Source organism: Meleagris gallopavo, chromosome Z (assembly GCF_905368555.1).
Source record: "Meleagris gallopavo chromosome Z, MGAL_WU_HG_1.1, whole genome shotgun sequence".
Classification (NCBI taxonomy): Eukaryota; Metazoa; Chordata; class Aves; order Galliformes; family Phasianidae; genus Meleagris; species Meleagris gallopavo.
In genome coordinates, this window is record NC_139435.1 from 26,834,626 (window position 1) to 27,088,643 (window position 254,018).

Below are 254,018 nucleotides of genomic sequence, written 5' to 3' on the forward strand. Positions count from 1 at the left end.
TGTGAAAATAAAAATAAAAACTATTTGTAAAGCTGTGCCACACAGCGGGCATGGAGCATGCTGTTGTGCAAGAAGGTGAAAACAGCAATAAGAGCAGCAGCAAGAGAGCTCACATGAAATCTTAGGTGCTGATGTCATGAGTTGAGTTACATCTGCTTTAGTGACACAACCTAAAACAAGACATGTGGGCTGTAAAATCTGTATGTTTGGGGTATTGGCTAATCAGTGAGGAGCTGGTGGCTGTTTCCATTCTAACAACTAATGGAGGAGAGGAAAAAACAGGATGTGATTTTCCTCTTTCATTTCCCTATCTTGCCAGTCTTTTTATATTTTAATTAGGCAAAGTAATGTGGCCAGAAAGCTCATGGTTGGGAGAGCTCCAATGAGAAATTCACATTTCAATATGGCACAGGGAAGGCAAATCAGCAGCAAGCTTCCATCCCAGTGCTAAAGGTCTAAAGTCAAGAAAAGGAATTACCAGCCTGAGGTAAGAAATCACACTGGGGCTTCTGCAGTTACAAAATGCATTTATGTTTCAGAGCGCTTTCAAGTGGAGAGTTTTTCTTTCCAATTCTGTATTAATCATTACAATCCTCCTCAATAAAAATGATTGGCATTTAATTGGTTATAGTCACATCCTGTCACCTGAATACTGCTGGTTCCTTTGTGGCCATTGTATGAATTTATGTAGGGCATGTTTGAAGTCTGAAAGTTTGAAGGGCCACTCTCCAAGGCATTAAAAAATGGCTGGCTGACAACACAGTACCTATCTTGCAATAGGGAAGCCACATACAAGAAAGTAATCTTTTTTTTTTTTTTTTTTTTTTAATGCTACTGACATTTTAGCATTGCCCAAAGCTGCTATAAAGGTAAAGGCAGCACTGTAATAAATAATGAACAGAAACAGAAAAAATTATTCTGCTCTACAGAATTTCCAGTCTTCTGGGAACAGAGTATAGTGTAACAAATAATATTGAGGCAAAAAAATACAGTAATGGCACTATTGAATAAAATGTCAGATATGCTTGTTTTCTTACCAGAACAGCCATGCTCTCCATGCACAGGTCTAAATCTATAAACAGGACTGTTATCACCACCTCAGAGTCACAAAGCCAAACCTCCAGATACTTTTCCAAATGGTAGAGCCCTGAGCAGAAACTTCCTCCTCAAACAGGAGTAGGGCTGTGTGTCTGTGGTAGGATTTCTCTCATCTGCTTTCTCCCAGTAAAAGCGTGATGACGATTACAGTGGCATTGATGCTCTGCAGTTTCTTGTTATGTTTTAAAGAGTCCATGGGCATAAATCAGTATTTTGGTCAAAAGGTAACAGGGAAAACAGGAACCAGAAAGCCATCAAATAGGAGGAACATAGGAAAAAGAAGTTGAAATAGAGTTTTTCAGCTTCAGACCAAAAAGTTCTGAAGTCTGACAATAATGGAGCAGAACCAGACAACTGTTTTTGTCCTAACTGTATCGCTGTAATTGTGTTTTAGTAAGCTGAACTGATAGTAAGCTAAGATACTTTCTTGAGAATGCATCTCACAGTAATCTCCTCTTCCTCCAACTTATAGGTGCAATAAGATACTCTCTCTTCTCTGAAGCTTAGAAAAGAGCCGTCCTTTGAGGACTACCCATTGGTGATACTTAGACTTAAGTATACAAGATTTGTTGTTAAGCTTTCAGGGGATATAATAAGGTCACAGACACTGTGCACTGCATAGTATTTTCTTAATGGGTTATTTTTACTGCAGTGTTCTTTACACACTTTCTGACTTTCTCGCTACTATTGAAAGTTCTTTTAGGTCTCAGTTACAAGAGCTTGGTTTTGTAGGCACCATCTGCTCCACGCTTTGTTCCTCAAGCCAAGTAATAGAAAACTTCACAAATGCATCACACATCTACCCCACCACTTTTGTGGGATGACTTTTTCCTTAAGCTTGAAAATTTCAGCCTTCAAAGCTCTTCCAATGTTAGAAACAACTTTTTTTTTTTTTTTTTTTCCCCTGAGGTAAAGAAACATATCCGTTCTCTCCCCTCACAGACTGAATCCATCTCTACATTCTTTAATAGTTTCCAAAAGGTTATCACATATATATCCTGTGAAACCAATGCTAGGATCACAGGAGATGAGGCTTGGTTTGTTCATTTCTTCCTGCTCAGGGTGCTGCAACCTAGACAGTACTCTCCTGTTACTGACAGTGTGAAAATAGTGGGTACCACCTGTCCTGGGAATGTGAAAGTGGGTGCAGAAGTGTCTGGCAGCACTACCAGAATCTGATCTCTGGACCTTACACAGACTGAAAGATCTTGATAGAAAATAGCAAACACACAAAATGAGAATATTTTTGGATGGTCAATGTTCATGCATATATATATGTTTACTGATCTTTATGAGGTCTGTTCAAAGGCCTTTGACATCCTTAAGGGACTATCCTTCAGGACAGTGCTGCTGATCCGTAAAGCTGGAGTCCAGCTATAGGGTTAGAGGCAGAAATATTTACTATGTAGAGTAGAAATGTCCTAATTCAGTTTTAATTATTGCCGTTTATGACAATTTTGCATTACTCTTTGATTCTGTTCTACAGAGTATAAGTATTTCTGAATTATAATAATGGATAAGAAAACATTAAAAAGTTACAAGAGAACAAAAAGACCGATAAGAAATGCCAGCCTCATTCATTTGGAATGCTATAGTTATCCTTCATCTAAGGTTTATGACTGGCAGAATATCTGTAATAATGCATTTAAAAATATCATATTCTATGCTAAATTCCTCCAAGATCTCAAAGATCTTACATGTTATAGACATGCTATCGTTGCTTTATATATCAAGGTCCTACAGAGACTCACTTAAACTACTTTTCTCCAACCCCAAGACCAGTGGCTGAACCACAGAGCATCCTGGCCAAACTCCACACAGTATTCCAAAGACATACTTGCACCACAGAGTCCCACAGGAGTCTCATGTTCCTTTTCATTTCCTGCTTCACTCTGCTTTGTTGCACAGTGTCACGGAGCTGAAGAGGTGCACCTGGCCAGCTGGAGACAGCTGTGATTCTGTGATGAATGAAACAATCCATACACTGTGGGAGTGTGAGTTTCCATGATCGTATCCTTAGTCAGTGTGAATTAGCTTGAGCCCATTAAAGTTAACAGAGTACTGATTTATTCCCTGGAAAAAAACAGGGACAGTTTACAACAACGTGGCTCTCACCAGTTCACTAGTGGGATCTAATGTCATCATATTTTTATACCTTACAGAATCCAGATTTGAATGACTCACACTCATTTAGCAGCCTTGTAAAAAAAAAAAAAAAAAAAAAGGGGGGTGGGGTGGGGAGGGGTGCAATGTGTGTCATAATTCCTATAGTAACTATTCCTATAGTAACTTCTCATCTATGGAACTGTTGATTCAAACTTGGATTCGGCAGATGAAGAAAGACCAGTGATATCAGAGTCTGCACATTCATCAGTTTATTTAACTCAAGGGAGCTAAATACATGCACACACATTCAAAGACTCTCCACCACACTGTTCACAGCCAAAAATCCCATTCTCAGGGGACAGGACAACTGAGGCTAAGGAGTCAACTGAGATTCTACAGCTGGTGAATCAGCATTCACTGGAATTCTTCTCTTCAATCTCTTTTATTATTATTTTTTTTTTCCACAGTTTATCCAGAGACTGCTCAAAACAATACCAGCCATCAGGTTATCTTATGTCCTATCAGTATTCACGTCTCTGTTTCCAAATTGCATTTGAAGAATTTCACGTTTTGGCTCAAAGAAAGAAGAAAGGTTATGATTGATTGGGAAACATTTTACCTCAAGAGCTACTGCCTTTGCAGATCTGTGCCAAGCAGATAATTGCAGCAGCATATTGTGAGTAGACTGCAGGGATAGATATAGTATTGTTCTCTTCTCCATATCCTTCATGAATGCAAAAGCAAAATCAGGCATACTTCCACTGTCACAGTTAGAATCCCTGAGCAGATTGTCTCTCTTAGAAGCAAAATCAAATACAGTGAATCAAAAGCACTTCTGATTCCTTCTTACCCTGAGGCACGTGAATGGCAAGTTTGCACCTGTGATAGGAGGCATTGATCACCACTGTTTTTCCAATTGTATTTTTTGAAATACCTTCTGCTTTCATTGCATATCTCAACAATATAAAAAGCTGGAATCTCATTTTCCTCTTTAAAACATAATTTGAACAGATTTAGGTGGGTAAAGACCACTTTATGCAAGGAGTGGAGGCTTGTAAACTGGCTCTTTGCTCAGGAGCAAATTTCACTTCTGGACAATGGCCTCAGTTATTCTTCAGATATAAAGCAATGTATGTACATCCTCCCATGAATTATTTCATAGCATGATGCATGCTGAAGTGAATTATTTTTAGTTGTTGTTGCTCTTAAGCATGAAATTCAGATGGGAATATTATGCAAAAGTCCCCAAAGTGTCTTTTGTTTCTCCAGCAGTTCATTTCATTGTGTCATCCCAGTAATAGATCCTGAGTATGATGGTGAATGAGTTGTTACATATCTAGGTTATGTATTGCAACAAGGAGGAAGGGCCATCTGGAGCCTCCTGGTAGCCAGCTCCTATGAGAGTACTTCATCTTGGCTGTTGAATTCACAGTATGCATAGTAACTGACAAGATGGCACACTTGCATATTGCAAGATATGTGCTTCATTTTTCTGGACTGCCACATGGCTTACGTTTCACCTGCCTGCAGATGCTTTACCTCATCATGTAAGTGTTTTAAAACCATTTGGGAGAGCTCTGTGTTCTTAGTGCAACAAATGAAAAATGGTGTAACAAGGACACATTCCCTTCTCTTAACTACATTATATAGTACTTACTCCAGATGAACCTATAAAACATACCCTCTCACCCAATGAGCCATCCTCAGTTGTAAATCAGTTTTACCAGGTGAAGGCAAAGGTAAAGGCAAAGATAAAGACAAAGGCAGAGGAGTTTCCTTATCTTCCCACTTCACAACAATTAGCAGTTTAAGGACAATTTTAGCATGTGCAAGCTGTAAAATATGCCCTCAGAAGAGAGATACACTCCCTCTTCTGTTTAAACTATTGTTTAATAAACCTTCACACCATACTTGCTGAGCAAGGAATTGCATGATACCATCCATTCAAAAGTCATTAGGGCACAGATGGAGCTGTCATTACTGCATTATTTCCAGCCATGGAAGAACACATGCTTTGCAACATCTAGCTCTCAGCAATGCTGTTAGCATTGTTATTTGTTTTGTGCTATACATAGGAACCCCAAACAATTGCCCAAATCCCCAGTTTTATAAATGCAGAACAGCAAAACTGTTTCTGCCCTCATAACTTCCTGTCTTTGTGCAGATTAGAGACAACAGACATAACAGATGGACACGTTCATAACACAAGAAGGAAATATCAGCTATGCCAGAGCACATCAGAACTCCATCTAACCTACTGTCTGGTCCCTGGCAGTGGCCATCTGCGGGTGCTTAGGAAGAATTTAAGGACATGATACAGCAATAGTTTGCCAGAACACTCAACCCATCTCCACTGATTGGCAGGTCAAAGACTTCAAAACACAGAATCATAGAATCATTTGAAGACACCGTTAAAGACCATCTAGTCCAACTCCCCTGTAGTGAATGGAGACACACACAGCTAGATCAGGTTGCACAGAGCCCTGTCTAGCCTGACCTTGAATGTCTCCAGGGACAGGGCATCCACCACTTTTCTGTTCCAGTGCCTCATAACTCTTGTTGTAAAAAACTTCTTTCTTATGTCCAATCTAATCCTCCTCTTCTTTAGTTTTGAACTATTTCCCCTTATCCTACTACAACAGACCCTACTAAAAAGTTTGTCCCCTTCTTTCTTTTAGCCCACCTCTTGATACTGAAAGGCTGCTATCAGATCTCCCCCAGAACCTTCTCTGCTCCAGGCTGAACAGCCCCAGCTCTCTCAGCATGTCCTCATAGGGTAAGTGTTCCATCCCTTGGGCATTTTGATGGCTCTCCTCTGGATACGCTCCAACAGGTCCGTATCTCTTCTGTACTGAGGACTCCACAACTGGATGCAGTACTCCATGTGAGGTCTCACTAGCACAGAGAAGAGGATCACCTCCCTCACCCTGTTGGCCACACTTAATTTGATGCAGCCTACAATATGATTGGCTTTCTGGGCTGTGAGGGCACATTGCTTGCTCATGTCCAGTATGCCCGCACATTTGTTTTAGCAGGACTGTGCTCCATCCTTACATCTCCCAACTTGTACTTATAGTGAGAGTTGCCACAACACAGGTGCAAGACCTTGAACTCCTCTATACAAAGTCATTGTCTTCCTCTAAAACAGCCTTTCATGTTGTCTTCTAAGATTAACCTAGTTCCATTTGTTAGCCATTAAAACTTTAGCAGCCACAGAATCTATAGGCAATGAAATTCAGAGTCTTACAAGCTGTTGTGTAAGGGAGAATCGCTCCAGTTTCCTTTGTTGCCCTTAACTCAAGAAAAACCTCTGAGCATCCCACACTCATCATCACTGCACCATGCACAATCTTTTCATGACTCCACAAGTGCAGTTCACTTCTTTCTTCTCCTCTCCGGGCTGAGAATCATTATTCATGCAGCACTTCTCAGGATGAAGAAATGCAGAATTCTTTCACGCAGACAATAAGGTCCACAAGATGGCACACCAGTAGCCTAGTCCCAAATTCAGCTTGCCTGGAGAACATCAGGTTGATTTAGATCAGGGTGAATTATTCCCAGGGATAAGACACATGTTGGTGAGCGCAGCCATGGGCAGTGAAAATCATTCCCATCCAGTCCAGCAGCATTCTGGCACTCAATGGACAGCAAGGCCTCGGGGACAATGGTGAGCAGATCACTCCTTAGCACCCTTGCCCAAGGTCTGGGATGGAGGTGAGTTTCTCTGTGGAAGGTGAAGGAAGGGAATAGCAACAGAGCAAGCTGAACCACACTGCTGATCTGCCCTGATATTCAGCTCTGCCTCATGGCACCAGGAGCTGTTCACCTCCCATCCACTGCATCTTTCTTTGTGTTTCCACATGGTGCTCACCACTAGAAAACTGCAAGTTCTTGCTTTTAAACCACCCCACTGAATGCTCTGAGACATGAGTGAGACTGTGTTACGTCTCATCAACATACTAAATATCACTTATCTCACAGAGACCAGCAGTGTTTAACACCAGGGTGTTTAATTACCTAAGGTACTCCAGCGCTAAGAAACACAGTAAACAATTAATATAATTTAACTTTACAGCTAACATAACAAATTAAAATATAGAAACAAACCCATTTTTTTCAGTTCATTAGACAGGACAAACTCTCCCGCGAACAGGCCTGACAAATGGGATTTTCCTTTAGGGCATTACTTATGAAAAATGACAAATAGAATATTTCTATTAGCACTTTGCTGAGATTTTGTCAGCAAATTCTCAAACCTTGCCCTTCCAAACTAAACTGAGAGAGTTTCTCTTTCATGGCTCTTATTAGGAGCTCTCTCTCACCTAGCACATTTTGGGGTTCTGACATTATGAGTCAATCTCTGGAAATGTTCTGAAACACACAAAGTACAATCCTCTTCCTAAGACCGACTCCAGTTCATTAAAAATAAAATTTTGATATGTCATGTAGTAGGTAAATGTGCTGTGCAAGCATCATGCTGAAATGCAGAAAATTCTTCATCCAAACTGACACTTTTTGCCCTAAAGAACCAAGATTTCCATCCATCCAATCTGTCCGCCTAATTGTACCTCTGGTCACCCCGGCATCCAGTCACAACAGGGAAAAACAAAACAAAAAGAATACCTCTTTATCTGCAGTCATCATCAGCATGTATGAGCCATCAGACCCTGTTTGCACTGCTCATAGCCTCCTGGGAGCTGCATCTGCAGTCTGAATGTGCAGCACTCCCTTCAAACTAGAGATACCATCCAAAACTGAATGCTTAAATCCTTCCTCCACCAAGTGTTTTTTGTTATCATGGGTTAAGGTGGAGCTCCCTTGGGAGTTTGCGTGGGCGAAAGGTTAAACAGGGATTTGTCTGTCAGTGACATATTAACACCTATTGATGTACATCTTACATTTTCTGAGTTTCATGGCATCAGCTTGACTTAAATAAACAAAAAATCTGTCATCCCAGACTCTTCACCAGTGTAAGCTGTTACAGATACAGCAAAGGCTGTATTGCCTTCTAGTGTACACAATAGCCTGATTTACTTTGGTTTATTTGGACCAAGGGTTGAGTTTGCCAAAGATTTGCTCCATTACCACAGGTAAGTAGGGGAGGATTTAGCTTACCTAAATCCTATCAAATCTGAAATGCATGTACTTAAAATTCAGCTGAATTTCAGTGAGCAGTCTAACCCATCTGCTTTTCTTTACTACCTAACACAACACCTCAACCCATTAGCTCACTGTGCTAACTGTGCTAACCTGGCTGTGCTGCTGGTCCTCTTCTTGCAACCAGGATTAGGAACTGGGCACACCCTACCTACCCAGAGGGTATTTGGGGACACAGGAACAGCCATCCATTTCCACACCAGCCTGCCAGGGATGAGTGGGATGGTGGTGCAGCCAGGATGGTGCTGTGATGGTGCCACTGCCTGGGGACAGCATGCCAACCACTGGGTGAAAGCTGGAGGGACAGCAGCGCCAGAGCTGCTGGCTGCTTGTCATCAGATGCTGCCAGCATGCAGGGCCTACTAGGACAGCAAGAGGGCTGTAAGCAAAAGAGTAAGTCTCCACTGTCCCATGGACAAACTGGGTAAGCGTGCTAACTTCTTCCCAGAAAGCAGCACCTTATAAACCAGGTATTTAAATTAAGTGGACTGATTTATACCATCTGTTGTTAAACACATTATTTGTGTGTGCCTGCATGTGTTTCTTCAGGTTATAAGGCTACAGTCAAGTAGGTGGTACTTACATGCTGCTTCACTTACTAAACTGACTATAATGTCTCTTCTGTAATCATTACCATCTAGCTGCTCTGGACCTATGCCAACCTAGGGCCAGTATTCAATTGCTTATTTCTGAGGATAAAAAAAAAAATGGAAAAAGAGAAGTAGAAAATGGCTGGAGCCCCAAAGCTGAAAGCTTACTGTAGGGTTAATTTAAATTCAAGATTTAATTTAAAGCAAAATTCACAGCAAACTAGAACATATTAAAGTCCATAACTCTGTGAGCACAAGGGAAACAGCAGATCAGGACACTGTAAGGTGCGCCCAAGTCTCCTTCCATTCTCCATAACTAAGGGTTAGTGCATATCCCCTTGAAAGTCTGAATGGTTAGACATTACAGGCTTCAGGAAGGGCTGTAACCTCAGTGATGCACAGCAGCAAGAAGTTCAGCATGTGGCCAAGTAGCAAGAACATCTGAACTGCCAGAGCCCCAATGGGCAGTGCCAGCTGCTGATCTAATTCCAAGAAAATACTTTATTTGAAGTCAAGTATGTCCCTCCAGTGTGTACGTGGCAAGTTTGGAGCTGCCCTGGGATACTTTATGAGCTCCATGTGCTATCCTGCCTCTAGCAGACTGTATGCACATATTGGTTTGATTCATGGGGAGATGGGAGGAACTGCCAGGCCTCTGAGAAGCTGCTCACAAAAAAGAGATGGGGAACAGAGAGTTTAGGGAAATACCTTCTCCTGAAACATTTCCCCTCCTTTTAAATTTTTTTTCTGAGCCTACAGTGCTAAGTCTCAGTTAATGTGAGGCAGCTTACAAGCTGTGGGTACTGCTGCTTGCAGTACTGTCACGATCGTTTCATTCTCATCTTGTTTTCTCCTGTGTTTGCTTTGCTTACATTATCTCTTGCGATAAACTTCAATCTCACTTCATTTTGTATGAATCATGCTGCTTTTCCGTTCACCTGAAACAAGGATTTCTTTTGGTTATTCTTTGTCATCACCAGGTGTGCAGTTTTTAGTCCATCAGTATCTCTTATTTATAAATGACTATTCCTGTGTTTCTTGTAGAAGAGCCCATAATTACATTATAATAATGTAATCATTGCCTTCCACTGCTCTGCCCCTGACACACAGCACCTGAGCAGCCTCTTGCCACAAGACCTGGGCCTCCCTGCTGCTTTCAAGCAGGAAAGAGAGCAACTCAGGAAGATTTCATCTCTGCTTTTGTTCTCTATTTCAAACCTATGAAAGCTGCAATTTGTGTTTGTGTTTCTGGTGATGTGCCTGCTTGCACTACACCCATGAGTAGTTGAAATCCTGTGCACAGTGCCTTGTCTTTATGCCAGAGTAGTGGCAAATCACAAAATGGATCATTTCTTCTTTCAGCAAGGACATTTCTTCGTGTAAGGAAAGGAGCACTATGCTTAAACACACTCTTATCATTCTCCTGGGTCTTAGGGCAAGTCAGTATGATCCCTCCCTGTTTCCCTGCCTGCCTGGCTCCCCACAAAACAATTAAACACAACTACATCCTCATTACTGCATCTGTTGTCTTACTTCAGTGCACATTTTCTTGTTACCTCCATCCCTCTGACCTACAGCCACTGCCTCCCGCTGCTTCTCCTTCACGCTCATTTCCCTCTACAGTTATCTGGTGTGTGGCATCCCACACCTTCCACATCTAAATTATGCCTGGCAGGTTGCTGAATGCTTTGATCCCACAGTGTCAACTTTTGTGTTGATGAGCCATATAATCACATAGGAACTATACTGACAAGCTAGTGGAGAATTTAGATAGTAATTAAATTAAAACAGATGACAGATAATGAAGTAAGACATGGCACAAAACAGTTAGTTAAACAGAATGGTGGCAGAATACTGTCCTTCAGGACCCATTTGCCCTATGGGAGATTTTAGCAAGTTACTGGGAATGAAAACTGTTTTGCACATACTGTGGAAATCACTAAGAGACAAGACATGAAAATGCTTCTTGAGCTCTACGATCTTTGAGGCTGAAAAATGTCACACATTCTGGAAAGCTCCTGACCACCTACAAATGACTGAATAATCCTAAGTCAAGTATTGTACTGGAAGAGACCTCAGGGTCCCAGACTCCTGATCCTCACCAGAAACCATATCAAAGAATATAACATGCAGCATAACTACACTTTTTCTGAGCTTTGCAGGTTCCCACAGAGGTGCTGACAACTTAGGCAAATCACTCTGTTTGCTACACTGTCAAGATTAGCTATTATCAGTCATGTTTGGCTTCTTTCTTCCAAATCTCTGCTGTTTCTGAATGAGCTGGGAAACAGCTGTGTTTATCATCCTCCTATTTTCTGCCTCAGGCCACACCGTGCTATCTTGTTCTGGGAAGCTTTTCCTTTCCTTCCCTCCTTCATCCCAGCTTAGCATTAAGCTATCCACACACAGCTTTTTCAAGCTGTAAGGAAGCAACCACATCTCACCACTCATGCCAGTTGCTTGCACTGACATCAGGCAGTGTCTCACCAACACCTGGCTTTTTATTCCACCTTCCTGAAGACACTCCTGATCATGATGGTGTTACGGTCAATCACCTTTCTTTACCGCTTTTTATTCTCCACAGGCAACTTGCAGTGGTGAACTGTAAGAGCTTTTTAAGTTATCCAGGTTCTTTATTTCTGAAATCTTTTGTTGTGAATCTGCCTATACCAGGCTAACATGTTACCGCAGTTGTAGATGTAGCTGTAGGATATTATTCAGCCCTGTATTCAGAATGATTTTTAGTAGAAATGAAAAAGAAGTGAAATCATAGCAAAGAATAAGAAGTCCCATGAATCTCCTTTCTGTCCTCTGAATGTTTTCCAGCACTCTGATGTTAACACCACACATGAATTACTATGCTGCTATGAGGGAATCAGCAAAAAACTTCAGTTCTTTAAAAGCATTAGGTATGGTCATAGGTAGACATAAACTGCTGCAGTGCCATGAAAATACCAAATTCTCACCTGAAACAAGCAACAAGTAGAATGCAGGAAGTACAAGCAAGTACAAGCAAGCAGGAGAGGAGCAGGATGAGGTGTTTTCATTCAGCAGAACTGGGGCCCATGGTTTTGGTGCAATGATGAACCACCTGGACTTTTGCACGAAGATGGAGCAGAAGTCCTTTGGGGATGCTGCCCATGAGGAAGATAGCAGGGAGCAATGCAGCATGGCTCTTGTGGAGGTTTCTGCCTTTAAACACCTGCAAAGAACAAGGAAGACAAACACAAGCCTTTAATGAAAACAGGTGTGGAAACCAAGCTAACTACATAAGATTCTGGTTTTACTTCACCTGCAGGTCTGTTGAGGTAATCCAGTTACCCGTGATTGCCAAGTTTCTGCTGAACAAATATTTGCTAAATATGATCTTCCACACAAATCTGACAATAACCTCATGATCCTGTTCTGTACAGAGGTTTTAGAACACATGGCAACCCCCATTTCATATAAAACATCATGTAATGAACCAGTCATATCCCCATTTAAAAAGTTGCTGAATAGGGATTCCTGACCTGCTTTTAAAATGGTAGAATACAGTGAATTTTCTAAAATAATCAATCTTCTAGATATAGTGTCTGTCAGAGGCTGTGATTAGGTTTAAGCGGCACTGGGTCTTTCAGAAAACTTCTGCAGTTCAGCAGCTTTCCCTGTTCCTTTCTTTGTGTGAGGAAGCAGAAGGGAGGCACTGATGTTCTGCCAGAAGTCAAAACCAAAGGAAGATTTTTCAAAGGTATGTTCATTATCTCTTAAGAGACGGTATCAGTAAAAGGACTTTTCTGTGTCTCCTTCAGCTCTCCAAACAGTGGAGACAAAGGCAATTTCTGAGAACATCAAAGAAAAGAGAAGTTTTGGGCATTGCATTGCTTTGAGCAGAGGAATACAGAAAGTTTAAGGCAGTACTGTACAGCGTATGGAGAGAGCAGAACAGAAGATAATGCTAATAACCCGTTAAAACCGCTTAACCCTATATTCATGAAATGCCTGACAAACTCGCTCTATTAAAATGATTTACAAATGGTACATGGTTGTGATAAGGACAGCAATCTTGTTGACAGATTTTCACACATATGCATAAATATATGTGTGCACAAACAAACACATGCAGAAAATCTGGCTAACGTCCAAGCAGCAAAATCTTTTTCTGCCCCTGAATTGTTGTGTTCTTTGGTATGCAACACTATAGATAAGGTTTTTTTTTACAAAACTCTGCTTGTGTTATGCAAATTCCTCCTGGAATGTGAAGTTAGCACTGAGGGATGTATCTCAGCAAAATCTCTTTTTCCACTGCAAGGTTATTTAATTTCATCAAAAAGTCCCAGGAGTAGTTTGCTTGTTTTTAACCAGCCTTTCCTATCTGTAAGGAAATGCTAATAATTTTGCAGCAAAACATTTCAATTTGTACGCTAAAAGCAGAGCACACAGTGAACTAAACACTCATTGAGCACACTGCACTCTCTTGACAAGACCCGAGAGGTGGGCTCTCCAGCATTCTGCAGGTTAGAGCATCTCTGGGGTAAGTACATGGCTGAGTCAGGACTGAAGAGTGCCAGTGCCAAGGACTGCTGCTGTGGAGCATGGGGACAGACTGGGCAAGGACAATATGATGCAGGTACATCATGGGCAGAGGAAGGAAGGACCAGCCCCAGAATGAAACACCAGGAGAACAGAGGCAGTCCAGCCGTAGTCCCAGACTGACAGAGAGACAAAATTTTGCAGTGGCAAACTCTTATGAAATCCATTATAGGTTATGAACTTAAAAATGTGGGTTCAGAAAATCAGTCCAGCTCATATGGTACTGCCTCCCCCTCTCCTCAAAGACAGTGCTCAAGCTCAGGTGTGAAGCTGGATATGCTTGTAATGAGGAGGAGGTACACCTTCCTTTCCCACAGACCTGGCAGATCCCAGGATGTTCTTTCAGATTTGGGATGCAGCATGAGACCTGCATGTGAGGGAAATGCAGGAGCAAAGCTGCAAGCAGAGGTTCAAAAGATGAGTGAGCTGTGCTACCACACTATCACTTGGAAATCACTTGGAGTGCTGGGAGAGGAAAGGCTCAGGAGGGGCCATCTTGCCCAAGGAAAGGAGAAGAAGAATCTAAGAACAAAGCTACTGGAATAGGCATATTTGTTAAAGGAAGGAAGTTGGAGAAGCCCGTCCAAATTCTTGAAAAATACTTCCAGAATCAATTTTCACATTAAGCCCTTTCCAAGTCTGAGTGGTTCTCTTGCATGCAGAGTACATGAACTGACATTTTCCAGTTGCTAGCTGGTTTCAGTAAATTCTACATAATGGATCAGCATTTCTTCTGATGCTGTGTGAGAGCACATAAATCAGGAGAAATGGCTGTCCCGAGGCTGTGGCACTTGTATATATCATATCACATTTTAACAGAAACCAGCACAACTCACCATTGGCCAATCACTAGGGATTACTCCAATGGCTGTGTAGTGACTGTCCTTCCTCACTGCAGAGTTTCATCTACAGTTTTCTTTTTGTGGCATTACACTATAAAGGTCTAATGCCACCCACTGCCCAAAAACCACTTGGAGGTATATAAGCATCACGGTGTGGTCTCTGCTTCTGTGGTATTTCCATCTTCCCTACATAGAGCTGATATTCATTCACAGTGAATACAGTTTGTTCTTGTTGATGCTGTTGTCTGCCTTTTAAAGTTTGTTTGTGTTTACTGCAGGGCTGGTACCAACAGCCCATGTATGAGGAGACATTAATATTTATGAATGAGCCACTACAAGTGACAGTGAGCAGTGGAAAGCCTGGCAATATGCAATACAAAAAATAGCAGCTGATCCTTCCACTTTATGGTTTCTAATTTGCTCCTCAGCATCCCATCTGCAAAAAAAAATAAGGTAGCCAAGGAAAAAAAAAGTGAAGGGGGAAAAATGTCCCAACTAACTAGACTAAGGATGAGTGACTGTGAAACGTTATTTTACCTGTTTTGTCTGTTTGGGCAAGTTCAAGCAGAAACCCTCAGGTGTCTGAGAGTTTCCCTCCCAAGAATATCTAGGTTAGAGTCATTAGCCTCCTAGTGGCCTTTCTTGTTCTCCTAGTAGGAATGTCACAAAGTGTTGGCATCTGGCAGCCATCAGTTCCACCTGCTAGAGGCTGATGCTGCTGCGGTACAGTACGAATAGTGAGCAATGAGCATTTCCATAGACCTCTCAGAACTGGGACCGTGCAGACCAGCAAAAAGCAAAACAAGATGTTACAGCAAAAGCTGGGAAAAGCAGTATTAATATACTCTCACCTGAATTTTAATTAAGAAATATTCAAGATTTTTTGGTAGTGAAATGACAGTATTTCCAATTAGTGTTTTTCTTATGCCTGAAGTAATTTGCTAAGGAGAAAGAAACAGCATTGAAATGTTCATTAATTTGTATTAAGACTGCTAACAAAGGACTAACCATGGCATGTTTCAATGTTCAAAGTAAACTGCAGAACAGATGAGAGCCTGTAATAATAAGGCACTGACATTTCTAATTAGTATGAGCAATTTTTTTGAACAAAGAAACAGAACGGACAGTGGAAAAGAACTTATGAAGCAAAACATCTCCAAACACACTTGAATATGAACTGCTAAAAATGCATGCCTTAAACAGTGTAACTTGAAGAAGCCTTAGTCTATCCACTGTGATCCACTGATCCATCAGGATACAGTCTGAGAACAGATGCAGTGCAAAAATTCTCAGCTATTATGTCTTTCTGTTCATCAGGACTAACTAAACATTAAAGCTACAACCAGGAGACAGGGAAGAAGGGGGAAAAGTATAGGTCTCACAGTAAATAAAATGCCACCAAAACAAAATTACTGGAGTTTGCAGGAAAATACTTGAGATTAACAACACAACAGCAGGAGCGGAGAACAACAAAGGAAAAATATTGCCACAGGTGAGCTGGGATAGAATGTCCTGACAGCTTGTGAGAAAGGGTCAGAAGCTGTGAGAGAAGACAGGCTAAGGGACTGCAGATGGAAAGCTCTTAGCAACACACAGGTTCAGGCACTGTGCAACACTTGCTTTTACAGATGGCAAGCTATGTACATGCATCGCTTCCAATGGGCAGACTTTCATGGCTACGGTACCACTAAGGATATTAATGAGGTGAGATATGGCAGAAATAACATTTTCTGCTCAACAGCTCACAAAATCAGACCCTGAAGATACACTTGCTTGAAAACAGCTCATCTTTTTTTCCAGTTATATCAGTCAAATTAATAAGCCTCAAAACTCTCACTTTATGGCTTTTTCCAACAGCATCACTTTGCATCATGTGTAAGGTCTCAAGGTGGGGCAGAACTCAGCCACATCAGACTAGAACAACTTCTTGGAGTACCTGCTGCCTGTGTCTGAGAAATCTCTGAATTGCAACAGCTGGTCTATTTCCAGATCACACCTTCCTCCCAGGGCCTGAAGATGAGCATTCAAATTTCCTCTGGTTATGTCTGCCCCAGGTGCAAAGACAGAAGGTTCATGCTATTGGCAGTAGTTTGACCATAGCAGCACTGCGGACCACATCACAGTGTTGGTGCAGTCTAGGCCTACCTGCCTTATTGAAAAGCACACATCAACATGGGAAACCCAGCTTGAATTAGCTGCTATTAGGCCCCTTATTGACAGGGAAGCCAGAGATGGTGAAGCTGTGACACTGAGCAGAAAGAAACACAAAAGTAACATGGCCAAAGATGGAAAAAAACGTGTAATAGAAACTTGAATGTCACGCTATGAAACTGAGAAACTGTTTTTGCATGGAGATACTTGGGAAAAGGCATATATGTTTGAGGAGCAATGGCTGAAACCAGGATACCTCCCTTTATTCTTGGTGCTTCAGGTTAGTTTTCAACTTGTGCCAATGCTTTAATAAAGCTGCTGTTACAGGATTGCTGGGATGTTTAACACGATAGTTCAAGATTCAACAAGAATTTCTCCTGACTTAGAAGCAATAGAAACAAAATTGGGCTTTCAGGTGCTCCAGGCATTCACTGCAACCTTCTGTACCAGTGAGGGTGCTGCCAAAGCTAGCAGTTTTGCTCTGTTTTGCAGCATCTCAAGAAGAGCTTGAAGCAAAGCAGCATGCTAGAAACACATGCACATGTTCTCTTTCACTTACGCTGTGTCAAGAAGAGCATGGACACAGTCTCAGAGCACAGCCCAAGGCTCGAGCAGATGCAGCTTTCTTCAGCCCACAACCAGGTAGACTGCAGAATGAGAAGGATTTGTATTTATTTTCTTACCTTTGGTAAGCACTTTAAGACCTATGATAATGAATTTCCACACAATATCTGCATTTTAATTATTTATAATTTTCATTAAAGAGAACTAAGACCCCCATATACTCATGTAGATGAATGAAAGGAGTAGTGTTCCCACCCTCTCTTCTCTCTGCTCCTCAGATATTTTCATTTTCAGATTATTCTTAATCCTTATAATCTTGAATTAGGGAAATATATGTTTTTTTATTATCAATAGACTTTTAGGATTTTTTTTTTAACCATACTGATTTTTCATAGGTTTATGGATCCATAATCATTCACGTCACAGCCTGAGGGAGATGAGGCTGAAACAGGATAATAGCCTTTAAATCCCCTTCTCTAAGCACTCAAATCTTCCCTGTCAGCAAGATTAAAACGGTCAACAGCAGTCTTCATGTGTCTATATCCCACACTCAGCTTTCATAGCAACTGGAGTGGCAACTGGCAAGAGGAAAAATGCAGATCTGCTGCTGTGTTTGATACCAGCAAAGAGAGAAGAAAGCGGTACTCTCCGTCCTATTAGTGCCAGAAAGGACTGATGCTAATTTCTCAACCAAGTGGATGAAAATAAGGGAGAAAAACAAGGAGAAATAGTATGTTGCAGTTTAACATGAGGAGACAATTTCCTTTCCTTAAACATAAAGGAAGAGAAAGGGAAGTATCAAGTGTCTTCACACAGCCCAACATGGGGAAGGATAATGAAGGTGTGTGTTTAGACAAGCAGAGTGATTTTTCTGGTACTGCTCCAGTGAGCTCTCAGACCATGCTGCTCCTTGGACCAGAGGGAAACTACAACTATTATGTAGATGATGAAGAAGAGGAAGAAGAAGAAAAAGACCACGGAAAATGGCCAACAGAGGACCCGTTTGAAGGAGAAAACAAGCTCTCATCATCCATTCCTTTCTCCCCAACCTTTTCCTCTGGGGCCCCAGCCAGGCCTTCCACTTCATCCGTGCTGAACATTAACGTTGGCGGCCAGAGCTACCGTCTCACCTACCAGGCAGTGGCCACCTATCCCAAGACCCGCCTGGGCCGCCTGGCCACTTCCACAGACCGTCGCTGCCAGCTGGGCCTGTGTGATGACTACGCCGCCCAGGTGGATGAGTACTTCTTCGACCGAGACCCAGCTGTCTTTCAGCTGGTGTACAACTTCTATGCTTCAGGGGTGCTCCGTGTGCGGGATGAGCTGTGCCCACGCAGCTTCCTGGAGGAGCTGAGCTACTGGGGCGTACGGCTCAAATACACACCCCGCTGCTGCCGCATCTGCTTCGAGGAGCGTCGCGACGAGCTAAGCGAACAGCTGAAAGTCCAGCGTGAGCTGCGCTCCCAGGCAGAGGCTCAGGAGAATGAGCAGCTCTTCCACCACATGCGCTACTATGGGCCCCAGCGCTGGCGCCTCTGGAACCTCATGGAGAAGCCCTTCTCCTCAGTCACTGCCAAAGTGATGGCAGTGGCCTCCAGCTTCTTTGTGCTAATCTCTGTGGTGGCTCTGGCGCTCAATACAGTGGAGGAGATGCAGCAGGTAGACAAGAAGAGTGGAGAGAGTCGGCCTGTCCTGGAGCACATTGAGACTCTGTGCATCGTGTTCTTCACGCTGGAGTACTTGCTGCGCTTGGTCTCCACACCAGATCTGCGTCGTTTTGCCAGCAGCGCCCTCAATGCTGTAGACCTCATTGCCATCCTGCCCCTCTACCTGCAACTGTTGCTCGAATGCTTCACTGATGATGACCAGCCCCGAGGTCGGGGCTCTCAGCATGAGTATGATATTGAGAAGGTGGGACGGGTGGGCAAAGTGGGACAAGTACTTCGTATCATGCGTCTCATGCGCATCTTCCGCATCCTCAAGCTGGCCCGCCACTCCACAGGGCTGCGTGCCTTTGGCTTTACCTTGCGTCAGTGCTACCAGCAGGTGGGCTGCCTTTTGCTCTTCATTGCCATGGGCATCTTCGCCTTCTCTGCCATGGTCTACACAGTGGAGCATGATGTATCCAGTACCAACTTCACCAGCATCCCTCATGCTTGGTGGTGGGCTGCCGTAAGTAAACTCAACTCACCTTGCTGGGTAGCCAGAGATCTTCCCCTTCCTTCCCTTTCCCTCTCCTCCCTCCTTCCCAATCCTTCCCTCCTCTCCCCTCCCATGATAGAGATGCTGACAGTCTTGAAAACAGAAGACCCAGATCAGTGAACATCTGCTCTGAATTCTGAGCTTACAGGACATATGCACTCACTCATGCACACACATGCATGCACTTATTCACCTCTGTTGTAAGCTTTAATCAGGACTTAATCAGGCTGTCGGCATTGATGTACCCATCTGACCAAACGCAGACAATACTTGCCTTTTAAAGAAGGGTGCAAAATAACAAAGAAAAGCATTTTTCCACTAAATTCTGTTGGCAGTGTTACCAAAACAAACAAACCAATCAGTCTAGCTGATTGCAGGTTGACATAAGATTCTCATTCCCACTGTTCTTGAAGACGTACTGTGATCCATCATGTAACTTCAAGAGGGTAAGACGTGTTTTTTGTTTTTCATGGTACTCTGGACAGTCACACTTGAAAAGTTAAATCATCCCAGAGCTCAGGCTATTAAAATTCATTAGGACCAGCAGTTGTTGCATTCTGCTCCTTAAGTGCCATTTTCATGATACGTTTGTACATGTAGACTCATTGGTGGTTATTTAATGTGTGCCAGTCTTGCAGAGAAATAAATACAAAATAAGCAGAATAACTCAGGGGATTGAGATAAACTGCCCTCTACATCTAGGTCATCTGTCTGCATCCCACATCAGGGAGGGATGGTTAGTGGCTGGTTAATGTCATCTTGAATATTTTTTGCTGCTTCTGCCAGAAAGAGTGTGATTTTAGTCCCTCTCAAAACAATTGGGGTGGTAGTAACTGACTGAGCTTCTGCTGACAAGCCTCAGAAAGAAAGGCAGAATGACCTCATTTCTAGAGTCTGCCACTGGGGTGATGCACATCTGAGCATATCACCTTGAGGTCTGAACTATCAGACTGACCTGTAATATACTGTGTTATATGGAGAGATGTTTTTAAGGCAGTGTTTTCCAGGCTAAGGTAAGTTCACACCTTGTGGGGACATTAAGTTATAGCCAGGAACACAGAACTGTGAGAGCTTAATGCCCTCTCCCTTGCTTAAATGTTTCCTGGCTAAGGCAGAATGATTCAGCTTCCCAAATTCACCTCGGAACTGTTTGCCATCAAGGATGGCCATGCATTTTCTTACAACATTTTAACCCTATTTTCTCAGTGTACTCAACAATTAAAATGATAGTTATATCCTTCAAGATGAGCTGCAAATACAAAAGAAACACCTGTGGGTTTATGGGGACTAACAAACAATGAAGGCTGGGAGAGGGAGCCACGGGCTGTGAGTAAATGCTTAACTGATAATCTTCATGCTCAGGTATGGCAGCTTCTCAATTATCATCTCTACAGCGTTTTGGCAGGGAAAGGGCAGTGGTTATATCCCAGGTGCTGAGGAGAGGGGGAAAAAATCCCTCTCTGTAACAACTAGCAGTATAAAAAAAAAAAAAAAGGAAAACAACAGCTCTGTTATGCCATAGCAGCTGTGCCTACAGCAGCCTGAATCAAGTCAGAGGGGAGCTGGGTGTGTCTTGGCTTCCCACTGCTCTATGACTTGTTTTAGCCTGTTGCCATATGAAGAGTTTCTATATTTCATCTCATGGCAACTGATCCCGGCCTGCATAATCCACATTTAAGGCATGGTTCTGGGGCACTCTTGGCCCCAGCTTCCTTCCAGGAAAGAAAGCCCAGGCAAAAAAACTTCAAAGGAATCAGGAGACCTCCTCATCCTGGATGATCAGCTTGGCACAGGGCACACAGGACAGCAACATCAACCTATCTGAGAACACCTTCCTGGGCAGCATCTAGGGAGACTGTGGCCAACAGTTCTGTTTCAACAGTGGCTGATGAAATGTGGAAGTTCCCCATATGTTTGCAGTGATTTTCTGAACATGCAGGATACATGCAAAAAGCATTAGAGATCACATCTGCAAGTTGATAACACGACGATTATTTAGGTACTGCTCTGAAATCTACATAACAATGACTACTTAAAAAATTCCTACTTAGCAAAGCAAGTGTCTCCAAAAGAGATGCTGTAGCTTGCACATTGAAATTCTATGGCATAAAACTTTTTTTAGAGTCCATTCATTCATTAACAATAAAAACTGAGATATCCAGATCATTTAAATTTCAAAATCCAACAACGTCTGCAATCTGACCCACAGGAGAGAACAAGTATTCCTCCCAAACTGTCACAGCGATTAGAAGACTGTGCCAGTGGAACAGAACCTTATCACAGGATAATGGTTTTGTCCTGGCTGCTAGAGATAAACATCTTGCCTTCATCTCAGTATTTATTTTTGGAGATATTTATCCTGTATTATCATTCAAATCCAGTGACTTAATTTCCATTAAACCAAATGACTAATCCTTTTTATTCTGCAGGAAGCACAAGGTGCATCCTACAAATACGCTTATCTAGTGCTGTCTCATGTACCCTAATGCTTACTTCATTTGAAATAACATTTTATTTAGCATGTTAGAAGATGGAAGGTTGCACTCCATGACCTTCTTAAGACTTATATTCAGAGCTAAAGCCACAAGGGCATTATAGTGAAACTCCTATTTCCGGTGGCATATTTCTACAGAAGTTTTATATCACCATTTTGCAGATACATGCATTCTCTTTAGATACTGTGAAGAAGATTAAATAAAGTTCATTGGCTGAAAAACATCTCTTGAATAGGAATAATACAAGGAAGTGCCACATTGCAGAAGCTTGCGAGTTTTACCTGATGAAGAAAAAAAGTTATTTTTACTAAATGTAAACACCATTAAAACTCAAGATGTGTATAGTGGGAGAATAAAACTTAGGAGTTATTTCATGTTGTCTGGTTGGTAGTACATCATTCTTTATGTAACATCCTCATAAACAAACATCCAGGAATTCTGAAAACAAAATTTACAAATTTTACTTCAGTACTTGATACAGTACTGGGCCCATACATCAAAGCTTCTTCATACATACGTAGTCTAAAAAGAGAAAATCTTGAAAGCTCAGAAAAAAAAATACAAAAAAAACTCTATGAAGTTCTTGTGAAAAGAAAATTCCTCTCTCCCTCCCAAACAGAAGCATTTTCAACAACTCCCAAAATTTCTTCAAAGGGGTGAATTCAGGAGAAGCTTTTTGTATACCCATCAGCTGAAACAAACAGGAACATTCCTTACTGAAGGCATGCAGAGACTACGCTTGTTTAACCTCTGACATAAAAAGGATGAGGCAGATCAAGCAATTTATCACTATAAATATATACATATTGCAAGTGTGCACAGCCTTCTAGGCAATTGAGTAAGATCTTTATTTTTTTTTCCATAGCTCCTCGTATCATTCAAAGATTCAGTCAATTGTATCATTATATATACGCTTCATTCTCTTGGGTCACTTCTTCCACTGGCGCTAACGTTATAGAAATACATTTCACAAATAGCTTTTCACATGTTTTTTATTGTACATAATACTTGTATATACATGATAATCAATATTAACACTCAAAATAAAACCTACACAGTAAGTCCCAAAATACTGATTTCTATAAGCATGCCAGATTTAGACACAGAGGACATGTGTTCTCATCAACTTCAGAATTGCCCCTGCTCACTGTGCATATCTGGAGAAATGCTGAGGAGATAAGTGCCTGTATGTATCCTCCCTGCTAATAAGCTGAATGCTGGTTTGCCCATAGGTCAGCATCTCCACTGTGGGATATGGAGACATGTGTCCAGAAACTCACCTCGGCCGCCTGTTTGCATTCCTGTGCATTGCTTTCGGGATAATCCTGAACGGCATGCCCATCTCTATCCTCTACAACAAGTTCTCAGACTATTACAGCAAACTGAAAGCCTACGAGTACACTGCTCTCAAGAAAGAGAGGGGGAAGGTGGACTTCACACGGAGAGCCATGAAGAAAATCTCTGAATGCTGCGGAGAAGGTGGAGCTCGCTCCTTGCCACAACACGGATAGGAGCAGAGCTTTGGATGTGAGGCTGAAACAGAGAAGTTGGAGGAAAAGAAATGAATCAGCAAAGCTAACTAAAGAAGAACTGAAAAGGCTGAAAGTAACAAAAAGTAGGCAGTGAAATATGCCTGCAAGGAAGCTGTATTTGAAAGAAAAAAAAGGCTCAGATTAAAATAGCTTTTTTTTTTTTTTTTTTTAATTGGCAAAATTACGTTCATGAGCTCATGCGCTTGTGAGATATCTAAATGATGTTCTTCAGACGTACAACCCAGAAACTCTAAATTAGACCCACAAGAAGATGGGACGCCTGCAACTGGCCAGACCCTTGCTGAAAACAAATCAGACCAAAGAGAGAAAAACCCAACAAATACGCTGTAATTAAGGGTTGGCCACTTCTCTGCTGCCAGGGCAGTCTTAAAAATTAAATTTCTTATAGAATACTCACTACATTGACTGCATCGCAGAAATCAGTTTTGCATCAGTTTTCAAAATAAGGAAAACAGCCTAGGATGCTTTTTTTAATATTAGCAGCATCTGTACTCCTTAAGCTTTCAGTTTCCACTTGCACTGATAGCTTGGCTATCAGTGTCCCAATTGTATTTTCCAAATGTAGCACTGCAAGTGACTCCTATTTTCACACCTAGGTGAGCAACATGCTGGTTTTACTATTTCTCCCTCTACCACCTCTGTAATCATTTTCTATTATGTCAAGAATTAGTGGGGATATCTGGAGTATGAGCTGATAAATGTCATCAGTTTTGCAGATACTTCCAAGCCAAAAGCTTCTCTAGGTGTAGGATTAGGTGATAAACTACTTTATTCTACAGCATCTAATATATTTGTTTATTGAATTGTTAAAATAAGAATAGGCCTGTCAGAGAACATAAATGATAGAGAAATATTCTGTAAAAATCTCTAATGAAATGTGTAATAGATAATATCTCATAAAGACTTTTCATGCAAAGGATCTTATCAGCACTTAACTGTAGCCAAATTTAAACATCATTTAAAGACAAGGTACACACAGCCATTATTAGGACACACGTCTGACACCTTGGTTCACCTCCAGGGGCTCCATACTTCCTTTGAGTACTGAGACTTCTCACATGGCTGGACTTCTGCACGTATCAGAATCTCATCCCTAGAACTAAATAACAAATAGCAACAAGAAGAATGTTGAACAGGATCAGCATTTCATGCATTAGGTGGCTGCATATCAGGAATATTCTTTCTACATAAGAGCAGCTCTAGCAGTTAAATATCAGGAATCTGAACAATACATCTGAAAGTTATTTAATTGATACTCAGATTCACATAGAGTAAACACAGTAATAAAAAGAAGCAATGGAAATGACTGCTGCTCAGCAGCACAACACAACACTCTCGCTGTGAAACAGCCTGACAACTGAGGTGCATTTTATATTTCTGAACACCCATGATGTTTCTGTGCTGCCCTGTTGAATGTAAATAGCCATATTCAAAGCTCACTCCTTAGACAGCTGAGGTTAAAAAAGTTCATTAATTTTGTCACATCCATGCACAGTGTGTCAAGCACAGGGCCATTCTTCCTTTCAGTGATGAGAAGGTAATTAGTAACCAAGTTGCCCTTCTCATTCTCTATCTCCAGACAAAAGTATTATAAGCCCATCTGTCATTTCATTCTGTAGGAATGGCAGTCAGCACACTGTGCACTGATCAGCTGTTAAAAACTAAACCATGACTTTAAGGCACAGCTTGAGTTGAATGCAATAGATACTTGCTGTTGTGGATGGCACACACTGCAGCAGACACAATCCTGGCACTCACTGAGAAGAAGCAGCTGATTTACTTTTTGGCTGTAAGGTAGCATGAATTTACATTGTCCTTCGGGAAGCAACATCAGAACCAGGAGCATCCTGAAACCAAAGGAAGTCACTCTCTCAGACCCTCACTGCAGTTCAGTGAGGTGGTAGCAGGTAAGTAAAAGAGAGAAAGAATAACTGCGCTGCATTTATAATATGCAGCTTGGTCCATTAGCTTACATTCATTCAGTTAGATCCATTTAAAGATTTAAATGTTGATGACCACCCAACATTCCAGTATATGGAACACCCTAATTTCTCTGTCTGAAGAAGCTTGCATGTACCACACAGATGAGATGTTCATGCATGAAGCTCAGCAGGTTCTTGCCACATCGAGAAATCCAGAACATGAGCACCTCTTCTGCTGAGGTTGGTCCTCCTTATGGCCGCAGACTCCAGATAGACTGTCAGCCCCATTTTCCACCCACCTGTTTTACATGCAGGACATGTTCAAGTAGACAAGTACCGGAATAAACTTTCCACACAAAACATGAGCAGGAAAAAAAGGACAGTTTTCTCTTTTAATTAAGAGTTACAACTGAATGTCTTCAATAAGTGCTTTCTTACCAGTTCAGTATGATTTTTACACACACGTCCCATACTTCTGTTCTAACTGTTCAAATATAGCTTGGAGGGTCTCTCCCACCTCTGTAGCTGAATCTGTTCTACACAGTGACCCACTACTGACAGAGCAGAAAAGTCTGTACAGCTTAAGGTTTGCAGCACTTCGCAGGCAGAGGGGTGTGTGTCACAGACTTTTAATCAAAAAAGACCTACAAAAGCACTGACTAGGCAGCAGAATATCCCCAAACACTCACTCTTCGTTGACAGAAGAATCTTGACAGACAATACAGTCTGTTGGGCCTCAAAAGCCAGTCAGTCTGCACATACTGCAGCTACATGAAGGCAGGACTCACAATGCCCTGTGGGATAATGGTTACAGACCAAAATATTTTCAGACATGGAGGAAACTAATTTCTTATTCTTCAGAAGACAATATTGCCAAATCCTACCTAACTACTCTGAATATTAAAGCTACCTTAGCACTAACACCCACTGCACACTCTTCTTTCCCAGTACACTTACTCACTCCTCTCTCCGAAACCCAATCCTATCTTGCTAATGGCAGCTTTGGTGCCTTTGTGATTCCTCTGTCAATTCATTTAAAACACAGATGTGACTATCTAGGGGAGGATTAGAATTTTGATTGGTTTTGTAATAATCTGATGCTAGCCCTGTTGTAAGCAGCAGAGAAACAGGTTCTTGTTGGAGTAATGCATTTTCCAGCAAACCAGAAATTAGTGTTTTGAGTTTTCTTTACCAACTCATTGTTTCATTTTCCAGACTATCTCCTGCAGCTTTCTGCCTTGTGGCTTGCCACATTTTATTGCAGGGGTGATGAGTTTAAGTCCATGTATTCCAATAGATTATGCCTAAAACAGAGGTCCCCCAATGGCAACCTACTCTGAATGCCCAAGTTGTGTCAGTACCAGAAATTTCTGTAGAGGAATGGTATGTCTCTCCCACCTGTCAAATTCCTGCCTGAGGCTCTTACCATACAAACTGGCTTAGATGCTCTAGCCAGGTCAGAGGAAGGAAGGAGTTCATCCTCACACAGAGCAAACTCCTGACCACCCACAGTGGGCTGTGTGTATCTTTGTCAGCTGATTTTGAAACTGGACACTGTATTTTGCCATTGTGGTGGTGGTGTTGTTGCTGCTGACACAATGGTTCCTTCTGAGAAAGACCCTAAGTTAATTTACTCTGCCATATCCAGGAAGACTTTAAGTGGCATCAAAAGTATGCCCAGATTACTGCAAAATGAAACAGCTAAGTGCTACACAATAATAATAAAAAATAACACAAGGTAGCTTTGATAATTTGATTACTTAAATGCCATAGGGCTTTGACAATCAAAAGATTTCAGAATAACCATTTCAAGGGAAAATATGCTTAGACACAACAAAGATGGGTAATACCATTAAAGGTATACAATAGGGCTTGTTTTATGCAATGTTAATTTGGTATAACTAAGGTTTTGGTAAAGCAGGATGGAGGTTTTTCTCAAGCCACCAAGAAATTAGAAATCTTAGAATGCAGCCATATTCATGTCTTTCATTTTAAGCAACTACATATATTAATGAGTCCTAGAAGGAGAAGGAAAATATGTTTTGTCATTATATTTCACCTCACACTTAGCAAATGTTGTCCCTGGTACACAAAGAAACATACTCTTTATCTGGATGGCCTTCATTTTCAAGCTCAGTGTTGTTGCTTGTTCTACTCATTTTAGGCCTTCAAATGATTGTAGTAAAACAAAAAACAAGCAAAACAAAAATAAACAAACAAACACCACAGCAGGCAGGGATGTTGGAAATCTGGAGAGACTGTCCCTACACGAGACAGTGAAAATAATTCCAATTAGAATATGATTTTGCACAAATCCATGTCTCAGAAGAACATCACTTTTAAAATGCAAATCAGCAGCTGTTTGCTTTTCTCATTCACAAAGATAGCAATTAAAGGGGTAGCTAGTGTACAGCTATAGATTAATATGCATCTGGTGCTATTCCCAGGCTTCTAAGGCAAATGGTAATATTTAGTCTATAAATACATATAATTTTAATGATTGTAAACTAGGTATAATTTAAAGTTTCTGGAGAAAAATAATGACCATCAAAAGACCTAGGAGGGAGAACAAGAATCTGCTTGCTAAAAAAGTAGCTTTAACTATTTAGAGTGTTCCATTTTTATGTTGTGTAAAAGTACTTGATTCATGCTTATTGCTATTGACAAAACTTCTACTAACTTCTTTATTCAGTAGTAGAGAAATTACAAGGCATTTGACTGTAATCCAGCTTTTTATCTTGGATTTTGAAATGAAAAGGCCAGAGGTATTAGCTTTTTATGTACATAGGTAATTTAATGGAAATACGCTGAGAAAAATTAAAATGTTCTCCAGCTATTTTCCGAGATAGAGATTATGAAAGTTTTCAAAATAAAACTCGTCAGAGCTCATTTCAACACTGTCAAATGAGTCTGTATTGTCATTCTAACTTCTGAGCCCAACTTGATCCATTTACAAGCAAATCATTTTCCCTAATTAAAAACGAGATAAACTACTAACATCCCTAAGAGTCAGCCTTTCAACATCACTAGTAACAGTTCATCGAGCTACCAAAAGCTCATACAAACTGCTGGTTCTGGCAGAACAGACTGCCTAAAACACTACTGCCTGGCAAAGAGAAGGTGGTCACTGAGAACAACTGTGCTTTTCCATACCCATAACAAGAGCCTTGCTCAGTAGGAAACTCTTTTTACTTCCTCACCAAAGCCAACAAATGAAGGCAAAGGTAGAGAGTGCAGAAACACAGAGCAGGCCACCTGCAACAGCAAGGTCGGACTTTGAAGGGAAAGAGCTCCGTGTGACAAACTGAGCCAGATCTGCACGCACATCACCTCAGGCTGCTCCAGACACAACTCCTGAGGTTCTGACTGGCCTGACATCTAAACTTCTTAACATCCAAATATTTTATATGGGTAAGCAATCAGGATACAAGCAAGCAAGCAAGCAAACAAAAACCAGAAACAGCATGTTCTAGAAGTTCAGGCACACTCCCTCATCACACACAAGCTGCGACGGCTGTTCCGCCGCGATGGGGAGAGGGAGGGGTCCTCCCGGGGAGCGCCGTCCCTGTGTGGAAAATTGTTCGCTGCTGCCGCCCGCAGGCCTGAGGCTGCCAGGGCCCCTGCATGCACACTGCGCGAGCTTCACCTCACTCAGCTTCAGGCACCGAGCACGCTGAAAGCCTGGGCCTGCACGAAGCACTGCCAACAAGAGCGCCTACAAGAAAGGAGTAATTTAATAGCACTGTAAAACTGGTGTTATTGCCACTCGGGGCTAAATGGATCTTCAATCTAATGACAGCTCAGCCACTGGTGATTCATTTTGCTAAATTTCATTTCTAAAATGAAATTCTAAAGTTTGAAGTGCTTCCCACAGAGTCTCTGTACAGGAAGGGAACTGATTCTGGGCAGATCTAGAGGATGTATAGTTAATATTCAGTACACCTATGTCCAAGACAGCTTAAGCAAAAAAAAAGGTATGAATATTTACACCAGAAAATTAGCCATTGATGACAAAGTTCTCTTAACTTCAGGCTGAATGGATCATTTCTGGAGAAAAGGATCCTCAACGGATACCTTATCACTCACTACAACCGCCTGAAAGAAGACTGTGGAGAGGTGGGGATCAGCCTCTTCAGCCAGGTAACAGTGGTAGGGCAAGAGGAAATGGCCTCAAGTTGCTTCAGGGGGAGGTTCATGTTGAGTATTAGGAAAAATTTCTTAGGAAGAGTGATGAGACATTGGCACAGGCTGCCCAGGGAGATGGTGGAGTCACTATCCCTGAAAGTGTTCCAGAAATGTGTAAATATGACACCAAGGGACATGGCATAGAGCAGGTCACAGGCATGGGTTGATGGTTGGACTAGATGATCTTAGTGCTCTTTACAACCTCAGTGATTCTGTGATTCTGTTTTACATCAATACTGAAGATTTTATTAGCAGAATGACACATAAACAATCAAAGAATTGGTCTCAACCAGTTTTCACTCCACTTTTGGGGGCATGGTGAATTTAAAACAATGCTGATTTTCTGGGGGCATTTCCCATACGATACAATGTGTGCTTTGCTTCATTGCCATGCTGTGATGAGACCTGTGTCATTTTGTACACAGATTTGTAGAAGAGTTTGACTGTGAAGCTGAGCCAGCCCAGGAGATTAACATGATTCCCTGTGAAGGTAAGGTCTGGTACTGGCTGTTACCAGGCTGCCTGCTGGCCCGCTCATACAACTCTGCAGCTTATCTCATGCTCTGGTGTTAAAGCATGCAACATTTGTTTAGTGTTATCAGATCATTACTAGAAATTAATTCAGCAGCACCACACACAAGTCTCTAGTGGGTATGCAAAGTGATTAGTGGAGTGAATAACCTGAGAAATGCCAGAGCCACTAGTGGAGGCAGAAAGAAAAATCCTTGTGGCTTATGTTGCAGCAAGCATGCTGCTGAACTGAAAGTAACAGTTATCAGATCAATTGGCACCTGAGGGGCTGGGAAAGAAGAAAGTCACACAAACCTCTAAGCACCAAGAACCTACTTTGTCTCTTGTCACAAGCTTTCCCTGCTCTTGTGCAGCTGTAATAGCACCACTGTAATAGCACCACTGCACTAACACAGATCCCTTGGCATTTTTCCTTCTGCACCAGGTGCTTTTCCCCAGTTCCTCCCTCTTTGGAAATCTGTAAATGCCTGTTGGTTTATAGCTTTGGTTTGTTGGTGAGGGAGGCCATGTCCTCATGTGCATGACAGTGTTTCTCTTTCCATACAAACCATTATTTCCACTTGGTATTCAAATTCTTCCACAAAATCCACCTTTGAAACAAATCAGACCCATCATATGTAACTCACCATTAAAGGTTCAAATTCACTATATTATGTGCCTTATCCATAGACACTTTGCATTACTGTCTGAAAAAGAACTTTTATGTATAAATATGGTTTCTGATTGTGGTCAGTCATACAGAATCCTGACCAGAACAGTGGTCAGTCCAGCATTAATACAATTTCCTTAGTGAAAATACAGTGCTTCAGTCTTCATTCGTACCTTTTGGATTCCACTCCCAGCCTCTTCTTTGTTCTGAAGAGCATTCAGTTAAACAAAAGAATATTGACCTTAAGAAAATAATCTGAAAATCAGTTTGGTTTAATGAAACAGTTACTGTGCTCATCTTCCTTCACTTCCATTAAAAACAAAACAAACAAAAAAAGAACAACAGCCCAACAATAAAAAGCTTTATATGGGAAACCAATAAAAAATGAAAGAGAGAAAAGGAGAAAAAGAAGGAAAACAAGTATTCTAGGTAGTGTAACAATGCAACTTACGTGGCAGAAAGCAATAGCCTATGCACTGACGCAGGGGCAGTCTGAGCAGCACCTCACTGTCTTGAAGCAGACACACACTTTCTACTATAATGCACCATAAGATTACAGAACAAAGCAAGATCAAGGGCACTCAAACTGCATCCAAAGCAGAAGTAGTCAAGCACTTAGAGATGTGATGTTATGGCATATAATGCATTTGTTCTGTATACAGCTGTTTATTTTAAGGACTGGTTGCAATGTGCACTTCGTCATACCTGAGCAGCAAAGCAGATTCTGACGTGCAGAGACTATGAAGCTCAGTCATCATCTATGAAAGAAAAAGCTTTCATTCAGACATTTCTCAAAGATAACTTTGAACCATAGAATCACCAAGGTTGGAAGAGTCCTCCAAGATCATCTTGTCCAACCGTCCACCTACCACTAATAGTTCCCCATTAAACCATATCCCTCAGTACAACATCTAAACATTTCCTGAACATCTCCAGAGATGGTGACTCAGCCACCTCCCTGGGCAGCCCATTCCAGCACCTACTACTCACTCAGACAATATTTTTTTCCTAATATTCAACCTGAATCTTCTCAGGTGCAACTTGAGGCCATTCCCTCTAGTCCTATTGCTAGTTATGTGGGAGAAGAGGTCAAAACCCACCTTGCCACAACTGCCTTTCAGGTAGCTGTAGAGAATGATAAGGTCTCCCCTGAGCTTCCTCTTCTCCAGACTGAACAATCTCAGCTCCCTTAGCTGCTCGTAAGACTTGTGCTCCAGACCCGTCACAGCTTTGTTGCCCTCTGTGGACATGCTCCAGGGCCTCCATGTCTTTCTTGTGGTGGGGAGCCCAAAACTGAGCACAGGGCTTGAGGTGTTGCCTCACCAGAGTTGAGTACAGCAGAACGATTACTTCCCTGCTCCTGCTGGCAATACTATTTCTGATACGAGCCAGGAAGCCATTAGCTTTCTTGGCCACTTGAGCACACTGCTGGCTCGCGTTTAATCAAGTGTCAATTGAAATGCTCATTTCTTCCACACAGTCTTCCAGACACTTTGCCCCAAGCCTGAGGCTTTGCCTGGGGTTGTTTTGGATGAAGACCAGGATCCGGCACTTGGCCTCATTGAACTTTATTGCATTGGCCTCAGCCCAGCTATCCAGCTTGTCCAGAACTCTCTCCATGGCCTTCCTACACTCAGGCAGATTGACACTTCCTCCATTTGGTGTCATCTGCAGACTTAGTGAGGCTACACCCAGTGCCCTCATCCAGGCCATTGATAAAGATATTGAACAAGACAGGCCCCATTATTGACTCCTGGTGAAAACTACTTGTGACACAACACCAGCTGGATTTAACTCCACTCGCCACCACTCTGGGCCAAGCCCCTCAGCGTGTTCTTTTTGCAGCAAAGAGTGTACCTGTCCAAGTCTTGGCCTGCCAGCTTCTGGGAAATGCTGTGGGATACAGTGTCAAAGGCTTTGATGAAGTCCAGGTATGGTATGTCAACAGCCTTTCCCTCATCCATCAGGCGCCTCACTTTGTCAAGCAGGACCTGCCTTTCATGGACCCATGCTGGCTGGGCTTGATCTCCCAATTGTCCTGCACAGGCTGTGTGATCTCTCTCAAAATGATCTGATTCACAACCTTTCCTGGCACTGAAGTCAGGCTGATGGGCCTGTAGTTTGCTGGATTCTCCTTATGACCCTTCTTGTAGATTGAAATCATATTGGCAATCTCCAATCCTCTGAGACCTCTCTGGTTGACCAGGAATAGTGGTAGATGGTGGAAAACTGCTTGGCAGTCACCTCTGACAGCTCCCTTAGTACCCTGGGGTGAATCCCATCTGGCCCCATGGACTTGTGACAGTCCAGATGGAGTAGTAGGTCTCAAGCTGTTTTCACCTGCATCATGAGTGGTTTATTCTGCTCCCCATTCCAGACTTTCAGGTCAGGGTTAGAGTACATCGAGAATAATCAGTATGACTTTTAAAGACAGACATAAAAAAGGCATTGAGAACCTCAGCCTTTTCCTTATCTTCAGTGGTCATGCTCCCTACTGCATCCAGATGGGATTTCTCCTTAGCCCTTTCCATTCTGTTAATACATTTGTAAAAAAGTTTTTTTGTTCTCTTTCACTACAGCAGCCAGATTGAGCTCATGCTGGGCTTCTGGCTTGCTAATTTTCTCTCTGGATATCTGAACAACTTCTTTGTACTATCCCCAAGTTGCCCATCCCTTCTTCCACAGGAGGTGGACTCTCCTTTCCTCCTACAGCCTCAGAAAAACTTCTCTGTTCATTCACACCAGTCTTCTTCCCCTCTGGCTCATCTCATGGCGCAGGGGGTCAGTCTGTTCCTGTACCTTTAAGACTTCCTTCTTAGGAGTGACCAGCCTTCCTGAACCCCTTTACCCTTCAGGACTGTGTCCCAAGGGACACTCCCTACCAGCATCCTGAGCAGTTCAGAGTCTGCCCTCTAGAAGACAAGGTAGCAGTTTTGTTGGTCCCCTTCTGACTTCACCAAGATTTGAGAACTCTACCATTTCATGGTCACTCTGTCCAGGACAGCTCTCAATGTCCACATCTCCCACCAGTCCTTCTTTGTTTTTAACAGCAGGTCTAGCGGGGCACCTCCCTGGTAGGCTCGTTTATCAACTGCATCAGAAAGTAATCTTCCACACATTCTAGAAACCTTCTAGACTGCTTTCTTTACACTATATATACACTATGTATATACACTATATATATATATACACTATGTATATACACTATATATATACACTATGTATATATTTCCAGTATATTTCAGAGAAGTTGAAGTCTCCCATGAGAACAAGGGCTGACGACTGCACAGCTTCTGCCAGCTGCTCATAGAACACCTCATCTGTCTCTACATCTTGGTTAGGAGGTCTGTAAAAGACCCCCACCAGGATGTAAGGATGTAAGCCTTGTTGGCCTTCCCCCTGATCCTTATCTATAGATATAGAGCTCAACACTGTTGGGGTGTCAGCCCCAAACTCAACACTGAAACACTCTCTAATATAGAGAGCCACACCACTATCAGTTCTGAAGAACTTATAGCCATTCACTGCAGCACTCCAGCCATAAGAGAAATCCCACTATGTTTCCATAATTGCAACTAAGTCACAGTTTGCCTGCTGCATGATGGCTTCCAACTCCTACTGTTTGTTGCCCATGCTGTGTGCATTGGTGTAGATGCATTTCAGCTGAGCCCCTTGTTTCACCCCCAGCCTCAGCATCATTCACCAGGCTCACCGCTAGTGCCCCTTCATACCTAGTTTAAAGCCTTTGAGCCTTTAAGTTGGTACAGCTTGTTCTTTCCACTGCCTACTGTTGAAGGACTTGAAATATGAATCTCCTTCTAAACATTTAACCTCCTCAGGTAAACAGAGGAAAAGAAAAATCATCACAAACAATAGAAAAGCACAAGTGGAAAATGCAGTGGCACAGATTTGTAAAACAGCTTCTGGAAGCATTTCAGCCATATGAAGGATGGTTTTGACTGTCACAAAAACTGATGCTATCACCATGCTGTGAAGATAACTTAATAGCAGGTGTTGTGGCACACAATTTTCTTCATCTAACCACCCTTGGGAAGCAGAAACTTCACTAATACTGAACCAATTTTCACATTAGTTCTTTCCACACACAAAAAAGGCTCTATCAGACATGCCTATAAAGTGCTAAGATGTATATATGCTAAGGTTTTTGGTGGTTGTTGTGGTTTGGTTTTTGTCTTTTTTTTTTTTTTTTCTTCTCCCACTTAAGTGGCCATCTGTTTTACAAACATAGAAAACCCTCCCAATGACTTCTAAATTCAGTACTTCTAACACCTACTCACATATGCCTATACACCAAGAGTTCTTGTTGGTTCCCTCCCTTATGTTCTTCATTACTATTCTGCTACTCTGATAAAAGATATAACCTATGTAGACACAATGTGATTAACACAGACTGAAAAGCTAAAGCAGCGTTGCTGATGTGAGGATGAGAGGGCAAATAGTGAATCCATAAGACTTTTATTTTGTAAAGCACAGCTGTACTTGTAAGACAAATTTTGAAGGAAAAAACTTAAGAATCCAATAGTTAAAACCACCTTTGATGACAGCAGATGACAAGTTGACCAAACTCATTTCAACTAGTACAGCCCTTCACTAAAGTTTAAATACATGACTAATACCAGCAAAAATCACAAATATAGAAAATGTTGGACATATGTAACAATTTGCTGCTGGTATCTAAGATTGGAAATACCAGGCATATTTTCTGACATCAGTGCTCATCCCTTCCCTCAGTGCCTCTACTGAATACTGCTTTGTAAGTGACACTTGCTTGTAGTATTGGGCACTACAGCTAAATAGGTCTGGGACTTTGCACGCACTGAGAATTAAAATAAACAAGGGCTTTAAAGAAAACAGAGGTTCAAGAGTGAAAGAAAGTGCAATTACAGAATAGAGCTTTACGGAACCAACTTGATAAAAGAGCTTTAAACTCCAAGCAGAAAATACAGAAAGCTGCTAGAAAAGAGTTATGTTTAGAGTAAATAAACTTATGTGTTTTCAAAAAGCACTTGAGGAATGCTGTATACATTAATGAAGGACTGGTTTTTACACTGATTTTCGACTTGAATTTGTGAATGGTCTTATGAACTCTACAGATTTCTTCCAAGAATTTAGAAGGAAATGTGCCCTGATTAATGCAGCAACATTTAAATGAGTCAGTTTTTAAGGTGAAAGAAAGAAAACTCAAAGGCAAAAAAATGACTTTAAAGAATACTAGTACTAAATTACTAGATCAGTACTATTTTTTTAGACATACTATAGGAATAGAACACTCATGCAGAAAGCCCCTGCATGTCATGTGGTGTACCCACGTGGAGATGGCCCTGGGTCATTCTGACAAGTCTGACCTAGATGAGAGATGTATGGGATTAAGAAGCAAAATATCACAACTGATAGGCTTAACTGCAGTACACATAGTCTCAATTCATCCTCTCCTCCCACTCCTATTACTTGCAAATTCTAATGATCACACTTTGTTCTCAGAAGGACATTCAGAGTACTCAGAAACAAATTCAGAATCACTCTGTACATTTTTTCTGCTTTTTGAAGAAACATATGCAGTAACACTTGTCTGAATATCTGTATTCATTTCCAAAGAATGGTACGCCAAGGTCATCTGTCCTCTAAAAAACAATGACCTTTTCTGTGCTAGACTGTCCTAGCCCTCTTAAGATTGGCTGCTCACACTCCAGTGTCTACTACATAGAGCACCAGAGGGAAGTGTTGGCTTTGGAGTGCAGTGGAGACTGTCACTTCCCTGGACAACTGCTTTAAAATAGGTGCCCTGTCATTTCTGGAAGATGTTCTCTTCTGAGCAAGTAGCACATTTACTTGCTGTATATGCACTTCCATTTTCTTTTTGGCAAGAAAAAAAGAAAATATCACTAGCTCTGTTAAGATGCTGACAGTAATTTAAACAGTTTAGATAGTATGAAGTAGTTGGAGGTCCTTGTCAAGTGCATTTCAGACAAAAGAACACTGAAAAAAACCTCCCCTCTGAGTCTCCCAGAAAATCTATCCCTCATACTTTACAGTCATAGACACCTGGTGCGAAAGAAACAGCACTGCATTGTCACCTTCACTGTGGTTGGAAAAGAGTCCGCTCAGTGAAGTATCTTAAGCAATTAGGCATTTCGTCCTGTACCTCTCCTCTCCATCTGCTCCCTCTTTCTCATTTTCTAGCAGTGCTTTTCAAAATTTGGCTTCAACTGACATAACTTTAATGTGTATGAAGAAAAGTTGTGTAGCTGGATTCCTCCATAAAGTAACAAAAATTGTTTGGATGGAAGCACAGTGAGCCATTGGGTGGTGTATTTCAGCAGTGGCAATAGTGGCAGGAAAGATAAGCCATATTCCAGATGGGCACGTACAACCGTCACACTGCAAAATGAAGAGCATCTCTACCAGCTTATCTGAACAAAGAACACTGTAGAACACTTACGGAAGTTTGTCAGGACCTACTGAACTAATATGAGGCTGAAGGCGACAGTTTCCTGGACCTCATTATTAACAGCGATGAGATGTGGTATCAACAATATGATCTAGAGTCAAAGTGGAAGTCCTTGGAGCAGACATGAATTTCCCATCAAAGAAAAAGTTCTGGATACAGTCCTCAGTAAGGTAAAGAGATGTGCACTGCCTTTGGGACAGAAAAGAGGCGGTCCTTCCAGATTTCCTGGAGCCCAGACAAAACATCAGCTCTGACCACTACATGACAATGCTGACTAAGCTGAAGGCTTGAACTTCCAGAGTCAAGCTAAAGAAGGCACCTTTTTCTTGCAACACAATAATGCCAGGCCCTATACCAGTTTGAAGAGCATGAAGCATACTGCCAGTCTTGGCTGAACTGTCCTACCACACCCTGTATAGCAGAAATTTGGAGCCTTCTGACTTCCATGTATGGGCCAGTGAAAGAAGGACTGTGTAGGCAACATCATCCATAGCAACTATGCCATCCTACCAGCTGCACCTTCACTGGTGCAGATGTTTATAAGTGTGGCATGTGGGTTCTTGTTTATTGCTGGTAAAAATGCAGAGATAATAGTAGTCCCTATATTGAAAAACAGTGTTTTGTAGCTGAGAATTTACCAGAGAATGTTATTGTGCTTTTCTTCTGTGGTTTCCATGGAAATAAATAGAAGGCATTACTTTCAGCACAAACTATGTATTTAAGTTCTATCTTTGCAGTAAAGTTTTCTCTGGCAGAAAAATACTGTCATCTTTAGCATAACCATAACTAATGTTTACTTAATCAAAAGTGGTATTCTTCAAATTTTGCTAAGAGAAATTAGCAGTCACTCCAAATTATTACATAATTTAAAAATTCAGAGAAGGAACACAAAACATCAAATCATATTCACCTAAGTAGATGCTCTCATAGAACTTTTTGCTATTCTGATTATTGAAATAGTCTTTAAGTATAACTTAGTTTCACTGCTATGTTTAATTCTCTGAATTGGAAACATGTCTGTGCTAGATTTCAAGCATTAGTTTATTCTTCTCAGTAACCTGAAAATTGGAGAGGGATATATCACACTTCTTCCTAGATGTCTGTTTTACGCTGGCACTTATTATTCAGTACACATTTGTTCTATATTTCTTTCAGGTTTTTTTCTTGGGGGGGGGGGGAGGGATGCTGTAAATAAGACTTATTTAGAAGCAGTTTAGTGTATCTTAAATTCCTTATCTGTTGCTAATTAAACTTATATGTTTCATTGTCACAGGAGAAAATCCTGTTACTAATGAGCTGCAACCTTCAGTAACTGATCCTGGAGAGGATATCTGTTTACAAGCATGAAGGTTTTACACCAGTGCCAGTCAGGTCTAATTGGGATTAACCTTTAAATATTCACTATTACTCAAAAGCTTAGGTGGAATTAGATGGAAGCACAGTCAGCAAAGTATCAGTAAATGAACAGATACAAACAGAAACAAATGATGGAACGACTTCAACTACTTCAAACTCTAATGCTCATGTATTAATTAATTTAGTCTAACATTAAGTAATTAAAATTAGCATTACTGTTTTAAAAATATGCTTACTCAGACAGCGTGGCATTTCTCACACTGAAAAACATTCTCCCTATGGAGATGGGACTACAGCACAGGACCAATGAGCAGCAGGAGGTTACTTCTTATTAAGATGAAGCAACACATTTCTTTGTTTTGTATAAACTACTTATAATTATACATACAACCTTGAAAATACACTTGAGAATTCCAAAACTTGTAAATAGGTATTTCTAGGGAAGCAAAATGCTTTACCACATGCTAAGCATCTCAAAACAGATAATCTGATTTTCTTGGGTCCTTATGGTCTGTAAAGCAATTGTGGTAATTTAGGAAACAGACTTCAGGAATGTAAAATACAGAAATTATGCTAGTACTACTGACATATTGACAACAAATAGCAAAGTCTTGGATGCCTTCCAAATGAGCGGTCCTTATAACACACAGCATCAGAAACACTGCAATGTTTCATTACTCTCTGGACATCCATTCTGAAATCCAGAAACGCTAATGTTTTGTGAGAAGAACATGCAACATAATTAAATTGGTACTACTATTACTGGTATATTTTAGCTGAACAATGCTCTTGTAAGTGCCCATAACATATTCCTCACAACTCACAACTGAGGCCAGTTTTAGCGGTATAGTACTGATCTTGATGAAGGAATCATATGTACCCATGCTAAGTTCACAGACAATCCCAAGTTAGGCAGGAGTCTTAATCTGTCTGAGAATAAGAAGGCTCTGCAGAGGACTAATGAGCTGCATCCACCTCCTTGGTGTTCCACAAGGCTTAATGCTGGATGTTTACCTGGGTTATAACAAATTCATCCAGTAACATACGCTTGCAGAAGTGGGGCTGGGAAGTTGTCTGGCAGAATAGAACCTGAGGGTGCTGGTTGACAGCCAGCTGAACATGGTCCAAAAATGTGCCTTGGAAGCTGAGGAGACCAATAGCATTACTGGTTTCTATCAGAAATGTGTAACCAACAGCACTTGGAGAAGTGATTTTCCCTTTGTGCGTAGTACTGGTGAGAGTGAACCTTGAGTATCATGTCCATGCCCCTTACTGTAAGGATATTGAGCTGCTGAAATGTATTCAGAGAAGAGTATGAATATGGTGGAAGGACTAGAAAACAAAACATACAAGGATTGGCTGAAGGAATTGGGGCTTAGTGTTACACCCTGGTTGGACTTTATGATCTGAAAGTCTTTTCCAATTATGATTCTGAGATCTTTTCCTTAATGTTTTCCTAAATGATTCTAAGAAAGCTTTGTTGAAGAATAAAAATGCTTGCAGACCAGCAGCCAGTCATGAATAGACACATGACTTGAAGTTTTCCAATTTTATCTACCAAGTTTTTGATGCTTTTTAGGGAAATAATCTCGTCTGAGGATATGAAAAAACATTCTTGTATATTAGTGTAATGTTCACTAGCCACTTCCAATTAGTTGCAATATATTTTATGTTAAGGAAGCTGTATTTCAGGAGAAATAATGGCAGCCTATCCAGTACTAAAAACTGAGGCGCCTTACCAGAATAAGTGACAGGAGCAAGTGACTCCGACTATTAGGAATTATTTTCTCTCTGGATCAATCTAGCAGTATGGCATTAAACACCAAAAAGTTGTTACATGAAGGCCTTATCAGGAAAGCTGCCTAAGATGAGAAAATAAAATAAAAGATTACATTTTTTCTAAAGAAAGTACAGTAAACACTTACTTGATATTACAGAGAAGTAAACTCATCCTTGTTATTACAAAGAAGGTACCAAAAATACAGACTGGCTTAGTGGGGCTTAGAAGTCTGTACTTTTCGGAAGACTGAAGAAAAAAAGAACTGAACTATGATCCAGTGAGAGCAAGCCTCTCAATTTAGACCTTTTTTAAAAGACACAACATTTTCTTTCTGTTCTTGTTAGTTCTTAAGGATGAAAACTTCCATCACTCTTTCACAGGCCAAGAATTTTTTTCCTGCTTTGTTTATGGAAAAAAGAGGGAAAGGTGTTATGAACATGTGTATTTACCTTGTATGCAACAGTAGATCCAGAACAGATGCTTCCATTTCTATGTTAACTAGGACATGATAGGCACACAGATTTTAACAGGTATCAAAACAATTCTGTGTACACTACTAGGATTTAACTTCATCATGAATGTCAAGAAGTTTCCACAAACACTTAAATCTTGAGATTTCTATTTCTAAGAGCAACCATTTACACACAGCACAATGAGGGCAAGAGACAAACTGTTTCCAAAATGATTTAATTAAAAAATGCTTAGAATACAGACATGGACCAAAAATCTTACCAAATGGCAGTTAATTGCATACTTATAACCGATCTTTTTAGCTTTGTGTACACTAAGAAGTCAATTTCTCCAGCAATGCTTCTATTCCTTTTACATTTTTATTCAGCTTCAACTTTGGAACAATTTTTTTCAGTCCTTTTTTGACTGCATTTGTCACTTTTTGATCAGTGCTTCGGAGAAGGCTACAAGAAGAGGCAATGGGGAAAAAAACAAGATGACAGAAGTTAACATATATAGTTCATATGAAAAATTGTCCGCATATGGAAACTAACTACTTCAAGAGACAACAGAATATAACATTTTGCCCTATTAGAGAAAGCTGTAAAACTTTCAAAAAGCATGAACATAATTACTTCTTCTCTCAGCTAACCAGCCCTCCTCTGTACAGCCTTGCCAGGCAAGGCTATCAGTGCATGTCTGGGACAGCCAGTATCAAGCTCACTCTCATTATTGCTGTCTTTCTTGCAATGTGGATACTAAAAACGGATGGAGTCAAATACATTTAATACATATAAAGCACTTTTAATATTCTAATTATGCGCTTCCTTTATTGCAAGATTCAGAAACTCAGTAGGTCTGTTCTTTACTAGACATTACCTTCAGGGAAAAGAAGATAATCTTTCCTAGCTAACTTTTCCTCATAAGAAATGAGGAAATCCATAATAAGCTATAGAACGTTATTAGAATAGCATAATATTCTGTATTTCCACCTCAATCTAGACTGTGGTTGCCTTTCTCTCTCCTTCTTTCAAGGTAGTAGTAAGTGTTTTAATGTAATAGTGAAATGTTTTATTACAATATGAAGTAGTGGAAAGAATGGTACATATAGTTTGCCAACTCAAAGTGTTGAGTGAACACTGCCTAAAAAGTTTACTATTTTATATAATCCATGCATGCAATCCAAAACAGCATTAGAAGTTGCAATGGCAAATAAATAAAGCAGGTATGTCCAACCTGCAGCCTAATCTCTACCTCACACCATTACCAGAAAAAAAAAGTATAGCTAATGGTGGTGACTATGTTGAAAAATAGTGTTTTGCTGCTGAAAATTTGCTCTACCAAACAGTTATTGTGCTCACTGTATCTGTTGTAGCTTCTATGAAACTAAACAGGAGACATTACTTTAACAGCAGCCTAAGTATATGCAGCCCAAGACAAATCAATTCTTCTTCACTCAGTGCAGCTCAGACAATCCATTACGTTGAACACGCATGAACTAAACTAAGATTGGAAGCAAATTGAAACACACGTGTACTGGTACCAAATAGGCTGCATGATGCTATTAGTCTTTACAAGCCTCACAATTATTCTATTTGACTCAAACATACAGATACGTAAAACCTTGTTTCCTGCATACTCTATAAACACGACTGTAGTGGCCCTTCAGTACCTAAAGGAGGCTTCAAACAAAGCAGGAGACATTCTGTCAGGGAAAGCAGGGACATTACAAGGGTAATGGCTTTAAACTAGAAGACTAGATTTAGATTAGACATGAGGAAGAAATTCTTTACTTAGAGGGCAATGAGGCACTGAAACAGGCTGCCCAGAGAAACTGGATGCTCCAGCTCTGGAGATCTTCAAAGCCAGGCTGGATGGTGCTTTGGGAACTTGGTCTAGGGAAGGTGTCCCTGCCCATAACAAATGGATTGGAACTAGATGATCTTTAAGGTACCACCCAACCCACATCCTTCTATGATTCTAAGCAGTAGACATATCAAACTGAACTGAGTAAAGCAGACAACAAACTACTGGTGCTTAAGGAGAGATTTATGTTTTGTCTCCTTAGCAAAGTCACTTGAATTTCATCTGATAACATCTGTACAAATATACATAAAGCTGCTTTCAAACTGCTAGTATCTACAGATATTTCAAGACACTATTTTTAATATGAAACATCTGCATGTCTCACAGTGCTGCCAGAAGACAATATAGTCTTATTTTTCCTTAAAGTTCTTCTGGTAAGCAGATGTCTATGTATGGACAGAAAATTCTACAATTTTAAAAAGAAGTGACACGTCAGAATGAATAAATAGTTTTGTGTACCTACCCTGAAACATATCACTCACAAATTCAAAAAATACTGAGCAGAGATAATAGAAATATAAATAAAATAGCACCTATGACATTTTGTGTACAAAACTTGATTTACAGTAAGCCCTGCTGTAACATCTGCAGAGCCAGAAACAGGTGCCAAATTCTTTTACAAAAGTCAAAAACTAATAAAGAAATGGAAGGCTGGTGTCTGAAATGTACCAGGTATCTAAGCAGGTCACTGCACTCAACAAGCTGCACATTAATTGGTCAAATGTGCTTAAATGACCAGGGAGCCAAAAGCTTCATGTGGACTGAATGGGCAGTTCTGAAATTCTGATATGCAAAAAAGCCAATGACAGAACAAAAAATTAACGAGAGTTCTGAGAACGTGCAGCATCTGCAAATTACCTCTATAAGAGAGATGTGAGTTCCTTTATGATAAAAGGACTTGAGTAATTTTTTTAATATTAGAAAGCAATGATTTTATTAGGAATGCTGACTAAATTAGACTTATCATTGTAGTATGATTTAGATAACTCCTCTTTACTTCAATACATAGAGTAAAAAAAACAACAGGCCTAATTACTATGTATTATTGAGTTAAATAAGCGTCACATGAAATTCAACAAACAGCTGGTTATGCTCATGCACACAAGGCAGATGAAACTAAAAGCCATCCAGCCTTGAAAGAACTTCAAACTACAAAGGATTCAGATGAAAATAAAATTCCCAAATAGAATAAAAACACCATACACCAAAACAAAACCACACCTCACACTTTCTCTTCATCCAGTTAGGTGAGGTTCAATTTTTCTGAAAAGTGTCTGACTGATTGTCTAGAGGATGAGGTCTCCTACTTGGTAACAGAGCACCTGTCAAATCTTTACCCTACAGTGACATGTGTAATACCAGAGAGGGGTAAAAGTTCACATTCTTAAGAGAAATTTGCATAAACTAACATACATGAGCATGTTCCTGTGCTGTCTTCTATAATAAACACAAAACAAATATTTACATATTTGCAGAAGTGTTCAAAAGCTATTGAAAAGCTGTTCTCACATCAACAGCTGAACAGTTCTTCAAGTGTGATTTATGGAAAAAATTCCACTAACTTACTTCAAAATGTTATTTGGATAATCAAAATATGTTAGTACATAAACCAGCAACATCACATGTTAAATGACTCTCCTCGGTTTTAAGTTAGAGAAAAAAGTCCAAGCATTAATACACTGTCAGTGCACAGGCCTTTATAAAAATCCCTACTGAACATCTGTGCGGAGGATTAGATTACTTATAGGCTTTAGATGCATTTATTGAACTTGCAAGAGGCAAAAAAAGCATTACAATTTTACAACAGAACTATCTTTACAGTCAGATCTATAAGAGTACTGTGATGTTGTGTATACTGTTTTTTAATCTGGATTGCAACCGCTGTTCTAATACCGTTTCTTCTCAGTAATAATCTGAATGGCAGTGACTAAATAAACCTAGTATTAAACTCAGATTTCAGCAGTAAGACTCGTATTAGTTAAACACCTTTTGATTCACATTGCAAAAGTGTAGGAATGTCAAAGTATCCACACTCAAAGATAATAAGCAAGGATGGAAAACAAACATCAAGGAACCTAAAGTAACTGTACGAGAGGGAGTAGCTGTGGAAAAGGCGAGATGGTGTTTTCATTTTCAGAACCATTTTGTCTGTTTGAATTGTTTGCCAATTCTGCCTCAGAGTAAGCCTATGTGAGGACACTAACGTTTAGTTACAGTGTGAAAACAGCAACAATTAATACCACTGTTGGCATATGATAAAGTGATAGTGTAAGTAATCTGATTCTTGCGTGCTCTTTTTGATCTCCAGAGCTGCATCATTAACTAATTCCAAGTTGCAAGCCAGTCAGCTCATCATTTATAATGATCTGTTCTGAACACTTATCTTTTTATGGAAACATACCTGGGCTCCATAATAAAGGCATCACGACAAAGTAACAAATTACATAGAAAAAGAACCTGCATTTTGTGCAAGCTGACCCCAGTCACAGGTACTTCAGGGTAAGTTATTTTAATGTAGCTATTTGTGGAATCCTCCTTTAAGCCTTTTGTGTTTGTAAATACATGGTAGGTACACTTAAAATTAATTTTTTAATCTTATTATTTTTCCAATATTGATTGGCTTCCTAGAGCTGTAGATGCCCAACCTCAAAGAAAAGCCCTTGGAAACCTTGGAAATACAGCTTTGAATTTTTCCAGTATCTTTTTCCACTGCAGACTTACCAGTGGCAAAAAAATGAAATTTCTGCCAGCATAATGCCAACTGATAATTGCTGAAGAAATTATACTAAGATCTAATAACAAATAGTCATGAGCCTTACATACCAACAAAGAACAATGGCACCTCGATTTACTTCTGCCCAGGTCTTCAAATTCTCAATACCAACACATTCCACCAGTGTTCTTCCAAAGCAGCCTTTAAAACAAAGAAGAGGGGCAGGGGGAGATAGCACCCTTATATAAAGAAGCAAGTTAAAAATTCTCTCCAACTGCAATTTAAGCAAATAGTTTTTAGCCTCTATGTGTTCATGAAGTTATTATCCCTCAAGATAATTCAATGCACTGATATGTCTGTAGGCTTTTGACTAGTTTCAAGTATTGCATAAAATTTAGCCAGTTGCAACACTGTGTGACAGCTTACTAGTATAAAGTATTATTTACTTTTCATTTTTTTCAAATTATTTCAAAGGCTATCTATATCTTAAGGCATACACTCCAAAGTAGGAACACCACAAATACAAGAGATAATTACATGCAATATTACATATGTATATTTGCTGAGAAATGCTGTTTTCAGGCATTCAACTCTACAATTGAAGAAACAGTATTTGTACAAAGTTATTTAAAAATCCAGAGCAAATACTCTATTGACAAAAGTAGAGTATGTTTCCTTCAACTATACTGATGCTACAGGGCACAAATTCTTCAGTAGGATTGAAAGCCTAAGCTTACTTGCAGATCCATTACACTAATGATGCATTTAAAAGAAAGAACCACAGCTGACCACAGTTACACAGCTATATTTGAAGAACTGAACGTGAGAGTGAATGTTCTTACAATCTGTAAGCTGGGCAAATTTAAGAGGAAGTAACCAAAGGTAACCCGAACTTCAGCACTCAAATGCTGTTTTTCACTGTGACTTCTGATTAGCATTCCAAATGAAGAACAGGTTAGTTTTTATTCCACTGTTCCATGCGTTATCATAATTTGGTTGTTTTTTTAATGCTGATGCCATAAAATCACACCAACAATACTCAGTGACCCATAATTCAGTGAAAGACAAAGAAACAAAAAGTAAAAACTCGTGTTTAAAGTGGAAATTATATACTGCAAACATAAATTAAGTCATGTAACCATCATAATAACAATTAGTGTAGTCTCCAAAAGATGTTCAGATAAAATACATCTTTGAACATACCCAATAATTCACTTACAAAAAGAAGTAGCAGAACAGCCTCCTTTCAGAAACATTTAATAAAGCTCAGTGATCTCTCATTTTTCAAAGAAACAGCAGAAGGCTGAACACAGTAATTATTAATAGGTATTTCAGGTCTGATAATTCTACAACAAAAAGGCCTCTATGCACAAGAGAAGTTCTCTGTAGTTTACCCTACACCATCCATCTGCATTCATTTTTCAAGTTTTTTATATAGGAGAAAAAGTAATCTCTATTAGTATATGGTGATACACATACACAAAGATTTTGCAGTTATATAATAAAATGAGTTCCAAAAAGCTAAATTAAGATGAGAACATCTGTGCCCAATCTCTGCCTTCTGGGATATAAAACAGCAAAGATGTCCTATTTTTGTGCCTGAATTATTGTAGGAACAGTCATACAGCAGTACCTCAGCAGCACTAATGAACACAGTATGGATTACAGCTTGGTTCACAAGCAGTATTGAGACACGGCTTTCTGTCAGAAAAGCTTTACTATCTCTATTAGTATCTTTTAAATTGCTGTGTGTCTGAGCGAAGATAAAATACTTTAAGCACAGAAACTAACACTGCCCAAATACGCAGTAAACTCAAATCTGCAAACTACACATCAGTACTTGCTTTGTAGAAGAAAAATGTGCCTTTTATGTTCTGTCCATGAAACAACTCAGAACAGCAAAAAAGACAAAATCAATGATCTTAGAAGATATTAAATTTTCATTAATAGGTTTATAGAAATAAACAGAGCAATCTTATTTAGGCTATATTACAGATAACATAAAAGTACAAATTCGATCAAATAAGGCTGAATTTCTACCATACCTTCTTTTCCACTCTCTCTCATTTTTTCATCTTGCTCTATTAACCATTTCAGCACTAAATGACCTGCTGGATGCTCTGCAATATGAAGCTTTAAAAGGGGAAAAAAACCACAAATAAATTATACAGTGACATTTCAAAATCCATATTATAATGCCTGCATGCTTTACTTCTTTCTTCCTTTGCAAATATCTGAATATTTTTAAAAAATTAGCAGTTTGTTTTTATTCTGCCTTGCAGCATCTAACTTTCAGTAGTATTAACTGTATTTGCTGTTCCTCATCAGCTAATATCTCATCCACCACTCTCAGGACTTAATGCTGACTTAGCAGAATCTGTAGTTCTTCTACAAGAAGTTTTATACTTTCTATATTTTCATAGATTCCAAAAGTCACCACAGTACAGCTCACAGAAAATCAGAAAAAGCATTAGTTCATTATACCATAATTATACCACATGCCTATCTTAAAAAGCAGAGATAAGTGATTTTGGAAACAAGAGCTTGAAGACAGGTGCTTCTAGAATGTCTGGGTATAAAGCCAGACATTTCATGGGGGTGGCAGAGAAGCAAGAAATCTAGTTAATTTGTTAAGAATGGGTGATATTTTCAACATTCTTCCTCCATCTATAAACTGTCTTAACAGTTCTATTCTTACCTGAAGTACCTATATTACCATATTCCATAGGCACTATGGAGGAGGGACACTACAAGACTCAGGAAGGCTGAGACAATTCAGCAAAACTATAGAAATCTGGAGGGTATCTTACTTACATAACATTTTCCATTTTCTAGTCTACAGAGACTTTTGTCACTGACTTTAACTCAGGAAAATAGTGGAAAGGTTCCCATGTTTGTTTTGAAGAGACTCATACTGCAGACCGGCTATTAGCTACGATCTTCCCTTGCATGAATATATTAATTCCTGAAAGCTAAGAGGCCCTATCATTCTCAGTGTAAATAGCTAAATGAACTGTAAGAAGTTACTAACTGCCTGTGTTACATGACTCTCAGCTACTTTCCCACAGAATATTCAAATTAGTTCTGGAAGATTCAAGACCAGGGAGTATCTTGCTTCCCAATTCAGATGAAATTCTAGCTCAAGCCTTCACTATTACATACACATAATAAGTTATTAAAGGAACATATCAGAAAACAAAGTGAGAGAACTTCTAGTGTACAAGTTTATTGTAGAAGTTCATTGGCTTCCTACATTAAGGAAAAAATCTGCAGACTTCATGTTAGTAACAAAGCATAAGAAAATGCACTGCAAAATATCAGTGTCTTACGTCCTGTTACATTACCTGCCCATCACGGCCACCTGGAACCAGCTCTTCTGCTGCTAAATTAGCAATTGCATTTAGTGTGGGCCGAATGTCACCAGTAGCTGTTCTTAAGATGTCAGCAACCAAGACAAAGGTGGCTTTGTCCATTACTACTTCTTGGGTATGTTCTTGCAAATACTCTAGCAAAGGTGGGGAAATGGCTTCCAGGAGTTCACGGTGGCGGAGTTCAGTATTCTTCTTACTGATGAAAGAGACAGCAAATTAATGCAGAAGATTTGCTCTGTATGCATGTCAAATAAAAATAAATTCAGAACATACACACTCTTTGAGACAGCTAAAAATTATTGAAAGATCAAAATAATTATTGTTTCTCATTCAGTTAAATATTGCACACATTTTAAGAAAACAGAGTAAGAATGTATAAAGCCTAAAATTGTCATTAAACTTCACAAGAGTAAGTTTTTCACTAACAATGGTAATTTAACCTCCATCTGCTGTCTGTTCATTCTGTAACTGCAACTACTGAGAGAGACTGCTCAAACAATTCACTTTAAAATTGTAGCAGCTTCAAAACCTGACAAGCATCAATATCAATACAAGATAAGGGGCTTAAAAAACATTAATTTTAAATCTTTATCTGCAATATCTGAAGGTCTAGCAAACAATCTAATTCAAACAATCATCATATACAAGCTTTAAACAAAAACCAGAAAAGCAAGGACTTCAGATTGATATATAATTATAATACTTATACACTATAAATAATGTATTATTGCATATATATTTCAATAAAATTAAATTTATCATTAGAGAAAGTTGCATGAACTCTTCTGGACCCTAGGGAAAAGAACGTCATATCTCAGTTACCTATAGGCATTTCCATCACCCTGTTGCAGAAGTGTGATGATTTCTGGAACAAAATGTGCAGGGTCTCTAGGACTTAGCAAGTACAGCAAGACTTTTTTTCCATGTTTGTTGGAAATTAAACTGGGCAAGGAAGCATTTAATTCCTGTAGAAGTGAATAAACAGCAATAAAACGTTAATGAAATAATAGTTTTGAGTCACCAGTAGTTATGTATTTTTTCAAATGCAAAGCTTAGAAAAGGAAAACTTAAACATAACTAAACTAAAAACATAAGATTCATATCTACTTGTGAAATTAAAAAAAAAAATGTTTGCAGAAGCTAAAGAAATGTTAATGTTAAGACAGGTTCATCAATGTCACTGATTAGAAAACACTATGAAAGAACAAGTTTATTAATACACACAAGTACAAACAGCAACACATATTCTGGTACATCATAATTGTGTACAGACATGATTTGAGTAGAAGTGATAACCTCAGTAGTCCAAACATACAAAAGATCATCTATCACATCACCCAAGAGTGATCACTGATACCATACTGACTTTCAAATAGCTGTATAGACAGTGATGACAGTCCTTGAGAAGGGAATCAGAGAAGATCCAATAGCAAAAAAGATTCCATTAATAGAACAAATCCAACTTCTGCTGGCAGCACCATCAGTATTACTTGCAGTTTATGTAAGCACTAGCAGAAAACACAGGGCTTTCCCCAAAGCTGGCGGCTAGATAAAACCATTTTGTAAACTTCAGAATGAGCACCTTATACCCTTGTACAGTGAGAGGGCTTGAGAAGAAATATTTGTGTTGTATTAGTTTCTATGTACTTGCATTTTTACCCCCTTCTTGACAAAGACCCCTACATACAGCAGCGCTTTACACAAGTATTCTCAGAACTCTGTATACCATCAATTTATTCCTTTTTGAAGTATAAATAAATGCTAAAAGTTTAAAAATTGGAGGACTGTACGTGGCTTTAGGCACTTCCAGCACATTCTATGTGCCACTAGCCTTAAAAACCCCTTCACCACTCTACCCCCACCATTTGGTAATTTTTTCAGCAACAGCTTATAAAAGAAACTGAATGATAATGATTTAAATCACTTTTTTTTTCTTTTTTTTTTTTTTTTTTCCCCTAATAAACACTAGGCCTGGTTAGTTGCCTTTGAATCATAAAATATCCTGAATTGGAAGGAACCTACAAGGACCATTAAGTCTAACCTGTGGCTCACATAGGACTAGCCCTATTTTGCAGACCCTTCTTGAATTCCATCAGAAACAGTTTCCTACCATCTCTACCTCCCCTGACACTGTCCTTTGAGGGGGAAGAGAAAGGAACAGGTGGTTAGAAGCTGGCAGGAAATGGTAAAAATCTTCATAAACTGTAATGAGCATCAGTTGGATGCAGCACTTCATGTAGTTTTTTAGTTTTTAACTCAATCTTCCCATTCCAACACAGAAGAAAGGGTGTCTAAAGGGGAAGCCCCCTTCTCCTTGGCGTGTACACTGAGATTAGATCTATGTGTAGTTAATTTTACATGGATGACAGATGTTCAAGTATTTCAAAACTTAGAACAGGTAAAGAAAATACTTAATAGAACCAAATGCAAAAGACTTTGAAATCAAGCTATAACACAGTTAATTAACATAATAAAAACATTTATCTCTAAATCTTACAAAAGTTCATTTCCCCCACTATTTTTGTAACTCTGATTAATTACAGAATTTTCTTGCTTTCAATGCAGAACTGTAGAAAGTACCAGCAGAAACTCTAAATGACACAACTGCACCCCTTTCAATGGAATCTTCTCCATAATGTCACTTCCCAACAAGAGCTTACCCACTGAAATTTGCCTGAATCCTAAACTCTGCCAAACATTCAATATATAATTCCAATCATATATGAGGATTTAAAGCAATATAAATTATCTGGTCCAGGATTAAGGTCCTATAGCTAAGAAATTATAAGAAAAGACTTTCCTTTGAGGCTTTCAGGAGTTTGCAATTCTCCCTCTACCTAAAAAATTCCCAGCCATTCTTTCAATACAACAAGTGATGCATTTTATAACATACAAAAAATAAAAACACACAAAAGAAAGACCTGGTAAGTGTTGCTTTTCTCTTCCCCAAGTCTTTGCTTTCTTCACATTAATTCAGTTTTTAGTATGGACAGAGAGGTAAGTTTAAAAGGTATTTCAGAATTCTAATTTTGTCTTAAAGAAAATATTACATTCTCAATTCTTTTACAGAATATACTTCAATATTTGATTTCTTAATGCTTCTGGCTCTTCCTCAGACATTAGCTCTCATTCCCCATCTTAAGAGCTAGTTTTGATCTCATTTGATAAATTTTTCATTTTCCCTGATGTCTTTTTCCTTTTGCTGGCCAGAAAAGCTACTGCAAGAATAAGTTGCCTACCCACATTCTCCTTTACTTCTCTGTCCAGTATGATGACTAAACAGTAAACATTCAGTTATCTGGCATATTATCAGGAAGTCTCAGGTGGTGGAAAAGACACAGATTATTCAAGTGCTAAGTGACAGAGTGGAAGATAAAACCAAGCACAGTATCTTATCTAATAAACATTCCGTAGAGCAAAGCACTTGAAACACCATACAGAAATTCATCAATGATCTTGATGCAAGATAGCTTTGATTTGTCAGGGCTTATTTGTTTGAAACTTGCCCAAAGGTGTTAAATCATTCAGTGGACTTTGCAAACCAGCTGTGATCACAGGTTCTATAACGGAGAATCACAAATCACCTCCACAATGAGATGCTTTCACTTTACCACACTCAGAGAAAGGGACTCTGAGAAGAATTTCCCTGGTAGGGTGAACAAACTCAACACCTCCTGCACAAAGTTCCAAGCAAAAACAAAGCAAGCCTTGTCATTTTCTCATGAAAGTGTCATGCAAAGCATTTCCCTCATTTTTAACTCCCTGCCACTGGCTCTCAATTCACATGTATCACTAATGTGATGAAACCCACTGCATGAGAATGGCTATGAGCACATTACAACCTATATATCAATATTATTTTATTTATGTTAGAATTAGTTGTGCATTATAAAGCCCTTTTTCTCAGTGTGAAAACAGTAAAAACAACTTATAATAGTAATAAGAATTGCATGTAAATGTGGCTTAAGCAAAAATACTTTATGAAAATTCATTTTTGGAAAGAAGTTGGGCAAATAGGACATTCCAAAAGACAGTAAATGCAGACAGGATTATACTACTTTTATGTTTATTGTGTAATTACATGCAGTTGCTGCAAAACAGCTGAACTGCTCTCATGTTTCAGACCCCTATATCCACTTTAGAGACTAGATAAATATTTCAAGGATTTTTATACCAAATATTAGTTATCATTTAACAATCAACATACTAAGTAAAATGTCAGGCTTTGCTAGTTAATGTAAGGCTATGGCTTTAGCATCCAACCAAGAGTCTGCAAGTACTTATTTTTATAAAAAGTTTTATTATGCTACAGTTAAACAAGTTGCCATATTTCTGTACTGCCATAATACCAATATCCCATCTGAGATCATGGGCGAACATAATAAAGTTGGAGGCATCACTTTCAAAGCAGCACACCTACCAGGAGAGCTTAAACTTATGACAGCATATCTTAATTTAAAGATATTCAAGTCATTCAGTAGCGTAGATGAACATGTACAATTCTTAGCAAGTAATGAATCTAACTTAAATTCAAATTCAATAAGAAAACGCAGAAAAAATGCTGAGTTCTTTTATGACAAGAAAAAAGCAACACATAAAGAAATAAAGTTGGACAGGACTTAAATAATTTCTAAAAAGTGGATGGACTTTTACTGTCATACTCTTGTACAATGAAAAATGAGATAATGCCTGATACAGTGTTTTAGGAAAAAGTAATTACTTACAGTTATAATTAACTGTTTCACGAGTTTAGTGTCGTCGATGCAATCAAATGCTGCCAACAAAACCAAATGAGAAAATTCACCCTGCAAAGACGGGAACAGAAAACTTCAGTGACACAGTCGATTTCTGTTAACAATTCATTTTGTAATAATTCATTTTGAACCAACACTTAAGACAGTTCAACAGGACTTGAGCATACAAGCTAATTCACAAAATGAGAATCCTAGCAAACCTGAAATCCAGGTTTAAGGGAAACCTGTTTCTAAAAATGCATATAAATTTGATCTGCCATTTTGCGCTGCTATATTGCTTTATCATATGCTAGATATTAACCCAATCCAATTGTATAATCATCATCTGAAATCATAGGATTCGCTTTGCTGGAACATTGTATTCAGATTTTCTTTCACAGAAATATGGAATGGTTTGGGTTGGAAAAGCTCCAATCCCCTGTCATAGGTAAGGATGCTTCCCACTTAGACCAACATGCCCAAAGCCTCAAGGATCCTGGCCCAAGTTGATTCAGTCAAGGTCATCATTGCCTTTCTAAGCTGCAAGTTCTTACTTTCAGGCGATGTCAAGCTTTTCATCCACCTGTACACCAAGGCCTCCTCTGCAGAGGAGCTCTCTGCCCAGCCTATATTCACATCTGGGGTTGCCCAGCACAGATGCATGTTCTTGCACTTGATGTTGCTGAATCACATTCACTAAGGCTCATCTGTTGAGCCAAGGAGATTCCTCTAGTTAGCACCTCTTCTTCTGCAATACGTCGACTGCACCTCTTAGTTGAGTACTGTTGGCAGAGTTGCTGACAATGCACTCAATCCCATTGTCAAGGTTGCCACCAAACATGGTATGTAGTCCCAGTAATTAACACTATTAGCCACAGTTTCCACTTGGACACTGAGATGATGACCATACCTTTTGAGTGTGACCATCTAGCTAATTCCTTATTCACTCAGTGGAACATCCATCAAATTCATGTCTCTCCAATTTGGAGACAAGGATGCTTTGCACAGGTACGAGCAGATGATACCATATGCTTTTCAACCAACATTGTAAGCCTTGCCGTAGATGGTAAAAATTTTCAGGAAACTTTTTTGCCCTTAGCAAAGCCAGGCTGGTTGTCACCAAATAACAAACTATCCTATGTGCCGTGGCACAGCTTTCAGGAGGCTAACTAACGAGCCTTTAGTTTCCCAAGTATTCTTTCTTTCCCCTTTCTAAAAAAAGGGTTATGTTTCTCATTTCCAGTCATGGGGAACTTTACCGGAGTGCCTCAGCTTCTCAAATATGATGGATACAGATGACTAAGTTTATTCTCCTGATCCACCAGGACCCATGGTTGCAAATCATCAGATCCCATGGATTTGTGAACATATAGGTTCCACAGACAGATTCAAAGCTGATCCTCTTCTATAGTTTGTTTATTTTCCTAGTCCCTGCCTTTGTTAGCTGGGATTTGAGGAGTGTGGCTAGGACACTTTCTGGTAAAGACTGAGGCAAAAAAAGTAGTTCATCACTTCAGCTTTCTCTATATGCCAAGTAAATAGGTCTCTTGTTTTCTTTTGGAGAAGGCATCCTGACATTTCTGTCTCACTTTCTCATTGTTAGGAGATAACAATGCTCCTCGAGAGCAGAGGAAGTGAGCCTTGAGTATCAGCCAGGTTTTTTGGGACACCTATCTCTCCAGGGCTTTATCTCAATACACCCTACCAACCAAATCCTTGAAGAGATCGAAAAGTCTTCTACAGTGCATTTTCTTAAAACTGAAATGAAGTACATACTATAGTTCTGTACAGCACGTATCTAGCAAAGTCAAATCTACTCAGCACAGGCATAACCCAATCCATTTGCATGTCAGAGAGATCATATAAGGGTGACATTAAACCTTCAATAATCCAAAACTGTTTTAACTGATATTCAACCAGTTTCTGATTATTATACATGTATTTTTGTATGTGAAAAATCAGATAACATTACTTAGGCCAGTGGTCTTAAAAGTTGGGTGTGCAAGACAATCCACTGGGGTATGAGAAAAATGTTCTTGTACCATTTGAAAGTAAGAGATACTTTTGAAACTGCATTTCTCATCTTCTTTAGTTTTAAAATGTGTATGTTATTATGTATCTGTTATACCACTACAATCGTACTGTATATTATTAAGAAATAAATGTACATAGTGGGGATAGGGTTGCATGATTAAAAAAGCCTGGAGACTACTGACTATGCTATTAGTAAACAGAACATCACAGCATCCATAAGGGAAGAAATCTAAAAAGAGATTATTATTTTTTTTTTGCAGGTGTAACAATAGTACTGTGCAAAACTACAACTGCTACTTTGTGCCACAATGTCCAATCACATCCCATCCCTGGAGGTGCTCAAGGCCAGGCTGGATGGGGCCTTGAGGAATCTGGTCAAGTGGAAGGTATTCCTGTCCACGGCAAGGGGGCTGGAACCAAGTGATCTTCAAAGGTCTCTTCCAACCCAAAATATTTTCTGATTCTACGACTCTTACACGAAGTAAATACAGACTTCTTCCATTGTATATCAGTTCAAGATTAGTTCATTTTGAAGCTCCCACACTTAAAAATCTGTTACGCTTTTTCTTTAAAATAAAAAATATGTTCAAATAACCTTACCAGGCAGCACGTATTAAATTTTAATCTCTATACAGAAGAGGAAGTATTTCAGTCACAACAAACTGACCAAGGAGTAATATAAAGACAAAGTATAAAGACAGGCTTCAAGATACCTGCTTTCTTTCTGTCTCAAACAACAAATTCTCCTATACACGAATTAAAGAGCAAAGCATTGCAGAAGAAAGAATTACAATTTACTCTGCTGCCTGGAGGAATAATACTGCATGCAGTGCACACAATGAAGCTTCTCAGTGTCTTCAAATATATTAGTATAAGCTGCTGATTATTTCAGACTATTTAGTACACCATCACTATTGCAAATGTAATTCTGCAATCTCATAGCTGCTTCCAGTAGCAAAGTACATACACACACAAAAAATCAGCCTTTAATCATACAATAGTTATTTCTGATATATTTTTATTTATAACTAATGAACACTCACCGTAGCTATTTTTTCGATGTATGTCTTCATAGTTTTCACAATAACTTTTCTGTCCTATCCAAAAAGGAAAGTAACTCAAGTGAGCTCATAATGCCAGTAACTCTGAACAAGTGTACTGTTATTTACTCCTTCAAAAAGACAACTTCTACTTTGCTTCCTAAAACTAAGAATAGTCACTGAAGTCCAATATTTGTACTATGTCAGCGCCCAAAAAACAATGCAAAGAGTTAAATCTGAGTTTTTCCACACCACAGTCTCAGAGACATTCTGTGAGGTATCTACATGTTTAGTCTAGGAATGGGAGATCCCAAAAAGAAGCAACTTCAAAAAATCTACATATAACCACGTATTTTCTTTCAGTTACTTACAGAATAGGAATGCCCTTCACCTCTTTGTTTGGAAAGAAGCCTAATCAATATGACCAGAAGCTCTGAAGCAGAGATTCTACTTGCAAAACCCCTCAGAGCAAGATTTGTTTTTGGAGAAAGCTTTCTCTGTGTTTCTCCCTTCAGCTGTTGTGATCATTGCTCAGTCTTTTTTAGATACATCACTAATCTCCAATACCTAGCAAATTCTTTTTTAATTATCTTTTTTTTTTTTTTTTACAGTATTTGCTTTTTTTTGTTAAGCAAAAAGATTGAGACATTACAGCATTTTCAAGAACTGATGGTACAAACCTTGAAGAACTTCAAGAGATCATGTCAGCAAGAACAGTTCTTCTTACTTTTTTTAAAAAAAAAAAAAAAGTCTTGACATTCTAAAAGCAAGTATTGTTTCTTCCTTACCATCATTTTCCTACTGCCAATTCCACCTGCATTAAGAAGTCTTAATGCAGAATGAATGAATGGCTAGTAAGAGTTTTTATGTGCTAAGACAAAAAATACTGCTGAAAGGAAAAGCAGATGCTTCCATTTTATGAATTCTCACAATAGCATCCAATTCTCAAGTTCTACTACTTACACTTGCTTATGTAAGTGAAACAGGACTACCTGTAAATAGAAGATTCTATGTGAACAGTAATGCAGACTGGGTCTAAGATCAAATCTAAGATCAAATGTATCAAATACATTAGGTAGAAAGGAACTAAACATTACCTTGGGGGTACCATGCCATAAACAGTGCATTGCTACTCTGGCTCCATCATGAGTGTGTGCCAGGTAGATGACAGCCTCTCTGATAGCTTCTATCATTTCCTGAGGAAGAAAAGGTGATTAAGTAAAAAAGGATAAAGAACAACCTGTGGAATTTTTCATGTGGAGACATCAAAACAATTTCTGCCCACAACACTAGAGAGAATATTACCAGTCCTACAGAACCACTCGCTGCCTTGACTTACAAAAAGAAGCCTCCAAAAAATCACCAAGGACTATAAACGACACAATCTGCCCACTCCAAAACTACACTACCTATTGTGTTAAACTAGAACCATACTGAAGCTTGTCTGTGGTCCTTTTAGTGAAAATTCTCAGAAGGATGCTCAGAACTGACAGATATTAGAGGAAACATCTACAACTATTAATTTAGGGAAAAAAAACAACCACAAGGGCTCATTCATTTATACACACAGGACATCAGCTAGAGAATATGAAGAACTAAAAGTCATTTAAATATCAAAAGTCCCTAGAAAGTGCTCATTCACATAACTGTCATTACTAGTTATGTGCAGAGGCACAGACAGTTCTACAAAAAGAATTTCCATATGATGACATTTGCACAAAAACAGAATTAAATTAAACAAACTACCCTTTGCATGAAAAGATTATTCAAGTGGTACCAGGACTGTACAAAAATAAAAACAAAGAAGAGACACATTCTTACGGCTCTTGGAATAGAAGACCATTGTTAATTCAGAACTATTTTCTGTTGAATTACCATAGAAAACTATACTCAAAAATCCTGAATTAGGTGAAATATCGTTTTGGCTAAGCCATAAATAATCTACCTCTCTACTCTTATCTTTGGCTTTGTTCATCACAACAAGATCTCAGTCTAGGAGAAAATAGGAGACACACAGCAAGTATGGAAAACTCCACATAGCCTGGATTCAGATGGCGCTGAGCTGCAGAATGAGGATGATGGACCATGCTTGGAGACAGGTCAAACTAGGTGAGATACTATTGCATTAGTGTGAAAGCTCACTGTAACTAAGTGTTCATGCAATACCACTCCCCATTTACATATCTGGAATCATCGGATGTACAAGGCTAGCATTCCAGTATATCTTCTTTTAGTGGCAATACTTTCACAACATAATTAAAAATATTTCAATGAAAAGCAAAAGAAAACAAAATATAATGAAAGAATACTTACAGATCTTTGTTTTGGAAGAGCATGAGTGAAAAAGTCCAAAAATACTTTATGTACCAGTGAGTGTTTTATCACAGCCTCTCTGTATTTGGAAAGAAGAAAATAAGTAAAAGCCCTCCAAAAGCAATAGTTGTAACGGAAGTTAGCACTACTTCCACTGTATTTCCAAAAAAAAAAAAAAAAAAGCACGGTATGCAGAAAACACAAATGATGTGTATGATGTTTAGTATTTACAATGTGTGGGAAATTCTACCAAGAGTAATAGATTCAAAACCAAGATATTTTATCTTAAAGACCACTCAAGAAGTTTATTCAGGCACACCACGTTCTTTAGAGTTCGACAAATCGATTTGGGCAGGTACTTCATAAAACTTAAGATACTTATCACAGCACTAACGACAAAATCATCATTTCTTGCTACCCAATGCAGAAATATTACAGGTGCAAGAGAAGCAGTGTTTTTCTTATACATCATCTATATACATCAGCAGGTGTATACAAGTATCAGCACCTCAAAAACAAATAGGTGCATACTATACTGACACCTGTAAGTCAGTTTTGGTCCTTACTTTTGTGCCATTGGTATAAGTATCTGCTCCATTTCACCTAGGATGGCCTCTCTCTTCTCAGGCTGAGCTTCTAACACTTTATCCAATGTTGAGACAATTGGTGTCTGAAATGAATATCCAGAGTTTTAATTATACCCTTCCCAACATTAGAGTTCATAGAAAATGCTTTATTCCCTTGTCAATCAGCAATTCATTAACAATATCACAAACAAAATGAAATGTCTGGAAACTATCAGTGTAGCTACTTTGTATATGTCAAACTATACACAAAAATACATTTACAGATCTGTGTAATTGTTACTAGCAAACAAAGCTACTTCTATGGTCTGAACTATTTTCTGACAATTACACGCAGCTCTTCATGAAGCTGGCAGGTACCTGGTAAAAATCACACTAAACTGGCAATGTGTTTCTAAAGAAAAATTTTGCAAGATAACATACATAGATGTCAGAGGGCAATACATCAATGAACTAAGCTAGAAGTACAAGAAATTCCAGGCCAAGAACAGCATGAGAAAGGAATACTACATAAATCTTCTGTATACTAAAGGTTCCTGGTATCTAGTCTAAACGAACGCACTGTAAAACTTAATTTCTAAGGTTATATACGCCCAGAAAAATTACAGTCCATAAACAAAGACAGTAAGCCTTTTGTGTTAAAATGTTGTTAAATGCTTTAATCAAACTTGAGATAACCTGAAATAAAAACGACAATATAGTTCAGAAGTTGTATTTAAAATCCTCTAAAATTCTAAACAAAAAAAATATGTGCGGTACAAAAGTCACTCTGAAGTAGTTAATAATTGGGGAAAACAATTTTGTACTTAGTAGGAAATACTTATTTCTCCATTAACAGGAAACCAAAATCTGTAAGTCAGCAAGGAAAAAGAAATAGTAGGTCAAAAGAAAGGAGGTAGTACTTTTAAAAAGATCTGCCACTATCTGGAAGGTATATGCATCTAAATGGTTTCAAGAGTTTGGATTCAAATCCAATAGTCTTCACTGGAAAAAGAAAATAAACCAAAAATGCATGTTGTATACAGAAACAAGTGCATCTTGCTCACGCTCAGTTCTCACAGTATAAGATAGTTTTAATGTAGAAGCCATTACAGCATTAATGGGGAATTAAATCAAAATCTTATCTCAGTAAGGATGACTACTTCAGGCTAGACACTGTAACAACTCCAGCTAAGCCAAGAGAGTAGTGAGGTGCAGGAACAGGCTGCCCAGAGAGGTTGTGGATGCCCCATTCCTAGAGGTGTTCAAGGCCAGGTTGGATGGAGCCTGGTCTAGCATTAGATATGGAAATTGGCTGCCCTGCATGCGGCAGGGGGGTTGGAGCTTCATGATTCCTGAGGTCCCTTCCAAGCCAAGCCATTCTAAGATTGCATGATAAATACTGAACTGCAGAAAAAGCTCGCAAGTGAACATATTTCACATAGTTCAAGCTGAAGAATACAATCTTAACCTATAACAGAAATGTGCAATTTACTCACGCATTTACGTATGATAAATTAGAATGCATTTGGACATAGAAAGGAATTTTACTAGAGAATACTGCAGACAAGGAAGGTATCAATAACACAGGGCATTAGATGACAGAACACCTTAAAACAAAAGTAATAAGTCACCTTGTAAACCTGAAAAGTATTTCCATATAGTTCTTCTGTCAGCATATTTCTCTGTTCCAGAATGGCTTTGTCATTATATGCATATTCCACTACAGCAGATGCTTCAGCATGACGGAGCATTTTTTTCACGTGACCTTTAAAACTTTTTATTATTTCAGCAATTTGTTGTTTCGTCCTGTTTTACAGGGAAGGATTGATAGCAGGAGTTGAAACATTAGGGAGGATGTGACTTAGCAGTAGCTTCACTTCTGAAAGTCTACGTAGGTGATAAGTATTAGAAGAAAAACCAAGAAATATATGCAACAGGGTGGATAACCTTTATGATATTAACGAAATATGTAGAGAAATGCAGGCATCCACAAAAATTATAAAGGATGATCAAAGATACATAAGAGAAGAAACCTGTGGATAACTACAGAAGGATAACTTCCTGAAACACTATGCTTCAGTGAACACAGTCTTTACAATCCAACTGTTACTCATAAAAGGCACAAAGCACATATTTGAGGGCTTTACCTGTATGTTTTCCTTAGTGTTATGTATTGCTGTACCTTTATTTCTTGACAAAGAGAAAAGAACTATAGGAAATACCAAATACTCCTTTCTCATCACTGTTACAAACACATTCCCAGAGGCACAGCTTTTTTAAAAATCATCACTGATGATTTTAATAGATAAAGAGGAGCACTCATGCTGGAAATCAAAAATGCAAGATAAATGAGTGAATTCACTTCATACTCACCCATACATAAGAAACTTTTTCACAATATTCCTGGAATATTTTGACTTACTCAACTCCACAAGGCTATCTAGAAAAAGGGAAAAACAATCAGCTCACTTTGATTTTCCTTTGTATCAACACTTAAGTAATGGCTTTGGGTTTTGTAGTGGCCTTCAAGACCTCACTGGGAATAACACATCATGTCACCATAAAGTTAATAGTATTTATGAGAAAACAGCACAGTATCACACAGGTAAAAGGCAGATGGGAAAAAATACCTTTCAACTCTTCAAATGTCTCTTGCCTTTGCTTGTCATTACCATATTGAATAAAGCACTGGATCACTCGAGTTGAATCATGTGCAAATGCTAGCTGCAGGACAGAAATGTTCCATTACTCTAGAGCATTTGTATGATACTACGCACCAAATTTATTTTAACATTTTATCTCCAACAGAGCTTTATGCCACATGCAGCACGTAATGCCAATTACAATAACCACCTGCTAAAGAATGCTAATTTTTAAAGTGTTTTTATTACTTTAAAAATATTTTATAAAACAACACAGAGAATATTTGCAATTGCTGACAATTAAGAACACCTATTACATATATGAAATATTCAGTACTGAGTAAAAACTCATTTTCTCTTGTGTCCTATGGAATTTCAGAATGAATCTCACCATACAGTTTCAATTCTGCATGGCATATCAAGAACCACTTTAGGATCCAGCAACATACATTTCCAGGCAAATTTAGATATTCCGTGAATTAACTGTATTGAAGCATTCTTTTGGTTTAGCATCAATACTTCTGCAATGCACTATCATAAAGCAACAGCCAGAACTCTGAGTGGCTGATTGTAAACTTCATTTTAAATGAGTTTCTTTAGACTTGGCAAAACATCCCTGCACTACTGCCCTCAAATCTAAGAGCCAAATGCAGCCTTTCAATCGTGTGAAATCTTTATGAAAGCTAAAATAACATTCTCTGTAGCTTTTGGAAGAATGAGTTGGTATTGAATTATATAAACAATTCACCATTTTTAAAAGGATCTTCTGTGAACTCTGCAAGTTATACAGCATTTGTTAAATGGCATTAGCTTTCCTTACATTTTTGATTTTTCCATGAAGTAGTTTTTGTAGCTCATTCATCAGCTTTTCCCGCTTCTCCTTATCACATTTCTTCCTACAGGAAGAGAAGTAAAGCAACCTTAAGGAAACTGCATTTTCATAGTTTGGTTCAGCTCTATCTCTACGTTAAAAAGCAAGGCATTAAAATATATTATGAGATTAGCTCCTGCTAATTCACATTTACACTGCCATTAATTAAAGCTGAGGCATAATAAAGTGGCAAACCAGATACTCAAACTTTAAAGTACTTTCTCATACTTTCTTTGTAGCAACATCATTAGCAGAGAAACTCAACTCTGCAGTCACAACTGTTAGTGCCACTAAGATACAGAAGATCCTTAAGTGCCTTACAGCCAAATCTAGAAAACATGCAATTAGAGCACAGCAAAATTAACTCCTTTTTTTGTCATAAGGCCACAGTCCTGAATTACACTTGCCCAAAGTACAAAGACTACCCTCCAGAAAACACTAAAAACCACAATAAGCTTTCAGTGATCCATCTGCAAGATTAGACTAAAATCTGTGGTTCATAATTCAAAAAACAAGACAAATCCTCAAACATCTTAGTCTAAAATAAAGGTGAAAAATCCAGATATTTCTATAATTATGAAAGATCACACTTTGCTTGAAGTCTCTGAAGACTTGCATGTAATGGTGTCATTCAGTGACAGTTCCACAGTGAAAATACAGCTTCACAAAAGTTACCAAAAGAAAGTACTGCAACTTATGACAACGAAAGACAAAAAAACATTACCTTCTCACACTCTCCCATATTTGCTTTGATTTTACAATTATGTCATAATTACTTTTATCATTAAGTTGTCTGCTTTGCTTTAACTCCTTCTTTTTCTTTTTGAAGTCATTCCATTTAGGCTTCTTAGATTCTGACTCTGAAAATGGAAACATTTATTTTCTATAGTTAAGAAGAGAAGAGCAAGGGAATCCTTTAAGTGTGAGCTGTGCTAACTCTTTGACTTCAATTCCTAATGTGCCAGGAGCTTTGTCTGCATTTTCCCAGCACAAATAGTTCATAAACATGCTAAGCTGGTAGTTTCCAGTTTTAGAATACCAGAAGAGCAAGGCAAACAATGATTCTTCTCCTCAAAGCTCACTCAAAGGATGCATTGCAAACATCTTCACAGCTTGAACATTCACCCTAGATGTGCCTACCACTCTTCAATTGTACAGACCCAGTGAATTCTCCCTTTGGCTCTTCCATACAATCCTTTACATCTCTTTACAAGGGACCTTGAAGACCAACCAGTTCCAATCCCCTGCCATGGACAGGGCTGCTGCCCACTAGATCAGGCTGTCCAGAGTTCCATTGAACCTAGCCCTGAATATTGCGAGGGGTTGGGCATCCACAGCTTCTCTGTGCTAAGGCCTCACCACTCCAAGCAACAAATTTCTTTATTATTCTTTATAAAGAGCACAGAATGGATTCAGTACTCCAGGTGAGGCCTGACCACGGCAGAGTAGAGGGAAGGATCACCTCCCTTGACCTGCTGGCCACACTCCTTTTCATGCACCCCAGTGTCCCACTGGTCTTCCTGGCCACCAGGGCACACTGCTGGCTCATCGCCAACCTGTCATCCACCAGGAGCCCCAGGTCCTTCTCCACATTCTGATGGCATACAAATTACTTAAACTCAGTACTACACCTTTATGTTTGACTTCAAGACAGCTCATAACTAACTGTTGGTTTTCATGATTTCGGCCCCACATTTAATCAAGAGAAATAAACCATTACAGAGTAGAGACTAAATCTAAACTTGTAGTCACTGAGTCAATTAGGAAAGCTGATTACAAGGTAGGGGCTGAGGAAGACAAACCAGTATGAAGTGCATATCATTTTCATGTAAGTCAGCCTTTAAAAAAAAAAAAAAAAAAACGTCGGTCTACTCACCTCTCTCTGTGCTATTTTGGTATTTCCTCTTCATGGCAAGCTTTTCTGATTGCTGTTTATTCTTGACTTGCTTGACACTAGCTCCTCCAGGTCTTAAATTTCCTTTCACAGGTTTTCTGGAAATGGATTTAGGGTTTTCCTCCTCATCTCCTTTACTATGAAAAGTCTTTGAAGGAATTGAATCTAATAAAAAAAATCCACAAATTAAAATATTGCCCTAGAACCTTGCTTCAAAGTAACAAACAAGTATTAAAACAAGAATCAGATTACCTTGTCATACCATACTGTTTTTTTGCTTCTCAAACCCAGTGTTTTTTTCTTTTGCAGTCCCTGAGTCCCCCTCTCCCGCCCAGTTTTCCCAAGAAGTTTTGTCTGTCCAAGCACTATTTTTAGTCTACAACATAAAGGCCCAGGTATAAAAAGGATTAATCTGAATTAAAGATACCAAAATCACAAGTGCCACAATTGCCTCTTCACAGTTTATGGTCAGAGCTGTTTTGACATCAGTTCTGACAATATTTGAATGTTAGATAGTTGAATAGATATTATCTCAATTCTAATCCATACCACTTTGCACAACTTGGCTTCAACTCTCTAGTAATTCTTGCTTTTTAAATGGAGGAAGACAAAGACTAGAATAAGAAAAAGCATCAACAACTTCATATTTTTAACAAGAGTATTTTAGCTCAACCAAATACAGCTGAAGGGCTTACAATCCTTTAGCTTTATTTTTTTCCAAATTGTTTCATCTTACCATTAGTATAGTTTTGCATGTGACACAGAATCATAACATGGCTGAGCTTGGAAGAGTCCATCTGCTCCATCCCCTGCTCACATAGACTGACCCAGGGCAAGGTAATCTGCACAAAGTACAGCTGGTTTTTGAAGGTCTCCAACAAAGAGACCCCACAACCTCTCTGGTAAGCCTGTCACTTGCACAGTAATGAATTGCTTCCCAATGTTCAGATGGAACCTCCCATGATCCAGTTTTTGCCCACTGCCTCTTGTACAGGCACTCCTGAAAATACCATGGCTCCTCTTCTTTGCACTGTCCCTTGGGGTATTTATGGGCACTGAAAAGACCCCCTCCGAGACTTCTACTCTTCAGGCTATACAGTCCCAGCTCTCCAAGCTTCTCCTCACAGTAGAGGTACTCCTGTCTCTTTGTCATCACAGTGGCCCCTCAATGGACTCTTTTCAGTATGCCTACATCTCCCTTCTGCTGGGAGGCCAGAAGTAGACAAAGGACTCGTTCTCAGTGTTGCTAAGACAGCAGCTGAAGAAGCATGCCTCCTGATGTGCTGACAACACTGTTTAACAAAGCTCAGGATATCACTCCCTTGTTTTGCTGCAACACACAGCTAGCTCATAGTCTGACTTACTGCCAGCTCGAACAGCAATACTTCTTCCATACAGCACAGCTTTCCACTGGGGTGGACACAGCATGTCCTGATGTCATTCCTCCCCATCTGCAGAACTCTGCACCCAACCTCCCAAGGTTACCGTCAGCCTCCTCCTCAGGTCTGTTCAGGTCCCTTTGGATGACAGCACAGCTTACTAGTGAATCACTGACTCCCCCTGCTTTTCTGTTACCCATGAGGTTACTGGGAGTGCACCAGTAACTATCCATGGTAATGTGGGTATCCATCACCCACATTAACAAAAATGTTGAACGGCCCTGGACTCAGTACAGACATTAGAGCACTCTGCTCGTTACTGGCTTCCAACCAGACTTCACACTACCGATCACCACGTTTTAGCTCTCAGCATTGAGCCAGTTTTCAACCCACCTCACTGTTCATCCACTACTTTGATCAGCTTATCTGTGAGGATCTCATGGGAGATGGTGCTTTACTGAAGCTCAAACAGAATATGGGCACTTGTTCACCAAGCCAGTCGTTTCATCATAAAAGCTCATCAATTTGGTCAAGACAGAAATAAAGTTCACACGTACAATAACCGTTCAGTCAGAACTCTCACGAGGAAGCTTTTCCCTCCTTACCATCATCTTTCTTAAACTTTCTTTTTCCACGCAGCTGTTTTCCACGAGACACTTTTCCGCTCTTTCCTGGAAACTTCTTGTTATTCCAGGTTTTCATCGCGACAACACTGCAAACGGAGAAAGAAACAGCGCTACACCGATCCTACACCGCTAACGACACCACGCGGCAAGAGCCGCATCACGACCCCGATCCTACACCGCTAACGACACCACGCGGCAAGAGCCGCAACACGACCCCGAGCCCTTCCCCGCGGCAGCCCCGACCGCGCCCGCAGCGGCAGCACGGCGCTGAGCTCGTTCCCCGGCGGCCACCGCCGGAGCGCGGCAGGCGCCCACAGTCCAGCGCCGGGCTCGGCTGGTGAGGCCGCGGCTGGCTGGGCCCGCACACCCCCGCCTCCGATCCCTATGGCCGATCCCGGAGTCGGCACCCAACTCCCGGAGGGCGGTGGGCGCCGCAGCCCCGCTACTGAGGACGGCTTTACCTCCTACCTCCTACCTCCTCCGACTCTCCCCTGTCCCGCCCGTGGTCGTTCGCTTCACGCCCGCCGCTCGCTATTGCCACCCGCTACTGCCGCCGCCGTGCTTTAGGGCGGTGCGCGCCACCGGCGTTGACTCTCCCGGACGATGTCGCGCGACGGTGTCGTAACAGGAGTCGCCCCGCCGTAAAGCGCCGTACGGAAGTGGCGGCACGCCCGTTTGGCCTCTCTAGCCGTCCCGTCCCCGCTCGCCTCGTGCTCTGCGCGACCGAGCTCGTATAAGCTACTGCACGGCGTGAGGGGTAGCAGCGGTGCGGGAGGACGGCAGGCAGAGCCGTTGTCTCAGCTGTGCCGACCTTCCGGGGTTGCGCCCGGCTCTTCGCGGGACCCTCCGGCCGCGGTCCGTGGCCGTAAAGCGGCGCTTATCTCACCTGTGTGCGAGGTTGTGAAGGGAAGTCAGCTGAGGGAGGGACGTGGAGAGAAGTTGTTTGACGGATCAAGGCTGATGTGCGACGTGGTTTAATGGGGAAATGCTGGAGGTGGGTGGGTGGTTGGTTGGACTGGATGATCTTGGAGGTCTTCTCTAACCTTGGTGATTCTGTGATTATTATTATTATTATTTTTTTTTCCTGTGCAGATGGTGATGGTGGTACTTCTGAGAAAGTGTGTGAAGTAATTCCGAACAAAAGAACAGCCGTAGGTGGAGTTACGCAGCTGTTTTCCCACAGCTTGGAACGCTGACAACATGCACATAAAAATAACGTGAAAATGGAGAGCATGGTCTGAAGCCTGGCCCAAGCCAAGGGTCAGACACAAACAGTGTGTGCTTCTAAATGATCTGCGTCACTCTTTGAAAGCCCATACACGTAGTTCTCCACATCAATTAAGTTATCGGTTTTTGGTGGCTTCTTTTCAAGAATTAAGACAATTAAAACTGAAAATACATTGCTGCATTTATTTTGATTGCTATTATACAAACACCTCCCACAGAATAAGGCAAGTGAACATTTTGAGTGTCAGAGACTTCAAGTCAGTCAGTTTACACATTCAAACATCCATCATTTTTACAAAATAGTTACTGTTCTTTAAAGTTCTTCGGGTACCTTAAAACAGGTTGCAGTTGATGGTAGTTCCTGACTCAATCCAGTCAGGATTTTCCGGCATATGTTCAGGATGTTCTCATGCCTTCTTTTAATTTCTTTTTATCTCCTTTTAGGCGCTGTTCTGGTTTCATGGAGATAAAAATGATTAAATGAAAAAAAAAAAGGAAAATTCAGGGATATGATTTTGTGCAAAAGATACTTAATTTGGAAACAGTCAGCCTCTGTCTTTCATAGGAGTCTGATTTCAAGATCCAAATTTATATTCATATTCTTCTAACATTGTGATTGACTCACATAACTGATACTTCCAACTTTATCACAAACATGCTTAGGGATGTGCTTGAAAATGTGTTTCTAATACTTTCTAAAGCAAAAAGAAGAAAGCACTTACTTGATCATGAAGAACAAGCAGATTGCCAAAAGTAATATGAGTTCTACTCTAAAGCCACTGGGGAAGATTGTACATCATTTTCTTTTGCTAGTACATTCTCATCCATGCTGATTTGATTGTGGAATAAATTTGCTGTAATAGAAGCAGTGGTGGCCATTTTCAGCATCTAAAAGTATTTTGGCTCTGTGACACAACAGATCTAGTCTTTGCATTAAAGCAATTAAATGAAGACCTCAGTATGGGTGCTGCATATTGCCTTGTTCAAGGCTGCTTTATTCCAGTGAGCCTTGTTAGACAAGACTTCTGAAGGAGCAGAACTGTAAGAAAAATGGAGCATAGCCATAACCTAACTGTTCCTACTACCAAAACAGCAGAATAACTAATTCATGATAACTAGATAATTCTATTTTTGTTATTCAGTGGTACAGATGGTATTTGATTTTTGAAGACAGCTAAGTTCACATTGTCAATTAAAGTCTTATTCTCTTTTGAAAACTGTTTCTTGCTGAAAAATGGAGGAATTTTACTATACAGTTTTGACTAGATACGTATCTCAGCTACCTAGTATTTGCTGCATATAATTTATAAATTATAAAGCCTGGTAACTTGTCAGAGATTTTCTGCAGACATTACTGCAGTAATAACTTAAAAAGTGAGTGGTATAGATTCTGAATAAAGGCCAACTAAAACTGATTATTGTGACCAAAGATAGCTGGAATATCCTTCCAAAGTGGCTCTTTCACACTGCTATCTTCCCAAAAAGGAAAGAAGCCTTAGTATTCTGTAGCAGTTTCTGCAGGCATATTCATTCTCTAGACTTGGCAATTAGTCACTCAAATGGTTGCACTGTACATAAGTTGAACTGTTGTACTGATTTTTCTTTACAAAATGCTTCTATGTTCAGTGGAAGATACACAAACAAACACAAGATACTAAAATGATTAAAGTAACCTCACCCACTTGTTCAAAATGGATAGGAGTCTGTCACTACAAGGGAAGAGAGTGCTGAAGTAACTTTTTTTTTTTCTTTTTCTTTTTTTTTCATTTTAAGAACATCTCCTGTAATAAACTTGGATAGCTGATGGAGGGAGAAGGAAAAAAAAAAAAGAACAAAACGCAAAACAAAAAAGCCATACACAGGATAAGGAAGAAGTAGTTCAGTGTGGTTTACGACCCCACAAATTCCATACAGCACCAACCCAAAGTAATGCTCATTCCAATGAATCATTACATAAATATATCCACTAACAGATGTAAGATTTTGTGATCTAGGCAGGCTTTGTGATCTAGGCCAGAGAGATACGCTATCCTGTATTATCTGCTGGAGTCCAGCATTAAAATGGTCAGGTGACCTGTAACAGACTTCCACTGATATGTTCCCTATCCCTGTTCTTGTTTTAATGCTAACCCATCAAATTGCAGTTGGCTCTCCATCAACCCTCAGGCAGAATTCCATGCACTCCAGCTGGTTGGTCATCGACCCCACACCGTGTCCACATGATAGTAAGTCAGTCCATAACTAATCAGAGGACTGCATCACGTGAACAGACAGGTCAACCTGCCTCCTGTTATTCAAGTGGGATATAGTTTTCCATTTGGAACAAGAGTTGAACAAATCTGATCTAGCAGACCAGAGGGTGTTTAAGATCACTACTTGCTTACGTACCAAACGTTACCACAGGAAAAGGAATCCAAAAGGTCTCCTAGTCCTGGAAATGCCACCACATTGCTACATTTGCATCTCATTCCACTCAGTCATCTGCTCTCGAGCTTCCCCTGATCCAAGTAGGCTGAAGCCTTGGCTTTTTCCTCGCTCTCTGAAGCATTTCCAGGCCACCAATTTTCTACTTTCTTCCCAGAAGTCCTAGCTAACTATAACCTGCATTCTGCAGTTCTGTTACAAGCATTTCATTAACCAGCTACAGGCTAGATTTTTAATATCCCATCATCCCTACCAACACATAATGATAATAGGATTTCTTCTTCTGTTCAACACCCTTGATAATATTTTAACCCAAGGCTTAGGGTTAAATCCGATGTTAAGAACTGTCACAGGTCATCAGTAGGGCCTGGTAATCGCTTGCCTTACTGATACCATCCCCTCATGAAAGTCATCAGTTTCCAGCTCTTTTTGAGTTTCCAGCTCACCAGAAGCCCCGATGGAGACTTCTTTCATGTGACTAGTTTCTAATCAGTATTGGCCTCATAGCACAATATGCAGATGAGTATTCACCTCCTACACCTTTGATGCCTGCACTTCATAGCAAAATCCAGTGCTTTTTCTGACTCTGCGTATATTAGCACCATGTAGTGGAATTTTTTTCTCCTATCACACTATGGAAACAAAGCATAATCATTCATTCTTCCCTGTTTTAATATAGAAACACAGAATGATTGCAGCCTCAGAGTTGGAAGGCACCTTTAAAGCTCATCTTGTCGAACTCCCCTGCAATGAATAGGAACAAATATATCTTGTATTTATCTGAGAGCTTTTGCATCTTTCAGAGTCACAATCATTTGTTCCACCGATGGAGAAATTCCACTCCTTCCTGGGGATTTTTGACTTTGTTCCCACGTGAATAGGAAGCCCGAGGCTTCATGACCCTGATTTAGTAGGCTCCTCACTGAGACTGCCAATGAAGGGCATGAACTTCACCTGCTTTTCAAACACAGTAGAGTTCGTTCATTCACACATTTTAAAATCACTCTGATTACTAGCAATCTACTATACACTGTGCTGCACAGCACAGTCTGCATTCTTATTTACCCCCATAATGAGTAAACATCACAGACAATAACAGAACGGATTCAGACAAATACAACTGTGATAGGATAGGTATAAAATCTACAGATAAACTATATGCTATTGCAAAGGTAAGAACACAGATCTGTTTGAGAGTCCAATCACACACCTGCAGTTATATGTTAATGTTTCTACAGTCAGAGTAATTTTTATATGACCTCTAAATTAAGAGGGTTTAACCAGGGATATTACATCCCTTTAAAATAAAAACTGCAAGCTTCATTCTTCACAAGTCTTTACAGAGAAGTATTCCCTTAGTAGTGAAATAGATAGTAATCTAGACTAGAAATGTTTGCTTAAGAATTGGAAAAAAACAGTAATCTCCCTTTAATGTGTGTGTAAAGAATCACAGTAACCACTATCAAGTTATTTTCCAGAATAGCTAATATACCCATGGCGCTGGGCGTGGGGCTGTCGGGGTGCAGCTCTCCGGTAACAGGGGCAGCTTCGCTCCTTTCCACAGCAAAGACACCTTCTGGCGCTCAGGAGCATCGGCGCTGCTTCGCATCCCCTCCCCCCAAGTCGGGCCCCGGCGGCGGCATTCGTAGTCCCACAGCGCCACCTTGCGGCCGCTGCGCCGGGCCCCGGCCGGGCCGCTGCTGTCGGGACGGGGGAGCTCCGGGCGCTGCCGCCGCCGTCGCCGCCGCGCGGGGCAGGCTCTGCGGAGGGAGGGGCCGCTGTGGCCCCGTCCCCCGCCGGCGGGCCCGGCTCAACCAGCGCGGCCGGTAGCCGGCGGCCGGCACGGGGTAGCGCCGCGTGGTCGGTGTGCCTACAGGCTGCTCTCCCGCTCGTATCCGGCCGGCCTCGTCTGGGCGAGCTGTGCGGCAGTGATCTCAAGGGGATTTTCGCTAAGACCCAGATAGTTCGGTATTAGTTACTTCGGTTGTTCGGCTGTTATTTTTATTTGTTTGTTTGTTTTTGTTGTTTGGTTCGCTGTGTCCCCTCGGTGTTCCGGCGCTCGCTTTAGTTTCTCGGAGCGGAAGAGTGTGAGCGCAGCGTTAAGCAGTAGATGTCGCTCTTTCCCCATAAAAGATTTGTCTGGCAAAGGGTTTGGGTTTGTTTTTTTCTGAAGCGCTGCGGTGGGGGAAGAACTGCCTGGTTGTTTCGATTTGTTTGCCTCCGTGTTGAAGAAACACTCTGAGGTTTAATTAATGAATGCTTGAGAAGTGCTCTGAGTGTAAAATGCTGTTGAAAGTTTAAATGAGCTTCAGCTCATTTCCCAGATACTAGTGCAATATGCTTGTCTTTTATATTTCTGGACTGTGATCTGAGGTCCATAAAAGGTCCATTTCCTAAATATCCCTCTTCTGAGCCTCTTAAGCTACAGAGTCTGGAACACAGGCCTTATGAGGAGTGACTGAAGGAGCTGGGATTGTTCAGTCTGGAAAAAAGGAGGCTCAGGGGAGACCTTATTGCTCTCTACAACTATCTGAAAGGAGGTTATAGTGAGATGGCTGTTGGCCTCTTCTCCCATGCCACAGCAGTAGGATGAAAATTGATGGCCTTATGTTGTGCTGGAGAAGATTCAGCTTGGATATTAGGAAAAATTTCTTCTCAGAAAGAGTAGTGAGGCTTTGGAACAGGATGCCCAGGGAGATGGTGGAGTTACCATTCCTGGAGGGATTCAAGAAATGTGTGGAGGATGAGGTGATGGTTGGACTGGATGCTCTTAGAGCTCTTTTCCAATCTTAGTGATTCTATGAATGTTAAGGAGAATCACTAAGTGTAAATAAGTAAATCACTAGTAAAGTAGGACTCATACAGTGGAGCATTTGTTTGCACTAATGGCTAGGATGTCCTGTCAAAGGCAGCGCAGTTATGTCATAGAAATAGCATAGTTCTCAGCCTGGATTTAATTGCCCCTTCTGAGAAGGAAAAGAAGATACAGGTTTCTACAAGTACACAAACCAGAAAGGGAAGTCCAAGAAGGTGTACTCCCCAGCTGGTGAGCAACACAGGCAGTCTGGTAATGACAGACAAGGAGAAGGCTGAGGTACTCAGCAATTATTTTGCTTCAGTCTTTACTAGTGACTGCTCTTCACACACAGCCCTTGAGCAGATGGATTAGAAGATGAGAACAGGGAGAGTAGCGTTCCTCTTGCAGTAAGCAGAGATCAGATTTGCAACCACTTGAGGAACCTGAGCATCCATAAGACCATGGGTTCCAACAAGATGCATTCCAGAATCCTGAGGGAATTGGCTGAGATAGTTGCCACTCTCTTTGATATTTGAAAAGTCACGGAGGCCAGGTGAAGTCCTGGTGACTGGAAAAAAAGACATCATAGCACCCGTTTTTCAGGAGGATAGAAAAGATGATCCAGGGAACTTCCAACCTGTTAGCCTCACCTCAGTGCTGGGAAACATCATAAAGCAGATCCTCCTGGAAGCTCTGCTAAGGAACATAGAAAGGAGAGAAGTGATATGGGATAACCCTCAGGGCTTCACGATGGGCAGGTCCTGCCTGACCAACCTAGTGGCCTTTTATGATGGTGTAATATTGTCAGTGGACAAGGGAAGAGCCACTGACGTAATCTGTCTGGACTTCAGTAAGGTCTTTGATGCAGTCCTCCATAACATCCTTCTCTCTAAATTGGGAGGATGTGGATTTGACTGAGTTTGGTGTACTGCTCAGTCGATGAGGAGCAGGTTGTGAGATCATTCTCGGGGAGTGGTGGTCAGTGACTCAGTGTCCAGATGGAGATTGATGACAAGTGGTGTCCTTCAGGAGTCAGTAATGGGACCAGTGGTCTTTAGTATCTTCATCAGTGATATTGACAGTGGGATTGAGAGCTCTGTCAGCACATTTGCGAATGACACCAAGCTATGTGGTGCAGTTGACATGCCTGAGGGATAAGATGCTATCCAGTGAGGCCTAGGCTAGCTCAAACAGGGGCCCTGGAGAACAATGTGAGGTTCAACAAAGCAAAGTGCAAGGCCTTTGCATCTGGACTGTGGCAGGCCCCACTATCAGTACAAACTGAGGGATGTAACTATAGAGCACAGCCTTACTGAAAAGGATGTGGGGTACTGGTGGATGGCAATGGGACTTGAGCCAGCAATGTGCCCTTGCAGCCTAGAGAGCCAATCATATCTTGGGCTGATCAAAAGAATTGTGGCCAGCATGGCAAGGGAGGTGATCCTGCACCTCTGCTCTTTGCTGATGAGGCTTGACCTGGAGTACGGTGTCCAGATATGGAGTCCTCAGGAGAGGAGAGATATAGACATGTTGGTTGTTGTGACCCAGAGGAGGGCAACAAAAATGATCCAAGGGATGGAACATCTGTCCTGCGAAGACAGGCGGAGAGAGCAGGGCCTAGTCAGCCTGGAGAAGAGAAAGCTCTAGGGAGACCTGATAGTGGGCTTTCAGTATCTAAAATGAGATTACAGGAAGGAGGGGAACAGACTCTTCATAGGAATCTGTTGTGAGAGGACAAGGGGAAATGACTTGACACTGAAAGAGATGATGTTTAGATTGGATATAAGAAAATAGTTTTTTTGTGATAAAGGTAGTGAAGCAGTGGAACAAGTAGTGAGAGGTGCTGGATGCCCCATCCCTGGAGACATTCGAGGTCAGGTTCTCAGCAAACTGATCTAGATGTAGGTATTCATTCCAGGGGAGAGGGACTGTATGAGCTTCAAGGATCTCTTCCAATTCAACTGATACTGATTTCAGCCCAGCAATGCTTGGTTGCATCTAGAGAAGTGTCAAGGGAGGTGATTCTGCCCCTCTGCTCTGCTCTCATGAGAACCCATCTGGAGTACTGCGTCTGGTTCTGGGGCCCCCAACACGTGAAGGACATGGAACTGTTGGAGCAAGTCCAGAGGAGAGCCACAAAGAGGATCAGAGAGCTGGAGCACCTCCCATATGAGAACAGGCTGAGAGAGTTGTGCCTCTTCAACCTGGAGAAAAGGCGGCTCCAGGGGAACCTTGTAGCAGCATGCCAGTACCTGAAGGAGGCCCACAAGAAAGCTGGGAGAGGGATTTTTCATAAGGACATGTAGTGACAGGGTGAAGAGAAATGATTTTAAACTGGAAGAGGGTAGATTTAGACTAGATATCAGGGGGAAATTCTTCACTGTGTGGGTGGTGAGACACTGGAACAGATTGCGCAGCGAGATTGTGTATGTCCCCTCTTTGGAAGCACTCAAGACCAGGCTGGATGGGGCTTTAATCAACCTGATCTAGAGGGAGGTGTCTCTGCCTATAGCAGAGGGTTGGAGCTATATGTTTTCAAAGGTTCTTTCCAATTCTAAGCATTCTGTGATTCTATAATGGAAGCAGAACTGACTTCAGCATGCAGGAATCCTGTACCATCCATCGTCTCTCCTGCCATGAAAGTCTGTTATTACAGATGGATCCCTGAGTCGGGGTTGAAATGTACTACACTGACAGTTCAGAGGGATAACCCACAGATAACAGCAATGATATTTGTGTGTAAGTATAAAAAATTAAGATAGATGTTAATTAATTGGGATGTATAGGAAATGGTGAAACCTGAGCATGACATAAATGGTATGGAAGAAGGGTGAATGTTGCCCTTGTTTCAGGGTGGGACAGAGTTGGTTTTACTCAGGGTCTGGTACAATGCTCTTCTGGCTTTAGGGAAAAGAAAAAAAATCTAACAGTGCTGATAAAACACTGATATTTCAGCTGGTACTGAACAATGCTGCACAGAGCCAAGGACATTTCAGTTTTCAGCTTCTTGTATTATCCTGCCAGCAAGGGTCTGAGGGGGCTCAAAGATCTGGGAGGGGACAGAACCAGGGTAACTGACCTAAAGTAACCAAAGGGATGTCCCATGCTGTATGGCATCATGTGGAAAAACTATAAAACTGAGGGCAATGGGCCAAGCTGTCACATGAGGTCTGGCTAGTTGTTGGTTGGTGGGTGCTGAGCAATTGTATTGTGCATTACTTGTTTTGTAAGTAAATAAATGTGTGTCTGTCTGTATACGTATATGAGTATATGTATATATGTGTGTATATATATGTATATGTAAATATATACATATACGTACATATATACCCACACACGTGTGTATATATAGTACTGCATCCAGTTCTGGGGCCCCCAACACGTGAAGGACATCGAACTGCTGGAGCAGGTCCAGAGGAAGGCCATAAAGATGATCAGAGGACTGGAGTACCTCCTTATAGGGACAGGCTGAGAGAGCTGGGGCTCTTCAGCATAGAAAAGAGAAAGCTCCAGGGGAACATTATAGTGGCCTTCCAGTAGCTAAAGGGGGCCCATAAGAAAGTTGAGGAGGGACTTTTTTGTAAGGACATGTAGTGACAGGGTAAGGGGAAATGTCTTTAAACTAGAAGAGGGTAGATTTAGACTAGATATTAGGAAGAAATTCTTTACTGTGAGGATGGTGAGACGCAGGTTGCCCAGTGAGGCTGTGGATGCCCCCTCCCTGATGGTGTTCAACGCCAGGCTGGATGGGGCTTTAATCAACCTGATTTAGAGGGAAGTGTCCCTGCCTATAGCAGGGAGTTGGAACTAGATGATCTTAAAGGTCCTTTCCTACCCAAATCATTCTATGATTATCTATACATATATATGTATATGTATGTGTGTGTGAATATATATATGTAGACAAACACATATATATACAGTCATATATTTAATTATCATTACTCTTACTTCTCTCTCCTTTTTCTTTTTTAGCAAATACTGCAAATACTGGTTGATCCAGAAACAGAGTTTTACTTTTTTTTTTTTTTTTTGTCAAGTCTCTCCACCATTCCATTGGGATGGGAGTGGAGCAAGTGAAAAGCTGTGTTGATTGCTGCACTGATTGCTGTGTGAGGCCTCAACACTGTTTGCTCAGCACAGAAAAATGAATCCATAGGTAGCTTGAATATAAGATGAGAGCATGCTTATCAGTGATAAGCATGGAAGTGCTAACAGAGCGATTCTGCCTCTTCTAAGTGCGAGAGCCTGAAGAACAGTGAGTTGATGACACACAAGTAACACAATGGATTGAGGGATAGGATGTTGCTGCTCTACATAATGCTCTAGAAAAAAAGGTAGGAAGGGCAGTTTGGAGGGGTTAATTGTTTTAACTTGTACACATAGACTCAAGAATATCTTTTCCTTATGTGTATTTTTACTGGATTGCAGCCTCATCAGATTAAAGATGCGTTACTGACCAGCAGAATTGCTACTTCTCAGCTCCATCAGGGGTTCACAGTGTTCCATGGAAGAGGTGTGGCTGCTTCAGGCAATAGCTCTTCTTATGTCAGGACACCATCCATTAGTGTGGCTCCACTGTGGGCAACAATAACATTCAGCTGCAAAGGGAACAGCTCGAGGCAGCAGCTTTTATACCACTTCCAGCTACATCTCTGAAAGTATGTCTGATTTACTAATTACTTATTACTAAATGAGCACTGACCTCCCCTCAACTCTGATAATGGAAGCAGAGCAGATTTTGTGTGCAGTGTGCCAGTGAAAAATATCAGTACGCAGAGAAGTTCTTAGTTGAACAGTTTTGCTTATAAAATTGCTAAGAGTAAACCGTCCTAATCAGCATGTTGCAGTTAAGAACAACAAGTAGTTTTTGTTTTTAAATAGACAAGTCCTACTGATTGTATTAATTCAGGTATTAGGGAAGTGGGATTTAGCAAAACTTAGAATGAAATCAGAACAGCAGAATCAAGTAAACACAAAAATCCTCTCTGGTGTACTGTCAATATGCCATAAATGGATCAAGGTTCCTGACCTGTCTTGGTCAGATGTCTTTGTGGAATGACTGGTTTACATTTCTGTTGATTTTTGTGTAAACCTTGATATGGACCTGAACTACACAGCTGCAGTCTATATGACTTCTCACAGAATTGAAGCTAGTGCTGTAGATAGGTCAAATGAAAGGCACTTAAATAACTTGATATGGAATATATCTTTCTTATGTTGAATCATTAACATTGTGCAGAAAACTACAGAAGTAGTAAGTTTCATTTTTAACCGTTCTTACTCTAGTGTCTCTTTTGGTACCCAGAGTGTCTGAATTCCTCCTACACTTCTGCTATGCTCCATTCTTTGAGCTCTGGATTGCAGTGCTTTGGGATGCTGCAGTAAACTTACATTGGTTAACTAATGAAGCCAGTTGACACGAACAGCAGCAGCAGATGAATTCTGCAAGGACTTCCTGTTAATACTGGAAATGAACCGAAAACTACAGCCTGTTGGCTGTATTGATTCGTTATTTGATATGAGAAATATTTCTCTACAGATTGTTTTCTTCTGTGTGTGTGCTGGGCAAGACTTTGTCAGTGTCAGCAAGGCACCAGCTAGCAATGAGGTCTTTGTCTTCATCAACAGTCAGTTAGGACTATTCTGTAAACATAGCTGTGGCTGAAAAATAGATATTGTTGAAAATTCGTAGTCCGTTTTGCTAGGATGCATTGAAGGAACCAGTACTGTAGTGAAATTATTCTCATGTCTGGACAATAGCTTACAGCTTAACTTCTCTAACCAATAAACTTGAGCTTTTCTATCTTTACCATATTTACACGAGAAATACCTATTTTAAAATTGATATCCAGTAATCATTTTGATATTTTAGCGTCCACTTCATGGTGGGTCCTCCTCATTAAAATAGCGTTCTGCACATTATATGGGACAGTGCCTGGAACACGACCTGATGAGATTAGTGAATATTTGTGAAACTAAAAAAATCGGTAATGGGAAAGTATTGTTGATATTTAAGTTAGTAAGTATATTACTAACTGCATTCACTGGGAGGACACACTCGTTGCTCACTTCTGTTGCTCTAAATATGTGCAGTCTTATTTAAAACCACAAGTACAAATAATTTTCTTTCTCAAAACCAATGGTATCACAATTCAAAATAGTTGAGTATACAGAAACGGAACCAATTCAGGTATGTTTGTAACAAGAAAACAAATTTATTGATTTTAAAAGACAAGACACAATTTTGTTTTGAAAAACACAAAAAGCTAGCCTGAGTTCAAGTCTGAAATATTCAGAAAAATCCTACTGTCTTTAGTATGTTCCAGTCATTTTTTTAAACAACACACTAAAAGTTAATATATATTTTTATAATTATAAAAGTTCCCCAGTTATTGTACAGTACACAATACAAATTGCCCACAAACTATTATTTAGCTCCTGCCAGTTTTGAGAGGACATGATATACTAAAAGATTTAGCATTTCTCACAAAAATCACATCAGGAAATACGTATTTACAAAATCAAATACATTATACAAAAAAACCATCACGTTATTCTGTAAAGATGTCTTCTTTAAATAATTAAAAAGTATATTCAACTGTAGTCCAAAAACTGGAAAAGAACATTACATTATCTCACACATACAATCTACAAAAAAGTTGCTTACCTCATTTACATAATATATTCAGTCAACTGGAAAATAAACGTTTGAATCTATCCTAGTGTTATGATGTTTCTGTGCTGTGGGACTGAATAACGTAATCTGCCACTTACTAAGTGAAATTTAAATGATGGCACTTGAAAAAATACACTATAAAATAAATGCAACAATGGAAGTTTCCTAGAAGGTAAGAAAGCCCTGAGCGATGACAAAATTACTGATTGGTAGCTCTAGAATTAACCTAATTAAAGTTTACCACCTCAGGCACAATTTTCCAAGTTTTTGAAAGGCACTCAAAGTTTCTTTAACAGCCTCATTGGTTATTAACTGTAAATCCAAATTTTGAGTGAAGATGAGTGGAGATGGGCAACTTGCTTTGGTACAAAGTGATATATTTCTGGCATCCTTTTAATTGCTTAATTGGGTTGCGTTAAGATGGATATAATGTTTCAATGCAAGGCAAACACATTAATATTGTATCAAAGAAAACTTCATTTGGGGAACCCTTTAATATTCTTAAAGCTCCTGGTGACATCAGCGAGTCAAAAAGAACCGAAGTGAGTTCCTGGTAAATACCAATCCATGTGAGGTTGTCTGTCCCTCCAAAACCTAAACTCCTCTAGCAAAGACATTTGTTGTTTCAGAGTAAAATTCATCCAGAACTGAAAACTCTTGTAAGATGTTTGCACCCGAATCAAGAAAGTGCGTAAGGATAGAAAGATCCCGATTTAGATTTAGGTGAGGCTCATTTGATGCTAGTAGTCTTGTTCTGGGCCTTATTTTCTACAGTAAATTTTACCCTTAATGAGAAATCTTCAAGAACAATTCTTACCAAATATTTAACTACTCAGGGCTTCCAATCCCAAAATGTTAATTTGTTTTTTCAAAAGGAAAAGGAAAGAAAAAGTAATAAAACATGATCATTTTCAAACTAAGGCATATTTTACTTCAAACAAACACTAGGCAGTCACTTTGTAAGTGGCTTTTACTATTTCTCAAGTTAAACTGGTAAATTAAACTCAGGTCTACCGGCACATAAAATCACTAGCAGCAATGATCAAGGCATGCAAACTCAGAAGCATTTACATTAAATTATGAATAAAAAAGTTGTTAAATTAAAACCCTTTGAGTATTGCATTTATGATAATTAATTCTGCATGAATTTGCAATAACTGACTAAAAATGTTTACAGCTTACTTGCACTATACTACTGATGTAATTGCATTAAATAACTTAAAATGAGACCTTTTGTTTTTTGCCCTCAGATAGATTTCAGTAAGTACAGCTGCACTTAGTGTTTGTGACTGATTGGTACTGCAAGAAACCAGCAGAAAATTTACAGTACTCTCTCTTAGTTAGGTGGCATTTCTCTCTTTAATGTCGAAGAATCTGTACTTGCTACTACACTCGTTCCCTTGCTCATATAAGCGGTATTTGTAAGAACTAAGGGCTTTATTAACATGTTAAAAGACTGGTGCAGTTTCTAGGTTGCTGTTAAAATTCTCACATTCAATAAGGGCCATCCCTTGCATCCCTGTAGATGAAGCTGTGTAAAATACCTTCATCTTAGCACTAGTTATTATTGCAGTGACTGAATGTTAAAAGGAATATAATTGTGTTCTGGTTTAAGAAAAGATGGCAGAAAACTTCAGTGTCAACATACCAAATATTCTGTAATTTTTTTCTTTTTCACTAAGCCTTTAATTTCTAATGATTCTCTTTTATGGTATTGGAGTATTCCAATGCTAACCTACCTAAGGAGATTTTCAAAAAAGGATAAGTGTTTTTTTCTAAACCTTCATCTTTTAAAGGCATCATATTAGACAACTTAATGTCCATAGAAACACATTTGATTTTCTTCATGTATTTCTGCATTTCTGAAAACAAGGGAGACGAAGAACTATTTTCCATTAGACAGTACACATCAGTGGCAGTGAATATTTGGCTAAATCTATGGAACCTACCACAAAACCATTCCTGTATAGTATGCAAGTATTTACTTTAGAATTATATAAAAAAGTAATAATAATCTACAATGCTATCAATCAGCTATTTGGAAGTGTATGATAAATGGACTGATCAAATGATCTAAAATGCTTTATTCTCATCATATGTCTTACAATGCTCAAAGGGTTAATGCAAGGCATTACATTAAATTAATTTTCTAATACTAGAAATAAGCACTGTGTGTTTATGCTCCTATTCCAGTTTTTTTTTTTTGTTGTTTGTTTGTTTCTCTTAAATCACCAAACAAATTAGCAGAGATACTACAATTCCAGTTACCGATTTTAAACCATATACACAGAGGATGTCCTGTTAGAGAGACAAGGGCCCAATTTTCAGAAATTCGTGCTGTTCTCTCAAATGAATGTTTTAAACTCTAAAAATACTCTTGTAGGTCATACTTACATCATTGATAAATCTATTTTTCCTTCCCTAGTTTTATAGCTAAAATGATTACTTTCATTTTGTAAAACCATTCTGAACTGAATCCAGTGCGACTCTAAATCTAAAAGATTTTCTAAACAGTGCAGATATCAATTAGTGATATTCAGAAAGATATCATGTCTCTTAGGAAAAAAAGGAAAGGTGAAAAAAGAGGTTTTAGATATTTTAAAATACCTCGCTTTAAATTAAATTTGTATATATGCCTATACATTCCTGAATGACAGTACACCAGAACATTACCTATTTTCTTATTTATGAACTAAAGGCTGTAATTCTGTAAGTCATTATTTTATGGGTAAATAATTTAAAATCTATTTTCCAGCTTTCTAGGGAAGTCTTTTTAAAAGAAGGTGCTTATAGCATGCTACAGTACATGAGTAAAACACAAAAATAATAACTGAAACCAGAAAAGACAAAACAAAAGCTTTAAAACTGATTTACCATGAAAAAAAAAATGGAAATGTACCAGCAAATCATCATAAATACAAAACTTTTGAAAATTGGGCCCTGTGCTTTGAAAAAGTAGTTTAACAATACCCATTCCCCTACACTGTTCACTGTGATATTTGTGCTAACAGGGAAAATGCCTTTAAATAATTATTTTGGATTCCGTTTCACATAAACCACTATCAGCCCTCATAACGTCTACCCTGTGGATAAATGCTAAACCTCTCCAGAGCATTGACAACAGACTTCAGAGCTGGTGTGGCAACCACATGCTGCGCATCATAGAATCTGGACTGAGGTATTCATATCTCTGTAGTTTAATCATTACTAAAACACAACTATTAAAGATAGCAGAAGTGTGCAAAATGTTTCACCTGTGTTTGATTAAAATTTCATTAAATTTAAAAACACAAGACCTCCAAACCTGCAACTATACAAACTAGCTTACAGCAACTTAGTTCTTCTAAAAATCTTGTAAGAAAAGAAGTATGAGGAAAAAATAAAAATGAAATTAAAATTCCAAAAAGTAATCAATTGATAAGCATAGGAATACAGACGCCATTTAATGTTCTCAATCTGGGATAGTTCCAGTTTGTTTTGATAACTCATTGTTTGTAGAAGCTATGAAATACATTCTATCTTTGTATTAATTTTTCTATTTTTTTTTCTTTTTTTTTTCTTTTTTTTTCTTTTTTTTTTTTTTTTTCTTTTTCTTTTTTTTTTTTTTTTTTTTTTGCACTTTGTGAACAGCGAACAACTGGGTGGGAGTGGGAAACAGAATAATTAAAGATACTCAGGTCCCACCTCTTTCAGCAATCTAAATTTACCTATTACAATCATTCTCTTTTCTCAGCAACAACAAATACAACATTAAAATCAATAAGACAGTAAGAAAACATTATAGGGTTTGCCAACACAAAAACTGAATGAAGTACTACAGTATTAAAAAAAAGTTTAAAATGAAAAGAAAAATTGAATTACTTCACTTTATTTTAATTGTAAACATCTTATAATGCACAATGAAGGGGAGCAAATATTTATCACAGCTTAGTTTTAGGATTTTTGGTGAAGGGTACAGCTATGCTGATTTCCAAGGATAAATCAGGACACACTGAGCAATATATGTGAGAGCAAAATGTATAATGAGATTCAGTGCAGTTATGAGTGTAGAAATAATGAATATAAACCTCACTTTCACTTCTTACTGAGGTGAAAGCCATTTACTAACATCAAGTAGGAATTATGCCTACACAGAGTAAGCAGGATGGATTCACCTCCCAACTTTTTAAAACGAACTTAAATTTAATTTTGCACACCAATAATGTTAGGACATTTTAGTTGATATGTAGCTGTATTTGGAGCACATGTAATCTATAGCAACAAACTCCTTTGCTACAAATACACTCTTAATTTTGCTATTCTTCTCCCATTTGGTATATATTACTTTAAAGTCATGTCACAGACACTGTAGGTAAGCCAAAATAAAAGAACCCCTAATTTTCTTACACAGTCATTTGTATAAAGTTGATGTTTTTGTGCTCTCCTTCACTTTTTGGCTTTTTTTTTCTTCTTTTTTTCTTACTCAATGCCCTATATAACGTAGCAAATTCATGTGTCTGCCTAATGAAATTAAGAATAAAAATGGCAAATAATGTATGCTATATAAACTGTCAGTATGAGATCGAGCCATTAAAATGTAAAATCAGGCTGATACCCCACAAAACATACAAATTGAAAACATGCACTGCATTATGTACCTGCTCATTTATTCATTTTTATTTTTTAAAATTAGAAGTAGACATGGGTCTAAAAATATATATAATCATGCTTGGGACTATGGTCAATATATTTTGACATCTGAATGTGGTATTAAAGCTAGTTTTGCCTTCCAGATTCCCAAGCAAATTTTATTTGTAATAAAGTGAAATCCAGCTAGAAACAAGAAAAAATAGGTTTATTGTCATTCTAAGAGGGATATTAAAATCATTTAATAATAAAAAATCATTTTATTATTTTGAAGGCTATGTAACCTGTCCTTACTTCTTAGGGAATTTGAAAATGACAGGCACACCTTGTTGAATTAATTTAAGAGTTAAGAATAACAAAAAGTACTAAGTCTTAGCTTCAGTTCTGTTTAAGGCACCATGTAATAGCCGAGGTACAATGATCCCTGATGTACATTCTTAAATGGCAATGGTCCATCTAGCCACCTATTCAAATTCTACACAACTGGGAATAAGTAAAAGTGAGGTGTGCCAGTTACACTGCCTTACCTAATTTTTTGTAAAAATTTAAATCCACTGTAACAACAAGGAAATATTTTTGTGAAAGGAAAATGATGCAGGTTGCTACATTCCTTGCATTCTATAAATTATCTTTTCTAAGAGCAGCAGATTGAACCACTAATACGAAAAGACCTGGAATAGAAGAAAGTCATCCAAATGGAATATTTTCCTGTATGTCCAGACCAGCTTAAGTAGCATGTACTCTTAAAAATTAACAGTAATAATTAAGTCACTTCTTCTTCAGCTTCAGCTTCTAACAACTACAGTACCACTCAACAGCCAAAAGCACCTGTTCAGTGGCACTACATTTAGTATCAGTAGTCTTCAAAACAGAGGAACTGGTATGCAAATAATACCTGGAACTGTTGATTTTTAATGAACCTTGCATTCTTAACATGATGGTCAGATAATTAGGTACGTTCATTACGTACACATTATCACATTATTACAATTCTGCCATTTAAACTTGCTTCTTTCTCACAGAAAGAAACTAGTATATCTTCTCAACTCTTCAACATTATTACAAAAAATCCCCCTGAATACTCACAATTTTATCAAAATAGTGTCTTCTAGTTGTCCACGGAAAAGCACCTTTTATAACAAACTTGATACATCTGTTGTCAAATAAGTATGCCTCCAGTGTAAATCAAAGAAAATAGTTCTTTTGATATTTCACAGAAGTGCATCTATTTAAAAACCTATGTATATGAAATCATCACCATAACCAATAATGAACATTAGAATATTTTTAAAAAACTATGAAAAAAATTAAATTATTATAAGAGGACAAAAACATTAACACCAAGCTTTGCAAAAATCTTTCTTGCATTTGATTATAAGAAAACTCTTCATATTGAGTGGCCAATGTAAGATGATCCTGTTTACAAGAAAATCTTTTTTAAACAGGTCTGGCAAAATGTTTACACCCATACCACTTAATGACTCCAATAAAATAATGTTCAATACAGCTGAAATTTGACAACAGTCGATTTTCAGACTTTTTTTTTCTGTTTTATTTTTTTTTCCTATTAAACCCAAAGGGCTAATGTAATGATGGGGGAGGGGAGAAGTTTCACATTAGACTGCAGTATATGTATTTCCAGTAGCACTGCACTGTCTGATAGTCTGAGTAGTTGCAACGATGTGCTCATTATGAATTGGGTTCAGGAGGTTCTGCTGTACTCCACTCTCAAGCACTGGCTGCATGCAGCCAACCTGAAATGCTTGGTTTAGCTCTGTTTTCTCTCTCTTTGCTTGAGGCTCTCCATTTTCATCCATTTCTTCATCTATTTCACTTTCAACTTCGCTGCCTTCATCTGCATAAAGGAAAAGAAAAAGATCTAATACACATGCCTTTGTTTTGCAAATATTTGAAATACAAAGATATTGGGATGACTAGCAATCTGATGAAGCACAAACTGAAAACTTAAAACTTTAATGGAAAAAGCTAATGATTATATCAAATAGATTAATAGACTCCCATTGTTTTGATCACACCAGTTACATACTATTGATAAAAGAAGGAAAGCAGTTACCAATCCCAAAAACAATATCTATCAAACAACAATCACTTCATATACCTTTCATCTTTAAGACCTGATAAACCTTTTGAAGAATTGTTACAGATAGGGAAATGAGTAAAAAGAAGTTGTGATGTGACATCAAATTGTACAACCAGTCAGTATAAAATGTATGTCAAAATATGGCATGAAGAGCTCATGAGGAACTCATTTCTTCCTACCATCTTCTCTGGCAAGCTATGTAGCAACTGCATGCAATTCTAACTATGCATTAATTAGTATTATGCAATACTAAATCTTCATTTAGCAGTGATAAAGATACATAAGCGTACTCCTGTCTTTCTTCCCACAGCTATTTGCTTCTCTGTACTACCAGGCACAAATAAACACCAGGCTCAAATGGAAACATTCCCTGTGTTAATGCTAAACATCTTTAAAATAAACTGTTAGAAAACACAGCTATGATATTCTAGTAATTATTATATGCTGCATATCAATGTATCCAAAAAACAAACATATGCATTTTATAGCATGATACAGCTCTAAATTGTACTTATTTTGCTCAGAGACACATTAGTTCTACACTGACTTATACACTGTGAAGATTAAAATGCATACCTTTATCCATATTTCCAGGGGACACAGCATTTAAATCACCAAACTGCAAAATAAACAGTGGAAAAAACTAAGCACAGTCTTATGCAAATAGTATGCAGGATGCCTGTGATGGAGCCGACTGTGCTCCACTGGTTTGAGGCTAGCATGCAAACACATGGCCTGGGCTACAGCCACATCCATCATGCATCAATTCATTTTCCATTCCATCTTGTATTTAGTAAGAGAGTTATCACTAAAGAAATTTTCACAAATTAAAACTGGGAACTATAAACTTATATTATTCTTTTTCAAGATAGCATCATCAGGGCATTTATCAGTTGAAGTGAGCTACTTCTGTGTTGAGTAAGTCAGAAACTGTGACAGATATTTTGAACTATCAATATTTTATCCAAAAGGTCTTTTTAAAATTTCCCAGAGAAGCTAGAAGAAAAATGAAGGTGTGTCTCTAAATGCAGCTATAGCATTGCAGATTTACCTGGAAGGCAGATGAAATGCGCTACTGAGGAAAAGTTTACAAAATGGTAACCAATTTACTTGTATTAAAGAGATATACTTGCAAAAATGTTGTTCATATTATAGGTGCATAACATTCCTTCCTTTCCTTTCCTGAATCCTCTAACTCTCTTAAATAGCAGAAATTAGCAGAGTAGAACGTCCTCAATGAATCCCAAATGAAAGGAAAGTTTTACTTAAATTATACAGTTCTGACAATACATGATACCAGCCTTTTTCAGAAATACAGTAGGACAAAACAGTAACTTAAGGAACACTAATGCAATGAGCACCAATACCATCATTTCATGTCCTCATCCTTAGCCTTATGCTATTTTGGCTTTGTGCATGAAGTGTTCACACAGCTATGCAATAGAACCATACTACAGAACTGATTCAAAAGAAAAATAATCATTTACAAACACAGGGCATTTTTATTTGAATGAATCTGATTCAGTTAACTGCAGCAGTTGTCAGTACTTTTGCTAACACCTGTGTCCAAAGCTGGGAGAAGAGGAAGGCAGGAAAATGAACATGCTAATCTCAGCTCAACACTAGCCTACACTGTCCTGTGACATTTGACAGACTGTGGTCTTAGATTTCCTCTTTTTTATTTCAGTCACAGTCACTGAGTATAGAAAATCATTAACAAGCGTGCATTTAATGAGTATTTGCACCTTCTCTCCTGCACCTGCCACCTCCAAAAGTGTTGTTATTTTTTTCCAGTATTATCTCCACCTTCAGTTTACATCAAACATATAACTATACAACACCTAAAAACTGATGCATAAACATAGGATGTATGTTAAGAAGGTAAGAATGAAATAACTGTATACTTTTGAGTATCTTACTGCATATGTAGGGCAGACTGAGGAAATAGACTATTAAATTACTATTGTAATTTAATTTGTCTAAACCCTCATGCCACATGAGAGGAAATCGTTCACAAATACAGTGAGACATGTCCAATTTCTCTTGAAAGTCTGCTATCTATTTACACTACTTAATGATACTGTTAGCCTGTCTTGAAAGAAGAATGAAACCTGATGTCAAATCAACCTGCAAAATAACTTGCAAGCTATCAGTAACAAACATCGCACAGAGATTCCCAAATGTGAAAATGTAATGAAGTTGTGCCGTAAAACATCTACTGTATTTTCAAATACTTAAATTTTCCATCACTTTGGAAGTACAATTTTTGATGAAAATGTATGCATTCTTCAGCATCTCACTCAAAAGGTTAGATGAATTACTGGAGAAAAGAGTGATGAAGTAAACCTCGCCTTGCAGGTGCCATACTTCTCAGCTGAGGCTCTTTGTGTTTTTTAAGCCTGTAACTTTTGAAATGTATGAAAATAGACTGTGTCACAGATCTCTTAAGTATAACTGTACATGTATGTGAACAATACCATATGGACCAAATAGATATCATCTTTCTGAAATCACTGGGAATAGACAGCTTACTTATGATAATTTTTATACTGCAATTCTAAATATATGTGTAAATACATGTAAATAGATCTATGTAAATGACAGTCTCCTATTTTTTTTCCATATTTTTTTAAAATTTTTACATAAAATACTCTGTTCTCAGAAAAGAAAAAAAAAAAAAAAAAAAAGAGATGAACATTTTTAAAACTGTGCCAAAACTTAGGTACATTAATCTGTGCACAGATCTGAAAAGGAGCAAATTTGTTTGCAAATAACTGGTTGTTAGAATTCAGTGTGATTTTGGAACTCTGACAGTCAATGAAACAAATGTGAAACTGTTAAATGTATTCATAACCCAATCTATTCTTATACTGTAGAACATCCTACAGATTCACATGAAAGTTTATGAAATTTGCAAAGGTATGTACTCAAATTCATCATAAATGTATCAAATCTAGTCTCTTACATACTATCTTACCTCTCCCATAACTGCAATAGGTGTCTCTCCTGTGGCCTGAGCAACACGATGTTCTACTAAGTAAAACATGTATTCATCATAAAGCAAGCGGATCAGATGAAAAGAGCCAAAGCTAGCAGCACTGCGCAAGGTTAGATCTCGAATCACCATTGAGCTATTCAAAAATGGGAAAAAAAAAATCTGTGTTATATGTCATCATCACATTAATACTTATCCATATAGACATTTCAGCTCAAAACCAATACTCTTAAAAACAACATTATCCACAGTGTCTGACTGATGCCACTGACAATTCCACATTATGTTTCTAACTCATGACAAAATTCTACCTGCATTCATATGGCCTTCCAAACAGCAAGAGTATCAGTTAAGTCACTGCCAAGTTGTAAGTGTCCCTGAGTTTGATGTTTACAGTAATCTTCTGGAAAAAAAGCCACCCACATACTTTTGGTAACTTAGTGACTCACAGTTTGATGTTGCTCCTGTCAACTTCACTATAGTGAACAATTCAGCAAGTAACATAACAGTTAAAATGTTTTGTAAGTATTAAATACTACCTGTAAAAAGACCATTTTAACAGAAATTGCCGTGCTGCTTTAGGAAAGCTGGGTCTTCCTTCATATGGTTTCAATGCTTGCATCATAACATTATCAAGCCAGGCAGCCCACTGCTCCAGAGTGCTTTGCTGTTGAAGAGTCATTTTGAAATCTGTTTCTAGCCTCTGAACCATGTTGTCATCACACTGGCACACCCAGGAAGCCTGCTCCTGTTCAAGCAAATAGCGGCCCTTGAATTAACAGTACATAAGCCAAAGCACAGAATGCAATTCATTCTTAAAAGTTAAACAATTCTGTGGCGGAAGAGGACGAAAAAAGGTTATAAAGCAAACTAAAATGTAGTTTTTGTTTTTATGTCTGTCACAATTTTGTTCAAAGAAAGTGGGCAGGGAAAACAACACATAGAATCAGTTGTCATATTCAGAATAAGAAAGAACAATGGAAATGACACAAGTATGTTTTAGTTTTCCACATTTGTTTTCAGAAGATATCTTTTACTTTCTTTGTTGATGATTTTTCTACTGAAATATTTGGGAATTGTCAGTTTTTGTCGAGACTGCTGACATGCCAATAAAAAACACCAGTTAAGTGGGGGTCTAAAATAATAAAAGAACGAACAAGAAAGGAAGTGCAAGGTACCTTCCCGTATGAACAAGACAATTTGAGCTACACCATCTTATAAAAGAAAGTTTTGTACATGAACAAGAATTGCTTTATTTGCTGGCTGTATGTTACACATAAGTACAAAATTAACTGCAAAGAAATGGAGAAACGTGCTTGCATATTACAATGAACAATTTAATCAACATTATCAAGATTAAACGAGTCTAGTGGGACACTTCAAAAACTAAGAGATAACTTGAAGACTCAGTCAAGCCCTGTCCTTAAACTTTAGCTATCATGTGCCAAGTTAACACCTCAGGCAGGCTGTGTCTACACTAACTTATTAGCATAATTAACATTTTGCATCTTTGGTCAAGTACACTACTCACTCCTGTTCTTTCATGTGGGTACCAATGATGTTCCAAGAATAAGTCTGAGGTAAATTAGAAGAGATTTAAAGTTCCTTGGAAGACAGCTGAAGGATTCAGAATCACAGGTAGTGTTTTCTACAGTCCTCCCAGTAATGGGAAGAGCAATGGAAAGAAACAAGTGATCAGTGAATATTAAGATACTTGAATGTGTGCAGGTGTAGGGGGCAACACAGCTGGTAACAGGGCTGGAGGGCATGTCCTATGAGGAGAGACTGAGGACACTAAGGTTGCCCAGCCTGGAGAAGAGGAGGCTGAAAGGACATCAGCGCTCCTGCAGCTTCTTGAGGAGGGAAAGGTACTGGGCTCTGTTCACTGGTCATCAGTGACAGGATGGGAAAAAGCTGCGCCACAAGACACGGTCAAAACATTGGAACGGTCTCCCTGGAGATGTGGCTGATACACTCTGCGTGTCAGTGTTCAAGAGGAATTTGGACAATGCCCTAAAAAATACACTTTAACTTTTCGTTAGCCCTGTAGCAGTCAGGCAGCATGACTTGATCTTCATAGGATCCTTGTAAACAAGCTATTTTAATTCTAATGCTACCATTCATAGTTTACATATTGTTGTATAATCTAACTACATGTATTAAAATATATTTATTAAAAAGTATATAAGAAAAGCATAAAGAATAAAACTGTCACTAGCAAACCGATTTTTATATGTAAAATTATCTCCTCACAAAAACATTGCAACACAGAACTTCCAGTCATCTGGAATATTTCACTTTGTTGGACAAAAGGAAAACAACACTTCAACGAAGGTGTAGAATCATGTGGAAAAGCTTTTTTGAAGGCTAAGTAGAAACCAATTCTAATCTTTATTAATCTAATAACTACTCTGGAAATCTCATATGCTTAAGCATAGATATTTAGATAAAGCATTCTAATGTAATTGTATTTGAATGAATGAAACAGCCTCTACTAAAAACAACATAACACATTTAATTGCTTTAGAGACATTCAGGAGTTGTACTCCTGAGACCGAATTGTGCAGTATCATTTATGATATTAATAAGACATTATTCATGATGTACCCATTCAAAGAATGTATGTGCTCTATGTTTTCAGAGAATTTGGAATAATTTGAGTACTTGAAATAAATAAGTACTTGGAAATAGATAATGGCTCCAAGTTCTTACTTTCCTGAAGTACATTTGAACTGAGTTAGTGTATCTATGAATCATCAAAACTTTATCATGTTTACTTCTTGAAAGAATAATGACAGCTAATGCAAAAATTCAAAACCTTTGGATTTAGAGGAAACAAAATTATTTTTCAAAGCTTGTTACTTAAATCTAAATTTTACCTGAACATTGGCAAAATCAACACGGTTAAGATCATTGAGCATCTGGTTGATTTGAGAAGTGTTTTGAAGAACAGCACGAGCTGCTTGAGCCAGGTGGTTTAGAGATGTGTATCTTCGCAGAGTCTGGGCAAAGGCACTTACAGCGGCAACCTATGAAGAAATTAATTTATTTTAAAATCTTGTACTATCTTATCTTAATCTTAAATCTATTATCTTAAATCTTAATCTATCTGTAGATTAATGCACCTTTGATTGTTTATGTTCATTTTAATATTCTGTATTAACGATCCATAATATGTGAATTACATTTGTGTAACATCAAAACTATTTTCCTTTTAATTTTTTCTTTTTAATTTTTTGACAAAACTGATTTATTTCCTCTTCCATTATTTAACGATATACTAAACATGAAATTTAGCATTGAAGTTAAAATACTACTGCTTTTATATGCTATTGCACACTGGGTTTGTCAATGCAAGAATAAAGCTGAAATAGTTTTGTCTACCTTGGTTTGTATCATCCTCTGTGGAATATTGTTCATGGCATTTGAAAGCCAACCTTCAAGGCTTTTTGCAAAATTGCGAATGGCTTGGGTCAAGGCACCTGCACATTAAAGAAGAAAAAACAATGAAAAGAAAGCAAAGTACCTGTTTTGAAATGTTTTGCATCTTCAGTGCTCTTATGCTTAATATTTAGATCCATCACTTCTACTTACTGGAAGACAAAACAAGCTAGGGTTCAAAATGCCTAAGTCAGATTCAGATTATGCAACAATGGATTTAGTTTTGTTGTAATGAACAGATTGAACTTCCTCACTTAATCTTTCAAGAAGCTGATGACAAACAGTATTGTTTGGGGCATTTCTTATAAAAACATCTGTAACTGCAGTAATTGTTTCCCATACACTGAAAATCTCAATCGCAAACTCTTAGCTTTCCATTTCCTGTAAGTACATATTTTAAACAGCAAATCTCTCTAGAATTTCTATTGCTGGAATACTGCAGTTTCCTCAAATAGACCTGAAGCAGTGTGAATCAATGTCGTGGTGTTGCTTATTTCCACTTTAAAGAACAAAATCCAATAAGGATATAATCAACAAGCAAAATATAAGACTAAATTCCACTGACAGAAAGTATAATTATTCAAACAGCTGCAAAATCTTTTTCTTTTACTATAGCATCCACAGAATTGCTTGGGTGGATGACAAGGATTTTGAGAGGAATTGAAGCTTTTTCAGCAATCGGTAGTATTGTCAAAAAGTAAGTTTTACAAGGGCTACACTAAAAGTAATGCCTTTATTTTATGATGTTGGCCCATGACATCAGAGGCAGACGTTGGTGATATAACAGTAGACGCTGAACTTTCCCGCCAGTGTTCCATTACATGTTGTTGTTGTGTGACAGATGGCAGCAGAGAAGCAATTTGACAAAATGGAGTCTAACACGGAAGTGTGGATGAAGTAAGGGTGTGTCTCTGAATTCCTCCGTGTGCAAAAAATTACACCCATTGACACTCACTAATAATTGATGAACCTTTATGGATACTAAACAGTGGATGTGAGCAATGTGAGGTGGTGAGTGGTACATTGCAGCAGTGGTGACAGTGATGTGAAAGACAAGCCATGTTCCAGTCATGCAGATATTTATAAGTGCAACATGCAGGCTCTTGTTCATCACTAGTGAAAACGCACAGCTAATGGTGGTGCCTATGTTGAAAAACAGTGTCTGGTAGCTCAAAATTTTCTCTACCAAGTAGAGTTACTATGCTCTTCACAGCTGTTGAAGTTTCCATGAAAATAATCAAGAGGCATTACTTTCAGATCAACCTATGTAGTTATTAAAGAAGGAGGAAATGAAATTTTTACACAAGGAACTACACACGGAAAAAAAGAAAATCTTATCTCTTGAGTAGTAAAAATCTTGCTTCCTAATACTCACCACTTGCTCACTGACCTAATAGTGTCCACCCAAACAGTTGGGAAAGGAGACAAAAATAAAAACTGCAGTTTTCTAAAAATGAAGGGAGAATCACTGCAGGTGCAAAAATGAAAAGTAAAAATACCAGAAAAATGCAACTACATTTACTTTCAAATTATTTCAGCTACATGAGAGAAGAAACGGTACAAGTAAAGACTGGGTTCTGTTTATGGGGAAGGATACTTTCTGGTAGACTAAGGCTGACAGAATTTGAGAAATATTCTTTTTACTGCTTGAATTACTGATGAACCCTTTATTTATGAAAACTATTACTAGAAGATCAATTAATTAAAATAAGTACTTCATTCTTTTTCACACTTCTTTGAATTTGTACTATTAATGCATAGAAATCATATTAGTAACCTATATAAATGAGCACAGATTTGGATGCTTAGTTGAACATAATTTGGTCTTACAAAGTATCTCAATAAGGTAAATATTCTACGGTAACAGATGTTTGTTTGTTTAACCTTGAAGTTTTCACATAGAGAACAAGCTCTTTTCATCAGTCCTATCAATTACTCTGCAAACCTCTGATACTTTGTAAATTCTTTCTCTTCTCTTACTAATTATGTTTTCATTTCTTTTATTTCTTACCTACAGAGCAAGAAAATGCAAAGTGGAAAGAATAATAGAAATACTGTATGAATTATATTTAGTAACCTAAAGAAAGTATTACTGTTATCACTTCTAATTCACTTACTATTCTTTTTCACCGAATTATTTATTATGAAATTACTTTCACCACTGCAAAGTTAATCTCCCTTAAAAATAAATATGGAAATACAGCTCAGTTACATCTTTTACAAAGTCTTTACCTAGGAAGAAAGTGGAGGAAGAAGAAGGAATTCTAAGTTTTGAAGAAACATTCCTTCTTTATATAGTATATATAAACAGACATCAGTGTTGTATGGTGAATTTCTAATGAATTTTTCAGATACCTTATTAGATATAGAATTTTTCTTATACTAAATCTTTCTGCATGCATACAGCCATTGCCAAAAACTTATGGAAATCAATGCCTTCTTCATGTTATCAAGAAAGAACAACAGAACAAAAACTTTTCAAAGAATTACACAATGAGTTTACTTGAAAGTAAAGGGCTTGAATTAGTCAAATGTTACTAGACATACACAAAATAATTTTGCAATCAGAATTACTGACAAAAAGTTTGATTTGGATAAGAACCTAACAATCCAAAGTCTGAATCTCAGCTGAAAGCTCTCTAACATACAAATCTCAAAAGCAAACAAACAAACAAAAGAAGAATTTTTCTGCAAAGCTTTACAGTCCCTCCAGTACTTTCAGGTTCCTTGAATTTGTGTAATACAATGTGAAAATACACTGAACATAAATTCTTCTCCTAGGACAGAAACTTCCAGGCAACTTTGTTTCTGCCCATTCTGTTACAGGTGGAGGTTCAAAGAGTCTACCGTGCAGAAAAAAACGATCCATTGCCAGTACAACATAGAACTCAAGTCTATCGCCAAGGATATTAGACAGTAACTCAGTTTATTCCTTATTCAGACAGCATTCTATTTTTCTTAAGAAAAGGAATTTGAATATTTTAAGGCATTTTTCATTCACTTTGTGTGTATTGAACATTTCAGCTAACAAATTTAACACAGAGAATAAAGCTAAATCAACAATATTTTCCTCAGTTATCTTCTCTACTCCAGTAATATCTATCACACAAGTGAATAGCACAGAAATTTTTCTTGAATAAAAACACAAAAAATCTAGAAAAAATGTAACTTAGAAAATCATGTTTACTTAATCACTAAGCTTTGTTTTCCCTATTTTCAGCAGCTGCTGTTGTTACCTTTCCATGTACTCAGAAAAAAGTAATGAATTTACTTTTGATAAAGCATTTAAAGTCCTTTTCTCTAAACTTTCTCGAACTTTCCTATAAGCTAGTATTTTCCCACAGAAAATAATCAATTTATATACTTTGCCCTGCTCCATTCTTGTCATAGTCAATCATTATGTACAATCTCTAAGTTTTCTCGTGGCCTCTTGCAATGGTTGGAGATATTCTAATTCAAAAGTAGGAGTTAAAATACTAATCATACTTTAAATAGTAAAGAGAGAATTTTTATGTACCATCGTTACAGGAAAGCAGCTGGTCCTGAAGATAAAACCAAGAAAATACATAAGTTGGTCTGAAAGTAATGCCTCCTATTTATTTCCATGGAAAATACATACAAAAAGCATGGTAACACTGATAGAGCAAATTCCCAGCTACAAAATTCTATTTGTCAGCACTGTCACTACCATTAGTTGTGCATTTTCAACAACGATGAACAAGAGCCTGCATGATGCGCTCATATATATCTGCACCAGCAGAAATGACCCACTGTTGCTGCCACTATTCGTGAAATATACCTCACTACATGCTCACATCCACAGTTTGGTATCCATAAAGGTTCAACAAGCATCAGTGAATACCAATGGGGGCCATTTTTTCACACGAAGGAATTCAGAGATACATCTTTGCTTCATCCACGCTTCCATATCAGATGTCATTCTGTCAGACTGCCCCTCTGCTGCCATCTGTGGCATGGCAACAACATGTAATGGAATACTGGTGGGAGCATTCAACCTCTACTGAGCAACACCTGCCTCTAACATCGTGAGCCAAGACAATAAAATAGGAGACATTACTTTCAGATCAGCTGTAAAATATTACATGACTTCAACTCTGTGATTGCTTTCTGAGCAAAAAATCACTGGAATGTCACAAAATAAAGGCAGAAATCTGTTGGGAAGTATTTGTCCTGGGAATAGAAGAGCGCTGTGTATCAATAAACCTGATGTGCAGTCCCAAAACAGATACTTTCAAAGAATGTAAGTAACAATTTTTAAAAGATGAGTGCTAATTCTCGCAAGAAAAAAAAGAAAAATATAGCTTGAAGGGGACCTAATATCTGTCGTTACTAACATGAGATAATTGCAACCTATTTTCTTGACATCTTTTATTGGTAATGCCCAATGCATCTGACAGAAAAGACAAGATGCCATAAACTAAAGAGATACCCTATAAAAACTTGCACTTAGGTTATGCAAGAGAAGAAAGTGAAAAGCAGGTTTGATAAAAAAGCCTTATAGAGTTATAAACATTTAAACGTTTAAATGGCTATTTCACCTTTTTAGGCAGAAAACATTGTGCTGTTGGAAGTGAAAAATTTAATTCAATATATTAAATGTTATAAACAGATTTATGAGTTTTTAAATTGTTGCTTATTTTTTAGAGATAGATTACACTCTAAAGGAATATCCCATTGACTTATATTTTCATTAGATAGAAAAGTAAAACATGAAATACAAACAAACGCAAAATAATTTACAAAAGTTATGGTTGTCAATAATTGCACGTATATGAGGAAGTATTTTTCCTTTATTCTGCTGAATAGATGAAAAGGTAAACTATGTCTATCTCTGCCAGGACCTTACTCTTTCCTTAAACCCCATCTACCTTTTTAATGGCTGATCTTCAGATTTTACAAACTTCCAGTTTCAATTTTTTCTATCATACATAGTTTACTGAAACCTAATTTTGTTTCATTGACAAGCAAAAAGTCAGTAAAACTTCTCTAAAAGGCAGTACCTCTGAATATTCTCATGAATTGCTTATCACTGCTGGAGTTACTATACAGATCGTCTGTTTGCAGTAGGAAAAAAATAGCTTTGTCAGCTGCAAAGCTACTTCAGGCCTTAGCTTTTTAAAATACATGAATTTTATTTTTTTGCTTCATGGAAAGGATATAATACTTAAGCATTAGAAGAATTATACTTTATTACTAAAACTATTTCATTTCAATAAATGTTAGACAATAGATGTTTTATAAAGGAGCTAACTTTCTTTAGATAAATTGATTTTCTGCCAAGAACAGCCATATACATACATTCCTAGAGCAATTATGGATTCTAGTAAAATTAACATTCAATAGAAAGACATATTCATGATAATGGTTGAATGGACAGACAGTTAATGATTCTTTCTTGTAGGATATGTGAAGAAGAAACAGTAGATCAGAATATTAGATCTAAAAAATTCAGAATTAATTCTTAATTGCCGTAACAGCCTTTAAAGTTGATTCTTTTTAATGAGGAACAAGAGCCGAAATGTCCAAAAATGAAAGCACAAGGCTCAGAAACATTTTTTCTGGACTGGTTAAATATTAATTTGTAATGTTGATAAACTAAAAATGACTTCATTTAATGGAAATACTCACTGACATTAGCTTACATTGGTTCAGGGGTCACAGTGCCTCTTAAGAACTTTTCATGCAAAACTTGATCTTGAAAATTAGATCTTTCAACTGCACTAAGATCCTAAGATATTTTAAAATATAAGGCATATATACATTGACTCTCAGGACAACTTTCTACCCAAAAGACTTAGGGATAAATGATACACAATAGTTGTCTAACCTTAAAAATAATACCTAAAACTTCCCCATGTGCCATAAGACCACACACATATGAAAAAAAAAAAAAAAATACAAAACATTTAGTTCAACTTACTAGGAATAGGTCTAAGGACGTCAGGAATGAGAATCTCCACCAAAGCCTGGTACATCACGTGATCACAGTTACACATCCATTTCAGAATAGATTCATTTTTGCACAGAGTAATCAGTTTTGCTTTTGGAAGTCGACTTTCTATTTCACTCAGATTGCTGGAATGAACAAATGCAGCAAATGAACAAATGAAAATGCATTTATAATAGATAAAAAACAGCAATTGGTGTTAAAATTCATTATTTAATAAATAAGTTACAGATATCTCAACTACAGCCAACAGAACTTCTTTTCACTTTGTGTCACCTGAAACTGGATTAGAATGCTTGCACAGATCTGGTATAGCCCATGAATTATATAGAGGTATGAATCTTGCAGGCTTAAAAGAAATGGATAGGATACTGTGAGAACACCTTCATGATAGCTATCTAATAAAAAAAAAAAAAAAAGAATTTTTTCAAGACTGCGATTTGCCATATAAGCTGTGTATATTAACATGCCAGACAATATCAATTTATTTTTAAAATGTACGATAACAAGAAAAGATTTTTACTCTGATAGTAAAACCAGTAACTTTTGTGCTGTTGTTTGACATTTCTATTGTGTTATTATAACAAGCAGTCAACAAAGACAATACATTTACTGACCTAGGTTCATTAACAGTAGTACCATCAGGTGGAGTAGAGGGAGAATAGCGCCAGAAAGTTTGCCACAACTTTTCTATCAGGCTGAATTGAAGATTCACTACCACATCCAGAATTGCCTGAGAAAATAAAATGCAAATACAGATTGTCTTTTACCTAGCTTCCCTCTAGGCCCAACTCCAAATAGAGAAATGGCTTTTTTTTTTTATATAGTGGAATAAGGGCAAACTTTTCATTTCTGAAATGATAAATACTATTTTTACATTAGTAAAATTGTATGTATAGTAAGTATGTATGGCAAGTATTGATAGTAAAATCGATGTATTATCCAGCAGCATAAGATGCTTTGCACAGAGAGTAAGACCAAGTGTACATGCACAGAAGCCTCCAAAAATGAACACAAATTATGTAAATGTGTCAGAGAAATTTTCCCAAAGATAGCTGATATGACTCCAAACTCGCTATTTTATTCATTTCAGTTATTCAATATAGTTTTGAAAACACTTTTTAAGTAGTTTTAAAATATATGTTTTTCAATATTAAATTTATTTTAATCTTCCCAATGTTTCTTTAAAATGAGAAAAAAAGATTTTTTTTTAAATGTAAGCAATTAAATGATATTTAACATTTTTTACACTTCCTATTGACAAAGCCAAAGATCTGCACATACAATCTTAAGTCTAACTTCTTTAAAAAATTCGGAATACATACATCTGATTACATTTTCAAGAATATTATTTTTAGAATATATTTTTGTCCTGATGAAGGAAATCCTCCCAGTAGTATTTTTCCTAGTGACCATTCCAGTAAAATTAGCAAGATAATGCCCATTCCAATGAAATAAGCAAAATATCCTGAAGCCAGCTGTAAAATGGCTGCAGCATATCCAATATTAGTATCTTGCACCGATTCTCACTCACTAGAAATAATGAACCTAAAAAAAAAACCAAGAAGATTTGTAGGAATTACAGGAAATACCTCACAGTGCTCTCGATAAAGACTCTGCAGTGATTTGATGTCCTCAAAGGTTGTACCATCTGGTAGAGAAGACATTTCAACTTCACCAAACTCCGGAAGTACTCGAGATGCATCTGTTTCCGTAACAACACAATGAAAAAACACAGTTATGAACCGTGCCTATTGTTCCTATGATCAGGAAAACACTTAAGGATGATACAAAGAAATAAATTCTAGAATGTCTTAAAGCTCACAGTGAAGATTCTTTCACATTTGTTCTATGTTAAAATTATGAAAAAATTCAGACAGCATTTTTGAAGTAAAAAAAGAAAACCAAAAAACAGTTGCAACTACTTGGCTCTTTCCACTTACAAAACTACAGCACGCTTTCAAAAAAGATCACTAGAGGTTTAACCCACGTTGTTAATCAATAAAACACACTTTAACAAACATGTAGGGAGGAAATGTCATCCCAGAATATCAACATACATGTCTATATATCACTTTGCACAGCAACTGTGTTGTGATTTACATAATGTCAAATATACCACACAAATAAATAATTTGCATATTCTTCTTTATATACTTAGATGATGAATATTAAATATTACATAAAACCTGATAAACAAAGCATACAGCTTAAGTGTCTTTTTGTTCTGTTGTTAGAAATTTTAAAGAAACCATTGTAACTTTAGAAACAATTTTTGTACTTGTGTAACTTGATATTTGCAGCGGAGTTCATCTTGTCTATTTTTATAGTAGAATAAAACAAACATGTTTTAATACCTAAAAACTGCTGATGATGTTGACTTTGGGCAATTACAGTTTGTTCAACAGATGTGCCTGTCTGTTGACCACTTCCTGTGAAGCCATCTGCAACTCCATCCACTTTCTGCACAGGCTTATACCTACAAAAATATCAATTTCAAAATTATCCTTTTTGTTAACTCCTTCATAGATGAGCTCACCCAGGCTATGTTTACCCTGATTTCTCCATTTCAAAACAAAAATTTACAGAAAAGTACAAAAATAATTTACAAATTTTTATTTTCTTTGCAAGTAACAGAAGAAACATGATTACTAAGGGCAGCCAGTACATTACTAATGAAGAATTTATAAAGTTATATTACAGCACCACTACCAATTTCTTCCAGAGTTTAGCGTAAGAACAACATAATCATTAGACTGGCTAGTTTATGCTATTTTAAGAGAAATAACACTGCTACCTGAAGACAACAAAAATGTAAAACTTTGAAAACTTAAATCCTTCATACTGAGGTCTCAAAATCTTTCATAAAGTTTAGAAAATAAAAGTACAGTTATTCAAACAGGAGTGTTAGACTGGATGGTCAAATGTTGTAAGACATCTGACATGCAATAGGTCCTGTCTGTGACTTGCAAAACACCTGAGAGTTTACTCTCAGCTCTTAATAGCAAGAATTTGGCTTCTTTGCACTTCTAAATAGAACTGTAGTCAGTGGAAGAGAAAAGAGGAGCACCAAAAATGAACAACATGTCATCAAACAGTGTTATTGTGATCTCTGTACCTGATGTAGTTTCCATGGAAATGTATAGGAGACATTACTTTCCACACAACATAAGTACTATAGCACATATAGTACATTATATAATTGCTAGTGCAGGTTTTTTTTTCTTAATCAAACTATATCATGCTTGCCTTTAACTGTGCTGCATGTAAAAAAAGAGGTTGATGTCTCTTGCCAAATTTAAGGATCATAATTACCATATAATCTTCACTGGGATGAGTATTTTTAGACAACTTCCTATCTCAAACTTATTGACAGCATTATGGCAAAATGGTGTGATCCTACACTTACTTAATTGTTCTTGACAGGTTTTGAAAGAACAGAAAATATTGAATATTGTTAAAGTGTCTGACTTTGGCTTCCCCAGTCTAGCCTGTGTTTAGAGTGAGTACAAATGTATGAGATAATCTCTCTGTTGAGAAGAAATAACTAACTTTCTGTGTATGTATGGGAGAAGAAGGAGTGTTGCACCATAGCTGCTATGTTTTTGTGTTACTGCTTGGGGTAAGACTGTGCTATTAGATACCCTTCTCTTTTATGCACTTGTTTGCCTTTGTTTTGTAAGCCAGATTCAAGAGGTGGGGAGAAGACAGACTCTCCCTCCTATCTCAAGATGACTCTTATTAGCATAAAGTCTGTTCTTCATCAGCAACAGAGTAACTCTAAACCTGGCCAGGGAAGAAATAGAATATGATTAAATCTGGGCTAAGTTTAGTGTTGTATTATAAATACAGGATTGATTTATACACTTTAACTTGTACCAGCCAGAAGGGGGTGATTTTTTTCTCTCATTTTTATGCCAGGAAATAAAGCTTCAGCGATTTTAAAAATAAAGAGTTGTCAATGTCAGCAACAGCTTCTCTGATGGAATTGGCATATTGATGTACAGTTTTACCACACAGCAGAGACATTGCTGGCTATAAAAAATAATGTACAGATCATGAAAGCACTCAAAATTCATTTTTTAGATTATTGTATCAGACATCTTTCCATAGTATTTTAGCCACAAAGAACCTAACTTTGATGAATCTTTTAAAAAATAAAGTCAGGGTCATACGTAACTCTATTTTTGAAATGAGACTTCTCACTCCAGTGAAGTATTTAGGTCCATTCTTAACATAGGATGGTGACCAACAGTTAGTGTTGTCTAATGATGATACCATATTTATCACGTAACTTCATGACAGATGTTTGTGTTTAAAACCCTGTAGTCACAAAGCGCAGAATTTAAAATGCTAGATGCAATTCCCTTTTCAGTATTTAGGTTCTTTTATTTTTATGACAGGTACAAGTGAAGTGCCAAGCAATGCAGATGTCAGTTAAATTTAGCATGCTAGACAGAATCTTCACTCAAGATGTAACATAATTAAAACACTGGAATGGGTTGCCCAGGGAATTCCTGTTCCTGGAGGAATTTAAGAGACATATGGATATGTCACTAATGAACACAGTTTAATGAAGGGACTCTGTAGGCCAGGTTGGACTTGATCTTGAAGGTGTTTTCCAACCCAGATGATTATGCTTCACATGAAGCATAAGCAAAGAGAAGTTAACAACTTAAGATCACCAGTTAAAGTACAAGTGGACCTCTGGCAATTTAGATGAGAAAAAATTCTCAAAAAATCTTTAGTTACATGGCAAATATTTTTGATGCATTGAAAAAAGTGGTTACAATTTGCTAGCTGGTAAAATTCACTTTTTTTTTTTTTTTTTTTTTTTTTTTTTTTTTTTTACTGCCCAACTTTGAAGGCTCTTTCTTGATTTTACCCACTACTGACGTATAAAATGTTTTATTCTTCACTTTTTGTTTTCTTTTGAACGATAAGGTGCCAGAAGACTGGGGACTGAAAATAATAAACTTTACATTAGCACTACAGCCTTTCAATGTATTTGACCCAGAAATGACACTGTCCAAATATTATATAGGTTAACATAAACTGCAAAATTTTGTGAGGTTTTTAGCCAACAACAACAAAATCTTTATCAAGCTGGGAAAAGCCATGAAAATCCAAAAATCTTGATCACTGAAATAGGAACATGGAATTCAGAAGCGACACAAAGTGAGATGCTGGTTGCATGAGGCAACTAATTTACTATACAACTTCATTGAATACCACTGTCTAACTCTGATCAAACATTATTAAGAGAAACATCCTCTTCCATTGCAGAAAGGATTAATAACTTCCTAACTAGAATTCATGTACTGCAAACAATTTATATTAAGCAGTAAGATAAGGCAGAAAGAATGATAAAGTGTCTGTTTGGTGTGAAATACAAGAAGCAAACAGAAAAAAACCCAACAACCTATGACAGAACAAATGTACTGACAAAGTCACAAGACAAAAAACTGTCTTTTTCAGTTACATTTTTAGTAATTTCCTTGCTTACTTTCACTGTGGCCATTGTGCTATTATTTGGATTTTCCTCTAGATCTTTGAGCCTAGTATTTTTCTGAAAAATAAAATTCATGCTGTTGTGCAATTTATCTTTCTATCAAAAACAGATGTTTCTATCCCTCTGGCTAACTAAAGAAAAAAATAATGTAGGGACTGTAAATATCAGCAGAACTAAGCTCATGCTAGGAATATGCTTAGATTTAATTCTATTTTTGTGATTTATCACTAGTTCACTCTTTGTCACAATGAGCTAATGTACTAAAGTATGTATACTGTGTAGAAATACCATGTTCTCTTCAATGTTGCAGGGGGGAAAATCAGATTTAAAAATTAACAGTAATCAAGATAGTGTAAGCCGTTTGCAATATCACAGGCAACAAATACTAAAGCTGTTAACTACAGAAAAATCAAAGTCAAATATATTAAAAATGTACTATACACACAAAATCTACAAGTAACAAAGCAGTATATGAAAAATATTTGGAAGGCTTCAAAATTTTTTCATATTCGAATCAAGCTGATGCTAGTTACTGTCTAGTATTTGAAGGAACCAAAAATGCTTCCAAGTAAACTGCTATGAATACATCCTAAGCTCTCAAACATAATATACAGATCATATTTCGATAAAAGTCTGCCTTGGATGCTGAGATATCCCTAATCTAGGAGTTGAAATAGAACTTTCTTGTTTTTTAAGCCACAATCAGCTCAACTCCCCAACCATGCTATACATAAATGATATGTGTGTGATCTAGAGAAAAGCTATGGATGTTTTCTAAACTACTCTATTTGGAATTTTTTTTATTAGTTCACCGTTAAGTTCTCGTATTATCAGTTTAGGATACTATCACAGCAGAATTGCACCAATTTTACAGATGCTAGTATGTCAGGACTGTAATGCATCTATTTCTGTCTGCAAATGGAGAAACAGTATAAAAATCCATAATTTCTCTCCTGTCCACTAATGCATTTCTTTCTTTAAAAAAATCAATAAATACTTGATGTTTCGGAATTACAATGGCTTGGTTTAAAGGTAATATTTGACTAAATAGTACGTCCAAGAAACATGGGAAAACTGATGAGAATAGAAAAATACAACTCATCTTCTACACAAAATAAATATTTAGAATAAATAACATCAACAGGAAGTGATGATTAGTGAGTTCTGGTTAGAACAATATAGTTATAGTTACTGAATTTATTAAAAAATACCTTAGTTAAATGTCCAGTTCCCACCAATGAAAACAAAAACACACGGCTGGTGTGTACAAGAACTGAGACAGATATTTAAAATTAATATTAAAATTAATTTCCAAGCTGGAGGTTTACTTATGGAAATAAAACTGAAAACAAGTGAGGAATGTCCTAGAGAACAGACAAGAATGTTTATATCGGCTGTCTGAAATGGACACACAGATTATGAGAAAGATTTCACAGTAAGACTGAACTTCAATTTTTGTAATAGCTTTAAAGATGTCTTGCTTGATATACTCCTGTTCCACCAATGTTTTATGAAATCAGACATTTTAGATATTTCTCTTTAGTATAATACGGGAGGATAATGATACAATTCAAGTACAAAGTAATTTCAAGTAAGTGTACCATTTCCCTTTTTTTTCCCCTAAAATTGTCTTCTCTTTGTAGTTTTTCCTATGTGCATATCCTCACATTCTTTCACAAAAGCACGTGCCTTTGTTATCTCTTCCACTCTTGCAGAGAAAAAATATCCTTCACTCCAGAAAATACCACCACTTCCAAATACTTCTGTAATTTCACAGATCTTCAGCAAAAATAGATGCTGAGAGCAAATACTTGAACCAGCCTACAGGCAAGCTATTATGGTTACGCTAGTTCTTTCAAGAAGAAAAAATAAATATCAAACTGACCTCAATCATAAGCTTGCTATAAGCAAATTATCCATAAAACCATATTGTAATGAAAACACCAACATCTGAAATTAAAGGTCTTATATCTTTTTTTCAGATTGTGATAAAATAACTCAAGACAGTTCATAAGAGTTTGTTCATACAACATCTCACTTTTTATTATAAATTTTTGCAAACTTATTTAAATTTCTAGATAAATATTCTTTCATGTTGAAGGTATGTGACTTCAGTGACATAAACTGCACATTTGGCAAACTTCTTCACAGTAGGGAAGCTGAACAGAGTTCACATTAGAATTTCATCTTATCAGTGGAAGGGAAAGTAAAGACCTATGAACTAGAAATATTAATAAGTACTCATCTTCATTTCACACTTTACCTCTGTTTCTGCTGCATGGGCTGCTGTCTCATAGCCATATATTGCATGTCCTCCTGTAGACGATTAAGAGGAGAATCTGGCTTGACACGAATCCCATAGTAATGGTATTTGGAGTTCCCCCTATATGAAAAAGCAAGCATTGAAAGAAAAATATCATTAGTTTTATGCATATTCATTACATTCACTTTATATTCATGGACTGGAAAAGATTATGTACAAACTAGGCCTAACTCTCCTTCCATACCTGCCTTTTACATGGGTATCATTTTAGCACCTTCAGGAAAAGAATTCACTCCCTTAAGTATTACCAAACATTTTACACTTTGTTATGAAGAAAAAACCAAAACAAGGATATATATATATATATAATGAAGAAACACAATCCTTCATAATTTCCAAACAATAAACTGCATTTTATTTATGTTGCAGTGTATTTATCAAAATGTAAACAGTCAAAATTGGGAAAAGTAAAAATAATAACAACATCGGAAAAGCATTAACATGTTTGAAATTAATAAACATAACTGTCAGAAAACCAATGTACTGTTTACATACAGCTTTATGTAGTTTTTAATATCAGAAAAGTTTCTTACTCATAATTATTGCTTGCGTTTTCTATTATTGTTCAAGATGTCATTAACACTTACCTAGTTCCAAGTCTTCTTGTCCGTAACCCCATGAAGATTGACCGTATGAGTTTTCCAAAGGATGCTGCATTGACTGGATCCAACTTGTGCTCCTGACAGTGTCGTAAGTAGTGGTTGTAAAGGGTACTTCTAGGGAGGCTCACTCCTTCTGCAGTTTCATAATTGTCCAAAAGCCACTGAAGCTATTTCACATGTAAAACAGAAAAAAAAAAAGGGCAAAAAAAAAAAAAATTACTATTTTATTAAAAATATCTTAACCTTACAACATTAACTTATGACAGTTCAGAAGTCACTCTTCAGTTCTACTGAACAGAGATCCTCTAAATGCTAGCTATACCATGTTGTTTTAGGAACTTCAGAATTACCAGGAAATAGTGGAACTCATTACACTTGGATCTCAGTAAGTGTCCACTTCTTAAAAATATTTTGATTCAGTACCACACACCAACTATGCTTTGGAAACAAACTGTTAGCACTGCAAAGAAATAAAATAATACAGAATGTAGTTCATACTATTTCATAGAACAAGCTCATTGGATTAACAAGAGTTAGGTAACACATTAGGAAATGTAATAATTTAGTGCTTTTCTTTGTCAGATCCTAAAAGACATTATAAAACTAAACCGAATGGGATTTTTTAAATTTTTTATTATTATTATTTTTTTGCTCTCAAATACAAAATGAAAAAAAACTTGCATATGAGCCAAGGAACAATCTAGATAACATTGAAAATAATGGCAACAACTATATAGCATTAGGGCTACGATAGTAAGTTGTGGCCTTCTTGCCTTTGGAAATGCTGAAAAAAAGAAATGAATCTTTTCATCTACAAAGTTAGGTATTTTTGGAAAACTACAAAAAAGGACTTTTCATGTCATATCACTGGACTTTACAGTATACAGACAGAAAACACCTGTAGCTGTCAGTAATATATAAAACAAGTGGAAGTGACAATTTAGCAGTGCTAGATTTAAAATTACAGGAGAACAAAAAAAGAAATTACAAATAGTAAAGGTTGAGTACACACTTAAATCCCACTGTTTTAGTTTTTGGGCATGCTAAAATCTTCATTAACTTTCTCCAGTAATTGCTGTGGTTTCTGTTCCCTGAAATTCTCTTTAGAATTTATCTTGGACCATTAATTTACTTTTTCTTTGAATTCTATTTCCTTGTTTTCCTAACTATTAAATCAAAGTAATTCTGTGTGAACATTTAGAACTGCTAGGGTCAGAGAACTAATCAGAACTTGGATTTAATTTGATCATCCAGTGAAACCCTAAACGAAGGACACTGGATCTTATCAAAGAATCATTTCAATTGGAAGAGACACTTAAAGGTGATTTAGTCCAACTACTCTGTAATGAACAGGGACACCAAGATCAGGTTGCTCAGAGCCCCATCCAGCCTGACCTTGAATGTCCCAGGAATGGGGCTTCCACCCCTCTCTGGGCCGCCTGTGCCAGCACCTCACCACCCTTGTAATAAAAAAAAAATTTTTCTTATATCCAGTCTAAATTTTCCCTCTTTTTGTTTGAAATAATTACCCCTTGCTCTATCACAACAGATCTTGCCAAAGAGTTTGTCCCATTCTTTCTTCCAGCCACCCTAATTTTCAAATATGCAAGTAGAATAACTAAAATAAAAACTATTAAGCTACATTAAAAGATTTATGAAATCCATGTGTTACTTGGTACTTTGCAGAATTATTTCCTGTTAGACCACTGCTCTGAATACTGAATTTACACTTGTTTTAATCACTTTGAGCAACTTACCAAAACAAATGAAAAAACTTTATTTGAATTTTCTCTAGAACATTTAAACAGCAGTTCCATATTTGCCTATGTCCATGTTTCTTGAGCATAAGCTCCAGAAAAATGTAACTATGTAAATGGTTCCAAGACAAAAAATATTTTGGCTATGTCTGCAGATAATATTGCATTTCAAATAGACAAAATGAAAAAATAATTCATCATCTTTTTATCAGCTGATAGGTAACTAAAAACTCTTACAAATCACAGATGCCTTCCATATTGAGCATTTGTAATTTCAAAATAAAAAAGAAGAAAAATACAACTGTAAACAACTTAAGCCTGAAAGAATTATTTCACTAATGAATTGATGTAACGTAACCTTACACAGAATCACAGAATTGTAAGGGTTGGAGGTGACCTCTCAGATCATCAACTCCAACCCTTCTGCTAAAGCAGGTACCCCACAGTAAGTTGTATAGTAAAGCACCCATGCAGGTTTTGAATGTCTCTAGAGAAGGAGTCTCCACAACCTCCCTGGGCAGCCTGTTCCAGTGCTCTGTCACCCTCAAAGGAAAGAATTATTTGTTTATTTTCAGATGGAACTTACTGTGTTCCAGTTTGTGTCCATTGCCCCTTGTTCTGCTAGTGGGTGTGGGCACCACTGACAATAACCTGGCTCTATCCACTGTCTGAGCTTAGAAATAGGGGTAATTGTCTCTTTTAATGATTGCAATTAATCTCTATTTTAAATCTATGATGATATTTATATTTATTTACACATATGTATGTAATAGGGTATATAGTATTAAATCTATAATTAAATCAGAACAGATAAGGAATGTTAAGTACTATCACTTTACCCAAAAGGAATATCTGATCGACAAAAAATAACTTTTCCAGTTGAGTTCTCTATATAATATCACAGGTATTTTCTTCCAGATGGTTTATAACCTGTGATGATTCAATTAAAGCACACTTCATTAATTCTATGAATTTTTAACATATCTTATTGCAACCATAACCTGCTGTTAAAAAAACATCTGAACAAAAACCAACAACAAAACAAACACCATATCTGACAGAAAGATATGTCCATTATCATATTTTTTTGCCGCATGAGTTGCTTCAATAATAACGGTTTTATATTTGTTAGATTATAGCCTGGAAGAAAAAGTGAAATTAGTATGTGATCTTAAAAGGATCATTATTTACAAATACTATAAAAGTAATCTAAGCAATTTTTAAATTATATAATCCTAAAACCGAGCTATTCAGGTTCAAATCATGGCTTTAATATTGACCGTACTGTATGGCTAAGATTGTTAAAAGTATGAAATATTTGCACAGTCAGACATGCCAAATTGACTCCAACTCCAACTAAACTGCAATGCTTATAGAACAGTAAAGTATCACTGCAGAAATCAATCAGAAGAGAAAAGAAATAGAACAGAAAAGGCAAATTCCTTAAAATAAGCGCAGATTTAGGGAAAAAAATAAATAAATCCCAGGAAGTCTAATATAGATATCATAGAGTAAAAATCCAAGTATATTCCACGAATCAATATCACAAGTGGAAATTAATACTAATTCAATACACAATTTAGAATTCTATTTTAAAAACTTTTAAAGCCAATTATTTTAATAAATAGGCCAACTAGACCATTAAATGACAAATCTAAGAACAGCTTGCGAGACAAAGAGCAATACTCTCCAAACTGTCCTTACTTAAGTTTTACGTCAATAAATATTACTTTCTAAATAGGTACCATATTCAGTAAGTTTCATCTAGATTGCAGCGACTTCTTCCAAAATGACTGAAGTGAAGGAAAAAATTGATTGCCACAAAAACATGTAGAGGGGGTCTTTTTTTTTTTTTTCTTCTCAGAGTCAAAGATATATTCCTATCAAATAATTCTGTAAATCTTCACAATCAAGAAAGAAATAGCATGATGACAATGCAGTGACATCTGGATACAAATCTTATGATCACATCTCTGTAACAATTTACTGACATACTATTTATACACTGTAAATAGTATAACGGACCAGGAATGAGTGGAATAGCCTGGGAAGCAAGGGCTATTTTATAACTCTTTCTGGTTTTGTACCAAAATTCTGAACCTCAAAGTAGGACTAAACACAAACTTATCAATCAGTGGATAAGTTCAAATGCTAAGAGAAATTTCTAACACTTTGCCAAAAAAAGCTATGGTCCTTTTTACAATGACATTTAAGTAATTTTATTATTGTTCAGTTGTCCTATCTTCTTTATAAACATCGGGAACATTTGGATGTTCACAAAAGAATTAAAATCTAAAATATTACAACATAAAAGTCTGTTCTTTAATATTTTGTATAACAATGTAGTACGATTTTCCTCATTAAATATTGGCATTTTCTTAAAAAACAAACAAACAAAAAAAGCCATAACTGAAAAAAACACACAAACCAAAATCAATCAAACAAAACTACAAAACCCAGAACCATCCTGGCTATGATTTTGAGATTATCAGACACATACAGAAAAAAATCCAAGACCTATTATTACATGGATTATTAATTTGATTTCTAAGAGACAGACTTGTATTTTTACATTAAAACCACAAACCAAATGTAATTTTTTACTGTAAAACAATAAAAGAATTTGCATGTAACTACATGTAAGTAAAGCTTAGTCAAGCTGAAAAGAGTAAAAAGAGACAAGGTGTATAGAACCTAATCAACATAGAAAAAATATCAAATATAAAATGACTAACATCAACAGAAAAAAAAAAAAAACATTTCAAGAAAGACTAGAAATAAACAAAGTAATATTATTATTTATATAGTAAGTTTCAAATTAACTTTGTGCCCTTTTCCTTTCATCTCACAGATATATTTATTGTTTTTATCACTATATCTGGAGATCGTGTTCTTACACATACATCTTCAAGCTTCCTGTGTGGAAAATTCTTAACTGTTGAGATTTGCAGAATGTGAACAAAAAGTAAGATAGTTAATTAAGACATATATGTGTATTTTAGACTAATATTCTATTTCTTTCCACGCTGTGATACGAATCTTTAAGATCCCCAAGTTTTTTCATAATCAACTCACTACTCAGAACAAATGAAAAAACATCTAAAAATAATCTAAAGACATTATTTATGCTGTTTGCCTTTTCCTTTTCATATACTTGTACGTTAATATATGGTACACAGACTGTTCTTTGTAGACAGTTTTACTGCAAATATCAAAAGCCAGCTAATTAAGCATAATTTTGAACAATACCTTACCATTTACACTATAGTTTGCAAAACTAAGAAATGTGTTAACTTGTGTTAATACAAGTTTAAAACCTCAGAAACAAATAATACACTGCAAGATACCATCAAGACATTCAATCTGACAAAATAAAGCCATGAGAGATGCAGTAAAAAATTATAAGCAACTAAGATGGAAAGATTAAGAGCACAAAGTAGTAATAAAATAAAACAAACATTCAGAGGCAGGCTAAGCATGCAGAACAAGCAAAAGAGAGTGTATGTGAAGTAGAGACAACTTACATGGCTGTTGAGAAGAGAGCTTCTGTGAGTGGACAGACCATCAGACTTTTGCAGTGTCTCAATCGCCATTTCAATCTGATAATAGATGGCATTAAAAAAAGGACTCAAGACAAGATAGTAAAAAAGCCTGATCAGAGAAGTTTCGACAGGTTGCTTACAGATCAACAGAAATGCCTAGTTTTTTTTCCTGGCTAGGACATATATTCTATTAAATGGTGTCATTCTGGGTCTCAGTGAACACAAACCTCTCCAGTGAGGTCAGAAAGCACTTTTCTTGCATACATACTGCAGGATCACAGCCTCACAATTCAATTTACCTTTCTCCTTGCTCAGGAAATGAAAGCTCTCCTGATTTGCTGGAGAGCTACACTGAAATATAAAAAAAACTGCAACAAAATAAACCTAAGTAAAGACAACAATGCCTGACTGAACAAAAGTATCGCTTATGACCAAGAAAATTATCCCAAGCAGAATTTTAAGACAGGCATCCATACATTCTCCCTTCAACTATAACAGGAAGAGCTGTTTCCATACTGAAAAAACAATTGAGTTAGATACAAAACTTCCTCTTTCTGCAATAACGAGCAAATCTCAACCCCAAATAATTTAATAGGTTTTCTGACATTAGTTTCAGAGGCACAAGTTATCACTGACTGCTGCAGCACCCTCACAGTATCCCCAGCTGCCAAAGTAAATAGAAAGTCAGGAGTCACACAGACAGCAGGATCCAGCCTTCAGAAAAATAGCTTATTTTTTTCACAACTTAAATTAGAATTTAAACTTTGTATTTTAAAACAATAACACACCACTAATTAAATATACAGCATTTTCCAAGTGCAAATGTATAAACACTCACACATTTGTTCCCAATCTTTTCCTTTGAATATCAGTGGATCTTTTGATGTTCTATAACAACAACATTAAAGAGTAAAATTGGAAACCTGACTGCAGTTTAACCAAGCAAGAACAACACTGAAGATGACAGAGACAATGGGATGTGCAGTAAGAAAAGGCATATAATTAGCTACATTAAATGGCCAAAACAAGAGCAATGGAAAATGCCACTTAGATTTTTAAAACTACTTTTTGTTTTCCCTGTAGACCATTTAAAATTAGCCTTCCCCATTCTACTTCAAATATCACAGTACTTTCTAAAGATTTTAGTGTTATAATTTATCAATGCTAGACTAATTCATTCTCTGAATATCAGAGACTGAAAAATAGTTGATATTCAAATTTACAGCTAAATTAGCTTCTCCCTTCTTTACAGTGTGACTGGTCAGTATTTTTATTCCAATAGTTGAGATAAGTAATTCCTTCTTTCTTTCCTGTAACTGCTTAATATCAGCTATATAAAACTATCAAAAAAGTGCATTGAGCATATGATTACTATGTATGAAAATGAACTCTGACATGACAACAACTTTCTTTAATATTCTGATTTCTTCTTACTTCAGGTTTATTCTTGCTGAGGTTTATTCTTTAAAGTAGCTTTCACCAGTATTGCCACTGAGGACAATGATTCTGTCTTTGCAGATCCCCAGGTATAGAACAAAATTTTTATAGTGTTAGGATCATCTAGTCCACTTTTTCTGCATAACCTAAGCCAAGCAGTTACCACTAAAAACGTTACCTCTAAAATTAATTAATTCATCAAGCTCAGAAAGATACCAGTTCCATATTTAAAATAAGTCATCATCATACTCTAGGGAATCAAGTTTCACAACACAAATTGTTCTACCTACCAATTATTTTCATTATTTCTAATCTAAATTTTCATAAGGTGAACTTCTGGCTTTATCTGACAGATACCTCTCTTTCTAATAAAATAAACCTTCTTCTTATGTAGGCAATACAATCACATCTTCAGTAGTTTTGAACATAAAATTAGTTCAATTTGAAGGAAGATTTTTAAGATACTAAATCATTCTCATCTCTATTCAAAACTGCATTCAAACATATATGAACATTGATTACATAGGTAATGTAGTCATTTTTACTATTATTTAGAATATGAAAATAATATAAACTGTTTATTACATAAATACAAATAAAAGACTAATATCTTTGCCTTTCTAGCAATATACATCGAAAGAGTCCAGGCACAGCTAACAATATTTGCATTTGAAGTGCTTAATGAAAGAAAGGAATTACACATTCATTTATTTGAATGTGTGATCAGTCATACATTTCCCCTTTTCTTCTCTTAAAAAAATTAAAACATTCTTTATTAAAATGTTTTGACTGATAACTGAGATACACACTATCATTCTATCATCCCACAATAACTTGAATATAACCATATTAAATATTGCATGACAACACCTTTTATAGTAATATAAGCAATGGGGGGGGAGGAGGATGGATGGACTAAATTAAAGCATGATGGTCAAGAAAACTGCGATTAGAGACATCTCCCTTAATTTACATTGCTTGCCTTATATTTGGACACAGTTGTTAATGATTAAGGGTATTTCCCTTGAGGTAATAAATTCAATACTTTGATCCCAATACAGGCATCTGGAAATCCACATTGTTCAGTCTTTATGTGATTTACTGATTCAGAAGTTATTAAATATTCTCGTTAGTTTATGCTTTAGTTTTCATTAACATGTTAATAGATAAACATAATATACATAATAGTTTCAGATACATATAATAACTTCCTAAGCGCCAATGGCAAAAGTAGCAGCACTTTCTCATGATTCAATTAACACAAAGTATTTATAATAACTTATTCTGAGATGGTGAGGACATAAAGAAGACAATTAGCAGAAGTTTAAGACCTGACTTGATTGATCAGAAAAACCATGCAGAATAGCCACAGGCCAGCAAAAGTCCAAAATGTTTGGGTTTCAGGTCGGATGACATTTTCTTTCCGAAAGCTGCAAATGTCCATCTTCTCTGCTCATGGTTCTCTAACATATGGTCAGAATGATTGACCAATTCCAGTTTCTCTCCCCAGGATCATCCAGTTCTTTGTATCTATAATCTCAAATATTTATACCTTCAAACATATTCTATTTTTCTTTCTGGCAGTTTCCCCCATATTTGATACAAATGCTCTCATGAAAAACAAAAAAAGTCCTCCACTTAACTCTAAAAAATATGTGGAAATGTCACATATATATCCTTTGCATTTCTCACATAAGAAAAAAAAATTGAGAAGCTAAAAGAAAAACCAAGTTCAGATTACAGTTATTATTAACATCAAATTTGAAAGCATTTATGGCAAGATAGAGCCAGAGAGAAGTATATTGACTATTTTAGAACAAACAGGTATTTAATCAAAATCAGAAAAATCCACTTCTGCATAAAGATGATGCCTGCACTCCAGTGATAATGACTGTTAAAATAACATTACTTACAAGTCATCTTCCATCCAGCTTAAGCATTTTAAGTAAAAGAAAATGAATTAATAGAAATTATTCTCACGGTTTCAAAGATATCTGTTTTAAATATACCAGAATATTTTAAAAATACCAGAATAAATATCTGGTGGAAACAAACCATGAGGTGCTTCAAGGCTTTTTAGACAGAAAACACAAGAGTCAGTGACTAAAAAATGAAGCTAAATTGACTCAGAAAAGAAACAAGGTGAAGCAGATGCATGATAGGTTTCTCCCTTATCCTGATCTTGTAGACGGGACACAGCATCAATTCAAGAAATACAGTGGAGCAGCAAAGGACTCACAGGAATAGAGAAATAATAATTATTATTTCACACTGTGTCACTGAAATCTAACTCTTGTTCTAGAAGAGAGTCATGATGCTCCAGAGTTCTCAAGGAGAAATCAAAGAAAAGTCTTAGAGAAGGAAGTAAATAAAGGCACAAGGTCATCAAATCTAATCTTCTTCCCCACGAGCTAATTCACACCACTTAATCTTTTTTAATTTCTTTATCAACTGTAGTGATTACCCATTAATACAATTAATTTAAAAGAAGAAAAAAAACTTTATCTGCCTTTTCCTATTTAGAAAAGGATGCTTCTTTTTCCACAAAAGACATGTTACAGTGCAAGAGGTCAGACTGCTTGATACGATATTCCTTTGCAGCGTAAATGTCTATGAATCTTTCATTTTATCAGAAACAGTTTGTTTTATGCTAAAAAATATAAAGCAGATCCAGCTAACTTCAAATTCTGCAACAGATTATCAGAAAAAAGTGAGGAATGGAGTTGGAAGGAGTTTCTCTACTGGAAAGAGATTAATTAATACAGTCTCAACTATTTTCCAAATTATAACCCTGTCAGAATATTTGTTGTTTATTGTTTTTAAAATAATTACAGTAGCTCTATAATAAAATTATACTATCAAGACATTTACACTAGGCTTCCTAACTTCATCTGTTATTCTTCTTCTCTCTTAATTAATTGCACATTTTGGATAGATATCACTCCTCCTTTAAAGTTAGGAACATATTCTGCATACTGTACTTACTAAGAGAAGTAATAATTTGTCGTAATACAAACAATCAATATTAATTTTGCTTTTCTTTTATATACATTTACATGTGCCCTGAAAGAGGATAAACTTCGGCAACAGCGTAAGTGGAGACCTCCTATAGTTGGTGATGACTGATAAGTGACAGCTGTAATTACAGGTCAGTACTAAAGTATATTACAGAAATCAGCACTAACAAATAGGAGCCTCTCACTGGCTGACAAGCATAACAATATCTTTACTATTAGAAACTTTATTAACTTAAGATAGTATGTAATATGTTGCTTAGATCGTTCCGTTTAATCACAATAACAATCTGTAGACATATATAGAAAAAAAAGATTGAAAGATGATTTACATTTCACTATTAACAAAGCAATTCAATTTTCTAGTTAAACTCCTAATCATAGCTGGACCTTCATTCATGATAACCACCAGTAAACCAATGAGATTCATCTTTTATACAAGATAAAACATCTAAATTAATTTCAAATAGATAACCAGGTAAGTTGAATCACCTCTTGTCCAACACAATGTCAGTCTACGAGCATTCACATCTGAATATGTTGTTTGTGCTATTTGTCTCTCTAAAATTGTTTAGTTGTTTATCTCCCTAAAATCTGACACAATTAAGTCTCTTATAATCTGAAGGCCTTTCTACTTCGGGAGAAAAAAAAATCATTTTTTGGAAGTAAAGGAGTAATTTAATACACAAGCTAAGGACACCATGGGAAGAAACAATTAAATCAGTGGAAATAAAACAACTGAAGAAAATGTTACAAATTTTCTTCATGCTCACTAGGTGTATTTTGATGGTTAGTATACAGAAGAATGTTTTTTAAGTGGTCAAAAAAAAATTGAATTTTTACATTTCATTCATCCAAGACATAGTTAATAACACATACCAATTTCCTTTTTTTTTTTTTTTTTAACTGCAGCCAAATACATCAGAAAAATCTAACATAACTTACTATAAAAAGATAATGACTTCATCAGTGATGGTGAATAACAACAGAACAAATGAAGCTCTCTCTTGTAAGCATTTCTCTCATCTTGTAAGCATAAACTACTGCCTCAATGACAACAGTAAACAAAGCTAATGATGGCCATATGTAGTAATAAGTAATGCCTCCCTTATTTGTATATCCTTTCTCTCTACGTGAAAATTCTTCTAGCTAATTCAATGTTAGGAAATATTTGCTGAAAATTTTAAAAGCAAACCAGCCTAGATAGATGCCATTTTAATGTTTCCAATAAATGCTCTATGTAAGAATGAAAAATGGAATAATGGTGAAGATCAAATGAGGATCATGAGAGAAATGAGATCCAGTTTTCTACGGGGCAATCCAAATAAAGTACTCCATTGGTCTATTTTGCACAGTGAAATTCAAACAGACCTGGTGTTTTAATAACGCGGTCTAAACTGAATCTTTTATGTTTCAACTGATCTGTGAAAATTTCAGGTCGCTATAAGTATCCAGATCCTAAAATGATAAAATCTAAAACCTGTGGCCCACCAAAACAGCAAGAAATCCACTTCTAATATCTTGCACAATAAAACTATACAAAATAAACAGTACCTTAAAAATAAATAAACAAACAGAAGAAAATATTTTAGTGTTAAAAATACAACTTAATCATTGTGATTTGATTAGCATTATTTTTAATATTCCTAAACGTAAGTTGATATGGAAGTACTCAATCTAAAAGAGGCTGTTTTTTTGATACATGAAGCAAGACAAGGTTGTTGCTTACAGAATGAACCTCAGATTTTGTTAAATTTTGTAAATTTGACACAAAAAACCTAAATTGTTTTAATTTGTTAGATATACCACAGAATTTTGATTTTGTTCGAGTAATTTCAGGATATTCAACTTCAAATTAAAACTACACTTCTGTTTACTGGACGTATTTAAATCTCATTTGATTTCAAATTCAAATAAATATTTAATGACTGACTTTTGCTGTTATAGCAAAAAAAACTGTACTTATGATAAGCAAAACACTAAACTTCATATGTTCTTAAGTGAATAAGGAGAATACTAGCATGAAAGAGGTAACTACTATTTAAATGCAGAACAACTTAAAACAACTATAAAAACATACAAATATCATTGGTACCTAAATATTTAAAGTTATATCACTTTTCAAAATTTATTTGATCTTGATCCGCTTCTTACTTGTGACAACAGAATACTACTCTTGTTCTACCTTGCTTGGTAGTTACAAATCATGTGCAAAAACTGCAAGAAATATCTTTCAAATAATTAATATTTTAAAGAAAAAATAAAAGTATTGATTTTATTTAAGTTATAATTCAGAAATGTTTTTTTTCTTATGAAAATCATTTAAACACATGTAAATATTACCAAACACTCTTTTTTATTTAAGAATTAAATATAAATACAATATTCTATTGCCAGCTGAAGGCTCCTGCTATGCTACTGATATGTATGCAATTCATTCACTATGAGTCTTTGCAATTTTTATTCTCACAAAATAATACTACATAGTTAAGGTAGTCTGAAAGTTTGTATGAAATAATATATCTATACATTGTACAAAAAAAAAAAATATAACTACCTTAAGAATCAATATCAAGATATTTTATTGAATCACTTGAGTGCTAATGTAAATGTTCATCATTATTCCAAATAAAATTTAAAAGAGTTTTACTTGTTACACTGGTTCCCAAAAATAAAGTTGCATTCATTATGGCTATGCAGTAAAGCTAGACTATATAAGCCAATTTTCTTAACTGGAATAAGTAAATTTGAGTAAGCGCTTAAGAGAAGAGTTGATGTTCATATTTAAGTGTCCAAAACAGTATTTATCATAATACTAACAGCATGAACCTTCCCACAGCATTATAAGACACTTCCTCAACAGGCTTTTGAAAAGTACCATGTATGAGTAAGAATAAATGTTAAAAGGAAAAAATATGCCAAAATTCTGAAAATACAAGAGTATTTTGAAATATGCTACCACCCATACACTAAAGTAAAGCAAAACATAACAAATGCAGGAAGTTACAACCAAGTACTTACCAGCTAGATTATTTAATATTTACATCTATTAACATGAATATTCTCAGCAATACTTTTTTTAATTTAAAAAAAAAAAAAAGTTGGTTGAGTTCTTGTAGAAAAATATTGTTCAGACACACTATTATGTAAGCATTCTCAAAATATTCACAGGTATTACTTGCGAGCAAAAATATAAAATGTAAATCTTTGGGAAAGGTCTGTCTTTGTATTTAAGATTCATGCTTTTATCTTGTTTATACATATATTTATTTCTCATGTCATCAGAAAGTACCATGTAGTACTCTGCTAGCATAATTTTGCTGTACTTTCTTAAACAAACATCATATCAGTCTGAAAGAACATCTTAATGATTAAGTCCCAAAGATTTCAGATCAGTCTGAAATACTTACTGTAGCTGGGGAAGTCCGTGTTGTATGAGTCACTGAATGACCAGAATTTTCCATTGAATTGCCAATCAAATAGGTCCCTCCTGAGCTGCTAATGAGTTGTCCTCCTGTGACACCCATCTGAATCCCTCCAGTGCCCACCATGCTATGAGAGGAGACCACTGTTGTCACCTGCGCAGAACTTCCTTGAGTATCAAAATAATTTCCCCCAGTGTTTTGGCTGTACATCTGGGTTTCTGTGTAGGGATAAGTTGTTGATCGGCTTCAAGAAAAGAAAACAAAAGGAAAAAAAATTATTTGTATTGTTCATTTAGCTAAGGGAAATGTTGTATTTCTAGTACACGTCTGCAATTGCTATAGCCAAATTAAAAAAGGTTGGCAAACAATCCCTTCTCAGAGAATAATATTTCTGCAAATAAATGTACCAAGTAACTAATCCAGTAAAAATATTAAAACAAGTATTCACCAAACCTCGTGGAAAAGTTTGTCAGCCTTACCTGAAGAGGATCAAAGAAAGGAAGTACGACAACAATTAAGAAGATGGACAGGAAGAGTTCATACAATAATTAATATAGAGCAAAAAAATTTGTAAAGCTCCATCTGTTTCAACTTTTTACAGTCCTACCATAAAATACAGAATTTCAATCGTATGCTATATACTTTTCATACTAAGCTGCAAAATTGCAAACAAGTTATATAAATCTCAGCCAAGAAAGCTCAGTGTTCAAGAATTCCATGTTAACTATTGATTTTAAATATTTTATAGCTCTTGGTTAAATCTTGAAATTCAGAACCTAATTGTATTTTAATATGTTTATTTTTACAGGGTGAATTTAAAATCGGACATGAATTTGTAGTATGATGAAAAACTGCCTTGAAGAAATAAAACCAAATTAGAACTATGACATGTAAAAAGCTTATAAAGATTAAAGAAGAAAAGGTATGCAGCAAAAATGTTTTAAAAATTATTTTTGAGCATGAAATATTCACGGCCCATTAATAAGTGTACTCTTAAAACTATTACATCTGAAACTTTTTATCATGTTTCAAATTATTAATCACTTATATTAAATCATTACCTTGCATGGGTTATAATCTGTTCACAGTTATTGAATACGTACTCGCTCCTTTGTTCACCAAATATTGAATATGTACTAGCTTTGTTCACCAAAACATATTTTAAAATTATTAACTGCATAGTATTCATTACTTCAAAGCAAAATTCCTTATTCTTGAAAAACCTGCCTGAAAATTTTATCTTGTTTCACAATGGCTAAGTTTTGTATTTTGGCAAGCAGGATAATAGAAATGTCAAAGGAAAGAAAACAGACAGTTTACTTAACCATTAATTTTATTCCTTAAGCATCAAAATCTGTAATGTTGCCTGTAATCAACTGACAACACTCATTAACTTGGATTTGCTTATGTTGAGATACAGTCTGACCAAATAAATACACTTTAAATCTAGTAGGATTCTGAGAAAAGAGAAGAGTTGCCAAATTTCTGCATAAGCCTACAGTTTATTATAATCATAGAAACCACAAAATCATGCAAAACCATGCAACTAAGTTAGTATGACAAAAAATTTCTGACATTTCTAAGATTACAAGAGGAGGAAGCAGTATTCAGTATTTATACAGTTGGCAGATCATTAGTACATCTGTCCAAGGCTTAGAAGTCAGTATTTTTTTTTCCATTTATCTAGGCAAGGATTAGTTTCTTATAAAAATAGAGAAAGGTAATAGAAAATTACAGTTTGTAATTTTTTCTTTTTAAATTATGAAAGCTTACATAAGATCAATTAGCAAACAATAGACTCAGAGATAATGATACCTTCTTTAGCTTCAGCAAATCATTACTTCTAAAACAAGTGAAGAACATATGGCACCTTACCAACAATCAAAGTCAGAATTTTTACTATGGTCACAGACTTCAGAGAAATTTCAAAAATTTAGTTTCAAATCCTGAAAGCTTTACAAAACTCATACTACATTATTTCCTCTCACCCCTCTTTAAGTTACTTAATCAAATTATTTTTTATTTTGGGTATTTCAAAAGCTTCAAAATCAGCAGTATGAAACTTGGAAATTAATCTACAAGAAATGCCTCGCAGTCTCCTGAAAACAAAGCAAAATAGTTCATTTGGGAACAGTGCTAAAGTAGGCAGCTAATCTATTAATATTTATTTGGAAATGTAAAATCAGTTCTTCTTTACATTGCAATAGCCTTTGCATGTATTTACGTATCATGCATGTCCTGATTCACCTGTTCGATCAAGCCAAGGTATCACTGTGATACCTTGTGATAATATTGAAATATCGCTTCTCTTGTGATGAAAAAGATAACTGCTAGCAGAGATGGTATTTCATCTGCCTTGCAAACATACAATTTACTGAATTTACAGAATTTACCCCTATGTAGTAAGGGTCAATTTAGGAAAAAGTAATAATGGAAGTGCAGAACAAATAGTTCAGCAAAATGTGAAGGAAGAGAGCACTGTAATATCTCTCTAAAGAGAAATATTCTATGGGGTACTAGTACAGTATGGCCATGAATGAAAGGACAAGGGTGTTGTTGATGGTAAAAACAGATACAACTAAAAGAAACAGGCTATCCACAAAGGACATGAGCAAGATATACTACACTTGTAGAAATGAAATCAAAGAAGTAGTGCTTTGTACAAATGCAAAGTCTAGAAAGTGCTCAATGTTTCAGAAGAAAAGTAAGTCACTCTGTATGGAAAGGATAGGGAAAAGGAAATATCTGTTTGTTTTTACCTTGTTCCGATCTACAAATCATGTACAGTCTCTAAATAAGGACTGATTGTATTACAACACCTAAATCAGCTTATAACTACTTCTTATGACTACACCAAGAGCAGTCTTTGGGGTAGACAGGTGGACTTCAAGATAAACATCTTTGTTCCAACAACCAGGTTTACATCAGGTTCTTCAAGTACACCTGATTATTGGAGATGATAAAGCAAATCTTCAGCAACAGAGATCAATGATGTAATTAAAAGTGAGATAAAAGTGTTGTTATTACATGCAATGATAATTGCAACTCAGCAAAGAGCTTTTTAACTAACTATAATAAAAACGAATTAATCTGGAAACCAAAAGATGCAGGCTATACCAACCGGATGAGATGATGCTATGGAAACCAGTAACTCATAGGTTTTAACGTCATTGAATACAACGTGAGCTCTCAACACAAAACTGTGCAAAGAGAAAAATATGATGTTATACTCTTTAGATACATGTAAAGGATAACCTGAAATAAGGAAGTTATATCCTATTTCTCCATAGCACTTGCGGCACAAATATATAATACATCCTCAAATAGTCTGGCATATAGTCATTTCTTTCCCATTGCAAATGTTGTCACAGCACCATCCCTTATTTTCCTATACAGTTGCATATTTAACCTCAGAAGAAGTAAAATCTTCTGAATCTTTATGAAGACTACCTTGGTGATACACCATGGCTTGAGATACAAGTTAGGAAACAGAATCTAACAGTTACTCCTACAGAAAGATTGTGGAATTCAGCATTTGTTAGAATGTGGCATGAGAAAGTTCATCAGAGTTCCAAACATATTAGGCTACAACATCCTAACTTCCAAAAGGTTGTGCAACCCAGACAGTATTTAACTGGAGAGCATGTCACACAAAATCAAGATTCCACACTGGGAGTTAATGAGACTAGCATGAGCTGGACTAGGATAGCAAGGTATTATAATTCACCTGTTATACATTATTTCTTAGATCTTATTATAGAATCATAGATTGGTTTGGGTTGGAAGGAACCTTTAAGATCACGTAGTTCCAACTCCCCTGCTAAGGCAGGGACACCTCCTTCTAGACCAGGCTGCTCAAAGCCCCATCTAGCCTTGCCTTAAGCACCTCCAGGGAGGGGGCATTCAGAATCTCACTGGGCACCCTGTTCCAGTCTCACCACTTTCACAGTAAAGAATTTCTTCCTACTGTCCAGTCTAAATCTACCCTCATACTGTTGCTACATGCCCTTATAAAAAGTCCCTCCCTCCCTTTCCTGTAGGCCCCCTTCTGGTACTGGAAGGCTGCTATAGGAGCCCTGTGGAACTTTCCCTTCTCCAGGCAGAGGAGCCCCATCTCCCACTGCCTGTCCCTGCAGGGGAGGTGCTCCAGCCCTCTGATCCTTTTTGTGGCCCTTCTCTGGACCTGCTCCAACAGCTCAATGTCCTTCTTCAGTTGGAGGTCCCAGAACTGGATGCAGTACTCCAGGTGGGGTCTCATGAGAGCAGAGGGCCTCCCTCTTTATCATGACTTGCAAAACATAATGCTAGAAATAAAACACATGGAGCTGTGTTAAAATGTTGTTAAAATTATATTAAACTAAAATGTATGTTAAAAGTATATTTTTTACACGAAAGCAGACTGATTTCTAAATTCATTGCGTCTCTGCACTGATCTTAGAAATAAGTGTCCTGCATTTTATTTCAGACACAGACATATTACTATTAAACTTAGCTTTTAAGAACAATTCTGTCCCTTCAAAAATTCTGTCACTTTGAAAAAAGAATTAAAAACAACAGTGAAGGAGTAAACCTAGCTATCTTCTCTATCACTTTTCAGTGTGCCATGTACATGGGAAAAAATTTCTTCCAAACTGCATCTATTATTTGGTTCTATGTATATGTCAAGACTCTGATTTATTTACTACTATAAATCTGTGCTTCTGACATCCCAGTATGTCTCAGTATTTACATGAGTTGATCACAGCTCTAGATTTTCTTTGAGCAAATAATTGATGAGACCTTTCACATTTTTGCTTAGAAAGCATCACCTATACAATTATGCCAGTTTATGTCTTAGAAATGTCTACCTTGCTGAAGGATTTTTTTCCATTACTCTTCATCTTAGTAAAAAACAAACAAACAAACAAAAAAACAACCAAAACCAACAAACATTTATTTCTTTTACCAGGATTTGGTTAGAGTATCAGATAAGTTAACTCAAGTGTATTTAGAGTATTAAATTAGGTTCAATTTGAAAATATATACCAGTAACTTCTGTGTCTTGCAAAATAAGTAATTAGGAAGTGCTCTCTTATTATCATCTATAGGCACCAACTAGCAAAAAAGAAAAAGCACTGGATAAAACGTACTTTTTTAGCTGAAGATGTACACTTTATATTGTACAACTTGAAATATTAGCAGCCCTCCGCAGAGGCTGTACAACCTCTCAGTGTCAAATGTTTGATTTTTCCCTAATTTTACCTCAAATATATGAATGCTATAATAATAATCTTATTAATCTGAAGTACTCAGTTGAGTTTTGGAATGGATTGTCCAAACCACTGCAGCAGATAGGCATTTAAGTATTTCATTTATATCATTTCTGTAACGAATATTAGCCTTTAGTGGTATTTAGTTAAATACGGGATTATTTACTTATATATTAAATACGAAAAACAGTAGATGAGAACTAAGATTTCAAATGTTTTAGCTGTATAGCAGATAAACATAACCATTGCTATTTAAATGCAGAGTAGCTAATGCTCACAATCAGTGCTATAGTGTTGCAATATAGCAGAAAACCTCTGTGCAAAAAAAAAAACAACCCAAGAAAGTCAATTTCCCATCAGAAAAACATACTGAATTTTCTTTAATTTTTTAACATATTCCTGTGGTCCCAAAGCTGACAGTGAGTTTCATGAAAACTACAGAGAATAGAGGAGAGAAGGCCTCAATGAAGCCAATGGATTGCTGCAGCCTCTGAAAGCTGTGTGCCATATGCCATGTGAAGAAGGGAAAGTACTGGACGCCCTAACACCTTATACAACAGAACATGATACAGAAATCAATTTCACTCTGTCTTCTGCCTCTCCACAAAAAAGCCACTCCTGTAACCAGATTATTAATTCAGGGTTTTTTCACAACAGATCAAACACAAAGAAGTAATCAACTTCTTCCACAGAAACTTTCTCAATGGGTCTAAAGACAGCCAGAGGTGGAAGTACTGATAAAACAGTTTATTTCCACCAATCTCCCTTTTACAAGCATCAAAACTCACATTATGAAATCCTAAGTATCATATCTGTAACCAGAGAACAAAAATTTAAAGTATGCAATTTGCTCCATAAAGATATAAACTTGACCTTCTTTACGCGTATGTTTTTTATGTATTTGGAAATTTAAAATATATCAGATAGATTCAGCTTTATAAAATTTACCTAAAATAGAGCTGCATTATTCAATATACAGAAATTCACATTAGTTCTTGCTCACTGATAGTTTTGCAGAGTCACAATCAAAAAATAAATATGTTACTGATGGACACCGATTACCAATTATTGAGATTTTCCACAGTCAGTCCAAGATCTTTTTCTGCGTGAAAATAAAATCATAAAAGTGCACACAATGCACAACTGTAGGAAAATCTATAAATGAAGTAAGTGAAAACATTGGAGAATTCTTCAAGTGGTATTCTCATGATCAGTAATTTAGAAGGATAAGGGCTGTTAGTTGCAGTCCTCTAAAAATTCTGATGGTGAAGTACAGCCGTCCTAGAATCCAAGAAATACAGTATTGCCAATGTTAGGAACAGGGTTTCCACTAAATTTACTAGACCTCAAGACTTTGGCTTGTCAGGCATCCTTTGTCTGGACATATCTACGCTGGCCTAGACCTTTGTTCTAACTTAGCTGTAAAATTTATAACCTGGTAAATGCTTGTAAGTTTTATTTTAGCTTAGTACAATCATGTGGTATAGAAACTACTGTTATGCCAGCGCTGATGCACTTCTCTAAATAACAGGCAGTAACATAAAATAGCTATTCTGTGTAGAATAAACAATCCATACTGTAGAATCAAAATGTAGCAAAGAGCACTAGGTGTATGAGATGACTGTATTCAGTAAGTATTCAGCAAATATAGAACACATAATATCTAGTAAACTAAGGTGCAAAACAGAAATGGAAACCACAGAAGAATGACTGTTTTTCTGTTAGAATACATATACAGAATTGCTGCAAGAGTATCTAGTGTAAGTAGAAAGACTCCATCATTGATCATACTTCTCTAGGCATAGAAACTATGACAGTGATAACTTGCTGTAATTCTTTCTCACATGGAAGCCACTGACCTGAGTACGCATAGGGTTAGTGGAATGTTAAGTGTAACATCAGAGAAAAAGGGATAGATGCTAGCAAGTCCTGGAAAGATTCCAGGAACATAACAATTTCAATATTGTATTCATAATAATTATTTTATCAGGCAGATAAAAGACTTCAACTAGAGAAACAGTAAATTGTTGGTTTTGCATCAAAGGTGTGTTTGGTCCACATAAATTAGTGAATAATGTGAGGAATAAAGGCTACAGTTTGGATTCAACAGCATTATCAATTCTTAGATAATCTCAACAACTAAACTCTCTTTTTATACAAGAATTAGTAGAAAAAATATCTGTTTTGAAAATAATCACATTACATACATTATTAAACACTACAGTTTAAGTAAGAAAAAGTTCATGTCCAGATCAAGGGCCTTGCTTGGCTTCTTAATACAGGTGCAACCACAATATTTTTTATCTGTATCTATTCAGACAGACCTGCACATATTAATGCAACAACAATTCATTTTAGCTTCAAGGTAAAGTGATGTGCTTGGCAAGCAAATGTGTCATTAACTATAAACAACTATAGATAACATCAAATATTCTCAAATATGTGATAAGCTTCACAATACAACCCCTGTAACATCATTATGCCAATAAATATAATAAAACCAAGTACCGTTAAGTGAAACCCGACAAACTTCCTTCCATTAGAATAAAGAATCAGCTAATTGATTCAAGCATTCTTCCTAAATATTTAAAGTGCATCCTTTGTTGCTACTGGGTTGGGTTCATGCTAGTTTACATGTATTTTCTTTTGTAACAAAGGGAAACTCATATGACATATTGGAACTTTTATTCCAGTAAAACCGTACACTTAATTAATGTCTTCACCTTAACTATGAGCTGCAGATTATGAGTTTCATTACTAGAGTACATTATGCAATATATCCTATGTCTGATTTGAGTTACAATCCAGATTTTGATTTAGCATAGTCATAAATAAATCAAATATATAATCATAGAAAAACAACCCAAAAGATAAAGTAGTAATCACTCCTGTCAATCACATCATCTACAAACCTAACTGTTTGCTGAAAGTGCAACAGACATTTCAGAGTGGGAGTATGTTGACAAATTGGCTCTAACATAGTTATATGAATTTGTCAGGATCCAAGAAGCTTATCATTCACAAATCTCAATATGATGGATAGAAAAAGCTGTACTACAATCTAAACACTTGCCTACATATTTTTAGCATGAGAGGTTGGCCTCTGTGTTTTCTGTCACAGCAGAACTCAACACAGCTGTGTCAGCTTTGCTTAGGGATGTGGTAAGCTTTTGGTTCACTTTCAGAAGTTTTAAAATGTCAATCCCACATTGATGTAGCTTTAAACAAACAAATCCAGTGGCAAAACAAGAAAAGAAGAAAAAAAACAGATTTTTTTAAACCATGTAACCTAAGTAATTATAAAAACAGCAAATAGAAACCAATTCTCTATTCTCTTAAGGAAGCTAGCCAACGGCAAGCCAGAACCCCATTCCTTCATAACATGTTGTGCATAAGTTCAGTAACTTCCATTTACAGAAGTAACATTCACCATTCTTAATCTGAAGTATGGAATTATAAAGGACAGTGAATTTCACAAGACAGCCTTTAAAAATTCTGAGTAAAAACAAAGATCAGTTCTATTCTCAATGGAAAAAAAATCTCCAGAAATGTTCCTAAAAATTTTGAAAAAGAAATTTTATCGTTGGTAAATTCTCCTTTTGTATGCGGAAAAGACAATCTTGATTAGGCTCACTTGCTAAGTGATCAGTAGCTAAGTGCTATATCCCATTAACTTGTTCTACAGAAACTAGCAAATATTTTCAGATTCAGAAACAAAACAAAACAAAACAGAAAAAAAATGATGGATTACTGTAGATTTATTCTAACAGTAACAAGTAATATTTAGTTATCCTTTTATTAAGGATTGTAAGCAGTCATGTAATACCCAACTCACACTGCGAGAAGTGCGTTTGCTAACAGCCCACATGAGTACTTCTGAGTGCTAAATGACAAGAGAAGCTTGCATGTACTAGTTGCAAATGCAAAGCTACAGACTGTATACACAGAACAACAAATGCTGACAACCCCTGTGCTATATCTGGGACAAGCTGGACACTATGGACTACTTCAAATCCAAATTGGATATTCTAGAAGTTTGAACTCTTCTGTTTAAACAGGAACAACAATATAGAGGATTCATTCTTTATAAAAATTCTTATGAAGGATCATAATTACTGCATCCTCTGAGGGTTTATTAATTTCAGGGGAAGATGCTTACTGAGGCAGTGACATTCAGAATAACATAAAAGGGTCCACCATATAATATTGATAATTAGTTTTCAAATTACCCTTTCTCATCTAGGAAAGAGGAAATGTTGGCATCAATTCTTTTTCAGAAAACTTTTTCCACATTAAATATTAACCTAATGAATGCTTGCTAGTGTTGGAAAATATTGATCTTTAATTCATAGAAAACAAATGGTAACACTTTCAGAAACATTACAATCATCACTTAAAAATGATTCACTCATTAAAGAAGTATAAGCTATGTTATACAAGCATTTCTACCTATTTTTGAAGCACTGTTTAGAGAAGAAATGGTTAGCAGCTATATCAGCAGCATCAATATAAATGTATAACCTCTTGTATGCAAACAGTATGTTAGAGCTGTTTATCCATTTATAGCTTATAATACTTATTTTTCCCAGCCATCCACTCATCTTGTATTTTTCTTAGATATGTATTTGAATGGCTTAGGTGAGAGGAGACCTTAAAGATCATCCAGTTCCAACTCCCTTGACATGAGCAGGTTTGCCATCCACCAGATCAGGCTGCCAGGCCCCATCCCATCTGGCCTTAAACATCTAAAGGGATGGGACATTTATAGCTTCTCTGGGTAACCTGTTCCAATGTCTCAACATCCACTGAGTGAAAAATTTCCTCCTAACAACTAATCTTTATCTCTCCTCTTTAAAACCATTCCTCCTTGTCAAAATGTGTAAAAAGTTAGTCCCCATTCTGATTATCATCTCTCTTAAGAACTGGAAGGCAGCAATGAGGTCTTCCCTGAGCCTCCTCTATGCTAAACAAGCCCAATTCCTTCAATTTTTCTTCCAAGGAGAGGAGCTCCAGCCCTCTGATCATCCTCATGGGCCTCCTCTGGACCATTTCAAACAGCTCCACATCCTTTCTGTGTTGGAGGCCCCAGGCCTGAATGCAGTACTCCAGATGGGGCAGAGCAGAGGGAAACAATGACCTCCCTCATCCTTCTGGTCTCCCCTCTTTCAGTGCAACCCAGGATAAAGTTAACCTTTTGGGCTTCAAGCACACACTGCTGTCTCATGTTGTCCTGCTTCAAGCCAGGGATGAAACTAGATGACATCCAATGGTTCCACAGGTTATTCATTCTATGTATCTAAACTTGCATGTTGGTGAAAATAACTTGATGGTGGAAAAGTATGTTTAGATGAAAAGGAAACATACAGTAATAGCCAGAAAAGAGGCTTAAGAATCAGCAAAACAAAAAAAAAGTGTTACCCTCCTTCTTCTGCCTCTCCTATTCCTCTGGAAAAAATATTTTTATTGTTTTATTAAATAAAGGAATTAAATTACATTAGTACTTTTGCTAATAAAAATCCAGCCATTGCAGTGTTTTATGTATTTACCACTAGAACTGCAGCCAAGAAGACAGAAAGCCTATGGGAAGAGATCTTTTTTTTGCAAAGATGGTAATGCTATAATAAAGTTAATAGCAAAACTTACTCATAGACCTAAAAGGTGCTTCTTCAAACAGCACTATGCTGGATACATAATTTCATTTAAGACTGACTAAAACACAACAATTATATCTTAATAAACTGAATTTAGCTTTCAAATAATGATAATTTTGACTCAATCATTTTTCTTTCCAACTTAAAGTACAGTTGTTGAAAGAATCTCATTGACAACATATATGTAACTTTACATTTTAGTAAACATTCAAATGTTAATCATTTGCCAACTTACATAGCTCCATTAGTGTAGACTGTGTCGCTTCCTTCCACATACTGAACCTGGGTTGGGTAGACATGCTGTACTTGCTGTACAGTTTGCACTTGCTGCACCTGAAAACAAGAACATCATAAAATAGAGGTACTAAGATAAAAGGAAGGACCAAAGCCTCAGTGAATTTCCTGGCTTCTAAACAATATGGGAAGTCACCGTTCTCATAATTACTAAAGCTATGACATAGTAATAAAACAGAAGAATATTGTTTTTACACAATACTTATATTTTAAGTCTAGTAAAAAGAATCTTAACACTGAAAATGTACATTCATGCAGCACGCATACTTCACTGCTAAAGACAGAACTAACTACAAAACAGAAAAGGATAAAATAAAGCATAATTATGCTTTGCAACAAGGAATTACATTTACTAAAGCGAAAAGTATCCTTTGTCCACACATACGCTTTTCCTTATTCCATTTAAATCTGAACAATACAAATCTTAATATACAGCTTAACATGCAAAAACACACAGCTACAGTGTGCTGCACTAAATTCAGAAATAAATGTTTAGATCAAAACATTTTAGCATTTGTTTAGTTGGAGTTAAATTACAGTGGTAAAAGGCTTTTTCGAGTAATGTTTTGACTTAAAGGTATGCCAATGAATCAAAAAACCTCATTCTGAGTAACTCTTCTTCCAGAATATCAGCAGCTACAATACATTCCAAGGAAAGCTGTTTCTAATGTTAATGAGATAAACAAAAAGAAGTAATAAGATATTATTTTCATCTATATTGCTAAGATAGCATGTCTGTCTCATTAAAGCATATCATTGGACAATTCCTTGGACTCATATGTTATGTAAAGCACCTTCAGGTTAAGCATATTTCCTGTCCAGTCTTAATTTTTTGTCTTCTGCTATAGCAGAGATTAAGAAATACTTATTTTACGTGAGCTGTTGTTGACAGAAGCTGTATTTTAGCTCAGGTGCAGTCCAGAATCTAAAGAAAGTAAAATGACTGAATGACTTCATAGACTAGCAAACCTTGCAGTAGGAACTGAATAAAGCAAGAGACAGTGTGCATATTTATGCAATAGATTTAGCGTAAACTAAATGATTGCTGTTTTTCTCAGATGTTTTGCTAGGAAGCATCTTCTTCATGATACAGTTGCTCCTGAGAATTGCAATCATCAGATGTATTTGAGTTTCAAACACTTGATGGATCATCTCCCAGAGCTCATTAAGAATATATACATATAAAAATGTATTAAAAATACAAATATATATTAAGAATATATATATTTTAATACCTTAACTCCACAATAATCTAAAGAGTTTTAAAATAATCATAAATTTCATAGCCTATTACAGTATGACTCAGATTGTGAAAGGAAAATCTAAATTTTCACAGGAAGTTTTTTTTAGTTCAATATTAAAATCCAAATTCAGAAAATTAACAGTGTTTTGAAACTAGCTTTACCAGCACGATAGAAATGTTGACACACTGTATGATGGTTAAACTATGTATTAACAGTTACAGCTTTCTGATTTGTCACATAAATCATTATGTAATTGGCATATAAACCTGAAATACGAATTCTCCACTTCAAAAAGAGGGCTTTAAGAATATTTCTAAATGCTAAAGTAAAATATTTATCTGCTTCACCATGAAACATACATGGCACAGATCACAGTGGTTTCAAAGCCTAACTCTAAAAGTGTGTCTTATTTTTGGGTGATTCTAGCTCTACAATGACCTGTAATTAATGGAAGAGTGATCAGAGCACTGAACTGATCTTCCTAACCCATATATGGAGAAAATATCTTTAAGCAGGTTTTGTTCTTAGACCAGTAATTTGTCACTAGTTATGTAACGGATTTGTTCCATTTTCTGTCCCAGTAGTAAAGCTGGGGAAATGTGAAATTATGCCATTATTAAAATGTTTCCATTCAACCTCTCTCAAAAAGCACTTCACTGCCTGCTCATATGCACTGAAAGTGGCTCACTCCCTATGAAAAAAACAACAGAACGCTACTGTGTTTTATTAATAAAAGGAATTTATTTCCTCCCCACAACCTGCATACTTCCTGTCAGCAAATGCAGGTCATATTCCCATTCTGTACTAGCTATTGTATTATTGTTATGAGAATATAATACTCTTGGATGCAAGCTTGTACCATTTCAAAAACTTTGGATACAGCACTGTGCAAGACCATTAACATAGTAATGAGAGTATACTGCAAGGAGGAAGCATTTAGAATATATAGAAGATTTTGAAGCTTAGCATCTGTTAGGTCATCAATATCTGCTAGGAATCTGAAAATTGTCAAAACTTGATTCATTTCTGATTTGGAGAAAAAAGAACAACTCAACTATTCAAATAGTTATAGAAAAAAATATTTAAAATTTTTTTTTTAATTGGATGATTATAAGCTTTCACCAATTTTTACGTACACTATCTATTAGCCTAATATGCAAAAACTACTATTATTAATATTACCTGCTTAGACCAATAGAATATATATTTTTTTATTTATCAGTATTTCAGAATGGTTGAAGTACAATGCTAATCAAAACATCTTACCTTTCTTTGTAGATCTAGTCACTTTTTTTTCTAATTTTTCTTTTTTTTTTTGCTTCAGTTTCTCTGAAAATCAGTACTGCTCAAGCTAATTGACTCTGATGCCAAAGGAAGCTTTAGTGACCACACTGTTTTGCAGAGTATATACCTATGACTTGCTCTACCTTAAGGTTTTAAAATATTTTTCCTGACGAGGAATAAAAAGTCATCTTTAGAATGAATTTGCATATGGAAGTTCTATGGAACTGAAAATTGTTGTTATACAATAACTGAAATTCCATTTTTATTTCCTATTTTACTTCATTTGGGGAAAAATGTTTCCATGAAAGTTAAATTAATATAACTGCCTTTGGATTATTATTATTTTTTCTTTCATCTTTGGGGAGAGAAGAAATCAAGTGCATACATATATATTTATATATATGTATATGCATATACTCTCCATGGGTATAAATGTATTTTAGAAGAATTGACCTAGGGGGAAACAAAACACCACAGGAAAAAAAACATCATTGTTTATATAAACGGGAAAAAAAAAAAAATTCTATTTATCATTTTTATTGCACGTTTTATTAAGTGCAGAAAACAAGAATGACAGAGCGATTCAAAACACAATGAAATAGTTACGAAATATTTATTACTAAGTATCAATATGCAACTTTAATAATTGTATGTTCTTGGGGTAGACTGGTGATGTACTCATGGGAATTGATGTTACTGTCCAGCTAGAGAAGACAATATTAACTGGCTAGCATAGGAAATAATGGGTTAAATAAGGTCAAACAGCAGACCTTTCATTCCTCTTGCTTCAGTGATTCTAGCCTGAAATAACTGGAATGGGATTAGAAGTAAGCAGCTGAAGTGGTCCAAGAGAAGAAAAGAAAAATGAAAACTTATTTCAATATGCATGTCTAATTATAATCACTAGTTGAATAAAAATAAATTCTATTCTTAACTATGAATTCTGAAAGGAACAAATGAGTGACTATGTTATATCTACGAGTATTTGTCAACAAATGAAAGTAAATAAAAGCATACTGAAATGCAGAGAATACTTTTAAGAGTAAAGGAAATCCAAGAGAGAATTTTCATAAAGTGCAGATGTTCAAAGCACTAGTAAACAAAGAGTAGAAAATCAGAGTGAAATATATGAAGAATTTTAAACCTCATTTTAAAGAGAACGTATTCACAGTGCCTGTGCAAATACTTACATATGCATTATTTTCTATCCTTAGCTATAAAAATAATTTTTGTACTCTCATTAGTCTGGAATTCTTTTGGCAAACAAAATATAAATAGCATATGCTGTAATATTCTAAGCACATTCATATGTATGTAATGCTTAATGTGAGCCTGTGATTATGTTTCTCTTCTGCTGAGCATGATTTTGCTTTAAGACTAATTTTGATTAGCAGAAGTCTACATCTCCAGTTTAATGAAACAATTACTTCATGAGATGATGGCCACAGTGAATGTTGACTACAATAACTGCTTTGTTCAATTTTAGATGAACTGATATACTTTTATAAAACTGATTATGTGATTATTTTTGTTTTATTTCTCCAATCCTTTTACTTTTCATGGCATAAAATACAAAGTGCAGTTAATTTTTAATCTTAACTAAGTTTGCTGCTCTGTGCTAAAGTGCATGTTGAAAAAGCAGTGATACGTTAATGAAAAATCCCCATATTTGAGGAAGCAAACTGAGAAAATTCCTCCAACTATTAAGACAATTTAATTACACTCTCAACAGTTTAGTCTTCTCTTGATGCTGTTTGCTTGCATGTATATATTTTTGTTCTGTCACCAATCTCCTCCATCATACTTCAACAGTGACTGTTGCTGTGCTGCACAAAACCAACCACCACCACTGCAGTATTGAGTAAAATGTAATCTGAGATTTTCAGTAATTGAATTTTTATTTTTTTCTGTTTTGGAGTTCCATAGTAGTGTTTTATGAGATCCATATTTGCACTAGCTATGTGAAAATTAGGGATTTGTTTTAGCTGAAAATATCAGGAGGTACTCTTTTGCTCAAAAGACACAAGGCTTCAATACAGCTGTAGACGAGAAATGCTCTTATTCCATCCTACAGAGGCAGTTGCCTCTTACTCTGGACCAAAATTTTATATTTGCAAAAAATACAGCACAGATATATACAGTACGATATATATGAAGAGCAGTGTCCTCAGGAGTCAGTACCAATGCCCTTTAATACCTTCATCAATGACATCGTCAGGGGGATTGAGTGTACCTTCATCAAGTTTGCAGATGACACCAAACTGTGTGGTGTGGTTGACATGTCTGAGGGGTGGGATGCCATCCAGACCTAGAGAGGCTTGAGCAGTGGGCCCAGGTGAAGCTGATGAGGTTCAACAAAGTGCACGGTCTTGCACCTGAGCTGCAGCAACTTGCACTATCAGTACAAGCTGGGGGATGTAAGGATGGACCACAGCCCTGCCAAAAAGGGCCTGAGGGTACTGGTGAATGGCAAGCTGGACATCAGCCAGCAATGTGCCCTCACAGCCCAAAAAGCCAAATGTATCCTGAGCTGCACTAAAAGAAGCATGGCCAGCAGGGCAAGGGAGGTGATCCTGCACCTCTACTCTGCACTGGTGAGGCCTCACCTAGAGATCTGCATCCAGGTGCAGAATCATCAGTCCATGAGAGACAAAGACCTGTTGTAACACACCAGAAGAGGGCCACAAAAATGATCCAAGGGATGGAACCCCTCCCCTCTGAGGACAGGCTGAGAGAGCTGGGGCTGTTCAGCCTGGAGAAGGCTCCAGGTAGACTAAGTAATAGCCTTTCAGTATCTACAGGGAGCAATAAGAAAGAAGTGGACAGACTCTTTTGCAGGGTCTGTTGTGATAAGACAAAGGGAAATGGTTTCAATCTGAAAAAGGGGAGATTTAGGCTGGATAGAAGAAAACAGTTTTTTATGATACAAGGTGTGAGGTATTGGATCAGGTTACCCAGAGAAATGGTGGATGTCCAGTCCTTGGACTTGACTCAAGGTCAGGCTGGACAGGGCTTTGAGCAACCTGATCTAGCTGTAGGTGCCCCTGTTCATTGGAAAGGAGTTGTACTAGATAACCTTTTAGGATCCCATCCAACTCAAATAATTCCATGATTCTATGGTTCTATGATATCTTCTGAGCATTGAAAAAAACACACTGATATCATGACAGTAACTTTAAATTCATATTTGTACATGACATTTAAGCATGGTATATTAGTAGGAACGCAAAGATTAAAAAGAAAGACTTCACCAGGAAAAAAAACAAAATATTAGGTATGCCATTAATATTAACTTAAAAACAAAAAACAAAAAAACCTAAAATGACCTTATTAACTAAGGACTGTTAAATAAAAATGCAAGTGAAAATACAGAAATTTCAGAAACCACCACACTGTTGTAGATAGACAAGCGCCCATTACAATATCTAGAACACAGTAAAATTCCAAAAATGACCTACTGTTTTAGTAAATAATATTCATATAAGAATATAATCTGAATGTGTATATTCATGCACATATACTGTGGATACAGCTAACTGTATTACTACCAAGTATGTCTTATATAAGCCATAGGGAAAAAAATATGTATACTTGATATGTTATTCACCTAAAACCTTCCATTACGTTCTCAGCATTTGTAAGTGAACATGTAGAAATAATGAAGCTTCTGTCTCTCATCAGAAGAATGATTTTTGAAACCAGCATTCTTCCTCCTTATTTTCTTTAGGCAAATTGGCTTGCTCTTAATGAATATACATAAAACTAAATATTAGTTTTTTGGCAAATGCAACTCAAACATAGGAAATTCTTCAGCATAGATCACATCTACAATTTCTGCAACAAAGTAATTGTTTCAGTGTTTGATATTCCTTTTTTTTTAACCCTGTAACTTCACATTTTCCAATGACACACAGTGTTCACATTTTCACTCTTCCTTTTACCCTCACCATACATACCTTTTAGATTACGGATTAACTCAGAAAACATCAGCAATTTTATTTCCTTTCTCTCTAAACAGATATCTCCCACATGCTACATTTGAATTATTGCAATACTGTTTGCAGTGACTGTTCCACATACTCATTTACTCTTTGATCCCTGCAATATTCTGCAAGAAACTTACTTTCTTGGCTCAGTCGATCCATTCAGCTTTCTTTTTAGAAACATTATTTTGATTCTTACTGTTAGACTTAGAGACATCTAAAAAACATAATCTAACATAAACAAACACACAAAAAAACCCAATGCAAAATACCAGTGGAATATGGAATTAAGAGGGAATTCTCTGAAGCAGTAGTACTAAATGAAGGAGATGTAGCAACTGACAGTTTTACAAACTTGCATATTGCAATAAAAACAAATAAGGCCTAATCGAGCAAGGAAAAAAATATCTACTCCTTCACTTCTATGTTTTGACATGAGTATTACACTCATTAATTGGACAATAGAGAGTAGATGATATAGCTAAATGCATACAATGAGGGAAAAATATAAAGCCAAATATATTCTACAAATTTTCTGAAAAGCAGTAATTTCGCACAAGCAAGGTTTACAAACATCAAAGCCAAACTCATTCTTTATCTGATAGTAGAGAAATGCATAGAAGATCCTATCTTTAGAGCTCAATCAATGCAATGATTAGAACTAAGAAAGTGTCCTATAAGTTACTAATGGATTACTGATCTTCATCACACTGATCAGACCTATAAATGGATCAAATTCAATATATGAATTAGACCACCATAAAGGTAACACATTTGATTAAATAGGCAAGTCTGTATCACTCTGTATAGCCATCTCTTATCTGAAAAGCTGAAATACAGAAGTAACAAACAGCAAATCATATACATTACATTCAATAAAGATCTGTCATAATACAAGAACTTTAAAATATGACAGATTAAAAAGATGATGTTTCATAGGGAAAAAATGTCCTACAGAGCTTAAAAAATAACTAACCTGACAAAATCTCCTGCAAAGGTTACTGAGTTCAAGCATCCAGAAAGCATCAAATAAAGACTATTAAAAGGTCTTTATCTGAATCACTGTTTATATTATATTATATTATATTATATTATAGTATTTTAGAACTGAACTTGATAAAATGTTGAAAAATCAATTTAGAGAACAGATTACAATATTTAATAAATTATTTCCCATGTCCACATTAGTGATTCTGAAATTGTCTAGTCAACTTTTGATGAAAAACAAAACTAGATTACCAGTCACATGGACAGCTAATTTCTGTGTAATCAGGAAAAATCTTGGAGAACAGTCATGGCTTTCATATTTAGTCCCTATTTTCAAACTTCCAATTTTCCTTTTTCCTTCCCGTTTTCATCAAGCTTGTGGGCACTGTGTAAGTGAGTGACCACTTCATATGAGAGAGACATGAACTATACTGGCTGTTACAAAGGTCTTCCTACTTTTCTGGCATATGCACATAATGAATTACATATTGCCTTATTGCAAATACTTTCATGACAATGTGTAAAGATCTGCAGTGAATCAAGCCTAGAGATACATTTTTTACATTTATATTGCACTTGCATGGAACTGCAAATTAAAGAAGAAATCATATAAGCAGCAGTATCATAAATATGTTATGTAAAGGCATAAGTGTAAATATTCAGTAATATAAATTTAATTTCGATGAGTTATTCTATAAGTATACAATAATCTACTGTCAGAATCACATGGAGTATTACTGGTGCTTGTGGGATACCTTAGCATAAAGAACAGACTCTGAAAACAGCTCGCCTTCCTAGGTAGCTATTTTAATTCCAGCAAAATAAAATCATTAAAGCAGAGCAAAACAGTTCATTTAGCAGCCTACTACAATATCATGTTCTTCACTACATTGTGAAGAACTACCCCTCCTGATTTTTTTTTTAATCTTCCCAAAGCTCACAGCCACCTACCTGTTGCTGAACTGGTACTTGCTGTACTACCTGCGTGGGCACTGCTGCCTGGCCAGCCACAGATGTCTGTAAAGTCACAGTTGAACCTGTATCCGATCCAGCTTCTGATGTCTGCATCGTGGTCTCTGAGTAAAATTAAGAAGCAAAATTAAAAGATTAGTGCATCTATTTATTTTATTATTTTGGCACTTACTATAGCACACCAATTTGGGGGTTTTGTTGCCCTATTTGGATCATAAAACCACTTGTATCGACCTTGGTGTTAGCTAAAAGGCTTTTCCCGTACTAGCATACTGCAAATGTTTTTTTTTTTACTTTAGTATTATCTTACTTACATTCTTTTATTTACATATGTAGAAATATCTCACTTAGATATCTGAGTTTTGTCACTTTGGGGACAACTCAGCAGTAAGCAAAGTCTTCTCCAGACTTGTAGATAACTGATCAATATTCAAATCTTTTCCTTTTCTGTCTTCCTAAATTACTTTAAAAAGTCTATATGAAATTCAAAGCTAAACCAAGAGACTACAGAGTGAAGGGATATAATCTGGAAAGACTCTAAAAAGCATGTAATGAGTCACAGTGAAAAAGAACTCAAATAACCTTCAGTAGAAAGTATTAAATCAATCACTGTAGTTGTAACTATGAGAAGAAGGAACTCATTGCCAACAAAACCATACAGAAGTAGATAAGTAGTAGAAAAGCAGCAAGAATTTTGACACTAATATTTTAAAAGGAACAACTGGAATCTGGATTCAACACAAAACAGGTAAGAGAGACAAAGAAAATGCCCTACAAAGAAAACATTATCAAAAAGACAACTGAGGAAGACTTTTGCTCTACAGGTAATATACAGGGAACTACGGGATTCCTCAATTTTGTGTAGCAGAAATAGCAATACAATGGACTGGAAGACAAATAGACCTGAAATGAAATTCAGGAAGTAGATTAAAAAAATAATAACTGGTTATTATTAATCAATATAAATAAGAACCAGATGAGGCAGTTACTTCATTGCCTAATACTTCCAAAACAGAAGCCTGTGTACTTCTGTGAAAGATTACAGTGAACACAGTAGTAGTCTCTAGCCTAAATGCTATCCAAAAATCTGACTTGTCTTAATCCCTATACATCTATATTACTACCAGCAAATTTTGTCAAGCTGAGGACCAGTACCACTAAAGATTAGTAGTATTACAATCCACACTAAAGTAAGTTCCTATGAAAAGTCTGCAAATGTTTAGAATACCATTATGTGATTTTTTTAGCTTAACTGCATAGATACAGATAGGTAGCAGGGAAGAAAGTGTCATTTAATCTCCTCCAAACAAAGAACCCCCTCCAAAAAAAAAAAAAAAAAAAAAAAAAGAAGACCTACAATACTTTCTGAAACAAAACCATTACTGAAAATGTAATGACTTGTAGGCATACTAATTCATAGGAGGAAGAACTTGTTATTGCACAACTAAACCTAGAAAACTCATTAGAAAATTCAATATTCTCCTTGCTTGACTACTGAACCAGTTGCAATAACAGACTTTCCTTTCAAGGCTGTGTTCCAAAATAGTTTAACCTGTTTTAAAGCCAGGTTTCTGCAGTCCCTCCTCCTGACTGTGCATTGCAAATTAATTTGCACAGGAAACAGGCATATAAATTTGGCATGGGTAAGGGACAAGCTGAGGTAGGACTTTGCCAGCTGGGAACAACATTGGCTTAAACTTTGTGGATCCATGCCTACAGTACAAGAGAGATTGAACTGCTTTTGAAATATTCTGACTGAAAACTGATAATCAAACTTGTCTTAAGCAAATCAATAAGCTCTCAAAGTTATTATGATGTCTAACCTCTACACTTCTTCACAGCACACCTGGCAAAAGTTAAAATGCAGAAAAAAAATAGGCTTCACAGATGACTACTGAAATGTTAAAAATCCTAATTAAATAAGGGCTTAAAATTCTGATTAAAAATGGGTGTCCTCAGGATAACTGCATTTACTGTGAAAGAGCAAGTTCAAGTAATTTATAGAAAATGCAACATAAAATCCAAAATAAAATTATTTAATTTGAAGAACAACATCACAATTCACATATCAGTCTATTTTAACTGAACAATATTAACAAGAACAGTCAACTTCCAGTAATATACAGACCGGGAAGAAAATTTTGTTTTCCAATGCAATCATTTTTTAAAGTGAGTTGTAGGTGCACAAAATTAAACTTCTTCACATTGTAAATAAACTGAGTTAGAGAGTTAGAAAACTATTTTCTGCAAAAAGGGAACTTAGGTTTTATATAAATATGCTTACAATTATCTATGGAGATAACATACATGGCACTGATCATCATATCTTTTGAAGAGAGCCACAGCACAGCACAATGGGATAGTGAGTGTTTGGGGGGTTATCAAAACATAAAAACTGACATAACAGTAACAACATTCCCAATTGAATGAGCATTTTAGCTTCAACATTTCACTTAACTTTTACTTAGACAATGTAACCATTTTCTAAATTGAACAATTCAAGTTTTTCTCAGTTCTTGCTCAGTATCAAGCCACTTCGAATAAGAAAAAAAACTTGGTAATTTGAAATTCTTAAAAGAAGAAAAGCAATGAAACTGGCTATTACAGGAAACCATGAGATTCAATTTGCATTTAATCCCCTTGCATATGATCTTTCAAATACTAAAGTCAAAGATTTTTGTAAAGAAATATTCTTACTACTTAGAAAGCAAAGTTGACTATTAGCAAAAACTTTTTTTTTGTATTGAAATTATTTAGAAAAAAAAGTACTATTTTGCCTCTCCACTAGGAAGAAAAAGTGAACAATCAAAAAGAACTAAAATGCATTATTTCCTAACATCCTTTAGCTTTACTTGTAATTACATGCTGTTTTCCCAGTTACAGTGTACAAACATGTCAATCATTGGAAGGGAGGAAAAGTGCTAACTATAGCTAGATATCATTATGACTGGTAAGAATCTGTTCCATATTGCCACATCTACGTTAATTACCACGCCACATCTCAAACACAATACTTGATCACTACAACTGTAATTCAAGATGCTCAAAATATGAGATTGGAGTTTTTCAACCTAAGAGTGAATATCATACATTCCTATCTTTGCAGCACTTGCCAGGGAGAGTGTCTAGTCGATTAATGTAGAAAAAAATAACAGCTTTGTGACAAGAACAGAGGATACCCAGATTGCAAGTCAGTCATCAGTTACTGTGGAGAAGCAGTGAGACGGGCAGACCACAAGTGCCAGTGCCAGATGACAGTCTGTTGTCAGACACTGAAGGATGCTGAACAGAAGTAGTCGAGAAAATTAGGTACTTCGAACCCAGTCCTATAAGTGGCAGTGTCCACAGTAATACATAAGACATTAAAGGGACACATGAGAGTAAATCCAGAGCTTTGTGGGAGAGAACTCCAATGGAGAACAGAAAGACACCTTTGGGAATTCCATGGCCTCTCCTCAGACAACCCACAGTACAGCCAGCACTGCTACACTGACCTGACAAACTTCAGATTTTGTCATCTCATCAATCTGTACTTGGTACTGGTAAGATTGCATCTCAAGTACTGTGTTCAGTTTTGAAGACAGAAGTACAAGAAAGACACTGAGGTCCTAGAGCATATCCAAAGAAGGGCAGTGAAGCTGGTAAAGAGTCTGGAGCACAAGTCTTATTAGGAGCAGCTGAGAGAATTGGGATTGTTTTGTCTAGAGAAGAGGAGACTCAGGGGAGATCTTACTGCCCTCAGCAACTACCTGAAAGGAGGTAGTACTGAGGTGGGGGTTGGCCTCTTCTTCCACCTAACTAGCCATAGGAGAAGGGGTAATGGCCTCAAGTTGAGCCAGGGGCGGTGATCATAGTGCACTGGTGACTGAGTTCATTTAATCTTCACACTACCAGTTTGGTGCCAGCTATGCATTTAAGCATTAAACCCATACAATGTGATGTGCTGCTCTGCCTCAGAGTCACAGTACATTTCTATTGGGGGATGAAAAGGTGTGAAAGACAAAACTGTTTTTCTTTTCTGTCTCAAAGCATGCTTTGTGAGGCCCTTCTGGTGATAAGAATCTAATTGACAACTGCGAATTATCTAGGGGGGTGAGTGATGGGTGCCACAATACCTCTGATTATGATTGTAAAGATAAGCAGAAGTGGGACAAGCAGTCTTTTTCGGGGGTGCGGCTTGAAGGATCTGACCAGTGCAAAAGGCGATAATGGTTGTGCATGGCAATGAAGGCACCACTCCCTGCTAGTTTATCTGTTCGGCCAGGTATGTCACACTAACAGAGAGTAAAGTAGAATTAGAAACAACAGAGAAACGGGGGATAAGAGGCTCTCGCTAAACTATTTTGGACTTTGGAAAAGAACTCCCAAAGATGGGAGAAACCTGTTCGAAAAAGATCCCCCAGGGCCTGCCTGCTGCAAAGCTTCCTGGCTCTCTCCCATCCCCCGCAGTGACTGGATGAGTTACTGAGATCCACAAACCACTACAAACCATGCTGGACCCACGATGGTGACTATCTTATCTCTCTCTTGCTCTCTACAAAAACTCCTTGCTCTTATCTCCTTTCTATCGCCCTTCTTCCCTATATCCTTAAGCAATTAGGATTGTAATAAACTGGTTGGGCTAACATTTGACTTGTTGTGTCTTAATCTTGCTGTTGGGTATACATGTATTAAAAGAACCTCCTCTCTCTCCTATAAATTGCAGTGAGACAAAAAGATTGAGCACAGCCCCACCAAAAAGGACCTGAGAGCACCGGCGATTGGCAAGCTGGACACTAGCCAGCAATGTGCCCCCACAGCCCAGAAAGCCAAATGTATCCTGAGCTACACTAAAACAAGTGTGGCCAGCAGGGCAAGGGAGGAGACTCTGGGAAGACCTGATAACGGCCTTTCAGTACCTAAAGAGAAGCTACAGGAAAGAAGAGGACAGACTTTCGCAGGGTCTGCTGTGACAGGACAAGGAGAAGTGGTTTCAAGTTTAAAAAGGAGAGATTTAGTTTGAGTAGAATTTTCCGGAAAAAGTCTGCTACAGTGAGGGTGGTGAGGCACCGCAACAGATTGTCCGGAGATGTGGTGGAAGTCTTGTCCTTGGAGACATTCAAGGCCAGGCTGATCAAGGCTCTGAGCAACCTGATCTAGCTGTAGGTGTCCCTGTTTATTTTGGAGGATTTGGATGACATGACCTTTAAGGGTCGCTTCCAACTCAAATAATTCTATGATTCTATGACTAATAATCTGATAGGTTAATTGGCAGCTCTCTAGACTGATTTATCAGAAGGTAGGTCAGGATGGCTACTGCATGGCTGGGGAATATAAACTTTGCTGTCAGTTTTTCCTAAGCAGAAATATACCTAATGACTTAATATTCATTTATTGAAACATATTTTTTTCATCTTTCTGCTGTAAGTCTTTATCCTAAATGCAATTCTTCACTATGGCACAATACACCTCACAGACTTACTCTTGCAGACACCACACAGAAAGTATGGAAGTAAACTTTTATTGTCTTCCTATTCACTATTAGTTTTTCTAACATGTTCCTGAATCAGCCAACATATCTGTTTTACATTGCATCGTCTTCCTTGAACACATTTTGATTATCTAGATTATGTCTCTGCATTTCTCACCTCTGCTACATATAAGCAATAGTACTGTATATTTCATCAGAAAAGATACCATCCTAGCCTAATGGCACTCAAGTGCATCACAAGTAACAGATGCTTGTTTGATAAAGATTCTTTTCATTCTGGTTAATTAAGGAGTTAGACACACCCACCTGTTAATGATTTTGCTTTGTATAGCTAGAGCCTGCTGTATCACATGTATGGAAGCTAAAAAGGGCACATTTTGAAAGAAAGCTAATTAACCTCTCCAAGTGGGAAAAATATATTGCCCAAGTTCAGCTGTTGAACATGATGAGATTAGTAGTTCTTCAGTCTAGCAGAGAGAACACAAGCAAAGCTCTTTAAAGCAAAGCTCTTCTGTAAAATTTCACGTTGTCTGTTAAGTTCCCTATTAATTTCTTTATACACTCAGATTCAAAATTCTGTTTTCTAGACTTGAAATACCTAGACTAAATGGTTGAGGAGTCTAACTCTTATCAATGACTAATCAAACAAGATTGTTAAAATGCGTCATATTAATGATTACTGTTTATTTTGCTGCTGGACTATTTTATGCTGAACTGATTTACTTTTTTTTTTTTTTTTAAAACTGCTAGAGTTTTCAAAAGTTTTGATCAGCTACATATGCTTTATTGTCTACACAAAATAATGCAGCAAGGCAGAAAATAGAAATGTATTATTTAATTTTAAGTGTGGTAGGAAATTTCTTTTTTCTTCTCTTGAAGGCTAAATTAAACAAACCAGAAGGTAAAGTGAACAAGACCTTGTAATAACACTCAGTAATAATATGCTTCTAATGGTCAGAATAAAAAGCTAATCTTCACATTTTAAGAATTTATAATGATGAGTCATCAGTACACTTACGAAGAATTTCTAACTATATAGTGTGTTTTCACATCACAGCAAAGGAAAGCTTCTAAAAACATCAACTTTCAAGAAGTAATCCAGAACACTTGTTTCTTGACCAGTAGTATATGTTGAAACAAGTGTTAATAATACCTTAGAGTTTCAGGTAAGTATTCCTTTTTAATATTTGTGTAAATAAATATTTTATGAATAACAGTCTTCAAACAAGAAATACTGAATGAATACTAGGAGCCAACTGTAGTTATTAACAGTAAAGAAGAAAGTTTATACATGCAATTCACAGTGACAAAGGGTAATATTATAAATACTTGTAGAATATTAACATATTTCCATGTTTTAACACCAGTTTCTTACTAAACACAGATTGCTTGCTTGCCTTAAGATTCTTATACCAAAGCAAGCGGATGAATATTCTGCTATAAGGATGGGTTGCTAAATATTTCAGTTAACAACATGGATTTCATTAATCTTTTAATCTTTTTAAGGATCTATGGGATGAGCAGTGATTAACTGAATGGCACAGAATAAAGTATATAAAGTGATACTGTGTGTTCACATATAATTTATATTAGCATAATGCTACAATAGCAGAGTAATAGCAAGAGGAAGCATAGATATACACATGCTGGAAGGGACCAATGGAAGTAGTTACTGTTGCCAACTCCACCAAAAACACAGTAATAAAAATCAAAAACAATGTCAGGACAATCATATTATTAAGCATCTAAGAGAAATACTAGTCAATGATTGTCATAATGAAATTCCGTATTTCCACAAAAAACTTACTGAGGGTGGATTCAATCCTTTCATCCAGATCAGCAACAATGATATTAAAGTGGACTGACCTCAATATTGACCCCTGGGGCACACCACTTATTTCATCACTCAATAGATCAAAATATAAAATGAAAAGTTAAAGTATTATAGTCACTGGAGACAGCTACTTAGATTAACAAGTATAAGCAGTATTTACAGGAAATTGTTTCTGTTCTCTATACATTACGTCCATGCTACACATTTTTTTGGTACATGTTTGTGATGCTTCCTGCATTATTTTCACAAAAGAATTAAAGCTGGAAGGCACTTCTGGAGCCCTCCTGTTCCAAGCCCCAGTTCAAGCAGGGGCATCTACAGCAGGTTGTCTAGGATCATGCCCAGATTCCTTCTGGAATATTTCACAGAGGGTGACTCCACAGTCTGTCCAATGCTCGGTCACTCACACAGCACAAAAGTGCTTCCTAGTGATCACACCGAGCCTTCTGTGTTCCAGTTAGTTCCCACTCTTGTCTTTGCCTCTTGTCCTGTCACTGGACACCACTGAAAAAATTCAGATAAGCTTCAGCCCATAACATAAATAACCTGTGATACACTGTGACTGTTATTAAATAAACTGCCATTATTATTATTGATTACTTATTTTGTGATTATTCCTACAGGCCACCTAACTCTTTGGGCTTAAAAGTTATTAAAATAGTAATAATCTATGATGATTTCCAAATACTCCACTTAGCCATTTCTTCAGGAAGAAACACCTCACATCCCTGGATTATTTCCCTGATTACTTTATTAACTTTCTTCCTTTCCTTGCCAACTCAGAATCTGGATGTAAATCGCTGGATAGTAAAGAGAGTTTAGAGGGATTAAATAACAATTGAAGCTGTAAGAGCTCTTTAAGAGCATTTTTAGAGCATTCAAGAGATGAAAAGTGGCTCAATATTCGAAGACTTCCTTTAAATTTAGGAATATGTACAAAATTAAACATTAAACAGCTGAAAGCAAAACAAACCATCATGCTACTGCTACTCTACGTCAAATTAGAGAACACCAGTTCTAACAATAAATGTCATGTATAATGGGAAAAGAAAAGGAATAGGGGCACCTTTACCTTAGTTTTGAACTACACAAAGATTGCTTCAAAGTTTATACATCATAAGAACATATTCCAAATGGCTAATGCTTTCTTTAAATTTTTGAGAAGTCAAAGTAGTTGAAAACATTAGAACTGATGTTACAGGCTCACACACAGCTCAAAAGACTTTCAAACAGAAAGCACTGATCTTGTGTTTTTTCATATTATAATTCAAATCCATTCAATATTTAATTGAAGTGCTTAGAATATTATCTAGATAACTATGTGATGTCATCTTTGTATAAAATATCTTGAAAGTAATTGAAATGCATATTTCATCTTTGCCATATTAGTTGAAAGAAATGCATTACAGTAAATATAAATTTTATATACTAAAAAATGTGTTTTACTAGTTAGCAGCAGCCAACAAAACTATGACAGCCGACAGTCTATGACAACTATGTCAAATAAGTGTGTTTGAAGAAAAAAAAGTAGGACACATCATCACAGTACTGTTCCAGTTTTTGGAGACTTTATCTCCAGTGATTAATCTTCACTTCTATCACTTTTTTTTTTTTTTTTCCCTGACTTCCCAGGATATAGAGTACTGCTCTGAAATTTGTGAATCTTAGTTAAAAACACAGCTGGTACACTGGAAGTTATTAGAAGAATGATCTAAACACAGTAAGACTTGAGTGCAAAAAACGTAAAGCAGAAATGGTGCAAAATCTATCCAGTTACTGAATGCAGAGGTTACAGATGTCTTGCTTCTATATAATTTCCAAGGAAAGAGATTTCAACAAGATTGCAAAAAGACTGATCTGACAACAATAATCTAAAAAAAATAAAAACTATCGCTTAAATCAAATGTAATTCAATAGGAATCTATAGGAAAAATCATTTTCCTATTCAACTGAGAGATAAGTTTTTCAGCCATAGCTGAAATACAGTTTAACTATTTCAAAAAAACTAAAATATTCTGATGAAAACAGCTGACCAAGTTATCACAGAAAAAGAATAAAAGGTATGGGACCCAAAAGCACAGAACCTACATGAGATTTTTTTTTAAACCACATTTTCAATAAATCTATTATAAACAAACAGATATCAAGAGTTTAGTACCTCTTTACCTATCTGCTTTGTATGTTTTTATGCCATAATCTGATATTTCTAATGGATCCACAGAACGCATCTCTGTCCCTTCCACTTAAGATTGTTCCTTACATTCAAGCATTTGCTAACAGCAGAATAGAATTTGTATGGTATCTCTGCAGATTGTAGAGAAATCTGATTTGAAGCAGGGGTGGGGGGAGGAGGAAGGGGTAAAGGAGGAATCAATCAAAATGGATTTCTTTGGACTTGAGAAGTCTACAGAAAAATCTTACTGTTATCCAAGGAAAGAACAAATTAGCCAGAAAAGTAGTGAAACAATGCTACAGGTGATATAATTGGCATCCCTACTCTTAGAAGTACTGAAAACTGGAGAGCAATCTGATTTATTTTATCCTACTTTGAGCAGGGGATAGACTAGATGGTCCCCGAGGTTCAATCCAGTCCACATTATTCTGTGATGTAATTTCTAAGGACTGTAGTCCAGTTGTAGAAATAGAGAAGAAGTATTAAAATACATTTTTATTGCATTTAATTTTGAAATAAAAAGCGATGTTGAGCAATATAAAATACATCAAAACTGATGTTATTTAGACCTCTATAGGTTTTCAGAGCCTCCAGCGCTATTGGATTGGAGATATGTCATTTACAAAATTAGCTTGCTTAAAAATCATTTAGATCATCTTAGCTTTTTCTAAACTCTCATTCTTTTGTAATTCTAAGGTTAAACATTTTCCTTCAATTTCTCTGGTTAACATGTCCATCTCTGAACTAAGTACACAGCCATCTGAATAGAAGATGCACAGGTAAATCACTTCCCTCCTAAATGTCATGATATACCTTGATAACTTCAGAAAAAGTACATCGAAGTACTTCTTGTGATAAACAAGATTATTTTCTAGTTACTGGAGTTTCTTGTTATGGGACAGACTCCTCACAAACTCAGCAATCAGAAGTAGCATTTTCTACATGACAGTTGTAAAACTGTCTACGTGTAGGTGTAAGTTAATACCGGAGAAACATTTACTTGTCCATGTCTCCTCCCCCTTCAGAACTGAAGAAAGGCAAGACTTTTATAATTTACATGGCACTCCAGTCAACTTCCCCTCCTCCTAGAAGTCTTACAACACTAGAATTCGAAGGAGCAGAAAAATCCCATGCACAGTCCATTCCAAAGAAAATTAACTGCACTAAAATATTTCCTATTTCTTCATACATTTCTTGATATGATAAGGTAGTGGTTTTAAAACACAGAATAAGAGTTGTGTTAACAAATTTCATAGCTAGCCAGTATGCCATAATTCAAAAGTACTAATTAATAAAACCATGAGAAGACCTTCACTTTGCCATCCTACTGTTTTTGGCTTTGCTTTAATGGGATGTGTCCTCTAAATGGTAGAGATAATGTTTATCCTGAAACACAGTTACTCAAATTCTCAAAAAACACCAGTAATATAGCACTGTGTATGTCTAAAACAACATAAACTTTCATTTAAAAAGGTATGTCAACCTAAAAAATCCTGTCAATATTCTTTCCATAGCTCATTTACCTGTTCTTAAGTCATCTGACGTCTTGGATGGAGACAAACATACCAAACCAATGCTTACATTAATCTACATTTGGGTTAACTAGCCATTATGCTTCTCAGTTATTGCTATTTTCTAGGTATCAAAAGGGAGGAGATTTTATCAAAAAATCTGGAATGTTCAAGTTCCTTCCTTAAGCTTTACTTACATTTGAGGAATCTGTACAGAGAAAGTGAATAACCATAGTAACGAACTGCACCAGATGACAAGTTTGGGTAAGGAGAGCACATATTCAAAATCAAACTAAAAGAAATTACTGACTGCTAGGATGTTGAGAGTGAAAACTGCTCCTCTGCATTTGATACATTGTGTTGTGTGATAAACGCAAAATAATAATGGGAGTAGACTTGAAGGTTAAGTTTGAAACAAAACTTTAGAAGACAAAGATGTGAATTTTTAAGGTAAGAATATTTCCAATGAAGAAGATAGAAGAAAAAAGACAGTTTGGATCTGTACATTGTCTTAACAAATAAAAGATGAAAAGAATACTCTTGGAGAAAAACAGAAAGATGTCTCAATTTCTCCACCACCTGACGGGTGGAAATAATGAGAACTAGTTCAAAAAAGGTAGGAGGTACAAAATAATATACTCAGTACACTTCATGTAACTTCGCCTTGTTAATAATGAATTTCACAACCCACAATCTTGTTCATTCACCCTGATTGGATTACATCATGATACCTTATTATCTCCTGCAAACAGACAGGGAATTACTTGTTCTTTCACTGCTAAGAACCTAGCATGGTTACACTAGCATGGCTGCTGTCCTTCCAATCCTTTTTGATTTCTACAGACTTTTCGTCTCATAGCTTTTGTTCCGTAAGAACGTTTCACAGCTAATTTGAGTCTTCTTTACATTGTAGAAATGACACTAATTATACTACGTTTTCTCTTCATACAGAAAGAGCAAACACACTGCTGTCACCATTTAGAACTGACTTAACTGACGTAAAGGAATATGCACAGACTTTCAGTACAGAAACCAGTTTAATTCTTACAGAACTAATGTACTAAATATGCAATTCCACCACGATTTCATAGAGCCAACTACTTACCTTTTCTAGAAATAGCAAGTAGTTCTTACTTACTTTGCCTATAAAACAAATCAATGTGAAGTTTATATCACAATTTTAGAAGAGCAACTGGAACATGGGAATCAACTGAACACAGCTAAAAACAGCAAGTGCTCTCAGCTACTCACTCATTTAGCATATATGGATAAATACTACAGGTAGTTCTGCCAAGTTTCAACACATACATGCAAAAACTCAACAACTATATGGAGAATTTTTTTTACTGCAAAAGAAAACTAACCTAATAGCCAGACTCCGCAGAATGATATGTTTTAAAGAAGCCTACTGAAGAGTTACTTCTCCCGGTGTATATATCAATCCAGATATGGTATTTATGTCTTAGTATCTGATATCAACTGATATGTAGAACAGTGACCACATGACCACATCAAGCCTAGAAAAATGCTGATTTTTCATTCTGGGTGAAGAGAGATGATTTTGCTCTCCTTTATTTCTCTGGATTATAATTCAACTTTCTGCTACAGAGTACACTAAAGTGCCAAGTGATTGCAAGATTTTTTTTTTTTTTGGCATAAGTATTTTTTTTTTTTCAACATTGATTTCATATATTTCATAATGTTATTCCAAAATATAAAATACTCATTCCATGCCAAATACTTCATGGTTTTCTACTCCATATTTTCTCTTAGTTGTAACTTTGGAAGTGAAAAATTAAACAGTTTCCTGTATTAAAATAATAACATGGAAATAGAATTCTCATTTTTGTACCACAAAAGAAAAAAGAAAGAAAAAAGATACAAATTCTGTTGTCATAATTAAAATACTTACAGTCAGCTAAAATGTCAAAGTCTAGTATGTTCCCAAGTGGTTTTTCATTTTTAGTGAATCCAGATAATGGCACAATTATATCAACTGGTTTGGAAAGGCAGGAAAAATAAAGGTAGTTCAACTGAGACCAGATACAAAATAAAGTCAATGACAATACTTAGAAGAGTTTAAAAAATGGACATATTCATGCTCTGGTTTCTGTTGCACCCATTTTATATCCATAATGAAATGTTTACAGATAAGCCAAGTCTAAATGGCTTCTTCACAACTGAAATGTCAGAGCTGCTTATTAATCGGTGCAGCCAGTCATATTTGCCACTTCAATTACTGTATTTAACCACTTCAGGCAAAACAAAATTTCTTTATGAAGTGCAAATTATACAAATGTAGAACACTAGAATGAGCTGTATGCTTTAACAACAGTCTGCAAGAAAATACACTGTAAAATAAAAATGACCTTTTCTTCCTTACTTTCAAACTATTTACTAAGAGAAACACTACGTTTTTCCTAAAAATGACAAAGTCACAATAGCACACTTCTTGTAGCTCTGTGATTTCCTACCACAGTCAGCGCTTTCTTCTTTCCCATCCTCTTTCTCTCCCCACCTCCCAAAGATTCTCAAGTTTCTGAAGAAAAGGTACCTATCCCAGAGAATACTACCTGCACATCACTCATTGTCTCACTTAAATTTTAAAAATAGATTAGTTTTGCATTTTGAAAAACAAACTGGGCTCTCAGTGTACTAAGAACACTTCCACATCTAGACAACAGGCATGTACACGCTACGCATAACAGAATCCAGAATCACAGAATGTCTTAAGTTGGAAAGACCTCAATGATCATTGAGTTCTTACCCCCACCTGCTGCCAGCAGGGATAAAATACTAATACTTCCCATACAAACTGTCTTGAAATAACATTATTTTAGGGAAAAATGTAGCTACAATAAGCTAGGTGTTTCAGTCAACAGGAAAAAAAATACCAAAAAGAAGAAAGAAAATTCAGTATAGACAGTGAAGTTCCACAAACTACAGTCATGAGATTTTATTCAGTGTTTTTTCTCAAACTTAAACATGTAAACAATTATGCTGTAAAATTTTATTAGTAAGTGACATACAACACCAGAAAGACCATACAACATAGACTCCTATTCTTAATTCCCTAGATTTACAGAGATAGGGAAGCAGTTTCAATGTTAGGACCACACATATCAGGAAAACTCTGTAAATGAAAACACTAAGCTGAATGGGGGTTGTGTGCGTAGTTTTATCCTGAGCTCAAAAGAGAACATTTGGATTTGCACAGCATAAACCATTCCATAAAAGTTGTTTATTATGCCAGGAGAGATTGACTGCAAAAAAATGATGCTATGTAATTGCACCTTTTATAATGAGTCATGAAGAACAAAATCAACATAGACAACAGTGCTCACACTCATAGTACAGTAACCTGTTTAGATCAAGTATACTGCAAATTCTATATGCTCTACCACTTTTACTTCTTTGAATGAGAAGGATGCAACAAAGATAAGAAAATTCAAGTAAGTTTACAAATATACCATTTTATTAATGAAATCAATTATTGCTAGATCCACCAAGTCATGGCAAAGCATACAAGTAACTACATTTGAAACAACATCCTGCACCTTTGGGAGAACTCCTAGATTCAGAGTTGATGGGAATAGCCAGCATGTATTCATATGAAGTCTTGATACAAATCTCTTAGCAAATCATAGAAATATGTTTTATTTATACTTTTATATACTTTTATGTGCATATATATGTATAGCTCTATAGATTGTATAAAGCTATATACAGAAAACATATATAGTGTAAAGATACATATATTAAAACTTTCTCTAACCTTAAAAACATATATAGAAAATGTTTAAAAACATTCATTACAATAATCTAGTGAAATTTATCAATTAAGGTTTAAAACTGAATCAAAAGTAATCAAACAGGAAGATGAACAACTTGATGAACTAGTCCTTGTGAATATGTGAAGGAGAGAAGGGCCAGAAGAGAGTGAGTTTCGTGAGGAGGTGAGAGACATACAACCAAGTGGGAACACATTTCAGGGTTATGGACCTATCCTAGGAGTCAGTTCACCACAGGGTCCCTGTGCATCTGTAGCCACATGCAAAGAAGAGCCCAATCCTACAAAAATACACCCCCAACTGCAGCACCAAACTGCTTTTTAGGATGGCCATGTACTACTGCTGAGACAGCTCTGGGGCTTTGTGCTGTGCTTCAAAACACAGGCATTGCTGTCTGCAGAAGTGGAAATCCTGAACAAAATGCCAAGTTAGAAGAATGTGCTGAAGGAGTGGGGACAGTGGGAATCCTAATGAAAATGACACAAAGAACCATCTGATGGGCCTGTGAATCAGAAACTTCTTCCAGATAAGCTTCATAGCGAAAGGGCAAGTCCAAATGGGAGCTCCCTTTCTCCACTGTTTTGAGGTAGTCTTACAGCTCCTTCTAACACCATGAAGAGGCACCATATGTTTCCTTATCATTAATGCAAAATAAGATGATGAAGACTGTCTTGTTAGACCACAGTCACTGTGAAAGTAGGAAGACCTAGGCTGCTGCGTTTGAAATGTAGACCATGTAGCCAGTAGACCCATGCTTTTAAGAGATGACAGCTACTGTAGAAACAGCAAGGAGGCGCTGCAGAGCCTAAAAACTATGCCCATTTTCAAGTGCTGTAGAGAGACAAGAAGAGGGAATCATAAATGGGCTGATATGTTACAAGAAAACCATTAATTAGGAAAACAGTTAATTCTGTATCACTACAATTATTTGTCAGCAAGGAATAATGGAAATTATAATGTCCCATAGATGTAAGCTGCATTTCTTTACTTAATGATCCAGTAGTAGAGTATCTCATGCTAGATGGAATCCCCAAAGAAGCTCACTAGTTGTATTTCAGCCCACCGCAGAGCAAGAGGTTGTGCCCACAAATCTAGGATGACTGCAGATGCCTCCAGAAGGAGATGGGCAGCTCTCTGAATCCCCAACAGGTCCTCAAGAAGTCCAGCTTTCCCCTCTTCCTCAAATGTAGCACAGTAGGAAGATGGACAGAGTATCTCATAGAAGCCATGTGTAGCTTTTCTGATTCAAAGTCTGGGACTTTGCAGATTTGCAGAACAAACATTTGTTATTCGAGACCAGCTACTGCTACACACTATTCATGAAGCTTTTGTCTGGAGTCCAGAGGAAATTTCTGACCATTCATGTTATTTATATGAACCTTGTGATTATGCCTGGCTCCATCTTCAATTTGTCAGCAAGCTGAACTCTGTATTTTCACAGTATTACTGTAAGTTATATGCAGTCAGAGAAAATTTTAAACTGCATTAGGACTCTCTTCAGAAAGTAAAAGCTGTGTTTCTATGAGACTTTCCAGTTGGTTAACATTATTAATAGAAGCCACCGGGCTTCTATTCTAAATTTATAGACATTCTAAAATTATAGACAAACAGCTGCACAATTTAACCAACCTAAATAACAGTGACATTCATCTCTTTTGCTGGAAGTCTTAGAGATCACTTACAGGTGACAGATAGAGATGTATGAAGGGCTGGAAAAGCTACAAAAGAAACTGGGAGGGTCTGTACACAAAGACAATGCTGGGATGCCCTTTGAGAATCTATTATATGTTAACACATATATGCATTATCCTCCTATTTGAGAAGAAAACAATGCTGGAAGACATAAAAGCCAAATAACAGCCTCAGATATCTATACACCTGTCTTCTAATTTTAAATGATGAATATGATTATGATGTAAGGGACATCAGGAAGGCATCTGGGGCAAGAAATGTCTGTGAGCTTTACCCTACATTTTATAATTATATTCACATTTGTGAATTTTACGTGTAACAGTGCAGTTAATGCAGGCATAAGAATAAAGTACCCATGCAGATAGCTGTGGAAAATATTTTCAGAAGAACAAGGCCCAGCTATAAAAAAGCAAATTGTTCTTCTATGGAAAAGCAACATGAATATAAATACTGGTCTTAAAGTACAGAATGTGTTATAAAGAGATCTGTAACATAAACTAATACTTCATGCTCATGATCCAGAAGAAGGGCAAGGCTGTAATTTTTATGATATGAATTGCAGGCAGGAAAGCTGGACACAAGTCGCATATTGTGTTTTTATTGTAAAGGTAGCACCAGATGCAATTGCACATGAAGAAAAGGAAGGGATGGAAATATAAACTGAAGGAGAACAGGAGACTGAATGGGACATACATTTCTTAGTGTTTATTTGGTTCTTTACGGACATAAAATTTCAAGACTACACTTTCCTAGCACCTAATATCAAAGGCCAGGATGGCTACTTAACTGTTAGACTGCTTCATGCTGTTCAACTTGGCAGGCAGCTCAGCCACACACAGCTAATGAACTGGTTGAACTGCGAGGCCTGTCACAGGGACTGAGGCAGCAGCAGGGTGCTGCAGGGGCTGGAGCAACCACAGGGACATTCACAGTTGGAGGTCTTGCTGCATTGTCATCAGATCCTGAGATCTCTTTCCCATTATGATACTGTATAGTTTTGTACAGGGCTCGGTAGGCATAGGCTAGACCTCAGCTCATTACAGCGATTTGTGTCTCTCTAGAATTGCCAGGGCAAAAGAAATATTTTCCAAGTATTTTACTAGTTTTCCAGAATTCTGAAGTTTTTCAGGGTGAAGTTCCAAAACACTAGGTTTCTCACTGTTCTAGGTACTTGCCTATACCTTTCCACACTCCCTGCCACTCATAACTATCCTGCCTTGGAGCAGATCTCTGGGAGATGCTCCTAAATAGTTGTTTAATCTTAAAATAAATCTGAAAAACATTTAGGAGACATAGCAATAGGAACATATTGGTTTGACACTTCTCCTATAGTCTGGTTCCCCAAGGAGACAAAGGAAAGAGTATGAAGTATGAAGATGACTGCAATGTCAAATACAAATAGTAGATTAGTTTTCCGACTGGTGTTATAACGCACAGAAAAATAATCTTAATCCAGCCCCTGGAGATTGTAAACAGCACAACTAAAAATGCATATAGCAACTAAGATACTAAATAATATGGTTCCATGAAAAAACTCCAAAAGACCTCTGCAAATGAGGAAAAAAAGAACACTGTGAAAGACAACTATTAAACTATTAAAACAATTCAGCACTTATAGCAATTTTGTTTTAACTTGCACTAGTCAGATCTTCTGTCATCTCAATCCTTTGAGTGTCACACAGGGTGCCAAAATGTACTGTTGTGGTTTCACTGGGCTACTTACTCTGATCAAAATACAGATGTAACTATTAACGGTAGGATGCCACAATTATCTGGGGAAGGCATTAGGTCTTCTGTGGCTCATTTTCTGGATGATAATATGAAATACATTTTCAGACATTTTCAAAAAAATAACAGATAGTTATCATACAAAAAAAGCTGAAGTGCTTAATGCTGCTCTGCAAAAATACATGTTAAATGCAAACAGAACAATCAGAAAGGGGAAAATAACTCACTCTTCTAGAGCAAAACAAGACAAAAGTGATAAACCTACCTGACTCTGGAGGCTCCTAACACCATTCTTTAAGAAGTGTCGAATAAGGTACATCCAATAGTATGGAATGAATGTATAAGCACTCCTACAGAAAAATGTATTTCTTCCTCTATATTTGTATACAAAGAAGATTTCATCAAGGGGACAGTTTATTCAGTTCAGTCTGAATTTTCTTTCAGATTCATGCCACTTTAACATTGAGAATACCCAAAGACTAAATTTATAAATAAATAAATAAATAGTGGGCTAGTTAAAAAACACACACACACAACCTTTCAGATGGATTCCATATTGTTTTGTTTTTTTTTTTTTAAAACATATTTATGAAAATCATTATAAGAAAGTAAGAATTTTTATCCATTTTACCTTTTGTCTACGTCATGACAGGCACATAAGCAAGGTTTATGGTTAGAAAGTCAGTGGCTGAAACTCTATTATGAGGGTTAGTAAAACAGTTCCTATATTTCATCAACATAACAAGGAATTGTAATCATACATTTTATTCAAACTATACTGTTGCCTTGCCATGTTCTACCTTGCTACTTCAAATATGACGTCTTCACTGCTGTTATTCCTGCTGTGCAGGTATTGTATTTTTGGCAGTGTCACCATCTATTTCAAAGAGAGTTCCTGGATCCTCATCAAGTCTATGGTGAAGATCAAGCAGATGCTGTTGGGAAAATTCTGGTGCTGGCCTTGCTGGGTAGCATGAGGTAGCATCTGCCAGCTTTATTTTCACCCTACTTGAACACTAATATTTATATGTCCTGGACTTGGGCTGCTGTTTCTTTCTTTTAACTTTCACAGCCATCATTTTGTAGACTGTCCTCACCGAGATTCACTTTTTAATGTCCTGTAGAATGTCTTCTCAATTGTTCCATGACCACATCTCAATAAAATTCATAGGTGCATGGGTACCTGTTCCCACAGTTTCAGCTAGTATGAAACTTTCATCCATGAACAGCTGCTGATCACCTCCGTCAAAAGACTTTTGTCATATACATTGTGATATGCTGTCCCATTTTGAGTAAAAGTGCATAATCTTTACCTTTAAATGAGTCCCAGGATTTGATTTTCTCAAACCTCACAGAGTTAAAAGGGATCATATTCACAGGCACAGCACTGATAGCTCTGTGGCTATAACTATGGTTAAACTTTGATAATACGTAAGTTCAGTGAGAACTGCTGCACACCAAAATATCTCCATTTCTCAACTGTAAGCATCGCATTAAAACACCTTGTAGTGAAGCCTTTTAGTTCTTTACTAGTAAGTAAAGATGCTGCTCATAATGCTGCTCTAACAACTTCTTCAAAGGCTGGTTTAAAAATTTGTTTCCCCACCAGTCTGCAATTTTTGGCATGTACAAGCCCTGCTAAACAATTCCTTTAAAATCCCAGCTATTGAAAATCCATTTTCCTTTTAGACTAATGGTGGAAGCATGCTTGGAAAACGTGCCTATCACTATACTTTAACTGTAATTAACACCACTGTCATAGTTGGAAAGCTATCACACACATGCACTGCATCTGTTGATACTGAGCACGAATCTCTTCCAACACAACTACCTTGTTCCTTTCAAAATGCTTCCTTGGCTGCTTAAATAAACTCCAGGTGTTCTAGTTAGCAAGCCAAGCTGTCTCTTAGCTTTAATCTGTATCAACAGTTGAAAAAAATTGGACTTTTACCCCTAAAGCCTCCCATCTCTTCTCAAACAAAGGAAAAATGAACAGAAGTGGAGGCATGGAAATATCTGACATGATATTACAAATAGACGAGAAATTGAACATTCAGCCATGGTTTAATTCTTGAACAAAGAAACTTCATTAATAGATTATAATGGAGGTGAGGTCTCCAGGTTACTTAAAAGCCAGTGTCCTCTCTTTGTTTGTTATAACACTGTTGCAGGCCTGGATAGGAACAAATCTGACTTCTGTCTCCTCAGTCAGCTGCAACTTTTTAAAAGGCTCAATAATGACATTGACTTAAAGATAAGGAAACACATATAACACAAGCCTATGTTTCTTCATGGTGTTAGAAGGAATTGTAAGACTCCTCCAAAACAGTGGGCAAAGGGAGCTCCCATTTGGACTTGCCTTTTTCCTATGGAACTTTCCTGAAATAAGTTTCTGATTTACAGGCCCATCAGATGGCTCTTTGTCTTTGCATCATCTTTTTTAGAATTTCCACTGAAGCTTTTCCTTATTGTCCTCAGCCCCTCAACACATTCTTCTAAAGTTGGCATTTTGTTCAGGATTTCCACTTCTGCAGGCACCAATGCCTCTGTCTTGCAACACAACTGTATCATCTGAAGTATGTTTTCTTTTCTAAACAGTAGGAAGCACATTTTACTCAGATTCTTCCAGCTTGGAAAGAAAGAAGAAAAGTACAATAAAATACAATAGATGGTTCTATCATGTTTCTATTATGTGCTATCAATACTAGCAATACGGAGTCTAGGCACTCCTCAAAAATTAGACTCTACTTGAGGCTGTGATTCACTCTAATGTGAGGTAGTAAGAGTTTCAAAATAGGAAAAGAGGAAAGAATGCTTGGAAAGATTTCTTGTTTGTAATTACATAAGAAGAAAAACAGCTAATAGATAAATAAAACAATAAAAAACAAAGGTGCAAATACTACTACAGATGAAAACATAAGTAAGGAAAGGGAAAGTTAATGAAAGGATCTCATCTAATCTAGTTAGGAAATGGAGTTGGATAATATCAGTCTTGTGCAACAACAAAAAAACTCACAAAGATTTAGGACCTCTTTTTCACTTCTTGCCCAACAGTCAAACTTTTTACTGAAACATCTGAAATTTGCTATTTGTGCTCAGGAATACAGTAGCACAGCTGTATGTCATTACTTAAAAAAAAAAAAAAAAAGTTTAAATACAAGATTTGTTGAAATTAATATTTTAATGCTGTTTCACTAAATGTCTTGAGTAGATTAAAAAAATTTGTTTGGATCAAGATCAAGACAGGTTAAGATCTAGAATGCATAAGAATCTCTGCATCATTTTAGACAGACATGCTACTGAAGAAGCCCATGGTAAGAAAAAACTAAATTCTGAGCTGTAGTTCACAAACATTTGTTACAAATTACTAGCTGAATAATTTGTAAGATAACACAACTGCTGGTACATATCCCTTAAAAGAAGAGCTGAGTAGATTTTACCAACAGAGGGTTGTCACCAGTGCCACAAAGTCCAGCCATAGGCTGGTTACCAGTGGAGTACTTGCAGGGATTGAAAACCGGGTTCATTATTGTTTAACGTCTTCATTAATGACCCAGATAGCAAGAGAGAGTGTGCCCTCAGCAAACTTGAAGCTGATACAAGACTGGCAGAAGTGAATTACAAATGGTAGTTGAAAGTCATGTGATAAGATTGATATGCTTTTTGAGTGAGTTTTAAATTTTTACTTTCTTGTACTGACTAACAAAAAGGACAATGTTTGCAAAATAAATGGATTAGATAAAGATGTTTGAGTTCCAAAATATTTCTTGTACACTATTCTAAGTTAAATATTTTAAACCCTATTCTTTGTTAACTAAGCTGTTCTCAATTTGGTACCAATATATTATTTCTCCAATTTAATAAAAAAATAATAACATGGCATAAATATTGATGGAAGAAGACAGTGAAACTCATGTCTCTTAACTCCTAGTTATTTCCTTTCAAATGCAAGAACATGTCCGGGAGGCTAAATCAAAATACAAATTCATGTAAGTGCATTGACAAACTTCAGAAACAACAACTAAAACATACTCTTGAGAAAAACAATTAAACTAACACTTGAAAAATCTAATTAAGGATTAATCTAAATAGCTTGGTCTGGACAACATAGACAATCAACAACAGAACAGACAAAGTCTCTAGATTAACACATTTATTTCTGAATCTTTTCAGCTAAAAATTGCACACACTAGTGATAAGCATCCAATTTATAATTTATATTTGTAAATTTTAACAATCTTTCACAATATAGAACCACAAATCCTAACTTATTTCCAACAAAATGGCGTGTCTTTAATATGCCAATTTAATATGCCAGTTTTTGCATTTCAGGATATTTATTTGGATTAGTTGTGACATTGTTATTTGATTTCTTTCAAATTGGGTTAAAATATTATCTTAGAATGTAAAATACATATACATTTATCTGTAATTTCTATTACTGATAATGCTAACAAATTTCTAAAAAGAACTATTTTTCAAAAAATGCTCTAGCCATTGTTGTTCCCATACTAAAAGCAACTGAAGTGGTAATCATTTTTCAAAATTAAGTTTTGCAGTCTGAAATGTTAGGGATTATATATTTAGGACAATTTTTTAGGCTCTGCAACATTGCTTTTTCTTGTAAAGAGGAACCACTAATGTCAATCATTCCATCTCTTGCAATACAAATATTCTTTGCAGCTTTTACTTGTCACTCCCATTACATGTAATGTAGGCAGCATAGTGCTAAATCAATTTAAGAAAGTGCTGAATTTAAATACATACATTATTACTATGATGACGACATAAAAGGCAACGAATGTCTTGCAGCTCCATTTGCTTTCTTTGTTAAGAAAGAAAAAGCTAATTATCTGCAGCTGTCAACCATGAAGACCTAGAACTATTTAAATCAACATTAGCCTTGGACAAGCTAAAATATTTATCACATTTGAACTCTTCTTTTTCCCCTTCCTGGGAAGTAAGATTTTATTAGTAAACAACACGTTCACATAGAGGAGTGAATAAAGGTACGTCAAACGTAAAAACTGTAAGGATTTCCTTTTTCGAAAATAATTCCCTATGTTATTTTAAAGATATATGTGGCACACTGAAAGAGAATACTCATTTCTTCATTATCTTACCTAGAATTTTACAACTGTCAAAGAACCTCTATGTAAAAATATAATCTAAAGTCACATAAATAGTTCTTCTTCCAAAATTACACTTTACATGGCAATTTTTAAATTACAAAGGCTGTGAATCCCAGAAAAATAGAAAATATTAAAATTTTTACTTAAATTCAAACCTCAAAGAAAATCCTGAAGTCTTGCTAACTGTATGAAATGTATGGAGAATGTTTCTTTTACAAAATTTTGAGGTCACTCATACAATATGTGAGCTTTTAAGACTTGGTACTTCACTGTCTTTTTCTATCAAAATCCCTTCCCCAGCGAAGGATAAGAAACAAAGAAACAAAAAAAAAACCCAAAAAAGTAATAGAGGAAAGGCAATATTTTATATTCATTCTTTCTCATTTTTCTAACAAGTTAAACTACGAAATTGTCACATTTAGAGCTCCAGAGAAACCTCATTAATTTTTTCTACTTTTTGTCAAAAACAAAACGACTATTTTGTAAGAATCCATCTAAGCTATAACAGTCAATGCTCAAACTTTCACTCTAGTATCACTATCTGGAATGTCTCGATCCTATTACTCTTTCCTTTTCCACTTCCATCTATAACACATAGCTCAACAAATATTCTTCCTCAGTTCTCTATGCTGTATTTAAAGTCTGACTTCACCTTCCCTTGTGACAACTGCTTCCACAAACCATCATTGATCCCTCTGTACAAAAGTCATATTTCTAACAAGATTCTTCCCTTATCAAAACCCTGTGATATTCATCAATACAGGATGTTATCAAAGTTCAGTATTACAAATGAATAGGCCAGTTTGTCAGTTAATCTCCTGCTATTTTTAAAATTTTGTTTCTAATTTGACAGTATTTGCTACAATACTAGCTGAAGAAAAAAAAATCCTACAGAAATTATTTGAAATTCCATCAATATTTTCATTTCTGATGGAGCATAAGATTAAAAAAAGTTCCTCTTTTTAAAGAGTGCTCCTCTAGTACTCATGTCAAGGAGTGTCATGTCAAGGTCTTCTGTTTGACAGATTTGCCAAAATAGTCATCATTTATTTCTATGTATTTTTTCAGCCATCTTATCAGCAACAGCCCCAAACCTCCCAGCTGTTCTTGTGATGGTGTGCACATTTACATACAAAATTCAGAGCTATTTTATACAACAAGTATGTGAAAAGTTTTTAAGTTGAATTCCATTAATGGAGAAAGTTAATTAAAACCCTGATATGTCTAGAGGAAAAAGAATATCAGGGAGACTTAAAATTAACAACCATGTGATTTTTAAATATAATTTAGATTAGTCTACACTGGCAGATAAGGAACAGATTAACTTGCATCAAATGTAAATGTAAGAGATCAACTAGATCTTATGCTGAAATGAGACTTCAATACTTCTGCAGGACAATATCTTGATGCCACAACAGACTGCTGGAACTAAAATGTCATGTTTTTTCACCTTCTAAATTTACATATGCACTTTAAAATGATAAGATTAATTCTTGCTGGAACACTTAGTCTTCAGTGAAACCAAGAGGAGCATAAACTAAAACTTTTCATTCAACAGTGGATGAAAGAGAGTCAAATATAACCAGCAAATTAAAAGTTTTCCTTCTTATACAACAATTTCATGACTTTTGAATATTTTCAGTATGAAGTTTAGACTAATTCTTGTGTTACATCTAGATTTTATTCTGGTAAAATCTGTTTATCTTATTTAAAGATTTCAGTTTGGTTTGCTATAAAAGGAGAGACTGAAGAAACATTTTTAAGGTTATTATTGTAAATTAATTAAACTGAATACATTATGCTATCTTGATGTGTATATTTTAAGAGCAATAGATGTAGATGTATGTATTTCCACCTGATGATCTGCTTAGAGAAATTCAGAAACAAAAGGACAGAGATGAAGTCAGATGAAGTTGATTGATCAGTTTTCCATGAAAGCTTAACCAAGATCTAAAATGCCAGTAGGAGTTTTGTTACATCTCAGATCTGAAAATAGGTTTAGAAAATAACTGCAGAACAATCCATGTGTGAGAAAAAACAACAGCAACAACAACCTATAATTTTTTCTATTTCAAGAAACAAAGAACTCATTCTACAAGTAAAATCAGACCACAGGGTGGCAGAAAAGAGACAGAAAAAAAGTCCCAAAAAGTCCTGAATCATATTTGCAGAAAAGAAAAAAAAATCTAGCTTCAGTAACGTTTAATGTAGTAGGTTGAAAAAGGGGAAAATGAGGGGAAAAAATAAGAGAAAGTACCAAATTATTTACGTAGGAAAAATTGCTAGGAAATACACTGTACTAACACAATACAAGAATTCTTCCTGTACAGTTTCTACATAGAATAGAAAGCCAGACATGTAGTTTAGTAAGTATACCTGTTGGAAGAAGTGTGTTTTGTGATGCATTTACAATAAAGGCACTCACTCCTAAACTCTAGGATTTGTGATACTTTCCATTACAAACAATGAGAGTTCTATAGATTTAGGTGTACTTCAGTACTAGTACTAGCGTAGCAGCAGTAGAGTAGTTAGTTCAGCCTCAAAAATCATCAGGACTGGAGTTTAACTGTTTTCAAACAAAATAGAAAAAAACAAGAATTGACATAAAACTTAACATTAACTCACTATCCTCATAGTATCTAAGTGATTTAAGTACAGAAGAAGCATAGTTATTCAAACAAACATCTATAATTTAATTGTGGTGAGAAAGGATAGAAATCTTTATGCTCCCATAAACCATGAACATGAAGTGCCGAAAAATATAATAGACTAATGGAGAGATTTCACTTGAAAACAGGCTCCCCGCAGATTCCCCTACACTCAAGTGGTTAAATTAGAAACCTCTCGTTTCTAACAGTATCATCTTTTAGAAGCACTTAATACACCTAGCACTTTAATAGTTTCAACTGCATTCTGCATGAAATCTATTCAACATTTCACTACTTTCTCATCTTTTAATGATTACAAATAAAGACAGATTTGTACCTACACAGAACAAAGAATCATATGACAAATACTTATTTAATTTGGATTGTTTTGTTGATTTCATTTGTGGCAGCATATAGAAGTTACTCAAAATACATGGAACGGGTTTTCCATAATAAAATGTGCTTAAAGATTAGTCTTAAAAAAACTCTTGTTACTTTTTCATATTCAAATTTTATTTCAAATGCTTTTGAGTAGGTAACTCACTCAAGACTTGATCATACTGCTAAATTGGCTATCTGTCCATCAAGAAAAAATATTACCCTCCACGCTCACCCACAGGGCTAAGCATGTGAAAGTTATTTCTGATAATTCTAATGGAGACGTCAGCAGGTCAACCCCAGCAGTATCACTGAAGACTGTGAATTGATTTAGCTCTTCCTGCAACATGTTAGGATCACGGGCAAATATAAATTTCAACCATTTCATTAATAATGTTAGCTTTTGGAATTCTTTTATCAGCATGTGAATTAAACAGATGTACACTAAGAACCTAGCATGCTGTAGATAATCTTGGAAGTTCTAGTCCTTGGAAATTGTATTTTGTCTGCTTACTGACTTCATTGTAGGTTGTTTACTTCCTGTTACAATAGCATTCCTGATTTAGAGAACCGTAAAATAATTAAAAAAGGGGTGCACCTGCAGCATAATAAAAGTAAATTTCTAAATCGCCAACAAAGATTTAGATTATTTTAATCAACTTAGCTAAAATACAATTCATCTTTTGACCAATTTGTTTATGTGATCACTTTCTAGAAAGTTAGGTATCAGAAAATTTAGAATTCAGCTCTGTAGTGGACAATACAGAAGAGACTATGTTCACCTCTGGGTGCTGAGCTCTGAACTAATATCAGGAGGCAGTCTCCACTTTTCAGCTCTAGATTCTTAATAATACACACAATAATAACCAGTATTTATTTTCGTAAGTCATTTAATGGAATATATAACATTATGCATTTCTCTGGTTTAAAGACAGAAAGGGAATTATAAATAGATCCAGTACCTAGCATATTTCATTCCCTATGTTATTTCTGGGCTAGATAATCCAAGAGCACTGGTTCTTGCAGAAGACTTGGGATCTTTAAAATCAGCTTCCTGATCTCCCACATTCTTCCTTTCACAACTTTGAGCATATTACTTAGCCTGCCTGTATTTCTACTTTCTAATCTCTGAAATGAAGACAAGTATAATTCTTTCAGAGACATGTCTGAAGAAATACGGTGAGACTCTAGAATAACAATAATATAAGAAAAGAGTATACAGAACATGAAGTGGACTGTTCTCAGATTTCTATTGAAATATGCCTTTGGTTAATGCTGTGGATTGATAAATCAATTCTCAAGTTCCATGTCATTTAAATTCAAATATTCCTAGATAGATAAAACATACAATTATATGATCTGTAATACCTGAATATCCATTTTAAAATCTAATCAGCAAGAGGAATAAACTCATTTCTGAACTGCAGATTTCTTAGTAAGACATCTAATGATAGAGCCTTAAGTATGTTGAAAAGTTGATGTTGCTTGTTTTTTGTTTTTTTTTTTTTTGTATTTTTGTATTTTTGTTGTTTTTCACCCTATCAAAGCAGAATAAATGAAAAGCAAGGAAGCATTCCACACAATTTCTACTGACAACCACTGTGCTCTGCTTTAAAGCTCAGCCATTTAACCAGATTTAGCTCAACAAATTTTAAAACCTACCAAATTCTTAACAATCAACATACTACAGACAATGCTACAGCTTTGTTTATTTAAATTAACCTTCTACTAGCAATGGATAAACTATCATAGAGTAGTTATAATAAACAGAAACTGAGTAGCAAAACAGTTCTGAAAACACTCTAAATCCTATCATGTTACACTCAGAATAAACCTCAAGATTTTCAAACATTGATAATTGAATAACTCAACAATACAATGCTATAACAGCAAGAAAGAAAATAAAACACATCACAGTCAAAACTACTGCTATCTCTTCAACCAGTAAATACCATCCTAAGCCAAAGTGAACACTAGATATATACCTACTAATTGGAGAAAAGTTCATAAAATATAAAGGTAGGTGAAAGAAGGGTACAGTTCTTTTTAGTGAGAATACATGAAAACCAGTTATGCTTCTGTGATAGGTATATATAATAATGGCATTCATTAAAAATGAAGCTAACATACAGACATCCATTTTCACACTACCTATTTTACAAACTGATCCACATGAAGGTACAGATTAAACTATTAGTTTCTTATAAATGCACATCTTGAGCTTCATATACTTAAATCATTTATTTAGGCAGGACTCTTACACACATTAGAGAACATGCTCCAACGTAATTTTCATTTATAAAAATACATTCAAGTTTTCAAGATTATGGAAAACTACAAATGAATGAAAAGAAGAGCAGAAAAACAAAAGAGCAGTTTAACTGAAAGGTACCTACAAAGATCAAATTCAGCTGCCTGACCACTTCAGAGCGAATCAAAAGTTACAGCATATTAAAAAGGGCATTATTCAAATGCCTCTTGAGCACTGATGGTCATGCAGCATCAATCACTGCTCCAGGAAGCCTGTTCCAGTATTTGACCACTTTTATGATAAATAAATGCTTTCTAATGCCCAGCCTGACCCACCTGTGGCAGCTCTGTGCCATTCCCATTCTGCCATCAGTTCCCAGGAACAGGCCAGGCATCTCCCTCTGCTTCCTCTCCTCAGGTTGTTGCAGGGAGCACTGAGGTCACCTCTTGGCCTCCTCTTCTCCAGACTGGGCAACCTGAGTGTCCTCAGTCTCTCCTCATAGGACACGCCTTCCTACCCTCTTATCTACTTTGCTGCCTTCCTCTGGATACTTTTAAGAATTATATCATCATTTTTATATGATGGAGAACATAACTGCACACAATATTAATGCTGAGGTCACACCAATAAAAAATGCAGTAGGAGAACTGCCTCTTTAGGTTGGCTAACTGTGCTATGTTTAATGCACTCAAAACACAATTTGCCTTGCTGGCTGCCAGGGTGCTGCTGGCTCACATTAAGCTTGCTGCTGATCAGCACTCCCAGACTCCTTCCTGCTGGGCTGCCCTCCAGCCATTGACCTCTCACAATTTGTACCCATGTCCGGCATTATTCCATTCTATATGCAGCACCTGGCATTTACCCTTGTTGAATTTCATGTACAGTGTTCGAACCCATCTAGATCCCTCTGCAAGGCCTCTCATCCCCCCAGGGTGTCAACAACACCTCTCAGTTCAGTTCAGTAATATCAACAAACTCCACTCCTGAATCCAGATCACTGATAAAAATGCTGAACAGTACTGGCCCTAGAATTGAGCTGCAGGGAGTACCACTAGTGACTGGCCACCAGCCAGATGTAGCCCCATTCAATATGATCCTTTGAGCTCTACTGTTCAGCCAGTTCATCACTCAGCATAGTGTGAACCTGTTCATCCCACAGTTGGGCAATTTGTTGAGAAGACACTGTGAAGGATGATATTAAATGTCTTACCAAAATCCATAGAAATTACATCTACCAGCACTAACTGCGTGGCCTTACTATAAAAGGAGGTCAAATTACCAAGGCAAGACTTTCTCTCCATGTACTCATGTTGACTGTTATTGACAATAGTTTTGTTCTTTAAATGCCTTTCAATAGCACTTGGGGTAATCTCCATAACTTTTCCAGGGACTGAGGTTAGACTAAACAAGTCTCTGTTTTCCTTTGTCTAACCTCAGCATAAGACTGGCTAGCCTCCTGCAGGGACCTCCTCATATTCCCAAGACCTTTGGTAAATTGTTGAGAGGGCTTCATCTGTAACACATACTAACTCCTTCAGCAGTCTAGGGTGAATCCTGTCAGGACTCACGAACATTCTACTGATACAGATGGTCCCTTATACCTTAGGTGGCCACAAATGGAAGGTCAGTGCTCCCCAAATCATGATCCTCCACTTCAGATCACCAAACATACCGAAGTCTATCATTATTATTAAAAACTGAGGCAAAAGAGTCATTAAATGTCTCCGAGTTTCCTCACCCATACTTGCTAGCTGACTGTGCATCAAGTATCAGCCCTGTGTTTTCCTTAGAATTTCTCTTGCTGCTGACATATTTAAAAATGCCTTGTTTGTACACCACACTGGCTAATGTCAATTCAAGAGATTTGCCTTAAATCTTCATAAATGCGAACTGCAGATCTTCAATTTCTCTGTGAAGTCAGGTCAACACTTTCACAGAAGAATTTATCACTTTGCTGCAACTGCATAGTCAACCTACCCCTCACACCCTTTGTGATCATGGCATACTAACATTTCTTCAAAATGCCTCTTACTTTCCAACTGGTAATGGGATGTGGTGCATTCCTCAATTGTCCAGACACGAGGGAAGTCTGAAGTGCCATAAAAGAAGTATGTTCTGACTTGGTGTCAGGAAGCAGGTGAATGAATATTGTGGACTTCTTTGATCTTGACTGATTCAAGTATCATTCAGAACAGGCATTTAAGTAGACTAGAAATTCTCATTAACAATGGAAGAATACAATGAGCTAGCCGCAACACCGTATCTATGTGGAAGCTATGCAGAAAGCACGTAGAGCAGAAACAGTATACAAACAGAGCCACTGAAAATAACCACTGTTAAAATAACTGGTTATTGTTTTGTTACTATGTGTTTTCATTTGTAAGCCAGGAATGCACGTGTGGAAATAACAGAAATGCAAGAGCTACATTATGGTTTCATCTCAAAGACCTGATTTTTCAAGACGTTGTGTTGTATAGAAAAGATGGTTAAATAATGTTTTTGATTGCTATAAATGCCCTCATGAACAACTTCATGCAGAGAAATCCCTTCAGTCTTTTTGCCAACTAAAGTTTAAGTACTTTAAGGCTATTCGGCAGAATGATACACTGGAATTAATGTAGACAAAACATTTCTAAGAACAAATTACTGTAAAACTAATAGCTTTTTACTTCAAATAACTGTATGTAATTTACTCACTCAGAAACCTCAAAAGTGTCCTTACTGAAAAAAATCAATTTTTAGCTCCTGTTTTCAACAGAATCAGTTCAAACTGGAACATGGAATCCATGGAATCTGTTTTAGAATGTTGTCTACAGAATAATATTTATGAACAGCCTGAAAGATAAGCAACAGCTCTCTACAGCTCTCAGACTATTAAATTTCCAAGAGGCCTTCAAAGCTTCTGGAAGCACAGTATTATAACATTCAACCAAGTCTAAAATAAAATGTTCAAGGGGAACATGTTTTCCTCCTGACTCTTCTCCTCAGTACAATGTATAAGTCATGGTTCTGGTTGAGACAACACTCATTTTCTTCAGAGTCTTGTGTGATGCTGTGTTTTGCACTTCTGATGAAAATAGTAGTGTGTTAATAATAGTGTGTTAACGCTAATTATAATTACACTGTAATTGTTGCAGATCAGTGCTTGTACAAAGGTGAACTTTTCTGCTTCTCATGCTGCCTTGCCAGTTGGGGTTGTACAAGAAGTTGGAAGGGGATACAGACAGGATTGCTGGAGCAAAGTGATCAAAGCTATATTCAGTATCATATTTCATGCTCAGCTGGGCTAAAGAAGAAGGAATGGGGATAAACTGGGAATGATGACATATTTCCAAGAGATGATGCATGATGAGCCCTGCTTTTCTGGAAGTGGATGTGTATCTGCCTGACAATGGGAAGTTGCGAATGAATTTCTTATTTTGTTTTGCTTGCAGGTGCGGCTTTTACCTTACCTGTTAAACTGCCTTTATCTCAGCCCATGAGTTCTACTGCTTTTACCTTTAGGATCCTCCCCTCTGTACTACCTGGGGAGGGTAAGCAAGCAGGTGCATGGTAATTAGTTGCCTACCGGGGCTGAACCACAACAATTTATCTTCAAAAGTGTCAGAAAGATTTAGCTCTGAAAGAATGTATTTGCCTCACATTAGTACACAAAGTCATCTCCAAGAAGTAGTTTTAAGAAATTACAGCTACAAACAATAACTGCAATGCAATAATTTCTGACATCCAGCAAAGAAAACCACTAAAAACAGTAGTAAAAACATTTAATATCACATCTCTAAAAGGTCTGGGCCAGTATGGAAATGCCAAAAAGCTAATATAAAATTTTACTGTTGAAAGACAATCTGGTATGGCATAGATTGGCAGCACAAAGTCTCTCTGGACCATGTAACTCAACACTGATTTTGCTGATGTCAACAGGCTCTGCACTGTACAACAAAGATTTCAACAAAATTTCAGTGAGTATATTAGCATTGCTATTACAAATTGTTTGTTCGTGAAACTATTAATATTCCTATTACTTTCAGGAAACCTTACTAAAAAACTTGAGGGTTCTAGAAAAAAAAGTTTTTCTCTTCTCCACTTATCAAGAAAGAGAAAAATGCTAAAACATTCCACTCTCTCTCCTATTCAATGAAGCAACAAGAAGTCCTACCCGTTTTGCAGGATCAGGGATCATTACTGTCTGCCAAAACATGGAGGACGTAGAGAGTCCAGTAGACTTTCAAAGAAAAGAAACTGAAGAAATGAAAATATTTTTAAGACAAGTGACTTCAGATGTATATACATGCACACATATGTATTACCTATGCACACATAATAACACCTTTCTGCACATTAAGGACTAAAAATCTTCCAAAGTTTCCAATTCTAAAATAGAAACAAACAAACAAACAAAACCCCTTCTTTTAGCATTATATGACAAAGAACTAGCTGAAGAAATGATTTATTTTCAAAAGAACACAAACATACCCTGCTCGAGGTTATGTATGTTCCTGTATTTCTGTCCTGGTGAGGCCATATCTGGAATATTGTGTTCAGACCTGAACTCCTCAGTTCAAGAAAGAAAGAGAACTTCCAGAGAGAGTCCAGTGAAATGCCAAGACCAGGGGCCTGAAGCACCTCTCTTATGAGGAAAAGTTAAGGGCTGGGAGATCTGGAGTCCAGCTTGGAGAAGAAGAGATTTGGAGATGATCTTACCCACTCTTCTAAAGGGTAAATGTTAAGTAAATGAACCTAAGCTCTTTACAGTGGTGCCCAGTGACACAACAAGGGGCAATGAGCACAAACTGGAAGACAGGAAGTTCCATACAAGCATGAGGAAAAACTTTTTTACTTTGAGGGTGACAGAACACTGGAACAGGCTTCTCAGAGATGTTGTTAAGTCACACAGAATCACAGAATGGCTGGGGTTGGAAGGAACCTCAAGGATCATGGATCTCCAACACCCCTGCCACAGGCAGGGCCACCAACCTTCCCATTTAATCCCAGACCAGGCTGCCCAGGGCCCCATCCAATTGCCCTTGAACACTTCTGGGGACCAGTGCATCCACAACCTCTCTGGGCAGCCTGTTCCAGCATCTCACCACTCTCATAATAAAGAACTTCCCCCTGACATCCAACCTGAATCTTCCCTCCCTCAACTTAAAACCATTTCCCCTTATCCTGCTGTTATCTACCCTTTCAAAGAGTTGACTCTCCCCCTCCTGTTTGTAGGCTCCCTTTAAGTACTGAAAGGCTGCAACGAGGTCACCCCACAGCCTTCTCTTCTTCAGGCTGAACAAGCCCAGTTCCTTTAGCCTGTCTTCATAGGGTAGGTGCTCCAGCTCTCTGATCATCTCTGTGGCTTTCCTCTGGACCCTCTCCAACAGCTCTCTGTCCTTCTTCTACTGGGGGCTCCAGACCTGGACACAGTACTCCAGATGGGGCCTCACAAGAGCAGAGTAGAGAAGGACAATCAACTCCCTGTCCCTGCTGGCCACCCTCTTCTGATTCAAAACTCACCAGGACTCTTTTCTGTGCCATCTATTTTAGGGAAACTACTTTGCCAGGGGGTTAACAAGTTGATCTCCAGAGATTCCTTACAACACCCATTCAATTACCTCTTGTCATTTTTAGCAAAACATCTTTGCAGCATGTCACTCTGCAGCAAACGCTGAGGCATGTAGTTATTTCTCCAGAGGTGCCAAAACATAGCATTTCCTTTAATGACATTTGCTGCAGTCACATGATTCATCCCACCAAGTTTCAGTGACAGTGATTAGATAGTTAACTCCAATTCCTCCTGCTTGCTACAAATGATACATGCTTTGATATAGAGGCACTTCAGTTGTACTATTAAATATGTCATCTTTTCAAAGGATCAAGCCCACCATTGCATTTCACAGGTATTGTCCTGTTGGTACCATCAGCAGCTTTTGGCTTTTCTCTGATGCTTGAAACTCCATTCCATTCAGCTGCTAAATCTAGTCAAAAGCTCTTTTATATCTGGCCAACTAGTTGTCAAAGATGCTCTTGATCAACCTGATCAAGTGATTTCCATGAGCTCCTAAAAGTTCTAGCTTTTCAAAGATAGATCTATGATCATCAAACCTCAATTATCGCACCAACTACGCATTTACTCCTTCTTTTCCTCTTTGAATCCCTTCCTCTGACTAGGAAGGTACAGAAGACCACCATCTGTGATCCTAATCCTTTCAACATTGCTTTGAGGGATACATAGCCTATTTGATGGTTCTAAATTGCATCACAGTATAATCACAACCTTCACATGGTCCATCAGTAAATTCATAACCTGACCCTCATCCACCAATGACAAATCTTTCTCGCTCCAGCTCTCTCACTAGACTCAGGGACCTGTGATTTTTGAGGCCAGGACACAAGAAAAAATTATCAAGGAGAAGAATGTATTGAGTTCCTTGGCCTTCTTCATGTTCTTTATCACCAGACCTACTGTCTCAGAATGTACTCACTGACCTTATATTCAATTACTGCCTGAACATTTCATTCCCTCTTTTCTTTTCCACATATTTCAAATATTTAAACAGTTCTTCAAGAGTATGTTCAAGGTAACTTACTCCACATAAGAATCTGTTATTTGCTTATGATCAAAGCCATTGTGGAGTGCGTAGATTTGTGAAATCATGAACATTGTAGTCATACAGTTACAGTGCAAGTGATACTTTGCTTACATAGCTCAAACCTAAACAGTTCAATTTAAGTAGAGAAAAAGAACTAAACTGACAAGCATACAAAAGAAAGGCAGCATGAAGAGAAGAGTGACTAAGTACAATTTGGGAACCAAATGCTGAACATTTAGGGCATTATTACCTAGTGTAAGATACTTTTTCAACTCTATAGTTATTTCATTTCAGGCATTAAAACAAGCAATAACAAAGAAACCTGAAACAGTATTTGACTCTCTTTGGGAAAGAAAAAAATAAACACCACAGAAAGACGTCACAATTTGCATGTTAATAAATTTTGACTTAGTAACTCAGGTGGGTAGTCTAGAGAAGAAGAACTGACAAATGTCAGCCTATAATACTATTTCACTGGACATTACCACATTTATTTTATATGTGTTTTGGTGTTAACATTATTTTTAAATTACATCACATACTTTCTAGGTTCATTACTTTATTTGAGAACTAGCATACCCATTTACTTATTGAAAAGAACTGCACTGACTGCAGTATATTATTTGTCATGTCAACACAACCTTCAAGTTCAAAACACATGCATTCTACAGAAAAGGAAAGAACGGTCCTTGTTACTTGTATTTCTATTAAATACAATATCGTTTAAAAATTGCAAGTTAAATTAATTCTATTTCAACTAAGTAAATGACAGTAAGGTGGTATCACTGCTATTCACAAACACAGTGACATACCATATTTTCTGAAGGCATGAATGATCTTGAGCTACGGATTCTGATTTTGGCTTGGTACTTACATTTCATGATTAAGTAAGGGAAAATGAGAATAAAATTTGCCATAGAGGTATGCACCTTTAATCACTACAGGAAATCCTCTAAAAAGATCTATAAACTACCCAAGTTCTAAACACAGATCTTCTAGTTCTTGTATGTCTCACAATCAAATTCTGAAAGACAGCAATTAACACACAATATTAGGAGAATTCTTTAAAAAGAACTCCCTAGTGACAACTTCCTCATCAATCAATAATAAGCTGATACAAAATAGGTAGCAGAAAAAAAATAGTTCGTATTCTTTTGCAATTTGGTTTCCAAACTTACTTAGTATTTTCCTTTCTGAAGTCTTAAAAAACTTGAGATAATCAACTGCCAGAAATAAAGGAATCTCTAAACACCAGAGAAAATCTACATAGCTTGGGCATTATAGATTTTTTCAGCATTGAAAACTTCAGTAATGAAAATAAAACAAGCACATTCTAAATAACTGTTTTCCAGATTGGAATAGTATTATGCCTTTCAAAGAAAGTAAATTAAGGAAAAGAAAAAGCCGACAACAAGAATATTATATAGGCAGTAGATCAGAGGGCAGCACTGAAGTACCTGAAGGATGAGTGAAGGGAGAGCAAGGAAAAAGAATCACAAACAAGTGTGCACATCAAAACAGATACCCCTTCTCAGCATAAAAATGGAAATGGAACACACTTCATACATGCTTTTTTGTTTAGAACCTAAAAAATAAAATTAAAATAATTTCACTAGTAATTTTTCAATTTTTTTTAGTTGCACAAATCTCCAATGGCATTCTGAAAATTTTGACAGGAATCTAAAGAACAAGGAAACTCATTTTAATCTAGACCATTTCCTGTAATAGCATATATCATTATCTATCATTTTTGAACTAACAGACATTAATCTACCAACTTCACAGTTCCCTCCATTAATTCAGCGGGTGAACAGTAAAGATTATTTTTGCATACTTTTATCCTGTTCAGAAAAAAGCAAGACTGATTTACAGAAACTGCACTGTAGCCTCTTTACACCTAAATTTTCCACACAGGTCACTTTAATTTTAAAATCTTTATGGGCATATGAGGAAGAGAGACACTAACATAGACAAATATAGCATCTATGTTCAAAGAACATTCTGTACTTATATCCCATTAAATGCTATGTTTATGTGATTTAGGCTCATTAACTTGGGTTTTAAGTATTTAATTAAGCAGAAAAACAGCTCATTTACGTTCTTCACTCTTCTTGGCAGATAATTGTGCCATAAATACAGTATACGATCCTATAGCGAAAATTGTATATGGGTAAATTCATTCAAGAATGCTACTATACATGCTCTAGCAGCACATAAATAGCAGCTGGTTCCCAGAAAATTAATTACATCCTGCAGCCATTCACAAAACAAGTAAATTTAACACCAATATTGGTTTTCACTTGAAAACATTCACTACTGGAAACTCTTTACTCATAAAATACATTTAACCCTTAAATACCTTGTAATCCTAAAAATCCCTTCAGTAGCACTACATAAACAACATTATTGTTTGTTATTTCTGTTCTGGTTAGTATATTGAAAAAAGGACTATTCCAATACATAAGTTAAATTTCATGGAGACTAAGTTTTTGTCAGAACGGATGTCCAGCTGATTATTTTACACTGTGCTTTTTGATAAACACTTAACAAAAACATAACACTTTCAACTTCAACTGACGTATTTTAACACTGAATCAACATGAGAATAAAATACGCTTACACGCAACAGAAAAATCTGGAAATAAATTTGCATATCAACAACAGTGATTAAAAAAAATCAGGGGTAAGAATATTATGTAATGCTGTAACACATTCACTGATTCTATGAAAAACCTTTTGGTCCAGGCATAAAGATAAGTACCAATAAATAAATAAATAAAAATACAGAAATCTAGCTACTTGAGAAAAGCCATGTGAGTAGCTGAACAAAGAAAATGACTTCAGTTCTGGAAAGCAACTTACATACTTACAGAAACTTACATAAATTCTAGAAGTATCATTAGAGAATTCACATGATTAGAGGAATTCACATTTATGATAATGCATAGTGGATACTGCCTCTTATGAAGGAAGATGAAAATGGTCTACAAATGCCTAAATTGATCCTCTAAAAATGTCTACACTTTACTAAATAATGTTTTTTTTTTGTTTTTTTTAAGTAAAAACGCCAGTGATAGAGTATTATCTCTGACAATGAACACTGCAGAAGGTATGTTCCCTGTTCTATTTTGTTTTTGTTGGTAGTTTTCTGCTTTTTTTTTTTTTTTTTTTTTTCCCCCCCCACTCTATACACATTAGCTATAATTTCACTGTCAGGCTTTAAATTGATTGATTTTCTAAATTAGGAACATGGTACTAACTCAGAATGTTTTTGAGACTTACACCTAACTCACATTCAAATTAACAGAACTCCCAAAACTTAAATTCAGCACCAGATGAAAGTTGTTCAAAGATAAATGACTCAATATTTTTTAGACATTTTTCTAGGTTTGGGATTTAAGTATTTGAATATCACTTTCAAATACAATCATACAAGAAATCATATTTCATTGAATATATCTCAAAATACCTATTAATACCCTTTGCAGTGTGAATTCCAGTATTAAATGACATCAAAGAAAAACAGTCTGAGATGAAGATTTATGTCAAAGGCTACTCTATATAGTCATATCTAAGAAGTCCACTTAAAAAACAAAAACAAAAAAACACCTACCACCACCACCACCAAAAACCAACCAAACAAAAAACAAACAAAGAAAAAACAGCTTTTTTATTCAGAATTCAATATACGAAATACTTGTGAGAGAAGCATGAATACTTTTGACCAGCACTGAAATCCAGTGAGATAGCACAATCCAGTACAAGATCCCAAGACAACTCAGTAACTTTACAGTGTTTAAATTTTAATTTTTTCTCATTCTGTCCTGTGTAGTTACTAGAGTGTTGCCACTTTTTTTCAGTGGCTGAAGATGCTCAACATCTTTAGAACAGCTTTCAGTTATTCAGAAAAAAAAGGGTTCAGTTTTAATGGAATGTAACAGCTACCAAATAACTAACGTGGACTTTCAGTTAAAGTAACTGGATTTTTTCATAATGGCAGTTCAGCCATTCCCTAAAATAGATGCAGGAAATAAAGTGTTTTTTATTGTGTACAGTGTGGATCTTTATCTCACCTCAACAATCAGCACTGCAATATTCAACTCAGCCAGGTTTACTTAGATGTGACCATCCAGAAACATATATATTAGTATTTTGTGAGAAAATTTCTGTCTCTCATTCCAGATCTCCTCCTTGCCTTCGTATTTCTATCCCTCACACAACACAAGTCTTCAAAACATGATATTCTGAAAGACATAAAATAAACTTGATGCCAGCTTCTCACAGTTTTATTCATCATTCCTTTTTATATCATCTTCACAAGACATCTCCAAATGTTATAATGTTAGATTTCTAACGATTCAAAGGAACATATTTTATTGTTCATCTTATAAAGGAAAATCTTAATTTTTTTTTTTAAATATATACATCTGTACCAAAAAAAAAAAAAAAAAAAAAAAAAAAAAAAAAAAAGTAGATGAACCACTGCAGACTATCTGCTAGCTGAATCAAAAGATAACAGAGCAAATAGTAACTTCAGAAAAGCCTGACCATGACTAGCAACCACTCTCTAGTGGTAGCTTATAACACACGCTCCAAATACAGACAGGGAGAATCTAAATAGAAGGCAGTTACAGTGTAACCTCCGCTAGGAAAGCCTCCTTCCAACTTCATTAATTCAATCCTGACTCATTCTATTCCTTCCACAACACATAACTGCCCAAGTAGCTAGAGGCTTCTATGAAGTTTCTGTACTGATCAATTTATATGAAAATGTTCAGATTTAAAAGCCATTTAAAGCAGGCATTAAATATCCTCTTCACCTGATAATCCATTCGGTGTTCCTTTGTTTCCTCTTAGGTTTCAAACTACTACTTCAAAGTCAGTCCCTCTAAGCAGCTTTGTTACGGCTTTGGTACCAGAACTTTTCAAAAGTACCTTGACTTTGCAAAAAGGTTTGCCACTTTGAGGAACAGAATCTCCCTAAATTCAGAATGGTTTATTATGAAAAGAAAACCATGACAACTGTTTGTACTCCTGCTTTATTATTACATCCGGCCTGGTCACTATTGGAAATTCAGTCTATTATTGTTGCTAGGAGTCTGTTGCTACGCAACCTAAAAGGGTTATGCAGTGCTTTCAGGCTAAGAAGCGTTAAAAACCCCGCAGGCCTCCTCCTATGGTTCTACACTGTTTGTTTAAATAGATTAACACTCTTCTCAGTCAACCCCCAACTCCAGACATATCCTTAAAAAAAAAAGTTACAATAGCAAGCTGTAACAATATAAACAAACACAAAAACAGAAAAACTACACAGAAGCAATATATCTGATCTCTACTGCATGCTAATGCAAAGTAAACAATAATTCCTTTCATTCATCAATTTAAGCACGAAGCCTACAACTTATATCTACCAAAACTTTCAAGTTTAAGTTTCAGTTGTTAACATAATGGAGTTGCACAATGTGGTCTCACAGATATTTTATAATAAACTCCAACAGAACAATACATTAAGTTACATACTTTAAGATAGTGAAATAATATTCGTTCTCTGTGAGTATGCTCAGAAGGCCTGTAAGTTGTATCCAAAATGTCACTGTCAAACTGAGCTCTCTTTTGCCCTTCTGTATCATTGTCACTTACATAGATTCTGCAAACCAAATTAAATGTCTATGCAGATTCAGTTCCTTCAACAAAATTTTTCCAAATCTGCAGGAGAATAGCTAAAACATGACATCAAGAAGAACTCAACATTATGTCTTTTCTCCACTCTTTCTAATAACTTGAAGCTGTTCCAGCTTGCACTGCAGAACAAGTTGTTCTTCAGAAACAGAACTAAGAAAGCCATGTTTCCTCCAGATTGGTACTTTAATGGACCCATACTACAGCATTCTAGTACAGGATGAGAATGTTTGCTGACTGACTCAGAAGGCTTCTGGGAGTACAAACTGAGTAGCAATTGCCTTTCCTTCAGTACGAGGGCACATTTTGATTTATCATTGCAAATAAATTGTTTTGTTGATGCACATTTTTCTGCTATGTCTATCCCTGAAATTGCCAGATCAGGGAAAAATGAAAACAAAAACCAAAAAACATCAACAATAAACACAGCACCAGAAATATTTCTTTAAGGGTTCAAAGCTAAGAAAGCAACATTCTTGGAAATGCTAAGACCAATTCTCTACACAATAGCGATAGCAGCCAGAGCCATAAAACAGATTTGAGAAGTCAGAAAATGAATTTTTTCTTCCCAAAATGCTTCAGTGGTTGAAATTTTCTAGAGAAAACTTGAAAACAATGACAAATATAGAGCCTGTTCTGAAGAGAAATATCTCACATGGCTAGGTTAAGAAAGAACACCTCTTAGGAATGCATTTTTAGGAGTTCAGGATTCATAAGCTTGCAATATCTTCTAAAGAAAAAAAACAAACTTCTTATCTATATTAGGATAAGATTCTGTATTGGGCTCACATATAAAGGTTTTGACAGCAGAGGGCTGCAGGGGTGGCATCTGTAAGCTGAGTCCTGCAGCTGCAGATCTGAACCAAATCCAGCTGCTATAAAAGGGACCTGCCACTACCTAAGCTGAGCCATGAACTGGTTGTACTTGTGGAAGAGCACATTTAAGAAAGGGAAAATCTGCTTCACAACAGCAGGTAGGAAAGAGGAGTGAGAGAATGGGAGAAACAGCCTGCAGGAACCAAAGTCCAAACAGAAAGAGGGCAGGATGTGTTTCAGTTGCAGAGCAGAAGTTCCCAGCAGTCCAGGAGAGGCCCATGGTGGAGCAGACTGTCCCCTTGCAGCCCAGGTGCACCACAAGGAGTAGATCTCCACATGCACCCACGGAGGAGCCCACAGTGAAGTAGCTGATGTGGCTGAAGGAGGCCACAGCCCATGCAGAGCCCCCAGCTGGAGCTACAGCCCGTGAAGAGGAGACCACAGTGCGGCAGGAGGGCTGGGAAAGCTGCCAATCGCAGGGACTCATGCTGGAGTACTGCACTCATGAAGGATGGGCCCCATGGTATGGAACCATGTTGGATCAGTGCTTTGAGAACTGCAGCCTGTGGGAAGCCCACGTAGGATCAGTTTGAGAAGGACGGCATCCCATGAAAGGGACTCACATGGAGCAGGGGCAGAGACTGACCACAAAGGAGTAGCAGAGAAGAATGCCCCCACTCCTTTGCACTGCATGGTGGAAGGAGATAGAAAAGGGTGGTGGATGTGAGGAAAATGTTTTTCATTTACTTATAGTTTCTCACTTTTACTACCTTAGTAATAGGCAATGCATTACGTTAAACGCCGAGTCTGTTTTGTCCATAATGGTAATTGATGAGCAATTTCCATTACAAGATCTCAACCCTTAAGTCCTTTTTCATTTTCCTCCATTGTTCTTTTGAGGAGGGGAAGTGATAAAGCAATGTGGTGGAGTTTAACTAGACATCAGTGTGAAACCACAGACCTAAGCCATGAGAAAGCTACCTTAACTCCATATTTTGAGAAGATTTAGCTCTAGTGAAGGAGACAGTCAATACTCTAAGGAAGTCCACAACTAAAAACTGCAGGCAAACATGTTTCATCACCTTTTACACCTGAAACTTTAATGATCACTTGTACTTCAGTTTTAATAACTTTATAAAGAAAAGGTCATTGCAATGTGAAGTTACATGAATGGTTGTGATCTCAAAGACAGCAGGCAGCTTAGAAAACATCAACAGATACAGAATTAAACAACAACAACAACAAAGAAACTAAGCATGTTCTGCTGTAGAAGTACCTACTATTTTGTAATTAAAATCTAAGTACTAATTATCTGAACTAAATTTTACAGTCATTATTTGGAGGTTGGTAAGTGCTTTTGCGTTGCAGAAGGATGCATTAGAGACAGGAAGCACTCTGACAGAAAGAACAGACATTCAAAGCTACATCCAGTTCTCATTTTTCAATAATCTTTCATAAGTACTCTGTGATATTCCCTTCAATGTCACTGAAGCAGATGAACCTTGCAGATGCCAAAGTTTGTTTACACAGAACTGGCCTTTGCTAAGGCCAGTGGGACACACTAGCTGATAGCTCTAATGAGCCTAAGCCCTCAACTTCCATCCTCTGTTATGGAAGATCTCTCACCTGTAGGTCTGGCTATTCAAGAAACTGAATGTTCCCTTTGTAAGCAGAAAATCAGCTCTAAGTGACAGTTCCAAATCAGCAAGCTGATTTAAGAAGTTAATATTGTCTTCTGGAACTCTGTAATTCCTGTTCTTAGTATATAATTCACTATCACAATTATATCAGAGAAAATGCACGGTGAACTCCTCCCCCATGTTTTCTGTTTCTCTCATACTTTCTAGATGTCAAATCACTGAATGCTAGTGGAATTGATTCAGTTCAATACACTCTCTATGTACACAAACATAAGATACTAAATACACTGTTTTTCTGCACACGCATATGTGTGAAAACATATATTCCAACAAACGCATGCATAAACTCAGGAAGGGCTACTCATCTACTCAAACTAAGTGGCATATATATTTTTATTCATACTTCATGTTACTGAACATCTTCCATTACAAATTTATTTTCATTTCATTGTAATTTTTACCCTCTCACTCATAGGCAGTTTCAGAAGACTAAGGAACAACTGAGCATAAGACACAGAAAAAAAGGTTTTGCCTGTACATATTGAAATACTTTTACGATATCAAAAACATGATTATAACAAAACCAAGTTTTAATAAATGCACAAACTCCAACAATATTTTAATGTGGCATAGCCATGAAACTTCATTAACAGAAATTGGCAATATCAAGATTTTAAACTGTGACTGTGATAAATTTCTCAGGAGACAGTAGTTAACAATGCATGAATTGCTCACAACATCATCTTCTGTATACAGATTACTGACACTGCACCCTCAGATCTGTAAACATGCTAGAAGATGAAGATGACTATAATTTTCTCAAAAACTGCTCCCCTACAAATTTATTAAGGTGTTTACCCTTAAGTCAACAACTGAGAAATTGCTCCCCTTGTATCTCAAGCACTCCCACAGACTATTCTGAAAAAACATGAAGTAGAAGTGGTAGACAAGGAAAGGAACAAAGAAAGATGGATGAGTAATTGGAAAAGGCCAAGCACATAAGAGAATAATCAGGAGACAAAATGGAAATGATATGTAAAGGACCCGCTATTAGGCTGAGAAAAGAAGATCAAAAACTCGTAGTGAAAAGCAGAGAAGATAGCTAGAAATAATGCATACAAACTAATGGTTCCAGGCTTTCTGAAAATTGTACTTATCCTGCTTTAAAGTAGAGAGAAGCAGAAACATTTTTTAAAACACCATCCATAAATTCTGGGAACGATAGCAAAAATCAGTGCACTGTATAGAAGAAAAGAAAGCACATAAATTGTGGAAAAAATTATCAACCTTAATATAGAGAATAAAATGATTATATGTGAAGATCAGAAGTACAAAAATTTACAGCAATAAAAATATATTTCACTTCACTTTAAACAAGACTGGATATACTTCAGTAAATTGGTTATAATTCTAAATTATATTTATAAACATTTTAGTATCTTCATTTTTCGAAATTGCATTACTGTGTTCAATCACATCACTCGTCATTTGCAAAATATATTAAATTTTTAAAATCATGAGAGAGAAAAAAATTAACATTCAGAAATACCACTTAGTATTTATGTACTCTTGCTACAAGAACAGTGACAACAGGGAAATAGAAAGTATGTACTTTCTACTTCACATGTATTTAGGTAAACATATTATGGGCTGTAAGATTAATGCATTTGTAGCTAACTGTTAAAAATTACAGCAAAATTTAAGTTAAAAAGGTTTTTCAGTAATGCTTTAAGTTATATGAAAGAAGATGGTATCCTTTTCAAATCTCCAGGCATAAAAGGCTGGTCTGAAATGTGACCAGAATATTCTATAAAGGATAAACACACACAAAAAAAGTTCAATTTCATTCACTAAAACTGCACTGAAAACCTGAATTTGTCACTATCTATGAAAATCATAATCTAAACTACCCATGTTAATAATAATCTTAAGAAAGCAATAATTGTAAATTTTCAAAAAAATCCTTATACATTGTCTGATGGTGCAATCAAACATAAAAACACAGATTTGAATTTATCACGTATAACAGACATAAACAGATATAAAGGATAATTAATATTCATATGAAAATAAAGGATTGAGAGACTCCAGAACAACTATCAAAGAAACCTTGATCACTAAACATTAAAGTTGATCAGTATGTTTAGAGCTATTTAAATATTTAAAAATTACTGTGAATGAACTGGTCCAAACTTTGATTAAGAAACAACCAGATGTGGAAATTAGTATAGAAAATTATGTTTGTAAGCAGTGTAACATCCCGTATCTTGTGATGACTTGCACAATGTTTTCAAAAGCTGGCCTCTTATTGTGTTGGTAGAGCACACATATTTTCTTTCAGGAAACATTCTGACAATCTCTCTGTTGCACGTAGCAGCAGTTCTCCAAGCATTCCCAACAAATATTGTAAGATTGACACTGATGCCATTGAAGTGGCAAATAGCAATGAGTTCTGCAGAAATCTTAGCAGGTGTCAAATGAGCACACCTTTTTAAGTTCAAAGAAATCATTAATAGCAACAAAAAATGATGAGAATTTTTAAATCCTCAGACTCTCCAACTCCTCAATATCACTCTTTCCCCAGTTTGGAGAGATTAACTATTCTCGGGCTGTTGGTAAGAAAAACAGAGCCTTAACTTCTCAACTCGTATTCTTTGCAATGATACAAATTTGGCCAAAAGAACCTTCCTCAGAATGCATATTTTAAATCTTAGAGGTCCTTCCCAACCTCAATGATTCTATGATTCTATGACAGAAAAATGAAGATTGGCTAAGAAGAAAACAAGCAGCTGCTGGCAAAGAAGACCTCTTACAGAACATGGAAGCAGAGATTAGTAACTGTAGGCTATCCCCACAGCCCAGAAAGTTGGATGTATGTCAGCAGTAATCCATGTGTGATGCTTAGCAGCCTTGTCACAGCCCAGTATCTCAGGTAAACTGTTAATTATTAAACCACATAGAAGCTAAACATACAGCAAAGAACAGAAGAAAAAGAGCAAACAACTAAATGCTGAACTGAGGAGCTTAATAACTGAAAACGAGTACAAAATATACTGAAAAAAGAATTGTAATATTAAAAAAATACACTAACAGACATTACTGCCAGCAATGATACATCAAAGAATTGTATTATGTTGGATGCAATGACAACTAATATTTTATCACAGACCCCTGACATTCAGAATCATGCTAGACAACACTCATTTTAACCACGTTCTCTTTCTCATGCAACTTCTTCACTATTACATAACCTTTAACAGGCACACATTTATTTGTAGTACCCTGTTATTACCATAAAAAATTGAAAAAATAAAGACAATTTCTGGTGTCTCAATACTTTGGTACATAGGTAATGTATGTATCCAAAAGAAATCCAAAAGTAATGCCTCCTATTTATTTCTGTGACACTGTAACAGATACAAAGAGCAGAATAACACTGTTTGATAGAGTGTTTTCATTTGAAAATTTTCCCCTTTTTAAATACAATCACCACCATTAGCTGTGCATTTTCACCATTGATAAACAAGAGCCTGCATGCTGCACACACAAAAATCTACACAAACAGAGAAGACCCACAATTGTTACTGCTGAAAGCTATCACCACCACCTCAGTGTTCTCACATTCACTGTTTGGTCTCCAGAAATATTCAGCAAGTGTCAGTGAATGCTGAGGGGTGCCATTTTATTCTTATGTATGAATTTAATTCCACACCTTTGCTCCATCCACACTTCCCATGATAGACACCACTCTCTCAGCATGTCCCTCTGCTGCCATCTGTTACACAGCAACAAAATGGAATAGAATATTGGTGGGAAAGTTAAACCTCTACTGCTGTACCACCAACATACACTTCTGATGTTGTAGGCAAACATAATAACCATGGGAGGTGCTCCTCTAGACCTGCTGTTCACAGAGGACTGATGGCAGATGTGGAGTCTCTAACATAGACCCCGAGTTTTTGATTCTTGGTGAAGTCAGGAGAGGGGCCAGCAAAACCATTACCTTGACTTCCAGAGGGTGGACTTTGAACTGTTTAGAACACTGGGAAGGAGTGTCCCTTGGGACTTAGTCCTGATGGGCAAAGGGGTCCAGGAAAGACTGGTTGCACCTCAAGAAGGAAGTCTTCAAGGTGCAGAAGCAGACTGTCCCCTTGAGCTACAAGATAAGCCAGCAGGGAAGTCAACTGGAGAGGATGTACAGGGAGCTTTTTCTGTGTCTTCAGGAGAAAAAAAGAGAATGTATCTCCTGTGGAAGAAGGGACAGGCAACTCAAAGAGAGCACAAATTAGTTGTTCAGATATCAAGGGAGAAAACTGGAAAGGCAAAAGCCCAGCTTGAACTCAAGCTGGCCAATGGGGTAAAAGAGAACAAAAAAAACTTTTTTACAAATGTATTAACAATAAGAGGAGGGCTAAGGAGAATCTCCATCCTTTTCTGGATGCGACAGTGATTGTGACCACTGAATATAAGGAAAAGGCTGCGATTCTCAATGCTTTCTTTATATCTGTCTTGAAAATCAGACCAGTTATCCTCAGGGTACTCTATCTCCTGACCTGGAAGTCTTGGATGGGGAGCAGAATAAACCCTCCACAATTCAGGTGGAAACAGTGATCTACTACTCCATCCGAACTGCCACAAGCCCATGGGGCCAGATGGGATCCAACCAAGGGTGCTGAGGGAGCTGGTGAAATTGATAGTCAAGCTGCTTTCCACCATCTATCAGTGTTTCTGGTCAATTAGAGAGGTCCCAGAGGATTGCAGGCTTGCCAACATGACACCCATCTACAAGGCTTGTACAGAAGACCAGAGAAACTACAGGCCTGTCAGCTTGACCTCAGTGTCAGGAAAGGTTATGGACAGATCATCTTGAGGGAGACCACATGGCATATGCAGGACAACCAGGACATCAGGCCTAGCCAGCATTCATGAAAGACCAGTTCTTTAAAGGCAAGTCCTGCTTGATGACCAACCTGATCTCCTTCAAGTGATCGAGTGACTTGCCCGGTGGATGAGGGAAAGACGTTGGTGTAGTCTATCTAGACTTCAGCACAGCCTTTGAACTGTCGCCCACAGTATTCTCCTATCCTGTTCACCATCTTTATCGATGATCGGGATGAGGACACTGAGTGTACCCTCACTAAGTCTCCAGATGACACCAAGTAGGCAGGAAGTGTCAATTTGCCTGGAAGTATGACTATCACACAGAAGGATGTGGACAAGCTGAGCTGAGGCCAATGAGATGAAGTTCAACAAGTCTAAGTGCCTGATCTTGCACTTTGGTCACAACAACCACCATGCAATGCTACCGACTTGGGGCAGAGTGGCTGGAAGAACGTATATAGGAAATGGACCTGGAGGTATCAGGCAACACTTGCCTGAACGAGCCAGCAGTGTGTCCAGGAGTCCAAGGAGGGCAATGACATCCTGGCTTACCTCAGAAATAGTGTTACCAGTAGGAGCAGGGCAGTGATCATTCTTCTGTACTCAGCACTGGTGAGGCAACACCTTGGATACTGTGTTCAGTTTTCAGTTCCTCACCACAAGAAAGACATTGAGGCCCTGGAGCACGGCCGGAGAGGGGCAACAAAGCTGGTGAGAGATCTGGAGCACAAGTCTTATGGGGAGCAGCTGAGGGAGCTGGGATTACTTAGTCTGGAGAAGAGGAGACTCAGGGGTGACATTATCAGTCTCCACAACTACCTGAAGGGAGGTTGTGGTGAGGTGGGGATCAGCCTCTTCTCCCATGTAACAGCAATAGGACTAGAGGGAATGCCCTCAAGTTGTGCCAGAAGAGATTCAGGTTGGATGTTAGGAAATATTTCTGTGAGAGAGTGGTGAGGTGCTATAATGGGCTGCCCAAGGAGGTGGTGGAGTCACCTTCCCTGGAGGTGTTCAACAAACGTTTAGATATTGTACTGAGGGATATGGTTTAGTGAGTTCTACACTGCTTTTCCAGCCCAACAGTACTCAGCACCTCAGAAGGTAGTCTCAGATAGTATTCCTTGTGTATATATAATATATATATATATATATAAATATTTCATTTTTGTTCCATGTATGACTTAAAAATGTGTTTACAATGTGTTTCATTTTAGAATGTAACATATAGACAATAATCTAAAATTATTAAATGCTTATCACTGCATTTCTTAGAGAAACAATTCTCCATTCTCTTACCTAGGATTGACTCAATGAATCATGTCAAAATAGAACACTGCAAAAACAAACAAACAACTCACAATGATTCTTTTAGCAGAAATGCTCAAAGTTTAAAAAAAAAAAACAACTTTAACTAAAAAAATTTAAAATCTTGCCTCTTTAAAATAGGCATCTCTGGATAATGTATTTTACAAAGAAAATTATCTGGCATAATTTTTTAATCTACAAAACCCAAACTGCTGAGGTAGAACAAACAGAAAGTACAGCCTAAAGCTCAAATGAAGTGATGAATACTGATCAACATACCAGGAAACAGACCTGGAAAAAAATTATTACGGGAAATCCATTGATTACAATAAAGAAAAGAATGTGACAAATCAAGCTAGCGCTACGTAATAGGTAGGTAGCAAATCCCTATATTTACAACAGATGTATAAATACAAAACAAATAGAATATTCAGAATTGCAGAGCAGTTAGATCCAAAGCGTGGATTATTGGTTGGTTTGTTACAGAACATTCCTGACAGAAATTTTTACATAATCTGACAAAAACAAAACAAAAGAAAAAAAACCCAAACACACAAAAAAACCAAAACCCTTGAGTATTGTGCTTAGGTAATAAAAATGCTGTTACTTTCAAAAGAGAGATTAATGAAAGCTAATAGCAATTGATTTTTATAATTGCCTAATAAAATTTCTGCTGAATTAGATTCCATAACAGTGTTCATGTAGGATACACATTAGAAAACAACTAACATACAAAGAACATTTAGTGACAATATGCATTAAAAGTATATGTCATGAAGAGTAGAAATTTAATTTGATTAATCTTAAAAGGACATAAGGCTATTTAACTTGTATGTATGAATACGTAATTATTTCATTTATTTTTCAGAATTACCAAGTAACTGTAAATGAACATTATTAAATAACTATCACTAGCTATCTGCTTTGTAACATCAGAACATCAAAATCAGAACTATGACAAACGTAATGCAAATACTGAATACTTGAAATACATGATGTTTGATTCTTTAAGACTGTTTTTTTCAGTGGTGCACAGTGACAGGAAAAGGAGCAGCAGGTACAAACAACAAAGTTCCATCTGAGCACAGTGCAGTTCAGGCTGCCACTGATTTCAGAAGGACCTAAGTTCAACATCTCACCTCTGCTGTCAGAACAGATCTTCAGTGTTTCATCCAGCCAGAGCTTGAAAATCTCCAAGGACAGAGAATGCAAAACCTCCCTTGGCCACAGCTGCATTGCTGGGATATTCTCACAGGGAAAAAGATTTTTATTATCTCCTATGTAAATTGTTCATTTCATATTCTGAACATTAGCTCTAGCTATCCCACAATGCACTGCTGTGAAAAGCCTGGCCACATCATGCAAATATTAGGGAAAGTTGCTGTTAGGACCACTTAAAGTTTACTGTCTCAAAATTGTCCAAATTCCTCTGCATCTCCTCAGAAGAATACATGCTATCCTGACTGTCTCAGTGACCCTCCTCTGAAATTACTCCAGATTATCAATGTCTTTCCCGTAGTGCTGCGAACGTAAGAGTAAAATTTAACATGGATGTAGCTATCCCATAGTAATTGCTGGATGACTCCCTCCATCATCTTTGTGATCCTTCACTGGACTCCCTCCAGTCTGTCCATGCTTCTCTTGTATTGGTGGAACCAGAACTGGACCTAGTACTCCAAGTGTGGTCTCACTCATTCTGAGAGGAAGGATCATCTCTCTTGCAGGACTCTGAAGTTCTTGTTTAACTTCACGAGGTTCCTTTTTGCCCTTCAGCCTGTGAAGGTTTCTCTGGATGGCAGCATGACCTTCTGGTGTGTTTGCCACTTCACCTGGCTTAGTGTATTTTGCAAACCTGCTGAAGATAAACTTTTCTCCATCGTCCATTTCATTAATGAAGAAGGTAGAGAGAATTGAAGCCAGTATTGAACACTGTTTACTAACTCCAACTACACTTTGCACCATTGACTGCTCCCTCTGAACCCAGTAATTCAGCCACGTTCTCAGTATACCTTACTGTATGGTTATCCAACCCATATGTAAATAACTTCTCAAGGAAGATCCTATGTAAACTGCAAATTATTGACTAGGGGTCAGTGAAGACCTTAGACAGCTGCACAGGATTGATATTCCTCTTCCTTTTTGCCATTATAATGTAGAAGTAGGTCAAAAGATGGTCTGTTTTCAGTTTCTGCTCTTCCACTAGGTGTCACAAAACAAGCACAAAACCACCATGTTCCTAACAGATAATCTGTGTAAAAAGATGTATTTCCTAACACTTCATGGTTAACAGGCCATGAGAAAACCTTATGAGAAAAAACATTTCATACAGAAATTGAATGATAACAACCAGTGGTATGAAAACCATCAGTATTACTCCTTGCAATAATGCACGTAAGTCTAATCGGAGCAGCTGAACCACCCTGATTAAACAAAGTTATGCTATAATTTTACCTCCTACGTATTTCTTTTGCTTTTCAGAAAATACTTATATTTTCCAAACACAAGGACACCGCACAGCATCGACTGCTCTAAGTATCTTCATGTCTTTTGGTTTTACAGAAAACTTAATTGTTGTCATCCTAGTAGGTTACATGCTGTAACATAAAAATCTTTTCAATATGTACTTGAAAGACAAGCTTATTCTAAATGACGTAGTTCAATTAAAAAAAATTAAAACAAAACATAAACATTAGCTGATAAGAGCAGGTTGTTGGGAAAATAAAGTTCTACTTGTGACCAGGCAGCTTAGTTTACAGAGATGACACAACTAATTACATTAGAGGACTTAACATATCAACCTCTCAATGTCTACTAACAACATCCAATTACACTTTCAAGCCAGTTTTAAATGGCTGAATCCAACTACATTGCCCTTCATACACAATAAACTTTGTGACTGGGCTCTAAGCAACCTGATCTACCTGTAGATGTCTCTGTTCACTGCAGGGTAGTAGAACCTGATGATCTCTAAAGGTCCCTTTCAACTTTAACAATCCTATAATTCTACTTCAGCAGTCCTGGACAAAAGCGTTGTGTTTTTTTGTTGTTGTTAGTTTATGTTGATGTAGGTTGTGGAGCTTTTTTATGTGCACACCTTTCTTTACCACAGACGATCAAAAGATAACCTATCATTTTCTATCTGCTAGATATTTCTGCCATGAACGTTATAGCTTTTCTTGCGTTAGTGTTTTTTTGTGTTACAAAATGTAGGAAGAATATCTTATACTTTATCCCAAACGTTGGTAATTATATAACACTAGGAAAAACAAAACCAAAAAAAAGTGCTGGCTCCAGCTTTACCTTGTTTCAGTAGACCACAACAGGCCAGCATGTTGATGTTGACTTTCTTTCGGCTCTTATGCCATTCAACTTGGAGTGAAACTACCATCCTTGAATCATAGCATGTATCCAGCAGCATTACTATGCCGACACAAGAGTACTTGCAACTTGTACTTACAATATTGAGAACACAAGCCTGAAAGTGATGCTAAGACCTAAAATACAAGCCATCATGAAATTAAGCAGCACGAACTCTTAAAAGACATCTATGTGCAAACTAATTCTACATCTCCACCTCATTTCAGTTACCTGAAACATGTTTGTGATACACATCTTGTGACTTATGACCATACAAACAATGAACTTCAAAAAGTCATTAAAGTTGGATGCTACACTGAAGTTATAATCCTGAGGACTGCTCTTTTTCTAAGTCAAGAATTGTCAGTTCCTTTGGAAATCAATCAGGAGACTACAGACATAGATACTACAGTGAAAACAAGTGGTAAAGATACCATGGACCTTCATGCCTATTAAAGATATGTAACTTCACTCAATGCTTTGGATTAGAATTATGGAAGGTAATTTCAGTATCTGAAATTTAAATCCTAATAATACCCACTTCCCCAAAAAACTATTGAGATAATTTGGCAACTGAAAGGTAAGTTCAGACTTCAGACCACACGAGTTTATTATTTGGTTATATTATTTAACTACTAACCATTCAGATGATTTGAAACAGCAGTATTCTAAAACACACATACCAGCTGCAGCTGAACGAGTGAAAACAAAACGAAACAAATTCCAATGTTTAAAAAAAGAAGTATTATAAACTACACTTTTGCTTTGCAGGACTAACACTAAATCTAAATCTACTGCAGTAAATCATAGTATTGCTTAGGCTAGAAGGGACATTAATATCTTCAAGCGTCAATCACTGTGCTGTGGGCAGGGTTGCCACTCAATAGATCAGACCCCATCTAATCTGTCTTTGAATGCCTTCAGAGATACAGCATCTGTGACTTTTCGAGGTAACCTGTTCAGAGCCTCATCATCCTCTGAATAAAGAAATTCTTTGTAACATACAGTCTAAATTTCCTCTCTTTTACTTTAAAGCTACTCCCCGTTGTCCAATCAGTATTAGACTACGTAAAAAGTAAGTCCCCATCCTGCTCATAAGCCTTTAATTACTGGAAGGCTGCAATGAGTTTTCCCCAGAGCTTTCTCTACTCCAAGCTAAACAACCCCAGCTCTATCAATCTCTCTTCACAACAGACGTGCTCAAGTCCTTTGATTATCTTCAGAGTCCTCCTCTGGACCTGATCCAACAGCTCCACACATTTCTTGCACTGAGGGCCCCAGGACTGGATGCAATATTCCAGATGGGACCTCATGAGGGCAGAATAGAGGCGAACAATTATGTTCCTCACCCCACTGATGATCTCTCATTTGATGCTGCCCAGGATACACTTGGCCTTCCTGGCTGCAAGCACAACCTTCACTTGTTTTGACTTAACTTCGATCAAGAAGCATACTTTAGCCATAAAACCTTCTGAATTCCTTTTGCAAAATAGCAAATATTTGGAAGATGCTAAACTTATCTCATGTCACCACAGATCCAGTGCACCACAAATTTGCCTGTTCATTATTGTTCCTTTTGAATTTGAACACTGTTTGAAATAATTTGATTACAGTTCCTTTGGACAATGTTATTTCAGACAGTCCAAATAACTTTCCTAGAAGTTATGGGGAGTTGTATTAAACAGGATCAACACTAAGGAGTTAAAAACATACTGTATTCTACATTCTTCCATTTATTAAATCTGATAGGAAATAATAAAAGAAATACAGAAAAATTATTTATCAACTCTTTTGCAACTTGCAACTCAGATGAAGTGGTTTAAATACAGAATAGACCACATAAAATAGTGAATTAAGTGTTAAACAGACAGTTGTATATTGACATGGCCTTAAGTTTCATTTACTTAATAAACATGCTAATTTCATCTCATAGCTAGCAGCTACTTCACTTGTAGTTCAACTGCTCCTCATTAGCTAAGGCTAAAAGAACTTTAAACATGTTCAGACCTTTCAACAAATGTAAGTTTAAATACTTCTTATATATAATTTATTCATTTTATTAATAGGTTTAACAGACTCTGTAGAGCTACGTATATTCAGTTAAATGTTGATTAATGTTCCACAACTTAACACAAAAATACGTATGATCCAATCATTAAACTATTTTAGAATCTTATTCAGGAAATTTGAGTACATTTAGTTTCAAAGTGGTGATTAATGAACAACTGTTTCCATAAGAATACAACTTGAAAAACAAGCATTGGTTTTTAACTTAAGCAAGTAATCCTTTTTCTTATTTTTTTAATCAAGGCAAGTAACACTTAGTGCCAATACTAGTTTGTAAAAATTTAACTAATAATATGAATTGGCAATCCTTCTTTTGTACAGCTGCACACACACACACACACACACACACACACACTTCTTCATGGTTCTCCTACATTGTAAATTACATCAACAAGAACATAGAGAAGGAAATACCCTTCCTTCGGTAAGTTTGCTTCTCCTGCTTATCCAAGCAGCAGAACAATAGAGTCGTAACAGTACAGCACAGACCTTATCAGAAAAAGAAGATGGCAGGAGAGAAAGGAAGTACAATGCCAACTCTTCTAAATGCTTCACAGATAATGTACAGCAGGCCACACCAAGAAGCATTAGCTCAAATACACTATCCTGGTCATGTAGCCCACTAGGAAGTAAAACTTTCATACAGTCCATAAACATACAGTATCATTGTCAGAGTAACAGAGCTATATATGCATAACTCCTCTCCCTTCTTCATGAAAATATAGACACGTTAAGAAAAAAAATCAGACCAAAACTACATAAGAAACTCTACACATCTGAAAATCGTCAGATCTGAACTCATACAAGCTATAAATATATTTTTAAGTTTTAGCTCCACAGAATCATAATAAACAGTTACCTGTAACCTTGATAGCTGTAATGTAAATGGTTACGGCTCAGAATTGTATTTCACTTTTTCAATCCTTTCTAAGGGAATTATGGTTAACAGAGAAAGAAGAAGAAAATAACTCATCTAGAACACCTGCAAATGACATCTTGCACCCTTCATGGATTTGCTCATTTCTATATCTGTTTAGCAATGTGGTATTGCTAACTTAAATATCCACTGCTCAAGTGCTTAGAAAATGGCGCTGAGATTGTATGCAAGAGAAAACATACCTAGATTAATTATAACAAAGTAACAAAGCTGAAGATAGAAACCATTTACTCGGCAGGTGAGCAATAAACATAGCTCCTGGTTATTTATTATTTGTAGTGGCAGCATCTAAAACCTGAACAACATTGAAATCTAAAGACATGGTTCTTACCTTAAAGAGCTTACATATTTAATTTGATATATTTCAATAAGAACATGAAAAAGATTGAAGAAATAGTGCTACATTATCATAAAGTCTACATACATTACAGAATGGCTACATGTTTTCTCAGAGATCAAACAAGGCTAAGCTATACTCAGTAGTGGTTCATGTGGGGCTGAAATGACCTTTAAACATGTCAGATACTTCCTTCCTTCAGCTAATCAATACAAGTCACAAAATGCTACAAGTACACTATGTAGTATTTAGTGAATAATATACAAACTTTGATATCCACATAGCATAGTTATGGATGCAAATGTAAGAATTGAAACAAAGAAACATTAAAAATATATTTGGAATTTAAAGAGGAATTTTGAATTGCTAGAATTTAAACCTCCAACTCTAACTAAAATTTGTATTATAATATGGAAAATTTCTTTGTTGATTTCAACTTAGAACATATTCCACCCACCATCTCTCAGTTTTGGGGAGCTAAATGTAAAGGTAGGGGATCAAAGACAAACAACTTATTATGGTAGAACAGAAAAAAAACCACACAACTAGAAGTACTAAAGACATACTATCCCAACATCAGCTTGAAGCTTTTTACACACTTCCAAAAGCAAATTACACTGAACTAGATGCCATTATTTATCCACATGCATAAAAAAGCACTGCTTCATTAGTCTTAGAGTATATAGACAAACAATAGGTATTAAACTACAGAATGTACAACAATGAAATTCTAATCCATTAGTCTTATATTCATTGAAGAATTTCTTCAATGTATGTTCTTATAAACATACTACTTTATTTTACTGTTCTTCTATTCTAGAATTAGTGACTCTAATCAACTAGCACTTCTATCCCTTCTACAGTTCAGAAGTAAACAAGTTAAAACAAGTTAGTTTTAACACCTATTTTATCCACAGAAAGTTTCAGTAAGAACAAAAAAAAACTACAAAGAGCAACACATTCATTTAAAGAAAAAAATAAAACACAACAAAAACAAACAAACAACCAACACTATCCCTTTAGGAATCAGTGGGTGAAAGTCCTTAGATTCGTCCTAGAAGAATTCAGGAGAGCTTTATCAAGAAAGCATCACAGCTGAAAGCCCAGCTGAAGTGCCTCTACAACAATGCACTCACCGTGGGAAATAAACCAGAGAAGATGGAAACTACATTGCTATTAGAAAACTGTAACCTACTTGCTATCACAGAAACATGGTGGGACAAACTGTACAGCTGGTTCAATACACTCAAGGGCTACGAGTTTTTTTTAGAAGATACTGACAGGGAAGGAGTAGCAGGAGTTCCCTCTGTTAAGAGATGGTTAGATGGTAAATAGGCGCCTCTGAGAAATAGGCACAATCAGGTTGAGAACTTGCAGGTTAAAATTAGGGACCGGAGCAATAGAGGACATTTGATGGCTGCCAGATGAAGAGGAGCTGTTGATAAGGCCTTCTTTCTTCAGCTACAAGCAGCAACACATTCTCAGGCTTTCATCCTGACAGGGGATTTCAACCACCCAGATATATGCTGCGAAAGAAACACAGCTACAAACTACCCAGAAGACTCCTCCAGTCAATTCAGGAAAACTTCCTGGTCCGGGTACCATAAAAAAAGCAACCAGAGGTGAAGTGTTACCAAACTCGGTGCTCACCACCGCAGAGGAGATAACTAAATAGTTTGAGATTGGAGAATGACTGGAGCATCGTGACCACACCCTTGTTGAGTTCAAGACCCTGAGAAATATGGGACTGGTAAAGAGCAAGTCAGGACCCTGAATTTCAGGAAAACACACTTCTAGCTGTTTAGGGAATACTGCATGGATCACCTGGGAAACTGCCCTTAGGAACACAACAGAGCTGGCTCCTCTTTAAAAACGTCTTTCTGAGGGCATAAAAGTTCTCTGCCTCCCAGCATCAGAGATCAAGCAGAGGAGGCAGGAAACCAGCATGGCTGAATAAAGGCCTGATGGTCAAGCTGCTGATAAAAAGGAAATGCACAGGCAGAGGAAGCAGGGGGGTGTGGCTTAGGAAGAATACAGAGAGGCCATCCAGACATGCAGAGTTGGTATCAGCAAAGCCAAGGCACAGATAGAATTGAACACAGAAAGGGAAGTGAAAAATAAGGAAAGATTGTACAGGTTCCTTGGTCAAAAGAGAAAGGGCAAGGGTCTATGCACTCTGATAAATGAAGCCCAATGAGGCCAATGACATGCATCCCACAGTCCTAAAAGAGCTTGCTGATGGGGTTGCCAAGCTACTCTCATTCATATTTGAAAAGTTGTGACTATCAGGTGAAGTCCCCAGTAACTGGAAAAAGGGAAACATCACTCCCATTTTTAATAAAGGGAGAAAGGAAAAATCAAGGGATCTACAGGCCAGTGATCCTCACCCCTATGCCTGGGAAGATCATGGTATTCATCCTCTTGGAAGATATGCTCTTTAAAGTACATGCAAAACAAGGTATTCTGAAACGATAAGCACAGCTTCACCAGACTGTGGTGAGACCACAGTCACAGTGGCAGACCAGGCTGGAGACACATGGAGGAATGACAGGAACAATGGACAAAGAAAGGTCAAATTATGAAATCTATCTGGACCTGAGCAAGGCATTTGACATGGCCTAGCACATTATCTCTAAATTGCAGAAATACAGATTAGAATGATGGACTATTCAGTGGATAAAGAATTGTTTGGGTGATCATAACTAGAGAGTTGTACTCTATGGATCTATGTCCGGGCAGAAGCCAGCCATTAGTGGTATCCCTTCACGGCTCTGTCTTGGGACTGGTGCTCTTCAGTGTTTTTGTTAATGATCTACACAGTGAGATTAAGCATATTCTCAGCAAGTTTGCAGATGATACTGAGCAGTGCAGTTGACACAACAGAAGGAACGGTTGCCATCCAGAGGGACCTAGACATACTTGAGAAAGGCAAGGCACTGCACTTGGATTGGGGCAATCCCAGATACATATACAGGCTAGGAGAAGAACTCATTGAGAGCAGTCCAGTGAAAAAGGCCTTTGGAGGATCCTGGAGGATGAAAAGATGAGCACAAGCCAACTGTGTGTGTTTGTAGCCCAGAATGCCTGGGCTGAATAAAAAGAGCAGCGGCCAGCAGTGAGAAGGTGACTGAACATCATTCTTTGTCCTTGTGAGGCCCCATCTGGAGTACTGAATGCAGGCCTGAGGTCCACAATGCAAAACATGAGTTGCTGGAGCAGGTTAAGAGGAGGGCTACAGAGATGATCAGAGGGCTGGAGAACCTCTCCTATGAAGAAATGTTGAGGCATTCAGGCTTGTTTAGCTTGGAGAAGAGAAGGCTCTGGGGAAACCTCACTGTGGCCTTTCAGTTCTTGAATGGAGCTTATGAGTTAGAGGGAGATCAACTTTTTACATGGTCTGATACAGTTAGAACAAGGAGGAATGATTTTAAACTAGAAGGAATGTATAGGTTAGATGTTAGGCAGACATTGTTTACTCAGAGGGTGGTGAGGTACCAGCACAAGTCATCCTGAGAAGCTGTGGTTGCCTGATCCCCAGAAGCATTCAAGGCCAGGTTGGCTGTGGGCAGCCTGAGCTGGTGGGTGGCAGCCTTGCCAATAGCAGGTGGTTGGAACTAGATGATCTTAATGTCCCTTCTAACCTAAGCCATTTTATGATTCATCGCAATAGATTTAGATTGTTTGTCCTTCAAACCAAAAGGATAGTATTAAGAGCTTGCTATACTACAATGCTTAGAAACAAGTAGAAAAAAAAAATCAGTAAGTTTTATTTAAATTCCTATAAAGTATTACTGTATTTCAATGACAAAAAACTCCTATTTTTTTTCTTTTTATATTTCAAATAGCATAGCACCCTCTGGTGCATCTACTATAAGAAAACTGAATAAATGCTAGCCATTATTACACAAAACACACAATTAGTAAACAAAGAAAAAAAAAGGAGCTCCAAGTTAAAAATAAAAAATAAAAAAAATCACCTGACTAACAAGTGTTAGAAAAGAAAGAATCTAATTTATTAAAACCTATTCTAATAGAATTACAAATGTTACAGAATAAAAAAAAAGGTTGGCAAAATTACTTTTATGGAAAAGTATTAAAACCAAAAAAGTTCGAAACTAATTCTGTATTCTTAATATATCATTTTTATTGGAAAACAAACAAACAAACAACAAACTAATCAAATCTTAAATGATACAAAGGTAAAAATAAGTTATTTAGTGAAACAAAACGTTATATCGAGCTATATTTCTGCTCTTTGTCTTGCAAGCAGGACAATAGCTATTTGTTCACATAGTCATGAAACACAAAATCTCATATTCAAATAGTCACATCTCCTTTAAAAGTCTGATGATAAAATAATTTTTAAAAGTATCACACTATTGTGCTGTATATTGAACGCTTGAAACTCTGATACTATATGTTAACTATTAAAACACATCCAGCAACTGGGAAAATAATTTCCTAGCAAAGTAAATCTTGCTAATCACAAAAGCAGAAAACACCACCTGCTTTAGGCAGCTCTTTTGTGAACCTCTGGAAGTCTCAACACAGTGCACAAGGAATGAAAGTAACACCTGTTTAAACTAGCCATCTGTCCCTAGCAAACTAGATTTAGCTAAAAATCAGTGTATGTGCACTGCTCCTTAAATTTCCAAAATATAAATATACAGGTGATAGCCTGTAAACACAGAGAAGTAAAAAAACACCTTTACCAGAAATACAAGAATAATAATGTCAAACTTCTGTCTAACAGAAAAGAAAATATCTTCAATATTAGTTTATATAGATCAAAAGCTTCATTAATTTGTCATTTCTCACCCTTAGTTTAAAAAGATTTTTCATTCATAATTAAAAAAAAAAAACAATTCTGTTTGCTCTAACATGTTTGTATGGTAACAAGCTTGTTTTAAAAATAAAGCTTCATCTACAAGAACACTACAGTACCATTTGAAGTCTATTTTTTATTCTATCCATATTTGTGATGCATTCACAACACATCACTTCAATTTTAAATAATTGTAAAAAGTTAAAAAAATAAGCTTCTAAAAATGAGAGTATTTCACTTAACAGTAACTACAGCTGGCAAGTTTTTGAAGACTGGACATAGTACGGAATGTTGTAAGAAGGAAACTTTCCATAAGAGGTCAAAGTAAAACATGAAGACCAGAACCAGAAATACTAGCTAGAACACCAAAAGAACAGCAATACTATAAGATCAGTGCTTTGCAGATACTTAGTTATGTTTCAAGTAAAAAGAAATGAAAAAAAAAAAAGTCTTCCTTCTCAATGGAAAGTTTTATAATCTAAATTAAACAGTAACATTTATTTCTATATACAGTTCTGTGATTAACAAACTACCACACAACTACTGCACCAGGTGGAAACAAGAAATTGGATAGAGCTAACAAAGCTGAACCTAATTATGAAATAAAGCACCCTGACTTCAAACTTCATAACAACACTGTACCTTTAATTCCCATTTCATTTATTTTCACTGCATCATTGAAGGGCTCCTCCACAGTACAATGTAAGCTGGCTGAAAGTACAACAAACCTATGATCTACAAAGACTCACTAGAGTAGGTTGAAACAAGTTAAAACAATGTTACACAAACAGTTACACAGTGTAAGTCATGAAAATGAATAAGTAAAAAAAAATAAAAAAATCACAAGTCACTTCATTTTCAAATGCTGGTTAGCATCACATACACCAACTATGTTGACAGCTGAGGGCATTAGGGAATCGACTACATAAAGCAGATATCATCTGTGATCACTAAAATATTTCAGAAAGAATAAAGACTCAACAGTTATCCCTTTCGGGTCCCTAATATTAACTGAGTTGATTATGGTTGCTTTATTATTTGTTTTTCAAACAGCAGGCTTAACAAAATACAGCTAAACAAAATACAGCTATTAAAAGAAGCCTTCGGTTTTAGATAAAATTATGTACTTTAACATGACTTTTAAAACATTTCTGTACAGAAAAAAAAAAACAACAAAAAAACAAAAAACCTTATAAAACTTGTCTCACAGTCTGTGCGCTTTCCTTTGAGACCACAGGTCTGGATGCTTGTCCTTCAAGGACAGACCTCAACATCCAGGAAGAAAGGCATCCTGGACAGGGCTCTGTCCTGTTGAAAGAAGGCTACTCAGGAGAGGCATGGTGTAGAGCTAACATCTTTTCAACATCAGTAAATGCATTGAATTAACATCTTTGGTAATTACCCAAAACAGAATTATTTTAATTCACATACTTGATTTCTGAAACACGAAAAAACAAAACAAAACAAAACCCCACAATCTGCTTTGCCTTAAGAAACATTAATACAAATGAAAGATGTATCATAGTTGATGGCCGCCTGGAAAAAATGACCCTGTCACATTCATTGGTAGGTCCAATATGAGATAAAACAACATATCCTTGTTGGTAAAGAAAAAACTTATAAACAGAGTTTCGCTAAAGGAATACAAATAGAAAAGGTGAAAACACAACTAAGTTGTAGGATTTTGAATAGTAAATTAATAATAAAGAAAATTTTTGATTATGTTTTCCCTTAACAATTTAATTAAATAAAGGAAATAAGTCAGTCACCACTACAAAAAAGAAAAAAAGTCTTCAACACCAGAAGATGATTTGACACGTCAAGGAAGAGAGTGCAACTGGATATAGAGATGTTAAATGATAATTTTAATTGCCAAAATAAATACCAGAAGCATACTTTATCCTGAAGAACTTAAAAAAAAAAAAAGTAAACAAAGTATAATTTTCTACCTCCAGCAATGCAGCAATGCAAGTCTTTAGATCTTAATAAATAATTAAAAAATAAAAAAGCCAACCAACCAACCAAAAAAACACTGGCATTTTGGATTAAAAAAAAAAAAAAAAGAAAATATCATCATTAATAACATAATTTTTACTTCAACCTCTTGTGAGGTAAAAAAAGGTGCCTCTTCCTTTCTTTCCCAAGCATCCTCTTGAAACGCAGCTGCAGTAACAAAAAATCACAAATCACAAAGACATTTTTAATTTCTTCCCTCTGCTTCTTAGCACACAAACTCGCAGTGACAGTGAAATGTCTCAGATTTCTTTGATTGTGGAGAGTTTAAGGAAACTCAAAAGGATCCTCTCCACATGTACATAATGTGCATTTACTACATCTACATGCACACTACACCATATTATGCTGGCAACATAAAAATATAGTAATAATAGTAAAAATAATCCCTAGAAGGACTGCAAGAAGAAAAAAAAGAAGCCTGCAACTATGTGCATGGGTGGGGGTACCGAATAAACAGGAAAACACAGTACAAAGAAAATGCAGTTTGCCCTAAAATAAGAAAGGACATTAATTATGAATAAATGAAAGGGGAAAGAAAAAAAAAAAAAAAAAAAAGGAAAGAAAGAGAAAGAAAGGTTTAGCTGAAAAAGCACGTAGAGTGACCGATTGCATATACAAGAGTCTCGCTGGAGGCTATGGAAGTTGGCAAACACCTGCACCTCCGGCAGCCACACGGACCAGAACAAGGCCCCTCGCTCCGCGCTGTGCCACGGGATCCATCTCCGCTGCTTCTTTCCTCCCATCTCCACCCCCAAGATGTTGCATTCTTTTTTGTTGTTGTTGTTTTTGTATAATAATTATTATTATTATTTAAAGAACACAATCTTAGCTTGCGCCCGAAGTCTTGTTCCCCAAAATTCCCTCGTCCCCACCTTCCCCCCCCCCCATCCGCTTGAACAGGAGACGACTGAAGACGCGTACCTACCGCATCCACGCGATTGTCCCGCAGGTCCCAGCAGCGCCTCCGTCCCCACACGGCCGAACCCCGCTCCCTGCTCAGCCAGCCTCGCCGCGTGGTCCCTCCGGCCCCGCGGACAGCCCTATCCCGCCGCCCCCCGCCGCGCGCGCTTCCACGCAGCGGCGGCAGGGCCGGGCGTGAGGGACGGCAACGGAGAAGGCGATGGGGCCGGGCGAGCGACCCGCGTTCCCCCGCCGCACCGCCGTCACACGGCGCGGCGCGACGGAGCGTCCCCGGCCCGGATGCCGCGAGGTGGGGGGGAGGCAGAAGCCGGGGGAAGGAGAGCGGAGGGAGGGCCGGCGTGCGCTCGGCGAGAGCACTCACCTGGGCTGAGGCGGGCTGCGGTGCTGCTCCGGCTGTCGCTGCTGCTGGAGGCGGCTGTTGTTGTTGTTGTTGTTGTGAGTGACGATGAGGAAGGGGGTGAGGATGGGGGTGAGGAGCAGCAGGAGGAGGAGGAGGAGCAGGAGAGGAGCGGTTGTTGTTGATGGGTAACAGTCGCCAGGACTACGGTGACTATGGCGCTTGATTCACAAGGCAACGGTTGCTATAACTCACAAAAGGGAGAGCGAGCGAGGGAGGAGGAGGCGGCGGCCCAGTCGGAGAGGCCCGGAAGAGGCGGGGCCTACCCTGACTGACGGCGCGGGGCCGAGCGCTACCTGCTCCCTCCGCCGGGCCGGGCACCGTCTGCCTCGCCCCCGCTCATCCGTCGCGCCAGGACCGCCCGCGCAAGGCACGCGGTGCCGGCGGCGCAGCGCGCGGGCCGGTAAGGCTGTGACGATGCCGGACCCGAGCTCGGGGCGTGGCCGCGCGGGGGCCGTCTGACGCCACATCCGGCGGGCGGGGGTTGGAGCCCGGCCCCGGCGCGCTGCCCGCCGCGGGGGTCGTGCCGCGCCCGCTGTCGGTCGAGGGGCCGCGGCTGGCAGAGGAGCGGGCGGGAAGTTACGCCTGGCGGCGGCTGCTCGCCGCCCCCTGCGGCCGCCTATCGCGGCACCCCGCACCTTCGTTGGAAAACAAAAAAAACGCCACCGCCAACGGTGGGAGAGCTGCCCGGCTGCCGCCATCTTGAGGCGGGGGGGATGGCGCGGGCCGATCCTGCGGGATTGCGGCCATCCGGCAAGGACCCGGCCGGGGGTCTCTGGCGAGGCGTCGGGCCGCAGTGGGGTCGATTCCTTGTGGCGCCCTCGTTCTTCCTCCAGCCGGCTCGTCTCGGTCACGGCCTTGAGCTGTGCGCAGCCGATGGTGCTGCGGCGACCGTGAGTGCAGAACAGAGCGGTTGAGAATCCACCTTGCCAACAACCCGTACCTCTGCTGCGTTGGGATGTGTGTTTAGGGGGCAGGAGAGATGGGGATTGAGGCTGTTTTGTGGCCGTGTACAGTTCCAGCATATCCAGTGGGTAGTGCGGTGTTCCTTTGTAGCCCTGGTGCATCCCAGCCTGCAGCTCTTTGCTAGCCTGTGAAGTGTCTGTGAAGTGTCTTTGCGTAGCTCCCGCAGTCTATGGCTCACAGTGCTTGCCATGGAAGGCACCTAATGGAGTTCTGTGCACCCTTCCAGGTCCCTTCATCTTAGTATTATCTATACACAGCTTGACAAGTTTTATTTCTCACACTAGTCCTTATATCTACCTCCTATTTGCCTCACAAACCCTACTACTACTCCATTACAGCTGTCCCTAGAGACTGAAATTGCCCTTAAGTACTAAACAGAAGTATTTTCAACCTATAAATAGGTATACTGTGATTTTAAAGCCCAGTGTAACCGTAGCTCTAACAGTTGCCTACAAAAAATTACTGGGAAATCTGAAAGTATGTAAAAATCAAACCTGAATCAACACAGCATTACGTATACAAGAGAACAGTTTTGAATAGTAAAATGGTGTATTTTTAGAGTTGAAACTAGGTCTTTCTACCTCTACTGGGAAACTAATTTGAAAAGCAGTAGCTACTCCATTTGGTTATTCAACGTTTGAATCTCTGGGTGCTTGAAGAGCTTACCTTCACTTACCTGCAACAGTAGCTTTGCCAATCAGAAACACTGAGATGCAAACGTGAAAAGTCTAATAAAAATGGATGTCTTACATTGTTGATTTGAAGGCAAACTATATTTCAGTAGACATCTCTTACCCTATCTATCCAGCAAGTAAAAGTTGTTTTATTTAGGTGGTAATGCACTGAAAGCTTGGAGGATTTGTGCTTTCATTCACTTCTCATTTTCTCATGAACGATATGAAAGAGGGGACACTGAGTAATTTCAGGGGAAAAAAAAAAAAAAATGTTGCCAGAAGGATGTGACTAATTCTGTGATAATGCCTGACCAAATCTCATCCTATCCATGCTGGTAAACAGAGTTTTTATTTCAAGGATTTTAATACTTGATGTTGTACTGTCCTTTCTCTTATGTCAAGTTGTTGCTTGCAAGCAAACAGGGTGACCTCTCATAAAGTTGAAGGATAAAACGCTGTTGGTTTGTGTTCTTAAATTGTGGAACTTTATGTTTCTGTCCTTGTTGAAAAATGATATCAAACCCAGTCAGATCTTGGCATAAATGTAATATAATACATATATATATACATTTGTTACCACCCTTGAGTTAATGTGTTTGCAGAATACTTAAACCTACATTAAGATCTCAGTTTCTAAATACATAATTACTTGCTATGTCAGAAGGAGGGTCATGGCTTCCTTTGTTACTGGGAAATTGTTGAATCACTTCAATGTTTTGACCCTTTCATCTATGAAATTTGTTTGCAGAGCTGTCTGCACTAATCAATCAGGGCCTAACAGAAACTGAAGTTCTGCTTCAAAACATTGCAAATACATATATATAGATTTTTCTCAAACTTCAGAATTTGAATTTTTGGTCTTTATCAAAGCACACATCTCATCTTAATATTTGAAGAAATGTTATTTTTTCTTAGCAAGTTACATATTTCTAGATAATCAGCAGAAACATTAAATCACTTCATATGGCTACGGTAACTAGTGATAGTATTAACCTTTCAGATTAAAATATGAAAAAAATCTTTTCAGTAAAAGTAGTGCTAAAAACTTTGTAATTTGTGTTTAGATGCAAAATACACTGTATCTCTCAAAATAATTATATGGCTTTGCACACGGACAGGTAATAATGAATAATAATGAATAACATTTTTCAACAGTGAATTAAAACAAGAGGAGACAGACATCTCCTGTACTTGCTTTTTTTTGCTTTCAGACTGAACACTTCTACAAATAATTGTTTCTATACGAAGGCATTTATAGATAAATCTCTTATATAGAGAAAGATAACAGAGAAGATGCTACTCCTATCATTTTTTTTTTTTTTGATTATAAATTTTAATGACATCACTTTTTGATCTTCAGCAGAATTACATTCTTACCCCTTCCATTTTCTGAGAGAAGAATTCATTGAGAGCAGCCCTGAAGAGAAGCCCTGGACTTGGATGTCCTAGTGAATGAAAAACTTAATGCAAGCCAGCAGTGTGTTCTTGCAGCCCGTACCAATACTGTCCTGGGCCAGTGACTCCTCATAGTACCTGTAGTGGTTTTAAACTAAGAAAGTAGAGATTTAGATTAGCTAATAGGAGGAAAGTTTTCACTCGAGATGATGAGGAACTGGCACAGGCTGCAGCTGTGGTTGCCTCATCCCTGGAGATGCTCAGGGCCAAGTTGGATAGGTCCATGGGAGCCTGATCTAGTGAATGGCAATCCTGCCTGCAGCAAAAGTTTGAAAGTAGATGGTCTTTAAGGTTCCTTGCAACCCAAGCCACTCTGATTTGATTCAGGGCTTTTCCAAAATAAAGAATACTACAGAGCTTGACCATTTCTTACAGGGTCATAATTAGTCCATCCAATATTTCATACAACAAAGTCCATTTTTTTTGTTAAATCTGCTTCATATTTTTTTTACATTTCCAAAAGGTTTTCAGATATATTCTGTCATTTGTGGCATATCTAAGAAGTACTGCAACACATTCCTCTCAGCCATACCATGCAGAACAATTATGTATGTATCTTATGAAATAGTATAAAGGCAAGACAAAATACTAAAGTAAGAGCATACAAACTGTTTCAGACCAAGGATACATCTTCCCAGTTCATAGAAGTGCATGCCTAAAGAAGTGCAAGAACAAGCACATATGTGTATTTCACTAGGTATCTTTGCCACTCTGTGTCCCAGGTATTGTTTAAAACCTTCATAATCTGTCTATATTGTCATCTTCAGAGAATTTCTTCCAAGAATTTGTCAAGTCTCCCATAAAACTCGTGCATTCAAGCCATCTTTTATCAAGAAGAGCCATTCTGTAAGAATAAATGTATAGTAAATGCTGTATGAAGAAAAAGCAGTTCTCTGAAGTCTAGTTGTCTTCTCTTTTTTTGTTCTGGTGAATTGAATACTCACCATGGGGAGAAGGTGAAGGAGATATGTTTAGATGTTATAAAGAATTAGGCAGTTTAGGTGCGGATGCATAGGCTATGGTGTCTGGCTGTTTGTCATGTTTCTTTGATTACCCATGCAAGTACGCACTCAGGAACATAGTTCTCCTTAGGTAAATTAGTTATTATTTCCTGACAAGTAAATACTATTAAACTATATTATGCTTTCTTATGGCCATAACAAGTCACTGACTGACCCTTGAGCATTTTGTATCCCTCATGATGCCCTCTTGGTTTGGCGCTCTAGATATATCCAGAGCTATGTGTAATAGAAGTTCTCTGAATGTCTGTTAATATATTGAGTTTTTATAGGTTTAGGTGAGATTAACCTGTCCATAATCTCAATTCCTTGTTCATGTGAACAGTATTTCCTTTTTAATGCTGATTTTTCTTCATCTATAGAGTCCTTTCCATTTGCTTAGGGCTAATATCTGTGTCAGTCTGTACCAGGTAGCTGAGGAATGGGGACTTCTTTGTTGCTTCTGGATCGACTGCCAGCACAGCCTGCATGTTTGACCCTGAGGGTGAATGCTGTTGGCCATAGTGCCTCTCTGGCCAGAAGAATCAGTGGGTATACCCACCTTGTGGTTTCTCAGGTCCTCTGTAATTTGGACACTACTGTGATACTGCTCTGGAAGTCCTCAGTTCTGACAAAGATGAGTTTTGTTTTATCCACTGTACACCAGCTTTTGTCCTCTCATCAGAAATTAATGAGACCACCAGTAGATGACTGTCAGTTTGATATCTTGCTAATACTCTCTCCACACAGTTTTACAAGAAATGTGCTTTTCTGCGATCTCTTTTTTTTGTTTGTTTGTTTGTTTTTTCCCATAAGGCACCCTGTTGACAATTCTGAGACAGGAAGCATTGACAGTATAGAGGAAAAAACAAGATGGCAAGAACTGGAGGCTTACAATGAAAAGCAAACGTAAAACTCGTGACAGTTGGCTCTATGTGCATGAGAAGCAGTCCAAGAAGTGTCATACACTCTACATTTTTAAATCTTTCTGCTGGTACCTTTGTACTTGCTACACACTAAAGGGAGGATTTAACAGAGGTGCAGCCCTCTAGCTGTGTTTAGGCCCTTGCTTCTGTATTAACAACATAATATGCACCATCAAGGAATGCAACTTCCAGTTTGCTTGTACTGGAAAGGTGAATTGAAAAAGAGAGTGAAATTTTCATGCACCAAAACTGTGCTGTGAAGAGAATAAAAGCACAAACGAGCGCGGATAATAAGAGATTTGCCTTAGTCATGCACTGCTTGTATGAGAGAAAATGCTATAGCAGTCATATTCTTAATTGGGAAACCTGACACATTAATCAGTTTTTAATGTCTGTTACAGTTTGGTTATATTAAGTTCCTTGTGGACCAGTCCATCAAACACGGAAGTATCAATGATTTTTATAATAACATTAAGATAAATCCCCACTGCAGTTTTTTCCATCTCTTGAGTAATAACAATCCAGTAAGCAAGGCAGTCACCATTCTTCACTATCTGATATAACAGATGTGGGAACACTGAGTAGGTGTATGTTAAACTACATTATATTGTAAACAAACAAATACAGGTTATTTTTTTTTTGGTTGCAGGGTGAAATTTGAGATTACTCTAGCCACTGAGAATCCACTCTTCTATGTGAAAATGCTGAAAATATCCAGCCTTGATCCTGGGGTTAGTTGTTTAAACAATTCCTATTGAAATAATTTTGCTCCATACTTCTAATGTCAGGATGAGATTGTGGCATGTGACCTAGTAGATGTGGCAGTGCCAGAGCCTCCTGAGTCTAAGCACTGTTTTGTACAGACATCATAGAAGGTGTCCAGCTGTCTGGCTTCACGTCAGGCTTTAAAATTTCTCCCTTATGAACGAAAAGGTCATGGCAGAAGAGTGTGAGGTTGGATAGAATTATCCCCTTGATCTGTTCTGATTAATTCAATCCACTCCAGACAGTGACAAAGGATAAAGTAATTAATTGTTCACCAGTAGCTGGTTAGGAATCATTACTTTCTTCAATCTGGCATCCTGTGGGATCAGTGTATGTACTTATCTTTACGGACTGTGGCTGGGCTTTTTAACTACTGTGATGATCAAGTGAGCATTGCCCTTTCTAGAAAAACAGCGACAACAAAACCTGGTAGCTGAAATAGAAAATAAATGTTGTTTTGGGAATGCAGTGCACAGCAGACTTTGTGAAAACTGTATTATCATCTACATTCATGAACACATGAATTTTTTACATTTTTGGGGAATGTCTAATACAACTGTCCACTCTGAAGAACATACGCCTAGTAGGTCTTCATTTGTATTCAGCATGCAGTTATAAATCAAATCATCTGCTTGTTTACAAAGATTCATATTTTTTGTTGAATCCAAATGGGAATACTTCACTGTGACATTGGACTAGAGTAGTATAGGGTCTTTTGGTAGGTCTAGCATTTGCAAACAGTAGCCTGTGTTTGTGTTTTAATGCTTTAAATATAGATTCAATTTGCCAAACACATAGTTTTATTGAGGGGGGGGGAGGGGAAAGAAAAAAAAAGCAAACCAACAAAAAACTGTGCAGTGGAAGATGCAGTATATGATCAAGGGCATTGTGGCCTGCTTTTGACGTAAGCGTGTTCAGCTTTGTATGGCACTCTTCTCCCCCATTGCAATGAGGCTGGAGAAAACATATTCAACCCCTCTTATGTGTATTATGATTCCTTTCTTAATTTATTTGCTCAAATCTGTCAAACTCAAAACCTGTTACATATTAAAGCTCAGAAGCTGTTGCAATTCTGTTTATTTTTGCATTTTGGTAGTATCTAACATAAAAAGTGTATCAAAAGACTCAGGAGTGCATGGCCTCTTCTGTGCAGGCAGCATCTTATTTACTGGACCCTTTCTGAAAGTCCTGAGTTCATTTTCACTGTCCTGTGATACCTCTGGTCAGCTAGAGGTTCCACTGTTTTAACAAGCACAAGTGTGCCAACAATATCTAATGAGCTTTCACAGCAAAAGATCCCTAGCAGCATGGGAGCATCTGAACCATCTTAGGTGTGCAGAGAACCCTGACCAGGCTGGTAGCAACAGGACCATTAGTGGACCAGGCAAGACATGGGATGGCAACATAGCAGGCCCTTGACATACTTGGGCACCATATCTGTTAATTAAGGCAAAGGCCAGAACTCAGGGAGAAAAGTGAATGAATAAGAAATGTGGCTTAGACAGCAATTAGAATGAAGAGTCAATAGGACATTTTCTAGTGATTCTTCAGGGTCATCTTTTTTGTTTGTTTTTGTTTTTGCTTGTTTTCCCAAGCACTATCTGAGTTTGCTCAAAGCATATGATGCATGAAATGCAAGACTATCCCTATTGCAAAGGCTCCCATATCAAAGTATCACTGTGGGTTTTTTTACAATTTTATATAATTTTACTATGTTACAATCTGTTATTGCATATTTGTACATTGTAATAAAAAAATGTTTTCCTAGAATGTAATGCAACATTTGATGAAGAGTACAAAGAAAAGCTTTTTTTTCAAAAATTGAGAGATGTGAAAAATTTAAATGTTACTAGTTTCTGATGGTCACTTTTTTTTTTTTCCTTTCTAATGAGACTTATCAAAAAGATGCCTCTGGAATATAAAAGTTAACTTTGAACATTTGAATCTTGAAGATTTTATGGAATGAGTAAAACAAAAAAATTTATTTTAAAAAAGGTAATTCAAAGGCCTTTCAATTCATTATGCTTAGGAATTACTTGAAGTAACTCAATTACTCAAATAAGGAAATAATGTGCTTAAAATTAAGTTTAAGCATTTGATTACTCATACAGGAATTTTTTTTTTTAAATGAAGATATACAATATTAATTGTAGTCTTCTTATTAGAGTGTAATTTTATTCTTTGCTTAGAAGAAATAACTGAAAAAAAACCTCTTCTGAACTAATGATTGATGAAAATGGTTGAAATAATAATGAAGATTATGAACTAGTGATTGGTGCTCATGTTAATATGATTATGAATAAACTATGTATTGTTGGAAAGAGTTTTTTTGCAGTATTAACCATGTTTCTGCTCTCTGAAGAAGAACAGGATGCCTGCACTTATCAATTCATTATATCAAGCACAGACAAATGAAAAAATAAATTATAACCTTAAATGTGGTAATTTAGCAGATAATTCCCATAAAACTTTAATATTACGATATTCACAGAGCTGTTGTTTTCTAAACATAAACATAAATTTCAGGTCCTGTTCCTTTTTGGTGAGCATTAACTGCTATGTGCCAGCTGAGGTATTTTCTTAATCTGCTGTGAATCGTAGAAATCCTACTGCACTTCAGAACTTGATCTATATATCACAAGTTATTAAAAACAATATAAGTATAAATTGCAGTCTTACTTTTCAACACTTTTAAAAAAAATGTGAGTTGGATTTCTGAATTTTGTTCAAGGTTTTAGATGAACACAGTTTAAAATTATCATAATTAAATGCATGTATCATGAATTATAATTATTTTAAGTAACTGTAGCATGTTTTGTCTTTTATTTTTGGCAAGATATAGAGGGAACTGTAAAATCTAGATTGCGCATATTGCTCATTGCTAGCTTCAGTGTCTCTTCAAATACAACATTATCATCCAAAGGAGAATAAATACTGTTTTTGACAATAGGAAAAGAGAAGCATCAAGTGTAAAGATTTTATCCAGAATCACACACTTAGCTGTTAGAAGAACAAGAAATCTGCATCCTCATATTCTGAAATACGATAGGAATATTTGTCTTCTGTAACTTGATAAGTATCACACAACTTTATATTTCTTTAAAGCAGATGTTTCATGTCAGAATTTTGCCCTGAGCTCTGTACTACCAGAGATCAGGCACTTTTACTATCTCTGTGTCCATTCAAAGAGTACCATGTGCAAGTTGATGTTCAGTAGTTGCAGAGAGACAATAAGCAATTTTAGCATGCATTCTAAAAGCTCTATAAAATTGCCGGCATTGATTCACTATAGATGGAGCAGAAGGGATTTGACTGAAAACGTAACTAAAGCTGTGGTCCGACTTGTATGTTGGAGAGTGTCCACACAACTTACAGGAAGATTTAGTTGGTGTGGGATGGACTTGAAGTCCTGTTTGAAGGCTGAAACACATACAACTCTCCGGAGGTAGCCTGTGCACGTGTTGTGCACTCAGACTTTTTCTCCTGATAAATCTGTAGTGCGGACCATTAGAGCCACAAGGCTCTTGAATGATTCCCCCTGGCAATAGTCATTCTTTGGGATCCTGAGAGCAAAACTGTGGGAAAGGGTAGAAGGAGCATCGTGAAGGTATATTTCTGCAAATAAGATTGAAGAGGACTGTAAGAGGAAGGAAATAATACTTCCTAAATTAATGCCTAAAAGAAAACTGTTAAGAGATAAGTTGTCTTAGCAGCTGCACATCTGATGCTTGTCAATATTAAACATATTAGCAGACAATATTGTACTAGGTAGAAATTCAAAGATCATAAAAGAATAAACTATCATATCATAAAATATTTCTTACACAGAACACATCTTTATGAACTGTATCTTGTTACACCTTGCCTCTTTTGTTACATTATACTGTTTTGCTATATGTTACCTCTCCTTGCAGGATGCCTCTTTGCATCTTGCTATTGAGATGTACAGCAAAGGAAAGCTTTATGGTGATATGCAAAGATTAGACATGGAACGTCCCAGCATCCTTAGCCACACATTTTGTATGTAAAGACTGCAACACTGTGAGTGAACTACAGAGATAGCTCTGTGTTTCAAATGAAAGTTTAATCACGGCATTTCTGGAATTCTAAGCATAACTTCACAAATGTAATATTCTTTCAATCTGTTCTTTGGTAGGGAATTTCAAAAGAATAAGCATCAAAGCTAATTCTATTGTCATTTATATTCATAAAACATCAAACTCTGTTTGACTTTCAGGACACATACTCATGATTGTATGTACTTCTCTGTTTGTCTGCAAACCCTCAGAGCCAGGAGAGCGCTTTCAGACAGTTTAGTATAAAGGTCTATATACTTTCTTAATATTTGAGAGTAGTTAACGGAAATAGTTAGGTATGGGATTCTTGAATGTAAGTATTGTAAAAAATATGTTAATGTTGGTATGTGTTTTCTTAAAAATATAAAGTGTTGTGTTTACAGCAGCAGAAACTTTTCAAGTTTTCATAAAATGTTTCCATTATAATTAGTTTGCATTTTTTCCCTTTCTCTCTTTTGGAGAGGTCCATGTGTCAGTTCCTTAGAGATCTCAGGATTATTCCTCTTCAGCTACTTTCAGCTGAAAATAACTTTTTCCACATTTTCTATTTTAATACATGATGCAAAATCACTGTTATTCTATTGGATTCTTCACTCAATTTATATTGCATTTTCCTTGTCAAGGTTCAAATAGATTTAATAAAAATATAAAAAGTAATATCACTGGTGTTGGCCCTCTTGATTAAGTCTCCAGGCTTAGTTTACTTAGCACCATTGTTAATTTCAAAGTATTATTTTTTCACTGCACACCAAATAAAATTTCACTTTATATTAATAATTAATGAACAACCCTACCTGAAAAGTGACTACATAATATGACACCTTTTTTATTAGACAAGGACTCTGTGTGTACTGACAAGATAAAGATATGAGGTGAACACTGGAAATCTCCTAAGTGTATGGAGATGGGGAAATAACTAAATTAGACATTAGGAAAAACTAGCCTTCACAGTTTTGTGTAAGCAGTGTAGGAGTTCTGGTTCTTTTATTAAAAGAAGAGCCTAGAAATTGCTTCTCCTAAAGATAGAAGAGTTAAAGGCAGAGCCTGAGGTTCTAGCATTTGCTTGCTTCTTTTTCTGCTTCAGGAGGAAGCAAGTGCTTTGGGGCCAGAACAAGTGCAGTTGCCCATTACAGAAGGTAGCTTACCAGGCACTGACTTTCTCCAGTGCTCCCTGGCCTTATTGGCACACGTTTATGCTTCCTTTGAAAACATTTTGATAAGGACAACCAAAGCATGAGTGGTAGCAAGGCAGAGGCTGAGCAGCATTAAGAGCAATAACAAATAAATACAACCAGAGGAGGAAAATGTCTGGAAGCTACTCTAGGGCTGGTCAGTTACATGGTCAGTGTGGGAGCAGCTGTATACTAGTTTAGGGAAGGCAGTGTTCTTTTAGCATCCTCCACTGCTCAACTAAATCTACCTTGCAGTGCCTGAGATCCAAGATGTACAGAAGTTTTGAATGTATAATATGTCAGCCTGAATATTCTAAGGTATGTTTGTATGAATAAATCTGTACAGACCATGTCTGCTACCCAGCAGTCATATTCTAATTTCTAGTTGTTGGAACAATAAAGGGAGAACAGGGGAGCCAGCTCAGAAGTGTCACAGAGCTTCCCCATGGGACTTCTAATAAAGCTGCTCTGACATTTACGAGTGGATCTTCAAATATGAGAAAACTGGAGTTCTTATATCAGTCCAAAGCAAAACAAACATAAAACTGTCAAGCCATCAGAATGAAACTTCCATAGCATGTGCAGCTTTAACCAAGGAAAACAATCCCTAAGGGCAAAGAGGGTCTGTCACCAGAAGCATACAAGAAAAATATTCAATATCTATTTTATATTGGACAAAATAATACTGCTACAGTATCCAGGATAAGCACCTGTCTGTCAAATGAGAGAGTAGGGAACCCATTAAAGATGTAGATTGATAGTGACTGTCAGCCTTGGAAATCTGATATTCAGCTTCCATTCTTTTCCTCACCAAAATAAACAAGGGGAAACTGAGTCCTGATCCTTTCTGTTTGGCAAGACCAGTAGCCATGAGGCTCCAGCTACGTTCATCAGACTTCTTTTTACCCTCGTAGCAGCATTCATGGGAGCCGATGTAAAAATAAAAAAAAAAAGTACCAGTTTAGTAAAGTGAAAATAACTAGTGGCAGAGGGCGTATGAGACTTCCAGAAACACAAGGTAGAAACTTCATTAGTCCTGGTGCTGCTAGAAAATTTTTATCATTTTTTACCTTTGAAAAGCTATTGTAGGAAGAAACAGCAACATCACAGTGCATTGTCATGTTTTTCTTGACATGCTAACCAGCCAGAATGTATCCGCTATTGGAGAATATTAATTCAGCAGTAATATCTCCTCTTCCACGTGAGTAGCAGAATGTCACAAACTGCAGAGAAAAAGTGAGATGAAAGAAACAGATGACTTCTTTTGAACATTAGTTTTTATTACGATGGATTTCATAGAGTCAGAGAATCATTTAGGTTGGAAAATGCTTTCAAAACCAAGTCCAACTGCAGAACTGGTGCTGATTTCAACCAGCCTAGCCAAGTGAAAATAACTTGTCTGCTTCCAAACAAAAAGTTTGTGTTAGAAATCTTTAAAACATTAAGAAAGGCTATGCTTGTGCAATTTCAGTGTACTTTTGCAGATATTGTCTGTGAGCCATATGATCCCAAATGTAATGTAACTTTTAAAGGTCAAATTTCGGCCTTAAATACATGTAAAGTATTTCCTATTGTTGCTCAAAGACAGTTGTATTAACTTCCAGCCATTTCAAGATAAGGCTTTGCTTTTGCATTATCTTAAACGCCATTGGCCTCTTGCAGCATTTTTGTGGTCTTGCCTCTTTTACTGTTCCAGTCTTTTTTGTGTTTCTGTATCCCATTTACACAACTTCTGCTTTTGAATTAGACTCCCAGCATACATTCTCTGCTGTTTCTTCTGTTCCTCACACTTTGTAACCTGTAAGAGTATTTGTCAGTGTCCATGTTTATACCTCCTGTTTTTCCCTATAAATAAAATGACAGCCTGTGCTGGTAATCTTGTGGGTAGCAATCCTAGCAGGGAGTTGGAACTGAGTAATTGTTAAGATCTCTTTCAACCCAAGCCATCCTATGAGACTATAATGTTGTAAATGGAGTTAGGATAGTTTTCAGGGCAATTCTTATATTTTAACTTGTTTTTTTTTTTTTTCTTTTTTTTTTTCAGTCTATTAGTTTTCAGTTGAACTAGATTAGCTTATATAGCAATCTGAAAGCAAGCATGAGTTTTAGAGAAATATACAGAAAACTTGTCCATCCAGTTGACTTCAGCCCTACTGAGAGTAATGGGAGTGAGTGGACATTTGACAGAAAGACTAAAAAAAAAGAAATAATAATGTTGCCTGTGGCATTCTAAAATGAGCACACCGGAGTTTCTCATTAGCGTTTAAACAAACTAACTAGCTGGCAAATGGAGGCTAAGAGCTAGGATGTCGTGGAAAAAGTCTAGGTGCAAACTTTGTGCATTATAATAATAATAAAATGACTTTAAATTCAAACCAAGGTGGAAATAAGAAAACATTTAACTATTTGTCTTTAGAGGATCATATAAATTGCTCGAGGGTTGAGGCAAGTGGTAGCATTTATGTAGGCTTTAGGAATGCAGTGGGACAGTTCAGAACAGAAAAAAAATAAAGTTTTTTTTTTTTTTTAATATATACTAAAAGACCACATAAATTTAAGTTGGAGGAAGCCCTACTACAGTTTACTAGGGTTTAAGTGCTTATCTCAGCACTTGATTTATATCATCCATTATCAGCTGTGATGTGTAATGGGAATGTGTCATCAGCGGAGCCAAACTTGTAGCCCAATAGACTGCTTTGCAGCCACTGCCTATTCCTAACCAGATCAAATGCCAGTAGCTCTCACAAAATGAATCAGATTTTTTTGAGTTCTACTGTTATTACTACTGAAGTAGCAGTGAACTCCTGTTCTTTCACAGGAGGCCTTTTTTAATGCCATATAAAATGCCAAATTATGACCAAAAGAGAGGTAGACAATGCAAAATCAGGTAATATTAGGAATATCGTCATTTTAATATCCCTCAAGTAAGGATGTGTTTTGTTTCCCATAAATATTAGTTTTATTTATGAGTTGCTCTTTTTCTTTCTCATACAGTAGAGAGATTGATTGGAACAGCTGAAACAGTGAAGAAATGAGAAGAGAGGTAGGAGAAATCTTAGTATGGCCAACAAAAGCTCAGTGTGTCTGAATTAGGTAAACAATGGGGGTTCCACACGAGTCTTTCTATTTTTCATAGCATGGAAGAGTGCCAGAGGCCTGGGAGGCCAGGGGGAAGAAGCTTGTATGAAGCTCATGAAGCTGTAATTTGCAGCCTGTGTGATAAGTCTGCACTGGTCCTAACTTCACAGAGGGAGCTGAGAAACTTCCAGGGGTCAACTAAATGCAGTCTGTCAGCCTACTCCTGCTGTTTCCCCTGCAACATGAATTTGATCTTTTTCCAATTACTCTTCTGTTACATTTTAATATTATGTTTATTGTACCAGGAAACTGTTTGGCCACAGATGTGAAATCAGTAATAAAACAATTAGAAGAGGCATGCTTTCATTTCCTTCACAGTATTAAAGTGAATGGTAGTCCTTTATTTGAGGGTAAAGGCCATGATTTGATATTAAAATGGGAAGAGGCAAAGTAGTTAAATTAAGCTCTAGCAGTCACCAGGGAGCCTGACCTCTTCAGTGTTAGATGGAGATCTGTGAACTAGTTGGCATAGCACTCGGTGGGCTCACGTTGCAGAAAAGCGTCACAACAAAACTAATCAATCCTACTAAGACTCAGAAATGTGTATTTTAAAGCACAAGTGTAATTCAGCATAGTAGAATAATTATTGTGTTTCAAGTGAAAATAAAATCACAGCTGCAGAACTAAGCCTTCAAATCTTTTTATGAATGCAGTTAACCTTGTCAATTAAAATTGAAACTTAGGGAACCATCACCCTCTGCTCATTCTGCTCATTCTAGGTGCTATGAAATATCTGTTACCAGCAAATCAGCTTAGCCTTGTGTGGAGCCAGATGTTGGACTCTGTAATACTTGTGGGTTTCTTCCAACCTGGGATGTTCTGTAATTCTATACTTAGATTTATCCAAATTTTTCAGGTATGACTATGTACTGATTTTGATCTGATAGTATTTGTAAAACTCTGAAAAAAGGAAAGTGAATAAAACAGAGTTTTAAGAGAATACTGCCCTAGTTTCAGATATTTATCATTATCATTCTGAATAATTTAATTTACAATTTTTAAATCGACATTTTTCAAGACAGCAGTCCTATGAAGGAAACTTGGCTTTTGAACAATAATGAATAAAGAGCTCCACACATTTGCCCATCTGCTTTTGCAATTGTTGAAATAAAGATAACAAAAGAGAAAGAAAATGTTATTTTATGTAACTCTGGCCCTTACAACAAAGGTTTTTGGAGTTATTAAGTTTGATTTCCTTAACCAAAATCTTCCTTATTGCTGATCACATTCTGCTAGGTCTCTGCTTTTGAGATTGGTCCTAAAATATCGAGAAGATACTTAACATATGCTTAAATAAGGCTGTACCTTTCTATTATCAGAGTGTTACAGAATTGGCTGGGCCATGTCCCCGAAAGTCACCTGCTGTCAGCTGGTGTCTTGTGGTGCCAGACCTAGCATCTTGCTGGCAGAAGAAGAAATGGAGAGATGTGCAGAAAATGTTCTCTGCTTTTCTCCTGCCCATGTTTGGATTAATAGCTATATGGATGTTACTGTAGGGTTCTTGATTCAAAGGGATACATTTAACAAATAGCTACACTTCTGAAATAGAAATCACATGCTGGTTATGTAAATAACCAGCTAAACAAACTGAATGTGGTAAATCAGTGGCCTCAAAAAGTGGCTTTGAGTTGTCATCTTGTCCTTCTGACACTTTCAGTAATTGCTAGCTAGGTTGAGGTTAGATGTGGAACATAAGTTTCTTCTCAGAAGTGAGCAACTCTTGGAGTGTACTCCAAAACAAAAATAAAGTTATGTCTTCTGGGCTGAAAGGAACCATCTGTGATACAGCTACTAATCTTCATGATGTTTAGTGAAATCTGTTTTGGCTGGAAACTCTGCTGAAAGAAGCTGATGCTCCTGCTTCTGAAGGATTCATAAGAAGAGACAAAACATATTATGATTAAAAGAGATAGCAAAGGTGAAACAGTGTTCACTGGCTGTGACAGAGCTGTTGCTCTGGAGTGTCGTTTTTCCTTTTAAAGAGGATAGCTATAAGAAAAATAATAGCAAAGCTATGTAGTTCTCATTGCTTGTGACCTCAGCTGGGCCAGGCCTTGGGTAAGTGATGTTGTATTGCTTGTAGGTCTTGCAGTCATCCATAGGCACTTTATAAACCCTGTCCTGTGTGGAATGCTGCATGCTAGCATTCAGCGAAACAAATGGAAGGTGTCTTACCATGCCTAAGCAGATATTACACTCTGAAGTTGGTATGGTCAATCCTGCTCCTTTGCAGTCTTCTGAGCTAACTGCTAACTAACTGCTCAGAGCTGCTTTCAAGCACCATCTGTTGTCACATGATTCTGCATGCCAGATGCTCATAAAAATGTCTTTCTTGGTTGTTTTAGAAACTGAAGAGCGAAAAAGGTATTAGAAGATTTCAAACCAAAGGAACTTAGCATGTAACAAGCACAATGAAATAAAGAAACATTTTATGCATATTTCTGCTTTTGATAGCCATAGATTGAACACTCCTCTGCATTAAAGTAAGAATTTTTCTCTTTTCATGGAACAATAAATAAATCTTCAATGACTTTGACTGATTGGCTTTTAAAATTTGTAATGTGTTGTGTTTTCCAGCAGTGCTTTCCAATGGTTTCTGCACTTGCAATCATGTAATGACTTAAAAGACTTGGCTTTCGTTGAAATATTTTTAAGTTTGATTATGTGAAAGGCTGGAAGGTACAATTCCTACTTTACCTAAAACAAAGGCACACACACACAAAAGAAATCTTAGGAATTTGAGCCCTAAATGTCTAAGAAATTCAGCATATAATCTATGAAAGATGAATGTACACATGATAATCAGTCTCTATGGGCTTTTTGATACACTGGAGAAAAATATAGATATTGGGATACTGGGAAAGGTATAATGTCAGAAGACAGCTTATGTTCTGATTGCTTACTAAACACTCAGCAGAGCTGATTTTACAATGTCTGTCACTCACAGAACAGAGCCTGCTGAAATTGTTCACTTGAATATTAAAGGTTTGGTCTGTGATCTGCAATGTGGGTGAAAAAAAAGCAGAACTACAGTCATTCAGCCAGAGTCAAGTGTTAAGGTGTCAAATTAGAGAATCTTCAGAGAAGTTTCTTTGAAATACTTATTCAAAACACTAGGAAAAAAGAACAACACGGTAGTCATGACACAGCTCATAGGAAGTAAATTGCAGTTCAGGCATGTGTTGTAAATTCTTCTTGTGATAATTCTTCAACTTATATGAGTGGTTCTCACATTTTTTTTATAGCATGTACACTCTTTTCTTTAATCATATTCATGAATTTCTTTTCTAAAATAATGAAGACAATAGATTGATCACAGCCTTCTTATATATCCTCTATAACTTTAAGTTGAGAGACAAAGCTTAAGTACTCTTTAGCGCATCACTTAAATAGATAATCTGCATATTTATTTCACCAGAACAATGATGAAAGAAAAAAACTGTCAGCCTGATTGTCATCTGCAAAGATGTACTTAGATATCTCAGTGCAGAAGATGATAGAAATAGACATATTTACATTAGTACCACCTTCAGTCCAAGCGTGAATAATAGGATGCTTTACTGTTGCATACACAATTCTCTGGAGCTAAGTGTATCACTTCAGAATGATACCATTCCTCACAACTGAAAGAAAAAAAAAAAAAGAAACAGCTCGTGCTGACAAACACTGTCAGTTCTGTGTTCTTTCTTCTTCTCCCTTGAGCACTTTAGTACCATGATATAAAAGCCACATTCTTGCATGTTCATGTTTTGTTCAGGAACTGTCTGCCAGGGACTGGTAAGAGCTGAGTGCCTACAAACACACCTTCTTTCTGCAGAGAAACTTCTCTCAGCTGTGAAAAAGTCAGCTCCACCTACTGACGTTTGTCTGTCTGCTCTTCAAAGACCTATGAAGAAATTACTCAAAAGTGGCATCTAGTTCCATTTCCCAGTGGAAATGTGAATCCCAGAAACACTGAGAAGGTATTTCTAAGCTTAAAAACTATGTTCATCCTGTGTTCAATTTTTGTAGGGTTTGGGTTGGGGAAGGAGAGGGAGAAATGTATATTTTCTTTTTTAGGATTTGTCATTCTGTAGATTCACAGTTCCTTAGAACAAGACTTTCATCAGAAGGCCTGCCATCAGAAAGTCTACAGTCAGAATGTCTACTAAAAAACGTACCTTCAAGTACACTTAGAGTGAGTTATTAATTTGACTCTGGCCTTTCTCAGTTCTAAAGTGTTTTGTCTGTTCACTTCTTATCATCATATTTTCTATGTTGCAGATATTCAAATATTTTGATATGTCACATAGAGCGTATCTTGTTTTCCAAACCATTTTTCCAGAAATGTCACAGAATTTGTAATTTTAGTTCACAACGCAACATTAAAGTACTTTTTTCTGGCTCAGTACCTAATGTGTGCTCAACCTCATTCAAGCGGTGCACTTGACTTGGATAGAACCAGGATTTGTGAATGATTCTCTTGGTTTGCAGCCTCACAAGAATTGCTTCTGATTGCTGTAAAGCAAGTCAATTTTTGAGCAGTTTCATAGAGGCAAAGCTGTTGTTCAGAATAATTTTGGCATGGATCAAGTCAAGAAACAAGGGATTAAGTGCAAGTGGAAGATAGAACTAGATGATAGGCAGATTTTGCAAAAAGATAAATTCATAGAGCTATTTTTTTAAAAAAGAAATGTTACTCATCCATATGTAGGATTCATCTGTGTTAAGTTCACTACTACCACTGATCAACAAAATAGGATTTTTGTGTATCTTAATGCTTTTCATGAATGTGTACAAAATTCTGTACCTGGCTTCTGATCAAACCAGAAAACTCATCTACGGATCTCTGGAGATTTCTTCTTATATGAATAAAGCATATAAACCTTAACAAATGCTTTCTGAGCTGCAGTGATTTTGGAAAAATTAGATGTAATTAATGTCCACATAATTCTGTTAGCCTGTATATTTTACACTTTTTTACCCCCTTCGTCTGTTATTGAATATTACAATCTCCTGTCATCTGAGTGAGAACGTTAACAACTTGAATTTTGTTATTGATTTATATTCTAATATTATTAAATCACAGCGTGAAATAAATCACAGAATCACAGAATCACAGAATTGTAGGGGTTGGAAGGGACCTCTAGAGATCATCGAGACCAACCCCCCTGCCAAAGCAGGTTCCCTACACCAGGTCGCACAGGTAGGTGTCCAGGTGAGACTTGAATATCTCCAGAGAAGGAGACTCCACAACCTCCCTGGGCAGCCTGTTCCAGTGCTCCGTCACCCTCACCGTGAAGAGCATGAACATTCGTGCGAAACTTCCTATGCTGCAGCTTATGTCCATTTCCCCTCGTCCTGTCTCCACGTACCACTGAAAAGAGACTGGCCTCACCGCTATGGCCGCCACACCTCAGATATTTATAAACCTGGATCAGGTCCCCTCTCAGTCGTCTTTTCTCAAGGCTAAACAGACCCAGTTCACTTAGTCTTTCTTCATAGGGGAGATGCTCCAGGCCCTTCACCATCTTTGTGGCTCTCTGCTGGACTCTTTCCAAGAGATCCCTGTCTTTTTTGTACTGGGGAGCCCAGAACTGGACACAGTACTCCAGATGAGGCCTTATCAGGGCAGAGTAGAGGGGGAGGATCACCTCCCTCGACCTGCTGGCCACGCTCTTCTTAATGCAGCCCAGAATGCCATTGGCCTTTTTGGCCACAAGGGCACACTGCTGGCTCATGGCCAACCTGTCGTCCACCAGGACGCCCAGGTTCCTCTCTGCAGAGCTCCTCTCCAGCAGCTCATCCCCCAGCCTGTATTGGTGCATGCAATGATTCCTCCCTAGGTGTAAGACCCTACACTTGCTTTTGTTGAACCTCATCCGGTTTCTTACTGCCCAGCTCTCCAGCCTGTCCAGGTCTTGTTGAATGGCAGCACAGCCTTCAGGCGTGCCAGCCAATCCTCCCAACTTCGTATCATCAGCAAACTTGCTGAGGGTGGCCACTATCCCCTCATCAAGGTCATTGATGAAGATGTTGAACAAGACCGGACCCAGCACAGACCCCTGGGGGACACCACTGGTTACAGGTCTCCAGCCAGACTCTGCACTGCCAACGACGACCCTCTGCGCTCTGCCAGTCAGCCAGTTCTCAACCCAAATAAGTTACTGTAGATACACTGACCCAAAGAAGATAGTGCTTCAGAAGAAGATACTGCTGCAGAAGGTTCTGCTCCTTTGCAGTGCAGACTGTGGTAAAAATGGACAGCAGTCTATTCTCCACAGAAATGTAATTCAGCAGCTTCAGAAAGTTTCAGAAAGCACAGCATTATATCACTAACTGTTGAAGAATTCTTGAAGTTGGGGGGAATTTGGGGAAAAAATGAAAATTTAAACTCTAAGTACATTTATCTTTTACATGTCAGAAACAGAGTGGGCAAAAATCATTTCTGCATAAGCTTGTACAAATCTTTCTCTGTTCTCTCTTCCTTCCACCACCCCTCATCCCCCCAAAAAAGACATACATTTAATTATTTAATTATTTATTTTGTAACCTTGCTTTGCTAGGTCTCTGCTTCTTCAGCATCTTCAAACTACAAACATGAAAATATTTAGAAGTACGTCACAGAGAATAACTCTCCAAAGTTTGTATTTAATCATTATTTAAAATCTCATTTGATTTTCGATTTTGTTTCCTTGTGTTTTTTTTTTTTTTTTCCATTTTTTGCACAGAAGACTGTTGGTGGTTGCCATGGAAATTCTAATTGATTCCTTTCTACAGTTTTTGCAGCCTTTGAGAGGGAAACCCTTCTTTATACCATTTTAATTACAGTAGAACAAATGATGATACTGCTTTTCAGCACTGTAATGTGGCATAATCTTCAACTTAGTCTTTTTCTTTAAATAACCAAATTTTTGTTAGGACTAATTCTTTTATGTTCTTCCTGACTCACATCTGTGAGGTATGGCCTGTCTTAGCTATTCACACAAGTAAAGATCGTCTTTTGGTATCTGAGATATCATCATTTTTGTCTGTAAATATGTCAACAGTTTTTTCTCCCTGTGCAAAGCAAATATTGTTTCTGTTAATCTCTCTTCAATCTGCTGATCAAATACACTTTTACTAACTTGTGGTGTTAATCACCTACCCATGATGTGCAGCCCTCTGGAAACTTCTGTCTCTCTTTGACCAATTATTAAATATTCATATCTCCTTTCAGTTTTAACTTCACCATATTTTACTTCTTTACCCTTAGAAAGTCATCTCTCTCCTCTACTTTGCCTATAGTAGTAACCTTGGCTGTGTGTTTTTCATATTTACAAATAAATACAACCGCTTCATTATGCTCAGACAAAGCTTTCAGTAAATATCTACAGGGCTCATCTCCTTTGCAAATGCGACCATAAAAACAAGGGCATCTTCAAGGACCTCTGTGGAATTGTTTTTCTTCATTCATCATTTAAAAAATACTATTAAACACTGATATTTTAATTTTGTTATCATTTCAGGCACCAAATAACAAAAAGGGAAAAGAGCATTTCATGGATTGTGCTACTCTCCATACTTTGAAACCTATTATGGTTTGTCAAACACAAGCATTCCAGCTCTGTGTAATATTGTTTTGTATTTGTATCTGTGTAGCATAGGAAATAAATGGGGAACTGGAACTTTTCAGATTCAGGACTGTGATACCATAGGCCTCAGTGAGATGCGGTAGGATAGCTCACCTGACTGGAGTACTGTTATAAATAGTTACGGGCTCTTCAAGAGGGGCAGGGTGGCTCTTTTAGGGGATGTCTTGTCTGTGTGGAGACTAGCTATGGTGATGAAAATATTAAAAGTCTCTGGGTGTCAAAGGCAGGGCAATAATGGAGATATTGTGGTAGAAGAGTGTTACATACCACCCAATCAGGATGAAGGAGATGAAATAGTCTATATGTATTATAGAGGAGAAATGTTATGATTGCTAGGACTCATTCTCATGGGAGATTTAAACTTCCCAGACATCTGCAAGAAATGTAGTCCAGAGAGAAGAAACAGACTAGAAGAATTATGGAATGTGTGGAGAATAACTTCAACAGGTGTTGAGAGAACTGACTAGAGAAGATGTCACAGTTGACCTGTTTGGCAGGGAAGGAATTGTGAGTGATATGTTGTTAATTGGAGGCAATCTTGGGCATAGTGATTTCAAGTCTGATAGATCTGAATGCACAAACAGTATTTTGCTGATGAAATAAATCAGGAAGGAGTGGCTAGCACACCAGAGGGCTGTGCAGCCTTTCAGCAAGACCTGGACAGATGGGAGAGTTGGGTAGAGAGGAACCCTCATCAGGAGCAAGTGTATAGTCCTACAGCTCGGAAGCAATAACTACATATGTCAGTGTAGGTTCGGGGATGATATTCTGGAAAGGAGTTCTGCAGAGAAGAACCTAAGTGTCCTGAGAGACAGAAGATTGACCATATGTCAATAGTGTGCCCTTATGACCAAGAAGATCAATGGTATCCTGGCATGCATTAAAAATTCTATGTCCAGAAGGTCAAGGGAGATAATTCTGCCCATCTGCTCTGCCCTGGTGAGGTCACATATGGAATACTGTGTCCAGGCCTAGGCTCCTCAGTTCAAGAAAGTAAGGGAACTTCTAGAGAGAGTCCAGTGAAGGGTCACAAAGATGATTAGAGGCCTCAAGCATCTCCTGTATGAGGAAGGGCTGAGACTGAGAACCATAGAATCATAGAATCATTGAGATTTGAAAAGACCTCCAAGGTCATACGATCAAATCATGCACCTATCACCAATATTTCCCACTAAACCATGTTTCTCAGTACATCTAAATGTTTCTTGAATACTTCCAGGGATGGTGACCCCACTACTCCCTGGGCATCCCATTCCAGCACCAGACCACTCTCTCAGAGAAGAACTATTTCCTAATGTCCAACCTGAGAGAGATTGGGAATGTCCAGGCTGGAGAAGAGGAGATTGGAAGATGATCTTATCCACCCTTATAAATATGTAATGAATGGGCATCAAGTGAATGGAGCCAGACTCTTTTCAGTGATACCCAGTGACAGAAGAAAGGGCAACAAGAACTAACTGGAACAGAGGAAGTTCCATATGAGCATGAGGAAAAACTTATTTTATGCAGCACTACCCAGAGAGGTTGTAGAGTCTCTGGAGGTATGGAAAACCTGTCAAAACCCTGTGCAGTCTACTCTAAAAAGCCTGCTCTAGCAACAGTTGACTACGTGATCTCCAGAGGTCTGTTCCCACTACTGCAATTCTGTGATTCTGTCATTCTTGATCCTTAGTGATGCAAGATAGGCAATCATCAGAACTGCTACCTTTGATTTTTGTTCTATTTGCACAGTAAGTAATTGGATCGCCATACTCAAAAGGTCATTGTGAATAGAATTAAATCTTTCAGTTGCCAGTCACAAACAGTGTTCTCTGGGGATCAGCACTTGGGCCATTTTTGTTTACTATGTTTATCAGTGATCTTCATGAGCGGATCTAGTGGACCTTCAGCAAGTTTGGAGATAACACTAAATTGGGGTGGAGTGTTGATCTGCTTAAGAGTAGGAAAGCTCTGCAGAGGGATCTGGACAGGATAGGGTCATGGGCTACATCCACATGTGTGAAGTGGTTGTCCAATTGTACAGACCACTACTGAGACTTTACCTCAAATACTGTGTTCAGTTGTGAGCCTATCGCTAGTAAAAGGATGCAAATACATTCAGAGAAGAGCAACAAAGGCAGTGAAGGGACTGGAAACAAGACATATGAGGAGTGGCTGAGGGACCTGGGGTGGTTTTGTCTGAAGAAAAGGCGGATGAAGGGAAATCTCATAGCTCTCTACAGCCACCTGAAAGCAAGTTGTAGTGAGAAGGTGTCTGTCTCTTTTCTCAGGTAATAAGCAGTAAGATGTGAAGCAATGGCTTTAATCTGCACTAGTGGAGGTTTAGACTGGATATTAGGAAGAATTTCTTAATGTGTAGAACAGTGTAGCCAAGGAAGTGGTGAAGCTATTGTACCTGGAATTTTTTAAGAAATGTGCAGATATGGCAATTAAGAACGTGGTTTAATGGTGGTCTTGATGAGGTTGATGGTTCGACTTGTTGATCTTAAGAGTCTTATCCAACATTAATGATTCTCTAAATACAAATACACATTTCTATCTAGTATAGTTTAATATATGTGTATATAAATACATGTATCTAAAATATGTACCTATGTTTATTTTTAATTATTTTCAATTTTAAGTCACATATAAATAAAAAAAAAAATCTAAGGAAAGAAAAAATAGAGAAGGAAAATAACAAGTTTCTCACCTTTTTTTTTTTTTTTTTCCTTCTTTTTTTACTGGTAGTAAAAATACATGAAATAAAATAGAGCAGTATTCCTAAATAGAAGCCTACTTTTTTCTCAAAAGGAAGCAGAATTGCAGTATTGTAATTGTACCAGAAGCTATTCAAACAGTGCATATGACTTTGAAAAAAAAGTCAGGATTGTTTTCCACGTTCATTTTCACAGACTGGTGAAATAAACCCAAGATTATCTTAAGACAGCTCTGCAAACTCAAAACTAAATCAATGCAAGTGTGCAATGTCACTTCAGATATTTCCTGCTCTGTTCCTGCACCACCACATGAGGGCCCTTTCCTTCCTTGGTCCCTAAGAAATTAGTGTCTGGCTCTCCACTGCCCAGTTGTCCATGTCTTGACTAAGTTACACACTCTTTGCTTGCCTCTAAACCTATCAACACAAATCTATGTTTACTTTTCTTCATCTCCCCATCACACTGTGCAGTTCCATTTCACAGAACTGTATGCTCAACTTGCATGTTCTCAGTGCTTGAATCAAATTAGCATTACTGTTCTAGTGCTACAGCAGCGAAATGGTAGTTTGTGAGCGGACTGTGCAAGGAATCGCATGCATGTTAACTAATTAAGAAAAATTAGGAGTGCAATGTCACTTTCCACATTGAAAGCAGAGAGCATGAAAAATCTATTTTTGTTGCGTACTGAGATTTTGTTGAACTGTCACCTTTTTAGTCTCCTTTTTGTGCTGCTGAAATACATCATGGCCAGCAATTTTATGGACTGTTTTATAACAGGGTCCGTTGAAACTTTACCATCATTAGTCACATTATCAATATGTGAAGATAATTCTTTTTAGATTCACAAAAGTTACCAAAGAACTTTTCCAAATAGAACTTGAACATCTTAAAAATAAATGCTCTGTAATTATCTTGTCTGTTAACTCGTCTGCTGTTTTATCTGTAATTTTTTCTCTTGAACTTTTAACAATATGGGGAGGTTGCTGTTTGTTTAAAAACATATTTCTTCAGTGAAATTCTGGGTGGTTTTAAAGGCTTTTTTCCTCTTCTGAATCTTTACTTGGAGTACGTTCATTTGAATAGCCAGAGATCACTGGCTGTTTTACACTTGAAAGCAGTTCTTAGTTGTGTTATTGCTTAACAGTTCATGAATTAAGGAAAAAATATTTTTCAGCTTCTCTAAAGAACAAAATGACAATTGTGTTATTTTTCTGTATTAAAATTGTATGCATATATATATATATATTTTTTTTTTTTGCCAAGATATAGCACTGACTCAGAAATTTACCCTTCTGGGTGTGTATTTCTGAAGAGGAAAGTTATGAAGTTGCACTGATCCTACAAAATTTCGTGCATTGGTCCAATGGCATAGTCTTAAAGGCAGTGCATCATCCAAGAAATGTCATTTGACTTCACTCTAAGTTTTTGTGCATTGTCCACTTAGCTCTTATAATCAGCAATCTGTAATCAAGAATCATTTCATCGAGACTTCTTTTCAGAGTGTAAGTGTCCCATTTGTTTGTTTCTAGCTTTTCTTCATGGAGTAAGTCTCATTCTATGTACTTAATGAGGTGGTAGAAGAAGATTATGTTTCTTAATCGCACTGAAGGCCAAAAATATGCGTGAATGTATAGACAGTTTATTCTGCTTGCTCATAGTCTAATAAGGGAAGTGACAGGTGGGTGTAGCAGGCAAATATGATGAAATCACAAAACCATAGATCTGCTGAGCTTGCTTGTTATTTCTGGAGAACACCCATCACCATCTCAATCCTTATAGAGTGAGCTACAAAAGCTTGCATGAGGCTGTGTCCAGTCAAGTTTGAACATACCCCACTGAGAGGAGTCCAGATCCCTCATTTTTATTTACTCCGTCTTTTATTTATAATGCACAGTCTGAAATCTCCCTGAGTCATGATGGACAGTCCCAGGGTTTTGATATGAAGCAAAGTTTTGTGCTAGTTTGAAAAATAGATTCAGAGGTACACTCACTCTTCTAGTACATGTTTTGATATTTAAGCTTCAGGAAAGCAATCAGGAATGATAGCAAATGAGAGATAAAGAAATTAGACTTTTAAAAGTATTTTATACGTGTTGGAATATTTATGCAGGCTTGCGGCTGAAGTCAGATCCTTTACAAAATAATAAAATTGTGTCTGAAAAAGTTCTCTGCATCTTTAGAATGCTCTTGCTTCAGAAAAAAAATCCCTTCAAAATTCAAAGTTGATTTGTGAAAAGAAGTTAGATAATCCAGAATCTTGGCTTAGAATTTTACATGCAACACGTAAAAACATCTGTTTGATTATCTCTCTCTGAGGATGTATTGCAATGAGTCAAGAACCAACAAGCAGAGAGAGAACCAGCATAGCTTCACCAGTGGTAAATCCTGCTTGACCAACTTGTGGCCTTTCATGATTAACAAGGGAAGAGTCACTGGTATCATCTATCTGGATTTTAGCAAGGCTTTTTATATGGTACCCCACAACACCTTTTTCTCCAAATTGGAAAGATACAAATTTGGGGGCTGGATTGTTCAATGGCTGGAGAACTGGCTGCAGGGTCAAGTCCAGAGAGTGGTGGTCAGTGGCTCAATGTAATGAGTGTCAGTGCTGGGACCAATACTCTTCAATATTTTGAACAATGATGTTGACAGTAGGGTTGAATGCACCCTCAGCAAGTTTGCTGATGACATTAAGCTGTGGGATATGGCTAACACATCAAAGGGATGGGATGCCATCAAGAGGATCTAGACCAGATTGAGCAGTGGACTCAGGTGAACATCATGAAGTTCAGCGAAGTTAAGTGCAAAGTCTTGCACGTTGGTCAAGGCAACATCCACTACCAATACAAGCTGGGGAATTGAAGTATTGAGTTCAGCTCTACCAAAAAAGACCTGGGGATATTGGTGGATTTGAAGCTGGATGAGCCAGCATTGTGTCCTTGCACCCCAGAAGGCCAGGTGTATCCTGGGCTGCATCAAAATATGTATACCCAGCTGGTTGAGGGAGTGATCCTGGCCCTCTACTCTGCACTGGTGAGGCCTCACTTGGAAGTATTGTGTCCAGATTTGGAGTCCTCAGTACAGGAGAGACATGGGCCTGTTGAAGTGTGTCCAGAGGAGGGCCACAATAAAGATCCAAGGAATGGAACATCTCTCCTATGAGGACAGGCTGAAAGAGCTGAAGCTTTTCAGTCTGGAGAATAATTGACCAGTAGCAGCTATTCAATATCTAAAGAGAAGCTATAGGAAAGAATGGTACAGACTCTTTATCAGGGTCTGTTCTGATAGAACAAGGGGAAATGGTTTCAAATTTAAAAAGAGTAGGTTTAGAATAGATATAAGGAAAAAGTCTTTGACTGTGAGAGTGGTGAGGAACAGGTTGCCCAAGTGAATGTTCTGTCCCTGCAGACTTTCAAGACAAGGCTGGATTGGGCCCTGGGCAACCTGATCTAGCATTGGCTGTCTTGTTCATTGCAGGGAAGTTGGATTTTTTAAGGTTTCTTCTTGCTCTAAGGACTCTATGATTCTGTGATGTCCCAGACTGTTACAAGACTCTGTATTAGCTGTATTCAAAGAATATTTTGTGTGAGTAATGGAGTTCCTTCTATACAAGTAATAGATTTGTAGTCTATTATTTGCAACATGCACATACACTCCATCACTTTCAAGTGACTTACAGATGACTTTTCATTTTGTCCAGGAACTGCAAGCAAAATACTGCAGATGACAATAAAAATTTATCATCAATTTATCATAGTACCTAAAAATTGATTAAATTGCCTCAATTGTCTGTCTTGTTAAAAATTCTCATCATTTGAATAGTATGCAAAAATATTCTAAATATATTAGGAGAGACATGGGAAAGAGCTTTAAGAAGAGAAAAAAAGGGAAAGGAAAATGAAGAAGTACTTTGCATACTACAAGCAGTTACTGAGACACACTGCTAATTCTTGTAGTTGCAATGATGATTTCTTATATTTTTACAGTTCTTTTCTTCTCTGTACAATTTCCATAGAATCAATGGGTAAAGCTGAAATCAATAAAGAGGGAAAGAAAGTGAAAAAGTAGGATAAAATATCTCATACTAGTGAAAATGCTCTCTTACTTCATTAGTTAAAAGGCTTTTCAATGACTCTTGCAACAAAAATACATTAAAAGTTGGAGAGGGGTAATTAATTTATACTTAGGGTTTAAGAATGTTTGAAAAACAGTTTGTAAAAGTGGAATATATTGAAAGTAAACATATTCCTGCAGGAGATTTCAGCTCACATGCCACAATATTGTATTACCATATGTGAGACCTCATGTTAAAATGAAAACACACTAAACTGAAGCTGCTTTTTCAGCTTCTTTTTGGTGAAAATTAAACAAAAAGAAAAATAGAGCTTGTAAAAGTGATGCAAATAAAAAGTATTTTGATTATTCAGGTATTTCTCAAAATAAAATAAAATAAAATACAATTTTTAGTCCAGTAATGTTCTTTTCAGTTTGTGAAGTCAGGCAAAAAAACTCTCACACCTACACATCCTTGTAAGTATCAGCACAAATTGCACTGTCCTGAAGAATGGTAAGCCGGATAATAGGTAGATTTCCATTTGCATCAGGAATTGTGTTTTTTTTTCCCCCACTTTTGATGCTGTAGAACCTTCTGAGAGAGAGATTGCCTATATGATTGAAATATTATGTTTTACTTTTCTTCACTAAGTAGAGCCTACTATAAAATAATTGAACAAATACCATTGTTCTTTTCACAGTGAACTATAAAGACCAAAACTGGAAAAAAAAAAAACTGATCTACAAAAGTCATATGAAAGTAATACAAATAGTTTCTATTTTACCTGTTGGAGTGTGTCTAAAAGGGGGCCACAAAAATGATCCAAGGGAAGGAATGCCTCTCCTACAAGGACAGGCTGAGAGAGCTGGGGCTGTTCAGCCTGGAAAAGAAGAGATTCCATGGTGACCTGGTAGCAGCCTTTCAGTACCTAAAGGGGAGCGACAGGAAAGAGGGGGACAGACTCTTTAGTAGGTTCTGTGGTGATAGTACAAGAGAAATGATTTCAAACATAAAAGAGGGGAAATTTGGTTTGGGCATAAGAAAAATGGCTTTTACAATGAGGGTGATGAGGCACTGGAACAAGTTGCCCAGAGAAGTGGTGGATGTCCCATCCCCAGAGACATTCAAATTCAGGCTGTACAAGGCTCTGAGCAACCTGATCTAGCTGTTGATATCTCTGTTCACTGCAGTGGATCTGACCTTTAAAGTCTCTTTCAACTCTGAGGATTCTGTGATTCTATGATTCTATTCTAATTCGATGTTATGCTTAATTCAACAAACCTTCTATCAATTTAGAACAACAACAAAAAAAACCCAAAACCACTTTCTAGCCTTGCATCTATTAGGGAATGGCTGCCTCATATAGCAAAAAGACTGCATTAATTCCTATTGCTAGAAGGCTCAAATTGTTTCTCAGTTATTGAAAATGTAGTCTTTGATATACATGGAATGTTCATAAACATAAACAGTGTGTATAATTAAAAAATATAGTAGTTTTAATACATTAAAGAAGGTGTGTGAGTAGATAAAATAAAATAAAAAAATGTTGTTGAACATCAGCCAGTCTTTGGGATCTTATTTCATAGGGTTGTACCATGATGCTTTGCTACTTTGAGTGTCTCTCTCTGAGGCCATCAGCTCTACTGCAGATGCATTCTGCAGCAGAAAAGGAGACCATAATGTGCCGAAGAGGAGTCCTGAAATCCAGGAGTGCCCTGGGTGAGGAGCCCTTGTGAAAGCAGGTGAAGAGGTAAGGGTGGCCCTGCCCAAAAGCAGCTCCAGGGAGCTCAAGCATCCAGGAACAGAGTGGGCAAAAAGGACGTGATGAGGCAGCTGCCATAGCGGTTAGCACAGGAGAATGGTCAGGGAAGGTAGAAGATGCCCAGCTTTCTTCTCACCTGGGATCAGAAGTGATCAGGCTATGGTGACCATCTACTGCAATGGCCTGGCTGAGATAGAAACCCGACTGGTGGAATCACAGTGTTACCAGGCAGGTAAGTGTGCCCAAAGAGTTCTTTAGAGGGGCAAAAGAGCCACCAGACCTTTGACTGTGGGTAGTTCCAGAATATGGAAGTCCTTCTAGGTTCTGAGGGCAAAGGTGGGTATCACAAATGCAAATGTGTTATGTTCATTGAACTTTCTAAGCAAGAGGCAAGGTTGTGTGAGGAAATCACCAAGTAGCATACTGTCTGGGAATCTGAGAGAGAAACTGATGTGTGATATTGTGAACTGACATGAGTTGTCCAACAGCTCTGTCTTAAGTCCTTGTAAAGGGAAGAAGCTAAGATAGCTTTCAACTCTGAAGAGACAGACCACAACACTTGTCTCCACTTGGAGCAGAAGGAAAAGTCTTTTCCTTGCCCCCAATTACCCCTAAGCAACTGCAAAGAGGCTCAGGTTGGAAAAGGAGAAGGTGTGAATAACAGTCAAGACCCCAGAAGGAACAATTGCATTAAGTCGGTCTACTCATACTAAAAGCAATGACACCAATTAAAGATAGAGAATGTTAATAATTGGGGACTTCGCATTGAGAGTCACTGAAGGACTCATTTTGTGCCCAAGCAATCTTTCTAGAGGGGTTTGCTACCTATTTGGGAGCCCACATTTGTGACATCATGAAGTGTCTGGTAAAGCTGGAAGAATACTATCTACATCTGTTCTTTAAAGTCAGATGACAGGAGGCAATGAAGAGACTACAAAATATAAAATGAAATTTTACATCTCTTGGAAAGATGTTGATGAAACCAGGAACACAGATAATGCACTCTACTGTCCTCTTGTTTGGAGACTGAGACCCGAGAAGAAGGAGTGAACAGATCAGGGGAATGAATGGATGATGTCACACAGGATTTGGGTCCTGTAATCTCGGTTGTGCCTTCCAGAAACCATGTATGTTTATGTCACATGAGATGCAATCATCCAGAAGGAGCAAGAGTGTTCTGGGCAGCAAGCAGACTGTACCAAATAGCGGTTTTAAATAAGATTCTATAGGAGAAAGATATCTACTTCTGAGTGACAGAGAAGAGATAAGGAACACTGGCACTTCAGGAAGCAGCAGGGAAAATCCTCAGATGTGTTACAAAGGAATTAGGGAGGGCTACAGCAATGAAGTAATGCAGTTGATAGCCCAGCTGAAGTGCCTCTACACCAGTGAATGCACCACTGAAAAGAAGCAGAAGCTTAAAACCACACGGCAATTAGAAAACTACGATCTAATTGCTATCAAGGAAATACGGTGGGAAAAATTTTACAACCAGAACACTGCACTAAAGGGCTAGACAGTTTTTATAGACAGGAAGGAAGGGAAGGAAGAGTAGGGACGTTGCCTTCTATGTTAAGAATATAAGAACCTGACCAGATCTCATTCCTGACTTCATCAAAATGTCTCATAGAATCGAAGAATAGCTGGGAAAGATGATAAAGATCATTTTGTTCCAACTGCCTGACATGGGATCAAGAATGAGATCTGCTTCAGATCCCTCTGTTTTCTTTTATTGACATAGCTGACAGCAGTACTTTCCATGCTTTTCATAGTGTTACATGGAGCTGCCAGTGAACTCTCCCCTTTCCTAGTCCCTGCCTTCCTGATCTGATTAATTAATGCCATGGATTGTTGCTTAGATCTCTTCCAGATTTCTGAAAGACGTAGATCTAGACAGAACTAAATTTATCTGGCTTTGATGAGTTGGATATTCAAGATTTTTGACTGGAGTCTAAAAGAAAGAAGATAGAGAGGGGAAATTTAGAACTATATGTAAAATTCAGCATTGTCTGGAAAGATACTACTGAGACATTAAAAAGCGCCTCAGTTCCTGCACTGATTTTAATGTTTAATTATGCGACTGGTGAATAGAATCTTTATGACTAAACTCTAGTGATTCAATGCTCCCCCATTCATTCTGGTGCAAAAATAGTCCTTCACATCAGCTTGAAGTCAGCAGTAAGTCTTGTGTCTTCTACATATGAGCTACATGGTTGGAAAATCTCTATGACCAGCCTGTATTGTGCATCAGATAATTGAGTTTGGAGCTTTTCAGAAGTCAGATATATTGCTTCAATCTAACAAATTAGTAAACTTAGATACAAGACAGAAATACGTTTTGACGTTTATAGGTTGATCTAAGTTAAATGCTTTCAATGTTACGCATATTGCTGTGATAATGTTATGGCTGTGTATGACTAATCTTCTTTCTGAAGGAGAAAGATTCATTCAACTTTTCTTTCATGGAGTAAAAAAAGTCCAGATGGGTGTACCTTAGTTTTCCATACCTAATGCAGAACTCTTTGTGAGTCAAGAACCTACGTGGAATCACAGAATCATAGAATCACAAAATGGTTTAGGTTGGAAGGGATCTTAAAAACCATTTAGTTGCGACTTACTTGCCTTCAGAGGGAAAGACATACAAGCCTGCATAATTCCATTGGAAGCTAAATCAAGTTTGTGACAAAGAATGGCACCATTATGTCCTCAACGTTCAATTTCCTGCAGTAACACTTTATGTAGATGGTGTTTCATATGACTGAAGATTATCCGCTTCATCCTTCAAAAATAGAAACTCAGCTAGTAGTTGGGGCATGCTGGCAAGGTGGTGAACTCCACGTGGCTCAGTTCTTCCAAGGCAATCTGACAAGTTTGATGATTCGTTCCGGTAAACTGGAAAACCAGAAAGTGATAGATTGCCTGTATACCTGCAAGGAGAGACTGGATTTGCAAATTGCTGATGGTGTTGGCAAAGGCATGAAGCCTAGTCAGTCAGCAGTGACCATAGAAGGGGATGATATTGACAGAATTGATAAGGCCATGCAGCACATTTCCTATCTGAATTCTCGCCAGTTCCCTACACCTGGAGGCTTAAAATCACCAGTACTGGCAAGTGTTTTTCAATGAAGAGGCCTGCGTCTCTATTCCTTCTGTGGAGGGATGTAATGGTCTTGCAACCATAGGAACCAAAAATTAGCCTGTGTGGCATCAACCATTTTGTCCGGTCTGCTTTAGAGTTTGTGAGTTCTGAGCGCATTTCCCTTTTCCTTGAGCGTTGCATAATATGCACCATTACATGGGAGGTGGAGCCAGATGGAGATGGGGATGAAGATCCTACAGTACAAGAGTCTTTGGATTCTGAAGAAATCATGCATAACCTGAATACATGTGAGATGACAGTGGTGGGAGAACTAAGTCAAGATTCCGGAAGCAGGGACCCCTTCCACTAGATCAGGTAGCCCAAAGCCCCAAAGTATTTGGCCTTGAACACTTCTAGGGATGGAGAAGCATTTCTAAGGATGGAGCATCTACACTCTCTTTGAGCAATCAATCAGTTCCAGTGTCTAACCATGCTTGTTGTAAAACAATTATTTCTAGCATCTTCTTTCAGTCTGAAACCATTTTCCCTTATTATATCACTACATGCTTTGGAGAATAGCCTTACACCATGTTTTGAATAAATTTCTTTTAAGAATTGAAAGGCTGCAGAAAGTCTTCCTGTAGTCAGCTCTTCTCTTAGATAAACAAGTCCATCTCTCTCAGCCTCTTTTCAGTCCTCCACAACCATTTTCCTGGCTCTACTCTGGATACAGTCTGGTAAGTCGATGTCTTTATTGTACCTGGTACCCCAGAGCTGCGTTAAGTATCTCATGTGGGGCCCCATGAAAATGGAGGACATCTGCTTTCACTGCCTCTGCAGTTTCTTTTTCTTCGGTTCATCACAGAGATAGTTAAAGAATCTTGGTGGTTTCCTGTGTTCCTTGACTGGTTTCTTGCTGCTGATGTCCCCGAGCGGAACCAGGGTCCATAAGTGTCATGCTTGCTGTAGTTGATGAAGAAAGAGGTACTCATCATCAGCATTCTCAACTTGACCAGGAGGCCTATAGTGAACATTTACCATACATAAGCTCTCAACTGTCTCATTTTTACTTTTCAGTGAAAGCACAATGCAAGGCATATTCACCACTTCTCTTTCCTCATGTATCCTTTCTGAACAGTTTATAGCCATCCATTGCAGTACTCAAGCACTGTGAACCATCCCACCATTTCTGCATAACAGCAATTATATCACAGTTTTCCAGTTCCACAACAATTATCTGCATGATGCTTTTTTTTTTTTTTTTTTTTTTTTTTTTTTTTTTTTTAAAGAGAAGATTATATTCTGTGTTATTTTAGTCACTGGTTTATTTAAGAAGTTGGAAGTAAATAATCAGATCTATTATTGCATTCCAGTTAGATGCAAAGATACTCTTCTATAGAACACTGCAAAGTTTTATGTACAGTCAAAGAGTTTAATACGAGTTTTTGACTAATGATGACTAGTCAAAAAGGAATAATTTAAGACAAAATGTGTACAGAAAGATGTTTACACAAATGGGCAGGGACAGTGGGACGTACAAGAAGCATCTAGATTCACAATGCTGCTTGTGACTGCCATATGATTTAAAGCTTACCATTCTGTGGGCAATAAGTGAAACATAATATTTTCAATATAAGATCATTCTCTATATGATACGTTGGCCCTTTTTTTTTTTTTTTTTTTTTTTTACACAGGTACAGAAATGTAAAAGCTCATTACCGTCAGATCTGCATAAAACAGCCTAAAATCCTGTGCTGCTCTTAGCTTTGGTGTTATTCCTGCTGCAGTAAAGCTGTTTTCCCTGTCATTACATAAAAGAGCTTTGTCTTCTTTTCTCCTACATTTTGCAGGCTGTTCTTTTTTACCTATTTATATTTTATTATGGTGAGAATCGACTGGGCTGTTCTTCCAAGCACATCTTTGGTTACCATTTCAATGCAGTGCTTAGTTTATTCACCAGGGGTCATCAAAGGTCTGGATTTTCTTTGCTCAGTGAGATGTACCGAATGATGAAATTTCAGTTTTTTTCAGGATGGCATTTGGAAATATTCCTGTACCCCTCCTACAACCCTATTACTCAGCTTCAGAGTACAAAGCTCTCTGAAGACTTACTTCAAACATTTAACACCATTCTGAAATTGTTTCAGCTGTCAGCATAGGATGAGAATTGCTTTTTTTATGCACTATTCTTTTCCTGAGTTTAAACATTCTTTTTGTGCTATTTAAAAGAATCTCTCAGCAAATGCAGGGGCAGCCAGAGCTATTTGTTTCCTGCAGACATTTGTAAAAGCAAACATGGGGCTAAACAGCAAAACTCGTATGCATTCCAAATCTGGATTTCTTTTGCATTCTGGACAGTTTAAAGCAGAAATCAGAATTTTTGGCCCTGTCTGCAATGCAGCCTTTGGAAAGGCCAGAACAATGAAGAATACACCCTTATGAAGCACTTCCAGTACCTACATTTCTGTACTGGTTAATGTGTGCTGCTGCAGATAAAATACACAATAACATGTGAATGACATCTTGCTGTCTCTAGGCTTAGGTCACTGGTAATGTGTCAGACGTACAGTGTTGACAGACTTGTCAACACCGAAATATCAAGTAAACAGTACTCTCCTCTTATCTTCAAAGACTTTTGGATGTGAACTGAAAACCATTTTCTTCTTGATGCCACGCACGAGACTACTTGTAGTATATTACAAGTGCATGTAGTGACCACCACTCTTCTATTAGACAGAACACGAAACCTGTGTCACATAGATTAGCCTCTTATATAACCTCTAAATTATCTGTAAATAGACAAAACATCAGCCACTTTCAAAATTCTCTCATTTCTAGAGCATCCAGTTGCATGAACAGTAAGTGATAATTTTCTGTGGTTTCACATATCTAAAAAGAGGTGTACTTGTATTAAAACCTTTCCTGTAGGGAGAACTCATCTCTATATATCTTTTGGTGTCTGAAGACAAACTGAGTTCATGATGCGTTGTGTCACTGGGTCGTGGGAAAACTGATTGATTCTCTTCCTTGCCCTATTTTCAGACCAAACATTTGTACATATATAATAACCATTTGAAATTGACCAGCAGAGCTCAAAAATGTCTCAGGGGAGACCTGACCAAAGCATTTACAGACATCTAAGTTAGAAAAGTAAAACTGTGTTGCCATTACTGGAAGCCTCTAAAAAGAGACAACTGGTGTGCTTCAAAACTGCACCTAGGAAAAAAAAAAGTTTTTCCAGTAGTTTCTTACTTTATCTCACTACTCTGAGAATATTTACTTGGTAACACTAGGGAGAAAGCTCCTAGTGGTGTTGATACTCCTCTATGCTTGTGAAGATATTTAGTCTCTTAAAGACTAATAGTCTCTGCTAATATCAATTTTGCAAGCAGGCCTTGCTCTCAGATCAGCTAAAAAGCCTCTACATACAAATCTTAATTTTTTTGCAATTTTGACTTTTCTGTGAATGGTGTGATCATCTCATGCCATGATGTCTGTGCTTTTCTGTGTTGAAATACATATATCACAACAGGCCTTGTAGACACAAATTTATTGTGGATGGTGACTATTGAGGGTAGGAAAGAAGTAAGGAAAGAAGTAACAAGCTATTAGCTGTTTTACACTAAGCTCAGATCTTAACTCGCCTCACTGTATACAAGAAGGTCTTCTAAAGATAGCAAACAGGTTGTAGTTGTGCCACCTATTGAAGTCTTCAGGATCAAGTTGGATAGGGGCTTTGCATAACTTTATCTAATGGAAGGTGTTTCTGCCCGTAGCAGAGGAGTTGGAATTAAATGATCTCTAAGGTCCCTTGCAACCCAAGCTATTCTGTGACTCTATGATTCTAAGTAGACTAAATCAAGATTTGGAAGATTTTCTTTGGACAAATGTTAAAGAGAGTTTGATTGTAAGGATAAATATAATATTTTTAAAACTGATACTGAAATGAATTCAGTAGACAATTATTCCTGTAAATTGATGGATTATATGAGGAACAGTAGACAACATGGTTAAACGATTTGAAGTTTCTCAAAGAACAAGTGAGGTTAAAAAAAAAAAAAGAAAAAAAAGCACTATAGAAAGTAAAATAGTACAATGCAGTGAGTAGTCAAAACACAACTTCCAAATCACTATCCCTACTGATTCTCATAGAAAAACTCTCTAATATTTTCATTTCTCTGTTTGTTTGTTTGTTTGTTTTTTAAATTTGTCTGTGTCTTACATGTTTCTTATATGTTCCTCTGTTTCAAATTGTATTTATTTCTAAATAAGTTGAAACGGTGACATCCATTCATATAATTTCTAACTAAGTTGAAAAACTGATGTTTACTCAGATTATGCAATGAGGATCCTTAACTTTGGGTTGAATGTTTCTTCTCAATTTTTAAAGGAAGAGGAATACTTTTTGTATACATTTTTCAAATCTTTTACTTAACTTGCTGTATATTTCCCCTCAGTAAATACTATACAGTATTGGAATTCCTTCAGCTGGCTATGAATACCTTACAAACAATGTGTTTTCATATGCATCATATGTCTTCCTCTTTTCCAGTCAACTTTGGATGTAAGATTGTGTTGAATCTTGACAAATCTTGGGTTTTCCTAATGTGTTTAAAAGGCATTTTCTCTCAAAACCAAAAAACATCTAGGCACCTGTCTACTGCTTGAGTTTACTTCCAAGATAGAAATGCATATAGAGTTGAAGATCAATTTATTATTATTATTATTTTCTTTAATAAGCTGGAATTTAAGATGACAAATGTAGCTGGTACCTGACTTTGTGCCGTTCTCGCCCAAATCTCCTCTACTACTGATAGTGTACTGTAAAGACATGGAAGTAGTATTTCCTTGCTCATAAATAGCGCTTCTGTTAGAATCTACTGGGGTTTCCATTAGATAATTTTTTAAATAAACAATTAACTCTGCTGTTTGCAGCATTCCAGTGTCTTTTCTTATTTTCATGATAGATGATTGAGTCTAAATTAAAAAAAACCTGCTCACTGGGAAATTCAAAATATCTTTCCTAATATGCTGATGTTACAGTAGATACTGTCTGTATTAATTCTAAGTTTTTCATGGTGAATCCAGCTACAAATCTGAGAATTAAAAAACTGGAAGTTCAATACAAACCCACATGTGAGCTCATTCTGTTTATATAAAGAGAACCTGCTGGATCTGAATGTAAAGTCTTGACTTCTTTTGAAATGTGATAACATTTCAAAGTGTTCTGGGGTAGGACATTTAGAAATGTGATAGAGTCTCTCAAATGCTTTCTTCAAATTCAAATGTCTAGGATGAATGATTTTTTGCTTTTCACTTAACACTCTGTTATCAATATTGTCAGAATAAAGATCTTCTGGATCAAAAATCAAGCCTTCTCTTCATATCAGCAGCTACTTTTGCTCTGCTGTAAGAGTTTTCAAAGCCCTACACTTGTAAGAAATGAATGATATTCACGTTCTTGTTGAGCAAGTCTCTTAACTCTGCACTATTCTTAATCTTCACTGTTAGATTTCCTATTTTTTTTAACATTTTATTTCTATATTTAATTACTTGTTAATTACTCGCAGTGTCAAAGTTCTTTTATGGGGAAACCACTGGTAGTTTTTTTTGTTTGTTTATTTGACATTGAACACATCTAGTTTATAGATGTTTATTCTTTCCTTGATTAAGGTCTGTCAAGATTTCCCTGCTATGGTTATGAAAGTACAAGCTCACTAATTAAAATTTTCCTGACCAGTATTTTACAACTTCACAGTCAAAACTTCAGGCAGTATCTTCAGCTTCCAGAAATGTCAGCGATTTGTCACCGATATACAAACATGCTCATTGTTTGGGTTTGGCTTTGAGTTCTATGATCTCAGTCACACCTTTGAGAAACTGGGCATGTTGATGTCAGGTGAGATGCAACTGACCAGGTGGAGCAAGAATGTTGTGGGCAGCAAACTGACTGGAGTGAACAGCAGAGCTTTAAGTCAGATTCTGCAGGGGGAAGGGGTATACTTCTGAGTGAAGAAAACCCAGGGAACACCAACACAGCAGCACGGTAAGGTTTCCTGGAATCAGGAAAGCAAAGGCACTGATTGAACTCAATATGGCAAAGGATGTAAAAAATAACAAGGAAAGATTCTGCAGATTCACTGGTGAGAAGATGCAGGGGAAGGGTGTACCCATTCTGATAAATGAGATGGGAAAACTGGTTACAATATACATGGAGAAGGCTGCGGTACTTAATGAGGCCCCTGCCCAGGTCAGGGAAGTTGGAAGGTCTCTTTAAAGTCTCATCCACTCTCAGCCATTCTATTATTCTATTTTGATGGGATCATGAACAAGATCTGATTTTACATATCAGAAGACCTACCTTCTTCCTAGAGATATAGAGAAACTGCAAAGACATTTTATTTTCACCTCAAAATTTGGCTGTCATCTTCAGGTGAGAGAATGTCTACCTCTGTAAATGTGGAAAACATCTTGTCAGTGGTGGATTGATACCTGAATCCACTGACTGAATCATAGTGCAGTTCTACTGTTTTAACTGTAAAGGTTCTTTCCTAAGGCCCTTATTCTTGGATTTTAATTATATCAGTGTGTAATGGACCAACAAAAAATACCTTCTAACTTTCTAATTACCCCTTCCCTCCACCGTACCATAGCTGGTAGGTCAGCACTTTAAGTCAAATGATATAACAATTTAAAGTTCTAGTAATATCATTAAATATAACAATAATGTTTTCCTTTATAACCTGTATAATATTACTGATCTGTTTTCAGAGCATGGACAGGAATTTCTTGCAAAGCTTTTACCAATACAATTGATCATGTTTATCTATATCCTAAAATGCCAATGCTGGTGTTGAATTATGCGTACATAGTGTCCCATGTTGTCTTTGAATTGTTCCTCAGAGCTGAACATTCAATAGTATATCAAAACTGGATAGATTCACAAGATGGAAGAAGACTTCCTGTGTGCTTCAGATTGGCTTCATTCTTAGATTTAAGTCATGATTTTCTGAATCTGATGTCCTTTGCAAATAGGATGGATACAGAAATGATGTGTTTGAATGAAGTTTTGAAGAAAATATAAAATATTCTTGTATTCCCTAGAGTTGTTCTCCTTGAATTGGTGCTTACCTAACAGAAAGATCCAAGTTAGGCCTAGATTTCTTTACAGATGTGTGAAACTCATCTCCTGACACTCCTCACAGTTCAGCAGATTGGGAAGGGAGTATGGTTTTGAGCTACTGTTTTGTGAATGCAATCCTGGGAGGAAGAAGTATTTTCCATGCTATTCACAGTGTTACATGGAGCTGCCAGTGAACTCTCCCCTTTCCTAGTCCCTGCCTTCCTGATCTGATTAATTAATGCCATGGATTGTTGCTTAGATCTCTTCCAGATTTCTGAAAGACGTAGATCTAGACAGAACTAAATTTATCTGGCTTTGATGAGTTGGATATTCAAGATTTTTGACTGGAGTCTAAAAGAAAGAAGATAGAGAGGGGAAATTTAGAACTATATGTAAAATTCAGCATTGTCTGGAAAGATACTACTGAGACATTAAAAAGCGCCTCAGTTCCTGTACTGATTTTAATGTTTAATTATGCGACTGGTGAATAGAATCTTTATGACTAAACTCTAGTGATTCAATGCTCCCCCATTCATTCTGGTGCAAAAATAGTCCTTCACATCAGCTTGAAGTCAGCAGTAAGTCTTGTGTCTTCTACATATGAGCTACATGGTTGGAAAATCTCTATGACCAGCCTGTATTGTGCATCAGATAATTGAGTTTGGAGCTTTTCAGAAGTCAGATATATTGCTTCAATCTAACAAATTAGTAAACTTAGATACAAGACAGAAATACGTTTTGACGTTTATAGGTTGATCTAAGTTAAATGCTTTCAATGTTACGCATATTGCTGTGATAATGTTATGGCTGTGTATGACTAATCTTCTTTCTGAAGGAGAAAGATTCATTCAACTTTTCTTTCATGGAGTAAAAAAAGTCCAGATGGGTGTACCTTAGTTTTCCATACCTAATGCAGAACTCTTTGTGAGTCAAGAACCTACGTGGAATCACAGAATCACAAAATGGTTCAGGTTGGAAGGAACCTTGAATGCTTTAGAAACATATATATCAACAAATTGGTCCTACATGAAAACAAACAAATCTTTATTGCTTTCTTGTATTTTCCTTTTTTCTCTGTAAAGTCAGCCACCACTAAGAAATGCAAAAAATGTGGATTAGCAAGTAATTTCTTGAGTAACCACTTATATATTCTAATCTTCTGGCATGGATTAATAGATACTTCAAAACAGAAACTTGTGCGACTCTTCTGAATGTTTAATGGTGAACTGTATTGCTTTTTAAATTCATTTTATTTTCTTATTTATTTATTTTCTTTCTCAGATACATATGTTCTTCAGCATATATGGCTCTTCTTAAATCTCTCTGAAGGAGAATTTTGCACAATGAGAAACCCTTATATTTTACAGCTGCATCTTGAAACCTTTTTAGCTTATAGTTGGTGAGTGGCAGAAAGATGAAAGATGCCTAGTGCAACTAGTTTCTCTCACCATTGCTGAAAGACTTACTCACATTTAGCATTATTGTCATACAATGAGCTTAAAAATGGGACTGATTATTAGCTATGAACTATGATATTCAGAAAACTTTCTTCTGATGTTAACTTTAGAGGCCTTTTCCAGTGGCCATCATAAGAGAAAAAATGAAAGATAAAGGACATCAATTTAAGAATCTATTTTTTTAAATTTATGTATGTATCTATATACCATATATATGTATATATATAATACATGCACATACATACACATACACATACACATACGTATATATATACATACATATATAGAACCAGTAAAAGGTGTCTGCATCTGTGAAGAAACTGCTATTTGTCAGTGTTTCTGTGGGCTCCCTCTCTCATAATATTATCAGTCCAGGCTCTACTGTAGTTTCACTGTAGAAACATGAAACTGTGGAATCCTTTTTACCCTCAAGTAATCAACCTTTATAATACAATCATGCAATAAATTCCTCAATTCATTCACATCTGAGGTCAACTTATGCTGCCACATGTTCTTGCAGCAGGTTTGGTTTCGAAAGTTAAGAATATGGCATTGGTGTCAGATTTCTAAGCATCAGCTTGAAGATCATTTGTAGTTGGTTCATCTCTTCTGTGTTGCTTTCCATAGTGTCCTTGAGAAGATTCTCAAAGAAAATTAGCTACATCTTGAAGATCAAATTTCATCCAAATATTTTCACACTAGAATATTTAAAATCTTGAAATCAGTTCTCCAAAGGAGCAAATCTATACACACTTTCCAACAGTCACCCTCTAAGTTTGTATGCCTGACTCTGACTTGCTAATACTGTTTGACAAGAAAAAAAAAAAGCTAAATGTAAAAGGTCTTCTAAACCTGAACTATGTTTTTTCTTGCACTGCTCCAATTTATTTCCAAAGAAGAAAACTGATGTTTCAATCAACCAATTCACACAAGTACTACAACCTTTTGGACACAAATAATGAATGTAGCACAGTTATGTTAAACACAGTAAGTTCATGCCTTTTCCATGTAAGCAGAGAAAAAATTCCAAGGAAACATAATGGCATAAAAAAAAAAAAAAAAAAAAAAAAAAAAAAGGGGGTAAGCTTGTTCAAAACCAAGGCTATTAAATATTAAGAGTGGAAGCCAGCAAACAAAATTAGTACTGTTGAGCAGTGCACAAGACCGAGAGGGTTAGCAAATGTAGAAAAGACGAAAAGATCACATACCAATTAGATGAGACACATTAACAGTTTCAGGAATTGCGGCACTGTTTCTTACTGTTTCTTGCACTCATATGAGTCAGCAAGGTTATTTGGGCTGGCATAATATTGAATTTTTGAAGAATTTGTATGTTGTCACATCTTGCGCAGCTGTCACATGTTATTAAGACTGTTGCTCAGTTATGGCCCTCATCCACTGTTTATTTTTGTTTAAAGCAAAAAAAAATCCCTTGAATGGCAGAACAAGCAAATGCTTGAAATTCTACTAAAAACATGCTGGTTGCTAATTTCACTTTTCACTTTCAGGATGCTATTGAAGTAACTCAGTGGTAACTCAGTGGCCAGTATTGGTTCAGAAGAACCTTCTGTTCTCATTGTTGTGGGTTTTTAAAGTTGATGTGTGGAACAGAGATTAACCCTTGAGTTCAAAATGGGATGAGGAGACCTTTGCTGACTTTCCCGAGAATATTTTAAAACCTCCACAGTAATGGGCGGCTGCTATCCCATTGTAATATAAATGTGATTTTTTTTTAGTCTTGGTACCCAATCCTGTGTAATTGCTCAGAAAGATTGTGCAGTCTCCTTCTCTGCAGATATCCAGACCTGTCTGGATGCCTACCTGTGCGACCTGCTGTAGGGAACCTGCTTTAGCAGGTGGTTGGACTTGATGATCCCTTTCACTGTGTGATTAGATGATTCCCAAAGTTTACCTGTCACCAGTGAGAAGAGACCAGCCCCACTCTCGCTGTAAGCACCTTTCAGGTATTTGAAGAGAACAAAATGGTCTCTCCTCAGTCTCCTCTTCCCCAGACTGAACAGCCCCAGTTCCTTCAGTATCTTCTCGTAGGGCATATTCTCCAAGCCATTCACAAGCCTTATTGCCCTTCTTTGGACCTGCTCCAGCACCTCAATGTACTTTCTGTACTGAGGTGCCCATGTCCATGACACCACTTCTCTAGAAGTCCTTCTTTGAGCATGAGAGTTGGAACAAATGACGTCCAGGTGTTCCTAAATTGTTCTGTAACTCTGTGATTCTGTTTCTTCATGTGAGCTCATTTACTTTCACTGAAGTTTTACTGATATGTCCACCAGCACCACAGTTTCCTTCAGCTTCTAAACTTGTAGTAATGTGAGTTGCTAGTGAAATATGACATCATTATTTTTAGAGCTGCTTGATACTGACTGACCTTGTGTAAAGACAATCTAGAACATAATCTGGACAATGTGTCTTGAAAATTTGTCCCAACATACTAAGTGCAGAATCACAAATGGAAATCAACTTTGCTTTTACTCAGACATCGTGCATAACTTGATTCTACTTCTCAAGCATTTTTCAAGCTATGATATGAATATATTTTGGGAGGACATCACTTCTAAGCTATGTAGAGAATTCATTTAGAATGTGTCCTCTTGGAGAGGTGTGGTCTGTCATCATTTTTCATCCTGCTGTTTCTGGAATGCCCTTGCACTGTGTTACATTTTGTCATCATGCAAAGATGCGTGTTTGGAATTCCTGGGTACACTTTCCAGAATTAATTACTGGAGATTCCTAAAGGAGATTCACTGAAGCAAAGAACCTCCTGACTCTTGCATTTTAAAATACAACCCTGCAGCAATAGGGCAACACACACTTACACAGATTAAATGATGTACAGTGATACACTTCTAACACAGTTATTAGCTGTCACTTTTCATCAAGTGCTCCGTCTCTTTTCCTGAAGAGATAATAACTTATTATGGGAGATCTTGAAATGCTGTTGCAGAGAAATCTTATGTTATCCTAAATGTCTGGGTGGATTATTAATATGGCATCATGTCAGGTGCTCTTTTTCTCTCACTCACTTCAGATAATTAGTTGAAACTCAGCACTCAGTAATACTGCCTTTGTTAAATGCCTGCAGCATGAGGTAAGGCTATAGGATTAAGTCCAATATTTTGTAGTTTCACATGAAGTGTAGCAGGGAGCAGCATTCAAAAGGAAAAGACTAGATTACTCACTTTTTCTCTTCTTTTCACCCAAGCGCAAGTATATTAAATTTAGATGAGCTTTTACTATGACAGTTATTAGGATTGACATGATATTCATGCTTGTGCCAGGCTCTTTCCATACAGATCTTAACATATTCACTCCTGGTTCATTTCAAGTACAAATGGGCCTGAATTAAGTTTTTGCTATGTTTTTATAAACTTCCATTACCCTGCATGCCAGCAAAAATCTGGAAGAGAGAATGACATTCTTCCTGATTTTGGGGCGAGGTTTTCCCTGTTTCCCATAAAGAGTGAGTTTCACAGTGGATCTCAGTGTATTAAATAACTGTAACAATGCACCAAGGAAGGCTGTGTACCTGGCACTGCTCTCCAGAAATGTGAGACAAAGAATAGGGAGGAATGAAGGAACCAGGACCACAGAATGCAAAGCTCTCCTTTGTAATAAAATTTGTTAAGTCAGTTAAGTCACAGAAGAAAAGATATAAAACTCTGCTTTGACAAAACAATAGTGTCCATGGTAACTTGCTGCAAATGGGTACATATGGTACAGTGCAATTGAGAATCTATTAAGGGCTTAGATCAAGTTGGAACAAGGCTCCCAGGCATTGTGAGCTAATCACTGTGACTAAGACAAAATGAGAAGGAAACAAACAACGACTGCAGGACCCTTCAGTTTAGAAGCAGCCTATATCTTCCAATAAGTACTAATAGTTTGTGTCTTAGATAATGTTTGCAATGGATTGATTGTTGCAAAAACTTTGCATTCTCCTCTTGTTTTAGAAAAGAACCTTGAGAGTTTTGAAAAGAAAAGGCTTTAATCAACTGCTGTGTGTCCTTCATGTGTGTCTGTACGTACATACTACATAGATATTGTAGGCATACATGTAGGTATATTGTACTAAGAATGTTTTCATTCTTAGCCATTTGTCCTGAAGAAGTCATGCTCATGAGACTTTTGAATTAACATTAACAGATAATTTCAGTTGTTTATAATCAATTCCCTTTTTCTGCTAGCTTGGAATAATTACAATTCTGCTTCCAACTGAAACCTAGTTATTAAAACCCCTTAGTTCCAGGCTGAATGTTTATGACTCTTTTCAAGTGGTGAACTAGGCTGTAGATCTGTTGCCTCCTTTGTTTCCCCTTGATTTTTTAAAGGAGGTGTGATTACAACACAGTTGTCTTTTCAAGAACAGTGATGTCTCCTACATAGCATAGCAAGCCACAGTTTTTACTTTCCACTCACCATGTCGCAATCTCTCCATGGATTTTAGGAAGAGCAGTCTAACCCTAACCATTATGCTTTGGATTTCAAACAACACTCCAATCTTAATACTACAATTAGATTAAACTGGATACAGATTTCATGTCTGCCTTCAGGTGATTCAATTATAGCATCTTTTGAGCAAAGTACAAAAAAGTATATGAAATGTGAGTGATTTTTATTTCTTTCAGGTTAAACTTCAATGTAAATTCAGATGCATTATTTTCAGTCAGGGCATACATACTAGGACATCTTCAGTTATCCTATTTATCCCTTCCCTGCCCACCCCTCATCTCCTTCCTCCCCCCTCCCCTTCCCCTTCCCTTTCCAGCAGAAAGGAGGTAAGTTTGCCCTCATTCACAACAACCAGCAAGCCTGGCAAGCCCTTGGTCCAAAGAAACGTAAAAACTACATCTAGTCATAATTTCAACCAAGGATCTTTTTTTCTCAGCTAACAGACTTCACCATGCATATTGACTTGAGCAACAGAACAACAGCCTTGCATGCGGTTATACTTCATTTAGTGAAAGACTTCACAACTCCATCAGTAAAGCATGTCTTACCAAGCTGTAAAGCTCAACTTCCAGTGCAAATTCTGCATCTAACAGCTTCTGCAGGATATCTAAAACCAGCTGTAAATAGCAGAAGAAGTGTAAAAACAATTAAGAGTAACACCAGATTACAGCACTATCCTTTTCCTTCTTGTATCAACTTCAAACAGCATTTACCTTTCTGAGGTAATCTGACTTTATTGCAAATGATGGTTCAGCTTTGGTTAGAGTAATTACAGTAGAAATTACTGATATTTTTCAGATGATATTTCAGCAGCTTCTCTAAAATTAATTTAGTAATTTTAATATGGTTTCTATTAAATATGTACCAAGACCAAAAGATCATCATTATATGTAATGCTTTTCTTGAATGTCTTAGTGTAGAAACAAAAACGAAAAGTGAAATTGAAGCTTGACATTCTTTCCTTGTCATCTGGAGAAGAACTGCAAAATATGGGTCTGGCAGAATGCAGTTTCAAAGATTTGAAATTGCTAGGCTAAAAATTCCCACTTGAAAGGATTTTTTTGACTCCTCACGGGTAAAAATCAAACCAACCATGAGTAAAGGTTTAGTGCTATCATAGTGCCATCTAACAGTATTCTCTGAAGAATAAGCCATTCCACTGTTACTACTTTAACAACTTTAGCCAAGGATTATCACTCAGGCAACATTAGTTTAATTTGCATTAAAGTACAATGTCCCCTCCCTCCAACTGCAGATAGCTATGGCAGAACTATACCTGTGCACTACACAGAGTAGAGGGCTAGCAAGCAAAATAACAGTGCTTTCAGTCTTGTCATGATCATAGATATGTCAATCACATTCTAGCAAGTTTTTTTTTTAATGTATTTTTTAGTGTTTTGGTGTTTTGTTTTTGTTTATTCTTCATTCTTTCTCTTTCTCTTTCTCCTTTCTCTTTTCTCTTTTCTATTTATTCTTTTTTTTTTTTTTTTTCCTTTCTATATTTTATTTTTTTTTCCCCAACAGATTTATGCTGATATTTTCAGAGACTGTTAAGGGAAATTAGAAGACCAGGTCACCTCTATTTCCCCCAGTTTAATCAATCTTACTGGTCCCATAGCTGGAATAGCTGAACTTGGGTTATTTACCTGTGTTGTCAAGCCTGCAGGGGCCCACTGGTGGGCAGGTTCAAGTACATTTTTTTGAGGAAAGAAAAAATGTATGATATTAAGGAAATAGTTACATTTCCATCGTCTATCTACAGGTAATGCTTTATTCTGTGTATCTAGTTGCAACCATGCATGAGGTTTGTATTTTCTAGTTATAACAAAGGTATGTAGGAACTTTTAACTAGACACAGAAAGGCATTCTTTGTTACAGTTCACTGAACTAGTCCATCTCATTTGTGAATCATTAATGATACTGACTGCTGGGTAAATTTACTTTGGCTGTAAATCTATTGACGGCATGGGAAGATGTGGTCGAATGATTTTTCATACCTTCCTTCTAAATGAAAGCATTATACTTTCAGGGAAGACAGACACAAAATATAAATTAAAATTTTGGAAGTAGACACAGCAGTCTTAAAAATCTAGCATTTTTCATTCTATAGGATTATCACCATTCTATTTCCTGTACTTTAAATTTCAGTGAGTGAGTATATGAAGTCATATATAAACTGCCCACTTTAAGACTGCTGGTTATGTGAGAAACTTCTTTATGCTACTTCTTGAGCTGGCTTATTTACAATGGTTAACAGATAGGGTTTTAAAATGCTTTTATACAACAGGTACTTCGAAGTGCACTTAATGATATTTTGAGTGATAAAGTAATCAGGGTAGGAAACAGCAAGATCCTTATAGAGTCAGAATATGAAAAAGTATCATAGCATTTTCCTGATTTGCTTGAGGATCATAGGCTAGGAAAATTGTGTTTTCATATGGAAGTAGTCACTCTAAGTTCCGACACAAGACATATTTTAATTAGATGTAATAAGTAAGAATAAGCTTAGAATGTTGTGTTTGTTTGCTTGTTTTTTTTTCTTAAGATCTTAGTTGTGTAGCAAATGGAGCTTTATTAAACTACTTTTAATCAGGATGCTTTAGTTATGAATACAGGAATAGACTGCAGCTCTGGCCCATGTGCATGGAAGAACTGTAACTAAGTATGAACAATTTCTGTCTCATGACAAATGCTGATGTTTCAAACAGGGTTTCCACTAAAAAGATAGGACTGAAAAAAGAAACATCAATACTTCATAGAATAAAAAATTCAGTCTACTTGCATTCAGAAATGATGTGTTCTGCAGGAAGTTAGTTGTCATCTAGTTTCTGTACTATTTTGCCACAGGAGAGGCTGCAAGGCATCATGAAAAAATGATCCAGCACAAGCAATCAATCCAAGAAAAGCGCATAGCTTTGAGGTATTTCATGTTACAACACACTGTGTACAGAACTGGTATACTTCTCGTTT

General features: G+C 37.1%; 3 protein-coding genes and 1 long non-coding RNA gene across 11 annotated transcripts; 2 read left to right on the forward strand and 2 right to left on the reverse strand.

Annotated features, from left to right (window-relative positions):
- The first annotated feature begins 17,812 nt into the window (after positions 1-17,812).
- On the forward strand, positions 17,813-23,288 carry KCNV2 (potassium voltage-gated channel modifier subfamily V member 2). The gene is made up of 2 exons (XM_031557278.2): positions 17,813-19,252; positions 23,010-23,288. Exons 1-2 carry the CDS (start codon positions 17,813-17,815, stop codon positions 23,286-23,288), a joined length of 1,719 nt encoding a protein of 572 aa, XP_031413138.2.
- Positions 23,289-40,890: 17,602 nt separating this feature from the next.
- PUM3 (pumilio RNA binding family member 3) lies at positions 40,891-67,813 on the reverse strand. 4 transcript variants are annotated; one of them, XM_085213301.1, is made up of 18 exons: positions 67,607-67,813; positions 66,700-66,806; positions 64,698-64,880; positions 63,546-63,681; positions 62,771-62,846; positions 61,939-62,032; positions 61,682-61,748; positions 60,940-61,114; positions 59,309-59,412; positions 58,743-58,821; positions 57,527-57,625; positions 56,433-56,486; positions 53,347-53,427; positions 49,445-49,587; positions 48,596-48,818; positions 47,297-47,384; positions 45,362-45,452; positions 40,891-41,136 (listed from the first exon to the last, which is right to left on the reverse strand). In XM_085213301.1, the coding sequence occupies exons 2-18, from the start codon at positions 66,794-66,796 to the stop codon at positions 41,007-41,009; spliced, it is 1,920 nt and encodes a 639-aa protein (XP_085069427.1). In that variant the 5' UTR covers positions 66,797-66,806; positions 67,607-67,813; the 3' UTR covers positions 40,891-41,006. The 4 variants fall into 4 exon arrangements, with proteins under 4 accessions (XP_085069427.1, XP_085069424.1, XP_085069425.1 ...); XM_085213298.1 differs by lacking the exon at positions 67,607-67,813 and adding an exon at positions 67,196-67,330; XM_085213299.1 differs by lacking the exon at positions 67,607-67,813 and adding an exon at positions 67,189-67,328.
- On the forward strand, positions 67,574-68,120 carry LOC109363956 (uncharacterized). The gene is made up of 2 exons (XR_002109876.3): positions 67,574-67,714; positions 67,813-68,120. It is a non-coding gene; the product is annotated as an uncharacterized LOC109363956 (long non-coding RNA).
- An 11,244-nt stretch (positions 68,121-79,364) lies between these two features.
- Positions 79,365-204,818, reverse strand: RFX3 (regulatory factor X3). 5 transcript variants are annotated; one of them, XM_085214341.1, is made up of 17 exons: positions 204,586-204,818; positions 140,234-140,358; positions 131,726-131,823; positions 120,576-120,834; positions 112,697-112,771; positions 107,401-107,582; positions 106,754-106,873; positions 101,336-101,457; positions 100,571-100,683; positions 99,596-99,711; positions 98,952-99,106; positions 92,954-93,051; positions 92,449-92,598; positions 90,109-90,317; positions 89,552-89,705; positions 87,151-87,193; positions 79,365-86,328 (listed from the first exon to the last, which is right to left on the reverse strand). In XM_085214341.1, exons 2-17 carry the CDS (start codon positions 140,348-140,350, stop codon positions 86,090-86,092), a joined length of 2,250 nt encoding a protein of 749 aa, XP_085070467.1. In that variant the 5' UTR covers positions 140,351-140,358; positions 204,586-204,818; the 3' UTR covers positions 79,365-86,089. The 5 variants fall into 5 exon arrangements, with proteins under 5 accessions (XP_085070467.1, XP_085070469.1, XP_085070468.1 ...); XM_085214343.1 differs by lacking the exon at positions 204,586-204,818 and adding an exon at positions 204,225-204,567; XM_085214342.1 differs by lacking the exon at positions 204,586-204,818 and adding an exon at positions 204,229-204,368.
- Positions 204,819-254,018: the final 49,200 nt, after the last annotated feature.

Coding starts and splice junctions, on each gene's coding strand:
- KCNV2 (XM_031557278.2), top strand. CDS start 17,813: ATGTTGCAGTTTAACATGAGGAGACAATTTCCTTTCCTTAAACATAAA. Junction 19,253..23,009: donor ATGCTTGGTGGTGGGCTGCC/GTAAGTAAACTC, acceptor GTTTGCCCATAG/GTCAGCATCTCCACTGTGGG.
- PUM3 (XM_085213301.1), bottom strand. CDS start 66,796: ATGAAAACCTGGAATAACAAGAAGTTTCCAGGAAAGAGCGGAAAAGTG. Junction 61,115..61,681: donor AAAAAGTTTCTTATGTATGG/GTGAGTATGAAG, acceptor CCTGTAAAACAG/GACGAAACAACAAATTGCTG. Junction 47,385..48,595: donor CAGGTGGCCGTGATGGGCAG/GTAATGTAACAG, acceptor CCCCTTTTAAAG/CTTCATATTGCAGAGCATCC.
- RFX3 (XM_085214340.1), bottom strand. CDS start 169,231: ATGGCAGAATGGGAATGGCACAGAGCTGCCACAG. Junction 106,874..107,400: donor ACAAGAAGACTTGGAACTAG/GTAAGTGTTAAT, acceptor TTTTTCATATAG/GGGGAACTCCAAATACCATT. Junction 99,107..99,595: donor ACTACTGTTAATGAACCTAG/GTCAGTAAATGT, acceptor TGTTCATTCCAG/CAATCTGAGTGAAATAGAAA.